The 288,358-nt window shown below is 39.4% G+C and overlaps 2 protein-coding genes and 1 non-coding gene across 7 annotated transcripts; 1 reads left to right on the forward strand and 2 right to left on the reverse strand.

Annotated features, from left to right (window-relative positions):
* Positions 1-8,214: 8,214 nt before the first annotated feature.
* Positions 8,215-201,138, reverse strand: CCDC192 (coiled-coil domain containing 192). Its single transcript, XM_032425083.1, has 8 exons — positions 200,992-201,138; positions 200,044-200,105; positions 199,887-199,938; positions 172,902-173,009; positions 148,498-148,629; positions 147,531-147,587; positions 68,633-68,765; positions 8,215-9,225 (listed from the first exon to the last, which is right to left on the reverse strand). The coding sequence occupies exons 1-8, from the start codon at positions 201,136-201,138 to the stop codon at positions 8,939-8,941; spliced, it is 978 nt and encodes a 325-aa protein (XP_032280974.1). The 3' UTR covers positions 8,215-8,938.
* Positions 26,690-26,762, forward strand: TRNAR-CCU. Its single transcript has one exon. It is a non-coding gene; the product is annotated as a tRNA-Arg (tRNA).
* Positions 201,139-250,038: 48,900 nt separating the features above from the next.
* On the reverse strand, positions 250,039-271,596 carry CTXN3 (cortexin 3). 5 transcript variants are annotated; one of them, XR_004301898.1, is made up of 3 exons: positions 259,137-259,152; positions 258,689-259,039; positions 250,039-251,241 (listed from the first exon to the last, which is right to left on the reverse strand). XR_004301898.1 is itself a non-coding variant. In XM_032425027.1 (2 exons), the coding sequence occupies exon 2, from the start codon at positions 251,140-251,142 to the stop codon at positions 250,897-250,899; it is 246 nt and encodes an 81-aa protein (XP_032280918.1). In that variant the 5' UTR covers positions 251,143-251,241; positions 271,494-271,596; the 3' UTR covers positions 250,039-250,896. The 5 variants fall into 5 exon arrangements, 4 of the variants coding, with proteins under 4 accessions (XP_032280918.1, XP_032280914.1, XP_032280917.1 ...); XM_032425027.1 differs by lacking the exons at positions 258,689-259,039; positions 259,137-259,152 and adding an exon at positions 271,494-271,596; XM_032425023.1 differs by lacking the exon at positions 259,137-259,152.
* Positions 271,597-288,358: the final 16,762 nt, after the last annotated feature.

Here is a 288,358-nt window from a genome sequence, read left to right on the forward strand (position 1 = left end):
CGTTTTAGGAGATAAGTACCATGTTTCAAAATTGGGGAGGGAATAACAAGATGGAAAAAAAATTTTTTTTTTCTCCGACTTAGGATGTCCATTTGTTCAAGTTCTTAGGAAAAAGCAATCTAGAAAAACAACTGCATGGAATGGGTCAAAGTTTCTATGGTAAAATAGTAGGATTGAATAACTCCCAGAGGATAATCAGATTAATTTAAATTCTTGGCATCTTTGTGAGGCTGGAGGTAAAGTGAACAAAGGGAACCACAGCCCTTCTCCATCTGAGACGTTCCTGCAGGCTTCTGAGTCTGTAATCTGCTGCAGATTGCACATGGCCTGCCTCTCGGAAGGTCGTTCACCCCTGCAAAGTAGCGTTCATCCACTCAAGAAAGTCCATGGAGGCTTTCAAAAAAAATCCCTTTCACCAATTTCAAATGTATTTATAAGAGGAACTGTGGCATAGAAAAACTGCCCCCTCCTGATTTCTTTTTTACCAGGCATTTCTTGAACTCATTATTTAATAAACTTAAAAGGAAAAGTAAATACCTCTGAGGTGGTAGTGAACTCTCTTTGATTCTTTATATGAATTTGGGATAAATCTATACATCTGACATGATTGATAGAGCATACAGTAAGTACAAGCTCATAATAAGTACTCAGTATTTGTTGAGTAAGGGGAAAATAAGCTCTGGGTATTAATCTATCAAAAAATGGGAAATTTTACCAAAAGTGACAGTGTGATGAGGAGATTTTGACTTCAATTTATAGTGCTCCGTATAGTCTTTGAAATAGGAGAGGATGATATGACAGAGAAAGAGACTTTGTTTTACCACAAAAACTGCCATATAAGTTATCAGCAGCTCTATTTCTGGAGTTATAGTTTTAATTCACCTTCAGAGAAGCCTTCCTTTGTATTAGAAGGGTCACAAAAATGGTCATTTAATTGCTGGGATGTAAAGTAAATACCCACCTCTCTTTTTTGGCGGTAAAGTCACTTTATATATGAATATAGATGTGCAGGCTAAGAAACTTAGTATTCTGTAAAGTAGTATATATTGAGAATATTTCCTCCTAAGTATAGATATCTATAAGATTGTCAGTATCCCACAGAGAGTGTTATTTAAGCTTGAATAACTCAGGTTCTAGGACATATGCTTAGAGTCCATGAAGTCAGACTACAACTTGTGGGTGGGATGGAGTTATCTCCAGAAGAATATTGTTACCATTAATCATTCTGGGATTCAAAGTGAACAGCTTTGGGTTGGGTGAACTGTTGACCTGCTCCTCTCTCTGAGAAAGGAGCAGAACGTCTGTAGTGAAATGTCAACAGTGGTAGGTAACCTGATGTCTACCACATGGAAAGAACAAAGCAAGAACTTGAGATCTTAAAGTTCAGGCCTATGAGTCACTTGAACTAACTGTGTGGTATTTTACACCATATTTTGGGTGTTCCCAAACATTTAATAAAGTTTTGTTAAATACCACAGTCTGGTTTGTCTATGTTTTAGGGGGATGAGGGAGATGCTTCTGCTTGTGGCCTGAGCCCATCCCGGTACTAGAGTAGAGGCATGGGGAGGGGGGAAGGCAGTCATAATGTGGCAAGAGGTGACAGCCATTCTCTGAAGCTGCAGAGGTTCAGAGTGAGGATGGTGGCCTGAGGTGTCGAGTCACCAACAACAGTGGGATCTTCATAAATTTTTAGGGGAGCAGAACTTAATGAAATGTTGGACCCAATAAGAATTTCTGGATAGAGGTATGGAGGCTTTGTGATTTGCATTTTTAATGAGGACTTTGAATAGTATGGCCCATGTGAATCTCAATCTGCAAACTCACGTCCACACTAATTCCTTTTCTTTATTTTCTATAAATTAACTGAATGTTAACTCTAAGCCCTTATCCTGTGAGGGAGGCAGGAAATTCACCCTCAGTCATTTTGAGTCTTCCATTTCCCTGGCTTTATGCCAGGAGTCTTGGTTCTGAGATCCTTCTCTGTCACCTGATGATGCTGAGTTCCGTATCTTCCCGGTCAGCTTGGTCTCCTCAGGTCTGCTGTTTGGTCACATCCAAGGCGCATACATGTATGGGGCTCTGAGGAGGGCCTAACGTCCTGGGCCTCCAGAATCCAACCTTCCTGGTGTTCCCTGTAGCCAGTCCTTTTGAGATTGTGTTACATCCCTAAAACAGTGTCGGAGAGCAGGGACAGGCTTCTGCTACAGCTGAGACACTCATGCCTCTCTTGTTCTCCTTTCAGTGGGGGTGGGAATCTTTCCATGTTTCCCATGCTCCTGGCAGAGGCACTTGTTCATCCCTTCTTTCTTCAGTGGGCTTAGGCTTTGGAAAAAACAATCTAGAAAGGAAATATCTTGTGGTCAGCTTCTCCTTATACTCTGCTCCTTTTACACAGAACTTCTGGGTCTTAGGCAAAAATCACACAGAGCAAGCTACCTTTCTATTGTGGGAATAAAATAGATCAATACATGGAGAGAAATGTATTAATAATCTGAAAAAGCATTCTGCTACAGGATGATAAAAGATATATGAGCCTATTTTTTCAGCCATAGTCTAGTGGGATTTGAGGAGCCCTGGATAACATACATTGTTTAGGATGCCAAGTTGAGAAAGAATCTGTGTAAAAGTGTTAGTTCCCTGAGCCCAAGGAGTACTCCAATTGGAGTAAGAACATCAGACGCAAGCCTAGCTCTGAAACCTACTAGCTCTATGACTTTGAGTAGTTCACTTAACTTTACTTCCCTTTTGTTGTAAAGGCTCAGCTATTTAGGCTGGCTGGCCATAGATCTCTGTCACAACTACTCAATTCTGCCATTGTAGCAAGAACAGAGCCGAGACAACACCTAAATGAATGAACATGATTGCTTTCCAGTAAAACTTAATTTAGGGACAGCAAAATTTGAATATCATATAATTTTTGTTTCATAAATGTTATTCTTTGATTGTTGTTGTTGTTGTTGTTGTTCAATCACTGAAAAATACAAAAACTATTCTGGGCTCACTGGCCACGCTAAAACAGGTGACAAACTGGATTTGGCCTGTGGCTCTAGTTTGTTGACTCCTGTCGGGGACTCTAAGATTGTCGCTCTAACATCTAGAGCTCTGTTTCCCCACGTGTAAATGAGAACCCCGTGACTCACAGGGTCATCAGGATAAATAGAGGCATAATTTTTTACTTTGCTTGATAAATTTAAGGCATTATTGCTAACTATGCTCTGTGTGCTGAGGAGACCCAATTCCTGCATTTTCATGTAAGCAGAAGACAAAAGCAGATAGAGCTACAACTGATAATCTTTGCAGATGTCACTTAACTGATTGTCTTTGTTTCTCCACCTGTGTAGCATAGAATCCATGCCACTGACTCGAAAGGAGAGTTTTGTGATCTTAAAAAGTAGACTATGTGTGGGATTCTTTCTTTTAGAAAATGCCAGTTCTGGTAGTCATCATTTACTTGCTTACTTGTGTTGGTGATGTGGACATGATGACTTTTTACTATCAGAATTCCCGTTTTCTACACAGCACATCAAAACAGAAAGATTCAGAAATTGTTTTGACCTGTTGAGGATTCTTGCTTAGTTACTTTCTTTAGGTCATTGTTGTGTTGTCTCTGTTATGCATATGAGAATATGCATGAACATTGAATGTAGGCTGTAATATACTAATTTTGAGTGTATATATTAGATTCTAAATCAAAAGATCAAGGTGTTGGCATTTTTTGGTGATAACCACAACATACCAAATTCATCTGGTGTACACACTGTGAATATTTCCAGCAGGATTTCCAAACCCATTTATTTACAGGGCCAGCCAGGTAAATATCTTAAGGAGCCTTAAGGAATAAGACAACTGGAAATGGTAAGGTCTAGTGAGAACTGTACAGTGCTGCCCCAGCCTCTTAAAAGCATTTACTTAAAAATCAATTTAAAAAGCAAAAAACATGGGGCGCCTGGGTGGCTCAGTCGGTTAAGTGTCTGCCTTTGGCTGAGGTCCTGATCCCAGGGTCCTGGGATCAAGTCCCGCATCGGGCTCCTTGCTCAGTGGGGAGTCTGCTTCTCCCTCTCCCCCTGCCGCTCCCCCTGCTTGTGTTCTCACTCTCTCTCTCTCTCTGACAAATAAATAAATAAAATCTTTAAAAAAATAAATAAAAATAAAAAGCAAAAAACATAATGAGGAAACAAAACCCAAAACACTATCCTGGCTAAACCCAATAAATTGGTCAGTTGAAGGTCTTTGTTTCTGTAACTACACAGAGATGGCGAGTGTTGCAAAAGTTATGCAGTCCTGGGGGCACAGGTCTTGGTTCTGACATTTCCTAGTTGTAAACTTGGGATTAGATATTTGGTTAAAACCTACCTTATGAGGATTAAATAAAATCATTGATTTGAAAATACTTTACAAATTGCAATGTAAATGTTAGCTACATTCCTATATACATAACTGATGGCTAGTAAGTATGGGTCCCTGACAAGGGCTTCCACTATTTGTGGTTTCTTTCATACCAATTTGATTTAATTAGCAGCTAGGCAAGAAGGCACACCTTTTTATTACAAGACCAGTGATTATATTACCAGCCTTTTTTCTTTTAATTAGAACTCACTGTTACTGTTGTTTAGACCCCATGTGACAAAGAGCTGGTGCTGGGATAATTCTTTCTCTTCCATTCTTCTATCATCCTTTGCCTGTGCTATCATCACTCTGTGAAAAAGGTGGTATCAGATAATAAACTCTTGGCGAGACGTATTTGTGACACTTGGGAAAATGGATTCAGGAGTTATTAGATATTATGTCATGGGATTTTCCCACCCAGGAACAAAGAATTGGGCATTTTTCGATTTGAGTACTAAGGGTCCTTCTTCGTTAAACAAAAAGCAAATAAATATATGTATATCTTATAGATGGAAATGGTCAGTTAAATGGCATCTTGCCACAGGTTCGTGTTAATGGGAATGTATTGAGTATCTGACTCCAGATGTTCAATTTCTTTGGGAAGCTGGGAATAAGAACTGGTTTTGGTTTTGTTTTGTTTTACCATAAAAGTTCTCATTTCATTAGGTATGGGAAATCTCATGGCTAGCCCTGTCTTTTGCTGTGAACTTTGTCCTAGTGTACTAGTACTTTTATTTTAAAAAGGTTATTTCCTACTTGAACTTGATTCTCCTCTGTTGAGCAAAAAAGCTCTCTTGTGTCTGGGAAATCTTAATAAAAGATGTTGTAATAGCACGGGAAAATCATCATACTGATTTACTCTTTACAATTTCCTTTTTCCTTTTTTTTCTCTATTTTTTTTTTCAAATTATAAGAGTTAGACTTTTTGAATCTCAGGCATTTGATTTACCAAGTCCTTTAAAAATGTTTTCTTACATCTTTTGGAATAATGTTGTCTCTGCAGTCCCTGTACTTGATAATTGCCAAATAAATATTATTTTGACTTAGGCCTGTAACATTCATCAACACTTCTCCATTTGTTGCATTAAACCCAAAATTCTTTATTTCAGTGTAATGTGGAAGGGAATGGTTGGATTTGGGGATAAGCAGGGAGGAGTGTAGGAGATAATTAAAACTTGATTCAATTCATTCTTTCCCTGAAATGCATTTAGGCAGAAAATATCATAGTTTCTTTGCTTTTGCTGAACTTCAAGGAACCCTAGGGCACCCCCTTCACATTTCTGAGCTGATTTCTCCAATGACATGGGTTCCTCATAGTCTTTAACAAGTCCTTTGCTGTGATTTCAGCTTGCCATGAAAGTATTCGGAAGAACACTGACATAATAATAACATTTATTTAAATTAGACACATTACACATTCAATTAAACTTTCTTGCTGAGAAAATTTAATGACTGGTGACAAAAGAGAATTAAAACTATGCATATATTTCTGTAAATGTTTAGAGTGTTAGAGAATGGGTTGACTTACTTGTTAAGTGTTTTAATTTTCTGAATTTCTCGTTATCAACCAGATATGTTACCTGAAGATTTGCTAAATTTTCACTAAGAAGTAGGGTCCTCAGCATGCTAATTGTCTTGTGATATTTACACCAGATATTTGAAAGATTATTAGGCTGCTTCAGCAACCTAACTGGCTTGTAAGAAAATAGACTTTGCTACAGTGCGGGGCATAATCTGATTTTTAGTTCATCTGAACTGGATGTTGAACACAATCGAAGATTACTATTTACTTCTTTGGAGGAATGGCGGAAAATGGAAATGAACTTAGGGGACATGCAGTGATGTAACTATCCAGCTGGGAATGTGAATCTTCCACTTAGAAAAGCCTCAGAGGCCAGCAATACCTCTTCCCACTACCCTTCTTCCACCCCCCCCCCAACTATCCCCACACCACCCCATAAAACCTGGATATTTAAAGAATGCTTGTTACTAAGATTCACCAGCAGAGATTAGTCTTTTCACCTTTGCGTGGAATCTTTTCCCCTTTCTGATCTGGAGATCACCTGGACCTGAGTCTAGTAACCCAGATGAGCTTCTTGTAAGGATGGTTTTGCCGGGTAATGGGAGCCCTGATGCTTGCTTCTTCACTGGCTTGTCCTGAATATTTTGAGGTAACAGTCTCCATTAATTATTACCTGCAGTTCCAGCTCCGCCTCTCATTTTATCTTCACTGTCAGTCTGCTTTCCTTCTGAGGGCTAGCCAGGGCATTAGCCAGGGAAAACTGACCTAGAAGTTAACATCCCCCTCTCTGGGATATGATGGGATTTTCTTTTCTCTCCTTTCCTACTTTCCGTCTTTCTCACTCCCCCTGCCCCCCACCATATCCCTTGGGATTAAGACAATCTCTGGTAAAATAAAGAGCTGGAAACTTGATGATCATAATAACAGCTCAAAATTGTGGAGATGGTAGTTTGTCTTGGAGATAATCCACTCTTCAGAAACAAAAAGATTTAAAGCTTTCTCGCAGAAATACACAGTGAGGACATGCCAACCTTCCGCCATGTTCTCCAAAACAATGGGCAAAACTTCAAGGTTGGAACAGAGAGACCTGGGGCCAGAGAAATAGAAAGACCGAGGACATCATGGGGCTTGAGGAGGTAAGAAGGAGAAGGGACCAGAAAGGGGATTTCTGAATTGGATTCTGTAAGGGCTGAAGCACACTCCATGGAAAAAGTTCTTTTTGGAACCATGGAAAAGTACCTTGAGTCATCTTCTGGGGTAGGTGTGTATTCATGATCAGGGAGTTGTAAATTGGTTTCATTTCAGATCATTGACTGTACCTGTACATACTTGCTGGCATTACATGTGAAACTTTGAGATTATATACAAATATAGGAAGATTCTAGCTTTGTATGAAGCAGTACTTACTGGTAGAATCTGTGTGTTTTGTTTTGTTTTGGAATGAACATCTAGAGTCCGTGTTGTAAAGCTATTATGAGCCTGAAATTCAATAACTTCCTTTTTTTTTTTTTTAAAGTCAGATTTGGAATCTTTGTTTTGTAGATAGTCAGGATCCATAATCAGATTATGCACTAGTTGCATTGTGTAAAAACCATCTCCCACTGGTTTGCAAGGAGAAATTCTCCTTTTGGGAATAGTCTTTAGTAGGGGAATAAAAGTGTAACAGCTCTGCTCGAATCCAGCCCTAAACCAATGTGTCTTAAATTGTAGGTCCTGAAATAACTTTCATCAGGAATACCACCTGTGTTTGTTAAAATGCATGTTCCTGGGGCCTAAACCAAAGACCAGGAATATGAATTCTTACTGATTACTCATGCTCAGTAAATTTGAGAACCTTTATTAAGCGGCGTTAATTAGGTTTACTCTGTGTTACATTCCCTCTTCCATTTCTTATCTCCCTTCCATTTGAGGAGACTCATGTGTGTCTATGAACTCTTGCATGATACAAGTGGTGATTCTCATGTTTGCTATGATATTTCTGACATCTGTTGTTGTCTCTGGTAGATAGAAGAGTTTCAGTGAGTATTTGTTGAAGTGGTCTAATTAAATCAAGAAGTAGTGATTAGTCAGATTCACGGGAGAGTAGAGCTGTTTGCCTGAGTCATTCTGTACTAAGACAGTAAGAATTAAGTACCAAAGTCTTCCGCAAAGTTAGTGCCTAGCTGCTTTGTGTGGGGAATAGTTTACTTGAAGGGGATGCGTGAGAGAGGAACATAATATGATTCCTTCTAGCCCATTAATTGTAGGGTAGCTTTCCTTTGCCCATCCTCTTATTTTTCCCGACATGATTTTGTGCTGTCCACACCTCCTTGATAACAATAATAACAGAAGAGTATATTTTGTTTTGGTCTGAGTTTTGATCCAACAGGAAAGATCAGTGTTGTCTGTTTTCCCAAGGAGATGTTGTCCCAGGACACTTTTCCCAAAGGACCACAGTGCTGATTCATCCATTCTTTATTTATTTTTATTGCTTTAATTTTATTTCATTTCTACCCTCGTTAAATGCTAATAAGATACATGCCATAAAGAAATATATTCCAGAGGACATGAAAAAGCAGACCTCGTGTCTGTTTACCCTGCTGGCAATGATTCTCCTCTTCAGGACCCTAACATTCCCCAGTTTAAAGCTTGCCTTCCACGACAGTTTTCTGTGCACAGATGAGCTGCTTATGGATACAGGTGTGGTGCCACCTTGAAGAGTGACAAACCTCTGATAAGAAGAAGATACTACGTTCTTTGACCATCGGTCTAGTTGGGTGTTTTTCTCTGTCCCATGGTTATCTGGGATGTCTAAAAACATGGTATTCCTCAAGTGTGTGGGTTACCTGACTGCTGATGTCTGAAGGGGAAATATTCAGGAATTGCTTCTAAAGACTCCCCTTGGTTTTGTTTCCTTCCAATACGAACGTTATAGGATATATTCAAACCCATCATCCTGAACTTGAGTTTGCTAATGGGGAGGCTAGCTGGGTTCTGGACTTTACACTTGTGACACTTAATAAACATTTATTATTTTCTTACTGAGAATCCTTACATATCTTCATCAGAGACCACAGGGGTGACAATATTATTAAAGGAAATCGGGGCTTCTTGTAAACATTCTGGAGAGGCCTCAGCCTCTTGGAAGGGCTGGGATCCCCGCTCAGCTTCCAGCTGCTGAATTTTCCTTTCCTTTTCCTCTAAAACATCTTCCAGCTGGGTGATCTTCTCAGTCTGAAGGGAAACCTGCGTCGACAACTCCATAATCACGTTAATTTTTCGATCACCTTCTTCGACAGGCGGGAGACCCCCACAGGACTCTTCCCAAGAGTTGTCTTCTAGAGCAAAGAAGAAAAAGAAAGTCTGAGCAGTTTTAATTGGATTTCCCAGGACTCAAAGAGAGGGAAGATGAAAAAGCTCTATTTCTCACGTTCTTAAAAGGGAACACAGATGTTGCGTCATCTGGTCAGATATACTGAGAATGGAATCTGGATCCAGTGAGGGGAAAGTTTCTGGGTGTTCATGAAAAAAGAACTTGGAAGCCTCCAGAGAGGGAGGAGAATCAGTCTTTGCCAACTCTTTTTTGTACACATTTAGCTTTTAATTAACCATGGGAATGAGCCCTCCTTGAAAATCCAATCTATGAACAAGAGCCATCCCAAGTTTCACGGTATCTTTTGGCCCGAGAATCTTTCACAAGAGCGACAATCGAGTAGAGATATACTTTGAATTGAATTTTAACTCAACTAGGAAAAACAAAAAGTTGTTATGGCCCTTTCTGGAAGATGTGATGAGAAAAGACTAGTTTTTTAACCCAAGTCAGCTTTACAGTTGGCAGGGGTATAATTTGAGGTGATCCAGGAAAGCTATTAGCATAGTATCTGCCATAGAGATTCTTTTTTAAAGGTCTGAAGCTTTTTCAGCATTTCTTAATAAAAATCACTAGTATCTCCTGGATAGAAAAGCTTATCCTTTATAATTTCTGACCACTCAGATAAGGATAAAAGCCTGAGTAAAGAGGGAGAGGGAGGCTCCAATAAAGAGATAAAATATTGGTGGCTGGCATCAGGGAAACCTTGAAAAAAAAAAAAATCCCAGTAGACCATCAAAAAATGTAGCTGCTGAAAGCAAACCTCATCCTACTAGACTTTAGCAGGATCACCCTCCTTTACCGCTCTCATCCTGAAATTTCCACCGTTAAAATCATGTCTCTGAGTTATATAAAGGGCAGACATCAGCTGTAAGTGATGTCAATTGGCTTGGGTGTCATTGTAGGATTACTCGAGCTAATAGCATAGGAATGAAAGGTATTGGCAGCCGATTACTATAATTAAAGGTCCGGCATTTACTCGGTCCTCAGTGAACACAAACCCCACAGCTGCACCTGAGGGAAACCTAACTGCCAGTCCAGGAGACGGATGCCTGCTACTATTGTGTGAAGACGGGGCAGTTTTGCTGGGATGGTCCATGCAGGCAGGGAATCTCCCACTTCTCAGCAAATAAAACTCATTTGCCGTCTTTTTTTTTTTTCCTAATTTCCCCCAGGGATCATGGGATGAAAGCTTGAACACTGACTTGCATGGGGGGGGCAGGATGCTTTGGGCCTCCGAAAAGTGATGAGAAGAAAGATCAGGATGTCCTCTGCTCTTAGCAATTGTGCTTAGCGATGTCCTACATTTCAAGAATCTGTGGAGAAGTTTTTGTTCTGAATATGTGAAATTTTAGCACTAATATTGAAGGAGATGGTAGTTTGTCTACCTTTCTTTGCAAGCAACGAAACATCTCCACATCTCAAAGGAACATGTAGTTTGTTGCCTCTGCAATAGGCCGGTGCTTTTAGGCCCAGGCGAGTCAGTCCATTCGGCAGGAGGCTTTCATCATCTCTGATACGCCAGGGCCTTCTCACCTTTTATCTGGCCAGAGCTGTGCTGTCCAATACGGAAGCCACTAGCCACGTGTGACATTAAGCAATTAAGTGTGGCTAGTCTGAAATGAGATGTACTGTTAAGTATAAAATACACATTTGATTTGAAGACTTAGTGTGAAAGAAACGTGAACTATCTCATTAAATTTTAAAAATTTGGTTATGTATGAAAACAGTAAAATTTTGGATCTATTGTATAAAATAAAATACATTTTAGGACAATATTCACTCATTCATTTTTTCCTGTATTCAAAACATGGCTCCTAGAAAATTTAAAATATCATAGGTGGCCTGCCTTGGTGGCTCTCACTTTTCTGTTGGCTGGTGCTGGGCTCGAGTTTCTGTTTGGATGAGCATTCTCTGACACCCAGGTGGATGGGTTCCTCGTGGGTGGCTCTAGTCAACATGTATGGTTGTTACTTGGGAGGGAGAATTGTTGACCCTCAACTGTTAGCACACAGATCATTTTTCTGTTACTCCCGATGGTGGAAGCATGAAAATCTGGGCTTGGGAGAGTGGGTTCTTGTGGGTTGAAGTAAGTTTCCACAGGAGAGGAAAGAAAAGACAGAAAGTGTCAACCAGAGGCAGCGAGAAGATAGGAAGGAAAGGAATGGTGGGCAGGATAGGGAAGGCTGGGCCTCCGTGAGGCTCAGGGCTGGAGAAGGGCATCAGGAGCCTCCCTCTTTGTTGTGCTGGCTTGTCCTCTTTCTCTTTGACCTCTTCTTCCAACTTTTCTTTCTCCAGTTTTTCCTCTTTTTTCAGGAGGACTTATTTCCTACCAATTTACACAACTAAAAAAAGGCGTTTAGTGCCATTACAGAAGGCAAACTGGTCAAAAAAGTGTTTTTTTAATAAGGCAATATAGGTGGAATACGTTGTTCATCTAATTCTAGTGATAAAGGGGTAAAAATGCAGCAGGATGGCATTACCTAGGCAATTGCTGTTACTAGGTCTACATTTTCTGTCTCTGCCCTCCCAGAAGAGAGTAGTCAAGAGAGAGAAGGTAGAAAGAGAACGAGGGAAAGAGAGGCAGGGAGTCTTGGTTAGCGCAGGCTGCCATAACACAATACCAAATATTGACTCGGGGGCTTAAACAGCAGAGATTTATTTTCTCACAGTTCTGGAGGCTGATAGTTTGAGATCTGGGTGGCAGCCTAGTTGGGTTCTGGTGAGAACTCTGCCTGGTTTGCAGAGGACCACCTTCCCACTGTGTCCTTACAGGGCGCAGCAGAGACCACAAGCTCTCTGATGTTTTCTTCTACGGGGCACTCGTCTCAGGACCCGACCCTTATGACCTCATTGAAACTTAATCACTCCCAAAGGCACCATCTCCAAATGCTATCACACTGGGGTTAGGGCTTAAACACATGAATTACACTGAGGACGCAATTCAGACAATAGCACAGGGAAAAGACAATTGGAAAAGGAGAGAGAGTACAAGGACCTTGATTCTCACTGTATTGTTTTCATGTATTAAGTGAAAATGCTGATAAGGAGATAAGCTAAAGTGCATCTATATACCAGCTTTTTTAGATTCCACATATAAGTGATATCATATAGTATTTGTCTTTCTCTGTCTGATGCATTTTACCAAGCAGAATGTACTTAAAAGCTGAATTGATCGAGAAAGAGTGGAGTGGTGTTTACTAAGAGGATGCGGGATGGGGAAGGAGGAATTGGAGAGGTATTGGTCAAAGTGTACAAATTTCTAGTTATAAACTTAAATTCTGAGTAATGTGTAGCGTAATGATTATAATTAATAATACTGTATTGCATACTTGAAAGTTGCTGGGAGAGTAGATCTTAAATGTTCGCTCCACAAAATAGACATGGTAATTCTGTGATGGGATGGTATTCTTAGCTAACGTTGTGGTGGCAATCATTTTGCAAAATACACATGTATCCAGTGAACACATGGTGCACTTTAAAGTTACAGCATCTTATAGGTCAATTATATCTCAGTAAAACTGGGGGGGGGGGGGCAGAAAAAAAGAAGTATATACACCAAGAAGGAAATTTCTCATACAGCTATATTTTACTATTTAATGACCTCTTCACACATACAATAAAAATATTTTTGTTCCATTTCTAAACACATTACAAATCACAGAAATGTTTTAAACTCTTCAACAAAGTGGGGGCTCCAGGAGTCTCATATCCTAGTTGTAGTGGAATTAGCCCAAGGCCACCCTAGTGATTTGTCCAGACTCTACCACTAATCTCTGCATGATCTGATGTGCACCATTCTCCTTGAATCCAGGCTCCCTTATCTGGAAGCTCCTGACAGCTCTACCCATCCCCACATCTCAAACACTGGTGGTCCTTCCTAGATTTTCATTAGCAGCTCATATAGTCTTGCCAAGGTCACATCTGCCTGAAGCATGGAGGGTTCTGTCATCTGATTGCATAATCTTAGGTTTAGCCCCATTCCCAGGGACCTCCAGGAGGCACAGAGACAAGAGAAATTCTTCTGTCACAGGGAGGGAGCCAACCTGATTAGCCATAGTCAGGGTATGAAATCACAATTGCTACCGTAGCAGAGGTTTTTACAAGTACGTGCCGTTTTTCATGATTTCCCCTCCTTCTGCTTCAACTTAAAATAGGTGTGAAGCACAAATGAGAATGATGGCTTAGGGTCACGGCAAAGAGGAGATGAGAGAAGGTGGCAGTTGTGCATGCTTAAAAAGGTTTAGAAAGAAGACAGACAACAGGAGCATTCTTTTGCGTGCAGCTGGGGCCGGCTAGGCTCACTTTTCTATGTAGCCTTGAAAAGACAAAGGGCCCAGAAGAAATTGTGACATTTGCTTTTGACCATTTCCAGCTTCTCATTCTTAATAGCCTTAAACCCTTCGTGCTCTTAGCAAAGTGCCATATGTGAGTTATATTAAAAACACTAGTAACTAAAGAGATAACAGCAGAGGTTATTACAGTTTGAGTAGCTTAGAGACTTAGACTTAACTTAGAATGTGTATTTTGGCACCATCTGATCTCACCTGCACAGGATTTACATCTGCAACATCCCTAACTGATGCTTTTCTAAGTAAGTGGCTCCCGGACATGAGTGTCCCTCCAGCTCTTAATAGGTCAGCTGCCAGTTGTAATCAATGAATAAAATTTGCTTTTTACCATCGGTACAGCTACACATTGTTAGATACCTGGTGGGTGGAGAGGTGTGATGGACAGACTGGAGGAGAGCAGGATACAGCTTGTTGCTAATCAGAGAAAGGACGTGTGGCGCAATACTAGGTTCAAAGACCTACATCACCTGAAAACATTGCTTCGCGCATCTGGTAAGTTAATAGTTCTGCCTCCGAAGTGATACATTGCTGAAGGGTGACCCAGTGAGTGTCCGGGAGGCTTTTTTTAGATTTTCTAACCATTTGTTTCTAAAAATGGGCATTTCCCCTTTTGATCGCTTCACTGATGCCACCACCGGAAAGTGTTCAATGAACACAGGAATGCTAAGAACCACTGATCTAGTTTCTGCTTCACATGCCTCTCATGATGGGAAGCACACTTCTCCCCAGGCAGGTCTCCATGGTCATTTTAAAAATTAATTCATTAGTAATTAGTCACTGGGACCCTGCACGTGGAGAACGAGTCAGATGTGCTGTTGGCTTCCACATTGACAGTTCCACGTTTGGGGAGGGGAGAGGAAGCATTGAGTTAGGCCCCAAAGAACATTCAGGATTTAGCCTAAACAAACACCTCAGCTGCGTACTACCTCATGAACGTTTACTTTTCTCTCTGCTTTTCAAGCTGATGACCGAGGCTGCCAAGTGTTTACTCAATAAGAAAGACTCTTCCCAGTGAGGTGATTAAATGCTTTATTTCATCAGAGCTACCCAGGATTACTGTTTGGCCTAAAAGACTATGTCAGCTTCCTTCTCTGTGCAAATGCCCATCACTCTGACTCACCTTCATGTGGTTTTGGAAGCTGTGTATATTTCTCAGTAACCGCAAGGGAGTCCAGTTTCATCTATTGCCATACTTGGACTTGAAAATTGGCTCATCCTTGTAAATCTCTCTCTCTCACTATTTGAATAATAAACAAAACTTCAATAATAACCTTCCTAGTTTTAGACTTTCACAATTACCATCCGAGAATAGTACTTCTCTGAAATAAATGATTTGCTTATTTGGGGGGTTCTTATAGTGCAAGTATTTTACATCTTAAAAGTCAGATTATTCTTACTACTTGAAGTTTTCTCTGTTTTCTCCCTTCGGTGTTTTTATTCATACGGAGACCAGTGTCTCTAGTGACAAATGGCCAACTTCAAAGAGGTTTCAACTACTTTCCATTAATGCCGTGAATGCTTAGAGTACTTTTGAAGTTGGCATGTGTTTGTTGATTTGGAAATAAGAGCGGCATTAAAAGAAGAGAGTTGATTGGGGTACCTGGGTGGCTTAGTTGATTTGGTGTCTGGCTCTTGGTTTCAGCTCAGGTCATGATCTTGGGGTCCTGGGATCGAGTGCCCTGTTGGGCTCCAAGCTCAGTGGGGAATCTGCTTGGCGATTCTCTCTCTCCCTATCCATCTACCCCCCACTCCCCGCCGTGCTCTCTCTCCCTCTCAAATGAAGAAATACATATTTTTTTTAAAAAAGAATAGATTTAATTGGCAAATAAGTTTGGTCAGTTAAAAGAACTGAAATGTAGTTTGATATATGCTTAGAAATTTTCAGTGTGTATCAGAAAACTTCCCACATCTTAGTGATGACCACTGTTACAATAGGATTTTATATTAGCAGAAAAATCTAAGGTGCAATGGCAGACTGGAGCAACTCTATATTTTCACCTAGCTACAGTCCAATAGCCCCACACGTTAGATCCTGAACACATGTGTTTTAGTAAATGCTTTGGAAGGAACAAAATACTTGGTTTAAAACAACGATGGCAGGGATGCAATGCTGATGACATGGGGAAGTGCTCTGGAGAGCGATCAAAGAGCTTATAGAGCACTTGATGAAGAAAACACTCAGGAAAAACAAGGACTGAGAGACAGTCTGTAGGAAGCACTTGTTGCTTCAAGTTTTGGGGGCCTCCCGCAGATGCTGGGCCCATGCCAGTCTCCAGAACCAGCATGAAGGGTCTGGCTGATGTGGATGCTTTGAGGACTTGTATAGTGTTTGAGGACCAGGTAGGATGAAAAACATGCACCTCCCACTGTTAGCATTGCTCTTGTGGCAGTAGGATGCTCTCACCGGGAGACACGTCTAGGATGTAAAGGGATTGAGGGAACTGCAGATCGCTACCCTCCTTCCTTTGTTGACTCGGAGGCATAAATGCACCGTGATGCCCATGGTTAGTGTTTATTGAAATGGCTAATTCTCTCTTGCCCAGCACAAATACCGTAGTTGAAGTATTGCAATAGCTTCACGTCTGGTCCTACTGCTTCTGCGACCTGCCCTTTCAGTCTGGTTTCAACTCTGCACAGAGAGGTCTCATTGAACTTTAAGTTGGGTCTTGACAGTCTTTTGTCTGAAATCTTCCAATGATTTTTCATCTCATGTAGACTAAAAACCCACCTGCTAACATACTCTGTGATTTGGCCCCCCTTTACTTCATGGGCACTTCTATTCTTCCTTTCCTTGTTCCTAACAGACTAGGCATGTTTCCACCTCAGGGCCTTTATATCTGCTACTCCTCTGCCTGGATCACTGTAGCTTTGATGCATACACGGCTAGCTCCCTCAGTTCCTTCAGGTCTCTCCTCTCCAAAGTCACCTTCATCCAGTGAAGCATCTCCCAGTCGTCTTGCCTACAATTTCAACGCAGCCCCCACTGCTGGACAAGTCAGATCCTTGTTCCCTGCTTTGCTTTTTTTCTGAAATTCTTTGTCTGACTATTTTATGTTTATCTTCTTGGTAGTCTCTTCCTACCCTGCTAGAATGAAAGCTCCATGAGGGCAGAAATCTTTGACTATTTTGTTCACTACTGTGTCTTCTCTACCTAAAGCAGTGCCTGGCACATGTCTTAAGTCATTTGTTAAGTGAATAAATGGATGAACATCAAGTGCATCTGTGATACAAAACCACGGTAGCAATGGCCAGTCCAAAGGTTTTCATTGGCGCATCGTTAGGATGGTTCCCAGATTTCCTCCCCAGGCACATATTTTCTTTTTTCTTTTTTTTAAAGATTTTATTTATTTGACAGAGAGAGACACAGCGAGAGAGGGAGTGGGAGAGGGAGAAGCAGGCTTCCTACAGAGCAGGGAGCCCGATGTGGGGCTCGACCCCAGGACCCTGGGATCATGACCTGAGCTGAAGGCAGACGCTTAATGACTGAGCCACCCAGGCGCCCCCAGGCACATATTTTCTTCACACAAAACTTATCACTACTGCATTCCCCGCCTACCCTCCCCCACCCCAGGTAATAAACTATTGTGATTGTACAACATTGTACTTCACATCTGTGAATTTAAGTTTTTGTTAAATGGAAAAATGGAAAAGTTAGGGTAGCTCTCTTCCAGATCCGTGACTCAGATTCTATGAGCTATAAAAATGGTTCTTCACACTGGCACCTGGGGAGTTTCATCAGTACAGAGAATCCAAGGTCTCACTGCTGAAATTCTGCTTGAGTGAATCTAGGAGGGTGTCTGGGAATCTATAGTTTTACAGAGTGCCCTAGGTGGTTCTGATGATTGGCCAGGTTTTGGCAGTTGAATTTCTGACCTGTAATAGGCACGGGGAACTAAATTTCTGGCTAAATCCTAAAAGGTAGGTCAGAAATCTTCCAGGCATGCCTCTTCTTGACAAGGCTGCAGTACACATAGCAGAAGACAGATCACATCTATTCTATTCTCAGTGCCTCTCCCTTGTTACCGGACATGGCTCTGCCTGTGAATGTTACCACTGACTGAATGTATCCATGGTCTTCCCCTCCCTCCCTCCACAATTAGCTTAAATCTCTGCGACATCTTGCCAGGTCTAGCTTGGCTGAATCATCTCTAGAATCCAGAGAAAATGATGAGTTTGGAGGTTTGTTTTGTTTTTGCTTTTGTTTCTGTTTCCCAGTGAATGGATAGATCCATTTCCTCACAAGCTAGTCTGGAAAGGAAAGGAGGTCTCTCTTTTGAGAGATCTCATTTCCTGAGAGATGATGCCTTGAGGGCAAGCACAATGACTCCTCAGCTTCCATAAGGGTTTAACAGCTACCACAACCACATAAGGAGCAAGTGAATCCCCTTCAGCAGATCTGAATCCAGGATTTTCTTTCTGGAGCTTCCTGAAGTCAACTGATCTGCCTCCCAAAGACTAAGAACATTATAATAATAGAAAGGTGTGTGAATACCTTGGTACTAGGTTGGGAGGTGGGAGAGATTTGTTTGTGTGGAAAAGCAAGTGGGGACATCTCAAAGATGGTGCCACAAAATGAATATAGGCTGGTCCATGATGGGAGATGGGGGAAGCAACCAGTGGCCAGACACTAGGTGGGGACCTAGTGCAGTGCTGTGTCCCACCTTCTATCTACACCAGTAGGGTAAATTGTTTTACCAGGGTGAGGGTAGGACACCGTAGGTTAACTTAGTCTGTTGCTCCCTTTCAGGGCAGGGTGCCTTCCCACCCTCTTCAGGGTCTCAGATCTTATCAGATTGTTCTACAGAAGGAGTTCTTCAACCAGATTAGGAAAACAGCACAAACACTGTTAGCATCACAATGCTCATGAGTTATGCCTAGAGGAAATCAATCTAAGCAGAAGAAAGGTTTTTTTTTGGAATGTCTTTTACCTTTTCCAGTGAGAAGGACCTGAAGTCCCCTCCTGTAAATCTGGCTCCATAGAAGAGTGGTTCAAGCACAATGACTGATGCCTGGCCAGAGGCCTAAAGGTGAAAATGGACTCTGGTAGGGGAAAAAGAAAATCACACTGGGGTGGGGGTGGGGGGGGAGATACGTAGGAGACTGTGAGAAAAGAAGAAAAAGAAGAGATAGTAGATGAAGGACCATTTTTATGCTTATCTTCAGTAGAATCAGTATGGACTCAAAGTCAATTGGAGGAATATGAGTAAAGATAAGGTTTTATATCATTTACACTGCATGTTGCATTAGAGTGTAACAGTGAGACTCCTGCTTTTCTTCTTCATGCACAGGGGTTATATGAGGCTAAGTCTATAGAATGATGAACACCAATTTAGTTGTTTGCATTAATTTTCAAGCAGTTATTTGTTATAATTTCTAGCGTTGCATGGCTTTGAGAAATTATATGATGCTGTAGTAAGAATAGTATTGGCAGTGTTATTCTTTGACAGGGCAATGAAAATCAATGTTTTTTTTATGGAGAAAGATAGGATAAATAATTCTTCATTTTTGTGGATTAGGGATTTGCTTGTATAAACTCTGCAGAAGAATGGGTTTTGTGGAGAGGGTGTGTAAGTCATTTTGATTTAGTTGACTTGACGGTGCTATTTAATGTCCCTGACAACAGGACACTTGGCTGCAGTCATTTGAGTGACATGACAGCTATACCTCACCACATACGGCTTCTTCTCTTCCTTAAGTCTTATCCCGTCCCTAAATTTCTTCCTTTTGCATAGCCCTGGGATGACAATGATGGCATCACTGAATTTTACCAGCCTCCTAGATTCAGTGCTAGGTCTAGACTCAGTACTTCTTGGATGAAGATAAGAAATCTATGCATAAGATGTAACAAATTGCAAAAAAAAAATACTATAGTGACAAAGACTCTTTTCCTAACCAAACTTTAGTTAGGCTCCTCTGAAACTCATCCTTAAACCCTGTCTTCAAGCGCCCAGTTGCAGAGAGAAGTATGCTAAATCACTTTTCGAGAATCCCCACCCTTGGTATCTGATCATCCTCCATATCTGAAGAAATTCCTTATCCTCCACCACACCCCAGGTGACATCTGGTCACCCTGGCCTGCCTCCCCCCTTACTCCCACCAACAAACCCCACCCACACCCCTTACTATAAATTCCCACTTTTCCTTGTCATATGTAGAGTGGAGCCACCCTCTCTTTCCTACTGTGGACACTAATTGCAATCAGTAGCCCTCAATAGAGTCTTCCTCACTGTTTTCCCAAGTGTCACAATGGTTGGGGTTTTTTTTTTTTCTTCCCTTAAAAATAGCAGCTGAAGGATCACACAGAATTTATTCGGATTGTTGATGTATTTTACCCTGGAATCCTAAAAATGATAATATCAACTGCTGCTAGTACTGTCAATTTTCACATCATGCAGAACAGTTCTCCAAGTGTGAACACTCCTTCTTTTGAGAATGACATTGCTGAGATTAATTACTGAGATTTTTAATTATATAAAACATTAAGCAGAGGCTGCTCTTCTGGTCCATCCATAATTTTCTCAACAAGCTTCTCAGAGCACTTTAGAAATAGGGAGGTATGGTAGACAAAATAATGCCCCTCCCCAAAGATGTCCACAAAGTTATCCAGAATAATGGGCCCCCAAAGATGTCCCCAGACCTGTGAATATGTTTCTGAAGATGCTATACTGCTGGCTTTGAAGATGGAGAAAGGAACCACAAGCCAAGGAATACACATGGCCTATAGAAGCTGGAAAAGGCAAAGAAACAGATTCTACTCTAGAGCTGCCACAAGGAACACAGTCTGTTGATGCCTTGATTTTAACCCAGTGACACCTGTTTTAGACTTCTGGCCTCCAGAACTTTAAGATAATAAATCTGCGCTGTTTTCATCCACTAAATTTGTGGTAATGTGTTACAGCACTAATGGGAAGCAAATAAAGAGGGGAAAACTAAGGAACATCTGAGTAATGAGGAAAATCTATCCATGATAGGATTCCCAGAAAGCTCATTTAGGTGCAAAGTCACCAATGGCCTTGGATTTCAGCTAAGGGCAACTAAAGGTTTCCAAACATCCAGAGAGGTCTAGATTCCAGACCCTCCTGCATCCTCTGGAATCTCATGCCTTTGTTATTCTCTGTTCCTTATAAATGTTAACCTTTCCACTGACTCCCAGCCATTAGCATTTAAATGTACTTATTTGGTACCATCTTAAAAAGGAAATAAAACCCTTTCACTACCTAATGCCCCTTCAGCTATTGCTCTGTAACTGTTCTCCCCTTCACTATCAGATCTCTTGAAAGGGTTATCTATACTCTGACTCCCTTTCTCCTTGTCAACCCAGTGCTCTCTAGCTTTTGTTTTCCATTACACTTTTCAACTTCGCCTTGCTGACCTTACTGATGTCACTAAATCCACTGGACTTAATGTTGATCTTCTAGGGCCTCTGAACATTTGCGGTTGTTGACAGCCTCCCACAAGACACTCTTTCCTTGACTTCTGTAATATGACACTGTTTTCCCTCAAACTTTCTGACTACTCCTTTGGTCTCATTTTGTGGGCTCCTCCTCAGAGTAATTACTGCATGGAGATCCTTAAACTCCTGGTCTTAAGCTTTCTTCTTTCTCTCTATAGGTCTTTTCTGTGGCCTTGGTGGCAATCTATTTGTGTGAATGACGCCACAGTTTACAACTCTAGATGAGAGCTGAGCCCTGGACCTGGGACCCCCTCCTTTGAGATCTCTCACAAACATCTCAGATGCAGTACATCCTAAACTGAACTCATTATCTAATCTCCAAAATTGATTTCCTTTTTAGTATTCCCTAGCTGAGTAAAGTGGCATCACCATGCCTCTCCTTGCTAAAGTCAGAAAGCTGAGCATTGCTTTAGATTTCTCCTTTACTCTCATGCTCTTACATCTCTCTTATCCCTAAGTGCTGTTGATTCAAACATCTAAATAACTCTTAACTTTGTCTCACTGTCTCCATACCCATTAGATCAGGCTATGTATTCCTGTAACATCTTTCAGCTTGTAATTCTTATTCAAAAATTATGTTCTTAAAATCCATGGAGTACTATTTTATCAAGGACTTTCCCAAACTCCATTATTTCTTCCTCAGTTTTAGTCACCTGATGGAACTATAATAGATGGCCATAAGGAACTAACAGTTGGTGGGACCTATTTTTCAGATGACACAAATGGGCTTTATAATGACCCCCTGAGCATTTGGACATTTATTGTTGGAATCTCCAAGGTTCAGCTCAGAAGAGACCAAGAGAAATGTGGGTTTTAGAGAAGAAGCCCTGAAGTTCTTTTAAGTGCATGAGAGACAACAGCGGAGTTGAAGTGGGTAGGAAATATCAAAGTGCACCCTTGAGAGGAATAGCTCACAGAAACAAGCATTGCTTATCAGTGTCACCTCCTATACAAGTCTAACTTCGTTTTTATTAACTTTCTTCTACTTTTATGCAACTTGCTGTTAGTTTACGTTTCACGGTAAGAAGACAACAGTAAGAAATGGACTCAGGGAAGGGTGAGTGCCAGGGATGTCTCCGCTAACTTAAATCGGCAGCTTAAAAAATGCCCTGTTCTTGACAACAGCCTATGGAACACGGTTCTTTCAATTCCTCCTCCCATTGGAATGCCATTCCAATTTTATCAGCTTTATTTTGTTTTTTTGAAATTTCAAGAAATTACAAAAGATAATTCAGAAGTGATGGAGAAATTCCCCATGAGGGAATTCAAACAAGCTTTTCTTTATTTAGGAAATCTTCTGATATTTGGTACGAATGTTAACTTTCATAGATGTTTTCCCCATTAATTAACCTCCTTTATCATGTAATTTATATGCCTTCAGAACATTATCAAAGCTAATGGCAAAGGAGTTCTTTTCAGGGTGGGCTTAATTTGAAGGTACCATAGAGAAGCACAAAAAAATGTCCGGAGACTGTTGAAATTCTTGAGAAATATGCTTCTGATACTGGGAAGTTTCGTGGTATATTTTGGATGTATTATATATAGTATTTGAAAAATAATATTTATAATTTTTAGAGATATCAAAGAACTCCCATAACTACACTTTCACTTTCTCGTCTTTCTATGCAACTCCCCTCCATACTTGTAAGACAGGAGGAAAAGAGAGAGAAAACGGAAGTGGGAAAAGAAATAAACATTTCCATAGCACCTACTGTGTTATTTTACTAAGAACTTGCTCAGCAAGCATACGAAGCAGAGTAAATGCTTACATCTTGTTTCCATTATTATGACCAATAATACCACCACAATACTTGTATAGGCACAGGTCTGAAATATGTAGGCCACTTTTCTGATCTGGAGTCACAATTTATCCATTGGGGGTTATATTCTTAGCATTTCTCAGCTGTTTATGGAATATTCCTGGCTTTAAAACAAGAGAACAACAGGCTATGTGTCTCATTCTTTTCTGTTTCCATCTATTACTAATTTCTGATCTAAAAGAATGCTAAGATAATAGGAATCGTAGGAATTGGCAGCTGGATTACCGTTAAGACTTGTGGGCATTTGTTCTAGCTACTTTCCAAGATGACCCTCCCATCGTCTTCTGGTTTGAACCACCTGGATAAACAAAAGCTTAGGGACACATTAATTTTCAGCAGGGTAAGTTCTCGTTTTGTTTCTGGCTTAAGGTACATCATTTAATTATTATTTAAATTAGTTAAATTTCATCTGCATTGTGAATTAATTGGTTATGTCTTTTCTTCAAACTACTTAAACTGAACCTTCAAATGATAAAGTATACCTAAAATTGTGAAAGTATCTGTTACTTTTTAAGACTCAGATTGGGTTTAATCAATTAAGTAAGATTATTTTTACTTGGAGCTAGCCTCAAAGAATTACTATTGTCTATGAATACAGGTGGTACTCAAGTTATGATGGCTCAACTTGATGATTTTTCAACTTTATGATGGTGTGAAAGTGATATACGTTCAGTAGAAACCATACTTCAGATTCTGAATTTTGATCTTTTTCAGGGCTAGTGATATGGGGTATGATACTCTCTCTTGATGTTGGGTAAGTGGCAGTGAGTCACAGCTCCCAGTCAGCCACATGACCTTGAAGATAAATAACTGATACACTTACAACCACTCTTTACCCATACAGCCATTCTATTTTTTACTTTCAGTGCAGTATTCAATATATTACATGAGATATTCCACACTTTATTATAAAGTAGTCCTTGTGTTAGATGATGTTTCCCAGTTGCAGTCTAGTGTATTCTGAGCACATTTACATTTGTCTAGGCTAAACTACCATGGGTGTTCTGTAGGTTAGGTATATTAAACACATTCCTGATTAACAACGTTTTTAATTTATGATAGGTTTATCAGAACTATCATAATCTCATTATAAGTCAAGGAAGATCTGTACATTAGTCAGGGTGATTTCAACTCCAAATAAGAGAACACGTGGCTATTGCCAACCTAGACAATGGGGAGTTTATTATTGCATCTAAGGTGAAGTCTGGGGAATTCCAGGGACAGCTCATTTTGTGACTCAAGGAAGCCAGGTTGGCCTCTCTTGTTTTTCTCTCCTATTTGCAAAAGGTGGCTGTACTCTTCACAGAATGTTGTTTAAAAGTTGGAAGAGAAAAGAAAGTCTTGTCTCCACCCAGCCTTTTTTTTTTAATTTTTTTTAATTAAAAAAAATTTTTTTATTATGTTCAGTTAGCCACCATATAGTGCATCATGAGTTTTCGATGTAGTGTTCAGTGATTCAGAAGTTGCATATAACACCCAGTGCTCAACACAACACATGCCCTCCTTAATACCCATCACCTGGCTACCCCATCTCCCCACCCCCCTCCCCTCTGAAACCCTAAGTTTGTTTCCTGGAGTCCATAGTCTCTCATGGTTTGTCTCCCTTTCTGATTCCTCCCCCTTCAGTTTTCCCTCCCTTCCCCTATGGTCTTCCGTGCTATTCCTTATGTTCCACGCATGAGTGAAACCATATAATTGTCTTTCTCTGCTTGGCTTATTTCATTTAGCATAATCCCCTCCAGTTCCATCCATGTTGATGCGAATGGTGGGTATTCATCCTTTCTGATGGCTGAGTAGTATTCCATCGTATATGTGGACCACATCTTCTTTATCCATTCATCTGCCAAAGGGCATCTTGGCTCCTTCCACAGTTTGGCTATTGTGGATATTGCTGCTATGAACATTGGGGTGCATGTGCCCCTTCTTCTTACTACATCTGTATCTTTGGGGTAAATACCTAGTAGTGCAATTGCTGGGTCATAGGGTAGCTCTATTTTTAACTTTTTGAGGAACCTCCATACTGTTTTCCAGAGTGGCTGTACCAGCTTGCAGTCCCACCAACAGTGTAAGAGGGTTCCCCTTTCTCCACAACCTCGCCAACATTTCTTGTTTCCTGCCTTGTTAGTTTTTGCCATTCTAACTGGTGTAAGGTGCTTTCTCATTGTGGTTTTGATTTGAATTTCCCTGATGGCTAGTGATGTTGAACATTTTTTCATGTGTCTGTTAGCCATTTGTATGTCTTCTTTGGAGAAGTATCTGTTCATGTCTTCTGCCCATTTTTTGATTTGATTGGTTTTTTGGGTGTTGAGTTTGAGAAGTTCTTTAGAGATCTTGGATACCAGCCTTCCATCTGTACTATAATTTGCAAATATCTTCTCCGATTCTGTGGGTTGCCTCTTAGTTTTGTTGACTGTTTCCTTTGCTGTGCAGAAGCTTTTTATCTTGATGAAGTCCCAAAAGTTCATTTTTGCTTTTGTTTCCCTTGCCTTTGGAGTCACGTCTTGAAAGAAATTGCTGTGGCCAATGTCGAAGAGGTTACTACCTATCTTTTCCTCTAGGATTTTGATGGATTCCTGTCTCACATTGAGGTCTTTCATCCATTTTGAGTTTATCTTTGTGTATGGTGTAAGAGAATGGTCCAGTTTCATTCTTTTGTATATAGCTGTCCAATTTTCCCAGCACCATTTATTGAAGAGACTGTCTTTTTGTCCATTGGATATTTTTTCCTTATTTGTCAGAGATTAGTTGACCATAGAGTTGAGGGTCCATATCTGGAGTCTCTATTCTGTTGCATGGATTTATGTGTCTGTTTTTGTGCCGATACCATGCTGTCTTGGTGATCACAGCTTTGTAATATGGCATGAAGTCAGGCAACGTGATGCCCCCAGCTTTGTTTTTCTTTTTCAATATTCCCTTGGCGATTTAGGGTCTATTCTGGTTCCATACAAATTTTAGGATTGTTTGTTCCAGCTCTTGAAAAATGCCAATGGTATTTTAATAGGGGTGGTATTGAAAGTGTAGATTGCTCTTGGCAGCGTAGACATTTTAACAATGTTTATTCTTCTCATCCATGAGCATGGAATGTTTTTCCATCTTTTTGTGTCTTCCTCAATTTCTTTCATAAGTGTTCTGTAGTTTCTAGAGTATAGATCCTTTACCTCTTTCGTTAGGTTTATTCCTAGGTATCTTATGGTTTTTGGTGCTATTGTAAATGGAATTGATTCCTTAATTTCTCTTTCTACAGTTACATTGTTAGTGTATAGAAGAGCAACTGATTTCTGTGCCCACCGTTTTTTTAAAAGATTTTTTATTTATTTTTGAGAGAGAGAGAGAAAGAGAGTGCGTACACAAGCAGGGAAAGCAGCAGAGGGAGAGGGAGAAGTAGACTCCCCGCTGAGCAGGGAACCCGACATGGGGCTCAATCCCAGGACCCCGAGATCATGACCTGAGCCAAAGGACGACGCTTAACCGACTGAGCCACCCAGGTGCCCCTTGTCTTCCCTTTTTAAGAGTTAAGCCCTCCATGATGCTCTCAGCAGAATTTACCTTATATATTTTTGTCCATAGTTATATCATATTCCTAAAGAAGCCCTTGACAAGGAAACAGAATCACTATGATTGTTTAAGACTAATAAATATTAATGTTCTGGGGTGGGTGGGGAGGGTCCCTGAAACACATTGTCTACCCAAATGATGAATAAAGTTGGAGTTGTGTTAAGAAGGATGAAGAATAGTATCTTTTATGTAGGTGACACATAGCATCTGCTACAGTGAACAAAATATTTTATTAAAAATGCGAATAGGGTTGCCTGGCTGGCTCAGTTGGTAGAGCATGAGACTCCTGATCTCAGGGTCATGAGTTCAAGCCCCACATTGGGTGTAGAACTTACCAAAAAAAAAAAAAAAAAAAAAAAAGCCAATAATAGTGTATCATTCAGTAATATTTGTGCTGCAGAAAAGCTGAAAGCCCACCTCTAACTGGCTTAAGTAATAAAGAGAATGTGTTAACTCCAGAGATAAGGGCTAGTTTCAGGCAAGAATTGAACTACTAGTCCCAATGATGTAACTGAAGATCATTTGGTCTTTCTGCTCTTTACAAGGTGAGCTTCTTCCTAAGCCTAGCACTATTCTGGTAGCCAGATGACTGCCACTGTCTTCCTGGGATGACTCCTTCTTTCTGTCTAGGGTCTCTACCTTATTTACTATAGAAAAACAGGAGGCTTTTCTACTCCTTAATCTTCAACAAATATCCCTCACATTCCATTGGCTTATATTAGATTATAATAAGCTCATCTCTGAACCAGTGCATGGACTATGCAATTGATGTTTAAGCTTATAAGACTTAATATATTTAAAGACTGTAATATATTTCCAATTTAACTCAACAAGAATCTGGCACTTAACGTGTACCCACTACTAGGCAATAAGTATGTAGCATGGGCTGTTATACCAAGCATAAGGAGCTTAAATGCCAACAGGTAAACCAACAATGCAACACATTGTGTTAATGCAAAATAGTTTAGAATGTATGTCTGGAAGTTCAATGTCTTTAGACTGTAATATATTTAAAGCAATGCTATTTATAATAGTAATTTTCTGACAGAAGTAGAAAAAAAATCAGGAAGACAAAATAAATGAATGAATGATGAATAAAGACCTCTTTCAATTATTATGAGTAGCCATTTCCCTAGCAAGAGTCTCAATAAATTGAATAATTGTTGTCTGGAAGATAGCTTAAAACCAAGCAAATCATAAACATTGAATTTATAAGAAACATCTAGTAAAAGTCACATCAGCATCAAAATCCTAGCAGAATAAGAAGCTGGTCGTTTTGGATGCAATTGTTGGTTTTGAAAAAGATGAAGTTATTCATTGTGACATTTTGATATTGAGGAAATTGGATTAATTATTTCTTGGCTAAAGAACACACACAGAATTCAATTAGGTTACGTTTAAATTTGCCTTTGATATTTGTTTATCATTTGAAGAGACTTTTTAAATCTAAATAAATAAGAAGAAATGTTTTTAGTAGTATGTACTTTTTAGTGCACGACAATGTTTAATGCCAGAAATGTCAACATTTCTAAAATGACAACTATACAGGCCACAAAGTAAAATATATATGTGTGTGTGTGTGTGTGTGTATTTATACATTCTAAAATATACCCTTGGACAAATTAATAGTGTCTAAGAGCCAGTCAGTGAATTACGTAATTCAGTATAGGGAGAGAGGGTAGCTCCCAAAAGATGCAAGGGGAGGGTTCAGAGCCTACACTTACATGGATTGCCACTGCAATAATGACTTAAACTTGTGGACAAATCAGCCCCTCTGTGTATGGGTCTCTTCATTTATAAAACAAATATGTTAATCTTTTTTTTTTTTTGACTACAGAGTCCTACGATTGTATTAAATACATTGAACTTCCAGGCATACATTCTAAACTATTTTGCATTAACACAATGTGTTGCATTGTTGGTTTACCTGTTGGCATTTAAGCTCCTTATGCTTGGTATAACAGCCCATGCTACATACTTATTGCCTAGTAGTGGGTACGCGTTAAGTGCCAGATTCTTGTTGAGTTAAATTGGAAGCAATGATGGTGATTATGACCTTGTCTTCTTTAATAGATGGAATGGTAGGAGTGAATAGCTTATTTAGTATTCCTTTAATGTCACTATGAGCCCCCAAACTACTTGTCAGTCTTTTCTTATAGGAAAACAGCTAAAAAGACCAAAATTGGGCAGAAATAATACTTCTTTAGCTTTTTCCGCTTTCTGGAAATTATAAGCCCGATTGATGATAAACCACAAAGTTACATATTTGCATAAGAGCATGAATCTCTCAAGTGTGGAAAATAAGAGGGCTGCCAAGTAAGAATTTCAATTACAATTGGAAAAAACACTTTTAAAATTGGTTCTATAGTAATAACTACTATAATAAATGTTTGAAAAACCTATAGGACAACTTAAATCCTCAGATTAACATCTCTCTGCAAGGGTGACATAAGGGTGCAGGTGTGTATATCTGTGCGTGTGTAAGCAATTGTCTGCATGGTCCAAAAATATCCAGAGAGGAAGCAGATAGTGTGACACAGGAAATAACAGAGGGTAAGTGGCTATTACCCAATGGGGAATCCTTTACCTGGACTTAACCCCCTTGAAAGTTGTACTCTCTGTCGAAATAGCTGATCCTACCCCTGTAGTACAAGATAGATAGAAGTACAGAGGGACAGAGAGAGACAGAGATAGAGAAAGAGACAGAAAGGAGAGAAGGAGAATGAGATCTAGCAAGGCACCGTAGTAGGGGGAAAAGCTACAGGACTGAGTAGTCATTGCGCAAATTTTGCAGAGGATGCTTTGGAAAATAGTGATTCTTTAAAGTCTCAGCACTGTCTCAGGTAGTAGCAATATAGAATCTGCTATAAAACCCCAGTGACAAAGACTTTATGTCTTGAGGGAGAACTCCGTACAACTGTGGATAGAGAGACTAAGAACTCTATGCTTTGTGTACAGAAGCTCTGATACAAGAGAATGTCTCTACCATATACAGTCTGAAACTGACAGTGCAAGGGTTAGGAAAGAACAGTGGATCTTGCAGATCAAAGGTAATGATGCAAAATATGGACAGAACCAGAAAGGAGTTATTTCCTTATCCACAAATTTCTTAATGAATAGGATTGGAAATTAATATAAGAACTACATACTTTGCTCAAGGTAACTTTAGAAAACTGTGTATAGTGTGTTCCATAGTATGGCTTTAGGCCTTCCCAATCTTTCATCGTTACAACATTCTGAGTCAAAGAACCCTTTAGATAGTGTTAGAGATAGTCATGGGAACCAGGTGGAAGCATGTGACTATAGCAATCAAGCATCTGGAGTGGTAAAACTGGATAAGCAGCATCATTTTCCAAGTGCTGGTTGAATAAGTCCTGATCCTATCTGGATGTGTCACACATTCCATGTGCATATGTACATTATATATGTACATACAGATAAGCATGGCTGGGAGTTGGTAGAGACCAGTAAAATCATAGTCAACCAAATGCAAAGTTGTTAACCACCCTTCCATCAGGGCTATACTTTTATACAAAACCAAATTAACGTAAAAGTTTGATTTCATACAAAATTCTAATGGATTAACATCAATTAAGAGAAAAGTGTAAACAAATGGAATAATATAAATGAGCATTTCTGAATGGGACTTATTTGTTTTGGAAATATGGATGCATTCATTCATCCCGCAAAGTGCCTATTATACCCGAACCTCTTAGTTAGACCTTAGGGATAAAACAGTGATTGGAAACCAATATACCCCGAAAGGGAAAATATAAATGCCCAGTTCTTCTTCTATTAGTCATAATAAGCTTGTTTGTGTCAACATTCTGTTAATCGTCTCAGTTGCAAGACAGAGAATTGCCCACGTTCTCCAGTACCAAAAACATTCTATGATGAAAGCAAGCATCTTGAGAAGTATTAAAATAACTGTACATGTACTATATATACCTTAGTTTCCTATAGTCAAGAGGAATGGGAGTAGAATGATACATAAGAACTGTTTCCTTTCTGCGGAACCTCACACTAGAGTATTAGGATTCACAGAAAGGAGAAATCTGTGTTCAAACTAGGGCCCTACCGATCAACTCGCTGTGTGAGCATGGAAGAATTACTAAAGCTGTGCTTCAGTTTGTTCATCTGTAAATAGGCCTATCAATACATCAATACAGTACCTCATAGAACTGTAAGAGACTTAGGTAGGTTAATTCATGTTAAGCTCTTAGGATAGTGCCTGCCACATAATAATTGCTAAAGAAATGTTAACTGTATTATTATTATTATTGTCTACTTATATTTTCTAAGCATATTCCCTGAATCAAAGTTTTCCATCTTCCTATACATTAGCTGATGTTTCTATCTAGTAGAATGCTCAGAAGTCTCTATTTGTATAGGTTCACAATCCCATAGCTCTATTTTTGAAATCCTAAAAGCTTTGGAAAAAGAAAGTTTTTCATAGCTCATCTGGTGGCAAAATCTGACCTGACCTGATCTGAATTCATTTGGCAACAAAATCTGATTTGAGCTGATGGGAAGCTATTTCTAGCATTTATATGACCCATTCGGTGTAAATACTGTATGAATATATTTGATTATGGAATATTGTCCCTATAGGGGTTATCTTTCAAATTTGAAAAATTCTGCATTCTGAAGCATATTTGACCCCCAAGATTCAGGTAAGTGATTGTAGAGCTACTATTAGGACAGACAGTATAGAAGGTATTTCCATCTGTGGCTCTCAAGGCAAGATTTATTAAGCAAGGATGTGAGTTTCTCCAATTATAAACATCCTGAACCAATCAGCTCTCTAGATCCAAAAAATGTGAAACTTGTTTCCTCCATGACATTCATTATCACTAGATCAGTCTTCCCTCCTATTTGTTCTTCCTGCTGTAATTTCCAAGGGGCAGTTATTTTGGTTTGGGAACGTACGTTAAATTATAATTCTACCCCCTCCACTTGTATTCTCTTACCACCTTCTCCATTCTCTGTCCACATTCATACAAACACATCATAAAGTACAGGTCAAAACAGATTCAAATTGTTGTCCAATCACTATGTTGTACACCTGAAACTAATATAACATTTTAGTCAACTGTACTTCAATTAAAAAAAACCCTCAAATTGTTGGTGGTAGGTACGTATTCCCTCAGCCCTATTCTTGATTGCTTTTTCCACCTTCCTCAAGCTGAGATAAGTGAAGGATTCAAGAAGAATGGGTCTTACTAAGCATATGAACTCCATTTTGCCCTCCAGCAAATGTCCTATTATGCGTGAGCTATTGGTTGGAAGAATTGTCTAGTCTTCAGGCAATTCATCTGGTTTTATCTTAGGAAGTTGACAGTAGATCTCAATCTAAAAGGCCTATTCTTGTTAATGACTCCTAAGATCTTCAGAGATGTCTAGGAGAAAATTCTACAGCTCCTTCCTCTGTGTCTCCAGGGGATTTAAAGTCCTATGTTTTACAACTCTCCAAAATAGACAATCTTCACATCAGATTAACTGCAGTAACTACAGCTGGGTTTCAAAATCTGATCTCACTCACATTACTTGGAGAAAGCAGCAGTCTAGGTAGAACTGAACCTGAAAATCTTTTTTCCAGTGTGCTCAGGATGTTTTCTTTTTCTTTTGTGGTCAGGGAAGCCTCAAGATGTACAACTACGTAGTTAACAAGGTGGCCAACAGTCAAGAGGTAAATGTAGGCTTATAACAAATATTCATCCAAATGAGTGGGGCGTTCAAGCCCCAGTGAGGTACAGACCCAGTTTTAAAGGAAGTATGGTAAAGTGATGTCTGCATTTGCATTCTCCCTGGGCCATTTACTCATTATGTATCCTGGAGTAAAGTACTTCTCTGGGCTTCATTTTCTTGGTCTGTGAAATAGGCGTCCTCATACTGCTTTTAGAGAATTGCCGCATATCACAGCAGAAAATTACTCAGCTGGAATTCAAATTTAGATCTCTTTGACTCCAAAACCACTGATCTCATCATGCTACCTCTGGAAAGTTCACACATAAAACACAACATTTCTGCCGCTGCTGAACACCACGGGTACATATTAATAGAGTGTAAAAGAGCTTTTGGACTGTGTAACTTTTGGTGATAGGACACGGTGTTGATCAGGGCTACATGCAGAACATAGCTGTAGTCGGTTTTAATTTACTCTTAAATTTCAAAGACAACCTTGTCCTAAGTAACAAGGTGACAGGAAAAGCAGTCAGGAGCTGACTGTGGGTCTTTAATGGATAGACAGAAACCCAGTGATAACAGCACCACATAGCAAACCTTAAAAAGTCTTATTGGAAGCAATGTGGAACTCACTGAGAGCTGACCAGAAGAGAAGAAACTGTAGCAGAAATGTCAGTTGCTTATAAAAATCTGAACAGAGAGTGAAAAGTCCCTCTTCCTGAACAATCCCAGGTGTCCCTACTATTATAGCTCCCTTGAAACACCTTCTTATCGCCCAAAGGAATCCAATCAAGATAAGAGGCTGCACCCATTATCAAGGAGCCAGTTTTCTCCTGTGCTTTCTGCAAATGCAGAAGTTCTTGGCTACCCGGAATACTTTAAATTCCACAGTCTCTCTGGTATAACCTTTAAATATCATATTTAAAAGAAAAAAGTATAAAGTACAACTTTTTTTTTCCCCCTAACCCCAGGAACTTGTTCTCATTGGCGATAATAGGAAACAGCTATACAACCCGTTTTTACACACTATCAATGAAGATGCTCATCTTCTGCGTTACTGGAAGAACAGTCAGAAGACACCACCATACGTTAGTAGCATTTCCTTGCTTGATGTCTCCTTGTTTCCTGACAAAAACTTTTTTTGGCACGAGGTGGTGGGAGTTGGGGGATGAGTGGGTATAGGACTTAGAATAAATGGGTAAAGGGCTTAAAATGAGGCAAAAGTAGGGAATTGTGGTATCAATTCTTTCCCTCTGTCTCACTTTTACTCTATGTGGCCATCCGCTCTGTGGGCCTAGAAGAAAAAAGTCTCTGTATGAATATCTGTCAATGAGTATGTATAAATTATGGAGCATACCGACTTGTGCTGAGAGGAATACCATATATGTGTGCTCATTTAGCCTCCCGGGATCACTTTATGGGAGAGGGTATAGGATATGTCCATTTTGATGACAAATAAATGGCAGTATCTCTGGAATCATGAGGACTTTCCAAGTTTAAATAACGGCAGCAGGTTTATCGCCCAGTTTTTCTTCAGGCATCAGAACATGGTGGATGATTATTAGTATTTGAGTATCTACATCTGTGTTCCTCCTCTGGCATGTAAACTCCTTGCAGATAGAGACAGTGTGTCACCTGGCTTCTTACCTCCAGGGCTCGAACACTTATGGGGCCCACAGTTGTATTCCACAAATGTGGGTTGATGTCTTTGCAGTATTTTAGGACTTACTATACGCCTTGTGAAATTTGAGAAAGCAGTCTCCGTTCTAGGATTTGATGGTGCGACTGGTTGTAAAGGGGCATTGTGGGGAGCTCTTTTGTGTTCTTGTTGGATGATGTGCTATATATAGCTTGAAGGTCACATTTTACATAAAAGTAAATATCTCAGTGGGCTACTGTAAGTCATTCAGAGCAAGTTTGTTTATGTCCAATAAAACTACACAATGCATGAAGCTACAGGAAACTCATATTCTATCTTCATTTTCAAGCTAAATTAGGCTCCAAGAAAGGAAATAGGCTTCTCTCTCACAGCCTGCCACTTTTAAACAACCTCAAAGGCCTATTCCCCATGGGTTATACTTTGGCAGAACACTGCTGTTAGCCTGTCTATGGGGTCATGTGAAATACTGTGATCTGGATAGTCAGTGGTCCACTGTTTACTACTGGATACTACCTTTCTTTTGGCTCCTGCATGGGAACAGAAATCCCTACGTTTGCTGCAACAGGAAAACAATGGGAATGGTTGGGGCAATTGTGCTACATACAACTATTTAAACTCCTGTATATTTATTCAGTTCTGAATAATTACTAGTTCAACGCTGGGAGCTTATTGTCTGGATTTCCCTAGTACCCACCCAACCATTTAGAAGCACAGCTGGAAGTTTGCTTTTAAGTTATGTCATTCTGCACCACTCACTTGCTAATGAAGATGGATACATTAACCAATACATCTGAGAAAGGTACAGCATTGGTTCATTTGATCGTGAATTCTTTGTAATTACTTAGGAAGCCAATATCAAGGGCTGCCACTCATTCTTGTCCGTTGAGCTTTTGAATTTTCTATTACGTGAGGATGTCAAAGGCTTCCAGGGGCCCACTACATAGTGATCCTTAAACTGGAATAATAAATAAGAAAGAAAGAAAGAATAAATAAATAAATAAATAAGTAAATAAATAGAGAACTTTACAATACATCACCTTGAAAGCCTTGTAGGCATATATCATTTTGCAGATGTACAAACAAGACAGGAAGGGTCTAGCCTCTAGCTTCAGGGAGAAGTTGCAGACCTGAAATCACCTTGAGGCTCTGGAGACTCAGGAAGGTCAACTTCTCTTTGTAACACATTCTGATTGTCTCCATCTTCTTACAGTCAGTCACTCCCTCTGTTTGATCTATTTGCCACGTCTCTTTCACACAGGTGCTTGTCTTGGCAGACATAGCGGAAGTAAGGAAACTGTGCCAAATTAAAATGAGCACATTTTGAAAATACTGAAATTTGATCCTTATATTGATGCTTATTCATAGGAGAGCTAATAAAAAGACATCTTAAAGATGAATTGAGATTCTGGTCTTTGAGAAGTGAAACAATATATATAAGTCATTTAATCAAGTCCTGAACTTTTCTATTTGTCTATCTTCACCAGAAAAATAAAAAAACAAAAGAAGCCATTTATCATTGACTCAGTAAACTTCAGTGTATCGTCATCTTTGCGCTTTATAACTAAAACTTAAAAAACAAACAAACAAAACAAAACAACCAAACTCTCTGTTTATTAGAAAGCACTCTTGGGCTTTCTAGTGTCAGAAAACGCCACTGCGGTTTCTAGTTCTTTCATTAACCAGCCATATGATGATGGACAAATTGTTTAACTTTCCAGCATGTATAGCTGTTGAGATTGGGACCATTGAATACAAAGGGCACAGAAGACTACAAAGAAGGCAGCAAATTAAAAAGTTGCAAATAGGATAAAAATAGAAAGAATGTTTCCTAAATGCAACGAATCTTGAAGAACCTATTTATCCATGTCTAGTGTGGTATGCCTGAAAATTTAATTGATGTCTTGTTTTTATTGATCTCCTATTCTCACTTGGAAGCCAGGGAAAAATAGTGAACCTAATCTTGCCCACTCAGAGCTGCTATTTCCTTGCAGTTGAAAACAGTCATCTCTCTGTCCCTATAGGATTGAGGTCAGTTCTGGGGTCTTCTCACCTCCTTCTTTCATACTTTGCCATAGTGACTACCCCATTGCTGTGGTTTGACAGAAAGGTGCCTGATACGTGTATAGTCCTCCTGTGGTCACTGTCGTCTCACTGCTCTCTTGTGTCCTTTGCTGATTGCTGTCTGCTGAGATAGAGCTGGTTTCACCTGCTTTTCAGATGTTGCGGTGGAACTGGGCATTGCACTGGATCTATTCCCTGATTTCTTCTCTAAATGTCAAAGCTGTCTTCTTGCCCCAGCCCTAGCCCTCTCAGCTCTTTTGCCCCTGACTCCTCACCCGAGATGGGGCACAAGAGAACGCCTGTATTTCCTTGACTAATATCTAAGACATAGAGGATCAGAAGTACTCCCACTTCCAGCCATTCAGCATGGGGTATCTTGGAGGGCACACTGTTTCAGGCTACGTGGTAAAGCAGTGAACTTGCCCCAGTCTAACGGGGTGTTTATACTACTGCCTATTGCTTTCTCCTAGAGGTTTGACCTTGTGTCTGTCTTCACAGACTTTTTCTTTCTCTTCTCTCTTTGGCTCTTCCTCCCAGGGACAGTAAAGTAAGAATTTTCTTTATGTCACATCACCTAATCTCCTTTCCTTTTCTATGGTACAATCTTGAGCCAGCTCTCCAAGCTTGTGTTCTTAAAATATGTTATAGGATGAATAATAACAGGTTTCCATTCCTATTGGTAAAAAATGATTGAATATTAGAAGTTTCATGTGATTCAACCTATGAAAGAATATGATTTTGAGAGTCTGAAAAAATTACTCTTCCTCTTCAAAGCCTGATTTTCAAAACTATTATCTTCTTATGGAGCTTTAAAAATCTCACTTTGAATGCCACAGTTAAACAATTTTTCTTTGTACTATAGAGTTGTTACTCTGCCCTCTTTTGAGGAGTAAGTCTTTGTCTCAAGGTCCCACTTTTAATGGCAAATGGAAATTTGAGGAGAAATAAAAATAAGTTACTAAGACTAGAAACTATATCAGGATATTTCAAAACACTTTTCTACTACTACAAAAATTCAAATCAGAAACCAGGATAACAGTTCTAAGTTCCTTGAGCAAGTGATATGATAGCACTAATGTACTGAGATTTTATCAGGGAGAAGTGTTGTTAAAACTTATTTCTGACCTAATTTATTTGAAGTTTTTATTCTGTTTTGGTAAAGTGAAAGATGAGACAAGAATGAATGATAATGTTAGTCCATGAGTAATATTCCTTTATACTTCTGTAAAAATTCAGATTTAGAAAAACATCTTCATATAAACTTTATTTCATTTAGTTCTTAGTAGAAATCCTTAGACCTTTAAGTTCCTAAGGGAAAACCTGATCCGGTCCAAGTCAAAGAGCTCTCAAATTACATTACCAGGGGAAATGACTGAGCTTAGAGTTTTACTATGTTTTAAATATTTCCTTCTTTAAAAAAAAAATCATCTGTCCTGAGAAAGAACCATGAAGTTTGCTGTCCTAGAGATGAACAAGCAATGAGATGTGTATAATCAGTGTGTGTGTAAGATGAGGCATCAGATGGCATGACTCTTCTTCAGAAGAACAAAATGATGACATTAAGCCACGCTGAATTGTGATCATATTCTTAGAAAGCACCAACCCCAAGTAGACAATAAGCACCTACATTCCTTCACAAATATACTTCCTATTTATTACAATCTGGCTGCTATATCTGCAGAGTTTATACACTATTGCTATTGTGTCTAGAAGGGCAGAATGCTGTGGGTCACTGAATCAAGTATCCCGTCGGTCATTTCATATTGACTCAGTTGATTACAAAGGGGATAAGGATTATTATAGGTTTCGTTGGTTGTGCCATTTAGTGAAGAGTCACCACAATACCAAAGATTTTTGGTGACTTATTTTTTTTTCATGTTGTGCCTACAGGTTTTAGCTGCTGGTAGTATAGTTAATGGAAACTCAAAACCTCTTGAAGTAAAATTGAAGTTAAATATTTAATTATTTGAAATTGCTGATTAAAATAGAGCCAATTTGAAATAGTTGTTAGACTAACATCTAAGTATCTAAATCTTTCAAGAAAAAAAACAATTGAAAGATTTTGGGATGTATCTAAAAATTCTGTGATACACTAAATTATACTAGCTAAAAAATTATAATGTGCAAAAAAAGTTTTCAATGTGAATGACTTGAGACAAATTTATAATCTAAATCTAAGGCTTTAAGATAAACGAAACACTTCAGTTTGTTCTAAAAGAGAAAATTTGAGAAAAAATTTGCCCCTATATAAATGAATTATTTACTTCTGTTGCTTTAAAAGGATTAAAATGCTAACTTGTGGGTTAGTTTGACGTTGTCCATTGGTATGATTCCTCTTGTAAGCAGCAAGTCAGACGTTTTCAAATTCAAAAAACAAGTGACACACACATACAAAGCCAGTGGAAGGATTTCTCAGTGGTAAGAAGATGTGATTTTTTTCAAAACCACAATAAGATAACATTTCGTACCCATTAGGATGGCTACTATGAAACAAAAGAAAACCACCTCCCAGAATCCCAGAGAATACCAAATGTTGGCAAGGATATGGGGAAATTGAACACCTGCACATTGTTGGTGGGAATGTAAGATGACGCAGCATCTGCCGAAAACGGTATGGCAATTCCTCAACAAACAAAAAATAAAATTACCGTATGATCCAGCAACTGCACTTTTAGATATACATCCCCCCCCCAAAAAAAAAAAATTAAAGGAAAAACTCAACAGATATTTATACACCACTGGTCACAGCAGCATTACTCGTGATAGCCAAAACGTGGAAACAAGCTAATTTCCGTGGACAGGTGAATGGCTGAATAAATGTGGTATATGCCTGCGACAGATGATTACTTGGCCTTGAAAAGGAAGGAAATACTGACACATGCTCCAACATGGATGAACCTTGAAGACATTGTGCTTAGAGAAATAGGCCAGTCACAAGAGGACAAATAGTGATTGAGTCCATTTAGAAGAGGTATGTAAAAGTGTCACATTTATAGAGACAGAAAATAGAATCTGGTTACTGAGGGCCATGGGAGGGAATAATTTAGTGGGCACAGAGTTTCAGTTTGGGATGAGGGAAAAGTTCTGGAGATGGATGGTGGTAATGCTGGCTACACTTAATGCAAATATATGTAATGCCACCAAATTATGCACATGAAAATGGTTGAAATGGTGAATTTTTATATTGCATGTATTTTACCACAATTAGAAAGATGTGAATTTTGGTCATATAAATCTAGCTTAGCCTTAACAACATAGCTACTTTCTGACTTTGCTTAGATTTGCCCTCAGGTATGATCTCTGTCCCTATTGGTTACTGGCATAAATTAATAGTCCTCAGTTTTGTCTTCTATCAAATAAAGGAGAGGAATTGGGTAATCTCTGGCTCTCCTTGAGCTGTTATTATCACCCTGGATGATTAAATGGAAAATATTAAGCCATTACTCTATTTAAAATGGACTGTATTTCGGTTTTAATTTTTTTGCATTCCAGTTGTCTTAGGAAAGCGTTTCAGACTGTGAGTTTACTTTTTCTTGTCAGTTATACTTTTTGATGGCCATAAGCATGCAGTTCTGCTAAAATTCCTTAATATCTTGGCAGATGTCTTAAATGTAAAATATTGATAGGAAACAGCAATTTTCATCACACAAATATAAATCTTTATCATATAAGCTTAACATTGAAAGTGTAGAATCTCCATTATCATTACCAGCCAATGACAGAAAAACAAGACTATTGTTTCTTAACAAAACACAAAATTCCTTTCTATTTTCTAAATTAAAATTCATTATTGTCTGATGAAAACAACACAAATGAAAGGAATAGTCATTTATAGAATATTGAATATTTTCCCAAGTGCTGTATAAAATTACATATCTCCCATTCGTTCGTACAGAGAAATTGAAGCATAAATGATACAACTTAATAGGTTAATAAGAGAGGGAATTGCAAAGTAGTTTCCATGTTGAGCTAGATAGGTTTGATCCTTCAGCTCCTGAGATAGCCTTATTCTGAGTAAGTATACCAGTCAGGGTAGTCTTGATTAGTCTATAGGAACAAATAAACCTGGAAATGTCAGTAACTTAAAATACAAAAATTTGTTTTTCACTCGTGAACAATCTGTTGCAAGTAGTTCTCCAGTCAGCTCCTTTTCAGCAGAGTCTCAGGGGTCCGGGCAGGATGTTTGTGTCTTGGGGCACCACCATTTCTTCAAGAGCCTTCCAATTTGCCCAGGCGGAGAACTAAAGAGCTGGGCAGGGGAAGAGCATGGGGCATTTCCTTGTCTCAGCCTGAGATGTGATCTATGTTACTTAAACTCAAAATCATATGACCCTACCCGACTGCACAGAGCCTGGGAAAGGTGGGTGACACATGCACCTTCAGTGAGCAGAAATGTCTCTGCCAAAATGGGGTTCTTCAGCCTGAGCTATTCCAAGTGGTGTGAACTGACTATGTCCTGAGTGCCAAAATAATTTTATGAGTTTTCTGTTGCTACCTAACAAAATGCCACAAACAGCAGCTTAAACAACACAAATTTACTCTCTTACAGTTCTGGAGGTCAGAAGACTAACATAGGTGCCACTGAGCTAAAATCACAGTGATAGCCAGGCTGTGTTCCTTCTTAGAAGCTACAGAAGAGAATCCCTTTCTCACATGTTCCATATTCCAGAGGCTGTCCACATTCCTTGGCTCCTGATTCCCATTCTCTATCTTCAGTGCCATTAATGTTACATCCCCCTGACCCTTCTTTGTGATCACATTTCCCTCTGACCACAGCCAAGCAAGTTACTGTGTTTTTAAGGAGTCATGTCCTCAGTGCCCACCTGGATCATCCAGGATAATCTCCACTTCTCAAGGACCTTAATATTAATCACATCTGCAAAGTCCCTCTTGCCATGTAAAGTAACATATCCCCAGGTTCCAGGGTTTAGGATTAGAATATCATGGGCAGGTGGTCGGGAGCAGGGCAAGTCATTATCTATCACAGCCACTTTTTGTCATGATGAAATTCACTCATTTAACTTTAATGTTAATAACTGGTTGCCATCTTAGAACAATACAATTTTCGGTAGAAGTTTCCATTTCCCTGGATTTTATTTCTTTTAAAACCTATTGGTTTAAATACGGTCCCATAAGGTAGGACTTGAGACCAAGGTTTTATCATGTCTATTTGCAGTATACAGCTATTTTTTGTTTGTTCCTGTTAGTGATACTATTATTAGTAAAACCAGTTTAACTTTGGGTAATTTCCCCTTTTCTGCTCCCAGGCTATATAACTCGGGTGCAGCTGACCTCGCTGGAGGCTCCATTGGTGCCCATATAGATCGAGCATACCCGTCTAAAACTTTACATTATCCAATTTTAATGATTTATTTTAAAAAATTCCCCCAAGAGAGTGAATTGCAGGACTTAGGTGAGACAGCTCTAAAAAAGGAGTTCTCGTCTGACTGGGGTTGCTAAGCATATACATTGCCAAGTGTGATGCCGCTGGTGTCCACCTCGGTCTACACCCCGCCGTAGAGGAAAGCAGGGTAGGAAGACACAGAGTCCCGGATCCCATTGACATTATCCAAGCATCTGGATCTAGCCATGCTTGAGATTTTTTATTACCAAAGTCTACACTTGCTCTTTTTTTGTTTAAACAAGTTTAATTTGGGTTCCTGACACTTGCAACCACATGCGCCTTGACTAATGAGCCAATGGAGTTGAATAGTTAGTCAGGTTAAAGTCACACTCTCCAGAACAACTTCAGGTAATTAACAACTTTGACTCACACACTTAAAATAATCACTGAGGCATTAGGGTACTTCCTAGGTTCTGCCTGCCCAGAATAACTGGTGTCATCATTGATAATTCTCTCCGCAATGCCACACAGACCCAGAAGATTGTCTACAGCCGTGGCAGTCAGCAATCTTTGTGGGCATTTACTTCTCTCTTTATGCTCATGCAGGGTGTTGAATGCTCTGTTGACGACCAGTCCAGCAGTACTTTCATTGCCAAGTATGATATGTGTCCCACAAACACATAGAGATAGGAGGCATTTTGAAATGGGGTAATGATCAAGCATCAAGCGATGCTTATGAAAGTCATTTGAAGAGCATTTAGTAAACTATTTGAAGGAGGGCAGGAAGTTTTTTTTTTTAACAAGTATTTTGTCAATGTCAGGACCCAGATTCAAGAATTGAATATACTGTTTTCTATTTCCTGCTGTTGCTAGATTTTTTAGTTATTGTTAAAAGAAAGATTTATATCCCTCAGTGATTATTCTCTTGTATATATAATTTATTCACCATATTTGGGATCCCCATAGTACTGAAGTTTAAAAGATCTTATTAAAATAGCAGAATATATAATACAGTATTTTAATTATAAAACTGTATATTTATTTAGAAAGAGCTAATATGAAAAAAATAATATTTTGTTGGGACAATCAGATTATGTGTTATTTTTATCTTAAGAATTTGGTTAATATTATAAATGAAATAGTTGTTAAGTACTATATTTTTTGGTAGAGATAAGAATAATCAGCCTAGGGCGCCTGGGTGGCTCAGTTGGTTGAGCGGCTGCCTTCGGCTCGGGTCATGATCCTGGAGTCCCGGGATCGAGTCCCACATCGGGCTCCCTGCTCGGCGGGGAGTCTGCTTCTCCCTCTGACCCTCCTCCCTCTCATGCTCTCTGTCTCTCATTGTCTCTCTCACAAATAAATAAAATCTTAAAAAAAAAAAAAAAAAGAATAATCAGCCTATATGTAAGAATGATATCTAAATATGCTCTGGTTGTTTGGATGTATGTAACAGTTCCATGGGTCATTGATTTAAAGTGGACTATCATCGGGTGCCTGGGTGGCTCAGTTGGTTAAGCGACTGCCTTCGGCTCAGGTCATGATCCTGGAGTCCCGGGATCGAGTCCCACATCGGGCTCCCTGCTCAGCAGGGAGTCTGCTTCTCCCTCTGACCCTCCTCCCTCTCATGCTCTCTGTCTCTCATTGTCTCTCTCGCAAATAAATAAAATCTTAAAAAAAAAAAAATTAAAAAAAAATAAAATAAAATAAAGTGGACTATCATTAACTTTCAAGCAGTGTTGCCTTTCTCTTACTCCTATGACATTTTCCCCTGACCTCTGTTTCCTAAGGGTCAGAATGAACATGGTCTTGGGAAACTGTCCTAAGTTTGCCTCTTAAATTCCCTCATGACTTCTGAGCAGTTGTAGAAGAAGTGACATAAAGATACTTTGTATTGATCCCCTTGTTCCAGCCGTGAAACAAGAATAAGTCTCTGGGAATCAGTTCTTAGCTTCCTGACAAGAATTTGGTGTAGAGAGAAGGGCCATAAGCCTTCCTCAAGTCCCAAGAGGATAAATGTAGCTGTCTGCCATATTAGAGTCCCTATGTTTCTAATTTGGGGTTTTGTTTTGTTTTGTTTTGTTTTCTGAACTGAAGTAAACTAGGCAGAAGAGGTTTTCAGAAACATCTCTTAGATTTACCAGAGGCTGCCGGTCTTCCCTCATCACAAAACCCAGAAGGCTCTCAACCATGGGTTGAAAATACAAATTCCTATACAGGCCAGTGAGGTAAATGTGAGTGAGTGAAGGGGGCCAGTGAGGATTGTAGCTGGACTCTGGAACACACGCAATCTCAAAAGGAGGCGACACACAGCTCTTGCCATTCCTCTCTGTGCGTGAAAGCAGCCCCGTGCACGAAAAAAACACAAAATCTGAGAATTGTTTGGAAGCTTGTTAAACATGTGGATTCCAGGCTTACCCCAGATATTCTAATTTAACTGGTCTGGGGTGGGCCCAGGATTCTGCATTTGTGTCTCTCATCCAAAGTAATTTTGATGCCGAGGATCCCAGAATCCTTCTTAAAAAACACTCTTGAAAGATACAGACTGAATGATTGAACAGAACTTCTCAGGTTTTAACTGGTAGCTAGTGAGGGAGATCAGAACATGCTACCCCAAAATATGCTACTTTGGCATGTTGGTTATTTGGAGCTGAAGGAAGTTGAGAAACAGCAGATTCAGGAAGGGCTTTGTCCCCTCCCTCTTTCTCCCCCAGAGCAGAGTGAAAATTTCCCAGGAGAAAGGTACCCTCCTTGTACCATCCTTCTCACTAGAAATGTGGAGTTGATCTGAGCGGAATCTGTACAAACAGACCTTACTAAATGACCCTAATCCTTCATTAATTTTCCCTATACATTTACCTTTCCACAACTGACTGTTTCTAAAAGCCCAAACCCTTTGTTCTTTGTCTCCAGGGTATCACCCTTTGTTAAAATGGGGTCTAAGCTCTCAGGACTAACCACGTCTTTGAGGTTTTCACTTCTTTCCTGCGAAGCCCCGTGTCATGTAAAAATATTAACATCACATATATTTGTATGCTTTTCTCCTGTTAATCATCTTGTTTCAGTTTAATTTACAGGCTCCGATTACAAAACCCAAGAGGGTAGAGGAATAGCTCCCCACCGCCCCCCCAACTAGTCTTCACCTAGTTGAAGGATGAATTCTCTGCCAGCTCCTTGACCACCCTGCCTAAACCATTTAAGACCATTATCCATCTGTGGTGCAGCCCCAGGCCTCCAACTCGCTGAGTAAGATGTGTGTGGGCAGGGAGGTCAGGAAAAATTGAGTTTTATTTATTTTTGCTGGACTAAGGCTGGGGATGGTGCCTGGTTAGTATTGGCCACTTGCGACTTTGGCCTTGGTGCAGGAATGTGCTCCAAGGACCTTTATAAAAAGAATACCTTGAAGAAAAGTTCATACATTTCATCCTCATGTTTACTCCAATACTCTTCATCTGTACCTCATTCCACTTGGCACATTTCCACGTTGAGAAAACAAGGTTGCTCACTGCTCCTCTAACTCTCGGTGATTGACCGACTAGTCCTGTAGGTAGACTGCGTACTGTGGGCACTGGGGCTGGTTTGACAAAACTTACAAATATGACAATTAGGAAGTGGTAGAGAATAGAGCAGAAACACAGGTCAAATACAAAGCATATGATCAGGACTATAGGTCAGGGAAGGACCAAGTTAAAGTAGGATTGGAATGTTGCAATTGCTTCGGTGGTGGGGTTTGAGATGAACCATCAAAATTGTGTGTGATGGGGATATACAAAAGGTAAAAAAGGCCTGATTTAGAGCATAAGGAAGATTCTTGGCTTCCCTTAGCTTTCTTCAAAGCTGGGTGTAGGGGCACCTGGGTGGCTCAGTCGTTAAGCGTCTGCCTTCGGCTCAGGTCATGATCCTGGGGTCCTGGGATCGAGTCCCACATCGGGCTCCCTGCTCGGCGGGAAGCCTGCCTCTCCCTCTCCCACTCCCCCTGCTTGTGTTCCTGCTCTAGCTATCTCTCTCTCTGTCAAATAAATAAATAAAATCTTTAAAAAAAAAAAAAAAAAAGCTGGGTGTAAAAACAACCTCCTTCTCTTCTCTCAATCCTTCCATCACCTTTTAATTATTTTTGGTTTTATTTTTAATTGTGTTTGCATTTCATATCTAAACTAATGTCTCTGATTTCTCTATTAATTTCCGGACTGTTTATATTTGTTTACTTTTCTAATCAATTAAATTCAGTAGGGACGTGAATATAGTTTTATAAGGTATCTGGCACCTCACATATATATTTTTCTCATCAGCAAAACCTTTTACTAATCATTCATGAAAACGCAAATGAGACACAGGTTTGGCACCAGCCTCCTAGGCCCCCCTCCTATGGCCTAGGTCTATCCAGAAGAACTGCGAATCACTGATGATTGTTCATGCCATTTAGGTTTTTGGAATGATTGATTTTTTGCCATTTGGAATGGAGCGATTTTTTTTTTTTTAAGATTTTGTTTATTTATTTGGGAGAGACAGAGAAAGAGAGCAGGAGCATTGCGGGGAGCCGTAGAGGGAGAAGCAGACTCCCCACTGAGTGCAGAGATGGACATGGGGCTCAATCCCAGGGCCCTGGGATCATGACCTGAGCTGAAGGCAGATGCTTAACTGACTGAGCCACCCAGGCACCCGTGGAATGGAGTGATTTTTCATGCCATTATCTTGCAATGCTATAATTTAACAAAACAGTTTAATTTCTTGAGGAATATTTCAGTGAAACAACATGGAATGAGTTCCACTACATAATAAGCTTCATGAAAGCAAGGAATGTGTGTTTTTTGTTTGCTCCAAGTAGATGCTTGCTTTTATTGTGTGAAATAAAATTGATAATCATGTCTCATTGTTTAGATTAATTCATATTTCTGCTTAAAAAATAACCTATTCAAGACTTAAACATACTTTTTAACCAAATTATATGTTGTCTGGGAAAAAAGTTTTACCCTGAATCCAGAAGTTTAAGTTTTTTTCTCAAATCAGTCTTTTGCAGACGAGACACCAGCTATTTAGTAAGACTTGATCCACACAGCAGTATCATCTTTTATACAGAATACTGCTTTAATAAAAAATAATTTGAAAGAAAACCCAATTAAATAAAAGAGCTTGCTCTGCTTCTCTTACTTGGTAGCTAAGCCTGGAGGAGGCCGATCAAATATGTCCAAGAGGTTGAGGCTCAGGATCCTTATCAATTTATCTGAGTCTTAGGTGCACTTGTGAGAATGTTTTACAATATTTAATGTGCTTTTCTCTTTTGTCTTCCTGACCCCAAAATCCTTTGTACTCATCCACTCTATGTATCTGCCTGAGGAATAATTGGAATTTGTTACAAAGAAAATACCAGCAGACTATACTCCGCTTTTGACCTTCAAAATTATGTTATGCAGTCAGCCACGTGTGGATGACCATATTTTCCAAAGATCCTGTCTCACATACTGTGCTGAACTGTGAACTGGCTACCCCCTATCAAGAGGTGGAATCTAATTTCCCTCCCCTCAAAACTGGACCAGCCTTAGGGACTCTCCGGTAACTAGTAGAATAAACACAATCCCATTTTACCTGTACATCTGACTTTAGGATGAGCTGAAATAAGCGACCCTGTTTTATAGGTGTAGCATCTCTAAGAGGAAGAGACACGTCCAGGAAAAGGAAGTGGTGTGAAAGTTTCTGTATGTTTTTTCCAACAAACTCTTACAACGCTATTTCGGTTTTAGAGCAACGAGGATACTGAGGCACAGCCAAACTATTAGGATTAGCAGAGCTGGGATTCAGATCCCTGTGTTTCATTTTCTGTTCTCTCTCCTGAGAATTAGATATACAAGACAAATGTTAAAATGTCTCTAACAAATAATGAATAAACTTCAACTAAACACCTGTGAATGCAGGTGCTTCTTGGATCTGGCTGGACACTTCTCTCTGGGGATCTGAAGCTATACTTGAGCATCAGTGGAAACATGAACTTGACTGAGGTTAACCACTAAGGACACCTGCCATCCCACATGGAATTTAGAGCCCATTCCTCCTTATTATGTCCATTCCATTTCCTTTGGAACATACACACATCCATGATATTTGGGTAAATACTCAAAGATAAACTTGCGGGTTCTTTTGAGAACTCATTATATTTTTGAAGACACTGCACATAATGAGCCTGGTCCTGCAAGATCACGATCAGGCCCGAATCTTCCAGCGGGGCTATTTGCAAGCTCACAGATGAGCTCTGAATCTGCAGGGTCTCTGCTGGGTGACTGGGTTTGAATGGACAATAGCTGAGGTCTCCTTTTTCTCATTGATCCTTTTTCTTGTTTATTTCTCTACCTTTGGTGGGAGGTCGTGTATAACCACCTTTCATATTTATGGCTGGCGTTGGAGAAGTTGTATATATGCCTTGTAAATTCAGAAGCAGGCCTTCTGCTTGCTGACACGGGAGCTTTATGACTAAGCCAGCCCCCTGTTGTTCCAGAAACTCTCTCTCAACATTTCCTCTTCTGCAAATGTTGTGTGAGCAGCAGCCTCAGAGCAGGGCCTGTGTCTCTGCTTCTGGGTGTCTTCATCTTTCCACTGCTTGTCTTGTACATCTTTTCTCCTCAGGCAAATGTCAATTTAGAATGGTTGCTTTTTAGCCCTCTTTCAACCTGTCTTATACCATTTCTTTTGTTTTATTGGAAAGAAGTCTCCCCTATCCCACCTCTACCCTCTAAAAAAAAAAAAAATGCAGCACAGAAAAATAAAGACATAATTCTAACTTTTAATCTAGAGTTTAAAATTATCAGCATTCTATAACATTTGGGACTCAATTTCAAAACACATCTGTGACTCATGAGTCATTTATTAAATTTTTATTTTCTTCCTAAAAAGCTAGCTGATTCTATGAAACCCACTCTCTGGATGTTATCACTGCCCTGGAATCCGGAGCAGGACCACAGAGAAGGCAAAACTGAGGTCAGGGACCCCTGCTCACAGAGCAAGTCTGTCCTTCTCGGATGTGACCCACGTGCCCCAGAGCCCCAAGTCTTGTTTAGAAACCATAATTCTGTCCTAAATACTGAATTGCTACGATTTACCCTGGAACCTTTTTGGCCACAACAGCCTCTATCCTTCTACCCCATCCCCCTCCCCCACCCCAAGCCTGTCAGCTGGTAGGACAGTGCTGAGGATGCATATCTGGAAATGGGCTCCCCTGTAAGGCTGGTCCTTCCATATCCTGGGTATTTCATGGGATCCAGCAACCTTTCCTGCTTGCTGTGCTGTGTTAATGCCCATCTCCTCCCAGTCTATCCTACTTGGCCCTTCTTCCCCCACTTCATCATTCCTGCAAAACAGGGCTACTTAATGTTGCCTAAAGTAGGGCATATTTTTTTTCTTTTCTTTTCATAAATTCTGCACCTATAAACAAGCCCTCTATTACATAGGGAACTCTGATTCTAGTAACGAACCCAGTTCTCCTTCTTTATTAATTAATATTTGGACCATATTAGGAATTCTTTCAGACCATTAAAATATTCTTTAGCATGTTTTAAAGCTATCCAGTTGCTAAGTTCCTATGTTAATGATAAAGCTGAAGTTAACTTTTTTTTTTTTTTTGACTCTTTTAAAAACCATTACTGTTGTGCTACGCAGTACCTTAAACTTCTTTGGTATCAGGGAGGGGTTAAATTACTGGATAGGATCATGTCAGTTAATTACCTCTGAAGCACATTAACCTATGTTTTAGTATTATAAAAGTTACTTTTGAAGTAAAACACATTAGAAGCTGAAAGACTCTTAAATATTTTCACATTCTCAAGTAATTTTTAAAAGGGTTTTCCTAAAGTAAAACATCTATTCTCTAAGCAAAATTTTGAAAGATAACAAAGGAATGAGAAAATCCTCTAAAGTTAATTCTTAGGAGAAAAACTGAGAAGAGAAAACATTATACATGCCCTTTTCTTAAAACCGTATTATTCCATATATACATAAGGTTGGTTTCCATTAAATGATATCAAAAGTCCTCCAAGGCCTTTATCTCTTCTTATAAGAGTGGCCTGATTAGATATGCCTGCTTTTATGTCAAGAATTGCTTTATTGTTTGCACTTATAACCTGAGAACCTGAACTTACACATTCAAAACTACCTTACTGGGAATTCAGCTCTGCTTCTATGAAATTTTTCTTCCTTCTTGTTATCTTCTGTAATGTGGTATTACTTCTGCAGACTTTCAGTATGGATTAATTGGAGACAGATATTATATTCCTTTTTGGCAACCTCTCCTCTCTAAGAAACTAATTTTTTATCTCACTTTCTTTTTTTTTTACCTTTTTAGACTGAATATAGAATTTTCCTCTTTATGGGGTGCCTGGGTGGCTCAGTCGTCAAGCATCTGCCTTCGGCTCAGGTCATGATCCCAGGGTCCTGGGATTGAGCCCCACGTTGGACTCCCTGCTTAGGGGGGAGTCTGCCTCTCCCTCTCCCTCTGCTGCTCCCCCCTGCACTCTTGTTCTATCTTTCCCTCTCTCAAATAAATAAATAAAATCTTTTTTTAAAAGAAATTTTCTCTTTAAAACTGCTTTAAGTAAGTTAAGCTTAAGTGGATTCTGCTCTAATATAGCATATGAGATCTAGTTCAACTAGGTGGAATCAAATGATGGTTACATGGGAGGGAACTACTGTGTAACAATATTTATTTTGCTTGTTTGGTTATATTAAAAGTCTGTTTAACAGGCATAGGAGACAAAGTATAAAACCTGTAAAAGATACAAATTTTAGGGAAGAAACACAAAACAAGTTGACTTCATGTTTCAAACTAAATTTTTAAAAATTCATGGTAGACTTGGTTCATAAAGGACTTTTTTTTTTCAATTCGAATTGAATTTTTTTCAATTCAAAGGAAGTTTTCTTTAGGAAGAGGAGCTGAGTCCATAGAGTGGGTAGGAGATACTGTAATTATTAACCTAGTCACCATGGAAAAAACATTCAATTGAGCAATTATATTTAGGTAATTACACTCAGAGCCCCCATACTCTGTCAGTCATATCTTCTTTGGGTTTTTCTTTCATAAACCACAACACAGAGAACACAGAGAAAGAAGGAAAATAATGCAGGGACCATGGTAAACTTCCTCTGAGTGAAGAGGACGGAGTCCCATGCTTAAGGTCTGGAGCTTGAGATCAGAACTGAGTATCTGAAAGTGACCTCTTACTATGACAAGTAAGTATAATAAATCACCTATGATACTCATCAAAAATGCAAATTCCTGCATTTCACCTAGATTTACTAAATCAGGACCTCCTCAAAAAAGGGCCTAGAAATTTAAATTCCACTAAGACTCCATGTGACTCTTAGTGTATGTTAACATTTGAAACCCAACTAAAGCCAGTTTAGAAATTAAAAATTATTTGAGCCAATTGCCTGATAATAATTAGGCCTCCTTTTAAGAATACATTTGTAACCTAAGATTATAATTAGTAACATTTTGTCTGTGGTGCCATTACTTTTTACCTAGGTCTTTTGTTCCTTATAGATATTGCTCTGGATTGTATTTTTTTGCTTACTTGATCTCTTAGGAAGTAACCAACACTCTACTACCCATCAAAGACTTTCCTAAATGGGAAAAGATATAGTTGTCTGTGAGAACTAGGTCCTGGAGCCAGTATCAGTCTTTTGATCTCTCTGGGCTTTGGTTTTTCTCGCCTCTCAGATATGGTTTGGACACTATCAGGAGCTGTGAAGGGAAGGCCAGTGAGTGGAACTGACCTGGGTAAGCCCATCAGGAGTGATGGGAGATGGGCCACTGGAGTGAACTCACTGCATTTAAGGGGAACATGACTGTTCAGTTCTAACAAAAGGTTGGCAGGCAAGAATTCAAGACCCAGAATTGCCAGTGTCCTGCTTTTCCAGGGAAGCTGGAAGTCCTGCTTATAATGGGAAATCTCCTAATTGTTAAATGATTGAAGCTAATGCAAAATATCTAACATATAGCACAGGCCCATACTTTAAGGAGTAAATAGAGCACTTTGGTTAATGAGATTTAGCCTGTAGGCCTCCTTAGGATCCTTTCTAGTTATGAAATCCTTTATATCTCCTACCTTTCTCAGCTACCCAGATCTAAATTACCATATTGGCAACTCTAGGCACGAGGTGACTACCTAAATGGTAACTAGCAGAAACTAGTTACGGGATATTTCCCTAAAGACGTAATCCTGACTCATTTTAAAAGATTCATATTCATTTTTTAAAGGGCGAGCCTAAGAGGGTGCTCAACAGAGCAGATGCCTGGTTGTAGAAACTTTAATTGTCCCTCCTCATTTAATATGTCATGACTAATGACTGTGTCTGTACAGATAGGTTAGAATTAGATGGGACCAAAAGGTCTCAGCAATCAGATTGCCTGTGATTCATTAAATCTACTGTCTCAGGGGTGGGCCTGTATTTCCCTGTTATGTACATTCACAATGGAGATAGCTATTTAGGACAGATACACGTTTTAGCTGTGTCTCATTCTTTGGCAAATCATTAAGTCTTCAGAAATCTTCCTTTACCTTCCTATAAATTCATTCAGTCTTTGAAGTTTTGAATTTTCTTTTTTCTGTCTTAGAGGTTAGATAAATCTAACACAATCTTGTTGAATTAAAAAAAAAAAAGGCCGTTGTACTTAGAAAACCTAGTTTGGCATCCTGGGGGGCCTGGGTGGCTCATTTGATTAAGTGTCTGTCTCTTGATTTCAGCTCAGGTCATAATCTCAGGGTCGTGGGATCGAGCCCCGTGTCAGGCTCCCTCAGCGTGGAGGCTGCTTGGGATTCTCTCTTTCTCCCTCTCCTTCTGCCCCTCCCCCGCTAAAATAAATAAATAAATCTTAAAAAAAAGAAAACAAGTTTGGCATCCATATATGCAACATTGACACCCCATCTCCACACATATTTATGTGTGAAAGATTCAGTTCAAAAAGATTCCCTCAGTAGTATTTAGAATGTTTGCACCAAGTTGTTAGATTTCTGCCCCTTGTGTTCAACAGTCCTTTGCTATGTTTAAGAACTGGAAAAATCTGGAAGTTCCATTTGACATTTTATACAGTAGTGACTCATTAAATATTTCCAGATTATTAAAAGCCTAAGTATTTATAGAACGGTGTATTGCTCTTACCACACTCATTCTTTTTTCGGTGGGGGAGGTGGGAGGAAGTGTCACTGGGGATCTCTGAGGGTATATTGAGGATACACTTGGATTGAGGTGGGCTTCCTTGTTCTGCCACTAATCCCAGGATTAGGGAGAATAAGACTTAGCATTTGTTGACTCTCTAGGTGCCAGATGCTTTGCGCACTTTATTTCTGATATCACAGCCACTCTCCAGAATAGTTACTCCTATGTTGTAGCTGAGGAAATCAGGGTCAGAGATAGTAAGGGACTGCCTGAGTGACTAAGCTGGGTTTCAGACCTAATTCTGTATGGCTCTAAAAGTCCATATTCTGTGCATAACTTGCTGGTGCCTCCCAGCGCTGCAGAGTGGAGAGAGGGTTTTCTAGGCCCCATTTTTCTCATCTGTAAAACATAGGAGTTGGACAAGATGATCACTAAGTTCTGTTTGACTTCTAACATCCTATACTGATATTTTAGGGCTCTGCTGCAGAGAATATGACTCATTCTTAGGCAAAACCCCCTTTGGATGTTTTCAGATACCTCTGATCCTGGCTAAGATTTTCAAACAGGATGTTGACAGATATACTTAGTATTAATCTTGTCTCCTATGGCATTTGGGTGCCTGCCAATTCTTTGTCACTCTGAACAATGGAGAGCATTATTTTCTCTGTTCTTTTATTTTCACATAAACCTACTTCTCTACTGTTTCTTTTCCTAACCCCGAGCCATGGGTTTATATTTAACCAGACTCTTGACTTTTTTTTAAATCTTTATTTGCACATTTGACCAACTCTCATACAGATTTCTAAGTTTTTTTAAAAATCCATAATTACCTAGGTTCTTTTATTTTATTTTATTTTTTTTTTTTAAAGATTTTATTTATTTATTTGACAGAGAGAGAGATAGCAAGAGCAGGAACACAAGCAGGGGGAATGGGAGAGGGAGAAGCAGGCTTCCTGCCGAGCAGGGAGCCCGATGTGGGACTCGATCCCAGGACCCTGGGATCATGACCTGAGCCGAAGGCAGACGCTTAACGACTGAGCCACCCAGGCGCCCTACCTAGGTTCTTTTAGAACATCACATGAAACAATGCTACATCTTCATAAGACGGGATAACAATGGTAATGTGATTTGGAGAACCACTGCAAGTTGCCAAGTGAACTGTTAGATTAATGGAGATTAACTTCTCTCTGTATCACCGATGTATCTGAAATCTATGTACGCACTTGAAAGTACTTCTAATTATAATACGAATTCATATTAAGCTCACATAGATTATTCTAAGGCATTTGGAAATCTAAGCTGCATCTCAACTAAGGTGAGAAACTTAGATACTAAACCAATTTTGATATAAATTAGAAATGACTACATCTGTATTTTCTCTACTGCTCAATCCATCCAGGACTTGATCTTTCTGATGATTAGATTTTACATGGTAACAAAACTAAACAATGACAAGAGCAAAACACAGCCCCTTAATTATCTCAGGATTGTCTACCTTTTCTCTTGAGATAACAAGGTTCTATGATGCTTACTTTGTAACTTGGGGGCTTTCTCCACTGCTCCAAAACTGTAATGACATCAGATAATTGTACAACTTAATTCTGATAATAAAGAACTTAAGTTGGGCACCTGGGTGGCTCAGTCCGTTAAGTGTCCGAAACCTCTTGGTTTCGGCTCAGGTCATGATCTTGGGGTCTTGGGGTCGGGCTCTGCACTCAGAGGGGAGTCTGCCTGAGATTCTCTCTCTCTCTTTCCCTTTGCCCCTCTCCCTCGCCCTTTGTGTGCTCTCTCTCTCTCTAAAATAAATAAATCTTTGGAAAAAAAGAACTTAAACGTCTTCAAATAATTTTTGAAACCCATTCTTCATAGCCTCTTGGCTTGTTTTACACTTAGTAATTAGCATAACACTTTTTTTTTTTTTTTAGAGAGTGTGCGTGTGCGCAAGTGGGGGGTGGAGGGGTAGAGGGAAAGGGAGAGAGAGAATCCTGAGCAGGCTCCACAGTCAGCACAGAGCCTGACACTGGACTGATCTCAAGACCATGAGATCATGACCTGAGAAGAAATCAAGAGCTGGATGCTTAACTGACTGAGCCACCCAGGTGCCCTGACGTAACATTTTTTATTCCCATTCCTAATAGTGATATTCTGCTAAAAACCCACCATTTGCAAATACCCACCATTTGCAGCAACATGGATGGAACTGGAGGGCATTAGGCTAAGTCAAGCAGAGAAAGACAATTATCATATGATTTCACTCATATGCGGAACATAAGGAATAGTGCAGAGGACTGCAGGGGAAGGGAGGGAAAACTGAATGGGAAGAAATCAGAGAGGGAGACAAACTATGAGAGACTCTGGACTCCAGGAAGCAAACTGAGGGTTACAGAAAGGAGGGGCTGGGGGGATGGGGTAGCCAGGTGATGGGTATTAAGGAGGACACGGGTGGTGATGGGCACTGGGTGTTATACACAACTAATGAATCGTTGAACACTACATCAAAAACTAAAGATGTACTATATCTTGGCTAATTGAACATAATAATAAAAAAAGAAAGAGAAAAAACCTTGTGATTTCCTTTTGGAATGTGTTTTCTTCTGCCTCTCTGCTTGCTTGACTTTTTCTTATAATTCATGTTTCAGTTGAAATGTCCTCTCCTTCTTAAACAGTTTTTTGCTGACCTACCTCATCAACGTCTTCTTCCCTTCTATTCCAACCTTTACTTTATATCATAGAGTTCCACTTATTTATTGCAATGATCTCAATCTGTAGCTTTTCTTCTTACCAATGTATTTTGATTGAGCAATTGGGTAGGTTGTGATGCCATCGCCTAGTATGGGAGAAGATAGGGAAAGACCATGTTTGAAGCACAGTTAAGTTGGAAGGTCAGATAAACAAGAGGAAATATCAAGGTCACCTGCAAGCATATGAATCTGGAGTCAAAGAGTGAAAGAGAACCCGAGTTACAAATCTAAGAATTATTAGGCTATCAGTGATATTTAAGGTCATGGGAATGAACAAAATAATTCAGGGAAAAATTGAAGATTCAGAGGAAGAAGGGCCTTGAACTAGGTCTTGAAGATCTTTAGCGATACTATAAAGTAGAATTCTACAAATTAGACAAAGAAGTAACTAATAAGGAAGAAGAAAAACCAGGACTCTGTGGTTTGACATAGGCCAAGAATGGACATGTGTCAAGAGGAAAGGGGTGGTCATTTGTGTTGTACAACACTATAAATTCAAGTAAGGTGAACATAGCAAGGTTCATCCTGGGTATGGCATCATGAAGATTGTTGGGAACCTTGATTAGAGCACTTTCAGTGGAACACCATCATCTAAATGGGGTGGAGAGACTAAGACTGGTGGATTAAACAGCAAATTGGAAGGATGTGAGGAAGTGAAGACTGTGTGGAGTTGTTTATCTTAGAATAAGAGTGGGAAAAACGTACTGAGTGATGAGAAATCAGAGGAAGTTTTTGCAGAGGTGTGAGATACCAACATGTTCCTATAGGAATGAGCTGGAAAAGAGGAGTATGTGATGCAAGTGTGAAGTAGGGTAAGTAAGTGACATACATAGGAAGGTGAAAACCACAGGGTCAGGAGCGCTAGTAGGAGGAAAGAACCTTGAACGGGAGGAGGAACACTTTTCCACTGATAACAAAAAGCAATCAGGAGAACACATGTGACAAAATGAAGCAAGAATTTCGATTTGGCAGTGAAAAGATGAGAGAGTCCCCGTTTGACGGCCTGTGTATTCTCAGTGACGTATAGGTGAGGTCATCAGCTAGGTGTAAGTGTGGAGGAGGGGAGCGAAGTTTGAGAAGAGAGAAGAGGGTAGAGAATAGTTGTCTTGGAGAGTGAGAAAGCAGACTCCTGGAAAAAAATCTAAGCTGTTTGGCTGGGCGAAGTTAAACGCTCATCTGAGGTCTGTAATCATGCAAAGCAAAACCAATCAGACAGGTTTTGTTACTTTGTCGGCAGGAGTAGAGAACAGAGATAGAGGGCTTCCATCAGAGGTTTTGTCCGGTAAGGGATGGAGAGACGGAATATGAGTGTGTAAAAGGAAGTTTTAAGAAATAAATCTAGGAAGATAAGGTGAACCCAGTTTATGGAGGGCTCTGAATGTCAGCTAAAAAAATGAATTTTATTTCACAGGCAATGGGAAGCTATTGAAGTATTTCTGACTATGAAAATGATATTACCCAAACTCTACTTCTGCATAATTTATCTTCCTTTAATGTAAAGCACTGAGGTGGTTGAAGAAAAGAAACAAACAAGACCATTTGTGAAGGACCAGGGATTAGATAATCATGATTTAAATGAAAGTAAGCAGGAGTTGACTTGCACCAGATCACTGAAGGTTAAATTTCTAAGAGATCTTGGTATCTATGGGAACCGGACCAACTTGGTTGGATGGGAGCATCAGGCCACAGGGGAGAGAATCCTAACGTCTGGGCTAGGATTAGGCAGGATATTACCTAAATATCTGTCTGGATATTATCTAAATAAATGTCTGGAAGCAGATATACATCAAGGGATATATTGGTCAGTCACTAAATGAGTGAGAACGCAAGATGTCACCTGGAGTATTGAAACCAAATAAATCATCATAAAATTGTTGACCGGTGATAAAGCCAGAGGATGTCAGGAAGAGTTCAGAAAGCGGTATGCATGATGAGCAGGGTCAGGGTGGCTCAAGGCATAGGCTATGGCCAACACAAGAATGCTGGGTACTGGTCTGAAGTGCTAAGTAGGGCAGGGAGACCCCCCAGTTTTAAGAGTAGATGTAGAGGATTTTGGAACTCATGGTCAGTTCAGTTTTACAGGATTGGCCAATGTAATGACAAACCTCTGACTTGGACCATGGGTGTCCGATTTTAAGCCATCTAAATATATGTACATGACATTGGTCATAGTTGATATAGTAAAGTGAAAAGTCACAAAATAACACAGCTGGAGATAGGTCAGAATCAACTTATTATGATACAGTGCAGCAGAATCAGTAATAGTTCAAATCAATCCCAGGATTTGATAATCTACTTCAACCTGGGAGCCGGTAGCTGTGGTAGCAAGTCCGTGGGTACCACTGGCAATCTGAAAATATAATTTGTTCCCTGGTAAATCTGCCACGTGGGTTGGTTTTGAATTTTTAATTTAATAAGCAAACTCATTCCATCACCTAGCAAGTCATAAACATATTAAGCAATAGAACATCAGGACCCATTAAGTTTTATTCAGTATCCATCCATCCAATATTTCATGACCATCAAGCATCAGGCACTGTGCTAGGCTGTAGATACAAAGAAAAATAAGACACCATCTCTTGTTTCTCTTTAAGAAACCCCCAGTCTATTGGTAATAAAAGAAAGAATAAGCGAAGAGATACTTGTAATAGATGTTATGACTTTGGTGCACACAAGATTTATTGGTTACATAACTCAATGGGAAGGCCAGGGAGTGGGTGGGGAGATGGTAGTGGTGGTGGAAATAGTTGGGAGAGTGATTCTGAAGAAGGATCAGAAGACAAAAGGGGGCAAGTGTAGGGACTGAGATAAAAGGTTATGGCATCTTAGAAAGAGGAAGTGGTTAATGCAAAGCCTTTAGGTACCAAGCAGAATGGTACTTTGGGGGAAAATTCCTAGAAGTTGCTTATGGCTGTCGTATTTCAATTAGCTTTGAATTTTGCTCATTTCATGTAGATTTTATTTCTCTGGTGTAATCTTTTTATTAGGTTTTTTCCACTCCTGTGATTTGAAGTTCAATCAAGATTTTTTTTTTACTCTTGCTTAACTTTCGTAAGCACCAAATAGTGTTTAATATAATGGATGCATGTAATAACTCCAGGAATAATAGAAATAAAATTTCACCAAAATAGAAATATACTTGTAAAACCAGTCATTAAGAAAGGGTAAGGGTATTTATTTATTACTTTGAATTAACCCAAAGGAAAGTTGATGTAATTGAGGCAATAAAAGACGAGGTCTATCACTTTTCTTTGGGAATGTTTTCAAAGGACTGTTATTTATATAACATAAGTAAGAGTGTTCATCAACATGTGCTCATGGGGAAGGAAAAAAGAAAACCTCAAACCAGTTTCCATTTCCATAAGAATTTATTCTGAACTGAATTCTTAGCATCTTGGTACTGCTTTATTGACAAATAAATTAAGGTACTTTATTTCACTTGCCAATATTCCCACATATACATTGTTGTTTAGAATCCACAGCTTCTGCTAAATAAATTACTTCCCTTTGGCTTTAGATCAAAAGCAACTTCAAAAGAAGGACATCTTTTCTCAAATTCAATTACTGACTCTTGGGACTTATATGGAAAAATTATGATTATGAAAAATAAAAGATCAGCCCCACTTGCATCTGGAAATGTTTATAGCATTAAGACAGATGGATTATATAAGGTCTGGTTCTAATATTTTCTTATGAGATAATTAATGAAAGATAAGCCCTAAGTCTCACTTTCAGAGTAGGCAGCTCTGTGTTTCCCTCAATGTCTCCTGACACTCTCCTGGATTTGTGGTGTTAATTACATTCCACTAAGTTTCTCTTCTAAGACCCCAGGACTCTTAGCTGCTAAGGTCCACAAGTAAAATCAATTAGATAAATGTGGCATTTCCACTATCTCATGAAATCCTTTTTAAACTCTTAATGATAATATATATGGGATTTGTACCACAGTCCTGATTTCAAATAGTTTTTTTTTAAGATTTTATTTATTTATTTGAGAGAGAGAGCGAGAGAACACAGGAGCATGAATGGGGGAGGGCAGGGCAGAGGGAGAGGGACAAGCAGACTCCCTGCTGAGCGATGCGGGGGTGGGGGGTTGGGGAGGGGGGTGATCCCAGGACCCCAGGATCATGACCTGAGCTGCAGGCAGACACTTAATGGACTGAGCCACCCAGGAGCCCCCTTGTTTCAAATAGTTTTGAGTATGAATATAAATTTATATGCTAGATCTTATGTCAGTCAGTATCTTGGTTTTTAGTTCTAGTAATATGATTTCTCTAGATATGTGAGATATTAAAACTTTGAAATGAAAAGTATATTTTAAAAGAGTTCTCCTTTTAAAACTCCAGGTAATCTTTGAAAGAGGGTAAACAAAATTTATATATGGATTAACATTATATGTAACTTTAAATGAAAATGAATAGCATCTGGTTGTGGCATACCTGGCCAAAAATAAAATAAAAGCATGTTGAAAATTAACTACCTTTTATCAGAAATTTACTTAGCAACCTGGGATAAGACGGGACATTTTGGCACTCATCCAGAGTTAGAAAGACCTATTTACCCTAAAGTGTCATCAAAAGTATCTCTCTGGTGAGCTGGGATAAAGGGACTGGAAGGGACTCTTTGTCAAATAGGTTGTTAACCTCTTGGGATCAGCTTAGAAGATGAGACTTTTACTTGAAGTCAAAATCCTCTTATAATACATAGCTCAGTATGATAAAAGTTTTATTACCTATTACCTTATAAATTTAGGAAAATAAGAGTGAAGGTAATGTTAGGGATTCTATACAACTAAGAAGGTTTTATCCTATTGACCTGAATCTTTTAAGTGCTTTTTCTGCCTTTGAGGACTCATAATTTATAATTCTTGCTTTTGTCCATTCATGAAACATACATGTACCTCTCTACCATCTGTCTTGTATCCTTTAATTCCTTGGTCTCAGAAATGTCACCTTTTGGAACTATAATTGATCAATTTATAAGAATTCAAGATCAGTTTGTGACTGAGGGTTCTTCCCACCTTCATTTGCCAAGTTCTAGTCAAAATCCCCTGGAATGGGAACAGAGCTCTTTCCTTATTCCCTAGGGGTAGCCATTGAAAAAATGAGCCCTTGGACCATGTCTAGACCATCTTTGTGGAGCAGATATTCTAACAGTGGGCCTAGGTCTAGATGACAGTTTGGCATGGCAAGACTTCCAGGTCTTGTTGGAAAAGCTGAGCAACATTCTCAGCTATAATTTCTGGGATTAAGGCAAGCGTCTATAGAAGAGCAAGAACGTTTTCAGATCTTACAGGCACCAATTATTATGTCCATTTCTCCTGGATCCAATTGCATATTAAACAAATCAGGAATAATGCCATTCCTCTTACATTCACTCTTGATTTCTTCTTAGTTACATGTTTTTTGTCCAACATCAAATTGTGGCCTTATTTGATTGAGAAGTGTAGAAGCATAGTAGGATAATCTGGTCCAAGGCAGTGTATCTTTAAAAACAAATATTCTTATAGACCACCACAATGCACATAGGGGTCTATATATATATGTACAAGAGTACATATCTAATATATCTAATATATGTACAAGAGTATATATCTAACAGTATCCTACTACCAGAAATAAATCCTGTGCCTTCAAACAAAAGGCACTCACTTGTCCAGTGGAATCTTGTTCTGTGTATCCTTTCTCAATTTGATGAGCTCAAGCCCCCCCCAAAGTATCCACTCATTCCTCCAAATTTATTCATATGACCAACATAGCTATCCTCTGCTTCAACCTCCTATCAGGAAACACTGAGTCATTAGATGAAATCATATTGAGGTTTCTGGGGAATGCAGGAGAGAACAACATTCACTTTTTCTACTTGGGCACCAAGATGTTTGTACCAGGAAAAGCTACACTGGTGTTCCAGGCGCTGACAACTGTTTGCAACCCCACATTCTCCAGTTCATCTTATGTTGACAAATGTCCATCTGCTGATGTTTGACAAAGGAGTGTTCGACTATTTCTCTGCAGATTGCCTGCCTTCTCAGCTCTAATCTGGGTTGTTTAACAGCATTGCCAAACAACACATGCTCTTCTGGTGATCATAGCAGTCTCCATGGTTAAGTTAAGTAGGAAACCTTTGAAATTGATCAAACTCCAATTCCCACATGTCTTGTTTGATAATAGCTGGTGGCTTGCCCTTTTATCCAATTTCTCTGGATCCAGAAGCCAGGAGACTTAAAAAAAAAAAAAAATTCCTAAGGGATGGACAGAAGGAAGGGACACCATTTCCTGATAATAGTATAATTCCAAAATTAGTCTTACAAACAAAGGAGGGAGGAGACCTTGAGATCATTGAATTCCCACAGCTGGTATAGCTAGCAAACGTCCAAATTTTGGACCCCTACCAAAACTTTCAGAATGGATCTTCTTACCCTTTGTTAATTATAAAATAAATAGATTTCCAGGCCTTTTGCAAAGGGAGGGCCTAAATGTGCACTTTGAAATTGAAAGTAGATAAATTTTGTGCTTTCCTGACAAGATACAACTGATCTTCAACTCATGGGTATCTTCTCCAGATTTATAAGTTTTAACTAAAGTAGATTAAAGAGGACAGTGAGAGATACTTTTTGTCTTCTGTCCAGAAAGCTTCTCCATTTTCTTTTTTTCCTGATAACATTTCCTAGCCCTTGACCTCTGGCACATGACCCAGGTATGGTCCATGATAACATCCCACAGCCTTGGCCACAGCAATTGATCCATGGGTTAGAATGTGATACAAATAGGGTCAATCAAATTCCTTCTGTGAGATCCTGAATAAATACTGTGAGAAAGAAGTTCTGTTCCCTGGAGTTGGGTATAAATTAAAGTTCTTTGGCTGCAAGTATTATAAGCCAATGCTGACCACTTAAAGAAAAAAAAAGTGTTAATTAGGAAGAGCGTAAGAGAGCTGGTCACAAGGCTTCCTTTGGGTGAAGGGGGAAGGGACATTGTGATGAACAATCCCATAGGACTTCAGAGAATGGGAGAGGAACACTTCCCCCACAGAAGATCATGCTTCTGCTACGGAAGAAAGAGGGAAGTGGTTCTGAGCAGGCAGAAGCAGATGTTCACTGTAGACCAGGGCAGCCAGGCCGTCCTTCCTGATCGACACCTGCAGTCGCTCAAATAGTGCCAGTAGCAAAGAGGAGCCAAATGAGCTGTCCAGGAGCCCTGTGTTTCAGCCTTCTTCCTTCTTTTCTGCTTAAACCTAGTTTCATTTTGGTTTTTGTCACTGGCAACCCACAAAGTCCTGAGCAACACCTAGTTTTCCCATGAGTGATTTTCAGGCCTAGAAGTTTCCAGAATGTCCTTTTGAGAATTAGAATCACCCTAAATTTGCACATAGTGAATAAGTAACATTTCTTGGGATCTTCATGAAATAACATCCCTAAGCTTTGCAGGGACTCCTGGAGCAGTTGCTTATCCTTGAAGGAAACTTCTGAAATCAGACTTTGACCATGGGGTTCTATTTCAGGAAGCTGCTCTATTTCAGAAAGACTTTGGTGGACTAAAGAAGAGACAAACTGACAGGAAATCTCTGAATGAGACCTAGAGATTATAAAGATAAATATAAGCTATTTCTATGAGGTAAATATTGAAACTCCTCAGGAACTTCTTATACTTAGCACATCCTGAAGTTACCACTCCCACGCTCTGTGATTGTCCCTGCTGTTAATTACTGGTGTTTATTGGTCTATATGTAAAATATCCCACCTTGCAATAGCTTCTGTTTTTGAGGATTCAATGGGAGGGCTTAAAAGGAAACCCTTTTCTACAGGTGTTGGGATAATAATATGTATGTCTGGGGGGGCGGGAAATCTCCACTTTCTGTTTTCCTAAGTTCTTGTCACCTTCTGTCCAAGGCAGTCACACCCTTGGCAGTGGTAGGAAGGCTGTCTGTTTACACTTTGACCAACCATCAGACCAAAGCCCATGAAGCCTGATGAAATGGGTGGCAAACAGTGCATTTTGGCAAGGTCCCAGCATTTGAAACAGTGAGATCTCAGGACCTTCCTTGTTACTTTCTTTGAAAACTCTGGTAAGATAAATATCTGTGTTCAGTGGTGAAAGAAGGGTTGCATGTAGAACTATTGATCAAGTTATTGGTTCTTCGTCTGAGGAAGAACAGCCTCTCAAAGAGCTAGGCTGAGAGAAAAACAATGCCAAAGGATGGCATCGTTGAAAAAACCTAGACACAAATGAACAACTACACAAGATTGGCCTTACTCCAGTAAATAAGAATATGACCTCTCTCTAAATGCTTGGAATTCTACCAAGTCAAGATTTTACTTGGGCCCAAAGTACTCACATTAAAATGCACTTAAACTTGGGTCACCTGGGTGGCTCAGTCGGTTAAGCGTCTGCCTTTGGTTCAGGTCATGATCCCAGGGTCCTGGGATCAAGTCCCGCATTGGGCTTCCCGCTGAGCGGGAGCCTGCTTCTCCCTCTCCCTTTGCCTGCTGCTCTGCCTACTTGTGCTCTCTCTCTGTCAAATAAATAAATAAATAAATAATAAAATACACTTAAACTTGGCAAGGTGTTAGTCATTACATCCTAGTGAGGAGCATTTTTTCCCCCAGTTGAGATAAAATTCACGTAACATACAATACACCATGTGTACAATTAAAGTGTGCAATTCATTCATTTTCCTATATTAACAGTGTTGTGCAACCACTATCACTGTTTAATTCCAGAATGTTCTTATCACCCTCAAATCCCAGGTTTTTTTTTAACACCTAGTTGCAATAGGAGCTTTGATCCTGGGGAAGTTTGTAGGAGGAGAGCGAATAAGAGGGCTGAGTCCCTGGGGTGGACATCCTGATAAAAGATACTCTTGAAAATATTGAGCACAGTTGGCTCTGGGATGTTGACAAAGAGATAAATCTCCTGACTTTTTTTAACAATATAAAACATCAATAGTCTAGGGGCACCTGGGTGGCTCAGTCAGTTAAGCGGCTGCCTTCAGCTCAGGTCATGGTCCCAGGGTCCTGGGATCGAGCCCCGCATCAGGCTCCCTGCTCGGCAGGAACCCTGCTTCTCCCTCTCCCACTCCCCCTGCTTGTGTTCCCTCTCTTGCTGTGTCTCTCTCTGTCAGATAAATAAATAAAATATTTAAAAAATAAATAAATAAATAAAACATCAATAGTCTAATTCTTAAAATCAATAGTGTTTAAAAACCATCTTGTGCCCCTGAAAATCACTGAAGTGTCAATCCTTGTCCATGCCTCACTGAAAAGAATGGTTGGCTCTATTCAGGCACTGAGTCCTGGATAAGCTTGTCCTGGGATGCATCTGCACTAACTGGGAGTATCTTTTTAACAGGATTAAAACCAAGAGATGACTTAGGGCTGATATGGCTGTTACCGGGGCAGTGGGAACTTGCATGTGGGGGCTAGATACCTTACTTGGTAAAATAGCTGTGCATATTAGGAGAAAAGAATTGAAAGGAAAAAAAAAATCCAGAAGAGTGCATCGTACACTGGCTTGAAATCTATGAACCAGGTCCCTGATGTTCTGGTCAAAGATAGGAGCTTTCATCATAACAAGTGACCTAACGCTCATGTACCAACAAGACTTAGTCACGAATGTCTTTTGCAAAGTAACTTTGTCCTCTTAAGTCAAAAGAAGCAAAGATAGTTTTTGAAATTTAACCTTAGGTTCCAGCATACTAAGGTTTACCATAAGGTGACTCTGAAGGGGTACAATAGGCATTTCACTGAATTATGCTAGTAAATAAAGCCGTAAGCATTTCAGGTGCAGGCTGTGGAAATGACGGAAGGAATCTGCCTTGGGCTGTGATTATTTGCACAAAAAGCAAAATCAACAAACAACACTCAAGCTGTAAGTTTCCTGCTGTGCCAGTTTTATAATAAAGGTGTTTTTCTTTTCAGTTGAACTTTCCATTGACTTAAACCATTTATTTCCTTGGAGGTAATTTAAGTACATAGCCAGTGAAGTAGTTTACTGTGTTTATGTAAAAAGAAAGTTTGGTAGCTCACTGTTTCATCAAAATGTGACTATGCTTAAAGGTATTCCCAATATTCTGGAACATTCCTCTGATTAGAAGAGCTGAATGGCAACCTAATATATATAGACTGACTTAGAAAATGAACCAAACAAGGAAAAAAAATGCACATTTGGGTAAAAAATATGCTAATTTATTTGGAAATATCTTGATCTGCTTGTTAGAACTATAGGCATCGATCTGTAACTATAACAGAGAAGTAGCTTTATGTTAATCCAGGTAACATGTCATTTAGAACAAAAACTTTTTTTGCCCTCTTGCAATTTCAGTTGTTACAATAAGGCAGGCCTTCAGAGTAGGCAACCATGATGTCACTTGACGGGGGCTGGAAGGGGATTCCTTTCCCAAAGTGGTTCACTCTCCATTCTTATGGGGTCTGAAATTATATCATTGGACATTTATTTCTTGGATATTGAAGGTCTTTTGTTCACCAAGAAGAATCTATTTAAAAAGTGCAAATACTCATGGATGGGTGACTCATTAAGCATTACATTATATTTTAACTTGACTGCTAGTTGAGAGTATTTTGGACATGTTGATTTTGTCCCTCACTCTTTCGTTCTAGTAATGGGTTATCTCTTCCTTTAAGGAAGTGCTTCTCTCCAAATCCAGCCCTGTGCTTCTGGTGGGAGCTGCCAGTCAGAAAAAAAAAATTTTTTTTTTTAAAGATTTTATTTATTTATTTGACAGAGAGAGAGATAGTGAGAGAGGGAACACAAGCAGGGGGAGTGGGAGAGGGAGAAGCAGGCCCCCCGCGGAGCAGGGAGCCCGATGCGGGGCTTGATCCCAGGACCCTGGGATCACGACCCAAGCCGAAGGCAGACGCCCAACGACTGAGCCACCCAGGCGCCCCCAGAACATTCTTCTTTTCCATCCTGATTTCCCTCTACCCCGCCACCCAGTGGCAGGTGCGTGACTTAAGCTTGTCCAACCATACTTCTCCACCCCTGGCCACAGACTGGTTCATGTCCCCACATGGGTACCCAACCCAAGCCAGGACAGAGTGCTTTATTGTACTTTTTCTAACTTGAGTTGGTGGAAAAATGCTTTCTTTTCTCTCTGGAGGAAGGATGAGAAGAGTCCATAGTTGCTTATGGCCATGTCTCTTCTGACATCCTGCTTGAGAGAATGAAGTCTCAATGAAGAGAGAAGCAGAGTTGAGAGACAAAGAGTGTTCTGATGGTATCTGAGACTCTGTATCCATTGGAATATATGGCTAATGGCATGCCCTTTCTTAGTTTGTTTACACTTGTGTCAGTAAATTACCCTTTCTCCTTAAGCTATTATGTATGACTGGGACATCTGTCATTTGCAAACAGAGGTCTGAGAACTGAAAACAAACATTTTATAAAAGGACACAAGATAACTAGGGGAGGGGTGTTGTTCTGGTCTAGGAATGTGTGTGGGAGGTGGGTCAATTCTAATTGTTGTGTGGCTAAATGGAGGCCATTGTGTGTTAAAGTTACCAACATCTTTGCAGACTTTACTTTCAAGTGTATTGAGGGTAGGACAAGGTGACCAAAGTCTCTGAGAATGAAAGCTAATATGACTCTGGAGCCAAAAGTGCTTTGACATTCTCTTGGGCTACTGAATTCAGGTTGAGGAGCATGGGAGCAATGGGAGAGCAATAAAGTGCAAATATTTGATTTAAGTCAGTCCACTGACTCAGTTTTTCCGCCAAATAAGAGAAGCAACATATAGGTCCAGAAAGAGTCACTGTTTTCATCGATAATTGACCTTGGAATACCTATCCTTATTTAAATTTATATCTGTTCATAATACATTAGGGTTTTGTGTTTTTTTCCTGTACAGGTACCTTTTTTTTTTTTTCTAAACAGAAATACAGAGAGAAAATGGGCAAAGGTGGGATTTCATATTTTCTACCCTCCCCCCAACCATTGGAGTCCTGGTACCTCAGTGTGATTTTAATTTTGACCTACTAAAATATCAAAGGGACAAAATTGTTATTAGACAGCAAATGATATATTTGTCAACAATTAGAATTATATACCTTGCAATAAGATCTTTTTTCACTAGATTCAAAATACAGTTGAGAAGTTGAAAGCTTCTCTCAGGCGAACTGGAGAACTTTCTCCAACGCGATGTACAATCATTATCAGCTTCCTGTGACGCAACTAACTTGAAATCTGGCTATGATGCCCTAGAATAAAGACCTTTAAGTGGATAATATCCTTGGAATGGATTTTATTCTCTAAGTTTTCACGGCGGTAAAAGCAAATTCATAAGCTATCATTATGTTCTGCGGGAAGAGAAAAACAAATTGACCTTCAGCATGTGTTTCAAGATGACTGTGTTGAATGCCATTTCAACCCCCGGAAAGTGCTATTAAGAATAGAAAATTAAAACCAAACTCATTTTAAAGGTCCACCAAGTGGCCAGGATGCTGGACGTGTCTCCCTTTCCGAAGCCACCAACATCGCCTACTTTCCCCTCCTCCATTTATTTCCACGGTCCTCTTCTTTTTCCAGAATTATTTATGAGTAATAAAGGAAGCCAGAGTAGGAAAAATGGCCTGTTTCTGGCTTTACAAGAGTGCCACACATGAGAGGAAGACTTTATCCGGGGGACCACGGGCTTCCAAGAGATTCACCAGGCGGAACGAGGCTGGACGTCGCTGCCGTAGAGCAGAGACGGAAGTGCCGCCCACGTCGGAGGTGCGCAGGCGCGCTGGGTAGGGGGCGTGGCCGGCCGGAGGCCCCCTGCCCGGGTGTTGCTCACACTTGTCTAACCTGGGGCAAAGCAACCAACATCCCTGAGCCTCCGCTTATTCTTCTGGAATCCATAAAGGTACTTACTTCAGAGGTTATTCTGAGACTTAAATACATGTGAAGTGCTTAGCCAAATGCCTGGCACGTAGTAGTAAATGTTCACTCGTATCTTTCCTAATGACGGCAGTCGGAGGGGCTTTCCTCCCCCAGTGTGTGTTTCTAGTCCCTTAGAGAAGACTTGTTCAAAACTCCAGACCATAGTGGCCATTACAATTTGTTGGAACCGCCCAGATTTCCTCCTCACCCAGCCTTCCCTGCTTGTTTCTGGCTCATTCATTGGCCCGTTGTTCCAACACTCCCTTTTTCACTTCGCTGTGCCTGCGCGAGCGTACAAGCCTGTCTACGCTTGAAGGCAAATTTCTCTCTTCGCTCCGCTCCAGAGCTTCATCCCTCGGGTCTTCCTTAGACTCTCCCCTTCCCTCCAGCCACCCAGCTTTTGTGCAAAGACACTTACCAGATCTACTTAGTCCAGCTCTTCAGCTTCAGAGACTTTTCCTCTAAGGAACTCCTTGTTCATTCCCTACCTCACGTACAGTGAAAGCGAACCCAGCCTGGAGTCAATAATTTGTGTCATGTCCGCTGTTCATGCGGATGGAGGTCAAGCCAGGCCAGGCCAGGCCGGGATGCTCCCTGGCACGGTGGCCCTGCCTTTTCCTCTGTGGCCAATAAAACCATATAGCTCACGCAGGCCTGAGGGCTGGTGTGCGACTGTCACGTGGTAATACTGACCTCTAGGGGCTGGCTTCCCTTCACATAGCGTCCTTATCTTCTCGTTGAGCTCCAGAACTGTGATGGCAGCCTCTTGCTTAACTGTTGCCAAATCCGTTTGCAGCTTTTTCAGTTTCCTTTTGTGCTTTAGTTTCTTGAAAAAAAATAAGAGTTTCTGTCACTAGAGACAGACATATCAAAGGAATAAAAAGAACTGATGAAGTCTGCACAAACATGGCCTTTGCGGGCCAGCTTCGGTGAACTGCTCCCTGTTTATCTAGCCTAAGTCCTTTCTGAGATCTCTGAAACAGAGTGCGTGAGCCCCTCTCAGAGCGTTCCTATCCCCAGCGACGAAAGCCACTCTCTACATCAGAGTATCTTTTACCCTCTTGAAGGGTTTTAATCTGCATCTGAACCTTGTATTTTGGTTGCTTATAATAGAGGCAATTAGAGAGCAACTCTAGTTGGTGGTTGGCATTTGACCACGGAGATGCCAATGCCTAAAAGTGTCTGATTTTTTTTTTCAGTCTGTAAGTAAACTCACGTGAAATAGCATATTTCAGAGAGCCTTGCTTCTGTGTCATTTTCTACCCTAATACCATAAAGGTGTGCATTCCAGTAGACCCTGAAGAGTGTGATTCTACCACGAAATGCTGACGTTTACAGATATTTACTGGGGTATCTATATAGGGAAAGTGGTCAGGGGTACAAATCGTTTAGCAATAGAAGGCAGGAATTGCTTGCTGTAAAATAGTCTGATTTATGACATCTAAGTCTTTGAAAGAACTACTTGAGGAAGTTGTTACCTAACCAAAGGATTCACCTGGAGATTTTATGACTAGAAAGCTCTTTTATGGATTTCAAAATGAAATCAATTTGTCAGAATCAGATTTATCTGTCACTGCGGAAAAACTATCTGTTGTGAAAAGTGTTGTATTTACACTTATGTGTTGTTGCCTTTCCACTGAAGAGCTCACTTTGCCAAGTCTTTGTGGACTGGTAATTAGGAAGCCCAGAATATAAATGACTAACATTTCTTATCAGACATAAATCTTGAGATAGGGAAAGGAATGGTTTTTGCACATCAGGGGAAACCTCACGTAGTAGGGAATCACTTCCTTTTTTTTTTTTTTTTTTTTTTTTTTGAGAGTAAAGCGGGTAAAATCAGTTCATCAAAGATGGGATTCAATAGACATAGACCACCCATATTAAAGACAGATTGTCTTTCAGACCAAAGCAGGATTAGGATTAACGAAAGCTGAATTAACGGCATACATGTGGCTAAAAGAGAATGTATTATTCAAATGAGAATAGTAGTCATGGAAATTCTTTAACGGGGGTTGGAGGGGTAGAATCCGGCATGGTTCACCAGCACAGTCCAGGCATTAGAGAGGTGCCCTGATCCACACCACTAGTTCCTGGTCTGTTCAGCAGTTCTCTTAGAGTGTAGTCAGTATTCACATACTCATTTCATCTTTGTACTAGTTACAAAGCAGCCCTTTGGTGTCAGGCACAGTGCGGGCCAGCTGTTGAAACATCAACGCTGATAAGGCTCCATGCCACTAAGACCTTCTTACTATTTCCTGTCCTCTGAGTCTCTGTTCACCAAAATCCTTCACAATTTGACCTGTTCTGTAGATTAGTTCAGAAAGAGATTGAGCTGATCAACAAATACGTGGGTCTGGGTATTTGATAGCTAGCTATGTTTCCCATAGTAAATTACTAGGTTGGCATGCTCATCAATTACCCCCCCCACCACCCCCGGTAAGTTGGTTTGTGTCAGCTTGTTCATGAGGACCTCCTCCATCCCAGGCCTGGGGGGATAATGCCTGTGAGACCCCTTATGATCCTCAGCCTCCTTTCCTGATGCTACTTCAAGACTGTCCCGTGCTCAGATTTTTCATACTTTGTTTTTACCATTTAGAACCTTGGGGCTAGAAAGTGGGAGGAATGATACAGAAATGAGAAATGAGGGCAAGAGTGGCAAAGGGATTCAGAAGAGAGTGCTAATTAAAAGTATCAGAAAAGAACTGATAATGATAAGGGTGTGCAAACTGATGCATGAGGGTTAAGTGTGTGGATGAATGCACTTTACATGGACATATGTAAAAAGGTAAGATGGGGTGATGGATGGAAAGAGATACTGATAGATAGGTGAGTAATGGAAGATAGCAGAATGGTAATTTGTCTAGTTATTAAGTATATGGGTGTTTACTCTAAAATTCTTCGAACTTTTCTGTGTTTGAAATTTTTTATAATGAAATACTGAGAGGAGTAAGAAGGAAAGTTTGTGTTTCCTTACATTGCTTCTCTCTTAATTCTTAATAGATGGTATTCACATTCTTTTCAGAATGTGTCACAATGATTCATATGCAGATCAGTACTTTTCTGGAAGCTTTTCTCAAAGTAGGCATTGATAGTAAATAAACAAAAGCAAAAACTAAAAGCAACTTGGAGAGATTTGGTGAGGTGGCCACCAGGAGCTGGTGTGGTGTCACCAAGAAAAAGTCTTATCATGCTACATTTCTGTTTTGACAGGATAACTTGATGGATAGAGTGACTTGATGGCTATGTCTTAGTGGAAAGACGAGATGCTTCTCAATATCATTTAAACATTTCAGCTTTTCAGTTAAAAAAAAACCTAATTCCTTTAAAAAAAAAAAAATCCAGTTTCCAGGGGCACCTGGGTTAGCTCAGTCGGTGAAGCATCTGACTCTTAGTTTTAGCTCAGGTCATGACCTCAGGGTCGTGGGATCAAGACCCACATTGAGCTCCTTGTCTGGCTCTGTGCTCGGCAGGGAGTCTGCTTGGGATTCTCTCTCTCCCCCTCTCCTTCTGCCCCTCCCCCTGCTCATGAGCTCTGTCTCTCTCTAAAATAAATAAATACATCTTAAAAAAAAATCCAATTTCGAGACCGCCTTTTTGTCTTTCTCTTACGGTGATCGTATGCTTTGCCTTTATTATTGTTATAATATTTGTATATTTGCCATATGATCTGAGAAAGAAACTGAGGATATTTAGTTTGGAGAGGACAGTATACAGGGGAGTTACGACATCTGACTTCAGTAATCTAAGGTACTAGTCAAGAGGGAAAGGAAGTTGAGTTAAACAGTATTATTCTAGAGATACCATGGGGTACAATGGGTAAAAAATTCAAGAGGAGGCAGATTTTGGCACAGCATGAGAAAGTACCCTCCAACAATCAGAGCTGTATTCATAACAAGATAGGATGGGTCCTGGCAAAGGCCTCCTGCTCTGGGAATGATCAAGCAGAGACTGGAGGAACATCTTCAGGCAGGCCCATAGTAACCTCTGGGACCTGGGTCGAGAGGTAATTAGAGGTCTGGCTTACCCCCAATTCTTTCCTCCTTTGGCTTCCTCCAGCCTCTGAGAGACACAGCACATGCATGAATGGACACCTCAGCCCTCAAAGTCTCTAAGGTGGGTACACTTTTCAGGGATCCCTTAAAAATAACTCTAGAATTTGTGGGATGTTGCATAAGAGGGTCAAAAAGGCCTGCGGGGCCCTTAGAATTCAAGGACGATTGTGACTCAAGATGTGCAAACTTTATTATTAAGCTCTAAAGGAAAGGGGAAGGGACATTTAGATTTAAGTTAAAAATTGAATAAAGAACCTAAATTGATTTCTGTTGGGACCTGCTGGTTATTCAGATACATTTTAAAAGGGTTTAACATCTTTGTCTTTTTTTTTTTTTTTCCTTTTCTCCAGACAGAACTGCTGTATGCCATTAATTCATAGCTCTAACCAAGCCCTTTGGGCATTTCTAAAAATTCAGTTTGCCGACATGTTTTTTATTAGTCATAGACATCAAATGATTTCAGCAATGATAATATTTTCCTTTGCTTTTATGGCGTTCTCTAGCCAGGCAACCCAAGTGTTGTACTTGAACCTAATGGAGTCTGTTATTGTCTCCTTAGTAACTAGGAACTCCCCCCGCATGATTACTGAAAGGAAAGGAAGGCTTTATAGCTTGGAGGTAAATTCCTATTACCTTGCTCTTTTCCTACTTCTCCTACAGGGTGGACAGAGGGAGGAAATCATGTATTCGTGCAATGTTTTGAAAAGGAAATATCTATCCATATCACATTGCTGAATAGCTCGCATTATACCAAGTCATCGGGAATTAGAGATCATCAGGGAACTATTTATAGATGAGTTTCAACACGAAGTTGCCAGCATTGTTTAAAATTTCCTGGTCTTTCCACACACTTTGAACTGTGGCCTCAGATTCTAAGGCAACTATTGGCCCTGAGAAATTGGGCCGGGCACATGACATCTCCAGGCCCTTGATCCCATAGCATATAGCTGCTGGCGAGTCAGTGACCGAACACCAAAATGACAGTACCCAGTACTATGTTTGCTAAGTGGCAGATAGGTCTTTCTTTTTTGTCACTATTTCTTGAAATACACCGAGGAAGCTCTCAACCCTCCACTAAAAACACTAAAGTACCTTTTCTAAAGATGTCATTGTCACACTTTAGGAAATAAAATTTGTATTTCATTGAAAGCAAGATTTCTCATTTTCCAAGATTTGCCTTGTCTTCTTTCTTTCTCCTTCCCTATCTTCTACCACTTCCTCCTCCTTTTCCTTCTCCTAAATTAAGCTTTCTCCATAATTGCATTGATCTCCTCCTCGCTTTGTATGGGTAGACAACACTGGATGTCCTGAAAACAGATAAGCAAATAGCCTTGATCCAGTCTCCTGCCAGAGCTGGCCAGATGCCTGGCAAAGTAGGTAGCTGCCTCCGTGGAATGATGTGAGGAACTTTCTAAAGCCCTACCTCTTCCTGCCCGTGGCCCTGTGGCAGGCTTGCTGGAGCATAGCTTCTTACCTTCCTTACTTAGCCTATATAACAAAGACAGGTTTTGTCTCCAGAGGGCCCCTGATAAAATGCTCACTACCAAGGACATACAAGAGAATTTGATTTGAATACAGGACATATAAGCAGATATCCTCTTTTATTTCTTTTCTAATAGCCCATTGTTAATAATAAAACTCATAAAAGTGATATAGCTTTTGGATACAACTTGGCTTAAAAAATCAATTTCACAACTCTTACTTTGTTTTGTATTTATGCTATCCCCAGGTAAGTATTTAGAAGTCCAGGAATGGCAAATATGTGCCTCGTAGCTTCCTTTCTCCACCGTAGGCCTTTGATTTGGGAATTCCTTCGCCCTAGGTTGCCTACCTGGCTTCACAATCCTTGATCCACGCTCCCAGTAGCCACTGCTCATTAATGATACCTAATTGTTATGTATGATCCTGTCTCTATTTTGTAGGTGAGACAGTTGAGGGCCCTGAGAACTTGAGTAGACCATGGTAACCATGGTCTCTTAGTAAGTAAGTAGCTGAATTGACTTGAACGAGTTCTTTTGATTCCAAAGGCTGATTTTTCTTCTCAATGATAGCATAACGGTTCACTAATCAGTAGCACCATTACTTTGTTAAGTTAGTTAAAGCTAGCTTTTTGTAGTTAAAGCGTGAGTGGCTCTAATTATTAGTACAAGTAGAAAGGCAATAAGCCAGGCTTGGTTATAAAAGAGTGACACTGAAGGGTGATGGTGAGACACTTGTAGCATGGACTGCCATGATCTTGCCAGAGAACCTAAGAAATAAAGGAAAGAGCTGATGAACCCAGCTAAGGGTTATCTGCACCTGGTGTAGATCTGGGCCCTCTTAGTGTCTCTCATCAGAGGGTCTGGAATTGATCCTGGGGATTGTGGCCATTCTGTTCAGTTCTCTGAAGTGACAAACAGTATATCAGATGAAACTTTTCTTATATAATGCCTTGAATGAAAGACCAAACACAAAAGCAAAATGTAGCTTAGTCTTCTTTCATTTAATAAGGTCATGGGAGGAATTGTTAATACACAACCATTAGGCCTCATCTCGACTTTGACCAAGAGTTGGGCGCCACATGACCACTGTTGACATTTCATGACCAATAGTCAGACTTTGGAAATCATAGCTGATACTGTTCGGTTCTTTGCAGTATCCCTCCCATTTGAGTAGCTTATTTTATGTTATCACATGCTATAGAAATAAATTTTAATTCTGTTCCCTACATCCAGAGGGTTTGGAATTTCTAATAAAGAGAAAACAAAATCCCAGTAATTAGACAAACATCTTGACTCACTACAGGGGAAGAGTTTACCTATAGTTGGAACCAAGTCTCAGTTCTTTCCGTCTATGGGATTAATAATTATTGGAGACACAGGCAGAGTTTGCCAGTAGATGTCCTAGTTTCCAGAAATGTCTGTGTGAGTGTTTATGTAAGACAAGTTACAAATTAATACAAGATAAAGAGATAACTTACACTTGGAGTGAATTCCAATGATAAGATAGACGTTTCTAACAACACAACAGTCCGGAAGCTGGAATTTGTTGCCCTAAAAGACCATAAGCTACCCTTCCTTTCATGTAGTATACAGACTATTATTGGAAATGTTCCAGAGAGAAGCTAATATTTACCACCTATATTATGCTAGGCATAGTTCTGAGAAGTTGATACATACTAGCTAATTTCATTTTTGTAGCAACCCAGTGAAGTAGAGCTATTATTAATTCCATTTTTAGATGCAAACATTGAAGCACAGAGAGCTTTAAGTAACTTTCCCAAAGTCAGATGGTGACCCACAATTTAAATCTGAGCGATTCAGCTCTAGACTGCCCCTTCCATCCCTATGCCATGCATGCCTCAATGTCCTACTCAGTTTCTTACATTGTGAACAGTTTAAGATGACATTTCCTATTTATAAATCCATTTCTTAAAGCAAGAAGTGTCCAACTTCTGATCATGAAGCTTTGAGACATGGGCTGACCCCTCAAGCATGATTTAGAATCACTGAATTTTCAATGGGACAGAATTGAGTGTAATCTTTGAAATCAAATTGTCCAGCCCTAGCATTTTAGGGATGCAGAAGTATAGGCAGAGAAAAATGACATGATTTGCCCAAAGTCACAGCTAATAAAACTGCAAGAAACAAGACTCAAGTTCAGATTTTCTGACTCCTCATTTCAATGTTGGTGGGGTTTTTTTCCCCCCACTATATCATGTTGCTCCTTGGCCATACAAACTGAAGGGCTATGAAATGGGTATATGATTAGAAACTGGCCAGTAACTAAAATCCCTGATGTGTAAGATCCCAGTGTCAAAAATAGTTATTTAGGCAGGGTTCCTTCCCTTTAATCCCTCTTCACACAGAGAGCCAGGAAGGACTGGATTCAGGTCACTCCCTATAGTCCATATGGGGGTTACATTTGATAGAAAGCAGAGTTGTTAGGTAATTGAGATCCCATTCACTTCAAAGAAATGAACTGGACCAATGTCAACCAGTCACCTTGCCCTCAGATAGCACTAGAATATCCGTACTCAAACAAACTCATTCCTAAGATTAAGGGGTATTGTCTACAAGCTCTTTTTGTGTGTGTGAGTGTAACCCTGCCTCATCATTCTTACCCAGTAAACATTAATCAGGCTGACAACCAAGTTCTTAGAGAAAGAAAAGAACCCTACAGTGCCAACAATGCAATAAGTAAGTTTTCATACTGGCTGAGCACTGCGCAGAACAAAACCAAGCGTTCAATAGGTCTCTCTCAAAAAGAAAGTATAGCCAGTGTTTGCTAAAGCCAAATCCAGTTTTTGATCTTACAGTCTCAAATCACCCACCCTGGGAACGGAGAGAGGAGTGCACTGTCACACCTAACAGAGCCTACTAGGAAGGTGTTTTCCAGTCCAATCTTCCCTGGGGACAGAGAGAACCTAAAGGGCCCAAGCTGTAGATGAAGCAATTTTAGTTTCTCAGCCCCACCTGTACAAGTATTGGTGTCATTGGCAAATTGCTATAAAAAGTAACGTGGGTGGAAGAGAACAGAAACCAGAGGACAGAATACACAGGTGGGGAAAAAGAATTCCCATGTCTGCCTTGTGAAAATACTGCTAAGCTCTCCTAACATGATTATAAAAATGATAAAAAGCTTTTTCTCTGCAATGACTTTATAATTGGGCAGATACTTGTTTTTGTTTTGTTTTGTTTTGTTCTGTGCCCAGAACTCCTTTTGAACTTGACTAAAGCTGCCTTCTGGGAGGAGGTCAGCAGCTATCGGCCGTTTGTGAGTTACCTTGAATTATAAAGCAAAGGCATGTGTTTGAAGACTGGACAATTGAGATGCTGGAGCACCAAGGTGCTTAAATCACCTGGGAGGGTTTTCTGGTGTGGTAAAGAGAACCTAATAAGTTAACCTTCTCAGTAAGTATCTCTCTCCTTCAGAAATCCCACTCTGCCCTCAAAGCAGAGATATTACAGGGGATAAAAACTCAGTGAGTATAAGAGCTGGCCTTCAGACAACTTCAAAAATGATAAGGAGCTCTAAATGAAGGAAAGGAAAATAATCATAAGAGGAGAAATGATTCTCACATGGCATGAAAAAGCTTTGTACAGTGGATAAGAGAAATTAGAGAAAGCAATTTGCCCACCTGGGAAGTTTTCTGCAATATGTATTTTTTCCCATGAAATATAATGTTTAAAAAACTGCAGCTTTCTGGAGCCTGGGTGGCTCAGTAGGTTAAGTGTCTGCCTTTGGCTCAGGTGATGATCTCAGGGTCCTGGGATCAAGCCCTGCATTGAGCCCCACGTGGAGCCCACCACCAACTTCAAGCACCGCCCCCCTCCAGTCAGGCGCCCTGCTCGGTGGGGAGTCTGCTTCTCCCTCTGTCCCCTCGTCCACCCCAGCTTGTATGCTCTCTCTCTCAAATAAATAAATAAATAATCTTAAAAAAAAAAAAACCAAAAACCTGCTGCTTTCTTAATGCAGACTTGAAACAATTTTACAACAGAAACTTTTTTTTAAAGATTTATTTATTTGAGAGAGAGAAAAAGAGGGGAGGGGAGGTGCAGAGGGACAGGGAAAGAAGCAGACTCCCCACTGAAAGTGGAACCCCACACGGGGCTCCATCTCACGACCCTGAGATCATGACCTGAGTCGAGATCAAGAGTTGGATGCTTAACTGCCTGAGCCACCCAGGCACCCCATACAGCAGAAACTTCAAAGTTTAAAGTGAAATGGACCTGATTTCATGTAAAAAAAACTCTTTACAATGTACGTGGCTGAGTGTTTTGTACATTGTTGAGTGGCATGATGTTAGTAATGTTATCACTGCCATCATTATCTTAGAATCTTTACTCTTTAGAACTTCTGAGATAGCTGTTCCTAATAATGAATTATTGAGCATAAATCTTTACAGTAATATCCATTAGTTGAATATTATATAGCTGCAATTAAATGAGTAATTTGTCTATTCTTTAATTTTTCAATTGCTTTAATCTGGAAACAAAAGTTTCATAAGGGCTAAAAATCTCAAGTCAAGTTTCCCACTAAGGAAATTTAAAGTGTCAATCAGGTTCATTGAAAGCAATATTTGACAGTTAATAGGACTAGGGACATTTATTTATTTATTTATTTTATTTTATTTTTTTAAAGATTTTATTTATTTATTCATGAGAGAGAGAGAGAGGCAGAGGGAGAAGCAGGCTCCCAAGGAGCAGGGAGCCCGATGCGGGACTCGATCCCAGGACCCTGAGATCATGACCTGAGCCGAAGGCAGACGCTTAACCATCTGAGCCACCCAGGCGCCCAGGACTAGGGACATTTAAATGCATGTGGAGAAATCACCAAAAATTAAAGCATTGAACTTGGTTGCTAGCTCAAGATGTGATTTGTCTTTTGACTCTTCTACTAAAAAATAAAAAAATAATTAAAAAAAGGATTCACTTGAATATTCGACAAATCGAGCAACATAAATTCAAGGGAATGGAATAAGTTGATGAAGCAGATGGTGGGAAATCACAACCACCTAGTACTACTGACACGCAGAAACAGAACCAATGATATAGAATCTGCCTATGTTGAGACCAACTACTTTTATCTAGAACACCAGATGATGTTTAACAGTTCTTTTATTATTGCTACTCTTAAAAATTCTCTTTTCTTGATTTTCTCTTCTCAGTTCCTTCTCAGTCACTGTAATAAAGAGGAAGTCATATTGTAAAAAAGACTCAGATGGTATAGCGAGGATCACCAAACCTGTGTTTTGGCCTTCGGTTAGAAAAACCAAGTTCCTCAAGATGCTAGAGATACAAAGCAAAGAACAGTTGATAAAGAAATAAATTACAGGGGCGCCTGGGTGGCTCAGTCGGTTGAGCGGCTGCCTTCGGCTCAGGTCATGATCCCAGGGTCCAGGGATCGAGCCCTGCATCGGGCTCCCTGCTCAGCGGGAAGCCTGCTTCTCCCTCTCCCACTCCCCCTGCTTGTGTTCCCTCTCTTGCTGTCTCTCTCTCTGTCAAATAAATAAATAATATCTTTAAAAAAAAAAAAGAAAGAAATTACAAATGTACAGATGACACCTATAAGTATAACTCAGTGATCAAAACTGAATTACCTTGAAGTTCCTTTGCCCAGGAGCAGCAAGACAAGATCACTTTGGTGGTCTGACTGCAAAGACATTCTGTTGTCTTCTCTCTACTTCTGTTCACGTTCATGCTTTTTAATGAACATATACTGAGGGTGTATGTGTATTAGATGACATTTCATCTAGTGATGGTGACATTATAGTCTGTGTCCATTTGATGATAAGAAAACCACATTTCCAATATGGCAACAAAATCACTCTTTCCTTTTCTGAGCTAAAACCTTATAATCTGACAATGTTCTCTTAGTCTCTCCCTTGGGGTTTTCCTGCAATTTCTGTCCTTCACCACTGGAGCTACCTATACCAAAAACCTTTAAAGATGACGGAAGAAATAGCAGTGGTTTGCCACATCTGAAAACTTCCATACCAAAAGGTGTCAGTCCTGCTCTGTGGCGGGAGCTTTGCACTTGGGGGAAATGGTCTCAACATTAAGCAGTATTTTCAACCTAAATCCAGTTTCATTCCTCATACACAACGTTCCAGCTGTGACTTTAGTTAAACATTTTTGTCTTGTCCTCCTCCACTATTTAGAGAAGCTGTTTTGTTCATGCCATGAACATGTTTTGTTCATGTCTACATTTCATAGGTAGAGAGACAAGGATTTTTGGATTTATATATAGTTGGTTTCAATATTCCTTAGAACAAAAGATTAATTTCAAAATCTGATGTTATGTGTGAATGGAGTTATATGCATGCAAGATGGGGTTGTGAAGGCATAACCCGATAAAGGAAATATTCGATGCTTGTGAATAGCCTGCAGAGAGTCAGAGAGGAAGGGAAAGGTGTGGTGATGATGTGAACTTTTGCTATGTAGATATTAGCTAGCTTCAGATTGCATATTTTAACAAGTCTAGACAAACAAGTCATCAAATACAGATAGTTCCTTGGTTTTGTTGGACTCAAGAGTCTGTCTCTCTTATTTCACTCTTTAGCAAGATACTTTATGTAATTCCATTAAGAAAGCTAGCAGAGAAAAGAAAGCACATGAATCTGAACTCTCAAACAGAAATCTAATTAGATTTCAGAGTCCTATCTGGTAGACCTCCAAGCCTGTTCCTGTCAACACACCCTCATCTCAGATATGCAAGGATAACGGGTAGGGAGGGGAACATGTGGATTGGGCTGAAAGCCACTTGCCTCATCTCTTGCTAAGTGACTAGTGGTGTCACAACTTCCCAGAGTCTGCCACGGCAAGATTTAGGGATAATCACATGAATTGTTCATCAGGAACAGGTTGAAGATGTCCCAAGTTAGACAAATGGTGATTTGTCTATTCTGGTCCTGACCCAGAAAACCTTCAGGAGCCATATTTGATCAGTTCTGCTTTAGCCTGGAACTTCCAGGTCATTATTAGTAGTAATGGGAACAACACTGGCCTGACAGGAAACCACTAGGGCTGGAAATGTCAGGACCCCAGAAATACATACTTGTGACACCCTGGACTGAATCTAATCCTCCCCAGATAAGAACGAGGCTGACCCAGAGCCAGTCAAGCTTCTATAAAACTAACTCAGGAGATACACGAGAAATAAATACTTTTTGACTGTCTGAAAGAATGAATAGATAAATAATATGGTCCCTAATTTTGCTCACATATCATGTGTCAAAGTCAAAACTGACTTCTGCTTGGTTTAATTTCAATTCTATCGTGCCTTATCTAAACTGACAATATCAATTACTGAGTCTTAGCTTTTCAACTGAAGACATTTTTTTTTTTCTTTTTAATTGTGGCAAAAAACACGTGGCATGAAATTTACTATCATAACCATTTTTAAGTGTACTATTCAGCAGGGTCAAGTGTATGCACATTGTTTGCAACCAACCTCCAGAACTTTATCTTGAAAATCTGAGATTCTATACCTATTAAATAACACCTCGCCATTTTCCCACCTTTCAGACCCTGGCAACCATACTTTCTGTTTCTGTAAATTTGTATACTCTCAGACCTTATATAAGTGGAATCATATAGTATGTGTCTTCTGGTGACTGGCTTATTTCACTTAGTCTAGTGTCCTCAAAGTTCATCCATATTGTAGCATATGACAGGATTTCCTTCCTTTTTCTGGCTGAATAATATTCCATTGTATGCATATGCATATATTGAGTTTTGCTTGTCCATTCATCCATCAGTGGACGCATGGGATGCTTTCACTTTTTGGCTCTTGTGTGGAAGATGTTTCTTGAAATCATGATCAGAGCAATACAATAATTACAATACTTGCCTTTCTTACATGAACTGAAACTTTTCATCTTTTCATTACAAATTGCATTTTCCTTTCCTAAAAATGTTTACTTTTTGTTTTCATTGTTAACCAAGTACATTGGTCCTAAAGTGGGAAGACATTTAGGAGCCCTCTCAAATCATGCAAAATAATTTTGGTAAGACAATTTCTATCATAGATTTCTAAATTAGAAATCGAATCCTTTCCAATCCTAAAACCATGCCTTTTATGTCTGACATAGGGCCTTCCTTCCTTTTTTATAAAGAAAAGGTCTGTACTACTATCAATATGACTTACAGTTCTTTTATTGGGAAATGCAAAATTCCACTGCAGGCAAACAGGCCTGGAGTCATTAAGCAGATGCAACTCAAGAATGCAACAGCCTAAGAAGTGAGTAAAAATTGATAGATATCCAGTGGTTGTTAGAAAAGAAACACTTGGAGAAGATTATTATCAAACAAGCTAACTCAGTGATGAGCTTCTCTTTCTCTTTCATTGACCTTTCAGAAGGAGGCTGTTAAGGCTTCCTCTCCTGTTCTGTACTTTGACATCTGCACATCAGATCCATCTGAGGAGCTTTTGAAACAGTACATCAGCTCAAGCTTCTCTCCAGGCCTACTCAATCAGAATTTGAGAGAGTTTGGATGTGGGATGGATAATCTAGTTTTTAAACTTTTTGGGGGGGTCTGATGTGCACATCTATAAAGGTCAACTCGAGAAGTATCTAGAGACAAGAGCCAGGTACTAGCCACAAAGGCAGTATGTGTGTCCTAAGGACATGTGAGGGCACTGAGGCAGGCATGAGTGTGAGTTGGAAAGTAAGGACAGCAGCAACTCTAGAAGGTTGCAGATGGGGGAGGTTTCTGTGCAGGCTTTGTCCATGTAACATGTCTGCCATTTTTTGATAGTTGGCTAATTTCAGCTATAGAAAGAAAGGAATTAATTGGAGCAAAGAAATCTCAGGTTCTGGAAATAACACTATGGGATGGCAGCACAGTGAAGTAATGTGTGGGGTACATCACCTTCCTTCCTTAGGGTAAATGTAAAGAGATAGTAATCACAGTACCAAACTGCAACCAAGCCATTCAGTGCTCCGGCACTACTTCCTTCTTTGGCTTGGAGAAAAACAAACCAATAAACAAAAAAAAAACCTAGTCTCTCTGATTCTTATTTCTCACTCACAATTCCCTTGGAACTCTTTTCAGGTCAGCAAAGTTAAGGAAAAGTTCCCATCCCTGCTTTCACACTCATTGCATTGTTCAAAGTTATTTTAATGACTTTCATAAGCTTCAAAGACATCTAGCAGGAAAATTCGAAGTCCTGTTCCCAATTCTGTCAACAACACAGTACTCTGAGGCAAGTGCCTGATGTTCCCTTTCTCTAATGACAAATGGAATTTTTTAAACCACCTCAGGGTTTACATATGGATGAATTAACTCATCCTGATTAAATGCTTTAAGCCTCAAATGTTCAAAATGAGGTGGGGAACTGAGACAATGAAAAGGATATTTCAAGACAGTCTTTTTTTAGCTTTAAAATCATATTTTATTTTTCTTGTATAAAAGTAACTCAAGATGTTTTAAAAAAGTAACTCATGCTTCTTGAATGCTTTAAATCCCCTGATTATCCCTGTGTGCACTTAACACACACACACACATGCACACACGGCTGAAAAGAGAAAGAAATATCCTTTTTGTGGCATTAAATATCTCAAAGATCTTTGAGGGCTAACCTAATTTTGTCCATTATGGGGAAAAGTCTTATAGGACCTCAAAATACTCCAAGATATTCCAATATATGAAAAGGAGGAATCTAAAGTAGTCTGAAAAGGTTTAATGTGGAATATAGTTACTAGCCAGTCTGCTCATTTGTATTGTTTCAAATTTTTTTCCTATCCCAAACTGGATTCACACTGTGCATATTTTAAGGGGAGAAAATACTGTATCTAATTGTTTCTTTATTACTTTTCTCAATCTCTTTTATTTTTCATTGGGACTGTTATTACTGTTTTCTATGAGAGAGCAAATGGGGAAAAAACTAAGTTTGATAAGGAATTATACTAGAAGTGGTATTTCTGGAGCACTGGATGATATACACAAACAATGAATCATGGAACACTACATCAAAAACTAATGATGTAATGTATGGTGATTAACATAACATAATAAAATAAAAATTAAAAAAAAAAAAAGAAAGAAGTGGTATTTCTGTCAACCTGGCAGAGCCAAGAGAGCATATCCACAACATTTGAACATTTCTACTGGACTGATCCCAGTTTTCCAAGCACATAATCTACTAAAAAAAACTTTTTAAATGAAGACTTTTGAGGATGTGTTTTTCTGACCAGGTTGAATGTTCCAAAGCAGATAAAATTTTAAGAGAATCCAGCTCATTAGAAAGAGCTGTTTTTCTGGGATTCTCAATAATTTAGTTTAGTTCAACAAACATGTTATGTGCCAACCTCTGAGGCAGATTTTGGGAATACAAAGATAAAACATAATCCCTTCTCTTTGGAAGCTCTTGTCTTGTGTGAGAAACAGATATATTGACTTTCACTATAATGTTTTGTGGCAGAACATGTATAAGGTCCTTTGGGTGCACAGATGAAGGATCCTTAGCCCTGCTTGGAGGGTCAAAGATAGTTTCCTAGAGGAGATATTGTGTGATCTGAGTCTTGAAACATGCATAGGATAGGTTAGAAAGAAAGAGGTACAAGGACAAGGTCATTCCAGTATGCACAAGACTACGGTTCATAAACATTGTCTGTATAGGAAATCTCATGAGGTCGAGTTCAAGATAATTGAGATAAAAAGCAGGAGAGATACAGGCTAGATAATGGGTGATCTTTTATATTCTAGGAAGTTTGAACTTTATCTTATAGGAAATGGAAGAATTTTAGGCTTTGACAAATACATGCTGTAGATAGATCACTCTGATGGTATGGGGTGGGTACAATTTTAAGAGAGAAAGTCTGGATGCAGGAATTTCAGTTATGAAATCATTTCAGTGGTTCAAGTGAATTGGGATGTGGAAAGGCAAGAATATTTCGGAAGTAAATTGAATTTGAGTAATAGGCTATGTGTTTGTGGGGTGGTGAGTGTGGGAGAGTAGTAAAAAGGAAAGTATTGAATTCCATAATGCAGTAATTTTCAAACTTTTCGTGTGATTTCCAAACCTTAGTGTCTATAAGATTTACCTAGTGAGTTTGTTAAAAATGTCAGTCCAGACTGTTGATCATGATGACAGATTGGATGGATTTGGGGAGGCACCCTTCCCACACAAGCCGTATGGTAGCACAGAAAAATACATTACAGATCTAAAAACATGTAAAAAGTCCCAAAGGAAAAACGTGAACTATCTGGATATTCAAAATGCAATGGAAACTCAAAACAAGTAATCTTGAATAAAAGTGGAAATGAATCAGCCTACAGGGGTATTGTGAGTAGACCTAAATCTTAGGGGTGGGAATTATAATGGTCATTTAGGATTGGGAGTCAATCCTTGTAGGCCTTGTGCCTGAAAGGGCCTGGGATAAGGCTGCCCTTCTCTTAGATGTAAACTTGAGCTAGGAAGAGTCATTTCGTTTGGGAAAAATGGCTGAAAATACATCCCTTGACAACTCAACGACATCTGAAGAATGCAGGAAAGATGTCCCGGAGAAATTTGACTCTCGAATCCATGTTGTGTATGGTGTATGGTTTTGATTCATATTTATCTTATCATTCAGAAACTGTGAGCCAAAATGTATATATATATAAATTGGTTTCAGAATTAATGAAACATGAAGAGAGGCAAACTTACCGAGTATTAGGAGCTCTCATGGAAACAATCCCCACTGAAGATAAGCTCACAGACTAAAATTACAAAGTACAAAAGATGACTCACTGCAGTGAGAAAGAGAGTGTCAGCATACACAAAAAATGGAAGAACCATACCTCTTTTTTGTTTAAGATTTATTTATTTATTTTAGAGAGAGAGAGAGAGCATGGAGAGAGCAAGTAGGGGGAGAGGCAGAGGGAGAGGGGGAGAGAGAATCTCCAGCAGACTCCCCACTGAGTGGGGAGCCCAACACAGGGCTTGATCTCACCACATGAGATCATGACCTGAGCGGAAATCAAGAGTCAGATGCTTAACCAACTGAGCCACCCAGGCACCCCCACCTGGGAACTCTTAATAGTGGAAGAATCTGAAAGGGTTTTGATGTCCAAAAATAATTTTGAAAATCATATGACAAGAATGAGGCATTATTGGAAAAAAAGAACAAGTATAAAAAAGAATCAAGTGAAAATTTGAAAATAAAAATCACTGAGGGGCCCCTGGGTGTCCCAGTCAGTTAAGTGTCTGCCTCTAGCTCAGGTCATGATCCTGGGGTCCTGGGATTGAGCCCCATGTTGAGCTCCCTGCTCAGCGGGAAGTCTGCTTCTCCCTCTCCTTCTGCCCTTCCCAACCATTTGTGCTTGCTCTCTTGTGTGCACCCTCTGTCTCTCTCAAATAAATAAATAAATAAAAGCTTCAAAAAAAATCATTGAAAAGTATATCTGTTAAACCATAGAATAAAGCAGATAAAAGACCTGGGACATTTGTAGACAATCTAGGTGAAATCATGAGCACCTACAGAAGTGAAGAGATAGAAAATAAGGAAGAGGATGCCCGGGTGGCTCAGTTGGTTAAGTGACTGCCTTCTGCTCAGGTTATGATCCTGGAGTCCTGAGATCGAGTTCCACATCGGGCTCCCTGCTCAGCAGGGAGTCTGCTTCTCCCTCTGACCCTCTTCCCTCTCATGCTCTCTGTCTCTCATTCTCTCTCTTTCGAATAAATAAATAAAATCTTAAAAAAAAAAAAAAGAAGGAAGAATATTTAAGAGATACAGAGTAGGATCATGGAACTCTACATCAAAAACTAATGATGTAATGTATGGTGGTTAACATAACATAATAAAATAAAATTTAAAAAAAAGAGAGATACAGAGTAGGAAGAGGAATATCTAATTTAAGCCTAAGATGCTTTCCAGAAGGAAGGAAAAGGGGATGAGGTAAATTTTTATATCTGAGGTAATTTTTGAGGTAAATATGTGAGGTATTTGAGGTAATATGTGGAGATATTTGAGGTAAAAAATGTGGAGAAATTTCCAGACATGGAGACATAATTACCTAGACTTATAAATTACATTGAGTTCTGGCAGAAAAAGTTTAAAATGGGCATTTTGGGTCCTACTTGTAGAGATTCTAATTTACCAAATATTTATTTACCTTTCAATATCTCCTGGCACCCCTGGAACCCATTCTTGGAATACACAATACTCTGGCACTCCACTTGGTAAACTGTGAGATAGAGCAATAATAGCTCCGTCATGTGGGCTCAAGGCACATCATTTTATTTCACTTGGAGCTATGTGGTCATATTCAAACATTGACAGGAAGGATCTAGTTGGGAAGAGTAGTTTAAATATACCAGAAAACAATGAATAGTTGATATTCTAAGATTCCTGAGATGGTGGGACAGGATTGGATCGCACACCAGCTGAGTGTTGGCCCAGAAGTAGGTGTGCCTATATATGTCATGGTAGGAAGGTGGAGTCCTGTCTGCTAACGTTTCTAGGATAATTTTTAGCTCTATGCAATGCTCTACCAGCATCAAAGCTCTCCCTTACCTAATCCCTGCTCAACAATTTTATTTGTAAACCATTGAGACCAATTTACATACAAAAAGAACTTACTGCTGAGAAACTTGGAGAATCAGACTGCAAAACAGGCTGGACACAAGGGAGATACTGCAGCAGCCAGCCCAACCACCAAACTCACTGGCAGAACTAGGCGAGAGTCGTAGGCAGCCCTGCTTGCAAAGCCTTCACTGTGGCACTGGGTGATGGATGCTTTCTACAGCCCCTGCTATTCCCGCCTCTGCTGCTTTGGAAACTGGAATTTGCTGTTGCTCGGAGGAATTGTCCCTGCCCTTTCCTGTGCATCTCCAACCCCCAGTTCGTAGTCCAGGGAATGTGCAAGTGATTGGTCATATTCCTTCACCCTGGCTGCAAGGGGGTCTAGAAAGTTATCCGACCTGCTGCATCTGGTGGGCTCTGTTTCTCTTGAAGATCTATATAATGTAAAATTCCCCCATTGTAGGTAAGGGCATCAGAATTCTGAGAGCTCAGAATGTTCACCAGGATTGCTGATGCATCCCAGGGTGTACCTTTATGGGAAATAGTAAAAGATGCCTGTGGAGGTCGACGTATCTTTGTGCATTAGCTGGTGGAGTACCTTTGAAAGAATTTTTTTGAAGTACCCTTTCTTCTAGGGGCATCCTTTCCTGAGCCAGGGTGCTTAGTTAGATAAGCAGAATAAAACTGGAAGTTAGTCCCCACTTGCCCTTCAGCTGGGCATCCTGTTCACAGCATAACCTACCCAACTGTATGTGATGTTCTTGATGGCTCCGTGGGTTCCAAAGACCAAGAGATTAAATGTGGTCAAGAAACCACACCCCAGAAGTGGCAGGTTTAGGTGGCCCCACTGATCCCAAACTGTATAATCAATAAAGTCTTTATTTTACAAACTTCCTTAAAGCCACAAACTATTGCTCACAGTCATTTGCCAGATGTTATCAGAAGAGGCAGATGAACTCCGTTTTTTTCTTTTGGTTGTTGCTGTCCTGATCTGACCTGGCCAGGCATGATAAGTTCAAGTTTTGTTTTCACTCAAGATTTGAAGGGTCTTATTTGAATTTTCTGAGACTGTGTTGAGAGAGTCTTTTTTGTTGTTGGTCAGTTAGCCAACATATAATACATCACTAGTTTTTGATGTAGTGTTCAATGATTCATTAGAGAGAGTCTTCTTCACAAGGAATTTCTTTAGCTCAGGAAACCCTGAGATGGGGCGCCTGGGTGGCTCAGTCGGCTAAGCGTCTGCCTTTGGCTCAGGTCATGATCTCAGGGTGCTGGGATTGAGTCCCGCATTGGGCTCCCTGCTCAGCAGGAGCCTGCTTCTCCCTCTCCCTCCGCCTGCTGCTCCCCCTGCTTGTGCTCTCTCTCTCTGTCAAATAAAATAAAAGAGAGGGAGGGAGAGAGCGAGAGCACAAGCAGGGGGAGCAGCAGAGACAGAGGGAGAAGCAGGCTCTCTGCTGAGCAAGGAGCCTGATGCGGGGCTCGATCCCAGGAACCTGAGATCATGACCTGAGCTGAAGGCAGATGCTTAACCGACTGAGCCACCCAGGTGTCCCAATAAATAAAATCTTAAAAAAAAAATTTTAAAAAAAAAAAAAAAAAAAAGGAAACCCTGAGCTGTCAGTCGATTCAATCCGGGAAACAGGACTGGCTTTAGGAAAATGTACACTGAGAAGCTGAGGATTTGTTTCCATTCCCTCTACCTTCTCTCTCTCCCCACCTCTTATGGGTCTTATGTGTCTCTAACCCCAGTTGGGCATAAATTAATGGTATATCAGGGGCTGGCTGGACCTTCTGAGACTGCCCTAGATCAGAGTGGGCCCCTAGCTGTGCGGCAGATGCAGTCAGTATCCAACCCCTGTGGGCCGTGGGCTGTGGGCCGTGGGCCGTGGGCTGTGGGCTGTGGGCTGTGGGCTGTGCTGGGAGTGCACGGAGGTAAAACTGTAGCTGGAAATTCTGGCTCTAGAACTAGGGCCCAATAGGGTGATCGATACTTACTCATTTCAACTCAATTCACAAGATGTAGAGAAGGATTTCTAATGTTTATACAGAAGCCTTTATTTCAAGATAGGTAGTGAATTGCTCCTATTGCATATTCTATATCCCGTGTTACATTTACATAACTAGAGTTATTCCATTTTAAACAATGGATAGTGCCTTTCCTCCCAGGATGAACTAAGTATCTCTGAAATAATAATGAGAGTTGAGATATGTTCAGTATTTTCTCTGTGAGGTACATATAATAACTTGTGAGAACCTCATAAGAATTCTCCATGGTAGAGATTCTTAAGTTAGCATCCTTATTTTGCAGTTGAAGAACCTGAGGCACAGAAGATTGGCTAAAGTGAGTGGCAGGGTTTAGGTAAGAGGTCACTCCTACTGAGTGGCAGAGATGGGTTTTGAACCCCAAAAGGCTAGCTCTAGGTCTGGACTCTTCATTGCTGTGCCAGATTAGCTCTAGGAAAGAAAGCACCTGAGGCTTTCCGGGAAGAAAGGATGAAGGCTAGCAGAGGTGAGTTCAGGTACTGGATGGCCAAAGGATGTGCAATAAATGTGGACAAAGAAAAGGCAAGTCCAGAAATGGAAACACCCTCTGGAAACTAGGGGATTCAGAGTTCACTGTCAAGTTGGGTAATGACTGAACTCCTCTACAGCCCACCTATTGTGAAATTGTGTGATGACCTTCAGAATACAAGAACTGGGAATGTGGGGCCATGTTGAGGGTTTACTACAGGCCAGTTCTAGAGGACCTGGAAATGCTTCCTTGACTGTAATCACAAGAAAGAACCAAGTCTGTGCTCAGGAGCAGCAAAGAGGAGAAAACAACAGTTTAGCCATCAAGTATAGAAAAGAAGAAAATCATTCATCTGTTGATGGACATCTTAGCTCTTTCCATAGTTTGGCTATTGTGGACATTGCTACTATAAACATTGGGGTGCACGTACCCCTTTGGATCACTACATTTGTATCTTTGGGGTAAATACCCAGTAGTGCAATTGCTGGGTTGTAGGGTAGCTCTATTTTCAACTTTTTGAGGAACCTCCATACTGTTTTCCAGAGTGGCTGCACCAGCTTGCATTCCCACCAACAGTGTAGGAGGGTTCCCCTTTCTCCGCATCCCCGCCAACATCTGTTGTTTCCTGACTTGTTAATTTTAGCCATTCTGACTGGTGTGAGGTGGTATCTCATTGAGGTTTTGATTTGGATTTCCCTGCTGCTGAGTGGTATTGAGCACTTTTCATGTGTCTGTTGGCCATTTGGATGTCTTCTTTGGAAAAATGTTCATGTCTTCTGCCCATTTTTTGATTGGATCATTTGTTCTTTGGGTGTTGAGTTTGATAAGTTCTTTATAGATTTAGAATACTAGCCCTTTATCTGATATGTCATTTGCAAATATCGTCTCCCATTCTGTCGGTTGTCTTTTGGTTTTGTTGACTGTTTCCTTTGCTGTGCAAAAGCTTTTTATCTTGATGAAGTCCCAGTAGTTCATTTTTGCCCTTGCTTCCCTTGCCTTGAGGGTTGCTGGAGTGGTGGGGGGTGGGAGGGATGGGGTGGCTGGGTGATAGACATTGGGGAGGGTATGTGCTATGGTGAGCACTGTGAATTGTGTAAGACTGTTGAATCACAGACCTGCACCTCTGAAACAAATAATACATTATATATTAAAAAAAAAAAAGAAGATAGTAGGAAGGGAAAAATGAAGGGGGAGAAATCGGAGGGGGAAACGAACCATGAGAGACTATGGACTCTGAGAAACAGACTGAGGGTTCTAGAGGGGAGGGGGGTAGGGGGAGGGATCGGCCTGGTGATGGGTATTAAAGAGGGCACGTACTGCATGGAGCACTGGGTGTTATGCACAAACAATGAATCATGGAACACTACATCAAAAACCAATGATGTAATGTATGGTGATTAACATAACATAATAAAATTAAAAAAAGAAAAGAAAACTTAAAATAGAAAAGAATAAAAGAAATTTGTTTTATTTTACAGTAAAGGAAAACCAATTACGATGGATATATGTTTTCCTCCTAAGTGAAAACCCTATGTTCTGTTCAAGTCAGGTGAAAAATAAAACACAACCAAAAAGGCCAGTCGTCCCTTCATCACTTCTTGTTACTTCCTATGATTTAATTCCCTGGTAGTGATGGTAGATGTGTCACACTCAGGTCCTGATGAACCTCAGTAGTAGCTCCAGATTTCTAGACCAGAGGCTTTGGGGACAGTAATCCAGATGATGCATTTGGCCAGAACACTGGTCTAGGCCTGTTTGCATAGAAAGCACAGTCTTGTAAGTTAGCTCATGGTTTTATCTTGGGGCGCTTGGGGGATAAGGGAATTACCTCCCAAGCTACCCTTTGCTGCTGCCACTGATTAGCATACCACGGAAGGAACGTCTTTAGTTTCCCAACCATTTCCTACCATTCTTCGCAAATACGGTCAGCACCTATGTATTAATGCCGGTTGCCTGAAGACAAATCCTGTTTCACATTTCCTGACCAGCCACTACAAATCCTCTGGCTGTGGTAACTTATTCACTAGAACCCTTCATGGGCCTTTTTCCCTTTTTTTTTTTTTTTGAAACACAAACCGCATTATCCAGAAGAAATAAATTCATGGCATACAACCATAGTGAACAAGATTTATTTACTGAAGCACTTACCAATTCACATTAAGACCCCATTCCTGTCTGAATCTCAATTTCTTTTTTTTTTTTTTTAAGATTTATTTATTTGAGAGAGACAGAGTGAGAGGGGAGGGACAAAGGGAGAGGGGGAGAGAGACTCCCCAAGCAGACTCCACGCTGAGCAGAGCCGGACGTGGGGCTCGATCCCAGGACCCCGAGATCATGAACTGAACCAAAAACAAGAGCCGGTGGCTCAACGGATTGAGCCACCCAGGTGCCCCTGAATCTCAGTTTCTAATGAGGAAAACATGGGAGCAACTGAGGAGTTAGAGACATAACTGGCTGACGCAAGAAGTAATTTCATAAACGCAGTTGGTATCTGCATTAAAACATTATAAAGATGTTAATTTTCCTTTCACAAAGGATATACTAACTTACATTCTCGCAAGCTATTTAAGAGTGCCCCTCTCCTAGCTTATCTTGTTTGGTTTTAAGTATTTATTTATTCATTGAAGTAAGCTCTACACCCATTGTGGGGCTCAAACTCAGGACCCTGAGATCAAGAGTCTCATGCACTTGCGACTGGTCCAGCCAGGTACCTCTATCCTGTTTTTTAAATCAAACTTTTGTATTTTGCCAACTGGAAATGTAAGAAAGAGTTATTCTGGCTTATTTAAATCTAACTATAAAGTGAAATATCCTATCTATTTTTTGTTGCCATATAATATAATAATACTGGGTTTAAATATTAACTTAAATTTGCCATTTTATCTTAATATTATATCACTAACATTGTTACATATCTTTTAAAATAGGGGTTTTTATTTTTTGAGAAATACTATCAGCAGAAAAAAGTATCTAATTAGTCACTGTATGAATTTCAAGCAATGAAGTTTATTAGAAGCTTATTGAGTTAATGGTGGGAAATGTGAAGAGTAATTACGATTTTATCATTTGGGCTAAAAGGCAAAGTATTCTAAGCAGAGGAAGCAATACAAGAAAAGGCATAAAATTATGAAAATATGGGTTAGTCCTGAACGGCAAAAGTGCAAAATGGAAAGAGACAAAAGCCCAAAGTGTAGCAAGGGATTAGAGTTTGCAAACTCTTAAAGGCCAAGCTAAGGAAATTTATTCTGTAGAAAATAATAGGTCATATTTTTAGCCAGTGAATGGATATTTGGAAATAACACTAGACCAGTGAGGGGAAAATTTGGGTCAGTGAACCTAAATATAGGACCAATGCAATAATGAAGTTGAGAAATGATGAAGGTCTGCACAGAGCAGGACTGTGGGAATGTTGAAAGTGGAAAGTATTGATCAAGCTTTTTCCAAGATAACTGAAGGATGTAGGAACCAGCTAGTCCTAGAAATGAGGGATGGTGGGGGGATTCACTGGTCTTTCCCTGTTTTTTGTTTTTTGTTTTGCTTTGTTGACTATGTGGATGGAAACACCTTTAACTGAAATAAGTAACACAGAGAAAGATCAGATTCTTTTGTGGGGGTTGAGGTGTTGGGGGGTGAGAATGGGTGCAAAGTGAGTCCCATTTTGACTTTTAGGTACTTATAGGAGGTCAAGGGGAAGAGTCAGCCTTGTTTAATATATTCATTCAGTCAGCAAATATTGAATGCCTACTCATCCAGGTCCTGTTCTAGTTTCTGGGATGCTATTGTAGAAAAGACAAAGTCCTGCCCTTTATAGAGGTTATATCCCAGTGAAAGTAGCTAGAGTGTTAATTTCAGATGCACACGGAATATATTTTACTCTCTATGTACATTGAGGTACATGGAAGTTTTTTGTATAGGTAATATGCATAGCACATATATGTCCCTCTTGACTTAGCATGTTTTTTTTTAAAGATTTATTTATTTATTTGAGAGAGAGAGAGAAAAAAAAGCATGAGGGGAAGGGCAGAGGGAGACAGAAAGAGAATCTCAAGCAGACTCTGTGCTGAGCACGGAGCCCGATGCAGGGCTCGATCTCACAACCCTGAGATCATGACCTGAGCTGAAATCGAGTCCGACGCTTATCCAACTGAGCCACCCAGGTGCCCCTGAAGCCACAGTTTTACTCAGCAATGAAATCCTCATTTATTACAAAGTTCATGTAGGAAACTGGGAAATACATTATAATGATTTGTTTGATGACAGTCTTCAGAAAATCAGAGGTTAAAACTAACCTCCCTAAGCCTCAGTTTCCTTATTTGTTAAGAGGTTGCACAGATGATCTGAATTGCCATCTCCCTGAGCTCCAGTGAGCCCATCCATTGTGGCTTCCTTGTCCTGTCCCTTTAGCCCTCTTCTCAATATCGTCCACAACCTTCCTCCATCATCCTTCTGTGCACACCACCCCCACCCCCGCCATGCTTCTCTTGGTCCTTGTCTCTCTGGGACCAACATCAGTGCTGCTGAGCTCTGTGGGAGAAGAACCTCACAAGCTTGTATTTTAATGAGACTCCACAGTCTTGGTTTCTGATATCAGTGAGTTCCCAAAATAGCCCAGCAATTCTTTGGACCCTCTGCTGCTGCTTGCTCTCATTTCCTATAGCGGCTAGCTCAGGCCCTCATTACTATCCACAAATCTCCTAAACAAATTGATCTACGCTCACTCTCCACAGATGACTTTGCTCATCTGTTATACAGAGAAAAGAAAAAACTCACCCAGGGAAACAATTCAGACCGGAGCTCCCTCAAATTCAGGCCCCAAAGTCCATGGTTACTTGCTTTGGCATCTGTCCTTCCCTCCTCACTTTGCAGTCCCAGTGGAAAAGGTGCCCTTGGTCTGCATGTGGCTCATCCCTCCCATTGCCCTTATATGCTCTGGGTCCCATCCCCTCCTACCTTCATGAGGACTCTTCCCTTCTCTCATATCCCTTCTCCCACATCTTCAGACTCTCTCTAGTGTCATTTTTTTTTTTTGATTGTCCATTATTTGTTATTTTTTTCATTTTAAAGTATTTTTAATTAAAATTTAATTAATTAACATATAATGTATTATTGGTTTCAGAGGTACAGGCCTGTGATTCATCCAGTGCTCATTCCATCACATGCCCTCCTTAATGTCCATCACCCAGTTACCCCATCCCCCCCACCCACCTCCTGTCCCGCAACCCTAAGTTTGCTTCCTGTGATTAAGAGTCTCTTACGGTTTGACTCCTCTCTGGTTTAATCTTGTTTTATTTTTTCCTCTCTTCCCCTATGATCCTCTGTTTTGTTTCTTAAATTCAACATATCAGTGAGATCATAGGATGATTATCTTTCTCTGATTGACTTCTTTCCCTTAGCATAATACCTAGGGTCATTCTTTCCTCCCCCACCCCAGGGTCATTCTTAATAGCTATAAATATGTATAATATTTTCCTTTCTTAAAAACAAATTAACAAATGAACCACCTTATTCATCCTACATCTTCCTCCAGCTGTCACCTTCTATTTTCTACCACAACCAAATTTCTTGGAAGACCCACGCTTACTGTTTCCACTTGTCATCTCCCATTCATTCCTCAGCCCTCTCCAGCATGGCTCCCGTCTCCATGACTGATCCATAGGTGTTGAGTAAATGAAAATATGTTTGACTGATTGAATGAAATGAAATAGCCCTGGGTACTTCCAGATTTTTAAAAATTTTTGAGATTCTAAGTAAGGAAAGTATACAAGAACATCTTTCTTCCTTAGAGACAATTTACATTGGGTGAGTCATCCTAAATACTCAATTACATTCTTTAGATCTAAAGCATTTCTTCTCCCTGAACTGATCATTTAATGAACTCTAAAGGGGGGGGGGGGAAAGACTATCCTTTGATAGACCAGGTTTTGACTGAAAAAGGACTCCATTCCATAGACCCAGTATTTTGAAGTAAATATGGAGATGGAGTTACACTGTAGATGGCTGAAATCGCTTTCAATGTGCAACTATTACCTCTCCAGTAGAAGTCACTGCCTGTCACAGATATGCCTACGGGATGCTCTTATTTTGGACTACAGTGTTTTTCACTAATAGAACAGGGCTGAAACATGTAGGCAAATAGAAAGGGTTTGCTGGTCATATACACAAGGACTTACATCTGCTTACTGCAGCTGGATCCCGACTGCAATCTTTCTTATGATCTGTGTGCGCATACCATGCATCTGAGGAGTGACACACTTGATACGCCAAGAAGTCCTACACATGTCACATAGTTTCTTTGGATAATAGCAGCTATTCCTTAAAGTGAAACCCTCTTCTTTTCTGCTAGGCTTGGATATTGGCGTTCACTGGTTTTTATTCCCAATGTGGTCTTTTCAAGTCAGTCCAGCTGCCTCTTATTTCCTTGGGGTTATTTACCTTCCACACATAACCCTTCTTCAGAACAGAGGAAAGCAGTGGAATCTTGCTGTCTTCAAAGAACCACAAAGAGAAGGGTGGCACCCTTTGGTTTAAAAATAATAAACAAATAACAAAGCCAGTGCCCTGCAAAATGATGGCGCAAAGCCCTATGTGACCACAAACACTACTTCCTCCTGCCTGCCCAGGGCTACTTGGTATTTTAGGGACACCTGCTGACAGTATCAGCTGGCAGAATATTGCTGGCACTGCATGGTACCAAACAACAAAGGAGCAAACATAGGGCACTGTTGGGCTGGCGGGCCCAGCAGTCTGCCACCATGAATGCACAAAGAGCGGCCACACCATCCACATCCTGCTGTGTCCCCAAAACATCTCACTTGTCTGCCACATAGGCTTTCCTCTCCAACCTTTGTCTCTGTAAGAGGGAAATCCAGTCTAGCACTGGGCACAAAAGATCCAGAATGACCTGAGGAAGAACAGACCCCCTTACGGGGTAGGCTGAACATTCCAAAACAAAACAAAACAAAACAAAACAAAACAAAACAAAAACACCCTTAAACTGAATCCAACCCTTAATCTGGCTGGGACTAGGGCTCCATTATATTTAAGGCACAGGTTGCTTGTTTTTGACACTTTACTTGGTAGTCTGTCACATCTGTTCCTAAAAACACCTTTCTTACCCCTAACAATCTTTCAACTGAGTTGTCTGTAAGTCCTGCTACTCCATTAAGAAGTTTAATCTATTCTGAAAATTAGACTTTGAGGCATACAGGGATGACATGATTATACAAGTGGCTTCCGATATAAAATTTCACCATTAGACAAGAAACACAACCATTGCGTGTTGTAGGATCTGTCCAAGTACTCAATTACGAACAGTCCACCAGAGTTCTCATATGTCCTAGAATGCCACAGAACAGGACAGGGAGAAAGGTACAGAAATGAGGGCATGAAATCAAAGAAATGTAAACTGGGGAACTCTTAAAAAGAGATTATGGGGCGCCTGGGTGGCTCAGTTGGTTAAGCGACTGCCTTCGGCTCAGGTCATGATCCTGGAGTCCCTGGATCGAGTCCCGCATCGGGCTCCCTGCTCGGCAGGGAGTCTGCTTCTCCCTCTGACCCTCCCCCCTCTCATGTACTCGCTCTCTCTCATTCTCTCTCTCTCAAATAAAAATAAATAAAATCTTTAAAAAAAAAAAAAAAAAAAGAGATTATGGTGTTTATTTCACATTCTTAAAAAATAGGTCTAGGTCCAACATACGATTAAAATTCCTAAAGATAGCCAATCACTATACTATCTGGCAACTCAGGAATGCATTCTTTTCCAATGTACTGATGATAAAGGAGATTAAACGTCATGCTAGAAAATGATTATACATTTGTGAGTGCTATTTTCCCTGCCTCTTACATCACATGATTGTTACCAAAGCTGGTGGCATGATAAAAGGAGGAAAACCAGAAATTGCCCACATAAAAGCCTGCAGCCCTTGGGTAGGATCTGATAGTGTACATCCTGCAGTAGACTGGGTCCTAGAAGTATACAGACTCCTGACTAAATCAAGAGATATTCCTGGGATAATTACTATGTAAATCATAATAAAATTAATAATGGCTTATAATCACTAGGAAGAAGTAGAAGTCACCCAAAGATGAAACAAACTTTCTTGGCAGATCCACCATCCAAGAAACTCAAGTCCTGATTCAGAAAGTACACATTGCCAGAGATGCCAGAAAACTCATATCCCTCAAGGATGGGAAGTATGTCCAGGAAAAGCTGCTCCCAACAGGCCCAAGATAGTGGGTGTTCTCTATGACAGCCTGTGTTTCTATTTTCAGTCCTTGTGACTGTTCCCTCATCCTCCGGATGAGGGGATTGGCCAGGTTGCTTCAAAGATTTCACAGCTCCAAGTGCTAATAAGATTCTAGGATAATCCCTGAGATGACAGTCTATGGGGTTAAAGTCTGTTGCCCACTCCTAGACCCATTAGCTTGCAAATGTGTAGCCTTCACTACATTTAAAAATTTGAATTTCCAGTATTTAAAAACTGGAATATATTATAGAAAACTATGGATGCACAGCTTTTTCTTGAAAAAAGGACTGGCTACATCATTTGGGGAGCCCAGTGCAAAAGGAAAATGCAAACACACTTGTTCAAAAATTACTAAGAACTACATGACAGGGACAGCAGAGGGTTAAAGCAGGTGTGGGCCCTTCTAAGTGCAGGCCTGGTGTGACTGCAGGTTGTGTGTGCCCTTGGAACCAGCATCTGTTGAGAATTCAGAGGAGCTGACAACAGGCTCACATTTCTCAGACGGCAGTCAGTAGTAGGAGCTGAGTGGTGGCTGCCCCTTTAAAATGGAGCCTACCTTCTTCCAGCTACCACAGCCTCCTTCAGTCTTTTGATCTCCAATGAGGCCAAGTGTTGGTCATTTGTCATTACACTTGCCTGATTGATTTTTTTTCCACCATGGCTTCACTGAGCTCATGTATACAACCTGTCTAGGCACTGTATAAATAATGAGTGTGTGCCCTCTGGTCCAAACTACCCATACGAGGTCATGCTTACTGATCACCTACTGATGGCGGTGACCCACTACAAGGCTTTTATTGCTCATCGAAAGTGGGAGTCACCCATACACAGGTTGGACAACTCTTTTTGTTCTAAGACAGTGAGGTCAAGGGAGGAGGGTGAGCATATGTTAAGAAGCAGTTCAGGATGACCCACAGGGGCCTCCCTCTTCCATGACCTCAACATGCCTTTCCTCCTCCAGGGGAATAACAGGGAATAATTTAAGACTAGAAGATGGATGAAGCCCCTTTCGCTCTGGGATTTGCAAAAGTCTATCATTTTATGAAAACCTGCAAGATTCTGTTTTCCAAATTAAAACCAAAAAAAAAAAAAAAACAACCAAAAAACCAAAGGCAAGCACAAATACTAATTTTACAAAAATCACTCTTTTGAAATCATACCCATTAGAAGTGTTGAATAACAGTCATTCCACTGACCCCATCTGTTGTACTTTCATGAATCTTTCTCCTTTTGAAAAGAAGAAATCATGCTCCTTGGGACCTTGGAAGATAGATCTGAAGGGCTTAGCTCTTCCTGAATGGCTGTCCCCAAATGTTGTCCTTTGTTCTCTTGAGCCTCAAAACTCCCCCTAAGCTTGAAGTTTATTATGGATCCCACTATGGCTGCTGGCTGCACTCTAAAACTGATATGCCTGCTAAGAGCACATGAAAACTGAAGGAATATCTTTCTATCAACAGTTCCCTTTTCCCTTTGTTTGACCTCGATGTGATTCCTGGCACCATAGTGTATTTCATTTTTCTGGACCATTTCCAGGCCAGGCCTTGTTTCTATACAAAACCTGAAAAGGTTCAGTGGTCAGGGTTCTGGTTGACTCATTCTGCCAGATTTCTCCCACTTAGTCAACATTCTTTATTTCCTAGCAGTAGCTTTTGCCAGCACTTTTGCACTCATCTAACTTAAGCACCCGCATGGTAAATATTTGGTAAGTACTTTATATGTGAGTAAATAAAAACAAATAGATCTGTCCCTTAAGTGACCAATATGATGGAAGATATTGTTTTTTTAATGCTTTTAATAACTCTCTCTTATTACTGTTGCTCTTAAGCCAAGATTATTATGAATACATTGTGTTCAGTCACTATAGTCTTTTAAAGAAATGCTTGAAGAAAAGCATTAATTTCCTAGAACCTTGTTGTAGCTCAGAAAATGTGTACAATTTAATAAAAACGTATTTTTAGCTTATCTCCATTTTTTGCATTTATCTTTATTCAGGACTACTGCAATATACACATTTAGGCATGTAAATTGCAAGTATTCCTACATGCATATTTTTATTTTGTTCACTTGTTTGGAAAGTCTTTAGAAAAAGACACCACGAATGTGCTTTTAACTTGTGACTTCCTCTCCATTACACATGCAACTGCAAGGCTCTCTATAAAATAGATAAATGAGATATGAGATAATTTGATGACTGCAATACTTAAAGCCACTCAACCTCAAATTTTCTTCCTCTTCCTCCTTTTTTCCCTTCAAACCTCAACTTTTAACTTCTTACACAGTTATTTGAGAATTTCAAGTTTTAGGACCCTGTGTAATATTGCTTTCTAAAACAACAGCTCCATTTTCTATTCGTGGCCCTCACACCTAGTCAAGCAAGGGTAGGGCACGCTGGTCTTCCAGTCTTCATAGCTAGAGTCATTCTTCCCTAATGCTCAGCCACCTTCACCCTTTTCTCCATGTCAGTCTACTTGCCATCGTCAGACCTCTCGAACTAAAATCCCTGCCTTCACTCTCGGGGTTTGTCTTGTCATTGTCCCACCTTAAATGAGTGTGCCATATGGCTCACATTTGTTAAGCATTTATTAAGTATCATTGACTTTTCTGAGAATTTTATGTAGATTATGTTATTCAATCCTCACAAAAGTGTATGGAGTAGGTACAAATATTACTGTATTGCATCAGTGCTCCGACACATTTATTTCACATTTCTTAAAAAGTAGTGTGGCTTAAAATGGAGTATTGGCAGTATTTTAGAACCTTATTGGCACATAAAATGGTGGTGTGTGTATCTTACAATCCATGGAATCTTCAATTTGATGAAATATAGTATCCTTATTCAATTGACAAGGAAAACACAAGCTCAGGGAAGTTAATCTAAGGCCATGAGACCATAAGCTCTTATTCCTGAGTCCAATCTCTTGACCACTTTTCTGCAACTAGGACAGTGATCTTTGTTACTTTTCTCTCTGATTGCCTTTTCATGATCAGATATAAATGTATAATTTTAAAAACCAGTGATTATTTTCATTTCGTGATTTAAAAACTACCATACATTCATTGTAAAAAATTTAAAAAGCAGAAATTTAAGGAAGAAATATAAATTACCTTGACTCCTACTAAGATATTGCTCTTGCCAATTCTGCTATATATGTCCCTGGCTTTTTTTATAGCATTGGTAACATAGCATGATGCGGTTTTGCATCCCTCTCTTTTCATTTTGCATTATATGGTGAGCATATCCCCATGTTATTACATGTCCTACAAGCACAAGACTTTGAATGGCCATCTAACTTACCACTATAGGGTCATCCTATAACTAAACACTTAGATTGTTGCGAAGTTTCACTGTAAGTACATGTGGTGGGCAGCCTTATTATCACCTTAGCGTTTCAAGAACTGCTTATACTTCCTTTTCCATTATCATGTTATCCTTAACTTATCAGAATTAAGGGTATGTGCCACCCATACAAAAGAAGAGATGTGAACCTCAAGTGTCTGAAAAAGCCAGAGCTCAGTAGCAAACATTTCCCTAAAGAGAACACTGGGGGTTCCTGTGGAGCTGCTACTTGGCATTGTTCAGCCTCTTCAGGAGGGGATTTCATCCTCACTAGAAAATGCGCAGGTGGTCAAGTGTGTTTGAGGTTGAGTTACCATAGCAAAAGGGTCTTTGCTCCATCTAAGTTCTGGTCATATCATTGAGGTGGAGGCTACAAACTGGACACTGCTTTCACAGTGCTGGGTTCTAGAAACTGGATATGGGAACTAGAGACTAGGCAATCTGCTCCAGACATTTTTAGGGCTCTGCATTTTCTTGGCCTCATTTTCTTTTTCCCTCTTTTTAATACTGACAACAGAGAAGGAAAATCAGCAAGTAATCATCAGAGCAGAGCTTAGTCTTGAGAAATGTCACAGTGAATGGAACAAAGGGAGGTATAAGAAAGCCCATGGGACGACTGCACCCTCCTGACAGCCCATCCACTAATCCCCAGGAAGACATTTTGTACATAGTCCCACCTTCAGAGAATAACTGCTGTCAATTGTGGCTTTTATTTCCCGGGTGCATTCAAGTTTACTATTGTTATTACAGTGTATCTTAAAAATTAATGTCCCTTGAAGACTCCAGTATTTTCTCAGTATCCCCAATGGAAAGTCTTCCGTAACAACTTTTAACTTTCAACAGAACAATCTAGAATTCAGTAAGTAACCATAACTTCCTCTAAGTGAAAATAAAGCACTGCATTTTCTCTAATTGTTCTGTCCTCATCAGCACTTGCTACCTGTCAACTCTATGTGTGACACTGTGCTAGGTGCTCTATGGACTACCAAGTACAGATACTACTTTCCCAGAGGCTATCATCTGAGGCAAAGTTTGAGACTGTATTAAGTATCAGGGGGATGAAACAGAAGAGAGAACAGTGTTGCTTACTTATGTGGGGGGACAGTCAGATAACATGTATAACTAATGCTTTCTAGAGTTTGTATTTCAGAAGCCTCAGTATGGATTCTGGCCTAATGCTTATTCTTCAGTATCAAATAATGAATTTGTTTTGAGACTAGTGGGTGCCATTTTCCAAGGTGACTCTTACACATAATCAAAGTGTAATCCGTATGCACAAGGTATTTACATTCTAATAAGGGGAGAGGGATTTCTCCAGAAGCGTCATCTGAAAAGGGCCATCAGAGAGATCCAGCATCCAAAGGAAGAAAAAACTGTTTGGTGGAGGGCACCCTGGGGACTTGACTGTGCAAGTTGATTAGGAATTTAGCCCTAGAAATTGGGCAAAAGGGACCCGATGAGAAGAGACTCCAGAGGGGAAAATAACAGAGTAAATTTGGGAAATTTTGCAGATTCTGGGTTGACTGCTCAACAGTATGGGGTATTTCCTAATGTGTGAGACCAATTTTCTCTTTAATATTTTAGTTTCAGTAAATGTACCACCAGTTCAGTAATCCCTCTAAATTTCTTGCGGAATGAAATGGGATGGATATGTACCTGATACATACCATAGAACCAAACAAAAAGGACTAAACTTAAAAAAATGTTTTTTTATCATGCCTGTTAGCTTAAAGAGGATTTAAAGACATCATTATTTTTAATCTCTTCTCTCAAGTTGCAGATGCTTGTTGAGACAGTTGGTAGGCTTTGGCTAAAGAGAGAAAAATTTTTGGAACTATGCAGTTTTAAATTTTTTATAGCAAATTTACCAATTACTTAAAATCTACTTTTCTCTGCTCTGTGAAAGAAAAATGTACTCAGGCCCCTTTAGGCTACTGGGACACTGAACAACACGTTTATCGGCATTTTATTATTGTGCAGTCACATTTTCTTCACTCATTAGATGATAATGTTTTTATACATTTAAGACACTCACAGCTGTCTTACCTTCACTAGAGACTTAGGCAATTAGCAGCTGACCCTAAGGGATGGGATTGTTTCATTCTACCCAGGAGAGGTAGTTGTTTGCACAAAACAGTCAATCCCTTTAAAAAATTCTTGTGGTGATGATTTTCTATTGTTTTTCAACCTGAAATCCTTGCCTGGTAAGTTGCTATGATTACAACATGTTACAACATAGAATACACTTGTATGATTTATAGTTTGAGCACTGTAATAATTCACTGATATTAAAGTTTCATTTTTTGTTATTGTGATTTCCATTTTCTTGACTTGATTTCTAATTACTTTTCTCTTTATCTCGAATGCTTAGTAAAATATGTGTAAGTTTTTGGTAAGTGACAGAAGAGATATTTTCAAGGTCTCAGTCTTGGTTGGAAATGAAATTTCCCGAGAGACAAAGAATTCAATTTGTTTTTACACAGCTTTATTCAAACACTGTTATAGCTAAGTGCAGTGATTTGATCTTACATAGCTAGAAAATCAGCTTTTTTATTAGCAGGTTTATTAATTCTAGGAGTACACACAACAGATCATCTGCAAAAAACTACTGGCTTTAAGCACTGGAACTCTCTGAAGGTCTATAGATATGGAGCTTTGCTTTGGTAAGGGAAAAAAATAAAAAAAATATTCTTCTGCCTAAGCAATCATTTAAGCAGTATGAGGCAATTGCTGTATGTAGGTAAGAAATAGTAAAGCATATAAGCAGAGTACACAGAAGATAATATCCCTGCCCTCAATTAGTTTACTAGTTTGTATTTATAACATAGCATAAACAGAGACCAGAAGAAATAAATCAAAGAATCTCACATCATTATGTATTTATCGAGCACCTAACATACCTAATATTGGATACTAGGACAGCAAATTAGAAGCTTAAATCATTTTGAAAGTGATGACCACTTAAAATAATTCTAACAAAAGAATGAAATAATTCAAATAATAAAAGGACTAGAATAGAGGGATAAATTATGTGCTGTAGGAGAATTAATTAGCTGAGTATCTGCTATCAATTTATCAGTGAAAGGGAACAAGGCAGGACTGTGAAATGAGAAAGAAGAAGCAGATGGGAATGTTGCCACTTGAATTTTGCTCCAAGCCCCATTTTCTAAGTAAGAAGTACATGGGGGGTTGGGGGAGGAGTGGAAGTAACCAAAGAATAAGATTTATATGTCTTAAGAAAAATGGAAGCCTTTTTAATGAGGCCATAGTTAAATATTTCCTTCAATTTCTATCAGCCTGCAGAATAACCCCTTTTTCTGTCTGAGTTGAGAGTAAATGCTTTAAAAGGCTAGCTATTTGGCTACCATTTCAACAATCAGGAGGTTCAAGCCCCAAGAGGGCCCCCAGTGGCCTGGGGCTTGGACAGGACCTGCTGGCACATTTTAGAGAACACATGTGGTCTCCAAGATAATTCACAGATGCCCAGGTTCTGAGGTACTCTGGCTTGGCTGGGTTGGGTTTGGTTTGGTTTTTCAGCTAGATATGAACAGGATATAAATATGTAGCTTGGCTTTTGGTGATTTCGTTTATAGGCTGTATAAATTACCATCAAGATGGATGTAGCATTTATAAATATTACCAATAGATTTAAAATCCACTTGTTTTAGCCCCCAAATTTCTTTTCTCCCCGGAGGCAACTACTACTTTGAATTCCTTAGTTATTCTTTCAGATTAAAATTTTTGTAGTCTATGTTATTCTATTGATTCATTTACATGTACTTTTACTGTAGGCATTTTTATGCCTTTACTGTTTAATGTGTTTTTTAAAAATTCTACATTAATGATATTATACTATTTATAATAATATATATGTAGCTCTATCTTTGTGATTCTCCTATATCTTCATTGATTTTTCTGGTGCAAGAGTTTCTTTAAGAAATATACCCAGAAGTGGAATGGTACGGATTTGGACTTGTGCATTTTCACCTGGATAGGTATCGCCTGATGGTTCTAGAGTGAATGTACCAATGTAAACTCTTGCCAGCATTTTGTGAGACTTCCTGTTTCTCACATCCTCTCCAATATTTGATGCTTTTTCTATTTTATCCGTTTTATCATATGAAATTGTATCTTATTGTATTAATTTCTATTTTCCTGATTACTAGTGACATTAAAAATATTTTCATATATTTATTGCCCATTCAGTTTTACTTGTCAGTTTTGATTTTTCACACCTTTGCTGATTTTGTTGTCTTTTTCTTTTAAAAAAATTGACATGAAGAGTTCATATTTTTTCCTATTTTTTATTTCATTCCTTCTATCTATTTGAATTTGTAGTTTTATTCTTTACCTAGCATTTTAAAATTAACAGATAAGTTATTTTCAGTTTTTAAGAAATAAATACAGTTAAGGTTATGATTTTCCTTCTAAATATCGCTTTAAGTTATAGTCATAGGATTTTTTAATATACTGTTCTTACTGTAATATTTTTCTAAGTATTTCATAATGTCTTTTGTGATTTATTTTAAACTCATAGGTTAATTGGGAGTGAGTGAGTGTGTGATATGTATGTGCATGTTTGTGAATGATTAGTTTTCAAATGTATTAACTATCTTTTTATTAAGAAATTTCATTAAAATTTCATTTCAGTGAGAGATCATGGCCTACATGATAACTGAATCATTGGAACAGTAGCCAGTTTTTGAAAATGTTTTGTGTGTGCTTGAAAATAATATACTTTTGCTCATTTATGGATGCAGGGGTCTACATATTAGAAAAAGTTTGTCAATCATGTTTTTTAAATGTTCTATACTCTAACATTTTTTTCTGATTTACCCATTGTTTCTGAAAAAAGTATGTTGAAATATCCAGCTGTCATAGTGCATTTATCTCTTTTTCCTTGTAATTGTCAGTACACACATACACACACACACACACACACACATACACACACACACGCACTCTTGGTCACATTGAAAGACTGTTCATGTTCATTGAGTTAATGTCTTCTTGGTAGATTGTTTATCTTTATGCGGTGTCTTTTTCTATCACTATCAAACCTTTTTACATGAAGTTCCATGTTGTTTCTTCTCATTATTATTATGGCAGTTACAGTTTGTGGTTTAATCTTTGCCTAGTATTTCTTTATATAGATCTCTGTATTTTTACTCATTCTATGCTATTTTGCTTTAAGTGTGTATCAGGTGAGCTGCACAGAGCTGGATTTTATATTTTTAATCCAGTCAGTTCATCCCTGACATTTAGTGCTGACTTTAATAGGTTTGCCATTTATTGTGATTCATATTTGGACTTACTTCTGTCATCTTATTTGATATTTTCTACTACTTTGTCTTTGCTTCTCTTTTTTTCTGGTTGTCCTTTCAGGCCTTATGAGGACTGATCAAGTTTATCTATTTTTTCTCTCTCATTTTTTTGCTTTCAGAATTATCTCGTTTTGTCTCATTTTTTTTCTCTCATTACTAGTTTGACAGTTATATACACTAGTTCCTCTATTTTCCTTTTAACTTTTATTTTTTTAGACACATTTACCTGAGCTAACAAAGTCTAAGATTTATTTCTTTCTGTTATATTTCAGATGTTATGAAGACATTAGGATTCTTTAATCCAAATCTCACCCCAGCACCTAAAACCTTTCATGTTCAGATTGTTTAAAATGATAGTACATCGGTTCACTGCTCCACCAACTTTTTATTTAGATCAAAGTCAAACCTACAGAAAAGTTAAAAGAACAGTATAATAAGCACCATATACTCTTCATTTAGATCCAGAAATTAACATTTCGCCACCTTTGCTTTCGAGATCTCTCTCTGACGTATGTTGTTCACATCATGCAACACTACTCCTGCATGCTTCAGGAAGCATCCCCTTGGAAAACAACCTTCTCCTGTATGACCACAAAGCTGCTCTCACATCCAGGAAATTCATAGCGATGCAGGAAAATCATCCAATATCCAGTCCTGATTCTAATTTCTCCCATGACTCTGAAAATAGCGCTTACACCATTTTATTTTCTAAATCCAACATCATTTCAAGGATCATGCACTGGATTTTATTGTCGTATTTCTTTAGTTTGCTTTAATCTGGAGCAGTCTGTGCCTTTTATTTTCTTACATAATCTTGACATTTTTTGAAGAGTTCAAGACAGTTTTCCTGTAGAATGTCACATAGCCAGGATTCATTTATTTTTCCTCATGATTAGATTAAGCATTTGGGGTCAGAAGACTGTATAGACAACATTTTATATTTTCTATCAGGAGGCTCATAATAACATGTGCTATTACTCCTGTTGCTAGGCTGGATACTTGGGTAGGGTGGTGTTTTCCAGATGGCATTATTGTAAATGTCTTGTTTCCCCATTTGCAGTAAGTAAGTGATCTCTAAGAGCTCCTATGCTTTAAGTTGTTTTGTTTTTTTTTTATTAATTGTGGAATACTGTATAGAAGAAAAGTATGTATATTACTAGTGTGTTGCTTAGTAAAGTTTCACAAACTGAACATAATCATTTAACTGACTGGACTGCAGCCTGAGATCTAGAATATTTCCATTATTCTAGAAGTTCCCTTCGCACCCTCTTTAAGGTACTTCTTCCTTCAGGGGTAACTACTATCTGAACTTCTAACATCATAAATTGATTTTGCCGGATTTTATACTTTGATGAAATGTAATCACACAGGATATACCTTTCTGTGCCTGGCTTCTTTCACTCACCATTATGTTGTTGAGGTTCTTGTGTATTGTTTCATGGTGGCTGTTTTTTCTTCATTCTTTTTGCAGTTTAATATTCCATTGTATGGATATAGAAATTATTTATCCATTTTCCTGTTATGGGTTTTGGGGTAATTTCCAGTGGGGATATTATAAATAGAGCTTCTGTGAGCATTCTAGAACATTTCTTCTGGTTAAATATATCCACCTTTCTGTTTTGACATATTCTAGCTGAATAGATGTGCTGGGTCACAAGGTATGCCTACGCTCAGTTTTCAAAGTGATTGTATTAATTTACCTGCCTACAGGAGTATTTAAGAGTTCTAGTTATTATTTATTCCTTGTCAACACTTGATATTATTGATCTCTTTCATTTTAGCCATTCTGGGGGGTTTATAGTGGAGTGCTACCCCACTGTTAAAGCTCTCTAAATTAGTCTACTGGAAAACATTTTAAACAGTCAATACTAAATTATATATGCCAAAATCTGTTACCTGTTTCTTTATTCACCATTTATTTTTGCATCCAGCTACTGCTTTCTTGGTTCAGTTTCCTTCCTGATGTAGAACTTTAGACGTTCTTTCCATGGGAAAATAGTGTAATCTTTCTAACTCCATTTATCTTTATTTCACTTTCACTTGAGTGATAATTTAGTGTGGAATTTGGGGATGACAACTATTTTCTCTCAGCCCTTTAAGGATTTTTTTCCCATTCTTTTCTTACAATCATTGTTGCTGGGTAGTCTGATATCAGTTTAATTGTTTCTTTGCAGGCAATATATTTTTTTCTCTCTGGTGGCCTTTAAGATTTTCTCTTTTTGACATTGATATATCAAAAGGTCACATCATTACCTTTTGCCATCCCACTACAATGTATCTATATGCAGACTTCTATTTTTTTCTGTCTGAAAACTTGATGAAATCCTTCAACTTGGAGATGTATATGTTTCTTATATGCCAAAAGACATTATTGTTTTAAATATTGCTTCTCTATTCTCTTTAAAAACTCTGAGCTCTTTTCATTCTTTTTGCCTTATGTCTTAAATTCTCTTTCATATTTTTTATTTATTCCTCTGTGAAGGGTTTTGCATGATTCTCTTGGATTTCTCTTTCTAATTCACTTAATCCCTTTAATTATATTACTCTACTGTTAAATTTGGCCTTTTGAACTTTAGAAATTACAATAACTATATATTTTTATTTCTAGAATTCCTGTTATGTTTGAAGTCTTCCTTCTCTTTTTTATACTGCCCTGTTTTTGTTTTATGGCTTTCTTTCTTTCTAAACATTGTAAATAATTGGAAGTCCCTTTAAAATTGTTCCATTTTCTCCATTCCCAGTGTATTATACAAATCCGCCATTTGTTTGTCAACTCACTCTTATGTGGTTAATTTATTCAGAAAGTTTGTCATTTTTTAAAATTATTATCTCTTTCTCCATGGGGTCCATCCCTGTAGCAGTCCTATTTGCCTAGCTCTGGTAGATTTTTTTACATTAATTTCTCAGATTGAGGATATAGTACCTTGTGTATCACATAAATTCAGACCTCTATCCTTGAACAGGGCAGGCTTAGGTTTTCAATTTCTTGTGATTGGTTATATTTCAACACATAGCAGTGGGTAAATAGCAAACTTCCTTCTAGTTATTCCAGGAAATTCTTGTTTCCATTTCATTTATGAAACAGTCTTACTTCACTTCTGGCTTTATGCATGAAGCTCAGTTCCAGCTCTGTGCTCCCACGATTCCGTGGTCTAGTGTCCCTTCCCCCTATAATCTAAGTCCCAGCCATTAATTGATAACTTGTTCCTCATTTCCCTTAAACCTCGTGGCATTGACTCCAATTTAACATGGTCACTTTGAAGTACTAATCATGTCTGGTATCTGAGAATTTCCTTCTTTTGGTTTTAATCTGGCTATGTGTTTAAAGTCTTTTATGGGGTGGGGAGGTTGTTAAATATTGCCCAATGTTTCAACATCTGTACAGCAGCTTGGGAGATTTCCTCGTCCAATATGTCTTCTACAAATGCTGAAAGTCCTGGGTCATTGTTGTTGACAGGCTACTTCTTTGCCTTGGAGTCTGCTAAGGGAGTTACTACTAAGATAGGTAGAGTGGGTATCTACTTATTTGATAATCCCATCCTTACTAATTCAACATCTTTTTGTAATGAAGGGAAATCCTTGGACAGATAGGAAACTTAAATTTGACAAGTATCACTGACAAAGGAAGGACACCAAAGATATAATTTCCACCATTACGCCATGATATTTGACATTCTGCAATTAGGAAGTACTTTTAAGTAGTTATTTTTTTCATTTCCAAGACTCTTAAAAATCAGTAAGTCATAATCAGTGATTAATACTCAATAAATTGTTTCTTTATTAGCGTTATCTGATTGTTTTCTAATAACTGTTTAAAACATACACACACACACAATATAGAAGTATTGATTTTGATGAGAAGAAAGTTATGTGAGAAAGCTCATACTAAAAAATGCCTCACATCCAACATGGTTTGCCCATTCAATGGTTGAAGACATACACACATGCACAGATACACAATATTTTTTTAAATTTGAAAGCATAATTTCTTATATAATTACAGATTTGATTTTAAATTTATTTCATCTTTTACTATAATTAGTGCTAAATGCTTATGAACTTTAAAAAATATAGTATTTCTTAATTTTTGACAGCACAAGAAATACAAAAACTTTGGGGCATAAGAAATAATTAAAGTTTTAGGGAAAAAAACATTTATTTTGTTGTTAGGACTTATCTTCCAAACTGTCAGTTTGATTAAGAAAGTCTCTAGTGCTTTTACAAAAAACTCAAGTACAAATTTAGAAGTGACATCCCTCGGAATTAACTGTAAACAACTCACCAGCCCTGGAGGTTTTGCCTCTTTGCCAAGCTTGCTAGGTGAGTTTGCTGAAAACAGTGCATTAACAGATACTCAATAATGATTTCCATGGGTTGCCAAACTATGTCCTTAAGCTATCATTTAACATTCTATAGTTAGATAAATTTAAAGTTTTACTTTTCCATAAAAAAGAATCTTTTTAGTTCATTCTTGGATTATAAAGTCATAGAAACAGGAGGAAACAGTGCTCATTTCTTCTTGCCTCCAAAACCGTTAGAGTTGTTCTTACTCTCCCACCTATGAATTTGAGGCAAGCAAGGCGTTATGGACTCAATTGTGTCTTCTCAAAATTCTTAGGTTGAAGTCCTAATCTCTTCAGTACCTCATAATGTAACTGGATTGTATCTTGAAATGAGGTTTTCAAAGAGGCAATTGAGCTAAAACTGAGATCTCTAAAGATCCTAAGGACCCTAAGGTAAACCCCAACCTAGTCTGCCTGGTGTCCTTATAAGAAGAACATGCATGTATAAAAAGGAAAGACCATGTGAGGACACAGTAAGGAGGTGGCCAATGCAAGCCAAAGAGAGAGACCACAGGGGAGACGAATTCTATGACATCTTGATCTTGGACATTTAACGTCCAGAACTATGAGAAAATAGACTTCTTTTGTCTAAGCCACCTAGTCTGTGGCACTTTGTTATGGCAGCCTTAGCAAAGTAATACACAGAATAATCACCCCTTTTGTTCAGTCTCTGCAGTAATAAATGAAAAGCCCTTCCAGGGCTCACTTTCTCTAGTGGCCTTAGAGGCCTGGTCAAGACAAGAATGTATCTACCAAAGTCTTGACAAAAAAAGTCAACAAGACTAAACACACAAGCACACTAGAGGAATCCTTTATTTTCTTGAGAATGCAGAAGGCACCTGTGTATCTTTTGCATGTGAGCATTTTGTTGGTTTTTGTTTCTTTGGTATATAGCATATATTATTGATCTGACAATGTCAACTGCTTTAAAAACCATTCTAGTCTTAGAAATAAATTTGGAATGAATCAAAGGTAGACGAGAAATGTGAACTCATATTTTATTTTTCATGCCACTTCACAATACAAATTTTTAATTTTTCAGGAAAATGGATAATGTACTGAGAAAAAAGTACACTTTTTCATGGCTCTACTCAAGCAACCAATAGGTTATTCTCAGTTGCCAAAGGTCCCTGTCTGTGTCTAGATTATCATTAGTAAATAGTTGTGAGGGTTACAGAAAGGATATTGCTACTGTATTTAAGTATATTTAATGGCCTCCAGAGAAATCAACAAAGACACAAAGCACTGATTCTGAAAATTATTAATCTGAGAAGTAGAGTAAACTTTAAAAAACTAAAGAATAAAAACCCAGTAAAATATTTTACTTCCTTCATGTATCAAATTTTTATTGCAAATATTTTATGAAATTGGAAATATTTCATTTTTTGTATTTTAAAAATACATTTCACAAGGTGGCTGTTCTTCACCTAGCTCCTCCTGTAGCATTCTTTTGTTCCCTGTTGTCTTTTCTCTTTGGTTATCAGCAATAATGTTAAAAACAAACAAATAAGCTCATTAGAAATTATAAGTGCTGTCACAGATATTTGAAGGACAAAGGTGGGAGATTGTGTTTTCTTCTTTGCAGATTCCAGAAGTTTAGAAAGTTAACCACGATAAAACAATTCTAAAAATATATATAAAAGAAGATTTAAATTTCCCATTTTGTTTACTTGACTTGTACTTAAAACTGTTTCCAAGCCCGTTCTCATTTTTCACTTTAGATCTGCGTTTTCAACGTACTCCTCACCATGTGCATTTTACATGTCCCCCAGGCAAATCAAAGGCAGTGGGTTTAAAATCAAATTAATTATCTTGCCCCCAACCTGCTCATCAATAGGTTCTTTCCTCAACGGGTGGTACCACCTGCCATTTCCTTTCCCAAGCTCTCACTTCCTGCCAGTTTCTCCTCTCCTATGTCCCTTCTGCACATTTCTAGTCTCTTATGGTCCCACCTATGTTGCCTCCATTTTCAATCCCCATGGCATCTGTCCAAGGAAAACCATCCCCTCCTACCCGGTCACTGTAGTAAGTGTCGTTGGGCCATCTTCTCCATTTGACTTTCCACATTGCCCTCAGTTTGACATTTCTAAAATATCAGTGTTTATATCCAAAACCTTTCACTGTCTACCAACTGCTCTTGAAAATGTCTACCTCTTTGGCCTTATTTCTGGACACCTTTCTATTCCAGAAAAGGCCCAGAGTCCTTTTTGAAGAAATGAACATTATACCCATCTGCATGATAGTCTCACCTGTTATTCCCATGTACACCTTGGACCTCAGGTTGTATGTCATTTCTTCTGGGAAACCTACCATCTGCCCTCAGTCTCAATTAAGGGCTCTTCTCAGGTGTGGTCACAAAGATGCATATTTACCCAATTTTAGCACTTTTCATACTACATTACAAGTGGCTTAACTTGATTGTGTCATCTCCCAGTTTGAAGGTGCCAGAAGACCAAGGCAGTTTTTATGTTGTTCATTGTTCTATGTGCACAGGGCCTGGCACATAATAGGTGATTAATAGGTATTTATTAAATGAAAAGATAAAAAGTAATAGTAAACAGAGATTACACTATTTCTGATGGACCTTTTGTTTTGACTTTTTGTTTGAATGTTTTAAAATAAAATAAGCGATCATTCAAATTGGTTGAAAAATCCAGATGTTACTTTAAGTGAACCTTTATCTAATTCCTCATACAACTCTCAAGGACAGTATGATGATGGGGGACGAAAGTTAAATGGTACGGATTCCAAATGGATCAAAGCGTTGACTCATTAGGCCATTTCTGTTACTTAATAATAGAGCAAGTAAATAAGTGCCATGACTCACTGTTCTTCTCAAGTGTAATGTATTTTTCCCAATGGTTTCTAATTACTCAAGAGAAGTCAAGTCTTTTTTCCAGAGTATATGTATGGAAAGAGAAGGATACTTTAAATGTCTTGAAAAAAATTGGATAGAGATATTAAAATGAATTGATTATAAGGATATATACACCTCTTGTTTTTCTGTCCGGGAACAGGTGGGACTACTCCAAAGGAGTAAGAGGTTACTCTCTGAGGTAAAGATCAAGCTGGAGGCAAGAGTGCCTTTATCTTTTATTGTTTTGGCATTTATATGTTGACCCAGTATTTTAGGACAGTCCTTGTACGTTGCACAGCTGTGTCTAGCACATGGGAAACTTGCCAGCATTAATGACAATCAGCACAGGGCATTCTGCTGACCACGCCCAATTCTTTTACACTGATTAAATATTTAAGAACAGAAAGGTTCTGCATTTAAAAGCACAATAAACCATGCCAGTTCAAATCAAAAGTCTTAAATTGTCAGACATCTCCAAGCCTTTACACTAATCATTCACCATTAGAATGATAAAATTTTCCTAAATTAAATTGAAAATGAGTTTTTAGATGCTGCCATTAAGAACATCTGAAGTGGGAAGAACTTCAGGGCAACCTTTCCTTATTTCAGGCTTTATTCCCAAAGGAGGCAGTGAACATTGTGTGGGGCCTCAAAAACTAAAAGCAGTAAAAACTGCTCTTTGAAGTTTACTACCAGGATCCAATGTCTTAACAGACCAAATGGGTGTGTACCTGCAGAGTAACCTGTCCTCTTGTAACTCTTCCTAGAAGAAATGAAGGAACAAATGGACTCCTCTGGAAAAGGCTCTGTGCCTTGGGAATTTTTATGGCTTACTTTGTGGAGCCTGCCCAGCCCTACCCATATATCTTGCTTCTACCACTGCCATTGTCTTGGAACACAGACCTTGGAGAAACTACATCGGTGACTTTTTTCATCTACTTCACTAATAATGATTTATTCAGCCTCTCTATTTATCTTGATTTATCATATTTTAAAAATGAGCATAAATATTTTAATATTTGGTTTTAAATTATCTTTACAAAAGTACACTGATCAAAACATGGTTCTTTAAAAAAAATTACTTCATTAAAGTTATCACCAAGATGTCATCAGGACATTAAAGGTTGGAAAACTTGAGAAGCAGTCTTTATTCTTGTTATTTAGTAAAAGGAACTTATTTCTAATGTCATTAGAAAATTCAGTTCATGATTAATGTGTACCAACTTTTATTCAACATAGTATTGGAAGTCCTATCCATAGCAATCAGACAAGAAAAAGAAATAAGAAGCATCCATATTGGTAAAGAAGAAGTTAAACTGTCACTATTTGTAGATGACATGATACTATACATAGAAAACTCTAGAAACTCCACCAAAAAACTACTAGCAGTAATAAATGAATTCAGGAAAACTGTAGGATACAAAATTAAACCCAGAAATTGGTATTTCTATACACTGGTAACAAAGTAGCAGAAAAAGAAATTAAGATAATAATTCTATTTACAGTTGTGCCAAAAAGAATTAAATACCTAGGAATAAACTTATCCAAAATGTGAAAGACCTGTACTCTGAAAACCATAAAACATTGAGGAAAGAAATTGAAGATGACACAAACAAATGGAAAGATATTCCATGTTTGTGGATTAGAAGAATTAATATTGCAAAAATGTCCATATTACCCAAAGCAATCTACAGGTTCAATACAATCCCTGTCAAAATACCAACAGCATCTTTCACAAGCTAGAACAAATAATACTAAAATTTGTATGGAGCCACAAAAGACCCCAAATAGCCAAAGCAATCTTGAGAAAGAAAAACAAAGCTGGAGGTACCACAGTGCCTATAGTAAAGAAGTATGGCACTCACATAAAAATAGACACATAGATCAATGGAACAGCACAGAGAGCTCAGAAATGCACCCTCAATTAAATGGTCAATTCATCTATGACAAAGGATGCAGGATATACACTGGGGAAAAGACAAGTCTCTTCAATAAACAGTTCTGGGAAAGCTGGACAGTTATGTGTAAAAGAATAAAACTAGAACACTTTCTACTACTGACAAAAAAAAAACCAAAAAAACAAAAAAAAAAACACCTCAAAATGGATTAGAGACCTAAATGTGAGACCTGGAATCCATAAAAATCCTAGAAGAGAACAAAGGTAGTAATTTCTCTGACATTGGCTATAGCAACATTTTTCTAGATATGTCTCCTAAGGAAAGGGAAACTAAAGCAAAAATAAACTGTTGGGACTACATCAAAATAAAAAGTTTGTATACAGTGCAGGAAAACATGAATAAAACAATAAGGCAACCTACTGAGTGGAGAAAGTATTTGCAAATGATATATCCTATAAAGGGTTAATATCCAAAATATATAAAGAATTTATACAATAGACACCAAAAAACCAAACAACTTGATTAAAAATGGGGAGATCTTGAAGAGGCATTTTCCCACAGAAGACATAGAGATGGACAGCAGACACATGAAAAGATGCTCGACATCACTAATGATCAGGGAAATGCAGATCCAAACCACAATGAGATACGACCTTACACCTGTCAGACTGGCTAAAATCGAAAAAGACAAAAAATAAGAAGCATTGGGGAGGATGTGGAGGAAAAGGAATGCTTGTACACTGTTTGTGGGAATGTAAATTGGTACAGCCACTATGGAAAACAGTATGGAGGTTCCTCAACAAAACTAAAAATAGAAATACCATGTGATTCAATAATTCCACTGGGTATTTACCAAAAGAAAGTGAAAACACTAATTTGAAAGGACATCTGCACATCTATGTTTATGGCAGCATTATGTACAATAGCCAAGATACAGAATCATCCTGATAGTCCATCAGTAGATGAATGGATAAGGAAGATGTACACACACACACACTCACACACACAATGCAATCTTACGCAGCCATAAAAAAAGGACAAGATCTTGCCATTTGCAACAACGTGGAGGACCTAGAGGGTATTATGCTAAGTGAAATAAGTCAGAGTGAAAGAGACACATACCATATGATTTTACGCATATGTGGAATCTAAAAAAAACCCCAAATGAACAAACAAACAAACAAACAGAAAGTGGAATCAGACCTGTAAACGCAGGGAACAAACTGATGGTTGCCAGAAGTGATGGTGGTGGGGGATGGACTAAAGTGGTGAAGGGGAGCAGGAGGTACAGGCTTCCAGTTATGAAATGAGTAAGTCATGGGAATAAAAGGCACAGCATAGAGAATACAGTCACTGATATTGTAATAGCAATGGATGGTGACATATGGGAGCTACATTTATGGTGAACGTAAGTATAATGTTTAAACTTGTTGAACCAGTATGTTGTACACCTGAAACTAATGTAACATTGTGTGTCAACTACACTCCAAAAAAACAAACAAACCAAAAAAAAGATCACTATGGCCAAAACTCCCCAAGGAGAATGACCTTGAGAGGACACACAGGTTGGGCACAGGACAGTCAAAAGAAGAGAAGAATTTTGTCACTTGTTTAGTTTCACCTATGCTAACAGGGTTTTTTTGGCAATCTGAGTATGTCCTTAGTAAAAAGCAAAAAGGCTCATGTTCAAACCTCTCTGACTTTAATACATTTTAGGGTGTGCTGTGGTTCAAAGAAGTGGGTCTTCCACTTTTTTTTAATTTATTTGAGAGAGAGAGAGAGAGCCTGAGCAGGAGAGGGGCAGAGGCAGAGGAGGAGAGCAAATCTCAAGCAGACTCCCCCAGTGATTGCAGAGCCTGACGTGGGACTTGATTCCAGGACCCTGAGATCATGACCTGAGCTAAAATCAAGAGTCAGACACTCAACTGACTGAGCCATCCAGGTGCCCGAAACTTTTTGTTTGTTTGTTTAATCATGGCCCACTTTAGTGATAGGGGATAGAGGGAAGCTAAAAGTTCTAGTCCATCTACACAGTTTATTCCTCCTTTTAAACTGAAAATAACTCATCGATAGCAAAGGAAAAAACCAATTTTCAGTGTGAGCTTATATCTGTGTGCTATAAAACAATACCCTCTAAACAACAACAACAAAAAATACATTTTATCACACTTAATTTTATAATATGTTGAAACTCACTAATCTGTACAAATTCACAGTACGTCTACCAACAATGTGCATGTTACTAGCCATTTTGGTGAACGTAGGTTGAGGTGGTAGTGTGTGGGTTGTACACATCTTCTTTAGCATTAGTAACATGGATGATTCTTATTTAAACCTTAACATGCACATATTTTAGTAACTAGCTATTTTAAAGATATTATAAGCCAAAAATACCATTAATGCAAATATTCATTAACAAGTGATAACCCAATTATCTTCAACGAAATGATCCTCAATAACCAAAAAATGTTCAGTAAATTAAGTTGACAATGATAAAGCTAAACCAACATTAATTTATAAGCAACAACTGAAAACCAAAAATCAACCACAAGGTTAACGAAGTTCTGAGAACAAAGCATCCTGATTGTTTTCATGCCTACTACTAGCTTTCCAGTATTGCAAGCACTGAAGCAACTGACTACTTATAAAATACCCCCTTTCTTTTTTTTTATTATGTTATGTTAATCACCATACATTACATCATTAGTTTTTGATGTAGTGTTCCATGATTCATTATTTGCGTATAACACCCAGTGCTCCATGCAGAACGTGCCCTCTTTAATACCCATCACCAGGCTAACCCATCCCCCCACGCTCCTCTCCTCTAGAACCCTCAGTTTGTTTCTCAGAGTCCATAGTCTCTCATGGTTCATCTCCCCATCCGATTCCCCCCCCCTTCATTTTTCCCTTCCTGCTATCTTCTTCTTTTTTTTTTCTTTAACATATAATGTATTATTTGTTTCAGAGGTACAGGTCTGTGATTCAACAGTCTTACACAATTCACAGAGCTCATCATAGCACATACCCTCCCCAGTGTCCATCACCCAGTTACCCCATCCCTCCCACCCCCCACCACACCAGCAACCCTCAGTTTGTTTCCTGAGATTAAGAATTCCTCGTATCAGTGAGGTCATATGATACGTGTCTTTCTCTGATTGACTTATTTCACTCAGCATAACACCCTCCAGTTCCATCCACGTCATTGCAAATGGCAAGATCTCATTCCTTTTGATGGCTGCATAATATTCCATTGTATATATATACCACATCTTCTTTATCCATTCATCTGTTGATGGACATCTTGGCTCTTTCCACAGTTTGGCTATTGTGGACATTGCTGCTATAAACATCGGGGTGCACATACCCCTTCAGATCCCTACATTAAAATACCCCCTTTCTTAAATGCTAATGACATGCTGAGTTGAATTTATGAACTTCAAATACTAGTAATCCATAATAACTCACTTTTTATTCAACTAGCAAAAAATCTTAGTTCTATGTAAAGGTGAATGTATACAGAAGTATTGAACCACATGGTATTTCTATTTTTAGTTTTTTTCTATTTTAGTTTTTTGGCAATAAATGAAGGAAAGGATTTGCATTTGGGGATCATTTGGAAGCCCACCAGAAGGCCTTTCCAGAAATACCTGGGGATGTGGGCCATTCATTCCTTGGGAAACAGCTATTACCTCTTGTGGTGTGAGTTAAAAGGCTGGTGAACTGCTGAGCTCCAGAGACAGGCCTATTGAAGCATGTCTGGTCATCCTTCAAGGACTGGGATGCTGCTGAGAGATTCCAGTCTTGCATGGATTTTGAACCAGATGGCCTCCAAGTCTCCCGCTGACCCTGGATGTCACCATTTATGACTGATGAAGAGATGATGACACGTGTTTCTGCTCAGAGTTTCAGCTACACATTTTGTTTCAAAGACGATGCTTTTTATGTTCTAGAGAGAGAGAGCACTAATATGATTTGCTGGTTTCTGGGCTGTGTCTCCAAACTGTTACTCTGATGCCAAAGAGAGTTTTTATATTCCTTGTAAATTGGGAATGAGTTTTAGTGGATAAAACAGAAGTAAGTGCTATTAGCAATCCCTTTCCGAGTGACTACTAATTTTTATCAATCCTCCTCCACAAGGCTTTTCAAGCTAATAGTTAATGAAGGTACCTTAATTTTTTAGTTTTGTAACAGTATCAAAATCTGGTCTAAGAGCTGGATGGCTCTGTTGTGTTCCTGTCGAGATATCCAGATTATTATTATTTTTTTTTTAGAGAACACACATGGAGGTGGGTGGGGGAGAGGCAGAGGGAGGGAGAGAATCTTAAGCAGGCTCCGTGCTGGGAGCTCGATCTCATGACCCTGAGAGCATGACCTGAGCTGAAATCAAGAGTTGGACGCTTATCTGACTGAGCCACCCAGGCGCCCCAAGTTATCCAGACTATCTTAAAGAGCACCTCATGTGCTTGAAAAACTACCAAACTTGTCCTTTCCATATTAAAACATTTTCATGAGAACTTTCATTGTTTCTCTTGAAATGAGTAGGTTTGGCTACAAAGATTTGGCATCAACACAACCTCATTTATCTTAACATGGGTGGTGAAAAAAATAGGCTATTTCATAAGGACCTCTGTGACTTCCTGAACATTCTCTTTTCCAGGAGGGCATGACCTTGAGTGGAGGACAGTGTCTCCCATGAGGCAGGAGGGGAGAAGGCAGGTGAGTGATATGGTGAAACCTCATTCTACAGAGCACACAAGGCTTCTGTCTCCATGAATCACAATAGATTTTTTTAACACAGAATTTGATTTCATCTTGATCTATCTAGGACAATGTTGAAATTAAATGGTATCCAAAGTCTAGGCAACAGTATCTTTGTCCTTGGGTCTGTGAAATTCCATGATAATAGTGCTCAGAAAGAGCTGCGATAAGTGAAGGATTTGGGGAGTTTAGGAATTATTCAAACAAAACCACTTTAATTTATGTGAACCCCCAGTGAGGAAAGCATTAAGAGTGGGAATTTTGAAATAAAAATTTTCCATGTTATTTCACAGGTTCTACTTCCTTACTGAATGTTGCTTGTTTGCTTTTATAAATAATATTTCCTCCAGCTGGCATCCTTAAACAGGATCCATTGAGATGAATTTCATGGGGCATTGAGCAATTCCGGTACCTTTCTCAATCAAAACTAAAGGTTATGTTATTCTCCCTATCCTTTCCTTTTGAGTGGCTACAAAGGAAGTTGTTGATATTATTGTTAATATTTCAAAGAAAACTCTAGCTGCTAGTTGTTTTCTGAAGTGAAGCAGAGCTCCCGGCCTTGGAAATGTCCTTGAAGAAAGGCTTTTTTAGGTGTTACTCCTCTTTCTCATAGGGCAAAGGGTGGTAATAGTAGTCTTTAATTTTCCATTAGTTTGCTGTCATTTCTTTCCTGAGTGTGCTCATGGTTAGGAATCTTGCTCTTGGGTGGAGGTGCACACAGCCAGTGTGATAGCTTGGTTGGCCTGGGGTGCTGGGAGGCACAAGGAGTGAGCATTTTGGAAATGCCCATGATTTCCATCAGCAGAGAAAAAATTGACTAGTTGGCAACTGAGGGTCAAATCAATAATGATTCTTTTGTGTGGGCACAGTTGGAACAGAATGCCTTTCACCAATTTTAATAAAACCTCTGAAACATAATTGTAAAGGGGCATTGGGGAAAATCCCATGACCTCTTTGGAACATAGAAGGATTCTCAAGGTGACCCTAGATGTCAGAGAGAGAATGGAACTCAAGGATGGCTCTTTCCAATGAGACCAAACCTACATGCTCACTGACTATTTTAGAAGTAACGAAGAGACTTCAGGAAAAAAATGGAATTTATTGGCTAGCATGGGGCAAAGTTGGACCCATATAGCCTCGTGGCCTTTAACCACATGATGGAAAGAGGCTAGTTCCCTAGTAAAATAATCTTCAGTGTGGGATTGAGAAATTGGGAAAATAAGTAGAGGGAGGAGAAGAATATGTTAGGGAATACTAAAATGTGAATTTCAATGCTAAGGTGGCATAATGGAGACTTCTGGATTATCCCAAGAGCATGTAGATCAACCTGGCACTCAGTAATAAAAAACAAAGGGACTCTTTCTGACCAAAGACCTGGGCAGATGGTAGGGGAAAGAGGTCTGGTTGCAAACAGCCCAAGGCTTTTCAATATCAACTGTACCCACAGACTTGAAAAGACTGACGTTACCCATACAAAATGTGGGAGAGACACCTGTATGATCAGATTACCATCTGTACGATTGCTATCAATAACTACTCAGAGGACAGGTATAAACCACCCAAACACCGTAATAGACACCTTTAGGGGAGGGCAGGTGTGCCTGGATTTTTCTGTGGCCATGCAGAGCTGATAGGCAAGGGATTTTGCTGGTTCGAGGAGACATCTTGAGGAGCATGGAGGGTCACTGGTTCCTTCTCTCCCTGGAAATTTTGCCTTCGGGCCTAGCACCAAGGGAAGCATGCAGCCTACAGCACAGACATAGTCTAAACCTGGAACTGTCATTCACTGTGCCTCAGGGGCCCGAGGGAGTTGGGACAGCCTCTGACTCCGCCCACAGCAGCTCTTCACACTTGAGGGCTGTTCCATCTGTCATGCCTCAAGTTTTCATCTGCAGAGATCTGTGCTGTGGAGCCAAGCATGTGGCCTTTGCACTTTCTGGAGCCTCTGGTGGAGTGCCCTTCCCCAAACATTTCCCGAGCTTACCCCCTGCTTTCTCTGCCCTGATGACATCTTACCAAGTGCAGCCTACTCTTGTCATTCTATATCAAATAAACCCTCTCTCCTAGGATCCCTCTCCCCATTTCATAAATCTGTTTTTCTCCATGGCCTTTTTACCATCTGTTATTTTATATATTTACTAGTTTATTTGCTTAGCCTATTTCTTGCCCTACTAGAATGTGAGTTCCACGAGGGGAGGGATTTTGTCTGTTTTGTTTACTGTAATATCCCACCACAGGCCCCCTGTGACCATTTGGGAAACAAATGAATGGGGCCCTAAGCAAAGCTTTTAACTCTTTCTGATCTCTCTCAGTTTCCTCAGACCTGTGGGCTGTTTGGGCCCCAAGGGGGAATCACAGATGGAAAGGGCTTTTTTCTGCAAAGGGTGTAACCTAAACTAATCGATGTACCCAAGCAGCAAAGTGAAAGCTCTTCACTCTGAGAACGACAAACAGTTGTCAGGGTTTCCTGCTTATCTTTCCAAGGCAGGGTCCTACCATGTCCATGTCCCACCAGTTGTCCTTGGAGTGGCCATGACAAGTGTCTGGTCCTTAGGGAAAAAGAAACAGGACAACTGGGTCACATGTGCCCCTGGCACGTGCAGTATCCAGTCATGATTGACTTGTCTCTGGATTTTAAGGTCTTTAAATCTTCCTTTTACTGTCCCTTGATTGAATTTTTTGAAACCAAGGCAGCCAATGGAGCTTAGGAAATATTTATAGTTATTTTAAAATTAAGTTTATAGAAAGATGCATAAATGACTGTTAGCCCTTCTGTTCCATGGTTTCTGAGTATCATCGTGTATCTGAGGGCTTTTATGGCAGTTACACTCATGCTTCCATGGAGGAAACTTGTCACCCATTAGAAAAGATTCTCCAAACATCAGTGGGCTTAAGGACCACCTGAACAGGTACTTGATCTCTCAGGTTCTCTTCTTCTCTGTAACTCTGAATTCCAAATGTCAGAGACAATAGATTTGAGCTGGATTTGATGACTTACTGCAGGATTCCTGGACAAGCTTAGTTTCAACATTAATAAAATGGAGATAAATCCATGAAGTCTCTGAAAACCTTGTTGCCCAGTTCCACATTAGAGATCTTTTGGGAATTTAGAAGAGATTCATGGGATCCATAGAAAGATGAGCTCTCCAATCTCTTGTTAACTTTGGATTAAAAAAAGGAGCTAAGATAACTTTTCAGATTTCTTTAAAAAGAGGCTAGTCTTGGGGCGCCTGAATGGCTCAGTTGATTAAGCATCTGCCTTTGGCTCAGGTCATAATCTTGGGGTCCTGGGATTGAGCCCTACGTCAGGCTGTGCACTCAGTGGAGAGTCTGCTTGTCCCTCTCCCTATGCCCCCCCACCCCCGCTTGTGCTCTATATCTCTCTTGAATAAATAAGTAAAATCTTAAGAAAAAAAGAGGCTGGTCTTTAAATGGGTCTCTCCACCAGCCCCAGGATGCCCTATACAAGTCACAGCACCTTCTACCATCAGCAAGCACATCATAGCCTCGGTCAGTGAACATTCTGGAGGCAGCTCATACAGGCATATGAGAGTAAGTTGTTAACATTTCGGGAAAGTTGGGACCTGGTTGATCTCACATCAGTAGCTTAAGAAGGACCATGGGGGTGGGGAGTAAACCACTGAAATAAGCTCCCCCAGCACTCCATGGAGCTGGTTCTTAAACATTCACCAGCACACCACTAGCCCACAGTATCCCTCAACATCATAATAAGCCCTTTGCCTTCCTGGTGTGTGTGTGTGTGTGTGTGTGTGTGTGTGTACACGCTTTAAAATATTTTGTAAAAACAAAAAAGGATAAAAGTATCCCCAAAAAAGGAGATGAATGTCGCCTGACCAAGTTCAAGCACCTTCTAGACAATGGACTATTCATTCGTGCTGAGGAACCGGAGTCTAACCATCCTTCCGCATATTCCAAGTATGACACAGTGACTTTCCAATCTTAGACCAGCTGTTGAATCTCCCCATAAATTGTGGGGATCCAAGCAGAGAGTAAACGTCTTTGTGAAAGCCTCTCAGAAGCCATGGGGCCATATACAATACACACGTTTTATGAACACATCTGGAAAAGAAACAGCCATTGGCAGGCCTGGCTCCTGTGCTAAGTTTAACTGTAGTAAAAAAAAAAAAATGTAAGCTTCCTCCTCTTCAGATCTTTAAAGTCGCATTATAGTAATGACACCCAGCTTCAATAAAAGAGAACATATGTGAGCATATCAATGACTCCCCCCACATGAGATAAAGGCAATCTCCCTAGAACTTCAAATATTCCTCTGGAAATAACACGTGAATTGTTTACCCTTTGTGAGAACCACCTCTGTTTGAATAGCAATCAGACTGGCAAGATAGTAAGAGTACAGGGCCGGGCCCCTAAAGCTGGGTCGGTGGACATAATTAGGTGGTGACTCTCCAACTCCCAAAGTTCTTATAGCGATAAGAAGGAAAGAGACACCTCTTGCTCTATAAAGAAATCCTTTTCAGTCTGTTTCCTAGCGATTGCCTAGTTTATACCCTTCCTGCTGTGCAGGGGGTACTTAATTTAGGGACACTAGAAGAACTTCACCTGGCACCAGGGGCTCAAATGCTTCTGGAAAAGCAGCTCTGCAACTGAGATGAGTAGAGATGCATTAATCGTTTTAGAAAACAAATCACTCCCGGATGCATTGCAACAGCCAATCACTTCATTGGGAAAGCCCAGCACTGCTGGATTTTCTTCTGTGGTCAGTCTATAATCCCGAGTACTAGGATATTGCTGCCTTTCCTCAAATGCAGGAAAATAGGAAGATGCCATGACCTGAAAGTCCCAGCACTGCCAACTGAGGTTGGTCTCTGAGGAAACTTCCAATGGCTGTGACCAGCTACAACATGTATGACACGTCTGTTGTACTTTTCGACTTAGTCCTTTCCTAAAGATGACGTTTCCTCTCCTTGCCTCGGCACAGGCTGCTCCCTCTGCTTAGATCTCTTCGGGGTCACCTCCATCTTCACTTGGCCAATTGCTCCCCATATTTTAATATTCAGCTCAGTTATCACCCCATGTCGGAAGGTTTCTCTGAGCCATCCTCATCGCCAGTCTGAGGTAGGGATGGTTCCTCTGAGTTCTTATAGTAATTTTTGATTATTGTCATCACACCATAGGGCATAATGTGCAATATAACCTATGTATGGTTAATCTCTTTCTGATAGCTGTGGTTCTAAATTTTGGTTGCATGTTAGGATGATCTCTGTATGCTATGCTCTGCTCCACCACAAGCGTAGCTATTCTCTGTCACCATACAGCAGTACTACCATATCATTGACTATATTCCTTATGTTGTGCCTTTTAGTCCCAGGACATTCATTCCATAACTGGAAGCCTGTATCTCCCGCTCTCCTTCAGCCATTTTGCCCATCCCCCTACTTCCCTCCCCTCCGGCAACTATCAGTGTGTTCTCTGTGTTTATGGGTCTGAAGCTGCTTTCTGTTTTTTTTATTCATTTGTTTGGTTTTTTAGATTCCACATATGAGTAGAATTATATGGTATTTGTCTCTCTCACTCTGACTTATTTCACTTAGCATAATACCCATCCACCCATGTTGTCTCAATTGGCATGATCTCATCCTTTCTTATGGCTGTGTAATATTCCACTGTGTGTGTGTGTGTGTGTGTGTGTGTGTGTGTGTGTGCATGTGACACATATATGTCAGTGGACACTTAGGTTGCTTCTATATCTTAGCTATCGTAAATAATGCTACAATAAACGTTAGCATGCTTGTATCTTTTTGAATTAGTGTTTTTTTTTTCTTTGACTAGATACCCATAGTAGAATTAACGGATCATATGGTGTTTCTCTTTTTACTTTTTTTAGGCACCTCCGTACTCTTTTCCACAGTGGCTGTACCAATTTACATTCCCACAAACAGTGTACAAGCATTCCTTTTCCTCTACATCTTCCCCACTGCTTGCTATTCCTTTTCTTTTTGATTTTAGCCATTCTGACAGGTGTAAGGTAGCATCTCATTGTGGTTTTGATTTGTGCTTCCCTGATGATTAGCGACATGGAGCATCTTTTCATGTGTCTGCTGGCCATCTCTATGTCTTCTTTGGAATAATGCTTCTTCAAGACCTCTGCCCATTTTTATATCAAGTTGTTTGGGGTATTTTGGGTATTTAATTGTATAAATTCTTTATAGATTTTGGATATTAACCCCTTATAGGATATGTCATTTGCAAATATACCTTCCCCATTCAGTAGGTTGCCTTATTGTTTTATTCATGGTTTCCTTCGCTGTACAAAAACTTTTTATTTTGATATAGTCCCAATAGGTTTTTTTTTTTTTAGATTTTTTTTTTTTTTAAAGATTTTATTTATTTGACAGACAGAAAGACAGCCAGAGAGGGAACACAAGCAGGGGGAGTGGGAGAGGGAGAAGCAGGCTTCCCACGGAGCAGGGAGCCCGATGCGGGGCTCGATCCCAGGACCCTGGGATCATGACCTGAGCCGAAGGCAGACGCTTAACGACTGAGCCACCCAGGTGCCCCTTTTTTTTTAGATTTTATTTATTTATTTGACAGAGAGAGAGCATAAGCAGGGGAAGCAGCAGACAGAGGAAAAGGGAGAAGTAGGATCCCCGCTGAGCAGGGGGCCCAACGCAGGGCTCAATCCCAGGACCCTGGGATCATGATCTGAGCCGAAGGCAGACACTTAGCTGACTGAGCCACCCAGGTGTCCCCCAGTAGTTTATTTTTGCTTTAGTTTCCCTTTCCTTAGCAGACATATCTAGAAAAATGTTGCTATGGCCAACATCAGAGAATTTACTGCCTTTGTTCTCTTCTAGAATTTTTATGGATTTCAGGTCTCACAGTTAGGTCTTTAATTCATTTTAAGTTTATTTTTGTGTATGATGTTAGAAAGTGGTCTAGTTTTATTCTTTTACATGTAGCTGTCCAGTTTTCCCAGCACAGTTTATTGAAGAGACTGTCTTTTCCTCAGGGTATATTCTTGGCTCCTTTGTCATAGAGCATAGTGTTTTCAAAGCTTTTCTATCTTGTAGCGTGAATCAGTACCTCATCTCTTCTTATGGCTGTTACCAAACTGGTAACTGCTAAGTTAGTATAAATAAGTGATATCACACTGTTGCCTTTGTTTGACAAATTAAATCCAGGCATAGCAAAGGATAAGATTTAAAGAAACAAATAGCAAGGAGGAAATCAATCACTATTTTCCCAGGCTACAGTTGAATTTGCCTCAATTTCTTTTTGTCTCAGAGCCAAGAGTTTACCTGGTTAGGGCTGCCTAAGGAACCAGATTCTGGGTTTGACAGGTGTAGTGCAAATATTCCCTTCTTTTTGCCTTCCAAGCATTTTGAACGCTTTTCCTGAGTAGAGGTTTCCCAGCATTACCTCAAGATAGAGATCTAAACTTCACTTGCCATTTCCCTTGCATCCTCAGGTCAGGCTTGAGACCTCCCCTTCACCAGCCAGAAGCCTCCATGCCCAAGTTCCTGTTCTAGGGGAAGCTTCCAGGGCTGGCATCAGAAGTCCTAGTTGGGGTGATGCAGTGGTGGGCAGTTCCACTGGGGCAGTTATGTCATCCAACTGGAGCATCAACCCCAGTTTCAGCTTCCAAGCCTGGTCCTCTGGAGAGGCCCTCCTGGAGAGTCTGGTAGTTACTCATGATCTCTGGTTAATTCTTTTTTTGCTTAAATTGGTTAGAAAGTATTTCTGTTAAACAAGAATAAGATTGCTATCACAGGACTCTACCTTAGAAACCCTGTTGGTGCTGAACTGTAAGGAGAAGTTTGCCCCAAATTCACTAATTATCTTTAGGGCCATGCCCAATCTCTTTTGCAGAAAAGCCTTTGTTTGCATGGCTCAATTTGACAAATTCTCTCTGTCACTCAGAGTATAAAAAGTTTCGCAGGTGCAGTCTGAATGATTGTGATTGCGACATTTGACACGAATAAAATATTAATCCCCACAACAGTATATTGATTTCTCTGCAGAACAATAATTCTGAATCATGATCTCTTTACCAAGTCCATGATTCGTGTAAGTTCAGGCAGCCTTATTTCTTAACAACCCTCCCTGCCCCACTATTTTTCTCAAACACATATGAATGTACCACAATGGCTTTAAAATACATTGTCTGATAGCTTTATCTGAGCATCAGTGATAGATGGAAAGTTTTGATAAAAAAAAAAACCATAAATCTGTGATTTTTGAACTTTGTATGGACATGTTGTATAATTAATAACATCTGATAAGAATATATCCAACCACTGATTTTGACAAATTCCTTCTTATACTTTTCTATATAAAGACACTCCCCAGACTCCAGTGGGCAATCTAGAAGGCCTACAAGAACATTGTTTTTGTGATGCTAAAGGTAACTTCCATGCAAGAACCTGTCAGTGTATGGAAATTTTGTCAAAGCTGGTTCTCTCTCCACCCCACTCCATCCTCAAATGGACTACTGCACAGATCCAGCTTTAAACACCAGGTTTTGAGTTTCTGAGAGCACTCTGAAATGAAATCCAGGAGCGAGGTAGCATTTCAACTGATGTTCTGATATTTCTCCTCTACCTACCTGAGGTTTATTTGTTTTGGCATATGGGAGTCTACAGAAAATATCACAAATATCAATGGACCCTTCCTAAAATATATGGAAGCTGATGATACAGTAGCTCCCAAGATACATGGTACATGCATACACCATCTGGACCTAAGAATATACCTGTGAACATACTATGCTATATCGAGAAACACTAGCCTGAAGTCTTAGTACCATGCATTTTTAAGGTGACATGTGTCCATTACAAAAAGAGAGAGACCCCACTGTCATAATATTTATTCATAAAGGCTGTAGAGAATTATATTTTTAGGCTAAAAATTTTCCCAGAACATATGGTCTCAAACGTAAAAAATAAAACAAATAAAAACCCTTCCATGAAAATGAATCAAAATTAAAGTATCCTAAGACCAAGAATTTTCTATACTTAAAGAAGATTTTTGAATACAACTCTTTATCCTTAACAATGTTTAAGATAATACAGGTATATAAGACATGAATGGGAGACCAATGGGAGCCAAGTAGCATATGATTTCATTGGCATGAGTTCCCAAAGGGGTCAGACTTGAAACTGACCAGCAAGGATCGATTTGCTAGGAAGTCATTCTGAAGTCTAAGTTCTTATCCTAAGATCCATGGCCAAATGGCAAACTAATACTCCAGGCAACACACTTGTGGAGAAATCAGAAACCATCTTCCGAGTCTCTCTTCACCTCGACTTTGGACTTTTCCAAACTATACATCTATGAGCATTTAACATGCTAGTTGTTCAGGCTAAAATCCACCTCAATCCTAGGTTTCCATCCAGTGTGACTTTTATCTACAATAATGACTAGCTGAGCACTACAGCCTTTTAAAGGGTTACTGTGATAGAGCTCTTTAATTACTCTGGTTACCTCATGAGCTCTGTCTCTGGGGATGAGTGTGTTTCGGGCATGGAATAGTGTTGAGGGGGAAACATTCCCATGAGCTCAAACTGGACATAACTTGTTTTTAGTGCTTAATGTAAACATCTAGCTATATTCTCATTAGCAATTCCACAAAGCAGCATAATGCCTCCTATTCTCATTTCCGCCTATTCTCTCCTTTAAGCTTCCAGTCTGACTTCTGCATTGTTCCAACTCCCACTTGCGCCCTGGCGCACTATGCATTTTCCCCTACACCAGCAGTAGCCTCCCTGTTTGACCACCAAGCTTCCTCCTTCTGCTCCTTTGAATCCTTCCTCATAACCATTTGTTCCAGGAGGACAGACAGTAACAATTCACAACCAGGCTCCCTGCACCCATTAAGCCTGAAGGGTAAGAGACTGGCTTGTTAGTATAAGCAGAAAGAGTTGAAGAATGAACACTTAATAACTATTTCCTTTGGTTTTGTATTCCATAACCTCTTCTGGAACCTTGTCATTTACTTGTGTCTTCTCTATGAGAAGCCCAAATCCTCCTTATTTCCTGCAACATCATATTGCCATAACTTATTAATGGAAAAAGTTTAAAAGGTATGGAGTTATTATTTTTGGTTTTATTTTCAAGATAACTCATACCTAAACCATTTGTCAACTCTGTGACCTGATTGTCCTTCTCTGAGAAATGGCACCCATTTAGATGAGTCTAAATCATTTATTTGTATGGTTGCTGATTATTGTTAGAGGTTCTAAGACTATAACAATACCTTTTCATTTATAAAAGCTCAAGAGAACTCTCCCAGACCCTTCTCCCTCCCTGCGGCCTCCCGGTGGGGTTTATGTCAGCTCTCAATAAGTGGCACTTACAACAAAGGGAAACAATTGGGCAAAAGATAGAATTATTTATATTTGAAACACTACAAATGATAAACATCTGCACATAAACAGTTAAATTACCATTTAAAATTAGAAACCACTTCCTTTTTTTATTTTTCAAAACAGGAGATTGACATCATCAGTAATTTCTAGGAAACTATTAAAATATACTTTTAAAAAGTAAATTCTTGACAATTCTGAGGTTTCTCATTCAACTCAATTGAGGGTGCTTCTGTTCTAGAGGAATTCCTGACCATTTTTGAGAAAGGGAAGGCTAAACAGAATAAGGGCAAAATAAAACAGGGCTGATTTAAGTCCTATCTTAGGTACTGAAATCAGGAAAGTGAAGAACAACATCAAAAAGGTCTCATAGAAAGTTGTGTGCCCACTGACCCTCCTCTGCCCTCCCCTGGCTCTCCCACTAAAGACACATTTGTTTCCAGAAATGTGCATCCAAAAATGAATGTCAAGAAAACTTTGGCTAAACCAGCTGCATTTTAGTTTAGCACTACACAGGGGGAATATGCGTCATCAAAACTCCCAGTTGGGATCTTTTCTTTAAGGGGTCAAGCAAGAATTGGACAGAATCAGGTAGGATGACATTCCCCAGAGGGCTGAGAAAGTAAAGGTTAGGAAGGCAAAGGTAGAGGGGCAGAAATATGGTCAGAATCGCCTCTGAGCATCAAAGATGATCTATTCCAGTTGCAAAACTTCTCAGCAGTAGTTTTCCACTCCCTGTGGCTTTGACATCTGCCTAACACAATCACTATGTTCTTGCTCAAGCGAAGGTGAGCAAAAACACCCGTATTAGTTCCTCTGGGCTTCCTTTGGCAGGTGCAGATGGTCTCCTACGTGCTCTCCTCATGCACAGAAAGAATAAGTCCCTATAAGAATAAGTTCTTGGGGCGCCTGGGTGGCTCAGTTGGTTAAGCAACTGCCTTCGGCTCAGGTCATGATCCTGGAGTCCCAGGATCGAGTCCCACATCGGGCTCCCGGCTCGGCAGGAAGCCTGCTTCTCCCTTTCCCACTCCCCCTGCTTGTGTTCCCTCTCTCGCTGTCTCTCTCTCTGTCAAATAAATAAATAAAATCTTTAAAAAAAAAAAAAGAATAAGTTCTTATAAGCATTAATATTTCTTTGGGTTCAACAGGGACATGTATTTATTGTGAATACAATGAAGTACTTGAGAGTTAAACTCAATAAAATGGAGTCTGGTTCTGAAAAATATATGCTTTCAACTGTTAGATAAACATCAAAGAATATGTAGCAAATGATGATCAGGATAAAGCAACAAGGACAGCAGTAATTAACGTCAACATTAATGAGAGTGGGCTATGTCCTAGGCATAATTCTAAGCCCTTTACTTTTATCAACTCATTTCATCCTCTCAATAACCCTATTAAGGTGAGTTCTATGATGATTGCATTTTATAGATATCAGGATGCTGAATTTTCTCATCAAGAATGCCATTAAAACTTAGCACCGAAGAAGCCATAGGAATGTTTCCTGTTTTGTTTTGTTTGGGTGGTGTTGTTATTTTTGTTGTGTTTCATTAGTTAGTAAGCACTTATATAAAATTTATAGCATGGCAAGTACTGATCTAAGAATTTTCTAAGTATGATACTAACTCATTTAATCTTGATGACAACCCCATGAGCTAGATCCATGTATTATAACCATTTTGAAATGGTGGGCGTTGAGCCTCAAAGAGATCAAGCAACCTACCCAGAGTCACATGACTAGCAAGCTAGAAGAGTGGTGCCCTAACCCCAGGTAGTCTGTTTTGAATGTGCAGTGGGAAAAAGGTCTCATACACAAGCAGGTGATGCTTTAGCATTTCTTGAATATTTAGCCACTACGCCCAGTTTACTGGAGGTGTGTGTGGAGTGTGTGGGTCATGTGAAGGAGAAGCTGAGAAGGGAAAGATAGGTGCTTATCCTGTCTCTCTCTCTCTCTCTCTCTTCTCAGATGTTGCCAAAGACTCTATTATACCTCATGATTGGTGTGAGAGCTCACGTTTTCTCTTATGGATGTTACTGACTAGTATACCTAGTAGTGATGATAAACCAATCCCTGGGGATTAGAAACTATCTGAGATATGAATGAATAGTCAAAATCAATTTCAATGCTAATAGCTAATACTTCAGATTTTAGTTTAATCAATAATCATCAGACTTCTTCACATTGAGCAACAAAATAAACTACAAAATACGCTACATTTCTACTCAACTATCTAAGCACACATTTCCACATAACTCTTTAGACAGTTTAAGTTTCAAATAAATCCAACCTGGAAACAACAATCTCATAAAGAGGAATTGCCCCTATGCCAACACCAACCACCCTTGATTCCCATGCAAGGAAGGGAAATTGACATTCACTGATGAAGTTTTGAGCATTTGGAAAGCCTTTGGTTGAGAGGCCTGGTCTCATGAATAAAAGAACCTAAAAATATCTCAAGTAGAGAAGGAGTGGAATCTGGTGCTTTGAGAAGGAAAAGAAAGTAAACAAATCTGAGAGGAGGAAGTTGATTCATCCAAAGGGAGGGGGAGGTACTGGGGGTTCTTCAGATGGCCGGGAGCATACTCCACTTCTACCTGCATCCTTTGGGCAGTAAGACCGCAAATAGGCGGGTGTGCCAAGGGAGGCTCGGCCCTGACTGCTATATATAGACCAGGAGTTCCCACAAATCTTCTGTTAAAACTTAGCACTAAACCAAAAGAGCCACAGGTCTTTGTATGGGCCCAAAGGCATGGGCACAGAACAGGAAAATGGCAGCCACAATGAACATAGTGCCACCCAACTTTTGGCTAGTAAAATGCCTGGGGTACCTGTGCAAACCTCAGGGAGGAGAGAGGACCATTGTTCCTACCAATAACTGAGACCGAATTTCTGGCGAACAGTGACAGTAGGGGCCTGAGTCAGATTTGATTTTATTTAAGAAAAAAAATATTATATTTTGTACATTGAATCTCATGAAGTTAGACATGGAGGCAAATTGTACATTCTTTCTCATACCTTTTGATTGTCTGATATTTATCTGGTTTAGTAATAGTAGTAGTAGTAATAATAATAAACCAATTTCTGATGTTCTTTACTCTGGGGTAAAATTGTAAATACTTATAGATCCAGGATAAGAAAAATGACTTAAACACTGGTGTGGCAGAATCTAATACCTGCTCACCAAAATCTATACTTCCCCCTTCTTCCAGGGTGTACAGCCAGAATAACCCTTCCCAGCATTCCCTGCAATTACTGTGGCCTCACAACTAAGTTCTAGTCAATGAACATGAGCAGAAGTTAGGTGCACCATTTGCAGATAAGTAGTGCCCCCCTTATCGGTGGTTTTGCTTTCCACGGTTTTAATCACCCAAGGCCAACCATGGTCTAAAAGCAGCTGATCTTCCTTCTGACGCACTGTCAGAAGGTCAAGAGTAGCCTAATGTTACATCACAATACCTATGTCAGTCACCTCACTTCATCTCATCATAGAGGCTTTTATCAGCTCACATCATCACAAGAAGAGGAAATACGGTACAATAAGATATTTTCAGAGAGAGAGAGAGAGACCCTATTTATATAACTTTTATTACAGTATATTGTTGTACATGTTCTATCTTATTGTTGTTTATCTCTTACTGTACTTAATTTTTAAATTAAACTTCATCATAGGTATGTATGTATCAAAAAAATGTGGTACATATAGAGTTCAGTACTATCTGTGGTTTCAGGCATCTACTGGGGGGTCTTTAAACATATCCCCTGTGGGATGAGGTGGTGCATGGGGACTACTCTATAGACCATTATAAGCTTCCAAGCACACACCTCCATGATCTCTTCTAGTCTGACTATCTAGAAAAGGGATGATCCCAAATCATCATAGTGGGAATCTACCCTTTGAAGATGTCAGAGGCTTCATTAGTCTTTATCACTAAATGACCCTGAATAACAATGAATGAGCAGAACCTCCGCACCAACAAGAGCACTCACAATACTTGAATAGGCGAGAAATTTCTATTGTGCTAAGCCACTGAAATTCTGGGGTCTACTTGTTACAATAGCTAGCATTATTCTAACTCATGAAATTAGAGCGGCTGGAACAACAACTATAAAAACTAACTTTTTCACACCTACAATCACCACACAATCATGTCCTCTGTAAAGAGTATCTCTCAAATTGTAGAAAAGATGTAAGAAAATGGTAGTTTAAAATCCAGTGTAAAGTTCATATTTAGGTTACCTATAAATGTCTTTTGTTTGCTACACAAAGCATTCTATTTTATTTTAATTCGTTGCCAACATTTGTAAGTGATGAAATTTCACACAAAAATCTGGATTTTCGGGCAACCCTTTCGGGTCCCTCCCTCCTTGGGAGCTTTGTACTATCATACTCAATAAACCTTGCTTTGCTGCCTACCACTGTCTGGTCTACCTCTTCATTCTTCGAAGTGGCGTGATCAAGAACCACGGGCACCAATTGAGAAAAAATCCTGCAACAGTCAGGGGGAAGAACAATTCAGACATTCAGTGTAATCAGTACAAAGATTGGAAGGCAAGAGCAAGCCTACTCTGTCCAAAGAACCGCAAGGAGACCAGTGTGGCTGGAGTGAAGTGAGGGAGGTAGACGGGAGCATGTGTGCGTGTGTGCAGTGCATCTTGTGGAATCATGTGGTTACTGTAAAGACTTCGCCTTTTTTTCTGGGTGAAATGAGTAGCCACTTGAAGGGTTTGAACAGAATTATAGTATGGTCCCGGAGCGCCTGGGTGGCTCAGTCATTAAGCGTCTGGCTTTGGCTCAGGTCATGATACCAGGGTCCTGGGATCAAGCCCTGAATCAGGCTTCCTGCTCAGCCAGGAGTCTGCGGAGCCCGCTTCTCCATCTCCCACTCCCCCTGCTTGTGTTCCCACTCTAGCTATCTCTCTCTCTGTCAAATAAATAAATAAAATCTTAAAAAAAAAAAATCTGGATTTTCATCTTCTGAAAAACCTGATAATCTAGCCAAGTTGGGCTTTACTCTCCCTTTTCCGTAAGATATGCACCCTCCAGACCCACATGACTTGTTCTGGCCATCTTCCCTCTTATGCATTACTTACTTGGGCTTTGAATGCCGTTGAATGTTCCTGTTGGATTATCATAAGTAGCTGGGGATTAAAAAAATATGCAATACCAACTAGACTATAATTACAGTGAGGAGAGATTACTTTAACTATTTACATGCTATGTCCTTGGCTTCTTTTGATGGCAATTATAGAAATAGTCATATAAAATCTATAACTGCATTTGTTGGCCTGATATTACCCACAGTTTTTGCCCTCTGACTGTATCTCTTTTTTTTTTTTTTTAAAGATTTTATTTATTTATTTAATTGACAGAGAGAGACAGCGAGAGAGGAAACACAAGCAGGGGGAGTGGGAGAGGGAGAAGCAGGCTTCCCGCAGAGCAGGGAGCCCGACGCGGGGCTCGATCCCAGGGCCCTGGGATCATGACCCGAGCCGAAGGCAGTCGCTTAACCAACTGAGCCACCCAGGCGCCCCTCTGACTGTATCTCTTAATATTCCCTATATAAAATCCAACATAAAGTCTCATTTCAGAATTAACTCACTAGAAAATAATTAGTAACATCCCTCCCCCAGTACAGTAAGAACTACTCATCTATCATTTTCTCTGTTTTGCCTTTGGCTGTTAAGAGCATCATAGCTCTATTTCTGCTTCAATTATACTGTATGGGAAGTGATGATTTAAACATGTGTATTCCATTTTTCTCCTTTTATTGTTATTATATTTTAATATATATTCTCATTTATAGTTACTTCTGTACTTAAAAAATTCATCTATTTCATACATACATTTCTTGTAAGCTCAAATTCTTTGCAGAGTTAAATAGAGTATAAATAAATAAGTATGGTTAAATTAAACATTGTAGTTAATGTTTAATAACAGTATAAAATTATATCAGGAGATCATAAAGTTTAATATTCATAATATACCAGGCCATATCCATTTGAGATACAATATTTTTCTTGCTTTTGTTTCTTTCCTTTTGAAACTAGGGTAAAATTATTAATAAGTGATTTCTTGGTATCTTTTCTAGATGATCTGCTATCAACTAGAGGGGCATACTTAATTTGTTTTTTAACATTCACATTAAATAGCAAATATCATATACAGATAGATAGATTCTTGTATTTACTTGGTCATTCATTCAACAAGGCATTTACTGAACACTTACTTTGCATCAAGAACTATATGAGACTAAAGCCAAGTCTCAGAACTGGGGAACTCAACTAATGGAGTAGAATCAAGCCTAAAGGAAAGATCCATAGAATATGCACTAGAGGAAGGGACAGTTTCTGCCTGAGGAGTAAAGAGAGGCTTGTCAGTTGAGGGAGATGGAGATGTGCTCCAGGTTTTGAAAGGCAAGTGGTAGGTGAAGCAGAGGGAAGGTGTCCACCTTGAGAAGGGATGGAGGCCAGAACCTAGGGGAATCTTTAGTGAATCCTAGATCCTCAAGTCGGTGCCATTGTTGAGTGTCAGTTGTCAGTAGAAGGCAGGGGACAAGGTCAGGAGATGAAACTGTCAAAGGAAAAGTAGTAGGGATCTGGTCAAGGTCCTCACCTGACATGATAGCTATTTACTCTCTTACGGTTGATGAACAACCACTGAGATATTTAAGTAAGAGACTTACATGGAACCATGGAACCAACTCTGGAATCAGTCTGATTACTTCCCTTATGATTCACTGATTTCATTTGGTAATTATGCATTTCAGAAAAAAATTAGTACAGCTTGAAAAGGTAAGTATATTAAGTTATAGGCCACTAAAATAAACTTGAAATATATGGTAAAAGGAATTTAAAGGCAGGCAAGTAAGATGGGGCAAGTGTGAAGTTTGGTTCACACAGTTCATGTCCTGACATCCTACCTAAACACTCGTTAGAGGTGAGGCACAAAGAACTTGACTCTCGACTTTCTGGTAGTCAGAATAGCCATTTATAGAGACAGGATCCATGGAGAAAAAGCAAGCCCCGTGCTTAGTGGAGGTATCAATATTTGTGGGGCAGAAGGCATACTCTGATACAATAATAAATTTCCTCAGTAATAATCTGACAGCAAACAATAATGAGCTTTAGAGGACAGTTTTCTTTCTTTCTTTCTTTCTTTCTTTCTTTCTTTCTTTCTTTCTTTCTTTCTTTCTTTCTTTCTTTCTTTCTTCTTTCTTTCTTTCTTTCTTTTCTTTTTGTAAAGATTTTAGTTATTTGAGAAAACACAAGCAGGGGGAGGGGCGGAGGGAGAGAGACAAGCAGACTCCCCCCTGAGGGTAGAGCCCAATGCAGGCCTGATCTCAGGACTCCAAGATCATGACCGGAACCAAAGCCAAATGCCTAACAGACTGAGCCACCCAGGTGCCTTTAGGAGAGCTTTCTTATAAAGTCTTCCCAAACTAAGTTGTTAGCATCGTGCCAAGCCACTCCTCCCACATTCAATGAAAGCAATTCTAGGGCAACTTGATGCAGTCTAGGAATTGGCTCTCTGCTGACCTCACTTAATTGAGGAAGGATTTGAGGGTGTCTCTCTAAAAGAAAACATGGACTTTATTTCAGGCACTCCTCTGTCATATGCTTTCTCTCATCCAAGCTTTTTAAAGCTAAATATTGAGTGACATTCCTGGATAGACCCCAAAGTGAGTGAAGCCCAGATTTCTCTGGTAGAATTGACCAACTAGGGTGGGGCTAGAACTGATACCCTCTCTTGGAAATTGTGGGGCCTGAAATGATACTTTTTGAATTCAGCCTCCATTCATCCACTCACCCACCGTCTGACTGACTGACTGAGTCATTCGACACCTACTTATTGAGAACTGACTGTGGGGCAGACACCAGGAATTAGATGCAGGCTCTACTCTTAGGAAACTTATAATGCAGAGAAACAGAAAAATTACAAGGAGATAGTTCTACCAAAGGCTTAAAAAGACATTCACCAGGGAAAGAAATGATCTGAGGAAGCGCTGACAGGACACAGCAAGATTCTCCTCAGAAAGTAATTTTGTCTTCCTAGTACCCCCTATAAAATAAACTGGCAGCTAAAATGAGGTACTTTATTCTCTAAGGTTATTAACCACAGTCCCATAAAAATGGTGGAACAGTTTTACCAAAACAGTTCATTTTGGAATAACTGTTAATAAATTTTTTGAACCTTTGTATGTGTTGGGCACTCTACTATTTCATACGTATCACCCTACTTCACTTCTAAAAGACCCTGTGAGGTTAAGTAATGTTATTAGCTTCTCTTCACAGATAAGAGGAACAGAACTTTAGGAACCTTTGTCAGGTCCTTCAAGCCCAGTAACTAGCTTTCTGTTACTACCCTCTCTCTGGCAAGAATCAGATAGTGGGGCCTTTTAAAGTGCCCTCATGAACTATATCAATACCTTATCTTCCTTTGTAATGGAAAGGTATCATTCTCACTCATCTTAAAGTGATTTGAATTCTTAAGAAAAAAAAATAACGAAAATACAATGTGTACTAGATTCTCTTAGCAATAGTATAGAGTGAGTTCTGTGTGAGCATTAATGACTAGATGAGTGCAGCCCAGAATCAAAAGGGAGAAAATGCTTTGTATAATCCTGCATTATTGCCATCTGATCTTTTGACAAGTAGATGGAGATTATAACAATGACCTATACTGGAATGTTTGGGCCTCTAAAATTTGTGTATTCCTTTGATAAAATGTTGCTGTGAGAAGTACATGCTTATCAAGTAAGGCACAAAAATAAGAGTTTGAAGAAATGCATAGGTAGCTAATAGGTATTTACCAAAAAAAGTGAAAGGATTATACTCTGTGTCCAATTCAGTGGCTAGACAAAAATCCAGCACATGTGATGGTTCTAAAAAGCTGGGGTGGCAGGAATTGTCTTTGGGTGCTTATTCAGCTTAAACTTAGTCATCATCTACAGAACATGAAGAAATAGCACTCAGATCTGGTTGAGGGGAAAATTAGCCTCCTGGACGTCAGCCAGAATCTAGGCTTGCAAGATGTGACCAGACTTATGCCTTAGGTCTCTGTACCTCCACCTACCCTCACTAGGAGATCCAGCAGCTAAGATTAGTGGTTCTCATAGTAATTTATTGTGCCTTGGATTTCTAGGCAAAAGAAAAAAAAAAAAAAGATAAGTTTAATAAGATCCTGATGGAGTTCCAAAGTTTTATTTTGAGTATCGCCTCATCAGCATGCTAGAAATTAGCTGTTTAGCCACATCTTACTGGGCTAGGTCTGCTTGATGGCTCATAGTTCAGAGAGCACTGATTCTAAGTTATGAGCATCCTGCTGGTGTGAAGTAAAAACTCAGACCCTCTCCCCTTCCAAACCTGCAGAGAAGTTTGGTAGTAACACTCGTCAATGGGATTTGAAAGCCTCTGCTATTCTTCTCTGATTTTTAACTTCTCCAGCCAAGCATGTAAGAGATGAACCATGGAATAACCACATATGGGATTCAAATGAGGGACCACATAGTCATCCAGTCCAGACAAACTAACCAAAGGTGGGCTGCAGAGAGGGTTGACTATAATATAATTTCTGAGATTTATCACCCACACACCCATGCTGTGTTCATTAATAATCATTGTGGAATTTTCCATTTTGATTAACAAGTCTGGCTCTGAAAGAATAACCCATAGGGCAAGAATTTCCCCATTCCTCATTGGCTTCAGATAGGGCTCCTTGAGATCCTACCACCAAAGTCTCTCAGGATAATTAACAGCCATGACGTCAATAGAATATAATACAGCTAAAAGATTATAAAAATTAATTTATTAACACACTGGCTTATGTGTGTTGGCATATATATTCAGCAAAAATTCTGAATTAAACGTGAAATTTTAAAAAGTGAAATCAAACTTATGCAACAGGGATCTTGGAGTAAGTCTTTGCTTTGCAACCTACTAGCTGTTTGCTGTGAGTAGGCTTCTTACTGTCTCAGACTCTCACTTTCTTCATCTGATAGAGGAGTAGTAATACCTGCCTCACAGGATTGTTGTGAAAAATAAATGACATAATGTGGGTGGGAGCATTTAGGAAACTGTAAATCATTATATGACTCTAAGGTATTATTCATTACTGTCACCTTATCTTAGAATTAGTCATGACAAGCTTCAGGAATGAAGTGATACTTTTAGAGTACGTAGAAGTATGGGATTTGGATGGGAAGAGGAGGGAGATTGTTCCCATTTGGCTCATCAGTTGAATAAACATGTCCACTATGCCGCCATCCCAGCTTGCTGTACTAAGAATCAGGCCTGGAGATGTTGCCCAGAGGCAGGACCATGAGGACAGGGAAGCTGGCCCCCAACAGGGAGATGCTGGTCAGGGACCGTAATTCTGGTAAAACAAAGGGTCCAGGTTGAAAGTGGTAGGGGTTTTATTGGACAGTGCAGCTCTTCTCAGACATTAGCCATCATCACAATCACCTGGAGGATTTTAGAAACACATATTGCTGGATCTCACTCCCAGTGTTTCAGATTTGGGAAGTATGAGATAAGGCCTCAAGATTTGCATTTCAAACAAGTCCCAGTGACTCTGATGCTTCTAGTCCAGGGGCCACTCTTCTAGAACTACTTGGACAACGTAAGAATTGCAACTTCTCACCTCTAAAAACTTAGCCTGATTCTGACTAGTATAAAGAAAAAGGGAATTTTCTTCAAACTAATGAGGATTGTTGAATGGTTCCTAAAATGCACAGGTATCAAATTCAGAAACAGACAGGAACTAGAGCAGTTCTGGACCTAGGAGCACAAACCCCTTCATCATGCTGCCTGGACATCACTGGCAGGAGATATCACTTCCAAGTATTCTTCCTCTCTTGCTTCACCTGAATTAATATTCAGAATCTAATTGGCTTAGAGAACATGCCCACTCCTCAGCTATGTGATAGGGTACTTTGAATTATAGACCCTCTGAGACTGTGCATGATGGAAGAGACGTAACTGAAAAGGATATCAGGTAACTATTGCCAAAGATGTTAATGGATGCTTATGTAGCCAAGAAACAACAATAACAACAAAAACAGTCCATGTCTCCTATCATAGTAGGAAAAGACCAATTAACAGAGGGCCTGGAATTCTAGGGGAGAGGAGTTTGCACTTGATCTAAACTGAGGGCTCCTGTAGATTTTTAGAAGGCAGCTGATCGCTTCTTTAGAGGAGGAAAGGAAGAAGTGAAATCAACTCTTCAGGAAAATTTTGTCTTGGGTACCCAGGGTGGGCCCTCCCATGCCCTGTTTTCCTGATTCCAGCTTCAAGACTATTGCTTCCAGGTTTAAGTATGTCCTCAGGAACTCTAGGTCAGGAACTTCTGATTTAAAGGCATACTCATCTGTCCTACAGCTTGAAGCATGCTATACAATTCACTAGAATGGTTCCTTCTTCTGGATATTCTTAACTTTTTTCCTTTATTAGAAATATTTCAAGCATACAAGACAGTGTAGAGAATAACATAGCACTTGAGTATCTACCTCCCAGTTACCCAGATTTCTCTTTTTGAAATAATCCCATGGAAAATTATAGAACTTTTGGCCATGGTCAAGTCTTAGAGGTAGCTAGATCAAGAGATGGGCTGGCCATTGAGATGGAAGTGAGGCAGGGAGGCAAACCTGTGGGTTACTGCAAGTAATCAGATCATCAACAACAGAGTAGGCAGACAGGGCTAAGTACTTATACCCTCAAATATTAAAAATAGTGAAACAATGGATTCAACAATTTGGAAGGCATTAATTTTAAAAAGGATACTTTTCCTTAAGGTACCTAGTCCTGACTCAAATTGCCCTGACATGAACAATCACCTTTGAGCGATTATAAACATTTGCTTCAAATATTTGTTTAATCCTGTGTAGATCTCTAAGTAGATAAGTAATCATGTGAGAAGGATTGATAAAAAAGCCTTGGGCAAGTTAGCCATGTGGGTGGCTGGAGTGGGTATCCAGTATGCATTTACGACCCTTTGTAATCTTTGAAAAGTGTAAGGTGTGACTACCTAAAGTTAATGAGATGAGATTTTAAGCTTCCAAATAATAGTAGTGACAACTCAGTCTGAAATTTTTAGGCTTCTGTCTTCTCTCCATTTTATAGCTATCAGTTTAATTATACAAAAATATAATTCAACTATTGGGTTTCAGACAAGTGAACTCTGAATAAAAGGAAGCTGCAAGGTTGTTAATTTTCATGTTAAGATCATAATTTCCTTTGGATGTTCTTTCTTCTTTTGAAATAGGGGTTTTCCAGAACTGTATTTTCTTTTGCTGCTACTTTTTCCTTCTATTTCCATTCTATGAGATCATTACCTTTTGTCCTTTCCATGTTATACCTTAAAAGTATCATATTCAGATTATGGTAACACCTTATGTAACTGCCATTCTTAAGAAATAAAATTTAAAGTAGGCTCCTATAAATACCAGAATAACTTTATTTTTAATTTAGCCATTTTAATAATTCATTTCAATGAAATTGAACAAGGTATTGAGCTAGAGCCTGTGAGAGGCATAAAGATAAACAGACTTGCTCCCTGTTCTCCATGAGCTCACAGTCCTGGGGAAGAGCTGGTTCACATCACATAATTCTCCTGTGGGTCATAGTGTGACAAGTGACAAAAGACAGGTGTAAGAGATGTGCTGTGAAAGTACCAAAGAAAGAGATTACTTCTGGTTGGATGGTCAGGAGATACTTCCTGGAAGGAACAATTTTGATGAAGAATGGGAAAACCTGGCATTCTTCATCAGAATTGTTGGTGGGGACTGATATTCCAGGTTGAAAGAAACCATGAGCATAACCCTTAGGGCAGGAATGCATGGCGTTCTTGGGAGTCACAGCTGTGTGATACGGAGGAGTCAGGAAAAGGGGTCAGAGCCTCATTTTCAGTGTGTTGAATGCCACGGTCAGGAGGTTGGGCTTTATTCTGGAGTAACGGGCAACCGTTGTCTTACTCTAGGCTTTGGAACAGGGGAAATGACATGATCAGAGTAAAATTCATTTCAGTTTAGCAAATATATTGAGTAGCTGTAATGTACCTAGCCCTGTTCTTGGAGTAATAGATACGGGGACACATTCTTGATGTTGCCCTCAATGACCTTTGAGTCTAGTAGGGGACAGATATATGAACAGAGAGTGTCAATAAAAAGTAGTATTTTGAGCTAAAATAGATGTATGTACAGGAGGTTATGGGAGCCCTGAGAAAGTAATCTGGGGGCTAAGGAAGAGGTTGATTCCTGGCATAAGTCTTACAAGAAGAGTAAGAATTATTTGGATAAAGAGGAGAGGGAAGGATAGTCCTGACCAAGAGAACACAGAGAGCAAACTCACAGGGAATCAACTGGCATGGGATGTATAAAGAAAGACAGCAATGCCATTTTATTAGCTTATTCAGTGGGAGGCAGGGAGGGAGTAGGGAGAGAGGAGGGAGCCGAGGAGGTAAGAATGGTCCTTTGGAAACCTCTTTCACGGCAGAGGCAGGGAAGCCAGAAGACTACTACAGAGTCACATCCTACAGTAGTGTTTCATTTAGAAGGCATGGCCCAAACAGGAATTCCAAACTTTACCTGTGACTCCCAAACATTTAGAGGGATTCAAGTATATACTTCCTGACAATTCCTATTAATACTCTGTTATTTCTTAATATTAAGCATCCCCAGGGCACCTGGGTGGCTCAGTTGGTTAAGCAACTGCCTTCTGCTCAGGTCATGATCCTGGAGTCCCGGGATCGAGTCCCGCATCGGGCTCCCTGCTCGGCAGGGAGTCTGCTTCTCCCTCTGACCCTCCTCCCTCTCATGCTCTCTGTCTCTCATTCTCTATCAAATAAATAAATAAAATCTTTAAAATAAATAAATAAATAAATAAATAAATAAATAAAAGCATCCCCAGAATTCCCAGGAGCCTTCTGGTGTCCTATCCTGGAAGGACCTTCACCCCATCTACAGAGTTCCGTTCGGACCACCTTGGTCCTTCAATCCCTGTTCTCTTTTCTGCCACTCCAGTAGGTTTCATTCTCCCTTTGAGTGTTACTCTTTGTCTCTGTTTGGTTTTCTGCCTCCACCCTGCTTCTTCACGCATGAGTTTTACCCTTTTTCTTCTCTGCAAACAGGACTTGATGGTGTGAGAGCAAGAGGGCTACACTGTGATTTGGGTTGTGGGGGGACAGTGGGAGCTTCTGAACTTGAATGTGTTAATATTTGGGGGCCAGTAGCAATAAGATGAAATATGATCAGAAAGAGGGATATGGCAGTATGATGGAATAGAAGACACAGAAGTGAGATAACTTTCAGAGACATACTCACAGCCTGACAACTAACTAAATGTGGGATGGAGGCAGAGAGGGGTAGGATTTTAATACTGCTTGGTACTTTGGATGTAGAATAAATAACAACAGTGTGATATTATTCACTATGGTGGGGGTCCAGAAAGAGGGGCATACTTAAGAGAGAAGATTAGAAAATGATAAATTTGACTTTGTATATGCTGAGCCTAGGGTGTCAGCAAGATATTCAAGTCATATTTAGCAAGCATAATGCTTTAATTTGATGCAACATGCTAGCAGTCTCCAAACCTTTGTGCACTCATGGTCAAACACCCTTGGAAAACAACATACTATGATCCTTTCTTGGAGATTGGTTATACACTGATAAATCCTGCAGTAACTAAACCCATCTAACTTCATTTCCAATGCCCCTCCCATTTTTTTTCCGTAATACCTATTAACATCATTGGGAAAGTTATTTTCAAGGAGCCATGTTTTAAGAAATTATCATTACAGCCCTAAGGACCTGTAATTAGGGGATGATTAAGATAGAAAGAATTTGATGGGGGTGGAGGGTGTTGTTTATTTGCATGGAAGTGAGAGTTGCAGCATTATGTACTGATGAATCACTCAGAGTGAATAGAGCGAGAAGAAAGTTTGCAGGAAGAACCTCTATAAACACTGTTTGATACCTGAAATGGCATGTAGAGAATATAATTTGGAGAGGCAGCAAGCAAATTGTGGTAGCAAAAGCATGGGTAGAATTGACATGTGTGACAAGTGATCTAATCTCTGATATTGTTTTCCTACCTGAAAAATAATGCCCACATTGTTGGGTTGTATTGAGATTTAAAATAGAAAATATATGAAGCATGTACCACATAGTAGACACAGAATCTATTCTCGATAAACACTGTTATTAATATTTTCATTTAAATCTTCTTGATGAGTTGAAACAAAGCTTTCGTGATCACACTGCTATATTAAAACCTGAACTTTGAGCAGTTACATGGCAGAAATCTCTGTGGTGGATATCAATACCCTAATACAAGAAAGCAATCCCAGTTAAGACAAGCCTGGGCCAGGAACAGCATGGTACAGGAATAGAATCCACAGAAGCTAGGCAATGGAAGAAGACACCACAGGAATTTCCGGAAGGCATCTGTGACTATGGTTTGTTTTTTGTTTTTTGTTTTTGTTTTTTTTAATCTGCTTTGCATGAAGAGATGCTGGAAGCTAATATCAGAACCTTAGTGAACAATCTGCTCTCCTTAAAAGATTTCTGAGCTAAACCCACCCTGGGTGAATGGCTGTAGGTATCAATCTGGCATGAGGAGACATCCTCTGACAATAGTCATTATCTGGCACCCTCAGGGGCGGACTGGGGTGGGACTGGAGGGAGGCATCTGCAACAGAAAACTGAGCTAATGAGATATACTGCTCTTTGAATATGTCCCCATGTCACAATTGCAGGCCTTAATCATTTTCACTCTTACTCAATTGAGCATACAAGGCCAAAAGAGATCCTGAAGGCCAAAAGAGATTCTGAAGAGATTCCACAGCAGATTAGCTTTTCTCTATGGGGAGGGGGGCACAAAGTCAATTACCGTGATTTATCCAAATTAGCTTATTTCAAATATCAAAGGGATGGTGACCAGAATTTGTTATTTTGCAGTCATATTTGTAGGACTTCTGGACTGCAGCCCCTTAGGTCTCAGATGATCTTTGTTGTTATTCAGATTGGCCATTTAACATGACCAGCTAATGTTCTTAATCAAGAAGTCATCCCCAGTCCCCAAGGTATGGTAGAGGAAATCATTGAAAGGAAGATGAGTAAGTCTTGCAGGAAACTTGTAAGGTAGCAGGATTGTTCAGATCCTTGGGAAGGGACAGAGGCAGGGTGACAACTGGTTTATGTGTGTGAACAAACAAGGATCTTGTGGCAGGAGATGCTCGTTAATTGTTCTCTGAGTGAAGATAGGCTAAAGTGTCAGTGAAATACACCCGAAAATTTCATAGGGTCTCTCAGGGGAGTATTTGCAAGGAAAATGAACAGTTCTCTATCTTTTATGGTCACTTGCCCAAGAATCACAAGACTAGGGAAGAATGAATATACATAATCCAGTGCTACTTGAAATGTGGTCCAAAGTTGGCAGCATCATCATCACCTGAATATAGCATCATCTAGAAGTACAAATTCTCAGGTCACACCCTAGGCATGCAGAAATAAGAATCTCCAGGCAATTTGTTTTTAAAAGTTTTCCAAGTAATTCTCGAAACACTGAAGTTTAAGCAGCACTGTCCTAGGCCTGTATTCGGTGTGCCAATCATTTCCACTTCCGTTCACTCACTAAACCTGCCTGGTTTCCTTGTCTTTCTACCCTTTGTTTCTTGTTCGCTTATCCTGATGGTCCCTGATTAGACCATGTGGTTATAGATAACACATCAGTTTTATAATTTTTACCATCAGCATAAATCAGAATTCTACTTATGGAAAGCAACTTTGTAGAGGCAGTAAAAATACTGATTCTTAGCCTCGTGATTTGGTGTACAGCAGAAAGACAATAGTTACAACTTCTGAAAAATGACTGTTCATTCCCAGGAGAACCATGATATAAATTAAGGGATTGAAAAGGAGAAAAACACTTACATGGGCTGTAAGTTGCTCTTGGGAAGCTTTCACTTCAGCTTGTAATTTCTCAATGCACTGAAAAGGGAAAAAGTTTAGAAACAAAGAGTGTAACTCTTCCTTTTACATATTCAAAGGATTCCAGATATAAATAGATACCAGTTCTCAAATCCTGTGAATGGCAGCACAATCTCAGCTAGATGCTTTGGAAATCATCATTGAGAAATCCTTGCTCCTATCCCTAACTTTTATCCAGTCTATTGAAGAGCCCAGCAACAAAGAGCACAAATATGTTAAGATTTAGGAAATGAGTGGGAAACTAATGTTTGCTTGATGTACTGAAGGTAATGCTAACCTACGTTCTATCATATATACCTATATATATAGGATCAAATGGGTTGTTACCTGCCTTTGGGACATCTGGATATATTCATAGAAAACATATATATATATATATATATATATATGTATTCACAGAAAAAAAATATATATATATATTCACAGAAAACATATTTATATATACCAAAGGCAGATACAAACCCATTTGAGTTGAACAAGAAAAAAATTTATATAAATGCTCAGAGATTCCAAGATTATTAGCTTCTTATAATTGATAAAAGCACATGACAAATTTTCTGATCCACTTATTTCACGACATAGAAAGTATTCCTTGATAAAATTCAACCTTAAAAACAAGAAAATAATTGTGTAGTTAATACCACTTACAAAATAAGTAGAATATTCAGCTAATGTGGTTCAAAAGGATCCATATCAAACAAACTTTTAAAATATCACTAACAAAATTGATTTTGTATGTGAATATTCATCAGTGAATACAATTATATTTAGCAAATACAAATATTATTATTTGCCATCTTGAACTTAAATACGAACTTCCAACCCAGCCGGAAAGGACTGCAGAATGGTCAGTTCATATAAGTTTAGGTAGCTTTTTAAGAGAAAGATTATTTTTTCTTCTACAATGTACCTGGTCTTTTGCAAGAACCATTTTTTCGTATGGTTCCCCACTGTCTTCCTTATGGTCCAGAGTCTCTAGTTTTTCCTCCAGCCAGGAAACTTGCTCAAGCAGTTTGGATTTTGTTCCTTCAGAGGCTGCAAGCTAAAGACATTTCTTGTAAGGGCATGCAAGCACAGTGATTTTTTTTTTTTAGAGCTCCTTTTAAAAGTCTAATTTATAAATATTTTGCCTGCCACTGATACCTATTAAACATGAAAATGCCTTCTGGACTATTCCTCATAGCTGACAGAGATTGGTATAGAGAGATAAGGAAATAGTGTTGACTTTATTTTTATTTATAAAGATCTTTCTGGGCAAGGGATGAGACTACATAGTTAAAACAGGCAGAGTGATTTCTAGTGCAACAAGCTCAACACTCATCTTTCTGGTGTTTTAATATTTTACTTTACTTGTACAGCTGAAATCTGAATTGTGGGTTATACATTGTTCTTGGAGCTTAACTCTTGGGGGACTACAGCTCTTTAGAAAGAGTAGGAATTCTGACTCTTTTGAATATTCCCCATATAAGCAGCCTAAGGGAAATGCAGGAACTTCAAGTTAAAGTCTGATCAAAGGCAGATCTATGCTAAACCATAACCAGAAAATGTCTACAGATGACTGTCTTTGTTTTACTGTTTGTAGATTCCTCTTGAGAAAAGGGTAGTTTGATAGTGCCTCGTTCCTTAATTCCCTTGGAGAGCCCCTGGACTAGCATTTCCTTTCATTCAGACAGCTTATTGTGCATTTTCTCTGTAGCTCAGCAACAATTCTGAAAGAGTCTCTGGAAAGGGACACACACCTTGTATTCATTCCAGTTCCCAGTGTGTCCTTGGAGGCATGAATTATCTTTAAATATCTCTTTCATATTATTCCAAGTGTTGTTGTAAAGCAGACTGTCTCATCTTGAAAAGTGCAGCAAGTTTTTAAAGACAATTTACCAAATGGGGAAGCAGAAGCATGAAGAGGTTGGTCTTAAGGTGGGCACATCATATATATACTGGCATAGAGCCAAATCCACTCATCCTCACAATCATTCACTTCACAATTATTTGTTTAGTTGGCACTCTGCCCAGCCATTGCGTTATGCATTGGAGATTCTGAAAGTGCCATGTGGAGGACCAGAGGGGACACATATGTCATGAACTGTTGGCTATACCTTTCGGCTCTCAGTGACATGGGAGACCATAGTGCTCCCCATGGACAGTGATGCATTTAACTCTTGAGTACATAATAGTTTGGAGATGTAGCCTGGTTTTTCTAGGCACCCTTCTATTTATTCCACAATATAGTGTAATGACTAAACACACGCACGGACTCTTGAGTCAGACCCTTGGGGTAAACATCTCACTTTCCTACTTACTATCTATGGGATTTTGGCAAGTTTCTCAGTCTCTCTGGGCTTGAATTTCCAATCTGTAAATGAGAATGGGGATGAAAACAATACTACTTACCTCACAGGTTTGTTTTGAGGAGTAAATGAGTTTATGCAAGAGAGATACTTAGAATAATGCTTGAAACATATCCTGTACTTAGTACCTATTATTGTTATACTTTCTTCTACCTCCTCTAGATTACAGTAAGTATTGATAGTGAGTATTGATTGTTTTATTCAGATATTTATTATTTATCAAATTATAAAACAAAGTATCTGAGGACATCACAGCATTTTTGGGCCAATTACCCTAAACTCGAAATGTATTCAGTTCACTTACTTCCTGCAACCACTATGGTGTTCAGGGGAAAAGACCTCTCTAGATCTGGCATTTTTTTTCTCTCAAATATAGTTTTTTTCAGTCTGACCTATTTTGTTCCCATATCCTAGCTGAGCTGTCATTGAGCCAGGCACCATTTGGTTGTCTTTCTTTTAAATCTACCTTCTATTGTTTTCAGGCTTTTATTCATTCATTCAACAGATATTCACTTATTCACTCATTTGTTAAAGAGATATGTTGAGCAGTTATTATATGTAAAACTTAGAGGTAACATATGAGAGTAATATTGCTTATACGCTCAAAAAAATTCACACTTTACCCAGAAAGGCAGACTATTTTAGAACTATTATGTAATATGAACATATTTAGGTGGATAATAAAATGACATTAATAATTTACTGGGTACTAACTACATATCAAGTGCTCTGCGGAACCTTTTGTTTTCACCTTTGTTTATCTCAATTCTGCTTCATACCCATTTTACAGATAAGGGAATTCAGTAAGTTCAGTAAAGTTGTATAACTTGCCCAAGGACACAGCAAGTAAGTGTTGGAACCCAAGCTTTCAGCAGTGGACACTGGGTCTGACTCCCTAAACCCAGATTTGACCCCAGCTCCTAAAGTGGGGCCTGAGAATCATGAAAATCCTATCCTCTTTGCTGCTGATTGATTTAGGAATCAAGGCCTAAACCAATTAGAGTCTGGCTTTTTTTGGATCACAGTTATTGTATGAGGAGAAGTGATCTAGTTTGGACCCCTCACACTGTACAGGAGGAATTTTGATGATTTGGAGAAGCAATCTCTCTCACCTACGAGATATGAATGCTATTGTAGTCATCCTATAAACATCCAAGAAACCAGTATACGATGAAGCCACACTCTGAATGGAAGAGTGGACAACATTATTGAAATGTTTTATCAAATAATCTTGAAGCATGTCCTTGGACTCACACAGAGTGAGCTAATAAGCTTCCTTATTGTTTAGAAATTGAATTTTCTGTTACTTGCTACCATAAGCATTCTGTTGACAATTCCATTCCATTCTATTGTCTGATTCCAAAGTCCCATGCTCTTGACCACAAATAAGTCAAATCTATGGAACAACAGCGGTAATTAACATTTATTTGGTAGCTATACCATACCACACATTCTGCCGGGTGCTATTGCTCAAAACTCTATGAGGAGTTTTGTTTTTCTTTTTGTTAATTATCACCATTTTAAAGAATGAGAAACTAGATGCTTTTTGGAGTGAATTAGCTTGCCCACAGCTAATGAGAAGAGGTTGGATTTGGATCTACATTGGTCTGCCTCCAACTCTGGGTTCTATATTATATCAAACCCTAACTCTAAGGCTGCCTGCACAGATGAAGCCTGTGGACGCCCCCCTGCCCCGCCCCGCTAACTACGTGACCCTTAACATTCTTTCTCAGCATGTTTACCTATTTACCTGAAAGAGATTTATTTTCTTTTATTCTAAGGCCTGAGAACTCTATCCTAACATCTTTCTTCTTTTTTTATAGACATCAACACCATCTTTTTTCTTTTCCTTTTCTAAAGGGCCTCTGTCTGACTATCCCTTTGACTCACATATATTTACTGCAGGCTTGGCTTTACTCTAAGAAACCTTGACTTGGAGTCAAGAGATCTATGTTTTAGTCTCAGTCCTACAACTCACTGACACTAGGACCTTGGAACCCGTAATAGGATTTTACAGGCTACTTTGCTCTATTTTTATAGGTTATTTCTCCAGTCATATGTGTTCAAACTAGATTGTAATTCCCCAGAAGGATGAATGAAGAATTCTGTCAAAACTTACGGACACAGTCGAATTGGCCAGGAACAATCTTTGCTAAGATCATTCTATTTATTAACTTTTTAAACTTAATTTTCATATGTATGTATCAGCACCTCACAACAGCAGGATAAAGAGATCTTATTTTTTCTTCCACGTATGGATACACTGGGGGCAAGAAAGAATAATTTCTTGTTGTGTTCCTTTTTATAATGATGAAACTGTTTATTGGCATAAGATGATATTCTCTGAGCTCTCTTTGAAAATAGCCCATCAAATAAGACTGATAATCCAAAAGGATAGAAGAGAAAAGAGACAGGAGGAAAATGAAATAAAATAAAAGTTACACATCAGAGTTCTTTTTTTTCAATTTAAGCACTGCCTAAAAGATTATGCTCTATTGCTGAGTCACAAGATGTTAGTTGCCATTTTGAATTCACTCCATTGTTTTGATGGAGGTTTTAGGACTTTTTAAAGTCTAATTTTCAGTTCAGAAAGCCTTTAGGAATGCTGTCTAAATTCAAATTCAAATTATGACCTAGAAAATAAGGCATCAAAGTAAGTAAGAGGAAATCCAAGGTAGCCCTACAAGGTATCATAATTAAATTTTAAAACCTGGGGACCTTGGGCATTGCTTCTTTTTTGTTGCTTTCTTTTCTTTTTTCATAAGAACCACATGGTTTTACAAAGTAATTGTTTTGGGGAGCATAGAAACAAGTTTAGTCCAATTAGTATCAGTATCTGCTTACATAAAGAGAGTAGAAATACATCTCTTCTTTAGATGACCAATTTTCATGTATCCTAATTGGTCACTTTTGCTGAAACATAGGTTCACATGATGTTGGGAAGCTATTGTTCTACTTCTGACTCTTTTTGACAAACAGGTACCTTTCCCTTCTGCCTGTGGTTTTAACAAATTTGGAGGGAAGAGATGACTTGAAAAGTATGAATAATATTTGTCTTAAGACTTACGTAAAACAAAGGGGCAACTTCCATATTATACCTTTGAGGCTATGTAAATCCACTAAAAGAAAATCAACTTCCAATATTTATCCTGTTCCATAAAAGAACATTATAAAACTATTGTAATACAGTTAAAAGTGAAAGAAAGGTAAATTTTATCCATTGTACAGTTTATTAACAGAATCAATAAAGGGGACTAATATATTTTAGAATTGTATTCAAGATAGTAGTTAAAGCAAAATGACTTGGACTTCACAGAAGTTGGCAGAGTAGGAAGCTCCAGGAATAGGTCCTTCCACTTAAATAACCATTGAGCTGGTAAAACCTGTCAGAACCAACCATTTCAGAGCTCTGGAGTCTAGTAGAACACCTGCAGCATCCAGGAAAGTACTGGATGAAGAAAGAGACTGGCATTCAAGGAAATCTCTGTCAGGTCACCTGGCTTACTGCAGAGATAATGGAATAGGAGACTTTGATGACCACACATGAGAAGAAATATAATCTCTGGAAAATTAATTTGGAAAAGTAACTAAACAAATATACAACTGCAGTCCTCAACAAGTAACAATAGCAATTCTTGGGGAAAGGTCAGGGAAGAACCTAATTTCCAGAGTTACCACACTGCAGTATTCAAAATGTCTAGTTCTCAACAAAAAATTTCAAAGCTTACAAAGTAAAATATGGTGCATTTACCAAAACAAAAACAAAAACAAAAACAAAACAAAACAAAAAAAAGAACACAAAACACACAAAAAAACCTTAATTAAAACTGTACCTGAAGAAACTCAGACATTGGAATTTTGGACTTCCTGGACAAATACTTTAAATGAACTATGTTAAATATGCTAAAAGAGTGGAAAGAAACCATGGAGGGGGGGAAAGTAAAGGAAATCAGAAGAATGACTTATGAGCAGATAGAAGATAGGAGTAAAGGAATAGAAATTATAAAAAGAAGCCAAGTAGAAATTCTGAAGTTGAAAAGCAAAATAGTTAAAATGAAAAATTCACTAGAACACTTTAAGATCAGAGATAAGCAGGCAGATGAAAGAATCAGCAAACTTGAAGGTAGAGTGAGTGAAATTGCCTCGTCTGAGGAGCAGAAAGGAAAAAGAATGAAGAGAGATGAATAGACCTAAAGGACCTATGGGACACTACAAGGCATACTTAAATACACATTATAGGGGCAAATAACTAAAAAAGATACAAAAAATCCAAAGTGAATAAAAATGGTATACTAGGAAAAGTTAAACACAAAAGAAGGCAGCATTGGAGGAATTGAGGAACAAAAAGATGTTAAGATTTATAGAAAACAAATAGCAAAATAGCGGAAGTACATACTTCATTATCAGTAGTACTTTAAAAGTAAATGGTTTAGGAGTGTCTGGGTGGCTTAGTTGGTTGAGCGTCCTACTCTTGATTTTGGCTCAGGTCATGATCTTGGGGTCCTGAGATCAAGCCCCAAGTCTGGCTCTGTGCTCAGCATATAGTCTGCTTGTCCCTCTCCCTCTGCTCTTCATCTGCTCTCTCTCAAATAAATAAATAACATCTTTAAAAAAAATAAATAAAAGTGAATGGTTTAGACTCACCAGTTAAAAGACAGAGACTTATGGAATGGATAAAAAACATGATCCAACTATATGCTGCTTACAAGAGACTAACTTCAGACTTGAAGAAACAAATAGGTCTAAAGAGAAAAGATGAAAAAAGATATTCCATGCAAATAGTAGCCAGAAGAGAGCTGGGGTGACAGACAAAATAGATGCTATGTCAAAATTAGTACCAATTACAAGGAAGGGTATTATATACTGATAGAAGTGTCAATTCATCAAAACTATAATTCTGGGACAGAGCCCCATGTTGGTGCATATATGTACCAAACAATAGACCCCCCCAAATATATGAAAAAACCATTGACAAAATTTAAAGGAGAAATAGTGGCAATAAACAGTAATAGAATAGTTAGAGACTTCAATACCCCACTCTTAATGGATAGAACATCTAAGACAGAAGATCAGTAAGGAAATGGACTTGAACAACACTTCACACTAACTAGACCTAATAGATATGTATAGGACGTATCAGCCAACACCAGCAGAATACACTTTCTTCCCAAGTGCACTTGGAACATTCTCCAGAATAGACCATATGTTAGACCTAATGTTAAAAGGATTGAAATGATACAAAGTACCTTCTCCAACCAGAATGGAATGAACTAGAAATCAGTAACAAAAGGAAAACTAGAAACTTTGAAAATGAATGGAAATGGAAATAAAACAACACATTCTTAAAGAATAAGTGAGTCAAAGAAGAAATCACAAGAGATATTAGAAAGTACTTAGACACAAATGAAAAGAAAAGCACAACATACCAAAACTTAGGGGATGCAGCAAAGGCAATACCAGAAGAAAATTTATAGCAGAAAACACCTACATTTAGAAGAAATGTCAAATCAACAATTTAACTTCACACCTTGAAGAAAAAGAACAGACTAAGCCCAAAGCCAGTAGAGGGATCAAATGATAAAGACTGAGAAGATAAACAAAATAGAGAATTGAAAAATAAAAGAAGTGATGAAACCAAAAGTTGGTTCTTGGAAATGATTCCCAAAGTTAACAAATCTTTAGCTATATTGACTTTTTTGAAAAGATTTAAATTTATTTTATTTATTTTTTTGACAGAAAGAGAGAGAGCACAAGCAGGGGAAGCAGCAGACAGAGGGAGAGGGAGAAGCAGGCTCCCCGCTGAGCAGGGAGCCCAACATGGGGCTCTGTCCCAGGACCCTAGGATCATGACCTAAGTCAAAGACAGACGCTTAACCGACTGAGCCACCCAGGGGCTATGCTGACTTTTTAAAAAAGAGAGAAAAGTCAAAAATAACTGAAAAGAGAAGTAAAAGTGAGGACATCTTTATCAACCTTCTAGAAATTAAAAAGATTAAGAGAGACTATGAACAGTTGGATGCCAGCAAATTCGATTATCTAGATGAAATAGGAACATTCTTAGAAATACACAAATTAGCAAAACTGAGTGAAGGAAATGTAGGAAATCTCAATTGATGTACAAGAGAGTGAATCAGTCTAACAAGTACAAGGAAGAACTTATTGAGAAAATGCAGTAATGAATATAGCTTGTTGTGCAACCATAGTTTAACTGCAGATTTTTAGCCCAGGGTGTATTTCTTTGGAACTTTTCAAGATGTCATACATTTCATTTCCTTTCTGTTTTGTTATTGACATGTGACTTTATAAATCTACTTTTGTAACTTTGGTTAATAATTGTATGAATAAAATTGGAAATGTTTCCTAATTCCAAAAAAAAAAGAAAGAAAAAGAAAAAAAGTTCAATAGCATTGCATTGCTTGATGCAAGTCAAAACTACAATGAGATTCCACTTCATAGACACCGTGATGGCTGTAATCTAAAAAATGAAAAATAAAAAGTATTGGTGAGGATGTGGAGAAATAGGAACCGGTACATTGATGTTGGGGATGCAAAATAGTGCAACTGTTGTGGGAAACAGTTTGGTAGTTCATCAAAAAGTTAGAATTACCATATGACCTAACCATTCCATTCCTGGGTATGCACCCAAGAGAAATGAAAGCATATATCTACCCAGAAATTTGTATAGAAATGCTTATAGCAACATTGTTCATAATAGCTTAAAGATGGAAACCAACTGTCCCTCAACAGATGAATGAAAAAGAAATTGTGTTGTATACATCTGATGAATATTATTCAACCATAAAAGGAATGAAGTACTGAGGCTTGCTTGCTATAACTTGGATGAACTGCAAAAACATTGGGCTAAGTGAAAGAAGCCAGACACAAAAGGTCACATACTGTATGATTCTTTTCATACAAAATCTCCAGAATAGGTAAACCCTTGGAGACAGAAAGCACATTTGTGGTTGTCAGGGGATAGGATGAGGAGGTTGTGGGGAGCAATTACTTAACAGGTGTGGAGTGCTCTGTGATGAAGAAGAAGTGTTGAACTTTTTTTTCTTTTAAGATTTTATTTATTTACTTGAGAGAGAGAGAGCACCAGCAGTGGGGAGGGTTAGAAGGAGAAGCAGACTCCCTGCTGAGCAGGGAGCCTGATGTAGGACTCAATATGGGACTCGATGTGGGACTTGATCCCAGAACTCTGGGATCATGACCTGAGCCGAAAGCAGATGCTTAACCGACTGAGACACCCAAAATAGTGTTGAACTTGAGAGAGGTGGTGGTTGCACAACACTGTGAATCCATTCAATGCCCCTGAATTGTGTTCTTCAAAGTGGTTAATTGTATACTATATGAATTTCACCTTTATAAAAATACAATGACTTTCTAGTTAGCTCTCAGTGGTCATGAAAATTATTTGCATCACATCATTTCATGGAATGCTATTAGGAAAAAAAAATAACAAAATTGGATTGACTGCTTTCATTTTAAATTAATGAGCACACATCTCAGTGTTGAGTACCGCTGCCCTGAAATCAAACTGTCATTCTATTTTTCTCTTAGTAAGGTGCCTTTCCTCTTTTCTGAGATAATATTATTCTCTATTCTTTCCTCAAATGTCATTTCTTACTTTCTCTCTCTTCAGAATTCCACTCCCACCCCTTACCCCAAATGACCATCTCATCAATAATTTACTGAAAAAAATAGAAGCTGCCAGATGGCTACTCCCTCACCTTCTCACCAGCCAATATACGAACCTTACTGCAGCAGACACTGCTAATTCATTTCCCAACAGTTGTTTACCTATTTATCCCTTGCTACCAGGCACCCAGTTTGGATTAGCTAGCAGCCATGTGTTTAGGGGAGCTTGGCCTTGTCCAGTCCCAGGGAATGAATCACAATGAAAATAAGCCAGCTATGTTGGTCTCCTTCCCAGGTATAAAAGATGATTTTAGGCCTGGGCCTGCACCCAGGAGAGGCCCCTGGAGCCCCAGGAAAAGGATTTTACCAGATCTTTTTTTTTTTTTTAAGACACACAGGAGGAAGTAAATCTCTTTTTCTCCGTATCTTTGGACTGCCTATAATTCTTAAAATTGCTGCAGATCTCTTACAAATACGACACAGGGGATGGTGGAGCAAAGGATGGGTAGCACCTGTGTTCTTGGTGACATTCTTGAGCCACTGAATTAACCAATGTTGGAACTGCTCCACCTTAAAACATATTCTTCCATGCTGGCCTTATTACATTACTTTAATTGGATTTCTGTTACTTAGAGGGGAAAGCGTCCTTTATTACACAAATGGAGAAGATATTCTTCTATCAAAGCCCAGCCCTTTCAGTAGGCTTTGAAGCCCATCTCCTTGATCACAAAGCCTTCACCCCTGTCATTTCTGCACACCCACGCCCCCATCCATTTCTGCATTATCTATCTCACCCCTTCTGGTTGATTTTGTTTAGCATATAAACATGTTAATAGTAATTCCCATGAACAAAAGATGTCCATTGACAGCCTAAAATAATGACTTTTCTTAAAATAATTGCCTACCTACACTGTTGTCACTTTCTTAGATATTCCCACTCTTTTTTTTTTTTTTAAGGTTTTATTTATTTATTCATGAGAGCCAGAGAGAGAGAGAGGCAGAGGCAGAGGGAGAAGCAGGCTCTTCGCTGAGCAGGGAGCCCTACTCAGGACTCGATCCCAGGACCCTGTGATCATGACCTGAGCCAAAGGCAGATGCTTAACCATCTGAGCCACCCAGGCACCCCACCCCACTCTTTTTTTTTTTTTTAAGAAAAAAAATATGGCTTATGTAATTGGGGAGATGGAAGTAGATTTTTGTTTCACTCACAACTAGATCCACAGACTCAGAAGAAGTCATCATACTTTCTCTTTTTACCTCTGTATCTTGGTGCTGCTCCTATGTGTTGACCTTATTATTTCCCAGTGCAGATAGGCTTTCTTCACACATTGGGAAAAAATGTTACCTATAGCCTTCCAGGTTCATGACCTCAATAGTAAGACAATTTGTCCTTCAGTAACAAATGGAAAAAGGACTCTATTTGGCCCATATTAGTTCATATGACCTCCCCGGGATTAGCCTTTATGGTCAGGAAAATGGTATATCATACCTGACTAGAAAAAGAAATAATTGACTAGAACCTAGGTCATGTGCTCAATGATCATTTCCTTGACTATGATTGACAACCATAGAAATATTATAAGATTGGAGTTGGTAAAAGCATTTCTCCAGCAAAGGTAGACACAAAAACAGAGGCTGGTTAAAGTCCATCCTCTGGGTGTTAAGCACAATTATACCATGGTCATAAGTATATGCATTTCCCAAAATGCTCCAGCATAATATGATGCATCTATTCTACATGAATCCAAAAATGCACTCCCCTCTCCCCCAAAAGGAGATAACCCTAAGTCGTATCAAGTTACTGCATCTAGCTCCACATTTAGATCTCCAAATTACGTGTATTCTACCCTGAATCTCATGCAGATGAGACTGATCATGATATAGCGCCTAAGGATTAAATAAAAAATATACCCTCCCTAAAAACAGGACAATCACAATGTAATTCCCCTTTTAAAAGAATGGAAAAGGGGAAACAATGTCCAGTTGTCACTGGCCATCGTGAACACCACGTTGTACTGGCTAGCGATAACAAGGCGGGTCCTGACTGTGCAGGGAGTGATGTTTCTGATGTGTTTGAGTCTGCTTCTAACCTCTGGGAACCTTCTTTGTCCTTTTCTTCCATGGCCACTGTCGAGAAAAAGGCTAGAAGGTATTCCTTTGGTGGAGGGGGCAGGGCACGGTGTGTGTACTGAGTTCGAGTTTCAGGTATGTCACCAATTCTTTTTGTCAGAACCATTTTGGTTATGTTACAGAAATCCAATGCAAACTGGCTTAAAGAGAGAATGAACTGGTTTTTTAACTAGGAAGTAGAGGCACCTCTACGTCCTGAGTCTTAAATCAGATTCTCAGAATTCTCTTACTTCACCATCCTTGGCATGCCCTCTCTCTCTCTCACTCTCTCTCCCTCTCAAACTACAGGAAAAAATTTCCCAGGCGTTGGGAAAAGGACTGCCCTGAATTATATTTCTCTCCTAATCTCTCTTCAATTGCCTTCTTCCCTCCATTAATCTACTGACACTGATCTTATTAAGGTTGTTTATGATCTGCATTTTACCAAACATAATGGACAAGTTTCTAGTCATCTCATTCAACCTCCCAGTAAAATGTTATACATCTGAGTACTTCATGCCTCTTAAAACATTCTCATGGTTCTCTGAATTTCTTCCTGATTCTCATTTTCCTTGGCTACATTTTTTTTCTTTCAATTCTCTAAATATTGAAATCTAAGAGTTTGGTTTGGGCCCAACTCTCTCCCTTATCTATGCTAATTCTCCAGCTGATCTCATTTGGTGCCGTAATTTAAACATGTCGGTTACTCCCATTTTTAAAACATACAACCACTTAGCTTCAGGCTAATGAATATGTATATCCAACAACCTACTTAATATTGTCACCTGAATGTATGCAAGGCATCTGAAAATCAATGTATTCAAAATGAAATCCTCATATTTTACACATTCCCCAGACTTCCCTCTCATAATAAATGGAACGACCTACCCAGTATGTGAAAGCCACAAATATATTTAAAACTTCTCTTTCTCTCATCATCCACCCAATCCATCATGGAGTGCAATTATGAAAACCACCCCATTAATTAATGTGAATTTTCACATTTATCTCCTCTCATTGTCTTTTCTCCTAGAACTCCTACACAACCCATACACATACACATAGCAAATAATATTGCAGGATAGGTTTCCAGTGTCACTCAACAACAAACTGAGTCTTGACAAACCTTGTAAAGCTTATACTACAGAGAAAGGAGTGTTTTCATTTAAAAACAAAGACTTTCCTTGTGTAAAATGCTCTGAAAGCTGTTTGGACTAGTACTAAAAACTATGAAAATATTTTGGCAATAAATAATGGATGTAAGCACTTTAAAAATTACCTATTCCACCTGTGGAATGGGCAGGCCCCCCTCTGGCTGAGGATACATTTAGTTTACAGAACTGGGTTTGTCTCGTTTCAATTTTACAGTTGAAAACAAACAACACATTCCTCATCCTACCTCTGTCCTAGACAAAACAGACTCTTACATTTATTAATATTTCTGCCTTTAAAAAGTTATTTCTAGCCATTTATAGGTTCATGCACATCTTAAAATAGACCTCCAAAGGCCTATAATTTGGAAGCATAGTTACCCCTGTATTAGTTTGCTAGTAATGGTAAAAGAGTACCATCAACTGTGGATGCCTGGGTGTCTCAGTTGGTTAAGCGTCTGCCTTCGGCTCAGGTCATGATTCCGGGGTCCTGGGATTGAGCCCCGCATCGAGCCCCGCAACGGGGAGTCTGTTTCTCCCTCTCCCTCTGTCTGCTGCTCCCCCTGCTTGTGCTATCTCTCTGTCAAATAAATAAATTAAAAAAAAAAAAGAGTACCACAAATTGTGTGGCTTAAATATCATAAATTTATTGGCTCACATTTCTGGAGGCTAGAAGTCCAGGATCAAGAAGTTGGTAGGATTGATTCCTTCTAAAGGGTGTGAAGAATCTCTTCTGTATCTCTCTTCTGGCTTCTGGTGATTTGCTGGCAATCTTTGACATTCCCTGTCTTGTAGATGCATCACCCTGGTCTCTGCCTTTGTCTTCATGTGACTTTCTCCCTGTATGTCTGTGTTTAGATATCTACTTTTTATTAGGACACCAGCCATGTTGGATTGGGGCCCATCTTACTCCACTATGTCCTCATCTTAACAAATTACATCTGCAACAACCCCATTTCCAAAAAAAAAAGTCACATTCTGAGGTCCTGGGAGTTAGAACTTCAACATTTGAATTTGGAGGGGGCACAGTTCAACCCATAACACCCCCAAGTTGTTCGGGGAAGGGAACTCTAAGTAATAAAGGAACATTTAAGCTCTAAGTGAAAACAGAGAGAAATATTTACCAAAACATCAATCGATAATTGAAATATAAAGTTCCAGGCATAGAGATTCCTAAGATTTATTTAATCTCCAAAAAAGCACTCTGTGTCTTATGAACAGATAAGAATATCAGAGAGAAATGAGACATGGGAAAAAGTGAGGCAATTAATCATTGACTTGGATATAAAGGTCAAATGCTTGGATGTAAAAATCAAAAAGCAATAATATCAGGTTCAGAGAAATTAAAGCCAACAACTGTTAGTGGCCTAGGACTCATTCCTAGGATACACCCAGTCAGTCCAAGTTCCAGCACATTCTCAGAGCACTTTCACGCAACAGGACACAGACTCCCCCTGCTGGTCTGACTCAGCGTTGACTCTGCTCTCTGGCTTGGGGGAAATGCATTCTGCCATTCTTGAGTTTCTTCTCAGGGGTCTCCCTTTCTCCTCAAACTTCTTCAACGTCTAGGTTAATACAGGGCAGTTGGAGTCTCATACCTGCTGTATGTTCAGTCTTCCGTGTAACATCTGGGAAACCTCTACTTGTTAAAGAATGATAGCGGAAAAGGCCAATAACATGTTAATATTATTATGCAAATAGTTTTGACTTTGAATATCTCCTAAAGAGTATCAAGGACTGCCCTGTCGCTATACATCCATTCAATAATGGCAAGAGATTTGCATTTATATAACTCCAAGTTTAAACATTAAGTGGTCCCTGAGGCTAATAAATGAGATCTTCAGACATGAAACACATGGTCATCCAAAATTTTCTCCAAGAAGCCTCTCCTTGAAAAATGGGGAGGAGAAAAACCTATTTCTAAGACGTGGATTAAGGGTCTGATATAATATCAAAAGACTACAACATTCAGAAGACCTAAGTGAGGAAATCCAAATTACAAGTCTTTAAGAAGAATCCAGAACATACATGGGGTAAATTGAGCCCACATAGAACCTTTCAAAGGAAATGAATCACCTTTAATATTTATTGATTCAAATATAAGATAGTTGGGGTAACCACTGATCACCCAGTCACCTAAAACTTGGAATCTGTCTTGAATATTACTTTTCCATTAATTAATCACTAAATCCAACTGTTAAATATCTTGTCTCTATCTTCTCTTCAGAACTAATAGGCACTTAATCATTTCCAAACTGGGTTTTTGAAAGAGCCTACACACCAATGTGCCTGGCTCTAGTCACCTCACAGATATGTCCTTCTTAGTCCCCTCAGAGTTTTCTAAGTACAAATATGAATATGCCCCATTTAATGGGTCCCCATTGTTCATAGGTTGACTCAAATTGCTATATTGGAAGGAGCATGAGCTTTGACATCAGAGAGATAAGTGGGTGGATTCGAACTTGATTTGAGACTCGGGGAAGTCACTGTCTGAACTTCTTCCATGAGGCATATGGTGTAGTAGGATAATTACAGTTGGTGGGGAAATGGGAGATGGATTATGAGAGTACCTAGGAAGGACATCTAACTCCAAACTGAAGGAAGAAGAAAAGCATTTTTGAGGAAGCAGCATCTAATAGAAGATGTGAAAAGAGGAGTTGGTTGGGATTTTGTGGATAATGGGAAAGAGGATAAGAGGAAGTAGTGGGAGCAATTCTAGGCAGAAGCAGAGTGAAAAGGATATATTAAATACAACTTGACTCTGAGGAACAAAGCCTTTTGTTTTTCTTAAATGAGAAAAAGGTAAGAGAGAATATCGTACATGCAAGGAGTAAAAGTGGCATAATAGTGATATGCAGGGAGTGGTGTAAGAGAAAACTGGAGAAACAAGTAGGGACTCTGACCACCAATGATTGTAGGATCAGTTAAGGAGTATAGATTTGCTCCTGATGTTAAAAGGTAACTAATTTAGAGTTAAGCCAAGGAGAAATATGTGTTGTGGAGTCTTCCCTCTGGCCGTACTGTTGAGGAGCCATTAAACAAGGACCATAATGGAAGTTTCTGCTGTTGGTAGCCTGAACAAGGGCAATGATGGTAGAGATAAAGAAGAGAAGATGGTTTCAAGAACTCTTTGAGAGGTATCATTATTAGCATCTTAGCATCATTGCTAAGAGGTACTTAGCAATTGACTGGACGTGTGGGATGAGGGAAAGGAAAGAATCAAAGCAGGAGAGATTTCTGATATGAGCCACAGGGTGGCTGGGGACACCTGTCCCAGGCTTAGGGGATGTGGGAAAAGAAACAGATTTGAAACAGGAAGCTAATGAACAAGTAGAGCTTGAGATGAATGAGAACTTTGGTGGTACTAGTCAGTAGGCAGTTGGATATTCAGGTCTGGGGTCGTGAGGAAGATCAGGACTAATGATGAAGAGGTGGTTCTTGGCAGATTTTGTGCCCTTAGGGCTGGTCACCAAGGAAGAATGTATAGAAAGAGCAGATAAGAGGGCTGCAATCCCACAAAAGAGCTTTCATCATTTGCAAAATGGGGATAAGATTTCCCAGGGCCTTTGGAAGAAATGCATGAGCTAACATACACAGGGGTACCTAGCAAAATGCCTAGCTCACAGTACAGGCTTAATAAATATTTACTGAATGAATAAATGAATAATTGATATAATGCATATACCTAATTTACTAATTTCCTTGCAGAGATTAAGGAAAGTGAGTTTGCCATCTCTGAGAAAGCTTATAAAGAAAATGTCCATGCAAAAAGACACCTGCTTTTATCAGCACAGCCATGACTCCTAAGGGACAAGGCATTTTGGCTTTTTCTTAGACAAGAAAGTCACATTTATTAGCGCCCAGTCAGCTATTTAAAACTGACCTCTGTTTGATCTTGACATTTACAAGCAAAAGGAAGTCTTTAGTTATGTAACAGGCCAGCAGTCCATGCATCCTGCCTGTAACAACAATGGCAACAGAAGCCCATTTGTCATTGTGCCTGACTCTATTCAAAACAACACATCTCTTCACTAGCTTGTCTTTTTTCCCTTATGTTCCCTTAAGCTCTCAGTTAATGCCCAACAATCCAATAGGGGGTAAAAATTGACACCTGCTTAGGTAAGAGGGTGTGTGTGTGTGTGTGTGTGTGTGTGTGTGTGTGTGTGTGTATGTGTTTAAAGAGGGAATTCTGCTATAAACTCAACCAGGACCAAAGTGTTAAATGAAGTTCCCAGTAACTAGGTCTCATTGTCATAAGGAAACCCATTCCAGGTCAAACAGACTGCTTGTGATTTTATGGCATTAAAGTAGACTTCCAAATAGACTGGAAAACAAAAACTCATTCACAAAAGCTCATGATTTCAGATTGGCATATCAAGCATAATTTCTGAGCATTTGCAGAAATGAATACTCCTACCAAGGGCACAGTACTTATTTCAAATAAACTTGACATCAAGGGATCTACTGTTGCATTTAAACAAAGAAAAAAGAACCAGAACATTTTTGGGGGGCAATCTCAGTATGTATCAAATCACTTTTAGCCATTCATACACATATTTAGCATCTAAAAATTTGCTAAAGATCTTTATTTTTTCTATTCCCATACTTAAGGGAAATATAGATTGAATACTAAGAAGCAAATAATGGGAGTTTATTTTAGAGCCTTAAGTATAAAATGATAAATAATGTTGGATTATTAGAGTCAAACATAGTCTTTTGTCTTTGTCCTTGTTTGCTTGCTTGCTATACTAAATGCTTAAGGTAAAAGATCAGTTAGAAGAATCATTCAATTTCCAGCTATTGCATAAGTAAGAGAGGTCCACTGTGCTTCTCACAGTAAGAAAGGATCTTGGTAAAGGACCCAGAAGACCAAATCTAAATTCCCACTCAAAAATTTACGTGGGGTTTCCAACCAGAAGTACCTGCTGAAAGTCACAGAGTTATAGAGCAATGGAACCAAATTGAGAGTCTACAGAATCCTACATCTATAAACAATTGATTTTTGATGAGGCTGTCAAGACCATTTGGTGGAGAAAGAATCATCTCTTCAACAAATGGAGCTGGGAAAACTGGGTATCCCATGTAGGAGAACATTGAAGTTACCAGGACAAGGTACCATGTGCAAAAGTATAGTCAAGGGGTTGGATGAGCAAGGCAGAGATCACTATTTGCCAACCTGATATCTATTTTCCCCTTCTTAGTAAAAGAATCCCCATACTCTTAGGGTGGCAATGTGCCCAGCTAAATATTCATATTTCTTAGCCTCCACGCAAATAGCAGTGGTCAGGGATATATAAGAATTTTTAAACTGAGTTTTTGAGAAAAGTTCTTAAAAGTTCTTGAAAGGGGCTGCACAGCTAGCAGTTGTCCTTCCCTTTTTTTGCATCTGCTTTTTCCTTCTTCACGCTGCTTGACATGTGAGTAGAATGGCTGCAGCAGGGCGCCCGGGTGGCTCAGTCTGTTAAGCGTCTGCCTTGGGCTCAGCTCATGATCCCAGGGTTCTGGGATCAAGTCCTGTGTCGGGCTCCCTGCTCCACGGGGAGTCTGCTTCTCCCTCTGCCCCTTCTCTCAATCTCTCTCTCTCTCTCTCAGATATATAAATAAATAAAATCTTAAAAAAAAAAAATGGCTGCAGCAGATGCATCTTGGATGCTGAGAACGGAAGCCATGTTTGTGAATGCATGGAAGACATAGCCCAGGCTTTTGAGGGTTGTGAAGCAGCTACCACGCCTGTCCTGGGCTTCCTGTGTCCAGACTTACATTATATGAGTGAAAAATAAACATCTACTTGTTTAGGCCACTCTTTTTGGGGGTTGTTTGTTCTATGTACCCAAGATGAATCCTAACTGATTGAATCAGTTTCTGTGCCATCGGGGCACGACAAGGGTGAAGAGGACCCCTCGCCCATAGATTTGGGTTAGGGCTAGAACTTAACCTCAACTTAGAGTGGGAACCTGTGAAAAATGTGAATTGTTGACCCCCACCTCAGATCTAATGAAATAGAAACTCTGAGGGTAAGGCCCAACAATCAATGAACTCTCCAGGTTCCAGTTTGGAGATAAGTTTTTGTTCAGTGCTGCTTGAGTGGGAAACTTCTTCTAAGTGGCTTTGACTTGTGACCACGTGTTCTTAAGAATAGTGACTGTGACTTTAAAAATACTTAGGTTCTAATACCAGTTTGGCTATTATTAATTGTATGACCTTGGGCAAATGACTTAATGTCTTTGAGTCTCATGTTCCTCATGGGGATCATCATAATGGTGGCCCCCCTAGCATTCTTGTGTCGGTTAAATGAAGCATCTATAAATCTAAGCCTATTACCCAGAACAGTGTAGGTGTTAATAAATGTTAGTTTCCACTCAGTGACTACCATTTAGAATGCATTGCAGAGGTCTAGCACAAGGCATGCATTCCTATGGGATTGCTTAGACATCCCACCCCACATCCAACATCCCCCTTTCACACTGTGTCTCCATTATTGCTTCTGTTATTATTTAAGATGGAGGTGAATGTTAGGCAGGGAGATACCAGGGGGTGAAAGTAAGGGAAAGGAGTCTTCTTTGAATATAACCTAAGTGGCCAAGTTTGCTACAGAGTCAGGATACAAGAAGGCCCCATTACTAGTTTTATTTTGGGCCTTCGCAAATGTCCTTCTCATCGGGTAAGGGAAAAATTATGCATAGCTGAAACATGAGCTATTACTAAGAAGTAAGAAAAAGGCTCACACATGCTGTTTCCAAAAACTGGGAAATACTACCATGTTCTTCTCCATTTTAATGTCTCTGCATCCTGAGTACCACCAATAATTCTCTCTTTATGGAAACAAAAAGGGCAAAATTAGCTTTATGCTGCAAAAGACCATAAAGGGGCTCCTTGTTGTATCTTGTCTATGTCTCATTCCTACTTGGGAAAAACAATGATTTGAAAAAAAAGTCAAGTTTCCCACCAAGCTTCCCACCTCCTTCCTCTTGCATCAAATCACGTCTCTTTCCCAGCTAGTATGTATGGCACACTTCATATGTAACTAATATTTTGCTAGGTACGATATCCGTAAGATACCTGAAGTTAATTCTGACTACAGAATCATCAGTGGATTCACCTCCTTGGTGAAGGAATGATCACAGATTTCCCTGACTCCCCAGTTTCCCCCATAAAATCCTGAAATGACCACATCCCAGCACTGCCCATTCAGCTCCCACTCTGAGCAAAATCAGAGAATGGGTAGAAACAGAAGACCCAAGAGATGAAGTAGAAAGGATGAACAAGGTGAAAGTACTCAGGTCCTGTTACCACACGAATAGCTTGGAAAGAGTGAATGAAAAAGTCGGACCCTCAAATAGCCAAGCTAGGACAAGGGACCTGGCTGGGGTCCTGCTTGAAAGACTCAAAGATCGTGAATCTGAAGAAGTGCTGTGTTACAACTTAAGTGTCTTTCAAACACTTTGAGAGATACCAGCAAAAAAAGAGAAACTCCTTATACACACACACGTTAGTCCATGATACATGACGCAGAGAACCATATAATTTTGTTATGGCTACTAAAAGTAGAGATAAACCTTTGTTGAGGAACTACTAAAAGCCAGATACACTTATCATTAAACTTCACAAATGCCTATGAAACCAGTATGTTTACCCCCTTTTAATATTTTTTAGATTTATTTATTTATTTGAGGGGGGAGGGGCAGAGGGAGAGAGAGATCTCAAGCAGACTCCCCGCTGAACGCAGAGCCCGAAGTCACAGGGCTCCATCTCACGACCCTGAGATCATGACCTGAGCTGAAATCAAGAGTCGGACACTTAACCAACTGAGCCACCCAGGTGCCCCTAACCCACTTCTAGATAAGACAGCTGCCTGAGCCTCGGAGAGATTATGCGAATTGCCCACTGTCATTAACAAGCAAGTAATGGAGCCTGAGCTCTCCTGGGTCTGCTGCTAGGAGCTGGGAACCAGAAGCTGCTGATGAATGAGAGAGACATGGGCCAAAATCGTGGCCAGAGGAAGTGTCTCAGGAGCCGCCCTGCCAAGTCCCTCTGCACTGGGGGGACCTCTGGGTCTGCGCTCCATTGTGAAACTGTGGGCTTTCCTGACACTTTCTCAGCACGAAAAGCATTGGGATCCCAGCAGAAAAGCTGTGGGATCTATTTATTTGGTATGGCCACAAACTGCAGCCTACTGAAGCCCCTTTCTTCGTCCCTCTCGTCTGCACTGGTGATAGAAGCCAGCGCACATGCAAAAACTGTTTATGATTTTCTCCAGAAACATTTTCACTCTGCTTTCTCTCTACTCCCCTAACACTTTTCCTTTGTTTCTACCTGCCCCTCCTGGTCCTTTATCTACTACCAAGTTTCTAGGCATTTCCGCCCACTGGTCTCAACCTGCTGGAAATATAATCAAGTATTTTCTTTAGCAAAACTTGCTAATGATGAGTTATTTACTGTATTACCTAGGGCAGGAGTTTGATTCGCATGGTCGTTTCTCACTCTGACCAAGTGAGTTGCTGCAAAATTTTTACAGCTATAAATAGCTCAGATTATAAATCTTAATTGTAAATTATCCTTATCTCATTGCTTTTATCTTGACAATAGAGACACCACCGCAGAGAAATAAAGAGAAATTGTCAGCTAGAGGGAAACCAACCAAGAATTCTGTTTACTGTGTGACGTCATAGAGGAAGTGGACACAATATTCTTATTTCCTCACTATTTGTAGGTTTCTTCTTCATAGTGAACCAACAGAGACCTTGCTGGACCTTGCTGACCTTAGAAAGGTTCAGTGTAGATAAACTGAGGCACAGGACCAACAGGTGCTTAGTGCGGATGAAACCTTCGGCACCTATACTTTCCATTCTGAGTTAATTCTATGTTCTAGTCTAAGGCAAAGCCAGGAGGAAACAATTTGGCTAATGGTGAAATTTACTCTTTTCTCAAAAGCAGGATCGACTGTTGACAATACCATGTTCCACTCCTTGGTTCCAGCACAAATCTTTGTCCTCACCATCTCCTCTACTTTCCCCCACCTGTTTCTAGCCCGCCAGGCCAGCCTACCTGGCCAATATTCAGCCACAGGGCTAACAAAATGATTTGGATTACCAGTGAACGCCAGCTAGCATTTCCCACGGTCCTTGTGACAAGTCCTAAATTAGCGATATTTAAAAGAAGCTTTAACATGTATACATGGATACAGGCAGAGATATTCCTACAGACGCACACACACACACACACACACACACACCATTGTCTTGAATATTAGTGACAATTTCTCTTTTTGCCATCACTTAGTGGCATAGCCTGGTAAGGAAGACAGTGGCACCCAGTGGACAAATGTTTGATTGTTGGACACAGGTGTTCCATTCTGAAATATTCTCCTATCTTAGCCTTAAGAAAGGTCAGTTGCCCCCCCTTGCCTTTCCCTATTCTTCCGCCATCACATTTGAAAAATGTCTACTGAATTTAAAAACAGAGGTGAAGGGAATGTTCTTATACTTTGTATCTTTTCAAGAATAAGGCTAAGCTGCAATATTGGAGGAAGCAAAAATTTCAGGATTAACTCCTCTGAGAACAGTGTCTCTATCTGATTAACCTTTTCAACTATAACAGTAGAGACAGCCAAATCTAATAAGTACTCAATTAAAAATGTAATGTTCAAAATGCCTATAATGTGCTTTTTTTTTTTTTTAACATATCATCCTTTCCTTTTCTGCAAACCATTACCAACTTCCAATTAAATTCACTTAGTTAGGCAAATTTGGCAACTCCAAAAGCAATACTTCAGGAAAATAACACACATAGACCCTGCAATTTAGTGCTATTGTGCAGTTTATCTGGAACCGTACAAACACCTGTTTTCAATCACTAGCTCTTTCAGTGATTCTTTTGGTTGTGAGCTACTTGGGGACAGAAGCCCTGCTTATATGTCTTTCTTCCCCAAACACCTAACTAGCATCTTACTCATTGTAGATACACAGAAGTTGAGTAAAATCCAGTTTCTATTTTATATATTTAAACTGCTAAATACTAAAAAAAAAAAAAAAAAAAATGGGACTAATAGTTTGATATTACAGAAAGGATCCTCGAGCTAAGAATCTTCAGTATTAAGGGCTAGTTGTACTGGATAAAAATATTTCAGGGGTGCCTGGGTGGCTCAGTCAGTTAAGCTACTGCCTTCGGCTCAGGTCATGATCTCAGGGTCCTGGGATCGAGTCCCGCATCGGGCTCCCTGCTCAGCGGGGAGCCTGCTTCTCCTTCTCCCTCTCCCTCTGTACCCCTACCCCCACTCCTGCTCTCTCTCAAATAAACAACTAAAATCTTTAAAAATATATATTTTATAAAGAACAAAAGGGATGAGTACTTTTATGAGTGAATCGAATTTTACTGGTTTAAGTGAGAAATCATTAAAAGGCATTCAATTGCAAAATAAACATGTATCTTCTCAGTGCAACTAATACAAGCAGGGGTACCTTCTTTCTGTTAGCCATTCAAACTTTCTCCCAGGTTTGGAGGCTCTGGTTCATCCGTATAATCTTCATAATTCATAATTTTGCTACAGTTTGAGACTTGTTTTTGTTTGTTTTAGAAGACCAATTGGTAAGCCAAGGTTAGGGCATGTGGCAAACAAAGAAACTTTTCCAAATGGGTCTGGGCCTAGGGCAACACCCTTTCATTCACTGACATAAGTTTTTCATCAATCACACTTGGTCAGTAAATAGTAAACACATCCCAAAGTAAGAGATGCACTTTTTTGGTAAATTGGTAAAAGAAATGGAGGCCATTTGCATATGTCACCACATTATATGTCAATTATACTTCTTTTTCTTGTAACACAGGCACATCTCCCCTAGTTTCCGCAAAAATTCTTATAAAATTCTTATGCAATCAGATTTTGCCAGACAGACCTTGTTATGAAAAGAAAACTTAAAATTGTTTTTCATAAGTCTCTAAAAATATATAACAAAAATGTACCAGTTCATGATAAATCAATAAATGTTTATAACATTTCTGTCCTTTTTCCTCCACCGATGATCACCAGAAGTGGATCACCAGACTCTAGGCAGCTTTGCCCTCTGGGGCCAAGCCCCCCTCCCCAGGGGGAAGGGCAACAATAACATTCGGATTTGCTGTATGCACTGTGCTATTTGCAAAGTGTAATACTGGGAAAATGGTCCAGTCCCTGGTCTGAGCTTTGCTGATACCACAGTCAATGACTCTGAAAGCAGAGATTTGCTGTGGACACAGGTCACCTCTAGAGCATCCGATGCCTACCCACTTACAGGCTGGGCTCCATAGCCCCTGTGAATTTCAAAAACCCAAGAGGGAAGCCAACATTTGAAAAAAACTTTATTTCCTCAAATAATCTGAGAAAACTGCTCCTGTGTGGTTCCTGTAGGTTTTATCTTACCTTTGGGCTTATCTGTGTGTAATGCAAATATGCTTCACTGATTCAAGAGAGTGACTGGCTTAAAGATGGCTTGCCTAACTCATGGGCTAGTGAACGAAAACCAAAATAGAAACGTAAAAGGAGTTTTAAAGGCTGGAAAGGTCCATAAAGATTAAAGTAATTATTGTTATATCTAAAATGAATGAAGTCCTCTGTGTGTGTGTGTATCAATAGGTGCAGAGGTCAAAACAGATTGATTGATTGATTGATTGGTTTGTTTATTTACCTTGAGTATAGTTGACACGAAATGTTAGTTTCAGGTGTACAACATAGTGATTCACAGTCTCTATAGGTTTGCTCCGCTCACTGCAAGTGTAGTTGCCATCTGTCCTCATATAGAACTGTTACAATATCATTGACTTTATTCCCTGTGCTGTGCCTTTTATTCCCATGACCGCTTTTATTCCCATTTATTCCCATGGAACGAATGTTCCATAACTGGAAGCCTCTACCTCTCACTCCTTTCACCCATTTTGCCCATCCCCTGACCCCCTTTCTTCTGGGAACCGTCAGTTTGCTCTCTGTATTTATAGATCTGTTTCTGGTTTTTGTAAAACATGTATTTAGATTTACACTTGTTCTACTGAACACTTGAAGAACATAGATTTCCAGTCTGAATGACAGGTATTACCTGTTCAGATAAGGATTTAGCCTTTTCTTCTGCTTCCTTCAGGCAAATCTCCAAGGCCTCGACTTGAGCCAAAATAAATGCCATCTGTCCGGTTTCCAGGGACTCTTTCTTTAAAAAAATAATCAAGTATTACTTTTTGATATGGATAGCTTCCTGAGTGTATCTTAAGCAACTTTATGGATTAAGGACAGGGTTAATAAAGTCATACAAATCATCTCCTTTTCTTCAACACAGTAATAAACCAGTGAAATGTTATAAAAACAACAGTCTGACTTAACAGTTTAATGTCTAAGTGGGAGGGTAAAAAATGCATATTAAATTATGACAATGAACGACTTTAGAAAGTTAGACTAAAATTACCCACACTGGAATTTGGTTCATCTGCAGCTTTTTGTTCTTGATACAAACAGAACCTTCCTTCAAGAGGCCAAGACCAGAATTTCACATTCCTAGTGAGAGCTGTCACCTAGAATGCCTCTATTTTTAGCATCCACCTATCCCGAGGAACAGAACCATGTGAACTCAGAGAAGCTCGATTCCTCTGATCGTCACTTTCTTATCACAAGTGTCATTAAAGCAAAGATACCACAGGGTTTAGAATCAGATCATTCTTGCCCAGAATATGGCTAGGATGACTGAAATCAGCAGATATGGAGACTTGGCCTCTCCAAGGTTTTCTGTAGTTGATCTTTCTCATCTCCAAGCAAAAGAGTATATACACCATTGGTATGGAAATATCAATTACAGGCCCTGCTGAGACTAGAGCACTTCCTGACAACTCTGGCTATCTTGACAATTAATTTACAATTACACAGCAATGTGAAAACTTGAAAAGGGAGACTTCATACGTGCTAGGATTATGACCTTCCTCCAGCCGTCTTGGGTGTATCCTGTTCTCTTGTGAATGCTCAAGCTCCTATAGCTGCTTCCAATTACCCCATGAAAAGAAAGAACTGTTTTCATTCTTTTCTTTTCCTTTTTTCTTTTCTTTCTTTCCTTTTTTTTTTTTTTTTTGGACTGCTGCTTTGTTTTCTTCCTTTGGTTTAGGAGCCCACCAATTTTATACACGTGTGCATTTCCTAATGATACAATAAAGCCATCTGGTGGTAAATGGAACCAGCCATAAAGATAAAGCATTCATTCAGGTCCTATAGTTGTTTGTACAGCACTCTGGACCCTAGGGCCCTGCCATGGGCCTCTCATATAAATGAAACTCCGTAGGATGCAGGGCAAAGAAATGGTGCTACATTCCAAAAGAGCCTGGCTCCTAGATCACACAAGGCTGCATAATCCCCACCCCCAACCCCCCCCTGCACCAATCAGACTTTGGGGGATGAACATCTTGGGCTACAACAATATCTGGAGTAAATCAATGATCTTCAGCATCCCATAATGATTCCAATACCTTTCAAAAGTCAGTCCAGAAAAAATAAATCTCAAAAAATGAACCTCAACACAAAACTCTTGTGTATTTACACCTATAGATAATTCATGCTACAAAACATTTTATGTAGAAAGGGGAAATTTCAAGAGGCCAAACTATTTCAAAAAGGTTGGGAATTCTGGGTCTAGTTGCTATTTCCAGGGAGAAACTTCTTGTCTAATGTTTGATCTCAAGAGGAAGTTTCTTAAATTTTTTGTGAGTAGATCAAGCAAGATCAATTAATCTGTTTCTCTAGACCTTTCTCTCCAAACATCCCAAATTTCCCTAGCCAAGAAGGACAATCATTTCCAGTAAGAGAGAAGCATTGTAAGTCAAAGCCAAATGAAACAGACTTGCCTGAAGAGTGCTAGTAGATGCCATAGGACTTTTTATACATGTGGATTTAAGAAATCACCACGTGTTGCCAAACAGGGAGAGTCCTGAGCAAACTGAAGAATGCAGTCTATCTTTGGCACCTATGCTCGAGCTGCAAGCTATCACCCTCCACTCTCTGACTGGCCTTCCTGTTCTCCCACTCCCTTAAGGGAAAGAGCCATAAATGTATCTATGCAGACGTAAAAATGGCTTCTACATAGGCAAGCACTCTTTGAAAGGAAGCAACTCCCATTTACCAAACAAAGGAATAAAAATTAAACCAAGAATAATTTCAGAAATAAGGACATACATGGGGTTTGAAGTTTTAGAGGTAGGTGTGTTGTTTCAAGGACCCTAAAGAAGTTAGGCATAGTTAGTCACTGTCCTAGTTTTGCAGGATGGAAAGGTGGAAAAGCAGAAAATGGGACTTCTACCATAAAGTTCATTCTGCTTCAGGCACATGTGGCCACACCCCCCCCCATAAAGCCACTTATGTTTATTATGAACATAAAACTCTCTTGGTAGTTAAAGTAATTGATGAGTGAATTATACTAATCAAAAGTCTGTTAAATACTATCACATGTTGAAAATATATGATTTATACAGGTGTTTGGGTTTTGATCCTGTCTGTGGATTTTCGAGTGGTAAATTCCAGCAATTCAATGGGAGTTCCAGTTTTGAACTTCTACTTTTTGTCTTAAAAACTTCTACCTAAATATCAATCCAGTCATCTAAGTACAGGTAACTAAGATAACCAAGATGAGTAAACTAAAAGAATGCTACAAATTAAGAATTCAAATTAAACTTTTTGGCTACAATAAAGACACTAGAGTCTTACGCATGCGTGTTAAAGTTGACAATTTGCTAATTGACAAATCTTATTCAAAATTGTGAGTCAATTATTGTTTAGTTGTCCAGGTTCCTCATTTGAGGATCTGGAGGAAAATCTATTCTTTTTATCTAACTTAAATTTTCTTGATGACACTAACCCATCTCAGCATCTTTTTATCGTCCCCTTCCTTACTTTTAAGTCAGTATTTTTGTCTTATGATGACCTTGCCCTTCTTCCTCAGCCATACAAACTCCTTCCACTCTTCAGGACTGGTTCGAAGTCTCTGACCCAGATCCTCCCCCTGCCTCTGAATCCACGTGCAACACAGGTAGAAAGGGTCCTGCCTGCAGAGGCCAGACTGCACAGCGCTGAGCATTTAGTAGGAGCCCAGTAAGTAGCTGTTGATGGATTGAAGGCTCAGCCATCAAAGAAGGTGGTTGTACCAGGGGAGCACTCCCCTCTGCTGATAGGCTTCTATGAGCAATCCTTTCCATGTATCCAGCCTGGGATGCTGGCACGGGTCAGAGCCCTAGGGAAATTCTGTTCGCCAAAGGCCAGGTACAAGCTTGAGTAGCAGAAAGCCAGGAGGTGGCCATGACTTGGGTGATGATGGCAGGGTTGTCCTGAAGACTAAGTAAGCTAAAGCAGGTAACTACTTAGAAATGCTCAGTTCATGTTATTATTAGTAATTCCATTGCCCCAACTTCTTTAAAGAGAATCATTTGATATTAAAACTTTCTAGCTTATTTTTAAACCCTAGTAAAAGGATGTCCCCATTGAGGCACTTTTGTTACAGCAAGTGATCAAACGATAGTAGCGGGAAATTCAAATATGCAATTAGAACAAAGTTAATGTGCTAAATATGTGCGTGTGCATTTGTTTAAAAGTAAGATTGCTAAATAAAGGTGTGATGATAGCAAATAGCACCTTCACAGAAGAGCGTTTTGACGTGGGTCAGTTTAAGACAATTAAATGTTTCCAGCATTCTGAAACTTCGAATGTACAGGGATCCAGCAGCAGCCCCTGCCCAGTGGTTCAGTCACTTCATGCCAGATAAAACATGCTTTCAACACATTTTGCAATGGTCAAGCTTCATGCTCGATGTCTCTTCTATGCTTTCCCCCTGCTTGACCAGCACTGAAGGCTCTAAACTTCTTTACCTTTCTATAACCTGCTCATATCTCTCATGCTGATGAAAGTTTTTCCGTAGCCTCCCACCTCAGCCCCTTACTCTGTACAGTTTATATAATCCCTACCCACCCTGTTTGGTGATCAGAATTCATCTTACAGTGGAAATTTCATCACTCTCATGTCCTTTTGTGCTTAACTTTTGCAACAGTATCTTAGGCTAAATTGCCAGTTTCTATTTAGGCAACCGTTTAAAAAAACTCAATTTTTCCTGATTTCAATCCATTCTAATGGAAACAGTATTCCTCTGTGTTGGAATTGCCTAAACAGTCTGCTAATACGATATTTTTTATTCAAAATTGAACACACTACAACTCTTGTCAAAGTCCAGGGGAAAGAAGGTTCTAGAAAGTGCCTATCAATATGCCTGTGAGGGAGATCGACATTGGGAGGATGTCAGATGAGCACTGACTAAGCACAGCACTGCTTGTAATCTGGAAGGCCACATTCTGGACCTCACCACATCCCTTGGGCTGTGTGACTTCTGGGTTTCACTTCTTGGGGCCTCAATTTCTCATCTTTAAATGAGGCATGTATTGGGCACATCTGAGCAGGAAACAGTCAATCACTCCAATGGAGTGATTGAGGGGAGTTTAATGGAGGGACTATATACAAACCTGTGGGCACAGTTAAGGGCATGAACGAAGGATGGTGGGGCACTCCCAAGAAGTGAAGGTAATCTTTGCCTCCCCTTGAATGGGAGAGGTAGGGGAAGAGATAATAGCAGAATATCTAGAAAGAGAGCTTGAGGAGAGGGCCATGTCTATGAGCTGACACCTAGATAGAGAGAAAGAACCACCGCCAACCTGTGCTCAGACCTAATGGTGGACAGACCAGTGGAATAAATAGCCTGACCTCCTCTTCTCTCACCCTGTGTTCTTCTGTATCTCCCTAGGGCTGAGCCCAAAAAAAGCCAGAGGGTAAGAGACCCTGAATGACAAGTCCAGAGAGACCAGTGAGCCTGGAAAGCAGAGTAGGGGAAGGGTGGAGAATGGATCTGGAAAGAGAAACGAAACCTCCGGCCAAAGGGGTTTAATTATATGAGTGGTTCCCAAATGCTAGCCCATAGATCTGTGTTGGTTTGGGATAATATCTCCACCCGTAGCAAGAAAAAGACGGAAGTAAAATTTTAAAAAAACATTATGAATTTTTCATGAAACCAAATTTATTCCATTTAGAGAACTGTCCTTTATTCTGAGATTATGATCGTTCTATATACTTCGGTGTTAAGAGGATGTTTCTTTAACAAATGATGGTGATAATATATGGAAATTATTCTTTTAGTGAATTTTCTTCAAAAAAAATGAAAAGTTGGCAGTGCTACGAGATCTAATCCCAATTATTGTGGAGGTGGAAATTCTTGTGGGTTTATGAAATCTAAAAGTATAGAGACCCTCTGTCTAAGTCATCTCTGTTAAGTTATGAATTGAATGTTTTATCAGGCAGTCTTTCCAGAACTATGGTCTCTGAATTCCCCTGGACCAAGTCCAACACGGACCTGTATTCAATATCAGGTTGCTGTAGCAAGGTCCAGGATACAACTTTTCTAGGAAAAAAAAAAAAATACATTTCTAAAGGTCAATCTTTCATCCTGTGAAAGATTTGACTACTTTTTTTTCTTTTTTTTTAAATTTTTTATTATTATTTATTTATTTATTTGACAGAGACACAGCGAGAGAGGGAACACAAGCAGGGGGAGGGGGAGAGGGAGAAGCAGGCTCCCCACAGAGCAGGGAGCCCGATGTGGGACTTGATCCCAGGACCCTGGGATCATGACCTGAGCCTAAGGCAGTCGCTTAACCAACTGAGCCACCCAGGCGCCCAAGATTTGACTACTTTTTCATTTCTATAGCATCACTGATAAAAAAAAGAATAAAAGAAGAGAGATTCAAAAGGAGTTGTTGACTCAGATATTAATTTATAAAAAGATTGTTGCCATGGAAGTTAAAGAGAAATGACCATGTGACGTTCGATAGCTTCGTAAATAACTTTAAATAATAGCTTACCAGAAACTCTTAACAAGCTAACTCTCATTTTAATTCACTTCAAAGCACTTCAACACATTAAGTTAAAAAAATATTTATTAAAGACTCACTCTTTGACATGAAGCTAAGCAATGGGGAAATGAGCAGAAAGAAGACTGACAGGATTAATACCCTCACCAAAACTCTTAGCTTAGACTTTCTCTCCAATACAAAAATCCTAGGATTTTAGTTTTAATGTAAAAATCAAAAGAATGTCAGAAGTTTGGTGGTTAATTTAACCTTTTTATGCTCATTCATAATATATGGTTCTTGGCTTTGGGGGCTTGTTCTTTTCTCTTTGATGAGGATTCTGATAGATGTTAGAAGGAAGTGAGAGGCAGTCCTAACCTGTTTTCAAATATTCCAGATCTTTCTCAAATAACATTGCTTTATAGCTTCTTAGAGACCATGTACATATAGTATCAGAGGAGAAAAGGGACCTAGTAAACAATGTGTATCTTCCATTGTTTAAGGTAAAATTAACAGTAAAACTGGGACTGGTTTTCAGGTATTCAGGTAAGAGGACACCTAAATTTGGGTTCGAATTATGTTACAGAGTTTGTTCTGTGACCCAAAATAGCCCTCCACCGTTTTCATTTTATGGGATAATTTCTTAGAACTTTGAGCATCACAAATCTCTTTTAGCACCTGATAATATCTGTGAATTCTCTTATTAGGAAAAAAAATGCATATACATGTGTTGTATGTGTGCTTACCCATGTACATGCTCCCGCACATGCTTACACACACATGACCACAATTTTGCATGTAATTTTAGATTGTTTAAGCATCTTCTTCAATGACATCCATGTGGCCCAAATTATGGATTCCTTGTTTAGGAATTTGTTTCTATGCTAGCTACCTTCAATTTTTATTCTAAAGTAAAAGATCAAATTTTAGTGAATGAGAGTATCACTACGTTCTTGCTGCCTCTACTGTAAGTCATGCAAATGAATAAAAAAAATAATCCTTTTTTCCTAGGGAAATGACCCAAACTCAAAAGAAACAACATAGTTTCTCTTTCTAGAGGGGAGAGCAAGTAGCATGTCTTCCCAGGGGAGCCTGGTTCTTATAACTGAAACCTCACAACAACCAGTGCTAACCCATCCTATTGACCAGGAAGTGAACATTTTAATAATGACTATATATTTCCTTCATAATAAAAAAGGACACAACAAGGGAATTTGATATTAAAAACAGATTTTTTTGTCTTTAAAAAATGAATGAGAGGAAAAAATAGGGACTTAATGGATATCGACTTTCAGCTTCGCAAAATGAGAAAGTTCTGGAGATTGTTGCACAAAAATGTAAACATGCTTTACACTACTCAACTGTGCATTTTAAAAATCATTAAAATGGTCCATTTTATAAGATATGGATTTTATCACAATTTTAAAAAATAACTTAGTATAAAACAAGTTATAAAGCAGATAAATTATGGAGTGAAGGAATTAGTTGATGTTAAAATTAATTCAACTACTCTTTACCTATTACACAGCACTGTTGTAAGAACACAATGAAAAAATTTTGGATTTTGATTTCTTTAATAAAAAAAAGTCCAAAATATACTATTTGTTTTTAAATAGAATTTTTGTTCAGTGGGACGTATAATAATACAAATACTTTTCCCATTAGTAAAGACAGTATTTTGAATAGTTGAGTCTTTTTGTGACAGGATTATTTTTTTCCACACATCATATTAGGTTTAGATTTTGAGTACTTTGGCATATTAGCCAACAATGTTTTTACGTTCCTACTGTATCCCAGTCTTTTAGGAAATGCACTTGCCTGTAGGAAGAAGGATTTTCAGCTTGGCTTATGGGGGGAGGGGGGGCGGTGATGGCCTTTTATTGCCCAAATTGACTGTGGCTTTTCAAACAGTTTTGGGAATAAATTATTGCTATATATATCATGTGTATATTTGTGTATAATCAACAACAAATGTTTTATGATAGTTCAGTGTATAGGTAATTTTTTTCCACCCAGTGAATTTTAGGTTCTAAATAAGTAAACTTAAAAAAAAATCCAAGAAATTTAACTGTAATGTTAAGAACTTCTGTACTCTAATGATATTGTTCCAGAACCTAGCTAGAAAGTCCTCAGTTGAACTTGATGTTCTGTGAGAAACCTTTTCCACGAGAAGCCTTCCCCCACCCCAACCCAGCCTGGCATTTGCACAGACTCCTCTCTTTACCAGGATCTAAAGGAGAAATGTGTTATGAATCCTTTCAGATCAGATAAAAGTTCAGTAACAATTTCCATAGTACATTCCAACATGATAAGGTAAGCAGAGGACAGATGGGAGAGCTCTCTTTTGCTGTGAATTTCCACTTCTTTTAAGGTCTCTCAGTCAGAATGTGACTAAGAAGCATGGCCAGCATATCAAAGAAGAGGGCACACCAGCCCAAGATTAGCTACTCAGTAGGCTTCGCTTTCTCATCTATGAAAGGAGACCATTATACCTAATTCATCTTGTACCCTGAGATAACCATGTGTCATGCTGTTTTGATGGCCTAGTGTCTTTACCTGTTTGGAAGATTTCCCATCTCATGAATCCCATCTCTCCAAAGTGGAAAAGCCAGAAACGCCCTCTCAAGCATCCTTTGCATCCAAGGTGTAGGCCTGTGACTTAGGCTCCATCAATCAGAGGCACCACCCTGAGATGTCAAGGTGGACGAAAGTGGTATGAGAAAGGTGCCAAATAGAATGGAATGTGGCCGGGTAGACAGGGTCATCATCCTGTTTTCAGAGGCTGCAGTGACAGAAGACTTAGAAGTAATACCTCATATTCAGGGGAAGTGACAAGTGATGTGGGGCCTATGCCCAGTGGCAGCAGTAGTAGGTACCTCCCCAGAATCTGGGGTGGTTAATCGGCCGTGATCTCCAAGCCTGATTCTCCGACTCTCCTAGAGAACCCATTGAAATACCTAATATCCTTTAGTAACTCATTTTTCCCTTAATACTAACTGTAATGAATTTTGTTGATTGAGCCTCCATTTCCTCACCTCTAAAAATGGAGAAAATGATAAGTCCGTGGGGGCTGCTGTAATGATTAAATGTGGGAATACTGAAAAATACTTAGCCTGGCCCCTGAGCCATAGAAGAAAGTTTTTTCAAAGATCATCATCTTTTTAACCTCTAGGTTTTTAGGTTTCTATTGTGTAGCTTCTGGATGCTCACAACCTAGGGAAGAGCCTGCGGGTTGATTACAAAGGCCAGCGACTCTTATAAACTCTAGAGGTCTTGGCATCATGTGACTATATCTAGCCTGGTTACTCTTTATTGGAAAAAGTAGATCATTATACATAATATAAGAGCAAGAATTTGAAACAAAGGAGAAGAGGGCGCAGCCTGTACCCTCTTCTGCCTGCTCAGGAAAGTTATTTCTATATCAGCTCCATTTCTTCCCTTCCTTAACTTTCTTGCTAGTGTTGTTGTTTTGGGCTTTTGAAATGAAAAGGAGGAGATAGAAGAAGAGCAAGAGGAAGAGAAACTGTAATCTCTACACCCAATGTGGGCCATGAACTCGCAACCCAGAGACTAAGAGTCACATGCTCTTCGACTGAGCCAGCCAGGCAACCCCCCCAAGGAACTGGAGATACAGAAACTTGAGACAAGCTGTCTTGTGAGATAGAACCTTATGGGAAAAGAAAGAAGGATTAATATATATACATCTGAAACTTCCCCCCATATACTGTTTAATTAATGCAGTTTCATCTTCAGTATACCAACAGAGTTCACTGGGCCCAAATGTAGTATTGACTTTCTTTTTTCAAGCTGTTCTATTCTTAAAAATCTGTATTTCATGTCTTTTATCCTTTTTTAGAGATTCTTACAAAGAACAAAGAGAATATATATTAATTTTTTAAAAGCATAGTAAAACTCATTCTATCTTGCAATTATCAACACACCCATTGGAACCTTTTATGAAGCTAAGATATCTTGTGGGATCTTAATGATCTTTTTTTCCTATATTTCAAACATATTGCCACTGAATCATTGTAAGAATTATTTTTTATCATCATTTATCAATTATTTCCAAATGTAACTTTTTAAAAAAGACTAAAAGGCAAAGAATTGTATAATTGACTAGAAGTACAATACAATAGTAAAATTAATAACCATCCTTCAATTTCCTATTGTGTTGCCAAAAGTATTGAATCATCTTTCGAGGTATAAAGGGGGAGACATTATTTTTATACTTTTGGCTTTCACTAAACATGGTGAGAATACTGCATTTTTCATCTTCCATTCATAATGCCCAAAGAAAAGAAAATTGACAGAGAAATACATTTCACAGTTCTTAGACAAATCAGAAGATGAATATGAAGAGCAGCACTCTTGCTCGGTACTGTGCACTGCACTAGCCATTAACCATATGTGGTTTTTGAGTACTTGAGATGTGGTCAGTTTGAACTGAGATGTATTGTAAGTATAAAACACACACAAGGGGCACCTGGGTGGCTCAGTCCTTAAGTGACTGCCTTCAGCTCAGGTCATGATCCCAGGGTCCTGGGATCGAGCCCCACATCAGGCTCTCTGCTCAGCGGGGAGCCTGCTTCTCGCTCTCCCACTCCCCCTGCTTGTGTTCCCTCTCTCGCTGTGTCTCTGTCAAATAAATAAATAAAATCTTTTTAAAAATTACGAAAATAAAACACACACAAGATTTTGAAGACTTAGCACAATATACGAGAATGTAAGATATTTCAATATATTTTTAAATTGAGTACATGTTAAAATGACAATATTTTGGATACATTAGGTTAAATGAAATATATTCTTAAAATTTGCTTTCACCTATTTAAGTGTTTAATGTAGCTGTTAGAAAATTTAAAATGACATAGATGGCTTGCAGTTTATTTATTTTGGACAGTGTAGCTCTAGACACTAATGTTGATAATGGAATTAATCATGCAAGTGAAATAGACTATACATTTTCAGCTCATGACTTCCTAGAGACTTAGATGAATATCCTCAAACTCATGAATCAATGAATGAAAAACACATCTCTAGGGACTAAATAGGACATAGGGTATTCTCATAAAAGACAAAGTCTATCACATAATATTTTTTAACAAGAACTTGGACTTCCCTTTCTTGTTAAGAGGACGTGTAACCATATTTTCCCATCTTTTATGTGCCACAATTTTTACTAGATAACAAAGATATTTGCTATGTTTAAATTTTTATCAAAATTTTAATAGGATTTTTTTTTTTTAAAAAACTATGCCTTTATTCTTCTGTAAATTATTAAAAAAGGACTTTAAAAATAAAAAATTTAGTTGGGTTTATTTGATCCAGATGGTAAATGATGATGATTATTTTCCTTGTATACTAAGGGTTAGGAACTTGAGGAATTTGAAAGGTACCTTATGGGTACTAGACTGTTTCTTTTTTCTTTTGTTTTGTTTAGTATTTTTTTATTTATTTGGGAGAGAGAGAGAGAAAGAGAGAGAGTGTGAGTGGGGGGAGGGGCAGAGGGAGACCTCTGGACCCTTGGATCATGACCTGAGCTGAAGGCAGCCGCTTAACCGACTGAGCCACCCAGGCACCCCATAGACTGTTTCTTTTAAACCACAACTCAGTTTTGAGATTGGACCATATGGATCTCAGCATTACATGTTAGGCAGCCATAAAGAAAGTTATTATGAGAGACTTTTTTCTAGATTTTCAGGGACATGATCAAAAAAGAATGTCAGAACCCATCTGAAGGCAAGAACCCTAAATGGCTGCTTTATTCAGAAGGAGAAAAATTAATAAGATTCAGAATATAGTCACCATGGACATAGATATTTCTATTTTAAGAAAGATTCCAAGTAGAAAGAGCCCCTAGGGAAAGCAGGCTGTTCTAGAATTTATAGCATTTTCCTTAGGCATTTGAGGGAAGCAAAACAGGGCTTGCTCCTTTCCAAAGAATGTTCTGAACCACATTTAATTTAAAAATATCTTACAATTTAATTTTCCTTTGCATTAAATGTATGATTCAGGAACATTTTCTTCCCTAAGTGAAAAACACAATATGTCCAGTTATTCAAAAACAAACACAATGCGAATCATTCACACATTTATTGAGCTCCTTTTATGTAGGACCCAGAGCTAAACCCCGGGGGATAAAGATGAATTAATCAAATTCCTTACCCTGCAGGAGCTCATAATGTGATATAGGTTGAGAAAAGGAGGAGAGATAAAGTAGACTTCAATTTTATAAGGATAGGAAAGGAGAAAGGGAAAAAGACATGTACTGACATTATCTCTGTGCCATGATTTTCTATGTATTATGTCCTAAAACTTCAAACATGATGAAAGGTATAAAAATGAGAGGAATTCATCCAGATTCCTACCACCCAGAGATTGACACATGTTGTGGACTGAATGTGTCCCATGCCCACTGGCATTCATAAGTGGCAGTCCTGACTTCCAATGTTACAGTATTAGGAGATGTAGTCTCTGGGAAGCCGTAACGTTTAGACATAGTCATCAGGGTGGGATCCTCATGATGGGATTAGTGTCCTTAAAAGAATAAAGCAGAGTACTCTGTCCCTCTGGTACCTTTTCTCTCTCCCTCTCCTTCCTTTCCTTCATCCCTTTCTCTCCCTGCCCCCTTACCTCTTCCCACCCCAACAATATGAGAATACAGCAACCAGGCAACCATCTGCAAGCCAGGACCAACCATGCTGGCACCTCGATCTCTGACTTAACCACCAGAACTGTGAGAAATAAATGTCTATTGTTGAAGCCCCCCAATCTGTGGTATTTCGTTATGGCAGCCCAAGCAGACTAAGACCACATTTGGTGCATTACTTTCTATTTTGTCTGTGTGTTGTGTGCATTACTTTCTAGACTTGTATGTGTGTACCTGTGAGATACATAATGTGTAAAACATCGATTCACGGTGTACATGGTTATATATGGCTAAATCGTAATCATTTGCAATTAGCAATGTGTCATAGGTATAACCTATATTTGAATGATGATAGATGTTCTATTCCATAATTTTTTAAGTAAGCTCTACACCCAACATGTAGCTTGAACTCATGACCCTGAGATCAAGAGTCGCATGCTCTACTCACTAAGCCAGTGAAGTGCCCCATATTCCATAATTTCTAATTTAAAAATTACCATATATTTAAAGGTCACAATAAATTTTACTAAGTGCATATAGTTTTCCCTACTATTGGAGAACCGTGTAGTAAGCATATTTATACATCCTTGTGGACTTGTTTTTTATTTTCTTAATATAAACAGGAAAAGTGGTAACTGGATTTTAAAGAGTATATACTTGATACATATTTCTGATTACATCCCGCAAATTAACCCTCCCACCCACAGTATATGAGAATCATAGTTTTCTTACAACTTTGCCAGTAATGACATTTTCAATACTTTTTTTGAGGTATAATTGGCATACAATATAATATTAGTTTCAGGTATATAATAAAGTATTCTGACATTTATATACATTGCCAAATGGCCACCATAATAAATCTAGTTACTGTCTGTCACCTTAAAAAGTTAATACAATGTTATTGACTGTATTCCCCATGCTGTACATTACATCACCATAATTATTTTTTTCATAACTGGAAGCTTGTACTTATTAATCTTCTTCACCCATTTTGCCCACTCCCAGCCCTCATCCCCTATGGCAATCAAGATCTGTTCTCTATATCTACAAGTTTGGGTCCTGTTTTGTTTTGTTTCTTTTGTTTTTTAGATCTCATGTATAAGTGAGATCAAATGGTATTTCTCTTTGTCTGACTTATTTCACTTAGAATAATAGCCTCAAGGTCCATCCATGTTGCCCAAATAGCAAGATTTCATTTTTTATAGCTGAGTAATATTCCGTTGCACATATGTACCACATTTTCTTTATCCATTCATCCGTAGGTTATTTCCATACATTGGCTGTTATAAATAATGCTGCATTGAATATGTGGGTGGCATATACCTTTTTGATTTAGTGTTTTCATTTTCTTTGGATAGATACCCAGCAGTGGAATTGCTGGGTCGTGTGGCACTGCTATTTGTAATTTTTTGAAGACCCTCCATACTGCTTTCCATAGTGGCTATACCAATTTACATTCCCATCCACAGAGCACGAGAGTTCCCTTTTCTCCACATCCTCACCAACATTTGTTATTTCTTGTCTTTTTTATAATAGCCATTCTAACAGGTATTAGATGATAACACATTGTGGTTTTTATTTGCATTTCCCTGATGATTAATAATGTTGAGCAGATTGTTTATGTGCCTATGACATCTGTATTCTTCTTTGGAGAAATATCTATTCAGATCCTCTGCCTGTTTTTTAATCAGATACTTTGTAATTGAGTTTTATGAGTTCTTTATATATTTTGGATATTAACCCCTTATCCAATATATAATTCACAAATATTTTTTTCCTATTCAGTAGGTTGTCTTTTTATTCTGTTGATGGTTTCCTTTCCTGTGCAGAAGATTTTTGGTTTGGTGTAGTCCCATTTATTTATTTTTCCTTTTATTTCCTTTGCCTTTGGAGTCAGAGCCCCCCAAAATCACTAAGACTGATATCAAGGAGCTTACCCACTTTGTTTCTCCTAGAAGTTTTAAGGTTTCAGGTCTTACATTCAAATCTATAATCTACTTTGAGTTGATTTTTGTATATTGTATAAGATTCCCAGTTTCATTCTTTTGCATGTAGCTGTCCACTTTTCCCAATACCATATATTGAAGAGGTTGACTTTTCCCCATTGTATATTCTTGCCTTCTTGGTTATAAATAAATTGACCGTATATACATGGATTATTTCGGGGCTCTTTATTCTCTTCCATTCATCTATATGTCTATTTTTATGCCATTACCATACTGTTTTGATTACTATAGCTTTGTGGTATAGTTTGAAATCAGGGAGCATGATACCTCCAGTTTTGTTCTTTTTTAGGATTGTTTTGGTAATTTGGGGTCTTTTGTGGTTCCATACAAATTTTAGAATTTTTTGTTCTAGTTCTATGAAAAATGTCATTGGAATTTTGATTGCATTGAATCTATAGATTGCTTTGGGTAGTATGAATATTTTAACAATATTAATTCTTCCAATCCATGAACATGGAATATCTTTCCATTTATTTGTGTCTTATCCAATTTCTTTCATCAATGCCATAGTTTTCATTGTACAAGTCTTTCACTTCCTTGGTTAAATTTATTCCTAGCTATTTTACTCTTTTTGATGTGATTGTAAATCAGATTGTTTTCTTGATTTCTCTTTCTGATAGTTCAGTAAAGTTGAAGGATACAAAATAAATATGCAGAAATATGCTGCATTTCCATATACTAGTAATGAACTATCAAAAACAAAAGTAGATATAGATATAGATATAGATATAGATATAGATATAGATATAGATATAGATATCTCCATTTGGTCTAATGCATCATTTAAAGCTGATGTTTCTTGTTAATTTTCTGCCTGGATGATCCATTCATTGATGTAAGTGGGGTGTTAAAATCCCCTGCCACAATTGTATTGCTGGAAATTTCTCCATTTAGGTCTGTTAATATTTGGTGTATATATTTTGGTGCTCTTATGTTGGGTGTGTATATATTCATAAATATTATATGCTCTTACTGAATTGACCCATTTATTATTATGTAGTGCCTGTCTTTGTCTTTTATTACAATCTTTATTTTAAAGTCTATTTTGTCTGATATGACTATAGCTACACCAGCTTTCTTTTTGTTTTTATTTCCACAATATACCTTTTTTCATCCCTTCATTTTCAGTGTCTGTGTGTCTGATGTGAATGTCTTATAGGCAGTGTACAGATCTGTCTTATTTTTGTTTTGTTTTGTTTTTTACCCATTCAGCCCCTCTATGTCTTTTGCTTGGAAATTTAGTCCATTTATATTTAAAGTAATTACTGATAGATATGCCATTTTGTTAGTTGTTTTCTGGCTGTTTTTGTAGTTCCTCTCTGTTCTTTTCTTCTTTTTCTCTCTTTTCCCTTCTATATTGATAACATTTCCAGTGTTATTTTATATTCCTTTCTCATTTTCCTTTATGTATTACTATAAGTTTTTGCTTTGTGGTTACTGTAAGTTTCACATATATCACCCTATATATCTAACAATCTATCTAAAATTAATAGCAATTTAAATTTAAGCACATTCCAAAACTACATTTTTGCTCCCTCCACATTTGATGTTTTTGATGTCACTTTTTACAACTTTTTATGTATCACTTAACTAATAGTAATTTTAGTTAATTTTACTACTTTTGTTTTAACCTTCTTAGCAGCTTTATAAGTGGTTAATCTACTACCTTGACACTATATTTACCTTTTCTAGTGAGATTTTCACTTTTGTATTTAACTAGTGCCCACTTCTTTTTAGCTTAACGTAGTCCCTTTAATACTTCTTGTAAGGCCAGTTTAGTAGTGATGAACTCCTTTAGCTTTTGCCTGTTGGAAAACTCTTTATCTCTTCTTCAGATAGGAATGATAACCTTGCTGGGTAGAATATTTTTGGTGAGAAGTTTTTTGTTTTTTAGGGGTTTTTTTCATCACTTTGAATATGCCATAAGCCATTCTCTTCTGCCTTGCAAAGTTTCTGGTGCGAAAACTGTTGATAGCCTTATGGGATTTCCCTTGTACATAACAATTTTTTTTCTCTTGCTTCTTTTAAGATTCTGTCTTCATCTTTAATTGTTGACATTTTTATTTTAATATGCTTTGGTGTGGCTCTTCTTGAGTTCATTTCATTTGAAACTCTCTGGAATTCCTGAACCTGGATGTCTGTTTCCTTCCCTAGCTAAGGGAAGTTTGCATCTATCATTTATTTCTTCAAGTAAGATTTCTACCCCTTTCTATCTTCTCCTTATGGGACCTCTATAATGGGAATGCTATTCTGCTTTATGTTGTTGTGAAGGCCCCTTATGTTATTTTCATTTTTAAAAAATTCTTTTGTCTTTTTGCTGCTTTGTATTCCAGCTCTCTAATACATTCTTCTACTTCATCCAGTCTGCTATTTAATCCTCTAGCATGTTGTTCCCTTCAGTTATTGTCTTCCTCAGCTCTGTGACTTCTATTTGGTACTTTAGGTTTTCTCTTTCCTTGTGGAAGTTCTCACTGCATTCAGCCATTCTTTTCCTGAGTTCAGTGAGCATCTTTATGACCATTACTTTGAATTCTTTATCAGGAGGGCTACTTTTCTCCATATCATTAAGGTCTTGTTCTTTTGTTTGGGACATATTTCCCTATTCCCTCATTTTGCTTGACTCTTTGTGTTTGTTTCTGTGTATTAGGCAGAACAGCTACATCTCTCAGTCTTGAAGGAGTGACTTGTGAAGATGATAATCCTTCTCCTTCAACCTTGCCCAGCTCTTGGTTGTCTCTTGAACTTTTGTGATTATTTTAACTGCCTGACTTATTCTTGATCTGCCCCCATTGTTGGGTGTGTGTGAAGACTTATCAGTGATCCAAGGGGAGGAAATCTCATTTAGCACCTAGTTTCAGGTTGATTGGAAGTCAGACTCCAGCATCAGCTTTTAAAGTATGCCAGTATATACAGCCTTGTGGGACTAAAGTTGTAAACTCTGCTGACTTCCAGACCAGGAGATCTAAAGGTGTCCCCTGGACAAGAGTTGCAAAAATCAGGGCTTCAGACAAGTGTATAAGTCCCTTTCTGAGAAGTCTTATTGAGATGTAGTGAGGCTAAAGGGTATACAAGGATGATGTCTCCCTACTTACATTCCCTGGATACACTTCCTTAGTCCTAGATGTGTGGTAAACCTGAAGCCTATTCATCAGGCTAAAGCTCCAGACTAAGAAAATAGGCATTTTTCAAGAAAGACTGGAGGTGTGTTTCAACCTGCTGTCCATACAGGGCCCTGAGAGTGGTGCCTGACAAGAATTGTCTTTCTGGTTGTTACAGTCCTGTGCAGCTCTCGAGCATCCATCCTCAAGACCACCAGGTGATGAAGGGGTGTTCCCTGTGTGAACTGCATGCACACTCTGGCTTTAGCAAGGCTGCTGAAGAGTGTAGTAGGCAGGGCTTCAGAAAGGCAGTGGGAAGATGTCTTGATTGTATGCACTTATGGGCTTCAGCAATGCAACAAAGGAATGCCTTGTCTGTGAGAGCATGCTGGCTTTAGGCTGGGAGTAGGAGAACGACACAACTATTTGCACTCACCTGCCCCAGCCAGAGATCAAGGGAGACTGCAACCAACTGTGCTCTCCAGCCTCAGCAAATGCCCCAACTGCTCACCCTTGGCTGTACCACCAAGGCATAGGAAGGCGCAGTATCTGAGCTCATCCACTTGCCCTAGCAGGCTCCGAGGAAAGTGCAACAATGGCATTCCCCAGTGCCTCCATCTCTGAGTAGTGTCTCAGCCATCCCCTACTCCCCCTACCCCCTGCCAATGCCTCAAGATCACCAAATGAATCTCTTTCACATATAGTCTAGGTACTTTTCAAGCAATGTTTTCATTGGGTCTTGGGGTGAGCGAGACCACATGTGAGCCCTCCAAAAGGGGAAATTTCAATTCCCCCTGGCACTTTGGGATTTTTGGACATCTGCCCTGTTGTTTTTCCAAGCCAGATATACTGGCAGCTCATCTTTCCATTGCAGATCCCAGGCGCTGGGGTGCCCAATGCAGGGCACCAATACCTTGCTCCTCTAGGAGACATGCCTGTCTGGTGAGATTCTTCCCTATTGTGTTTGTGGCCAGGGGTGAAAGGCTTATGAGACTATGTTTCTGCCTCTCTTACCCATGTCTTGTGGTCCTTTGATACTTTGCTTTAGAAAGTAGTTCATCTAGTTTTCAGATCTTTTCAGAGGGAAATGATCCATATGTAGCTATAGATTGGGTGTGTCTGTGGGAGGCGGTGAGTTCAGGGTATTCCTATATTGCCATCTTGGACCCCCTGCTTCTAAATACTTTTTATATCTGTCACACTTACAAGTAAATATGATATCTAAGTTTAAAAATTTTTTAGTGTCTTTGTCTTCTACTATTTGGACCTATTATATGATATTTGCAAATTTGGACATCTTATTGGATATCTGTATGCCTTAAGACTTTTGTAAATCGTGATTTGTGTCCTTTGTACTTTTATTTTTAAGGGCTAATTTTTTCCTCATTGATTTATATGAGACCATAACATATTAAGGATATTATGTTATAATAGATGGTACAAATATTTTCTATTACTTATTTTGTATATTTATAAATGCTTCATAAATGGGTTGAAATAGTGGTAAGTTTTCTCACAAGATATAGAATTTTCAGAGACTAAATTAGCTTCTCATCCTTGTGTCTTAATGCATTAATTTGTCCAAGGAGGGAGTCAACTTTTTGAAGAAGCAAACTCTAATCAAAACTTGGAGAAACATTCATTTCTCTGAACCTCATCAAGTACAGATAACACATCACATTGATTCAAATTATTAGCCATATTTTGAAATAACTAATTGACTTTGAAACTTGATCTAACACAAAGAGCTCAACTATTGACATGAAGACCTGGGGCTATTATTCCTAGCAGCAAATTTCAGTTTAACAAAACTATCAAAACAAATTAAGCCAATGTTATTCTATCTGCCTGATGAGATTGAGGGCAGACAGAGGCCAAGCTTAATCCCTGAGAGCCTGCATCCTTGTGCTTCTCCCTCAGGGGTCACTCTTCCAGTCTCAAGGAGACATACTCCTTTGGGAAAGGCTAGATTGAATAACTGTCCTAGCCCTTTGGGAGGATATTCTCTCTCAGTTTTGGAAAGTATTTTTCTTCGGACCACAGCAATTGAAGTGTGCTCTCAGAGTCAGACTGATTGATTAGATGGTCCGGAAACACACTTCCCCCTTGCCATGTCTTCCTCTGATCTAAACCTTCAGGTTTGAGAAGTTGAGCAAATTTTACATGAAACTTGGTTTTATTCAGAATATAGCCCTGGAAGTAAATGAAATATATGTACTTAACTTTTATCTATTTAAATGTGTATACATTTAACTTTTGTCCCATTTTTGTACTTCACAACTTCCCTCCTTCTATACATACAGACTTCTCAACATTTCCACCCTCACAGAAAATAAAATGTGTCAGCACCCCACAGCACCAATTGGCATGCTTTCCCCAAATAGTGCCCGTTGTTTGAAATTCTTTGCCATTTGAAGGAGCCAAATGGAGAAAGAAATGTCATGGGGATTTGATGAAACATATTTGCAGACACTCAAATGCTTCAGCCACTGATGCCTCTTGGGGAAATTCTGAAAAACATCCTATCTGTAAAGAATCTGTTTCAGTGCCACACGTTTTTTAAATTTCTTTGCCCATTGACATTTAAAAAAAATAAAGGAACACATTTGCATGTGAAAACAAGACCTTTTGTTTCTTATACATATACTTTATAATAGAAATTAAAACGAAATGGGTCATCTGGCCCATTTGCTTGTGAAGGGTCATTTTCTAAAGAAATCCTAGTTCTTTGGCCAACCTCATTTTGAACGGCTAAGATCTTTCTTATGGCCTCTGTTCTGAAGTTAAACAGAACTTATTATTAAAATGAGAAATTCTAGAGCTAATGTTTTCTTTTGTATCTATCTATAGCATTTCTTTTTCTTTTCCTTAGGCTTAATTCTTTCTTTTTAAACTAGTTTTATATTGCTGTAATTTTTGTCTACCAACATATTTTTGAAAATTCTCTTAGGCTCATGATATTATTTCACTTCCTCAGCTTTTGAAGCTGTTTTAAGCCACATGACTTCTTTGACTAATGAAATAGAAGTGGTACATGTAACTTCCAATTTATCCCTCCTTCATTTGCTACCTGTGAGGACTGCAGAAGTGCATTCCCAGGTGAAATTTCCATCCAGAGGGTCTCTTAGTAACTATGATGAATAGAGTCCCTCTCCATCACACCTTGGATGGATGTTGTGAAAAAGAAATAAATTCTTCAGATAAATAAAATATTAAGCCATTTGCTGCCTGCAACTAGTAGCCTGTAAAAATTTTAATGATAATCAAATTAAACTGAAATGAATTGAAGTTTTGGTCTTTCTTGATAATAACCGAAGGAAGAATTATCTTTCTCACCGATTACAAGTCTAGCATCACTACCACCATTCGATGCACTACTTGATCTGAAATCTCTGTTGAAGTTGCTTATGTATATAGCATTTAGGCTATACAATTTATGTTAGGTGAATTTGAGATGACTGTACAGGGACAGAGTGGGGATGGGGGCAGGAGAGTATGATATGAATCAGCCCCTCAATTATTGCAAGATCTCAACATGAAAGAAGCTATGTGAGAGGTTGAACAATGGATAAAAACTGCAATGGATGTGTTATCTCACATCCCAGCATCTAGGGAGATAACATTACTCTTCCAGATAGAGTAATGTTAGATACTGTCTAGATAACTACCAGATATCCTCAGAAGTAAAGACTCAATTTCTACACTATTTGTGTTCTTTTGTGGGGAAAAACTCAGTTTTTTTAGATCAAATAAATTTTCATACTTTGTTAAATAGTTTGCTTCCTTAAAGTCTGTGAACATATATTCATTAAATCTCTTCTATGAAGAAATGTTTCTCTGAAAGGCTATCAAAATTACAATGACAGTATCTATTCATCTTTTGTCTTGCCCTAAGTGACAGCACAGTGGCTGTTTTGCATTTCCTATGAATTTCCATTTGCAAAACCTTATGCATTAGGTTAGACCTATTTTGATTTTGTGATTCTATTAGGTTAGGGTCCCTGGGGAGCAGATTACTGGAGGTGGCTCTTGGGAGCAACACCTATAAAGGAAGAGGGAGCAGAAATGCAACAGCAGCCTCAGCAATTCTGTGGGGGTTGTGGATCAGGTCTGGCCTTTCAGAATTGTCCTCAGTCTAAGGAAAGAGACCTGGTCTTGTGGCCCTGCATCAACCAGTCATTGGATACAAGATGGCCCTGGGGCATCAGAGCTCTTCCAGCTGAGGGAAATTCCTAGAGAGAGACTCAGCTCTGAGTTATCATCAAGCACAGTGAACTCAAAATCAATCAGTTGATCTAAATGTAAAACCTAAAACTATAAGACTTCTGGAAGAAAACAAGACAAAATATTTGTGACCTTGGGCAAAGATTAGATACCAAAAGCCTGATCCATGAAAGTACAAAGTGATAAATTAGACTTCATAAAAATTAATAACTTCTGCCCTTCTAAAGACACTGTTAAGAGAATGAGAAGAGTAACCAGAGACTGGAGAAAGTAATTGCAAAACACATACCTGAAAAATTACTTGTGCCTGGAATGCATAAAGAATTCTAATCCAATAATAGGAAACAAGAAACTTAAAAATGGACAAAAGATTTCAATATATACTTCACCAGATAAGATGTAAGGATGGCAAATAAACACAATAAAGGTGCTCAGCACCATTAGCTATTAAGGAAATGCAAATGTAAGCCACACTGAGATGAGGACTACATCTATCAGAATGGCTAAAACTTAAAAGGCTGACCCTACCGGGATTGGAGAGAACGTGGATAAACTCAAACTCTCGACATGCTGGTGGAAATGTAAAATGTAACCACCACTTTGAAAAACAGTTTGATGGTTTTTAAGAAAATTAAAAGTATATCTACAGTACGATTCAATCGTTTCACTCTTAGGTATTCACCCAAGAGAAAAGAAAGCATATGTCCATACAAACACTTGTATGGGAATATTTATAGCAGCTTTATTTGTCAGAGTCAAACACTGGAAATAACCTAAATGTCAGCCAACAGGTGAAGGGATAAACAAACATACATTCAATACAGTGGGATACTATTCAATAAAAATGAATTATTGATACACACTACAACATAGATGAAGCTCAAAATAGTTTTGCCAAGTGAAAGAAACCAGTAAAGGGGTTACATACTGTGTGACTCCATTTATATAAAGCTCAAGGAAATGCAAAATAATACACAGTGACACAAAGCAAATCAGTGCTTCCTTGAGAATGGTCTATAGGCAGGTGGGGAGAAGTGGGTGAGAGAGATGACAGAGGAGCATGAGAAACTCCTGGGGGTGATGGAAAGTTTCCTTCTCTTGACTGGTTTGTATACATATGTCAAAGTCAAGTTTGCTTCAGTAAGAGAGAGACAGAAGGAAGGAAAGGAAGGGAAGGAAGGGAAGGAAGGGAAGGAAGGAAGGAAGGAAGGAAGGGTGGGAGGAAGGAAAGAGAAAGAGAGGAAGGAAGGAAGGAAGAGTGGGAGGGAAGGAGGAAGGGAGGAAGGAAAGAGAAAGAGGAAGGAAGGAAGGAAGGGTGGGAGGGAGGGAGGAAGGGAGGAAGGAAAGAGAAAGAGAGGAAGGAAGGGTGGGAGGAAGGAAAGAGAAAGAGAGGAAAGAAGGAAGGAAGAGTGGGAGGGAGGGAGGAAGGGAGGAAGGAAAGAGAAAGAGGAAGGAAGGAAGGAAGGGTGGGAGGGAGGAAGGGAGGAAGGGAGGAAGGAAGGGTGGGAGGGAGGGAGGGAGGAAGGGGGGAAGGAAAGAGAAAGGAAGGAAGGAAGGGTGGGAGGGACAGAGGAAGGGAGGAAGGAAAGAGAAAGAGAGGAAGGAAGGAAGGAGGGAGGGAGGAAAGGAAGGAAGGAAGGAAAGAAAGGGAGAAGGGGAGAGAAAGAGAAAGAACAGAGGAAAGAAAGAAATCCAAAACAGAAAGTTCTGAGACATCATTTCTCATGAATTAAAGTGAAATACACATATACCCAATTTTCTAGAACAGCCACAAATCTTTATATTTAAATATACATAGAAATACAGTTCTATATTGATCTCATTCTAAGAATAAATAGGAATATTTCCTCTAAATCACTTGAAATGGTCATTTAAAACACAAGTAATATATTAACAAATGATTTGAAAGTTTGCTCCTCAATGGGAAGAATTTTCTGAAAGCCATTTTAGAACATTAAAATTTAGAAATATGAGAATGTGACAAAAAACCTGCTTCCTGCAAACATAATACTATATCATACTAAGTATTAACAGAACAGAATTTATACAATTTGACACAATTTAAGGCATTGCTTGCCCTCCCCAATTTATCAAATGCAAAAATCTTTCAGCTACTTTAAGGTCGTTTTGGAGAGCTGACTTTCTTTGTAGTGCGCTTCATATTTTTGGCACCTAAGATAATGATTCTTTAATGAAGTCATCACTAAACTGCAACTTGAAAGCTAAGGGTTTATGAGGTCTTATAATAAGCTTAGTTTTGCACAACGAGCGAACTACTTCATACATATTCTAGCATTAATGAATTCATACCCACATGCTCACTTTTGGAGGATGTCACATAACCGGTGACATCACATGTTTTACATGATTCATCTCTGTGTGGCAGAGCTGGGCAGGAATAGTTCAGAGGGAGAAATCCTGAGCCAGGTATCCGGTTCAGGTCAAGCCTCCTTACAATAGAATTTTTATTTCCTCAACAGCTTCAAATGAGATGATTTATATGCACTCGCTGTTCTCTGTCAGAAGATATTCAAATGCAGCAGAGGCAACAGTTTAAATAACATTCTCGTCCTCCAACAGGACCAGAAGAATAGGGTGCAGATAAACAGGGACAATCTGGCACCTGAGATGTGGATCTCATCACAGTGAGACTAACACCTCATTATCCCAGAATGTTCCTACTACTGGGCACACATATTCCTTGGTCACTCAGTAGCTGAATCCTTTCCCAACCTCCCCGAATCTCAATTTCTTAATTTCTAACATGGTAATAATTACAATGAAAGTATCAATATGAGAGTGGTGATTCTGAAACCCCCCAGCCATCTGCTGCTGTAAGGAATCGGAAGGACAGCCTCTGTCAATCACCTAGGGCCATGCCTGGGGCTCAGTCCATTTGTTCTATTTCAAACAATAATGACTGAGTGCTGTTTTGCTATCAGAGACCCTGCCCATGGACACAGAGATGAACAAAGAAAAGCCCGTTCTCCCTCTAAGAATGTCGTTTACCAGGAGAGTCCAAAAATTGAGGTACTATTCAGAGAACAGTGTAATGAAGACAAATATCCACCATCTCTGGATAGGAGGAGAATGTTTCGCTATGCGTGGGTGGTCGAGACATCTTCACAGAATTAAACAGATTTCATCCTTCAATTTCAATGTCTTCTGCTAAAGCAAACAGCCACTATTTAAAAGAGGCACCTGGGATGCACCTGCAAGCTGGTATGTACCTCATGGTACATAGCAGAATCGGCTCTGACAAGTGACCATTCCAAGAATTGCAAGATCTGAAAGGCATCGTGTGATGAGCAGACAGCACTAATTGTGGATGTCTTATGGCCTTGAGGTCTCTAATTCTAACCTCCTCCAGCTAAATGTATTCTTTTAGAAATGTAGAAACACAGTAGAACACAGCAGAACCAGCTACTTGCAGCCCCAGGGCTCCCAACTGTCTTAAATGTAAATTGAAAGCAGTAGATTCTGAACTCCAGGAAGCTAATTGGGAGCCCTGGGCAGAAATCCTAAATGTGGTAATTGGCGCCTGTCCTTTTCAGTGTCATACGCAGCCAACTAGAGAGTTACCTCTAGGGTGCTAATTGATTAGCGTTGTTAGAGGGAAAGGCAGTAAATGGAGACTGGTGAGCTGAAGTCTCTCATTTCCAAAACTGCAATTTAACTGCTAATCCAAGGGTTCTAAGAGTAGAAAAAGATGTTTTCATATGGTATTGGTGAGTGATACTTTCTCTTTGGACAACAGAATTCTAAGTAGCTCCAACATGCATATTAAAAATCTTCATTATTAGGCTTTTTTTTTTTTTTCCAGCTGAAAAAAAGCAATGTAAGATTAAATGATCACTACTGTTAGCAAGTAGATTTTTAATAAAATTCATGTTCTACGAGTCTAAGCTGGTCTCCCTTGACTTCTGTTTCTTTAACAAAACCCTCCTCCTGAAGATAATTATGGATTTGAGGGATACGTCCAGGCTATCTGGGGCCAGGTTAAGTGAATGTAACTTAGAAAAGAGATGTTAATGTTTTTGAAAAAGTAATGGCAGGAGTGGGCTTCTGGATATGCGCTTCACTAGATCAATTGTTCTTAGCTGATGATGCTGAGATGGGACAGGCGTAGTAGGGCAGAGCTGCTGAATCCAGAAAGAAATCGAGAAATCCAAGAGCAAGGTCCCCGGGCCCACAGGGGAGCCCATTTGAATGCTATCGATTCCAAATAACTATACCCCAGTGCACTGGTAGGTACTTTACCAACCATTTTCACATCCCAAACGTCGTATTTGAAGTAGACTATTAAAGCTCATCATCCTGATTTTATAGATGAAATATAAGACCCTGAGAGTTTAAATGACTTGGTTATGGTCACCCAGCTTGGAGGTGGGACACTTGGGCCTGATTCCTAGTCCTGTGATCTTTCTTCTATACCATACTGCCTGTACATTAGAGCTGAGGTTGTTCCAGAAATGTCCATGGTGGAGTCTAAGGGGATCCTTACTAAAACTGAATCAAGGGTGTACAGATAGCTTTTTTTTCTTTAAGGGAAATTCTCAAATTCTCTTATAAACGTGGAGGACTAGTGTAATGAGCTCCCGTGTCCCCATCCCGCAGCCGCAACGTTTCTCAACAGCCTTCACATTTGCTATCCGAGGCCTAGACAGGTACTAGATGAGGCTCGGGGAAAAAGAACCTAAATGTCCCAGGGCATAAGAGAGCTCACGGAAGAGACAAGATCTCAAAGGTCAGAACTAGGTATGTCGTCAACCGACTAGAAAGAGCATGAACTGGAAATACCTAGAGTAGACTGTGATTTCACGCTTAGCCTAAATAAACTGCATAATGTGATCTACCCAATTGGTACCGTGTTTGAATTCCAGAATTTCCTCACATATAAGCAAATACTCTGGAGTAACCAGGATGTCTGTGAGATCGGGGGGCCACATCACAGCACACCTAACTTCCCTACTGCCCAATAATATCACTTAGTTGGCACTCTACCCACTTGGCTGCATGCTACTAGAAAAAAGGATATTCCGTGTTCTATTTTTAAAATCTTTACTAATAAAATGTGAAAGCAAAACTATATCAGGAAAACCTCAGCATTAATCAAAGAAGTTACAGTTTTATTAACTATAATGCTTTAAAAAAAAAAAAAAAAGAATTCACGCAAACTTCATTTCTTACCGGCTTTTTGTTTCTCTGTTGTGTATTTGACTCTGAACTTGCAGACATGGTGCTGAAATAAAGTAAGAGTTTAGAATTCCAAAATTTTATTTCAAGTGTGCACACAGTTGTATACACAGATACACACACACACGCCCCACATCAAATAGATCTTTACACTGTGACATTGAAGATAATTGTCATAAAGTATTTCCTCCAAATGTCAATTTCTGAACTTTTCTAAAGGAAATCAAAACTATGGAATGTAAACTTCACTCAAAGAAGATAAAATAGCTTTTAAAGGTTCTCTTGAGAATAAGCAGTCTGAACAGTACAGTCTGTTCTGAAAACCTGCAAAATCTCTTATTTCAACTAAAAAAAGAAAAAGAAAATGTGGAAGAAAGCCTATCATCCTACTAAACAGCAGACTTGGGGAATTCTTTGTCTCCTACACTGTTTCTCACTCAATCTCTCTTTCTGGGATCATTTCCAGTAGTTTACAAACATGCTGTTATTTATTGCATCTTGAGCCCTCTTAACCCTTTACTTTCTACTTGATTATTCTGACCCCCCCCTTTTTTAATAATGGGTGTTTCTTTTTTTTTTTAAGATTTTATTTATTTATTTGACAGAGAGAGAGAGAGACAGCAAGAGAGGGAACACAAGCAGGGGGAGTGAGAGAGGAAGAAGCAGGCTTCCTGCGGAGCAGGGAGCCCAACACGGGGCTCCATCCTAGGACCCCGGGATCATGACCTGAGCTGAAGGCAAATGCTTAACAACTGAGCCACCCAGGCGCCCCACCCTGATCCCCTCTTTAATGAGGCTGTATTCTCACTGTCTCTCCTCCTGTGTTTTGTTAAGGCAGCTCTCCATCCAGACTCTCACAAGCACTATTCCACAGAAACTGCCCTTAATTCATCAGCCATCTCCACATCGCTGTATTTAGTGATCATTTGTCACATCTCACCTTACTTGACAGCTTTTGACATGATTTATCGCTTCCTCCTTGACAGGCTCTCTGCACTTGGCTCCAGGACGTCCTAAGCTCCCAGGTTTTCTTCCGGTCCCACCCGCTGCTCCCTCTCAGTTTCCTTTGATGGTTCTTTCTCTCTCCCTGCGCTCTCACCTTTGGCATGCTCCAAGGCTTCCTCTCTTCTCTATTCATATCCACTCCGTTGGTAATGTCATCCAACCTCATGGCTTTAAATTCATCAATATGCTGATCACTGCCAAGTACGCATTTCCAGACTTCTCCCTTGAATTCCAGATTCATTCATGCAATTGCCTACTTGACATCCCCACTGGGATGTCTAATAGATATCTCAGTTTCACCATTTCCAAACCTAACCCCTAATTCATACCCCCAATTTTCTGCTTGCAGTCTTCCCCATCTCAGTTGATGATGACAGCATCCTTCCACTCACTCAGGCTGACACCTTGACTCCTTTTTTTGTCTCAGAATCCATATCCAATCCAACAGGAAACTCTTGGCTCTACAGTCAAAATATATGCCATATCTGGCCAACTCTCACCATCTTCACTGCTAACACCCTGGTCCAAGCCTCAGACTACCATCAGCTTGTGCCTGGAATTGCATTAACCTCCTAAATGGTGCTCTCTGCTTCCATCTTTGCCCACTACATTCTATTTTCAGTACATCTACCATAATAAAAATTATGTCACTCCTCTGCTCAAAACCCTCCAGTAAGGGATCTCATCTCACACAGAATAAAAGCTGAAACCCGTATAATGGCATATGAGGTCCTACAGATGTCTCACCCATTCACCCTTCCCATCCATTGTAGAACTCCATCCCACTCCCTACTTTCTCCTCCCATACAACTCCACCTTTGCCTCTCTCAGTTCATCTGATACTCTCCTCAATCAGTCCTGCTGGCTTCCTCACTGTTCTTCAACCTCCTTATATAGACTCTCCTGTCAAGTCCTAATGCCAGGAACATGTACTCCATACTTGTCTGCTTGACTCTTTTCCACTCCCTTCTTGTCTTTGTTCAAATATCTTTTCTCAGTGAGGCCTACCATATGCACCCTCCTTTAAAATTGACCTCTCAGGGCACCTGGGTGGCTCAGTGGGTTGAGCATCCAATTCTTGATTTCAACTCAGGACATGATCTCAGGGTCATGAGATTGAGCCCCGAGTCCAGCTCCACGCTCAACGGGGAGTCTGCTTGAGATTCTGTCTCTCTCCCCTTCCCTCTGTCCCTCCCCCCACTTGAGTGCGCTCTCTCTCTCTCTCTCTCTCAAATAAATAAGAAAATCTTTTTAAAAAATTAAATTGACCTCCCCACCCTCTATCCTCATGACCTTGCTTAATTTTTCTTTGCTATACTTACCACCTTCTAGCATACTATGGAATTTGCTTATTAATTATATTTATTATGTTTCCTCCCAACTGAAACGCAAACTTCTTGAAGATAGGGAGTTTTTCTATTATTATTTTATTACCCTTTCCTTGGCATCTTGAATAAGGCTATAAATGGTCAATAAATATTTTTTAACGAATTAATGAATAAATGGATGATTTAGTAACACCCCAGTCCTAACGTCTTATTCTTCTGCCTGCCAACCAATAAGCCTTGCTTTAAAATCCCAGGGTACTTTTATTATTTTCTATCCTACTATCTCCCTAATGAATGTATTATTTTATTTCCATGTTATTGTGCACATCTTTCACTTTTCAAAAACCTTAAAACCTTTTAAAATGTTCACAACGTAATCAGTGACTATTGAACAAAATTAATTAGATTCCCACTCAATGGAGGGACACGCTGGGGTTCTGAGGGAGGTAATTGCTCTTCTCGCATCATACCAAATCAGCAAAAACCAGCATTTTGGGGCTTTCTCCTTGATAGTACCTCTTTATCACGAAATGGAAAACAAACTTGGTCATCATGTTGCTGGGCAAAACAACAAATGGTTTTGAAAGACCTTAATAAGCTGCCCCCTCTTACCATCTAACTAATTTTATCTTCTATGAGTACATCTCACAAACATGATATTCTTCTCAAACTGTATTACCCAGTGATCCCAGACTATGTGTTTATCCTTTTCTTTGGTTGCTTCCTCTGACAAGAATGCTCTTGCTCTCTTCTATGTTTGTCAAAATCCTACCTATTCTTCACACCATGACTCAAATTCTGCCTTTTCTTGAAGCTTCTTTGATCCTACCGGTCAAAAGTGTTTCTTGCCTCTGTGTCCAAAGCAGTGTATGTATGTCTGTCTCTTATTATAGCCCTGATTACATTTCATCATGTAAATAATTATTTATTGACCTATGTTTTTGCACTCCTCAGTGATACCTCCTAGAGGACAAGGACTATCTTTGTTTGTTTTTTATTCACCCAGTGATATACCACACAGGAAATTAATACACGGTCACTGTATGAAGCCCAACAAAAAAATACAAAAAGCTGTGGGTACGGTACCCTTATGTGCATATTCAGATGCGCCACAAATGTACAAGAGAAAGTACTATTTGAAAGCACCTTCTTTTAATAATGCCTGAAACAAAACTACTGATTTAAAAGTGAAGGAGCTTTGGCTGCCTGACAATAATATTTAAAGGTCATGAGTCATGGCCTCAGAGTAACCATAGCTACTCAGCGTACACAGTACAAGTCATGTTTGTAGCATAACTCAGGAGAAAGCCTATTAGCCTTGAGAGAGAGAAAAATGAGAATTAACAAATGTATTTATGAAGCTTGTTTTTATTGCAGTGGTTTTGTTTTACTTCAGGGTTCATGGAAAAACTGAGAAAATCCTTTAAATTTCTATCAGCAGGGAGTATTAATAGGACATTTCAGCTTTACAGTCATTTTTTTCCTCAGTAAGTGACAAGAACATAAATATTTCCTTCCTTTCAGTGACGTATCTATCTGTTTTCCAAACTTTTACCCTGTGTTTTTTTGCGGGGGTAGTAATCAGTTACCACTTAGTTCGTATGAATAGAAGACTTTAATAAAACTGGCTTGGAAATACAGCTATTGAGCACCCAATTCTTATGGGAAAGAATTTCCTGGGAAAATACCTTCTCTATTCCCTAGGTTAATCACATCCAAGGCCTAACCCTCTTTTCTTAGACCAACAGAGGACCAAATTCCCATTTGGTTTCTATAAACTGTAGAGAAGATCTGTCTCAAGGGCATGAGAAGAGAAGAAGGACAGAAAGAAAAGTAGGTCCCAGGCACATGGGACCAGTTTGCTCCTGTGTAGAAATGAAGGAGCTGAACTGAACCCACCTAAGGGTTAGCCAGGGTGGTATGTACTCGCTGTGTTCAAGCTCACAGCCCTGCTCTCTACTTGCACGGAACGCTCAGTTCCATATACCAGGAGAACAAAAACACCAATGATAATTTGCAGCGAGAGCACAGTCCTGCTTTTCACTTGGCTTCCCTGCTGGTTGTACACCGGGCTATTTATTTAAAGTTGTTAATCACAGGGCATTTTCTCTTCATTCGGTAACATTATGTTCACCTCTCTGATTGTCAGCACATTGACATATTATCTCTTTAGATGCTGTGTTCAGGGAAATTAAAAGAAAATGAGTGTTTGCTAAATTTCATTTTCTTTAACAGACATAAGACTCCCTCCCTCCCAAAGACTATTAATCTTTTGAAGGTCACAGACCTTTTGCACATAGAAACAACATCTCACATAAGGTTTTGGGGTATTTGTGAATTTCCCACAGCATCTATGGACCGTAGACCCAAGGTGAAACTCAAATAAAAACAAGGCCCACACATTTCATGTAATGAAAATACATTTTAGATCCTTTTGAAAATACATTTTAAAGCCTAACTAAGCAGAGCTATAGTGTACGTATCACAGGACACCACCCATCACAATCTAGCTCTTTCTACAGAGGAGGTTATGGTCGTCTCCTATTCCAGGCTTAAAAGAAAATGCTAAGTGGCAGGTATTTCTACATTTGAAGGGAAAATGCGTATCGTGCCTACTTGTGAACTTCCCTGTGATTAACTGTAGATCAATTATAGAGGTGAATTTTACTTCCATGTTTGTAGCCAGAGTTGATTTGGGTTTTTATTTGAGGAAAGTTGGAATGACCTAGCTTCTTTTGTGGATATCTCCCGGCAAGGAAGTGGTGAAGGTGACATTTCATAACAGTGGTTCTAATAACCTTCAGCCTTCCCTCCCCATGCCAATAAAATGGTTGGGGTGAGTATGTGATTTTGAGAAGAACAAGTAAGGGACATTTTATTCATTCAACAAGTATTTATTGAACACCTATTGTGTATCAGACCCTGCCCTATGGAAGCACCATTCAAAGAAAGGGGTCATTTTCCAGGATAAGGTAAAAAGTCTGTTTGATGTTTTCCCCCAGACTTTAAAGAAAGGTTTTCTTTGAAGCACTCAGTAAAGTCTCCTTCATCTAGAAATTCCCACAAATTCTTTTGAGACAGAAGGAGCTGGGAACTCACCTGATTCTCTCTGGGGTTTCAGACTCTGGGGCCACAGATTTCTTGCTATAACATTCTCCCATCTCAAGTCAGGCCCACTGGTGTACCCCGTCCATGGGACAGACATCAACTCTCCCCATTCCTTAGCTTCAGAATCCCTGTGGACTGTTCTACTGTTCCCTGTTGCTAGGCAACCACAATGGTTGTGGGAAGAACAGTTACTTCCCAAGGGGAAAAAAATCTCAATTACAAAGCCACAGTAACCCTTCAAAACATCTCACAAATCAGATCCAGGCATGAGTATTCAGGAAGAATCACCACATATTCATCATTTCTGGAAAATGCATTCAAAGCAGGCCAGAAGCAGTGGTTTTGTGCTCAAGCCATGGCTTGCTTGCATCTAGAACCAGGGCTGACCGTCATACTCCTTGTCTAAGAGGGGCGCATCCACAGAAACGGGTTGGTTTGCAGGATGGCAGTAGTTTTCGCCCCAGACTCCACCTCCTTGTGATGATCTTCTTTCCCGGGGACCCCCAGACTCCAAGATTCCACCTCGCCACATTCTGACAAAGGCTTCTTTTCCTGGTGCAGGATGGCAGAGGCGGTAAATTGTGCCCAGTGAGCATTCTGTTCAGTGTCACAACTCATCTGCACCACTGCTCCTTCTTCCCTTCGCTTGTCCAAAGACATCAGCCACTTTCTTCCAGCCAGTTGCTGTATCTCTCCCTGGATGTGTTCATGGTGCCGGGTCAGCCTGTATGCACTGCACTTCCTGCCAGAGCAGGAAGTGCATGTAGGGCTTCCTGCCAGAGCAGGAAGTGCATGTAGGACTTCCGCAGTCTACAGATGGGAATCACTTCTGGGTTTGGATTCTTTCCATCCTAGGCTCACCCAAACCTGATCACATAGCCCATCCCAAAAGAACTTAGGTTGGAGTGACAGCAATTTTTCTAATCACAGAATTTGTTTCTAGGGATAGAGCATATTAGATCAAGTGACTGCAAAATCAGTGGGCAAGTTTGGAACTTATCAGTTCAAGAGTATAATTAGCATTTACTTCTACAATAAGATTTTAAGTCACCTCGATCCTTAGTTTAAAGAAAACAAAACAAAACCTATGAGTATAGTTATGAACTGTGGAGCAGTTGGTGTTCTGGGTGGAAAAATCCCCACTAACTAGGTAGATGTGGAAGTACAAAGATTGAGTATTGGCCTGACATCTAGTTAGTAGCCTCTGGAATTCAGGAAATCATCTCACCTCTCTATGCCTTAGGTCTTTTATTTCTAAAAGACTTACTTGAGTTGTTTCTGTCAACCCTTCCAACTCTAACATTCTGTTCTGTTTCCTTACCCCTTCTTATTAAAAAAAAAAAAAAAAAACCCACAGAGTAGATTATACTTTAGTGCATTTTAGAGGAATGTGCAGATGTTCGACATGTAGTTGGTTCATAACAACTTATGAGAAAAAGGTCATCTCAATAATGGCTGGTGAAAGGCAGCGTAAGCACTAATTATTTATAATGGTTATTAATCTTATCTTACATCTCACTGATCAAAAAGAGAGGCGGGGAGATATGGCTGGTCCAAAAACAGACTTTCAGAAAGTCCTTGAAAAACAAAGTGACTTTTCCACTGTTAATCCTCCTTAAATGAATATTACCAAAGGATTTCAGAAGGAGGTGGTGAAGAAATTAGCAGGTTTATTGAAGACATATTGGTCTGCAGAATTCTTGGCTGACCAGGCTAAATAATGAAATAAATGATACTATTTTTTTATGATTAAGTTAAAGAAAAGTCCTTATACATGAAAATAATTGAAATCGTCTTGTTTTTAAAAGCTGGACTGAATTAAAAAAAAAAAAACAACTACAAGTCTGCCCTCTAGTTTAAAGGACAAAGGGGGTGTTTCAACAAAACTTCTAGAAATATATATAAATCATTGATACCTCCACCATTAACAATATTTTAAACTAAAAAAACTGTAAGCTCATCAGGGCTCTTGTAGACTACTACATACAATTTGCAAAATCACTTGTGATCTGTCAAAAATGCATCTTTCCTGAGAATCACAAATCACATATATGCATACAACAAGGAAGAATCTTAATGAATATACATACTTCATGTGCTCTTGTGCTAATGTTTATCAGGAAGCTTTATCAAACTTCAATGAGTAAGTATCAGTAAGACCAGAAAGGAGAGTAAAAGAGGAAACATAGCAATGAGGAAAGAGTAAGAACAGACAGTAGATTAACAATGAAGTAGTGCAGCTGAAGAGAGAGAAAGCCACAGTGGAGGTCTTTACAGTCCCTTTGGCCTTCATCTATCCACTCACTTTTAATTGTTTATTCAATTATTCACCAAATATGTTTTTGAAAACCCATTGTGAACTAGGTGTGGTGCTAGGCATGAAGGAAATTAACACTGTCCCTCTTCTCATGGAGCTGATCATTCTATCAAGTTTATCGTTCTAGCAGGCATGAATGTTCTATTGGGAAAAGAGTCAATGAAGCAGATCTTGGATTTCCAAAGGGCTCTTCTAACTTAACAGATCCCAAGCATCAAAAAGAATAAATAAATAAAAGCAAACAGAAATACCTCGTAGGTATTCCTCCTGCAGTGATACAATCCTGTGGAGGCAAATGGCTGCTTTCACAGAGTTGACCTAGGGAAGTTCACTAAGCTTTCACTGTGATGGACCCAATGTGACTGTGCCCATGTCTGAGAGTCTGGGTGTGTCTATGCTCGGGGAAGACCAGAGGGGAAGGAGAAGGTGAGATAAACACCAAAGGAACATCGCACAAACCAGTACATGTCAGTCCATGAAACACAATAACCAAAACTTCTTTCTACTGATTGCAAAGGCTTTCCTTCTGTTTCTCTCAAGAGTTAGCTCTATTGTCCTTGTTTTTTGTGACCTCTTCACCGTCTGCTGATTGCTTGACACAGTGGGTCTAATTATCTCTAGGCTTCCAACCTGTTTTAATGGAGGGGGATGTTTATCTGTGTGAGCAGAAAGACTTGTCTACCACTTGATCCTAAAGACTTTTCTCAGGAAACAGAGGGAATAAAATTGAAATCTGTTAATTGATAAGTAGGAATGTAAACTTTTCATTTATGGATTTTTTTATGGCAAGAAGTAAACATTCCTTTTTCCTCCTTACAGTTCTGTACTGCCATGAGTATTTGCCATTTGGGGATGCCAAATAGTCCCAGATTTCCCTGTGGGAAATGCCTTTCTCCTCTCATATTCTCTTCTGAAAGGACAATAAATTCAGGTACTCACCGCCCCCCCATCCAGCATATAACCCAAGATGGAGCAGACCCTGTCCAGACAAAGGGTCTGAACTTGGCTGTTCAGCAACTGGATCCTGGGACTTTGAATGTTGGTGGTTTAAGAATGAAAGAAACCAGGGGTACCCGGCTTGTTCAGTTGGTGGAGCATGTGACTCTTGAGCCCCACATTGGGTATAGAGATTACTTAAAAAGTAAAACCTTTAGGGGAGCCTGGGTAGCTCAGTCAGTTAAGCTTTTGCCTTCAGCTCAGGTCATGATCCCAGGGTCCTGGGATTGAGCCCCGCATTGGGCTCAGCGGGAAGCCTGCTTCTCCATCTCCCTCTGCCTGCCACTCCCCTGCTTGTGCTCACTCTCTCTGTCAAATGAATACATAAAATCCTAAAAAAAAATTTTTTAAAGGAAAATCTTTAAAAAAAAAAAAGAATGAAAGAAACCATTGAAGGTCTAGTTATCCATTTGCTTATTTATCCCACAAATATTTACTGAGACTCTGCTATGTGACAGGCATTTTTCTAGATGAGGGTGATACAGTGATAAGCCCGACAAAGTTGCTGCTCTTATCAATTTCATATTTTAGTGGGTGAAGGTAACCAAACACATACAGAAGATATTTTCAGACAGGGACGAATGATGTAGAGAAAATAAAACAAGAATATATGACCAGGAGCAGGAGGTAATGTAGGATTGAGGAGGTAAGGAAGGAGGAGAAGGAACCAGCCTAGGGACACTTGCAGGGAAAAGTATTCCAGCCAATGGTTAGCACCATCATCATAGAAATACACTAAGTAGTAACATTAAAAGACAAGCAAACGTCTCTTATCTCATGTCCTTCTATGCTCCCTTTCATAGAAAAATTCATCAAGACAGTCGCTTATTTTTCCATCTCTCTTCAACTTCCTCCAACTGAACTTTCATAGTCTCCACTGAAATGACTTTCCCTCAAGTCACCACCAACTCCACCTTGTCACCTCTCCCTTAAATAGCTGCACCTTCGCTTGGCTTTTCCCTGTTATGAGTCCTGCTTCTTAGTCTCTAGAATGGCCTCTTTTTCCTGTCTATTCCTCACCCTAACTGCAGCCTCTGCTGATTTCATGAGCCCCAGTGATACCACCAATTAATCCCCTTTCTCTTTTCACAGCCAGAATTGGCTTTTGCTTCCAACCAATTAAAGCCTAATGTTTGTACTTCCATTTTTCTTTTTTTCTTTTTTTTGGATTTTTATGCAGGAAACCCAGTTGTTTCATTTGAAGCCCAATCTTCATTTATTCTTTTGCTTACATCCATCACTTTCCTTAAAATCCTTCATGTTTTATCTAATGCTTTGCTACTCTAGGCCCTGTAGAGTCTATGTCCTTTGCATCACTATTAAAATTTCTTACAGATTTGTTAGCTGTAAAATTAAATATAGTTTATCCGAATATTATATTTTCATTGCTTTAATAATTTTCTTACCCTTCCAATAAAAAAAAAAAAAATCTAATTGCAAGTCAGTAAAACCAAGGTGACAGTAGGGAATCCTAAGAAGCCATGTCTCAGAAAAGTCATCTTCACCTGGATTTTCTCATGTCTCACAGCCAATGAATGACCATGTTTTGACGGATACTGTACAGTGAAAGATACTTTCAGTTACAAGTAACAGGAAAGGCAATTCATAGCAGTTAACTCATAAGGGAATTTGCTGGCTCATGTGACTAGAAAGTGCACAGGTTAAAAGTTCTTCAAGATTAATCAGTGATATTATCAGCACATGATAATCTCTCCAATCTTTCCATCTCGCCAGCCTTCTGTCAACAGGGTTGGCCTCTTCTGAAGGCTTGTTTTCTTCATGGGTAGAGAATGGCTGCCAATAGTAACTGGGACTGCAGGTGACTTTGTTCATGACAGAAGATAGAGAATCATATTTGATTTCCATAACCTTAGAACAGAAGTCCTATGTTTTGTTCTAACTGGGAGATCCTAAATATCTGGATCACTATGGCTGGAGAAATGCTGATTGACTTAAATCTGAACTGTATGTTCTCCCCCAAGTGAAGCACTGTGGGAGCGGGAAAGGATCCATCAGAACCCATCCTTAGTACTCAGAGTAGGATCAATTCCTTTCAAATCCCATGAATACTACATTGTGGGGAAGGATGGAATATTTTTGAGAGCCTCTAAAACTCTCTAATGTAAGTGTATACTTGCATATAATTGTTATATAATTCACATATGTATTTATTATTTGATTTTTTATGATAGGAATTATAGTAATCATATCTTTACTAATATAGGATATTTCCATATAAGTGCTTTTTATATATTTTTTCATATTATCTAGACTAGGAAAATGTTTGATAAGATTAATGTACCTTTTCAACCCTTAAGGTTATTATTTCTCTGTATTTTTACTATTTCTCAGTGAGGTATATACCACCAAGGGAAACAAAAAGTTAAAGAAAAGGTGAGGAGAACACTTAAAACTCTGCTATGAAATATAATTTGAGACTCACTGTCTTAAAACTATGAAGTTAATAAACAGTAACTATCTACTGGTTTATAGATGATTTATTTTTAGAATATAATATTTCTATTTAAAATACTTTGTACTCACTAATCTAATTACATTCATTGAATTACCAATCACCTTGTAGCTATAGCTTAGAAATTATTTTGAAATTTTTATGTCTAACAATGTGTTTATTTAACTTAGAAGAGACATCCATTTTAATCTCTCTATCCCGAAGAGTGATGAACCTTCATCTTGACCTTCATAAGCCAGTAACAAATGAAAACATCTTGATCAGCCTGAAAATTCACTGAAATCTTCCTTCATCTCCTTTTGTATTTCACTGTAGTTCACTTCATTAGTTATTCCTTTATCTTTTCAATTATTCACTGAATTCATTCACTTGATTGACTACTTCCTCTGTGCCAGGCACTCTACTTGGCACTAAATGTATTTGTGTGTGTGTGTGTGTGTGTGTGTGTTGTTTGCACAAATGGACAAGGGTTTTGAGAGGTTTCTTTACCCTTCCTGAAGTACAAAGAACATTGAAGGTGATGTCAGAAGATTCAGAGTTGGGATAAAGATAGGCGAGAACAGAGATGTGATAAAAGTACACATATTTCCTTTACCAAAGTGCTAATACCAGGCCACTGAATAACAGGAAAGAGTTCTCAACTTCAAATACCAGAGTCTGAACACGACAGACAAGCCACATCTTTAACCTGTAGGTCACATCTTCATCATTATCCTTTGCCAAGAAGACAGCACTTTGGAACTTGATGTGAATGTGAGTTGAAAGCAAATGACCAGTAGGAAAGACAGTCTGCACCATCAGTACTTATTCAATGCAGGGAACGTTTCGCCGTTTTAGAAGTAGTCATCAGTATGAGCCAGCAGTGCGGTGGAGAAATAATTTGTCTTAGAACTGCCCACTTCAGCACAGGGCAGTATTTGATTCACAGACAACTTAGGAAGATTATCCAAAGATCAGTTAATTCTCAATAACCAAAAAGTCTTGAGAAATGTAGTTTCAATTTTGAGGATGAAAATAATTATTAACTACAATCTAAGCCAAAGAGAAGAAATTAGAAACTGAAGATGGTCAGAAACAAGTAAAAAAAAAACTTTCAGCAGTCTGACTCCAAAAGTGAAATAGTTTTGTCTGTGTTCTTAGCATCAAATAGCAACACACTCAACCTATATCACACAGGGCAAAGAACACTCACGATCCACCAGACACGTCTCAACCAGTGAATTATCTTGTCCTTGTAAGACAGTGGTGATTATTTTATTTTTCTAGAAGGTTTGTGGGATACTCGCTAACTCTAAAAGCAATTTAGCATGAGTGTAAACTCCCAAAAACTGGTTAAGTAGAGCTACCTACCTATATATCATACTCAATATATCATACTCTTTACTTCTCCTTTATGACAGGTTATTTTAGCCAGTCTGACTTGCATTAGCAAAAGAAGTCACATGAACAGTAAATCTCAAGATGGTGTAGGAATTATAGGTAAGAGAAAGAAAATAATTCAGAAGAATGAAAGATGAAAAACATGATTAAGTGCAGTAATAGCATTCTTAATTTTTATCTACAATTAATATTATCTGCTTTCATCTAAATACTCTGGGGAAAAAACCAGTAGCTTCTGAATTAATTTCCAAATTTTAGTTACTAAATAGACTATGCTACAAGCATGAAGATTACAAATTAAAAAAAATGTAAAGAAATAACAGTTACATTGCCAAGCCTCCTTCTTCAGAAGCATATCTTTAACAAATAAAAATGCCACATACATTATTATAAGGATTTACTATTTAAAATTTATCAGATGACTGTGCCCAGACTTCTAGGAACCATTTTTGCAATCTGTGCTGCTCGAAACAGACAATAATCAAATATTTAACAATAAAATATCTTCCTTACAGTAGGAAAACCATTAACGGTAGTAAGACAACTTTGTCAAGAGAAGACCCTTCTCTATGTAGCAGACATCAGCTGTCCCTTTAATCAGGACACAGTTTGATAAAGGGGAGGCTTTCTGAGACTGCTCCAAGAACAAATGTATCCTCATGATAGAATGTTTCCCAAAATAAGCTGTCATGTTTGGCTTCTCTCTGTGGGTATATTGAATTTCCTGAATGATCTTGCTGTCACTTCACACAAGGCGGATGCAAAATATCAGCAACCAAACAAAATTCCTGCCAGTTTGAGGTTGTTTCTCACTGTTACTATGGAACTGCAAAAAAATTAAAAATACCATAAATATCATATAGATTATCTAAGTCCTATAGCTTATGAAAAAAAAAAAATGAAGCAAACAATCAGACTTCATTAGTTGACCTAAAGCAGATCAAAACCACAAATGAGAAGATAACGTAAGTTATCTTAGGGTGACAACCTCTCCTTAAATTACTTCCCTTCTTAATTTAAGACTTCAGAAATGAAAATTCAAAAGTTGCCTAATAGCTAAACTTCATCTCCTCAAGATTTTTTATATCTCTCAAAACATTTCTTTGAACATATATTCAAAAGTATCATTGTGATTTGTTTTTAATAGTAGGAATATCCCATTTTGCTGCCAGGCAAGTCTTTAGAGTCTATTACCCCTTTGTTATTTTCAAATATTGAAATAGTATATTACGTTAATTTTAATATGGTATTGAGTCCAGGAGTGAAGCCAAGTATTTATTGGTAAACTTACCAAACCTTAGTGATTGATTTTAAGATTCAAATGTTCGATTATTTCCAGGAGATATTGATATGCTATGAGAATAAGTACTTTATAGAAATCTCTGAAAGACACTTATTGAAAATAAAAAGTTAAAAAAAAAAAAAAACTCTTCTGGGAGAAAAAAGATCACTGTGTTTGCTGGTTCTTTAGTACAGAAAAAGCTTTAAAGGGAAGTATGAATCAGCTTGTGTGATTCAGTACACACAAGTAATACTGTAATACTGAGAGTATATCAGTGAGTGCTCACCGGATAAAAATCTGCTAGGTACAACATGGATAATAAACCTGGGTTAAAAATAACTTTATCTAGCAAACATTGTGTCATTTTACTATGTTTCAGAAACATTAAACAGCAATAGTCTATGTAAGGTACTTCACTAAAACTCGCTACGTGAAAATTTGAGTTTATACAACAGATAAATTAAGGGTTGGTTTATTTGCAATATTGAATGTTTATTCATTTAAAAAAAAAATCTCCTCTTTGCTAGAGGAGGTCCATGTTCCCCTCTAATTACACAGAAAGTTTTGTCCATGTAAGGACTTGTGCATTGGGCCAGAAAGAGGACACACAGCTGTCTTGAGATTTTCAAAAGTCTGGTGTATGTTTCAACAAAGATTAAAAATTCTATTTTTTAGTGTAATACCCACCCCTCATTATCAAATTGATTTATTTTGTTTTACAAAAGGGAATATACCCAAATAAGAGAAAAATGCTGCTCTAAGATGAGAAGTACACATGTGGGTTAATTATGAAAATGAATGGAATCAGAATATCATTAAAATATATTCCATCATCTCTACTTTTAAACAATTAAAGGGTGCATCAAAACTAATATAAGCAGAGTTATCATTTATTGAGATCTTACAATGTGCCCAACTTAGTTCTATTTATATTATTTCAGTTTAAGTCTTAAAACTGTAGCTGACAATCATTATGATGATTGGCCCTTCCCACGTGAAGAAACCAAGACTTGCACAAATTATTTATCCAAGATCTCACAGCTAGTAACTAAAAAGCCTGAAATTCAAATACATATCTTTCTGGAACTACAATCCATGCTCTTCACCTCAATGCTATAGTTCATTTCCTCTAGCCTACCACCGCTCAAAATATTGTAGGTCATGAAGTACAGTACTCAGATTCATCCACTGAAAATTTATCAGAAGGCCTAAGAATCACAGCATATACTTTGGGAAACTGGTAAGATTCCCCTTCCCTCCCAACCCCCTCCCTCACGTCTTTTCAAGAACAAATATTAGTTAGTATAACTTCAAACTTAACTTTTTTTTAGGTTCACTTTCTGGCTATTGCAAAAAAAGAAAAAAAATGTGGTGATTTAATTCAAGGGTTGGTTTCTCTTAAATTCAAGTCATCAGAAAGGGCTGTCATTTATGTAAACAACCAGCCAGGCTTATTTTAGTTGTGTGTGTGGTAACTGTAAAAACTTTGCAGGGCTCTTCTTTGCCAGGCATATCTTTAGATGTATCCTCAGGGAATGGAATGAAGATTCAAATCCTTCCTGCTGCCTATGAGTGACAGTTACATTTCTGTCACAGCATCTGTGTTTGGACAACTAAGTCAGGCTGCTTCTCTTAAAACGTTCTGGAATTTATACACACACATAGCAATAAAAATCGCAAGTGTAATGTGGAGAACAAGACACTTCACACTTTTTATCTCAATAGATTTTGAAACAACATAGCGACTTTGTTACTGGTGAGAAAACTGAGGTTGTCGAGGTGTAGGGACTTGTTCACACAGGTGGAAGTACTGGGTGAAATCACTGTGTTCTTATTCCAAATTATGTCCTCTGTCTCCATCACCCTTCATGGCATATCTGTTCATTCTGGAAGTCCTTCAATGAAGAAAGTAGAGGTGAAAACTTGTCCCTTCTTAGATATTATTCACTCATAAGGGAAAAAACCTGAAGGCACCTCTCTTACTCTTTAAGTGTTCTATAAAGGAGAACTGGAGCTACTTCTAGTGGATTAATCCCCATCTTCCTATTGAGAAGTATGTTCTGTTGAACTTCCCTGTGGCAACAGTCTTTCCCCTTGTATTTGTGGCTCATATCTGGGAGTACAATGATCTCTCCACTCTTCCATGGGATGCTCAAAAGTTTTACTTCTTTAGACATGCTGAGGCTGGGAACTCTCTTAGCCTTTAACACAGACTTTTGGACTTCTCTTAATAAAATAAGATGTTAAATCAAAATAAGATGAACCATGAGAGACTATGGACTCTGAGAAACAAACTGAGGGTTCTAGAGGGGAGGGGGGTGGGGGAATGGGTTAGCCTGGTGATGAGTATTAAAGAGGGCACGTTCTGCATAGAGCACTGGGTGTTATATGCAAACAATGAATCATGGAACACTACATCAAAAACTAATGATGTAATGTATGGTGATTAACATAACATAATAAAAAAAATTAAAAAAAAAAATAAGATGGTAAAGTTGGTAATAAGAAGGACCCTGACTTTGGGCAGGAGGGAAGCAATCATTTTGTTTTGTTTAAAACAGAATGTGTAGTGGTCACTCAGACATGGCTTGACCAGGGCTAAACTTGTGAACGAGGGTATATGTTCTCCCTTCATCCCTCTCCCTTCTGAGCTCTTCTTGCCTGTATTAATCCACCTGTAGCTCTCACCTTTCAAATTCTTGTGTTGTCACCTTCCTTTGTATGAGGAAAAAAAAAAAACTTGATTGATAGAAACTTAACATTTGTTTTGTTCACTGCTGAATTCACAATTTTGTGAAAACTTGGCGAATTTCACTTAATGGATGTGTGAATATAGTCCCTATAAGGCGTTATTAAATTTTTCCTCTAGCTCTCACAATTAATAGACATTTAAATGAGTGGAAGAAAATTGTTGCCCTTCCCCCTCCCAAAGGAATCTTTTGAAGTGGCATTTAACGTGGTGAAGGCAGAAAGTCATAGAGTCAAGGAGTGGAAGCAATGTGGAAAGGGAAGAGAATTTTTCTCCTTTCACAGTAAGTTACAATTTCTAGACCCCTGACCAAGCCTCCTAGGCAGAGAACCAAATGAGAAGTCGTGGATAAATTCCTTACATCACTAAAAGTCTTCAAGTTTTTAAACACTTTCACCCACATTGACATTGAAATGCTGAGGGACAACAATTGTTATTCTAGAGGGGGAAGCAGAGGTACCCTCAAATCCTCTGGAGGCAGAAGGGGTGTGCCTTTATACAACCCAGCTCCCCTGCCAAGAAACATTTCCCAGGGGAATTATGCACCCCAGGATCAAGAAGTAAGAGATTTATCTTTTTTACCTTTCACAAAAGCTAGACAAGTCCGGACATAGATAAGTACATGCTGAAATCTATACAAATACAAGTACATGCGAATAAATTGGTATAGAATTTCCAATCTTTATTGTGAAATCAAAGCAGAAGGGAGCCATTAAGAATCCCAGTGCTAGCTGGAAAGTAGAATGTTGAGAGGGTATCCAGTAAGTCCTATAACAAAAATAACAAGCATAAACATAAGAGTTGTCATCAACTTTCTTGTCAAGAGTAAATAAATCTCAGACCAAATTTCCTTTTGGCTACTCTAAAATGCCCACATTGCTATACAGTCTATGAAAACTTGTTTATATAGGAATTTCAAAATAAATATTTGAGATTTGTACCATAAGATAGAATGTGTTAAAGTCATATTTCCATACACTGGAAAGCGCACATTGTAAACTTTGAAGATAAAATATGCCGCAGGGGGAATCTCAGCATGAGACTGTACAGGACAAGGGACTGGGGATAGCCAGGGCTGTATTCAAGCTGTCCACCAAGTGCAGGCTCACATCTGAAGACAGAACCGGGAAAAGATCCACTCCCAAGCCTACATGGCTGTTGGAAGGATTCACTTCCTCCAGGGCTGTTGGACTGAGAGTGTCATTTCTTGCTGGCTCTTGGCCAAAGCCTCCTGTGGGTTCCTTGTGACATGGGCCTCCAACATGCACCTTGCTTCAGCAAAGCATGGGGCCAAGAAGCCAAAAGGGAGAAGCTGCTCACAGATGGAAGTCACGATGTCTCATAACCTAATCACAGAAGTGACATCCCCTCCCCTTCGCCATGTTGTTCTGGCCGTACAAAGGAGGGAACCACAAGGCCAGCTCACCTACAAGGGGAGGGGGTTTCAGAAGGCTGTGAATACCAGGTGGCTGGGATCATTGGGGGCCATCCTGTAGGCTGCCTACCATATGAATGCATTTTGGAAATTATTTAGATAATGGCTTAAATATTTACAAGAGGTCAAAAATACACTTTCTGACAAAAGAATAAGAGAAAATAATGTCTAAGAGCCATCTTCAAAAAAATTTTTTAAACTGAACAGAAAAAATAAAGATGTTTTTTCCATCTTTATTCGCAAATGAAAACAACATATTTTATGTGTCAAATTGGAAAAGATTAAATATTTAATTGTTAATACCCATTCTTGGTAAAGGATAAACAGGCACTTCATAATCTGTTTGTGGGGTTAAACATTTCTGAGGGCAGTCTGGAAATATCAAGATTTGCATACTTTTTCACTTATCACTAGTACTTGGACATACTTAGCTTACAGAAATAAGGAAGCCAGAGTACAAAAATTTATGTACTGGGTGGGGGAGGGGGTTATTGCAGTGAAATATATACTTCAAGAAAAATTGGAGGTGATTTAAAACTGAAGATGATTTATTTAGCCAGCCCATCAGAAAGGGCTGACTAAATAAAATATGTTATTACAACCACATAAAAAACTACATTACAGCTATTAAACTTGATGGTTCATAAGTGCATTTATGACCCTAGAACTCTGTCTATGGTATACTTTTAAATGAAAGAGGCAGAGTATAACAACTCTATATAAAATTATCTATGTAAAACTATACATGTATGTGCTGGTATGTTGTTACCCATGGTTGCCGAGAAAAAAATCTGAAAGGATATACATCAAAATATTAATAGTGATTATCTTTGAGTTGTGGGATTATGGATGTTTATTTTCTTTTTCACACTCTTGTGCATTTTTCATTTTTTTTACCTTGAGCATATTCACATTTTATAATAACAAATAGCAATAAAAGTATTTCCAAAATAATCTTTAATATAATTTCTTCCTATACCCCTATTTGGGAATGTTTTAAGTTTTCATCATAATACATGTTGACTGAAACATACATCATAAGATTCTTTCAATCTTAATGTATTAGCTGGTTTTATTGATCAATGAATATATTTCAAGTCTTCTTAGCAAATTACACTTGCTTAAAAAAAAAGAACTCTGGAATTTTATATGCACACAAGCATCATCAATAAAAAGGGAACTGAATATTAACTGTCAGCTTTCCCCTTAACCAGACTATTCTGGAAGAACAACTCACTGAGGGAGCAGCACTGAAGACTTAGATTAGTTAAATAAGAAAATAAATCTTGGTTGTCAAAGCCAATCATTCACTTATTGTTTATCCTTCATACCCTCGACATTTCTGATTATCTACTATGTGCCAGGCATTAAGCTGAGTGCTGGGAATGCAACAGTAAATCAGAAACACACTGTGCCTGTTTTCACAGCCTAATAAAGAGAAATCAAAGAATTTCACTGCTGAAGATGTTTCAAATATTATAGTCCAGAATTTCCCAACCCCCAGTTCATGAATTCAAGAAGCACATTCTTCTCTCTTTTACCCACATTGTTTGACAGCCACTCTAACAAATTTCTCTCTTCCATCCTGTGGCAGGCAGAATTCCAAGATGGCCCCCACAGCTCTCTCCCCCCCAGTATTATTCCCATGATTGTGTTATGGCAAAAGGGATTTTGCAGAAGTAAAGATTACGAATCAATTGATCTTAAGCTAGACAAGTGGTCTGGGTGGTGTAACTTAATCACATGAACCCTTTAGAAGCAGAGTGTTTTCTCTAGATGGTAACACAAGAGAAAGCCAGGGAGATTGAAAATGTGAGAAGGAGTTCATGTGAGGAAGGCTCTCCATTGCTGAGATGGAGGGGACTAAAAGACAGGGACCTGAGAACATTCTCTAGGAGCTGAGAGCAGTGCCCAGCAAGAAAGTGGCAACTTCAATCCTACAACCTCAAGGAACTGAATTCTTCCAATAAAAGGCATGAGCTTGGAAGAGGACAGCCCAAGAGGACACATTGAGCATGTGGTGAGCTGCCACCTGGATTTCAGCCTTCAGCAGAGAACCCAACTGTGCTATTCCTGACTTCTGGACTCTAGAGCTATGAGATAATGAATGAGTATTTTTAAGCTACCAAGTTTGTGGTAATTTGTTACACAACAATAGACAACTAGTACATAATTCTTTTTCATTTGTGTGTCACTCCTGGGGACCAGGTAGCACACTATAGTATAACTGGAGCTGAGTGATATTCATGGGTTTCAACTACTCTCCCTGTTGTCCAGGTGGTGAAATTGAGGGCCAAGATTTCTAGCTACGTTGGCCTTTTGCTCTCCTTTTTAATTAAGTGATTTATTTTTTATTTTGCAACAATCTCAAACTTGTATAAAAGTTGGAAGTATAGAGCACATCATTTTTTCCCCTTAGTTATTTGGGTGCATAGATTGCTGCTCCATTAGCCCCCAAAACCTTTAGTGCATTTCTTATAAACAAGGGCATTTCCCTCCATACTACAATACAACCATCAAAATCGGGAACTTCATGTCAATTCATCTCTCAGATCCCATTCAATTTTTTATATGGTATTTGGGAAATGTCCTAGCCAAAGGTCCAGTTTGAAAGTTACATATTGTGTTTAGTTATTGCCTCTCTTTGGTCTCCTTCAACTTGGAACAATTTCTCATTCTTTCTTTGGCTTTCATCATCTTGAAATTTGAAGACTACAGGCCAATTATTTTGGAAACTGTCTCTCCATTTGGATTGGTCTGGCTTTTCTTCATGATGGTTGTGCATCTTGGCAAGAATCAGAAAATGTGTTCTTCTGACTGATTGCTATAACATAGAAGACAATTTCAATTTTTATGGTGACTAATGATGTTAACTTTGATCCCTGAAGGTGGTATCTGCCAAGGTTCTCCATTAATTTTTGTTTCCTTTTTTAATTAAGAAATATTTTATAGGGAGGTAATTTGAGACCATGTAAATATCTCATTCTTCACCAAACTTTGAATTTATTCATGTATAATAATTACATCACTAGGGACTCATCATTTCCTATTTTATTCCATTTTTTTATTCAATGTTTTATAACATGCTATTTTCATTATCTATTTTGATACTCAAATTGCCAGAAATTTGGTCAAATTAATTAAAGTTGACTTTGCTTCAGTGTCATTTTGACAACTCCTCTCTGTTCTTTGAGGACTTTCTTACTGGCCTCGTCTTGTACTTGTCCTTCTCCAGCCCTGGAATTGGCCATTTTTCCAGGGAGTCCTAGTTTTTGTTAGTAAAGAATGACATTTAAAAAAACAGGATCCACACCATTTTTAGAGTTGTTTCTGCTTCCAATCACATCGGGCTTTCTTTAACTTTTCCAAAATACCCTGCTCTCTCCTGCCCAAGGCTTTGATACATGTTATTCCCTATAGGATCATGTTCCTTTAGAAACGTTTATAGTGTAGTTGTAATTTGATAACATAGATTTCCTCCTCACTGGACTAGTAAGCTTTGGAGGACAAAGGCTATTTGTCTTCGATCCACATGGCATCACTAATGCCTGGCACAGTGCACAGCACATAGTAGTTATCAACATATATTTGTGGAAAGAATGAGTGAGTCTGTTGGTGAATGAATGAATGAATGAACAAATTAATGAATAAAGCCAGAACTAGATCCCAGTGCTTTCCCCGTTATTCCACGGTGGACCTAAAACTTTTAAAAGGTAAAGAACTCACTGAAACAGTACTTAGAAAATCCTCAGACATAAAGGCACAATTTGATTCTTTCTGACAAACCCTGAATTTTGGACACTGGATCAAATAATTTTCCACATTGTTTCTGAAGTTACTTCTTGGAATGGATTCAGACAAAAATGAAAACTAAGTATGCTCTGAAAAGGTCATAGAGTTTGCCACCATTGATTTAATCACTTGGTTTTATTCTCCATTGGATTTATTATATTCTGAGTAACTTTGCTAAGTTGTTAAGGAAACAAAAAGCTGCAGAAGAATATTTAATTTGATTGCATAATGCTAAATCTTTGCCACCTCCTGGGTCCCTAATTAAATCTTGTTTTTGCACGGCGCCTTGTCCTTGAATATGGGCTGCTCTGAGAATCTCAGGAAGGGAACTTATGATAGAGGAAATCCAGAAACTTGTTTTGAGACAATGTGGACGTCTCATAGTCCTACCATTGTCTCTACAGGAAGGCCAAACATACAATTGTCTTCTTGGCTTGATGCTTTTATGGTTTTCCTCTGGTTTTGAGTCAGACCTAGACTCAACAAAGAAACAAAGACACACCTATGGTTTTTGCCTCTCCCCAGTAGTAACTCCATTAACTGTGCCTGGGAATTATGTCAGACCTTTTGCATCCTATGAAACATTTGAGTATTGAATTCTGTTGACTCACTAGAAGGAAAGTGGGGTCAGAAGGACAAGCCTAAAATAGTATAGTTCTTTCAGTCTTGAGAGATACATTAAGAGAGTTTTCAAAAGATTTTTTTCTGATTTTACATTTTCTGAGATGGGCTTCTGGGACACTTGGTAATTTCTCTTCCATTCGTTTTATGTTATATGGTATTTATTATAAAAACAGAAGGTCATAGCAGCTTATACAATGGAAAATGGTTATTCACCTATTTTTCCTTTTCCCTGACTTGCTTTCTTCCATTCTAAGATGTCTGGCAAAAGTGAAGGTCTCATTGAAAAAAACTACCTGTGGTTCTATTCGAATTGGCTAAGATATGCAAAACACCACCCCATGTGAATTAGGAATCTCTCCTCTGTTCTTCTAAGGCTGCAGTAAAAGAAAGATTCTTAGCCATACCCTACAAATTATTCTTTACTTTATTAAACGTATTTTCACACCTATTTCTTGTTTTTAATATTTTAATACTTCCCCACCATAGAACCTAACCAGTATTTATAAATTCAAGAGAAATCCCTCTACTCATTAGCTCCCTTCCAGTGGTATATTTTCCTCTTTTGCTTAGTCATGCTTCAGATGGTTTAGCATTTACTCATGACCCATTTAATGTGGTTTTAAAAAGGAGCAGTTATTAGTATATCATATCTCTAAAGTGAGTGTGATGGCAGCAATTCATGGATGTGATTTAATTAACTAGAACTCTTTACTTATGCTGAGAAAATCATAGTGTGGGCCTTACTAAGCAAACTAAAATATCCTGACCAGGACCCAACTGAGTATTCAAAGAATCAAAGCAAGCTTCCAAAAATCTCCTTTAATGAGAATGCTGTTTGAAAATACATTGTTCAGCTTTGAAGTGTAAAACAGCTGAGCAACTAGGCTCTAACACTTTCTAAACAGAGATACATTTTAATTGTTGGATCACTTTTGAATTATAGAAGAGCTAGATTGGCAATTTATGTGCTATTTCTAGCAAAGGGCAAGGAGAGATCTTTGGGATCCTGTGTACCGTGCCTCAGGAACGACGCAAGAGATGGAACCACAAAAGGCCCATTCTTCCCTCTTCCAACTTTATCTCACTTGTCAAAATGAATATAGGCTATCAAGTCATTCCTGATATTTAGTGATATTCTCCCAGGTCAGCAGAGCATGTGTAGAAGACATTGGCAGAGTAGAGTACGCTGATGAGAATGGAGATGCTGGGAATATTCTAGCCTTGCCAAATGTCTGGCCACGAAGGATGTTTGATGGGGTTCTGTTAAATTATCCAAAGAATTATTAGCTATCTGGTTTATTTTTCTGCATAGAGACTCTTTTTGACATCCTACTGAGAGCTATCTAAAGTAAAATACATATCCTACAAGGGCCATCTTTCTGGGAGGACTCCAAAATGTCTATTATCCACTAGGGCAGATGAGTCAGGGTGATGTTACTGATGGTGGGTGTGTATGTTTCTGGCATAAATGTTTTCTCACCTCTGTTTGTCAACAGTTGAGCAGTTTCTCTGTCCTCCCACTCGGAGTCATATGATATCCAGTGAACATCACCTCCCTTGGAGGCTGCTAGTGCTTACCTTCCAAGTGCTAATATTAAAACGAAGCTCTTAATTCAGGCAACAGTGAGTGAGCCAGGGGATTTCTGAGCATCATTTCTCCTCTCCTAGTGTCTTAGGGGCAGTTACCTTTAAAAAGTATAACTCACTGCACTACTTCTTTCAACACAAATCCAAGTACCTTCTTGGCCACAAGTGAAAATGCAAATACAGATTTAAAGTCAAAATTAAATATTTTTAAAGTTCTATTGCCCTTTTAGCTTTTAAGCACGTTCACAAAATATTTTTTAAATTGTTATTTAAAATGATCTTTAAAAAGTGTTTACAAAAATAGAACCATTTAGAGAGTCTATAAGTTGCCTGAAAAAATTATAATTTTGATTATAGTCCTTTCTTACATAGAAAATTGAATCACTCTATAGAATTAGAAACTAAAATTTAGGGGAGCCTGGGTGGCTCAATCAGTTCAGTGTCTGCCTTCGGCTCAGGTCATGATCCCAGGGTCCTGGGATCAAGCCCCATATCGGGCTCCTTGCTCAGCTGGGAGCCTGCATCTCCCTCTGCTGCTCGCCCTGCTTGTGTTCCCTCTCTCTCTCTGACAAATAAATAAATAAAAATCTTAAAAAAAAAAAGAAACTAAAATTATAAGTTCTGTGAGAGCAGAGACCCCTGTAAGCTCAATACCTAACAAGTAGTAAGTAGCTAATAGTCATTTGCTAAATAATCATTTGCTAAATACATGACAAAACCAAGGTCTTGTCAGTAAGATACAAGTAATAATAGAAAAATCATATAATTATATAATTCTTTTTATAATTGAACATAATTTTGATTTATCCAGTGCTATTTTCAGTGAATTTATCTTTATCTACAAGAAAGACATTCTGGGAACTTATTATGGTTAGTATTAATAATATTTCCAATTATTCCTTAGCATGAATCTCTGTATTGACGCTGTACTGGCCTTTCTTTACTTTATTAAACGTATTTTCACACCTATTTCTTGTAAAGAGAACTTTAAAATGGCAAGGACAACTGACTCTGAAAACAGTATAACATGCTGAAAATGAGTAATAGTAAACACAGAAGCAAACGAGACTGTTTACTTGGCAATTTTAAAAGCTTGTCGTATTTGTGATCATCATTTTATTATAAGTCATATGGTCAAAATTTAGAAAATTAGGAATATTCATTTCTGTTTTTCAGAAGCCTGTTTTGTCTCCAGGAAACAGAAATCAAACTGTTGTCAAAACTTGAGAAAATAATTTGAATTATTTTCAATGATACACACACACACACACACACACACACACACACACACACATCTCACATTAAGTCTTAGCTAGTTAGAAAAGAAAGATGCTTGGGAAAGATGTCATAAGGTGGTTAAAACGGACCTTATGTCTTATGGATAAGATCCAAAAAAATGAAGGGCAGTAGTGAGCAAGTCCAGCCTCTAGACAACAGGAACCTGTCAACAGAGGGAATGCACATTGCATGAATAAAATCTGAATACTGGCCCAAGGAGAACTGGTGGTGTTTTATCAGAGGAGTGTAGCACATGCTAGAATCCTTATTAGGGCACCCTACAAATTATTGTTAGCAGAGCTATGATGGAAGGAAGGATTTCTGTTAGAAGCCAAGGTAAACCTGAATAACATTCACCTGTCAGAGGGATCATTTGAGGTATCAGTTTATTCTTTCTTCCTGTACCCCTTCCATGATGGATCTTGCCATTTACCTAGGATCTGATGGGGCTGGAGAGCAGACTCCAATACAAAAACATTGATGCAAGTGTAACGTATGACCAAAAAGACTTGAAAGGAAAAACAATCTGGTGAAGTACATCTATGCTCCTACCCCTACCCCAGACCAGAAAACCATCTAAGCTGTGCAGGAAAGGAAGCAAATTTGGAAGAGAATCAAGAACCTATAGACTTTTGTCTGTCTTGGTGCCTGACCCTGATCCTTCTCATCACTCTCCCCACACGCAAAGGTGGATACAGCTGAATTGTCATTTAAATTTTGGTTTCTGGGGGCACCTGGGTGGCTCAGTCAGTTAAGCATCTGACTCTTGGTTTTCGCTGAGGTTGTGCTCTTGGGGTCATGGGATTGAGCCCTGGGTCAGGCTCTGCACTCAGTGTGGAGTCTGCTTGAGTTTCTCTTCCTCTACGCCACCCCCACTCATGCGCACACAACACTCTCATGTGCACGTACTCCCTTTCTCTGAAATAAATTAAATTTTTAAATAAATAAATAAATAAATAAATTTGGTTTCTGATAACAAAAGGGAACATCTCTTGCATCATGGGTGAGGCTCAATGAGAGAGCAACCAGCATGGAGAAATCCCTGGCATCATGATGATGGAAGAGAATACCTCACTGGTCCGGTCTGATTTCCTTCCACCAAGTCAATATTCCCCTTGAGAACAGAGTTTGCAAATAATAGAGCAGAGATGGGTAAGAGACGGTGTTGGGGACACAGTGAGAGCCTCTGATCATTCCTGAATCTTGAATCTCAAGACTGGGTGGGGGGTGGGGGTGGGGAGAGAACTAGAACAAGAGAAAGAAGACCAAAAGAAACCTAGCGGTTAGGCCAATGAAAATGTAGCGTGACAACCAGAGACCATGGCTACATCACAAACTTCTAAGTGGATAAACCCTGGGCAGAGGCTGATGACCAAATGACCGAACACCGACTTATAAAACTGTATGTTCTGGTGGGTGCTAAAACATGAGATGTGCCTGAAAATCAAAGCAAATTAGTTACAGCTCAAAGGACATTTGCATAGGATCAAAACACATCAAAACTAAGAAGAAACTGGCTTCCTTCCCAGCAATACTGCACAGCTTTTGAGCAAGTTTCTTGATCAACCTACCTTAATCCTCCAACTTAGACTCAAATCCAGGGAGAAAAGAAGGGAGAAAAGGCAGAGAAAGCTTTATCCGGAATGTGCTTAGATTATAATTATTATAATGTGCTAGGATTGCCTGAGAAATCACTGTGTTTTCACTGAGTTTACCTAGAATAAATTATGATTATGTTTATGCATTTGTGCACATGTTCAGTGAAGGCTCAAAGTCAGAAAATGTATTGTGATTATATAAAATTGTGTGATATTTTTTAACTTCATTCCAAGCCCTTGAAATGCAAGCTTGCTAAATTCATTGTCAGGGTCCTTCAGCTGCTGGTGACTTCAACTCTCCCTTTTGGCTTTCCCTACCCACCCATACTTCAGAGGACCAGAGTACAGAGTTATTTGACCCAAAAAATCAAGAGTGCTTCTTTTGAGAAACCCTGATGTAATGAAATTCTCCTCCTTTCCTTAGTGATAAAATGAATATATTAGTTCTACTTCTACCTGTGGACAGAGAGAACAGAAATAATTTTTCTAGATTTGTCCAAGGATCTGTAGTGTTTGAGTGAAACCCTGAAATTTCCAAGGCTCATCAAGCTATAATTTTGGTCCTTAACCCACGAAATATTGACAATTATGGAAATTTTTTCGAATTTTTCCTTTTATCTGCTTTGTTACTCAGTGTCTTTGTGGGACACCTCTGTCCAAAACACCAGTCTGCTTAGATGTGGCCTAATTTCATCATCACCATCATCATCATATAAACCAAAGCTGCCATTCATTGAATGTTTACTCTGTGTCTTAGGTTTTTTTTTTTATTATGTTATGTTAATCACCATACAGTACATCATTAGTTTTGGATGTAGTGTTCCATGATTCATTATTTGCGTATAACACCCGGTGCTCATTACAACACGTGCCCTCCTTAATACCCATCACTGGGCTACCCCATCCCCCCACCCCATTCCCTCTGAAACCCTCAGATTGTTTCTCAGAATCCATAGTCGCTCATGGTTCATCTCCCCCTCTGATTCTCCCCCCTTCAGTTTTCCCTTCCTTCCCCTAATATCCTCCATGCTATTCCTTATGTTCTACATATGAGTGAAACCATATGTGTGTCTTACTTTTGATATACATTTCCTCAATTAATTTCCACAACAACTCTGTGAGACAGGTTTTACTATGCTAAATCAAGGATCAGAATGACGAATTATCATTCCAAAGCTCATATCACTGGTAAGGGGCAGAGCCAGAATCTATCTGATGATAAAAAACTGTTCTAATGACTATTCTATACTCCACTATCCCATGCCTACCATTTTTTTCATTATTATAATTAACATATCATATACCACACTCTTGCAGTTGGCTGCACTAGATGGTTCATATTGCTCTAACCCCTATGATCTGACTCCAATTTTGAATCAGGTCTATCTAGAAATGCCTTTTTTTTCACCCTCACCAGATTGGAGATGAGTATATCCTTATATGTCAGCACAGACTTCAAGTACACCCCAGTTTACACATTCCTGTAACAATCTAATTTGGAGAGCCCCATTTTCTTCTTCTGTCTCCCATTCATGCTCTGCACAAGTTTCCATCTTCCCCTGCTCCCGAAACAAACAGTTCTAAACCTGGATTTGTGAACCTTGGTACCCATTCTTTATGCCCATTCTTTGTTTTTCTTTGTGTAATTTTGTATAAGATGGTCTATCAACATTCTACTGACATAACAGCATTCCAGCATCCAAACCTACAGAGATAAGACTTTTTTTTTTGCTATTGCATCCCTGCTTATTTGGGTGTATCATATTATATATTTATTGGCCTGTTATTTAATAATTATGAAAATAAATGGTCTATAAATGAATAATTTATCTCAAATTTTATTCATATTCAACTGGCATCTAAATGATAGGGATGGGAAAGAGATTTCTATCTATCTATGAAAAATAAAGTCAGCAGGGGCGTCTGGGTGGCTCAGTCGTTAAGCATCTGCCTTCGGCTCAGGTCATGATCCCAGGGTCCTGGGACCGAGCCCCACATTGGGCTCCCTGCTCCATGGAGAGTCTGCTTCTCCCTCTCCCACTCCCCTTGCTTGTGTTCCCTCTCTCGCTGTGTCTCTCTCTGTCAAATAAATAAATAAAATCTTTAAAAATAAATAAATAAATGAAGTCAGCAAAGTCAACATAGATCCTCAGTGCTCAATATAGACCATATTTTCATGACCACAATTAGTTTAATTTGGGGGCCCAAAATTTGGAATGGTTAGGATTAGCGGTGATACATTCTACCTGTTGCCTTGTTCTTCAGAAAATTCCTGCAGTACTCATCACTTCCTAGCCTACACTCTTAAGTTTCATGTCTTCGCATAACTACTCCCTGGTAAACTATTTAAAGCTTAAAAAAAAAAAAACAAAACTTATTTTAAATAATATCACCCTTACCAAAAAGTTGTAAAAATAGTATAGTACTATGCCAATACGCCTTTTACCCAACTTTTCCATATTACTTTACTACTAAATAATCTACATATTTTGTTCAAATTTTGCCAGGTTTCTCCTAATGTCCATCTTCTGGACTAGAATCCAGTCCAGGACCCCATGCTGTATTTAGTTGCCATATCTCTTTTGTCTCTCTCCATCTGGGATGGTTTCTAGGGCTTCCTTTGTCTTTCATGACCTTGACTCTTTTGAAGAGCATTGGCTCGATGTTTTGTAAAATTTCTCTCAATTTGGATTTGTTGGATGTTTCTTCATGATTAAATTCAGTTGTGCATTTTTGGCAAAAATACCAAAGACATGATATTGTGTCCTTGGTCTAGAGTTGAAGCCAAGGGTGTAACTGCAAAATCTTTTAAAACCTCAGGAAGATCAAAGGTAGTGCCTCAGAGAATTATTCAGTCATAGAGAAGGCCCTTTGAGATTAAAGGTGTACGAAAAGGACAGAAACAGTGTAAAAGTACAAAGAGGCAGTTGGATCCCCCAAAATGTCAGAAATTAGGCTGGGAAAGCTACTCATTTGCAAATGTATGATATCTTTCATGAAAAAAGAAGGATGACTCATTAAGCAGAACTAAGAGCCCTGTTTTGGATTAAACTGTGTCCCCCCAAATTCAGAGTTGAAGTCCTAATCCTCAATGGGATTGTACTTGGATATAGGGCCTTTAAGGAAGTAATTATGGTTAAATGAGGTCATAAAGGTAGAGCACTAATTGGATAGGACCGGCATCTTTTTTAGAAGAGGAAGAGACACCAGATCTCTCTCTCTCACTGCACATGCACAGAGAGAGGAAAGACCACGTGAGGACACAGTGAGGAGGTGGCCATCTGCAAACCAGGATAAAAGATCTCATCAGACACCAACACTGCTGGTCCTTTGATATTTGATTTCTGGCCCCAAAACTGTGAAAAAATAAACTTCTGTTGTTTAAGTCACTCAACCTATGGTATGGGTATGGTAGCCTGAGCTGACTAATACAGACCCAAGAGCAGAGCCAAGAGCCATGGAGAATGATTATTGGACCCAATCAAGGAATTTCCAACATTTTGTTATTTAGATTTCTGAATTGCTATGCACCACGATCTCCTTTGTGACTACCATTTTTCTCTTTTTCTGACCACGAATGTTTATAATGGTTATCTTACGCCTGTTCCACCATTATGTGTTGAATATATCAAGAGCAGATCACATGGACCTTTAGTTTCACAGATCTGTATGTTGAGAGAAACTGCACACAAGTTGCTGTATTTAAGAAGCTATGCCTGAGGGTGCGCCTGGGTGGCTCAGTTGGTTAAGCATCTGCCTTTAACTCAGGTCGTGATCCCAGGGTCCTGGGATCGAGCCCCAGCCCCACATTGAGCTCAAAGTCTGCTTCTCTGTCTCCCCCAAGCTCATGCTTGCGCTTTCTCTCTCTCTCTCTCTCTCAGATAAATAAATAAAATCTTAAAAAAAAAAAAAAAAGGCAGCTATGCGTCATGAGATGAGAAGCTTCGTGTACACCTGGACCTGATTTAGATGATGAGACTCTAGACTTTGAGCTACCGCTATAATGGAATGAGACTTTGGGGACCTTGTAAGGGGGTGAATGTATTTTGAATGAGGAAGGAATGTGAATTCCTGGGGCCTAAAGTGCAGGCTATAAAGACAGCCTCTCTTATGGTCCCCACTGGGCCTCATCTCCCAGGTATTTTCACCTTATGTCATCCTCTCCTTTGTGGCCTGGACTTACAGCCATGCTTCTAAGAAACAGAACACAGCAGAAGCAATGGCATGTCATCTGAAACTAGGTTACACAAAGATTGTAGCTTCTGGGTTAAGCTTGCTCTCTCGATCACTCTCTAAAGAAAACCACTGCCATGCTGTGGAGCTACCCAATGGGGAGAGCCATGTGGGCAAAGAACTGAGCTCTCAGGCCAACAGCCAGTGAGGATCTGAGACCTGCCAAGAGCTGCATAAATGAGTTTGGAAGAAGATACTTACCTAGTCAAGCCTTGAGATAATTTAAGCCCCAGTCAACAATTTGATTGCAGCCCTGTGAAGGACCTTGGTCCAGAGACACCCACCTAGACTGTGCCCAGATTCCTTTCCCACATGATTTTGGGATAATAAATATTTGCTGTTTTTAGCCACTAAATTTTGTTCTGATTTATTGTGCACTGAAAGATAATTAATGCATTTGTTATCACTGCATCTCTCCATCTTAAATTATCTCTAGGGTACCTTTAAGTTTGTCTTTCATCCAATATTTGCCTTTACCCTCTAATTTTTAGTTTACTAATCTCTTAGATTGGCTTATGTTAATTATATATAGTTGTACCTAGTTTAATTATTATATAATATATAAGATTCTTTTTATTTTATAGTATATATTAACAAATTATATATAAATTATATGTTATGTATATCAGGTAGAACAAAATTAGTTATTAGAGATTGTTTTAAACATATACAAAAGTAGAGCGAAAAAAAATGGAGCACCTGGGTGGCTCAGTCGATTGAGCATCCAACTCTTGATTCCGGCTCAGGCCATGATCTCAGGGCCATGAGATCTAGCCCCGAGTTGGGCTCCACACTCAGTGGGGAGTCTGCTTGAGATTCTCTCTCTCTCTCTCCCTTTGCCCCTCCCCCATGCACGCTCTCTCCCTCTCTCTCAAATAAATAAATCTTTAAAATAAAAGTAGAGTGAAAAATGTAGTGGGCCACTGTGTACCCATCACCCACCTTCAACAGGCATGATCAATATTGACACAATACAATTCTGATACAACAATTCATCATCACCACTGTTTCATCTCTTCCTCTACCCATTCCTCTCTCCCAGAGTATTTTGAAACTAGCCCCAGGCATATCATTTCTTCTGTAATATTTTCAGCATGTATCACTCTTTAGAAAAACATTTTAGGGGCACCTGGGTGGCTCAGATGGTTAAGCGTCTGCCTTCGGCTCAGGTCACGATCCCAGAGTCCTGGGATCGAGCCCCGCATCGGGCTCCCTGCTCTGCAGGAAGCCTGCTTCTCCCTCTCCCACTCCCCCTGCTTGTGCTCCCTCTCTCGCTGTGTCTCTCTCTGTTAAATAAATAAATAAATAAATAAATAAAAATCTTAAAAAAAAAAAAAAAAAGAAAAACATTTTAAACTTATGAATTGACCACACAAATCATATCATGGAGTGTTTTGGTGACAAAGATAATGTCTTCAGAACAGAGCCTCATATAGCCACTTCTGGTAATATTCTTCTATTTTGAGATATAGATAAACTATTCTACAGGAATTTGGGGGTTAAAGATTGGTAAGGTGAAGAGAGAGGGGAAACAGGTGAAGAAAGAGAGGAGAACCCAGCAACATGACAGTAGAATGTGGCCAAAGTCAAATATATAACCAGTGAAAAATAGCTATAATGGAAATGATCCAGTTTAAGAACAAGGCTGTCTAACATTGAAGGTTAGATTCCATCAAATATGCTGTACATTTTACATAACTCTCCTTTACCCTGGCAGGTCTTCAGGAAAACTTACTACACACATAGCCTAGATCCAGAGGTATTTTGGTAATATAGAGATTCAGAGAGTGTAAACAGAGTGAAATAGTGCAGAAGGGCCTGACAGATAGCAAGTGAAAGACTGAGAAGAGATTGAGAATTCAATAGAACAAGAACCAGAAGTCAAAAGTCCTCCAGAAAAGATGTAAGCAACATCCCTCACCAACCAACCCCAACAAAAATCAGTGTCACCGTTGGAAAATATTCTACATTTCCAACACGATGTGAGGAGTCCGTGAACTTTTTGCTTAGATATTAAGTGACTCTAGAAATCTAGAGTATGTGCGATTACTCCAAGAGGCGAATGTCTTGGTTACACACCCAGACACCACGGCTCAGATACAGCTCTACGTCCTATTGATGGAATCAGAAACAATACTACTACTGATGGCTTTATAACGTCTATAAATTCATAATGGGTTTTGTAAAAGAAAAGAATCAATTTTGCCACCTGGTTCTACCATGTTAGTCAACTTCCAGGTATGATAGCGTCCAAATAGAATTGCCCAGTTGAGTACATCTGCAGAATACAAACATGGCTGTTCCTTCACAGATTGCTCACAGAGGGTTGTTTAAGATGCAGTAACAGAACAAGAATATCATATTCAATTGACATGAAATAAGATAGCTTCTAAATCCTAGTCCGTGGTTTACAGTAGTTTCCAGTTAAATATGAAGCAATATCTTTTTACCAGTTGTAAAATTCCTCCTGTGGCAAATCAAACCCAATTTACTATGTTTCAAAATTTTAAAAAATAAAAGCAAATATTTGGTCCCTTTGATTTACACAATCAAGACAGCAGAGGATATTGTGAGTTTTATATAAGAATTTTTTATCTTGGTCACAGAAACTTAGCTTTTTTAGTAACAGCACCCATGATTCACAACTCTACTTCAACCCATAAAACTGGAAATTTTCATCTCAGTCACCTAACTCACTGTACTGGAGGAATATTTTATTTTTTATTTTGGATTTTATTGCCAAACACAGAGGGATAATATCACAGAGCAATTTTCTTTCTATTGCTCATAGCAATGATAAGCCAAAAATGTATACAAGTTAAGGGTAAAGTATGATGTCAATCAAAAAACAATCTATTTTGCCATATAAAGAGTTCTTTTTAAATAAAAATATCTTCCTAGTGTAAGTATTGGCCTGTCCTTGATTTCTGAAAGGAAGATGGTTTTGCTGGATATAGTCAAGGGTAGCCAATACCTTATTTCTCTCTCATACCCTCTCATTTTATGGGTCATCCACTGCAGATTCAAAAATTACAAATTGAGGGTGGCTGGGTGGCTTAGTCAGTTAAGGGTCAGATTCTTGATTTTGCTCAGGTCCTCATCTCAGGATCATGAGATCAAGACCCACATCAGGCTCTATCCTGGGCATGGAGCCTTCTTAAGATTCTCTCTCTTCCTTTCCCTCTGCCCCTTCCCCACCTCCCACCCTCTCTCTCAAAAAAAAAAAAAAAAATTACAAATTGTCATCTCCCAGCGACCCATCATGTTTGAGTTTATCAGAAATATCTTAATACTTGTGTAAGACAGGTATTATTTGGAGGTAAATCTATGTGTACACACATAGTACACATTCATAGGCAACCATAAGCATGTATGTGTGTAGGAATGTGTGTGTATACAGAAAGTGGGGTGGGGAGTGAGGGAGAAAAGAAGGAGGAGAGGAATGAGGAATAGGAACCATCCTACCATGCTCATCTCTCCTCTCTGGGCTCTCATTCAGCTTCAGCTTGCTCTTCTTGACTATTGTATCCTTCCTCTCCTTTCCTCATCTGGCTTCCCTCTCTCTCATTTAAGATGCTCTGTGAGTCTTTCCCAGCCCACACTGGCCCTCTGCCTTCTCCCTCTTTTCATTCTTCTAGTATGCAATTTAATACACCACATGACTTAGCATTTAACTACACACTTACTTTTATTGCTGTCTGTTCTATGTGTCATTTTGCCTCCCCAACTAGATTATAGATGACTCAAGGGCAAGGACTCTATGATCATTATGCATTACAACATGCTCTCTTGTATGCTGGATCATGGATACTAAATAAATGAGCATTGATATAGTGAAATAACAAAATTTCCATTTAACTCATAAATTTGATTAAGGAATTTTAATTGGTTCTTAAAGTGGGGCCTAAACTTTTGAGACTGTTTGTATGCATTCCAGACATCCATGCTCTCTATTTGAAATATAATATAGTTTAGTGGTTAAAGCTACACTGTCTTTGGGGTTTTTTTTAAGTTTTTATTTTAATTCCTATTAGTTAATATACAGGATTCACACAGTCTTTGAATACCAGATCTCCAGCTTACTAATTGTGTGATCTTGAGCAAGTAACAAAAATGTCCTCTGCCTAGACTTACTCTATAAACTATGGATAATGACAGCATCTAACTCACGGAATCCTGGGATATTTAAAAACATTAATTCATAATCAGCATATAATACACCTAGTAAATAGAAAGCACTCTACAGATGCTGACTATTTTGCTAGGGTTGAATGAAAATCATAGGTTATTTCCAAACTAGCAACTTACACAAAAGTTTGGCTGTTATTAGCTTGAAAAAAATACAATGTCATTTTAGACTGCTTCTAGAAGATAGATAATGTATTTAAGGAAATATAAGGAGGGGCGCCTGGGTGGCTCAATTGGTTAAGCGACTGCCTTTGGCTCGGGTCATGATCCCAGGGTCCTGGGATCGAGCCCAGCGTCGGGCTCCCAGCTCGGCAGGAGGCCTGCTTCTCCCTCTCTCACTCCCACTGCCTGTGGTCCCTCTCTCGCTGTGTCTCTCTCTGTCAAATAAATAAAATCTTAAAAAAAAAAAAAAAAAGAAGAAGATATAAGGAGGCAAGGTCTGAATGAAATCATAGGAGTTTTATGCCAAACACAAGTTAAGAATGATCAAGGTTAGCCTATGCCAAAATCCTAAAATGTAATCTTTCCCCAGGCCTAGACATTTTTTAATTTTGTCATTTTCTGACTTAAGAGAGTTTAGACCAAATTAGTACAGCAAAGTTGATTTCAGGAGAAACCCTAATATAATAACTTGGTGTTTGGAGGATTAATATGCCAATAGCCTAAGAAAGCATGGTAAGCTGACAGAAATGGTGTTTATTTGGGGAGGGGAGATAAAAAAAATGTATGTACATAAATTTATGAATCTGCTATTTGCCGTACCCAACCTCATTAGGAAGAAAGGTGTTTAGCATAAGTCGTAAATGGGTCCCTAGGCCATATTATCATTTAATAATACCCTACCACAGCATGACCCCTGAAATATACTTCATAAGGCTTTTGTGAAAATTCAGTAACATAATGTTTATAAAGGTCTTGACATAGTATTTGGCACATAGGAGAGGAAACAAGTAATATGAGTTACCTTGTATTATTCTAGTATTATAGTTAGAAAACGAAAACTCAGAAACACAGTAGTTTCTCTAAAGCCAGTTCATGTCAGAATGACCCTCAGACTTAAAACAGGCATTCCTTACTACTGCTTTCTTATGGTGCTTCCCTTTCTCTCCTGTCTTCTGTGCCTTCTGAATCCTGGGTAGACCTCAGCTCAGCAGCCCCTCATTCTGGCACTGCCGGACCTGGCTTTCCCTCCAGGCCCCTGCGTGTGACCCTTTCTCATTTACCACACCGTCTTCCTTCTTGTCCCCTCCAACTGCAGCATTCCTCAAGGCTCTCTCCTCTCCCTGAGCTTGGTAACCTCACTGGATACCACCATTCACTGGTCACCCCCCTAGAACCAGTTCCCAAGTTTGTAGCTCCATTCTGAGTTCTGCCCTCCATGCCAAACTGTAACCCTTCCTTTACAATTGCAAGCAACTGTATACAATTGCAGGTATTTCTTAACAGCTATTCCACTGGCACCGCTAAGTCGAAATGAGAATCATTCCTTGATCATCCCCTATGTTCACTCTCTTTCCCCAGCCACACACATCTCTTGACATTACCCAGTTTTAATAAAGGAGCCACTCTTCTTCTTTGAGACTCAAACCCTCACCTACTCTCCCCCTTCTGCTTCCAGGCTCCAATGGATATATGATTTATTGTTACTCTAGAGTTAAAGTGAACAATATGGTAGCCGCTAGCCATGTAACTATCGAGTCCTTGACATGTGGCTAGTCTGAATTGTGACGAGCTGTAAGGGCAAAGTGCACACCAGATTTCAAACACTTAGTATAGTAAGCAAGAATGTAAAATATCTCACTGATACTTTTTTATATTGATTACATGTTGCAATGACAATATCTTGGACGTATTGACTTAAATATATTATTAAAATTAATTTCTCTTATTTCTTTTTGTTTTGTTTTAATGTGGCCACCAGAAAATTTAAAGTATATGTACGATTGCTTTATATTTCTATTGGACGGCATTGTTCTAGATCATTTCTAGTCTTTTTCTCAACAGTTCTTGAATCTCCTTCATTCAGTCTTACCATTATCATCATGTTAAAGCTTCGTAAAGTGCCTCCTAGCACATTTCTCTGCCTGTACGGTCTCCCTCCTCCACTGCCCCTCATCTATGCTGCATTCTGTCTCAAAGTCAGTCTTCCTAATGAAAGGTTCAAATCAAACCATTTCCTCTACTCAAAAAAAAAAAAAAAAAAAAATTACTTCTCTCTGCCTTGCAAATAAAGTCCAAACGGTTATAGCATTATAGCCCCCCAGCTCCTTGCTTCTTCATATATTAGCTGTGATCCCTTGGGGTAATAAGGTAATGCAGAGTGAGATGAAACTCTGTTTGGCTGGAATAATCTCCCCCACAACCCCTCCTTTCCTTTTGACGTTGTGGAAGTCAAATAGCATCTCCACAGGAGTTGGTCAGTGACTTTAACTTTAACTTGACCAAACCTGGTTTAGAGAAGGTTATCTTTCACAAATATTTCACAAGCTGGAATAATACATCTCCTCTCATGAGTTCCTAAAGCTACCAACTTGTTGACAAAACCAGCAACTTATGTAAAAACAGGGTAGAAGGAAGGGTTTCTGATGCCATTCGAGGGTCTTGGCCCCTCCTTTGAGATGCCAAGATTGATAATATTGTGACTTAAAGATCCCAAACGGTGGAACAGGTTCCTCTCTGAGAAGAGTAAGAAGTAATCAAACTTCTCTAAAGCTACTAATTGGAGCAACTGGAAATACAGAGTGACAAAACCTCTTGCAAATATCTGGCCATTCAGTGCTGTCTTCTGAATGTCAGACCCTGGGTGCAGCAGACCCCTAAGTTCTTGCTCTTAATATTAGATATTGTTATTAGTGTTAATATTGTTCAAGGTAATCTTCTCAGTATGATATTCAAGACCAAACTCTACTACTATCTCTTTCAACATGGACCCCCAGACAACAGTTCATCCTGATTAGTGCTCATTCCAGACCATCCATACTAATTCCATGCTTTGTCAAGGTTGCGAAATGGTAATGCTGGGTGGGGGAGTTGAAGAGCCCCTAGCCCAATCTCTGATTGTATAAATGAAGACCCTGAGGTCCTGAAGCTCATGAAATGAGTTTCTGACAGTGGCCAGAACTCAGATCTACCACTTTCCAGACTTATGCCTCTTAAGTCACGTCGTTCGTTCTTTCTCTTTCTTCTGATTTGGCTTTATTGAAATTTCACCTACTCTTCAAAATCTAAGATAAATGGCACTTCCTTCATTATGACCAACCAGCAGGGACCCATCTTTCTTTGCCCATACTCAGTCCATAGTCTGCTGGATATTTGTGATCCTTAGCTTTCTTCTTAGATTTTAAACATATCAAAGCCAATGTTGCTGATACGATGTATGTCCAGTACAATGCCTTCCACACAGGAAACTCTCCAATGCTTTTTTTGTCAAATAAATTATTGAACAAAGGAAAATGGCACAGCAACTTTGAGCCTTGGCTATCAAACTGATAAAATGAGAAAACAGATGCATGAAAATGTAAAAAGTATAAGGCATAATGCAATGAATTTTGCTCTCCTTGAACAAAAAGGCCCCACATACATTTTAAAATTTGTTATTGATTTTTTTAACAAAATAATTTCATCCCTCCTCTGTAAGCCTTTCCTTTCATTCAAACAAGCAGAAGGGAATTAGTGAATTATAGCAGAGACCAAGCTATAAGGGGTTTAAAGATTAAGTTTGGAAATCCATGTGTCTCTTTAAAATATGAAGAGTACCAGTTCAGCTGAGTGCAGAAAGGCTGCCAGCCAAAAAGATTCAGTCAAGTTAAATTGAAAAAGAGTTGGTTAGTTTTTGTCAGTGGATGTTTAATTGTAAGATAATCTATCACCCCAATTCTTCTGTCCTGGTATGTTTATTAAGTAAATGTTTATTATACTAAATTCCATTTCCAACTGGGGCTGGGGAGTGACTTTTAAAAAGCAGAAATTTAATATAAGATGGGATTAGCTTAAAAGGGACAAAACCATTAATATATTTCTGTTTTTAAATATGTCATTTACATAGGGCTCAAAGGATGGTTAGAAAGCAAAATTTATCCCTAATGAAAATTAACCCTGAGGAAAAGCCCCACACAAAAAAAGAAACAAAATTTCCTCACAGAGGGCCTACTAGTAATTTTTTAAATGGGGGAGAGTGGGTAGAAAGAAAGAAAAAGGCAGTCACAGGCCTTCCATGTTTTTGACCTTAAGAGTCAAAGTATAGAAGTTTATCACCACCAGTAGTTAGTGGCCACAGTGATAAGTAGACATTTGGGCACTTAACTAAATTTGCTTCTGTGCTATGTGACAAATAATTAGTGAATATCTGTTATATCTAAAGCAGTATGGTGGCTAGGAAATATGAGGTAAATAAGGATGATAACAGTAATCCCTATCCCAAAATTAATCAGAGCTTTCAGGCAGTGTGGATACTGTTTATAGATCAGGTAATCTGAATATCAACCCTCTCCCCATTTATAGACTTTAACACTGGTTCCTTTAGGGGAGAAGGGGTCTGGATTACATGGATAACTCTTTCACCACCATTTACTTGCTTTAATTCAACTTCCTAGAATTTACAATTCTTCATTTGGCCTAAATCCAAAGGTTTTCTTTAAATCCACCTGAAAGACATTTCTAGAAATGAAGCATTGGCTAGTTCTGGGATATGAATACCTCATTCAAGAACATTTACATGTATCAGTAACATTTGCTCATATATATTTTACTGAATTCTATGAAATGCTTTAAAATTATATCCATTGATAAAGTAACAGAGAGTAATTTGTTTCTAGAAGGTAAATTAAAACACATATCAGGGCGCCTGGGTGGCTCAGTTAGTTAAGCGTCTGCCTTCGGCTCAGGTCATGATCTCAGAGTCCTGGGATGAGTCCCATGTCAGGCTCTCCGCTCAGCAGGGAGTCTGCTTCTCCCTCTCTCTCTGCTCTGTGTTCTCTCTCTCTCTCAAATAAATAAATAAAATCTTCTAAAAAAAAAACACAACACACAAATCAAATTTAAGATGCACCTTGGGCAAAATTTTATCAAAATGCTAACTTCTTCAAAAATTATTAAGTAGTGAGTCATCAGAATCTGAACCTTTTCCTGCTTGCCACCAAGAATGTATGCTCCTTAAGAGTAGGCGCTCTGTATTTATCTCTGTAAACCTAACAAGGGCCTGGCACAGTGCCTGATACCCTTTAGGTACTAGGAATATAGGTTGATGAATGAATTAATAGATTAATGAAAAATGTGATTTTGCAGCCTTTGGAAGCTTTCACTTCTTAAATTTAAATTTCCCGGAAAGGTAAGCAAAGGTAGAGAATGATCTAGTAATGCAGAACAACCCAAGGAAATAGGCAGGTGTTTCCCAGGGCAAAAGGGAGAGATGACATTTTGAGAAATTTCCCTGGGGGGTGATAGCAGCTGACCATAGGAGCTATTCCACTCAGCCTCCCAGTGATATATCCTATAGCATTCACCAATTGGAGGTTTCTTCCCAGAGGTGTTTGCCCCATAGAAACCTCGCTACAAAAAGCCATGGCCAATAACCTGATATCCTGGAAAACTGTCCAAAGTCCTGAGCAGAGCTATCCAATTTTAAAGAGTCAGCCAGAGTTATTGCCAAGAATTCCTTTGCAAAAGTTAGGGGACATATCATTCTCATATTTTGCCCTCCTTGGTGAGATATTTAAATAAACACATAGTTTCATTCCTGGGTATTCTTTGAAACTTCAGTTACAGATCACTCAAAGGAACAGTGTGACCTCCGTGAAAGCTCAGTCTTGGAACTCTGTGAGGAGGGTAATCACAAGATTAATGTTTTCCCTATTTAAAACTAATTTAAAACTAGAAATAGCTGCAACAGCCTTTACTTATCTTAGAGGGGGAGGCAGGCTGGCAAGGGGCAGGGATTTTCTGCTAGAAAACATCCACAATCAATTCTCCAGAATTCAGAATCCAATATGTCACGTGGGGACTACGAAGTAGCATTTGCCACATGTGCAATGTTTCTTGTTTTATCAATAAAACGAGTGTCTAATTTATTTCTTTTGGGAACACAAACACAAATTCATTATTTTTAAATATTCATATTTCGATATTTAATATGTTGGCAAGATTTTAAGCACTCAAAAAAAATCATTGACTTATTTGCTAAATCGTCCCATTTATTATTTCCATTTTATGAGGGACCATGAAGGAATTCAATTGACTTTACCAAGGTCACCAGCAAAACAATGATTAGAAACCTGAGAGTGAACCCTTTCTGTTTCCAAAGATTTTGCAAGTTGGCTCTTGTAAAGAAAAAAAAAAATTTATGATGAAAGAGTACCTCTGGGGAATGAAAAAAGAGAAAGCTTGTGTCTCAATGCCTAGAGGTCTATGCTGATTCCAAAGTTAAAGCTTTTATTATATTAGGTGCAGTGTTCAAAGTAATCTTCACTTAAAAATGGACGTTTTCCTCATTATATCCTGAACTTGGAAAAACAAATGAAATAATCACAAAAGCACAATTTTATCAAATTTGCCCTCAATGGCCTAGTTTTTAATGGTGGAGTTTTGTGTTTGAGGCACATATCTAAATTAGCATCTCAGGGAGATATGCAGGTAAAAGACCCCTCCCGCACTGTCATAGTCATTAAGCCAACATTTGTTTTTTGTTTTTTTTTAAGATTTTATTTATTTATTTGACAGAGAGAGACAGCGAGAGAGGGAACACAAGCAGGGGGAGTGGGAGAGGGAGAAGCAGGCTTCCCGCCGAGCAGGGAGCCTGATGTGGGGCTCGATCCCAGGACCCTGAGATCACGACCCGAGCCGAAGGCAGACGCTTAACAACTGAGCCACCCAGGCGCCCCAAGCCAACATTTGTTAAAAGCTTGCTAGTCAAGGACTGTTCTTGACTTCTCATTTAGTCCTTGTGAAGAAAAAAAACAAAAACTGGGTGGCAGTGGAGATGCTAGGAATCTCATACCTATTGTACAGATGAGAAAAATGAGCCCTAAGAAAGGTAACCGGTTCTCCCAAGGTCACAAAACTAGTGAGGGTTGGAGGTTGAATGTGAACAGGCTGAGTATCCGAAACAAAACAAAACTCACTATATTAAGACATCCTCCCAGCCATGGCAAAGGCCACTTTCTAGCCCATAAAACCTTATTTCCAGGTGGTTTCTTAAAAATAACAATAATAACAACTAAACCTTCAGCAGAATGTTGGTTCAACGAGTATTTCTAGAAAACCTGACTTCTATTTCTGGAGTTTCCCTTAGTTTTAGAGTTTTCACTCTTGGTCTGACTCCTAGTGCTATTTTGTAGAGAGGGAAGCATTCAAGGCAAACCGGGTTCACATGTTCCCTTTGCTCCCCACCGGCCACGCGACCTGGGGCATAAGATCTGAGTCCTTCAAGTGCCTTTCATATTGGCATTCTGTAAATGATGCCTAAATTTCTAGCTATAGGTGTTTTTTTTAAGAAGTAAAAGGGTATTTGGAGGTTTAGCAGTCCAAACATCTCAATTTACAAGTAAAGAAAGTGAGGCCCAGAGGAATTAAGTGACTTCAGAAAGCTTCCCAGCTCGCTCATCGTGGAACAAGTCATGAACCCAGGCTGCCAGAGAACCAGGCGGGTGCGCTTTTCATAGTCTGTGCCTTCTCAGCTGGAGCCGCATATGATTGATGATCTCTGCCCCCGGGAGAAGTGTTCCTTAGGCAGATATTACGTGATGATTTTCATGTATAACCAGAGCGACAGTGCCGGGCAGAGTTGGGCATCGCCAAAAGTCTTTTCACTGCCTCTGAGATTTAAGCTCGAGGGAATGTGGATCGAGTCCCTTATTGACATTTGTGTGATTCCCACTTGCCAATTTGGATCCCTAACGTTTCAGCTGAGCTCTGAAAGTTACACAAATATCACTTTGGTGGTTTCCCTGTCTTCCTAAGCTCTGCTGCAGACTTAAATGAGTCCTCGTGCTTCATGCTCACCCCTTGCTGAGCATCTCCATGGAGCATCTCCATGGAGCTTCTGTGGGGAACAGTTGCTTAACAATTACCACTGCCAACTGATGCCTTAAATGCACTCTGTGGATCTCTGTGGCGTGGCCCAGGGCTCTCTCCTCAGCTCTGATATGCTCAAAGTTTGATCATTAACGTGGATAAATACATAGATGGCTTGCTCAGCCAATTTATGGATGACACAAAGATGGTGAGCCCACTGAATAGGATAATGAGGGAATCAAGTTATAAAAAGCCTAGAATGGTAGTCCAAATGGAATACAGTGAAATCACAACAGGGAAATTTTAAATTCCTAGACTCAGGTGCAAAATTTAAAACCTGTACAAGAATAGGATGGGAACTTATATTTGACATAACCCTGGCATCCATAAATTTTCACCTTGGCATAGATAAGAAGGCCCCAGAGTTTAGGCTGACTGTGAATTCAATATAAGTCAACAGCAACATGGCTGCCAAAAAGATCATTTCGGCTTGGGCTGTCTCACAACATGTGGCTTTCAGAACAAAATAAAGGACAATTTGTTTTCACTCATTTTAGTCAGACTGCAGATGGATTGTTATTTTCCTTTCTACTCAGCAGAGACAGAGTTAAACTGAAGAGCATCCAGAATGTTTGATAAGAGCAGGAGATGATTCAAAACACATGACCCTATGAGATGGTTAAAGGCACTGAAATTGTTTTTATCCCGGGGGAATACTGATATGTCAAGAGCTACGAAGGAGCTGAGGTTTTACCGTACTTGCAAGCTGACAATTTAGCCCAATACGGTTTCACGGATGCTGGCGGATGACATGAGACTTGGAGACAGAGAACATCACAGCAATCACAGCACCTACAACACCCACATTTTCTTGCACCAGCTCCCACAGGGCAACACAAAAAACACCAGATAATGCCTGCACACTGTGGGTTGCATTGCAGGAGAGGAAGCTCGTCCATAAGAAATCCCACTCTTTCGTAATAGTGTGCAAGCAAACCCATCCAACCATTTTCCTAGGGGCTGACAGATCCTATCTCTCAACACACATCTTTGAGAAAGAACAAAGAGCTGTCAGTGCCTCTTCCAGAAGGACAAGCAGAAAGAGGAGAGATCCATCCATCGTTTTCAACAGTAACTACATTTGGTCCCTTCAGGGGAAAAAAAACAATGTCTAGTTGGTGAAAATTGACCAAAAGACACATTTATGGTAGATAGGGAAATAGTTTTAGTAAAAAAAAACAGAACAAGACACAAGAAGCAGAACAAGCTCCAAGTGCAGTGGACTTCTGAAGAAGTTGGATGTGGTCAGGCAGAAGCCAGGCAGCCATTTGTCGTGATTGTTAAGGACTATTAATATTTATATACCAGAGAAGCGCTGCATTCAATGTTACATTAAGCTTCTTCTAACACTCCACTTATCAGAAAATAGAGGGAAAGAAAAAGTGAAGTGACTAGGAAAAAATGCATGACAAAAAAAAAAATGATAAAGAATACTTTCAAGCTTGAAATACTTCATTGTATATCTTCTGAAGCTCTGTCTGGGCCCCAAGAGGATCAGATATCTCTTTGATAAACCAGAGATAGGGCCATAGCCAAAGCCTTTATGAACATTATGCTGTAATCTCCCTCGTCTGCCTCTTCAGCTAAGAAACACAGCTCAAAAGTCTATTTGGAAATAAAGACACTTTGCAGCTGTACCCTGGATTGATTATTCTGTGTTTTGAGAAATAGAATCTTTGTTAAGGAATCCTTTATAATTACCTAGAAATACTTCTGGGTGTCCAGAAGTCTGCATCTGAAGTTTGAGAATACCTCAAAGGAAAATATAGTATCCATAGGGTTTTTGTTTGTTTGTTTTTTTAAGAAATAAAATGTTTGTGTCCCCCTCCAAAAGAGAATGAGAGAGAGAGATTATTTAAGAATAACCATCATGACAGTTAGAACATGGACATCATTTCACTTTGAGGATTTATCACCCGCCCATTCTGGTTGAATTCCTCTTCATACCACTTAGGGGAAGTGATAGAGCTCTAACCAGTAGGTAGAGATGACAGAGCATGCCCTTTGACCTCTTTGCCTCTCTATTTCTTTATAAGCAAAGTGAGGGGGTTGAAATAGACAGCAGCAATGTTTCTTTCTAGCTTTTCAGGCTCCAAAGAATCCAGGGAGAGCCACTTTCTTGAAAGCTGGCATAAATCTGGAGCTCTTAGGCTGGGCAATAGGGCTTAGAGAAAAAGTGAGGGTGGAACTCACCTTTGAAAGATAGCTTAAAAGGAACCTCTCCCACCCTAAAGCACAGCAACATCAATCAGGATAGTGGGAAAAGCTCCAGGATGGAGGGATACAATAGTATCCCGTGGTGTTTGTGACAAGACATGAGTGTAGTTTATGGCAGGAAACTGGAAACAAAATTTCCATTCTATACTCAATCCAGCCAGGGAATGCTATTCTCAAAAATGACCTTGGAAAGGACCCTAGACTGGCTGAAATGTTGGACCCTGGCTCATCGGGTCAACCCACGCTGTAGGATGGGGAGGCCTTGCTTTTGAAGAGGTAGATATCTCTCTGGAAATCATTCATTGATTCTTTTAAGAAATAAGAGATACCAAGATTAGGGAGTCTTTCTTTGATGCCTCACAAGGAGCAAATAACTTCCGGCATGGGTTACCTTGATTGCATATACACATTTAGTGATTTGGGGACTTCGGAGATCATGGCTCTACTCTACAACTTTGTGACTAATCAACAATTGAGACTCTGTCCTGTGCATAATTTGTCTCAGAAGACCCACCCCTCAAATCTCATAAATCAGATCTCAGAATTATTCAGGGCTCTGGGGTTAAAATATTTTTTTTGAAAATAATTGTGTTTCAATATGTTTTACATGTCAGTTTGGGAAGTTGACATCTTCTTCACTACAGGGTTTTTCAAAAATGATTTACGGTGGGCAAATAAAATTTCTCATCTCCCCCAATTTTTTTTTTTTTTAAAGATTTTTTATTTATTTATTTGAGAGAGAGAGAATGAGAGAGAGCAAGCACATGAGAGGGGGGAGGGTCAGAGGGAGAAGCAGACTCCCTGCCGAGCAGGGAGCCCGATGCGGGACTCGATCCAGGGACTCCAGGATCATGACCTGAGCCGAAGGCAGTCGCTTAACCAACTGAGCCACCCAGGCGCCCTCATCTCCCCAAATTTATCAATATATTTACAATAGGAAAGCTTCAGGGTTTCAATAAAACACTATGCAATGAAGCCAATAAAAAAGGAACTTGAATGCATATTTTTCCTACATACCTAAGCATCTGTTCCAACTTCTGCCTCCTAAAACTGTTGCTTATTTTGTTTCAGCTTTAACCCTTAAAAATAGTAAAAGAATGATCTGGCTTGGAATGTTCATTACTTCAACAGCAGGAGTCAAGTTAATCTGCTTCACACCCCATGTCAGAGTTACTTTGCTCCGTGCTTAAGATACTTAAAAAAGGTCTCTTGGAGGGAGCAATGTTGATCTAGAACTTGGGGTCCCTTGGGGGCATAGACCGGGCATAGATCTTAGGCGGAGCATGATTTAGCCACATTTTTTCTGAATCAAAAGGCAGCTCTACTCCAGAGTGACCTTGGGGAAGTAATTTCTTCCTCCTGAGATGCAGATATACACGATAGAGGGCAGCTGCACTTGTTATAAATATCTTGTAAGGTAGGCACAATGCTGCACTGTAACTCCTGAAGCCAGAAAGCCGGGAAAGAGAGGGCTTATGTGACCTTTCGAGAATATGCTGTTCACCCCAAGGAGCTGTGAGTAATTAAAACAGAGAGTTAGCACTTCTCACCGGAGGGATCGATTTACTCTGAATAGCCCAAAGCTTTTATCACTTGTTATGGTACTCTGGCTCTGGACAAGGGAGGGGTGGAGCACGGGAGACCCAGTGAGGGCAGGTTGAATAAGGAGCAGTAATCTGAGAAGGAAAAACAGAAATGGAGCGAGGAATGAAGGGAGGAAAGAAAGAAGAGCAGGCTTCGGGAGGCCCCCTTGCACTTACTGGCAGTCCTGGGCTCCAAGCCTCAGAGGGCAGGTGGCTATTTCAGTCCGTTCCCATTATAGAAGCAGATCCCCATGTTGCCCCGAGGAAGCGTGCACAAACTGGAACTGACAGCCACTCTTCGTGTCATTTTCTTTCTCGCCAACCTGCACTGACTCCCACACTTCATTTTGCTTTTAAGGACACTCTGGTGTTCACCTTTATCCCTTCTACACAAGTTCTGGCTATGCCCCAACCGTCTTCCCCAGCCAGGCTGCTCTCCTGGCTTCAAGTTCCACACCCACACCCCTTTTCCTTACTCTGTTGTTTTCCCTCCTCCCCTCCTTTGCATATACCCCAAACATCTCCATCCTATTAGGTCAAGATATAATTTATTTCATAATAATGACTTCCATTGCATAAAGCCTTATACCAAACATTTAAACATGTACCATCACACCTGAATCGTTGTGTCCCGGGAGAATTCCTTGATTGTCTTGGCCCATGTCCATCGCTCCCGTGTTCTGTCTCCCACAGCATTTGTTCACCAACCCAGCTCCACAGAATCAACCTCTAGGGATGGAAGGCTGTAGCACTCTACATTTTCAACAAGCTCCCCTAGAGAAACTGGAATTAGAGTGACCTGAGGAGGCAGAATTTTGACTATGGATATTTACCTTATATTTTTGCATGATGTTTATACATTTTTACCATGATCATGTACAACTTTTATAAGAACAATTAGTGTGGGGGGGTCATATATATTTTTGTAAGGTCCCAGATGATTTTGATAGTATGGGAACCATAAGTCCATATCGGTCACAAGGATTCAGACACATGCCTTCTTTCATTTCTTAGGCCTCCAACAAGGTTGAAAGGTACTCAAGAGCAAGAACTGGCCCCTGTGACAGAAAGGCCAGGCTCGAAGCAGGTGGTTCATAAATACTGGAATGGGTTTAAAGAGACCCAAGAAAACAGGAAAAAATTGAATAGGGACACATGGGACATGGGACATTTGAATAAAAAAGAAAACTTTTTAATTAGTGGATTAAAGAAATATGTATTAGTAAAACAGAAAAAAATATTCAGGTGACATCACAGACCAGGGGATGACTGCAGATCAGCATCACTGTTTTGCTTTAGATCTGGAAGCAAAGGATCTTCGGAAGCATCAGTAAACTAGCAGCATGTAGATACCACGAGGTGATTCTCTCCTTTTAATCTGACTCATTCTTGAAGTGGTGTGTTCCGTTATAAAGTCTATAGCTAAACAAGAAATTTGGGTCATTGGAGAGAGTTAAGAAAAGAACCAAAAGCCCCATATATTGCTGGTGGGAAGGTAAAATGATGCAACTGCTTTGGAAAACAGTCTCAGCTTCTTCAAAAAGTTAAACATAGAGTTAGAATATAACCCAGCAAATTCACTTCTAGGAATATACTCAAGAGAAGTGAAAATATACAAAGACGTGGACACAAATGTTCACAGCAGTACTCATCATACTAGCCGCTGGATAACCGTGACGACTGATAAACCAACAAAACATGGTACAGCCAAACGATAGAATATTATTTGGCCCTGCAAAGGAATGCTACCACATGGATGAACCGACCTTGAAAACATGCTAGTGCAAAAAGCCAGACATAAAAGACCCCGTATTCTATAATTCCATTTAAAATAGAATTTCCAGAATTGGCAAACCCATAGAGACAGAAAGTGGATTCGAGATTGCCAGGGGCTGGGAGGAAGGGGATGGGAAGTGGCTACTAGTGGGTATAGAATTCCAGAATTAGACAGTGGTGATGGTCACACAATTCTGGAAAGGTACTAAAAGCTGCTGAATTGTACACTTTCAAAGTGTAAATTTTATGGTATGTGAATTATATTCCAATAGAGCTGTTACTTTTTTTTTTAAATAAAAAAAGTCAAGAGGATGCCTGGCTCTCTCAGTTGGAAGAGTGTGTGACTCTTGATCTTGGGGTTGTGAGTTCAAGTCCCACTTTGGGTGTAGAGATTACTTTTTAAAAATTAATTTAAAAAAATTTTAGGGGCACCTGGGTGGCTCAGTCGTTAAGCGTCTGCCTTCGGCTCAGGTCATGATCCCGGGGTCCTGGGATCGAGCCCCACATCGGGCTCCCTGCTCCGTGGGGAGCCTGCTTCTCCCTCTCCCACTCCCCCTGCTTGTGTTCCCTCTCTCGCTGTCTCTCTCTGTCAAATAAATAAATAAAATCTTAAAAAAAAAATTTTTTTGAAAACAAAGAACAAAGTCAAGTGGAACATGGGGAGGGGGGAATCTAGACAGCAGACCCTCCAAAGAATGTTAAAAAAATAAAAATAAAAAAGGAAGACAAGGAAGCAGTTTTACTAAGGGCTGCTTTTTCAGGCATAGTTGACTTTTTGAACTTTTTTAATTAATAAAAAAATAGGATGGCTGGCTGAGGAGAAAATTAGAAGACAGAGATTATAAACACAGCCTCGGGGGTCTAGTGTAGACACAAGGTTTTCCTACCAAGAGAAGTTGGAATAAGAAGTGTTCACATCGCTCTTTTCTCGGTGGTCTTAAATTGTGCTTAGAATAGGTTGTACGTGTGCAGGATGATGTGTGGGAGCCCTTTCTGAAACGGGAGAGGGATGAACTTGATGACCTTGCAGCTTTTTCTGTCTCTCAGAACACAGCTCGTCCTCCGCGCTTGGTATCACATGCTGCCACCAGTACATTGGTCTCAGTGAAACAGGAAAGGAGACACTACCGTTTCTTGAGAAGTTTTATTTGGCTGCTCTATTCCGTCACAAACATACATTCCTCCTAAGACTGTGACAGTCTTCTCTTCTAAACAATTAACTTTTTATTTAAAAACAAACAAACAAACAACAACAACAACTCGTAGCTGCACTTACAACCCATTAGTTCAATCATCTGTGTCAAGAAAGTCAATTCAGGTTATGTATAACTACTTCTACACAGCTTATTAATATGAATACCTAGAATGTACTTGGCCTGGTGGAGAGTTTTCAAACCTCCATAAGCCTTTGACTTCAGTTGTACTTGAGAAATAAAACGAGATCATCCTCACTCATCTTTTCCAGGCGTGGAAACATTTGCGCTAAGCGCCCCCCACCCGCTGGCTTCCCAGTGCTCCTCCGGGTTCACCCAGCCCAGTCTCTGCCCGGGACCCGGATTCCAGTGCAAATAAACCAACTGAGAGACATGCTCAGAACGAGGAATGCCCTTCATGGCACTGTGACCAGATTCACTTCAGATCCTTTCCATTCTTTATTCTCTGGTTGGGTGGGAGAGCGCTTCATTTTATGGCAAAGTTTGTGTCAGTGCTGATGCTCTTGCTTTCACCATCGCACACGTTCAGCAATATTCATTCACCGAGGAAACATGGAAATTCAAGCCTTCCTATTTTGGGAGGGTGTTATAAACCTTCATCTCCAATATCCTTCAAATGCTTTTAACCTAACAGCATGTTTAATAAATGAGGGATTGGAAGTCTAGGACCAGGTGCTGTTAAAACTTGGTTTGTTGAGAGCATTGACTAAAGAGAATTCCTCGCCAAGACATGCTGCACCTCACCTCCTCAGGAGGGGCTCCTGCCCCCCTCTGCTAAGCAAGGGCATGGTCAAACTGCCCCTTCTCCAGCCCTTCAAGTCCATCGGCCCAGGTTGAGGTTGGCATGCTCCGATACGGGTCCAGAAGGATCCGGAAGCACCTGACAATGAGGATGCCCAAGAAAATGAACAACAAAATCACAAACACAAATGTGGTTTTCTGCTCTAGAGACATGCTAGAATCTGCCGACACGTTCTCAAGGGGCACTAGGGGTGAAGGGACGGGCTGTCCTCCATCCATCGTCCAGAGAAGCAGGAGCACGGGATCTCCCAGTTTCCTTCTCTTCCATCATCAGTCTGCTGAGATCATGGTGGCTGCCCCGTGGAGACGCTGAGTTATCTGTAGGAGAAAGAAAGGGAAGGAGAGGGGATAACTACCAAAGAGCAACTGGATTTCTCAGCTCACAGGTCCTGTTCGTCAGAGAAAACGAGGAATCTCTAAACTTTTTCACCAGACGTGCTACATTCTGTGTCATTATGGGAAAGAATATTTTACTCTTGCATGAAATTACCAGATTGTCCTCAGGGCAGGCACCTGGGGCCAGGAGGGCTGAGCAGGGAAGACAACCAGAGTACAGAAGCTGAGAAATGTGCAAGGTACTGTTGACCTCACGGTGTGCTGCCAACTTGACATCCAAACCCAGTGTCCCCTGCCAAGTCTCTTCCAGAATCCCTCCAATAATATGACTTTCACATCATTCTCATAATGATACCATTGATGGAACCTCAACTATGTGCCAAGACTGCAGCTAAACACAACATAGGTTAGCCATTCTACCACAAGCTCCGAGACAGCAGAGACCTCTATAGCCCCGGTGGAAGGAAACTGAGGCTGGAAAAGGTGCTTAGCAGAGAAACCCTCAGGGAGTATCGGATTCTGGGCCCTAGTCTCTGGCCTCCATTTTACTGCTCACTGAGTATGGGCCCTTGGAGGGGTCACGAAGCCGTAAAAATGGAATCAGAAATGTCTGTGTATCTCATTCACGGTGCCATAATGAGGATGGATGTCTGCGAAAACACTTTGAAAAGTATACGGAAAAGAAAAACGAACAAAATGAAGAGTTGCTTTGCTTCAGACATGGCCGTGGAAGCCAGGATGCTTCTCCTTTGCTTTCTCTTGCCTGGGCCAAGGGAGAAAGGAGGCATCTCAGACTCCCAGACCACCAAGCTCCAGCTGCTTTTCTTTTTTCTTCAGAAAACAAAGACCAGGTTCAATACTTGACCCCGAGAAGCACCTTGAGAATTGAGCTAGGGAGAAGGAATTGATTGGCTGCATTTTTTAAAAAAGCTTCACAGTGGCTTCCTATTGCTTAAGACCATTTGATAAAGAGGAAGAGAAAGAAAAAGATAAGTTATCACCATTTCCATTTTACTGGCGGAAAAATGAAGATATATGGATATTACTGCTTGTCTTTAAAGGCAAGTTGGAGTAGTATAGACAAAGGCCATGAAAACTTCAGATGTTGAACTAAATCTATGTATGAGTCTGTTTATAAGAAAAATTGTGTAGGAGAGTAGTCAGCTATGGGAATTAACATGGATTCAAAAGAAATGATGTTCAATGAAAATAAGCAACCAAATAAAAATAGAAATTATGACCCAAAGCTCGAACACAATATTTCTACTGTTAACTTCTAATTGTTGCCTTGAAGTATAGCGTTAGTGATCATAATAACAGTTTGCGTGTGTGTTGACACTTCGGAGTTTATAAAATCACAGTTTAAGACACAGTTTATAAAGGGATTTACAACCAGTGTCTGGAAGGAAGGAGTTACCAATTTTGGGGGAAAGAATATCTTGCCGCTCTGTGACTACATTTTGTTTAAGGCTGAAATAGTTGCGGTAGATTGGCTTATCATTCATTTTTGTCTTGAAGCAAGATTGGGATAAAATTTGATGGTGTTTCTTAAAAAGAAGCTCCTTAGGGATATAGAGGATGCTGATGGATTGGGTTGGGTTCGGTTTGCTTGTTTTTAAGCACCCTCCCAACCTTGGGTGTTAACTCTCGGCAGATAACTGGGCTGAGGGGAGGGGGCAGGAAAGGGTGGCCAGAGCTTCCAACGCAGGAATCCCTAGTGCTTCCAGTAAGGGCCGTTTGCACACCCAAGAAATATCCAAACTAGACTTGTTCACACTGAGTATAAAATTCACCACGGGCTGGGTGCAAAGAAAGTCATGTGCTGCCCAAAGAATGAATACCTAAGCCGTCCTGCCATGTTCCCGTTTGTCCTTCCATGTCCTACTGAGCATCCCATCCCTTTGAGCCTGCCCTCCCCACGGACTTACTTAGAGTCCCACTCTATGTCCATTTTCCCTCCAGCCCAAATGAGGCCAGAGTCCCTTTCTTTGTCTCTTCTTAACACGGCTGAGATAGCTATGCATTTTCAGGACGTTCTGTACAAAAACATGATGTAATCCAGAAAGGAATTAGAGGAAAATTGAAGCCCATTAACTGTGTAAACATATGACATAAAGATTTCTGGATCTGTGAAGTTCATTGAAAACAGTGAACAACTAGACATAGGACAATTTGAGCCTGTGATGACTCCCTAGCCACAAGCTGGGGGGCCAAAAGAGTGATACCTTATTCAGTTCTCCCCTTCTCACCCCCAGTGTCCACTTGATGAGAGCCATCTTGACGCCCAGGAGCAGTCTTCCCCAGCCTTGTCATTCGTCCAAGGCAAAATGCCAACTCCTTTTCTCCTAGCTCATGATCTCACACTGCCTAGGCTTCCTCCTAACTCATGTTTTTGAGCTGGTCCACCATTCATGTGGGGTCTGCGGGGATGGGCGAGCATTCCAAGAAGCCCCAGCAACTAACCTAGTCATCCTGATTCAGGTTATCAGCCCCATTTCCCTCTTCTGTCTCCCTGTAAATGAGTCTGGAGCCTGGCTTCTTCCCAGGGAAGCCGACCCTTAGAATGATATAAAAATCAGTTTTAATTTGCAGTGATACCACCCTATGCTGATTAAAAAGCAGATGCAAGAATATGGTTAACCCTCTCTGCAGCCTCCTCACAGGTTTTGAGAAGCCTGCTAAAACATAAATACATACCCTCCAACCCCTTCCTGATAAACTTAGCAAGGATTTGTCTGGGAAAACTGCTCTTACTTGAAGGAGGGGAAATGTGGTGGATAGTAAGGGGGCTGATGGGTCTTGCTGGAAATGAGGGGCCACTGGGGTTTGGGGGAGCAGACATGGGGCGCTGAAGGCCGATGGCCCAGTAGGGAAGTCCTGGGGAGGGTGGGGGATGGGTGGTACAGATGAGACGATCCGGAGATGGTTAGAAAGGGATATGGGGATACGGAGACCCAGGAAGAAAAGCCGGCTCTTTCACAGCTTTGCCTGGGACTGATTGAAATCCCTCGAAGAGCCTGCTTGATTTTAAACCCGCGATCTGCTAATCAGTAATTTACAAATTGGGAAAGCTCCACAGCACATTGAAGTTAAAGGCAGCAATGGATAGAGGAAGAGGCAGAAAAAGAGATAAATGTAATCACTTAGCTACCACAGTCCCCAAATATTCAAAGACAGCAAAATTTTTTAAATGTCTGCCTTGGAGTGAAATGTCCCCTTTTGGCAAAAATGATCCTTGTAAAATGTTCACGATGGCTTCTACCTGAATAATGAAATCTTCCTTTCAGACGAACAGAGAAATCTGGGCAAGTAAATTATTTCAAAGGACTTCCAACATAACCGTCCTGTTAATAATAACCAAAGGCGGTTCTTTTAAGTATGAGAGGACCGCAGTTACTCACGGCCGTATTTCGATCCTAACTGGCTTCCCCATCACACGGCGCATGCATGTCTTCCCTGGACCTCCATTTGTGTGTGCTCAGAACACAATAAAGGCTCATTTTAATACTGGACCAAGGAAAACTGAATTAAAAGATGCCAATCTCAAAAATCCTATAACACATCCCCAGAGTCAAGCTCCCTGGACTCTGTGATCGTCACAAAGTGTAAAACCCTCTGCATCACCTACAAAGCCCCTGGTGAGCAGTTCAGCTCGGCCCTAGCCACTGTCACTCTCAGCCACTAGCCCCACTTAAAATAATTTACAAAGAGGCCTCTCTTTCTTTCCTCATGCTTCCGACATACTGCGCCATGATCCATCCTTCTCAGCTCAGATCTTACCACTTCTTCCCTCCAGAAAACCTTGGTGCCCCAACGTCCAAGGACCCTAACGGCCCATTGAGTCCCTCCCGGACCTGAGAGCCCTGTTGCCTGGACAATAAATTAGGTCATATTCCGACAATGGAATTTTTGTAAGCTAGGAATTTCTTTTTCTCCTAAGTTCAAACAGGAACAAAGATCAAATCGCATTTGGTTTGGAGTACAAGGACCAAGAAGAACAGACTTACATGGGATGGAGTCTGCAGACACCTGAGGAGGCCGTCCTCACTTGGTCTGCTCTGCAGCTCAACCTAACACGAGCTGTTCCTTGAACCCCACCAGGTTTCCCACCTCTGAGCTTTTAGTCATGATGCTCTCTGCCTGATGCCCTCCTCCTCCCTCTATTCCCGCCTGTGGGTTTCGCTCCCTCCCTCAGGGTTCGCGCCAAATGCCACCTCCTCGGTGGGGCCTCCGTCTCTCCCTGCACCAGAGGGATGGGGCGCTTCCAGCTCTGTCCCCCGCAGGAGCCCTGCACCTGCTTTCTGTGGCAGCACCTCTCACAAGGACCCGTCTCCACAGGGTGTTCAACTCGGTCCCCTTACTAAATAGCAACCTCCTTGAGGAATTCCTGGCTGTTCTGGGGTCACTGCCTTTTTTTTTTAAAACAGAGGTTGAATCAAATCTCCGGCCCCTTACAGTCCAAGGAACTGAATTCAAACTTTGAGGGACCAGCTGAGACAAAGAAGGGGTAAAAAAGCCCATGTCATCCAGCCAGCCTGGGATGTCAGACCATTGTGTTTGAAGTAGATCTTATTTCAAAGAATCACAGATAGTCTGAGTCACAGTGACACTTTAATAGTCTCCGATTTCATGATTTGAAAAGCTGTTATTTGCCTTTTTAAATTTTCCTTGGCTTCAAGGCTGATGGGTCGGGTCCCATCAAATACAAAAATTAATTGTGGCCCTTCTGTTTCAGGGCTCAAGCCTTTCGGAGCTAACTGGCTTTGCTGCTGGGGAAGAACAGCCGTTTACAATATCCTGAAGCCAGATGTCTTACCTGGAAACCGTAAGTGTCAACACGTAGCCTTCCCAAGCTTGGATCCTTTGGACATTTCATTTTGTTAGCATCATATTATACAACTTAACAGTAAGGGCAATTATCTTATCTGAAGAAAATAGACCTTAAAGCAATGATATATTGCTTTTCTTATTTTTAAAGTGACAGCAACAGAATTAGTTTGGTGCCTTTGGCACCTTGCTCTGTGGAGCTGCCCACAGGCATTTGGTCCCACCCTCTCACTTTCGTGGCCATCAGCTCATGGACCCCCGCCCCCCCCGCCCTTCCACAATGGGTTGCAACTATGGGTCATAGTTATAACAGAGGCAGTGCATGTGAAGTCCTGCCTAGCACATCGTGAACGTTCAATAAATCCGTGATGATGAATGAGCATTTCCTCTTTCTACCATTTCTGTGCAAAATGAGGTTTCTTTCTCATTTCTATTATGCAAACAAACACACTGGGGAATGGAGATTATAAGTAAACTGGCCCAAATCATAAAAATCCGTTACCAGAAGAGAAGCATTCCCCAAAGGCTGCTGACTCGCAAGTTTCTCTCCAGCGTGTAGGAATGAGTAGCAAGTCAGCCATCCCCCAGCTGCTAATGGTGTGCAGGGCGCAGTGAAGCAATACTGTATTTTAAGTACCTCTAAACCACTTAAATGCCACACCTCATTTTTTAAAAACTTCTACGCCAGAAACCTAGTTCTGTGACTTGACATGTTTTCAAAAGTAGACGCAAAAACAGTGGGTCTGTTGAACAAGAACACCCACAGGTTTGTAGAGTTTACATTCGCATGTGATGGACAGGACACACTTCGTCCTACAAAGACATCCCGTGTATCTTATTTATATTTATCTGGCCGACTAGTGAGACCACTCTGCAGACTGTACCAGGAAGGGAATTGGCTAGGTAGGCAAGACTGAATTTGCAATGACTAGCAGAGACGAAGTTCCTCTCAGTGCTGCATTATTCTGCAACAGTTCTGAAACTGACTGTTGAAATGTTAACATGCCTTTCAATGATTAACGTAATACATATGCTGAGAGTGAGGCTAAAGAGAATCATCTCTGCTTTTTGAGCTAAACAAAGCCTCAGCTGCATTGCTGTTTGCATAAGTAGAGTCTCTGGAGATATACTCCACCCTCCATCCCAACCCTCCCACCCCAGACGTGTAAACATCCCAGTCGACCCTATTATATATCTTCCCCTATAACTGTGAGCCTCCCCAAAAAAGCTACCTCATCTAAGGAATCAAATCACTATATAAACAAAAGTTATTACCTATGAATCTTGTGGAACTACTGTGTATGAGCCCAGGGAACAGTAATTTGCATTCCAGGATACACACACAAGGAGGCAAAATATTTCCTATAAATTCAAAGAACTCATGGCCCTCTTGGTGACCAGCCCAGAAATTCAGGTAAAGATTTCCTGGCTCTTTCTAGGTACTTCATATATTTTAACCAACATATAGTTCCCTTTTTTTTCTCACATAAATACATGGCAAGTTCCATATTTTTCTTTTCTGAATACAGCCCTCTTGATCCAATACAATAGCCCTGATGCTCCAGAATTCACAGGATGGCTAAGGACAGAGATAGAACTTTATACAGCCAACAAATAGACCCAAGGCTACTAGAAAGCCCCAAAACAATGGCTTGACACACTAGTAAATGTGGTCGGCTACAAATGTCAACAGGCAGTTTCGGAACTGTCGCCCGCCCCCACTGCTGCACGGGGAGGTCCGTTCCCTCGGGCTGTCACTGCCCAGTCAGCCTGCACATGTCTGCTTGGGTTGGGGAGTGGACCCCTCTCGGTCCTGGCTTGCCAGCTCTGGGTCAGCAGGAGACCTTTCTCTTCAGCCTGAGCCCTAACCTCAGCTTTACTTCTTCCCTGTCTTCATCTTCCTCCCAACATCTGCTAGAAGAGTTTTAAAGGGACTGCAGGGCGAGGCTACAGCCTGGCTGAGAACCTCAGGAAAATCCCACGTGAGTGCCGCATCGGGAACTGGGGGTACCAAAAGGCACCACTAGCAAACTGGAACTTTGCTGTTCAAACGATAAACCTTACTGTTATCCCCGGCTTGCCTTCTCTGTCCTTGCATGTTTCCTAGTGAACAAGAGTGCTTGCTGATCCCTCAAAAGGATAGGGCTGCACCGTGCTTGCCACCCAGGGACACCACGGACAGTCGGCGTTATCACTGGGAGTTGTTGAGTTGTGATCCTTTGTGAACAAATTAAAACATCCCTGTAACATTCTGGAAGGTTGGATGTTTTAGGTGAATGGAGAAATAACTGTAATGGGCAAATAGCTTTCAGGAACAATTTACTGCAGCTTAGCAAAGAAAAGAGCCTGTTTTACTCCTCCTTTATCCAGTATCGGTAGCACTGTAAACTTAAGCATGCTTTAAACATAAAGGCATCATTCCATTTCACCCCCTCGCATTAACTTCACCTAGCAATTGTTTAATTAGACTTCATCTGACATCTAGATCTAAATTCAGAACTTGGATGCAAAATGCAGCCCTGCCATCATCGCTCACGCATACATTGTAAAGTTAGAGAAAAGCATTAATTAGCCCATCAAAGACACGGTGTTGGTCAAGTACCTGCATCTGGCTGAACAAACACTTGATCCATTTCCTGGTGGAACAGTTACAGGTAGTTACAAGCCTCTTTAGTTTCCATTCTTCCCGACCAGGCTGTGTTGAGGCAGGAGACTGGTATCTGCAAGCGGCTGATGGCACACCCCAGATCTAAAGCCGTCCTTTCAGCCTTAGAAACTTCCCATTAAAACCCCCGAGTTAAAGGAGCATCGTCTTTCTGTGTGAGGCATCATTAGCGGCCAGTACAGCTGCTGCTTTGTGGCAAGCCATGATTTCAGTTCTGCCTCCGCAACTCTTCAGAGGATTCTGCTTCAGTGAGTAGAGGCAGTGTCCTAGCAGTGAGTCGGAAATCATCTTCAAGAAAGCATTAACATTCAAAAGGAGTACGGGGGGGGGGGGGGGGGGGGGGGGGGGAGCAGAGAAACATCACCATCACCGGGCATTCCCATACCTTTTCAAAATCAAAGCCATAAATCTACCAATGCTCTGCTCTTCTCTATTGATTGTTGACACTATTCCTCTTCGGGGATGTCAATTAGCACCTTGCAGCAACCAGCCTCCATATTGATTATGGATTGTGACCTTCGGGCCAACTTAATTAAGGGGAAGACTTCTAAGGAAGGGCATCAACATAGTATTTGGGAAACAAAGGGAAGGCTCTTTTTCCTAAAGAAAACAGAATTGACCTTTCAGAAAAGCAGTAATTATGGGAGGCGAAGAGGAAAGAACAATTAAAAGAAAAACCCACAAAATCATATTTTTACCACCTGTTTGTAAATGTGCTAGGCTGGAGGTTGCCAGGTCCAGTGTATCTGTTGGTCAGCCTGTATGACTGTGACCTTGACAGGTACCCCACCCCACGCAGGCCGTCAGAGACCACTGATGAATAAAGATAGACCTTTGGAGAGAGAAAGTTGTTCTAATTCTACAAATTCTAGTTACATGGCACAATACTTAAATTATTTTCCTTGGATGGAATGCCTAAATAAATTTGGAAAATGTTTTAGGATAAAATTCATCTTTAAAAAAAAAAAAAAGTGCTTCTCTGGAAAGAATTCAGCACAATCCTTAAGATGGAACATCCTTGTTTTTTGGCAACTCACCACTTTCTTTGTTGAAGTAGAAGCGCAGTTAGCAACAACACCCACCCACCAAATGATGGGGTGCATGATATTTAAAGCTCACTCTGAGTGTGCCTGTCAGCTTTGCTGTTTCTTCGCCTCTTGCGAGAAGCCGGCCATTACCCAGTAGCTGTAAGAGACTGGGAGAGAGCTCATTGTCTAGGAGGAAAATTTCCAACTGCCAGCAACAGACAACAATCCTGGATAGACCTCAGACCCCAGAAAACGTAAATGCCAAATGTTATGATCTAATGTCAGAATCAAATGCTTGACATTAGGAGCTAGCCTCACTCGAATATGAAGGTTCTCTCTCCATGTGTTTTCCAGATTTTTAACCGTATTTCCTTTCCAATGAGTTTCTCTGATTATATTTTCACACAAACACACACACACACGCACGCACGCACGCACGCACGCACAATGGGACAAATGGAATCCGACAGAGCACTATCATTCAATACTAACTGGTATCCTTTGTGCTCTTCAGCCGACGGCACTGTGGAGGGAGAGACCTGTCTCGGTAATGCCAACGGAGTGTGGCTCAGGGAACATTCTGACCCCACCCGTACTTATATACTTCTCATTCCATGGGGTGAGAAGGCACTCTAGTTAGAAATGAGCCGGAGTTACTGCGAGCTCACCCTGCCCGGGAGGCCTCCTCAGATCGTGTTTTACCCTATAGACTCAGAGAGGTGGAAGGGAACATGAGAGGCTCCTCTGCAGGCTGAAACCGTCCCACAGAGACCGGCCTATTTTTAAAACTCCCCAGAGATTTAGATTCCATACCCCACTCTGACAACCTCTGTTGAAACTAACTTCTCCGGTGCTTCCTTAGTCTCAATGGGATGGTGCATTTCTTTTCATTCCACCCCGGTTGCAAAAAGTCAGTCATGAACCACCACACGATTTTGTGAGAATGCTCTTCCCCCGAGGAAGCTTGAACTAGGGAAACCAAAGGACGTTTGGTGAAGATCCTGCAGCCAAGTTTGGATATTTCTTTTATAAGGTAATTGTAATTGAAATGATGGGAGTGAGCCCTTCCCCCCAGGCAGCCACATTATGGGACTCATCGAGAATTCTGGAACAGCGAATAAGGATTTATGAAAAGTCGAGTTCTTTGAACATCTCACAGTTGGTCCTATTTCTTTAGTCTTTAATGCTCTCTTTACCTCTCCTCTGAATTCTTCTCCAAATTTCTGCTTTCTGGTCCAGCTTTAAATCGAGAACCTAGAATGCTACACAGGGCTGTACAAAGCTCAGACTCACATGGATTTGTGGTGAATAGGGTGACTTCATGCAGTGCTTCTCTGACACATTCTGATCCCAGGGTTACTCCTGGGTGTTAATTCAGTCTTTCTTTTTAGCCACACAACATCCTGAGTCAATATTACTAGAAATCTATTTTAAGAACTTTCTCTATATTCTAATTTCAAGTCTCACCCTTGAATATTCTCTAGATTACAGTTCTTCCCTCAATGTCCCATGCTGCACTTTTTCATAAAGTAAAGGACAATGACTATTTTTTAAAAAAGATGCTTCATGAACCATCAAGCTTTATGCCAACACAAAGCTGTTAATATTAGCATTATCTTTATTGTATTTCTTTGTCGAATCCTCAAAATCGAATTGATTCTTGATAGAATCTTCAAAACAGAAACCTGATTTTCTTTTCATGTTCATCACTAGGTTCTTGGTAAAAATCTAGTTTCTTCCTAAGTGTCCATTTTTCTTTCACGTAGTCAAGAAACATTCAATCAGTTCATTCACTCAGCATCAGATATGTTCTGTGTTGGGTGGGGGAAGAATGACAAATACGGGGAAGTCGGTGCCTGCCTCCGTCTGTTCAGGTTATCACTGCACAACTCTGGGAAGCTCCCTGGGAAGGACCCAGAGGGGCTCCACGTCCAGCCGCAGGGGCCAAGCTTCTGGGCAGATAAGCCCACCTCCACTGTTTTCCACTCCCTCACCACCCCTTCCCTGCTCAGCCAGCAGACATCTGAATTATGTCCTCATTTCTCTACAGGACTTGATTTCCCAAGGTCATCTGTGGCTTCTCATTGTCTCAAGCAAAAAAGACAAAAAAACACAAACTTGCAGTATTGATCTTCCTCACTCTTTGTGGTAACACTGGGACATAGCTGACCAGTCTTTAGGGAAGTGCTAGATAAAAAGACGCACAGAGTAAGGTGGAGTGGCAGAACTGATATCTCAGCCCTCTTCCCTCTTGGTCTACCCCTCTCCCTGGTGTCCCTTTGGTTCCTCTCCCTCCATAGTCTCTCATTCGCCCCTTAGAGGCTCAAGCCAAGTTTAACTCATGTAACCACCAGCAACTGTGAAATTAAGGGTGGAAAGACAGGCAGGCTAGGATACATATTAATGGGTCCCCCACTTTCAATTCATAAAAAAGCAGTGAAAGTCAGTTTCTGTGTTATTTCTATGTTTCTGTCCTCTTCATTTAAAAAAAAAAATATGTGATATAAAGTTTTTTTTTTTAATCAAGATGAGCTCTAGTTCTAATATCCTTCTGCTTTGCCAGGTCTACATATATTTATCCACTCAGCTCTCTTCACAGGTCAGTGAACATTCAAAGCACAAGGGAACCGTAGGGAAGGTTTAATAATATTCACACCAAGCCCATAAATTAGGATCTGTATTCAAGCATTATTAAAAGCAAACAGGTTAAAGTCCAACTGCAAATTAGCAGCCTCCTGGTTTGATTTTTTTTTTCCTTGAACGCATTTCTGTACACATCACCTTCTGTAGAATGTTGAATGCTCAATTAGTAGCTAATGAATCTGGAACAGAGTAGTATTGGAAATGAAACGAGAAACAAACAACGCTGCAACTCAGTGGAAATGTATTTGGAAGGATGGAAACACCCATAGAATGTAATACTTGCAAGTAATAAGGCTTGCCTGTGAAATGAACAAGTTTGTTTATTTCTTTCCTTTTAAGTCAAAACAATAAAACATCAAGGAAGGAAATGCATCACGAAAAAGCTGATGTCCAACCCTGTTCTATTTAGAGTCAATATTTGCAAACTTTGATATTAATTCTAATTACAGCATGAAAGTATTAGAACGTTACTATGGATTATTCACTGTTCAAAAGAAATTCATACCGAGGAGTTAACAGCCTGGTGGGTGAATTTATTCTTTTTCTATGCCTTGTACAATAATAACAATTTTTTTAATGACTTTGAAATACTTAATACCTTTAAAATATCATATAAAGTGCCAATTAGAGCTTTATACGTACCATCCCTCTCCATTTTTATGCTCTCATTTTGGCACTATTCTTTCTGTTCAACAGCTGCTCTTTAGAAGGGACCTCTACTGTGTGGACACTTTGAGGATTGAGCAGATTAAAACATTAAGATGATTTAGAAAATGAAATAGAATCAGCCTGAGAATTACTGACCTGTTAGCCTGACTTTCATACCTGACAAAATTCTGGAACTAAAAATCTCACCACTGAAAATCAATTTGAAAACACCCAGAGGAGAAAACTAATCCTACAAAGCAGTTTAAAAAATACTGGTTAGGGGCGCCTGGGTGGCTTAGTCATTAAGCTGCTGCCTTCGGCTCAGGTCATGGTCCCAGGGTCCTGGGATCGAGCCCCATGTCGGGCTCCCTGCTCAGCAGGAAGCCCACTTCTCCCTCTCCCACTACCCCTGCTTGTGCTCTCTCTCTCACTGTCTCTCTCTCTCTCTCTGTCAAAATAAATGAATAAAATCTTAAAAAATAATAATAATAATAAAAATAAAAAATGCTGGTTAAAAAAATTTATGAAAAGCCAGTCTCAACTTCTGATATTTCAACTCATGGAAATGATGGAAAGGAGGCTGATGAATGAAAAAAATGGTCATAAACAGAAGTTATGATCTGTGGTCTTTGGGCACAAATTCCAGTTGCCTCAATGCTACATCTTTTGAATGATGTAATCAACTGCTGCTTGAAAAACCATTTAACTCTACATATGTTCCAGTAGTCCAGTGGGATCAATCAAAAGGTCTGGTCGTGTAGCATATTATTTTAAAAGGCAGACCCCAGCGGCGCCTGGGTGGCTCAGTGGATTAAGCATCCGGCTCTTGATTTTAGCTCAGGTCATGACCTCAGGGTCGTAAGATTGAGCCCCGTGTCCGGCTCTGTGCTCAGAGAGGAATCCTCTTGAGATTCTCTCTCCCTCTTCCTCTGCCCCTCCCCCTGTTCTAAATTAATTAATTAATTAATTAATTATATCTTTAAAAAAGAGTAACAGACATTAAGATTAATTAATAGACGTTAAGAGTACATCTTTCTCTTCCGATCCTGCATTTCAAACTTTGATAGCAGCCTACCATCTATGATTTTGCCTGCAAATAATATCTATTATGTATTTAGCATGTGAATAGTCTCCATCATCTGTATTTCTATTATATGTGATATTAAATTACCTCATGAGCTTGTTAAGCATGCAGATTTGAGGGGCCCGGGCTCACATTTTTTAATTCAGTAAGACCAAGAATCTGTATTTTGAATAAGAAACTTGTATGATTAGTGACATAGGGCATATGAAGTCTACATTTGGAAAATGATAAAGTTAAATGTCTTTTTTTCCCTTCTTGATTGGCCAGATTAGGCATTTTATTTTATTTTATTTTGTTTTATTTTTAATTGAAATATAGTTGACAGACAATGTTAACATTAGTTTCAGGGGTATAACATAGTGATTACACAGCTCCATCTGTACTCTGTGCTATGCTCACCACAAGATTAGGCATTTTAAGTCCTTGAGGGAAGAGCCTGAAGCTTAAAACTGGAGGTATCCCAGACCTCTTGGATTAAATCCATGGACCCCTCATTAGAAACATGCACATACTGTACCCTGCTTAGAGAACCTCTGCCTGAAATTTCCATTCAAAATACATGCATCTTCTCTTTTTTCCTCCCCTTCTTATCTCCAATAAAGTGATAGTGAACAGTGACCAGAATAAAAGCCCATAGTGATGAAGACAGCAGAGGGGAACACGAGGCAGAGAGGAGCTCGGTGGATTTCTGGGACAGGAAATGAACGGAGGAGGGCTGACTGGTGGAGCGAGCTCAGACGCCATGCAGAGGGGGCTGCAGCTGGGACAGGGTGACAGCCCGGCACGGGAGACTATGGTCGGGAAGGAGAAGTGGGGCCACAAATAGGAAGAAGGGCCAGGTCTGGGGATAAGTGAGTGTTCCCACTGCCTTCTGGGGCCGTCCAGTACCTTGTGGGCCGGGAATCCTGATGGAATTATCGAGAGAGGCAGCGGTAAAGATCGAGCCAGATTGTCACTTAGGACAGTAGCGTAGGAATAGAGAATGTCAGCATTCACAGAATAGACCAGCGTGGGGTCAATTTGTTAATGAGAAAATAACCAGAGAACTAAAAAGAGCAACTGTTCAAATTTGGTTCTGCCTCGGGTGAGACCTGAAAGGTGAGGGTAGCGCACGGGAGCGCTACTTGCCATTATAAGCCTCTCTAAGCAATTTGACTGTTTAACTGTGTGCATATTGTTAACTACGTGCAATTTCACTTGGCAGAAACTGTCAGAATAGTATGGGCAAACCATTAAAAACGAAATAAAACCCTTGCTTAAAACCCAGGCAGTGAGTCTCATGATGGCATCTTAGGGGAAGCGGATAATTCTTTGAGGACAAGGGGCTTCCTTGAACACCTTGAAACTCCCCTGGAGGGCTCTGGTCTATTCTGCTTATAAGTAAAGCTAAGCCTTCTAGGTGCTCTTCAAACCTCTTGTGTATACTTAAAATGTGATTTCTTGTAATCACAGGCAATGCAATAAAATCTAAACCGTTGCCCTGGTTTCCCCCTATCATTCAGAAGTCATCTATTTTAATATGTGTTGTGTATTTATTAATTTAGCTGACTTCTATTCTTTGTTCATTCATTTATGTGTATGTATTTATACCCCGTTAAATTTCAGAAACGTTTGAAGAAAGTTATGAAGTAGATTATATATCATTAGTGGTAGCAGAATATCACTGTTATTATGTATTAATAATGAATTTTCCCATTGCTGATCTAAAAAAGGCTGGATGTACTTGTTCAAATTTTGTAAAATAAAACCTTTTTAGGCTGAAGCCTAGACACCATATCTAATCTTAGAAAAAACTTGTCTTTTGGGGCACCTGGGTGGCTCAGTTGTTAAGCATCTGCCTTCGGCTCAGGTCATGCTCCCAGGGTCCTGGGATCGAGCCCTGCATTGGGCTCCCTGCTCGGCGGGAAGTCTGTGTCTCCCTCTCCCACTCCCCCTGCTTGTGTTCCCTCTCTCGCTGTGTCTCTCTCTGTCAAAAAAAAAAAAAAAAACTTGTCTTTTATAAACTTTATTTTGCAGGAATTATTTATAAACAAATGCAGTAACAAGAGGTTCAATGTATATTACTAACACCGAAGTGAAAAAGCTGTGTGGGTAATTAGTGCAGATTGAATATTAGTTCAGGAAAAATTTTCAAAGAGCTTGTGAAAAAGGCAACTCTTCATTTGAAATGCTCAAGAACAGCACCTTTAAAATAACGTGAGGCAGAGCAGATATTAACTCAGTCTCACTTCCATTTGCTTTTGTCCTCATGAGAATGCCCTTCAGCATTACTTTTAGGAAGGGTCCTTGCTCTTGTTCTCAATATTTCTCTTAATTCAGAAATGGATATGGAGCCATTTGAGAAAAACGAACATTTAGTGTTGCCAATAGCCCTGCGATTGGTATTGTGTATCGTGAATACGGTTAGGGGCTCCGGTCAAATGCCAATATGATATTCAGTGGACTAGGGATTACTAATGTGTAAGCCAAGAAAAGCTGTGTTTGCAAATGAGGAAAGGATGAAGAAAAATCTCTATCATTCCCTGCACCTGCCCACATTTCTAGGCCAAGTCAGGATGGGAGAATAGGCCATTCATCATTAACAGTCACCCCTTCCCTGGTCCTGCCTTTGAAAATTAGCCTCTGTGATTGGAGATGAGCTCTTGCTGGCTCCTAGAGCTCTGTCTTGATTTCCATCTAGGGATGGAGTCCATGCCTTGTCTGCCTACCTGACTACAGCTCCTTACATCTTTTTTTTTTTTCCTCCAAAATCTTTCTCCTTCTCCATCATTCCAGAGCCACAACTTTTCCTAAGCCATCTGTATACATCAAACAACAAATTACCCTTCTCCCATCATGTATGGTCCATTCAAAAGCTACCTGGCTCAGGAAACTACAACAAAGAAGAACAATGGAACTTATTTCTGCAACTCCAATCAACAGCTACTCTCTTTCTATCTTCTTTGTATCTAACACCACAAATGCAACAGCAAAATATCAATTAGAATAATTAGAATAACAATACAATCACAATAACAAAATTCAGCAATCTTATACCTTTGGTCTCCCTAGACTTTGAACTCTTACAATGGCAAGACTTGTACCCTTTCGCATGTTTTTATCCAGTGAAAGTAGTGTGTGTGTGTGTTTGTGTATGTGTGAATTTGTTCTCACTTTCTGATTAGACTATAAGATACTTGAGAATAAAGAAGGCTGGGCCCCCTATTAATTAATTTATTAATTTATTTTGACTGGCTAGGATATTAGCAGAAATAACAAATTTACCCGCAGATTTCATTCTCTGTTACAAATTGTCCTAAATAAACATTGCAGTTGTATTTTTTCCCTCCTTGTTTTCTCTTGCAACATCATTGTCATACTTTGCCTGCCGTATTAAAATAAGTCTAACCAAGCATAACCATTAATTACTAGCTTCCAACCAGTAATCTGCATTTGTATCAGTCAAGATGGGCCAGATAATGCTGTGATTAAAAAAAACACATTTTCAGTGGCAAAGAATAACAAAATTTATTTTTTGCTACATGTTCATTAAGGGTCACTTGAGGATTCTGCTCCCAAGTGATCATTTTCCTCATTCCAAAACCCAAAGGGAACAACCTCTACCAGCTATGTAGGTGGAAGGAAAAGAGAGCATGGCAAAGCACGTCCTGGTTCTTACGGCCTCTACAAGGTGGCTTAAATTATATGGACAAAGCAAATCTCATGGCTACATCTGAATTTAATAGGCTAAGAAGTATCATTTTTCCCTAGGAAGGAAGATGGAACTCTGTCAAACAGTGACATCATCTACCATTACATTTAACTAGAGTTTTACCCCTTACATAGTGACTTCCCATAGATGGTGCGCCCATGATCACCTTTCTCTGACATACAACTGTCACTCATCTCAGCATCCTTGAGCTTCATCCAACATTGTCTCCCATCCTTCTTTGCTCCAGGTCCCTCTGACCTCAATTGGATCTCCTGCTTCGAGCTCCTTGCCTCCCCTTTGCTTCTAGTCTCAGCTTGGATTTTATTGCCTGGGTTCATTTGGTTTTTTTAGCCTCTGAACTCTTGGGTCCTCTTTCAGAGTATGTCTTGTCTCCTTTCTTGCTTGGCCCAAGGAGACAATCCATTTAGCATATTGCCCTTCCAGTGCAGTCCCAGAACTCTTTGACTCTTTCGGGAATGGGCAAAGTCACAGCGTGACGTTTCTAGATCCCCTCCCACACCCAGATTCCATCCCTAATGGGTCAAGTATCACACCGAGTACCTCACAGGGGCCATACCATCCCAAGACACATAATGTAATTATTCCAATTTTATAGGTACATAGACAAGGTTTGGGGAGATGAAGTGATTTGCTCAAGAACACAAAGATCACATTTAAAATATTTTTGCCTACCTCTCTTCTGCACAGCCTCAGATACATAGACGTGGCTGTGTCTCTAAATAACTCAAAGTTTGATAGGGGACTCTGGAAAAACGTTCATTTCTTAGTGGGCAAGGAAAGTGGACGTGGACATACAAGAGACTACATCCAATCTGGAGTCTGAGCATTGACCCTCTGGTCGCAGAAATGTCTTATGCCAGCAGAACGAGGGAAAGAGTACGGCGTGGGTGTGACTGGGAGGTGGGTGGAAGGCCGTGAGCTGGATCTCCACAATAAGGCAACCAACCAGTTCTTGGGTTTGAGATCCTCAGAGAAAAGGATCATAATTTTGACCTACCTGCAATGTTCAAAAATAACTTTTTTGTTAATCAGAGATTATTTTTGTCTTCCTTGTTCTCCTCTGCCATCTTTTATTGTTCTGTTGTTTTTTTTCCTAACTGCACACTTGTGAAATCCTTGTAACCGTCCTGACCTTGGCCATGCCCTCTCCTGGATGCCCGAAGAATCAGAATTTTAAAATAGCAGCAACATTTCTAATAAGAATGGAAGCATTAGTTTAGACTACTAGAGACTCCGTAAGGCATAAACATTGTTTAATGGTTCTGCTGCTTCTCTGTCCTCTGAGGAGAACATAAGCCTGGTGCCTTCCTGAGTGCAGAAACAAAAAGCTCCTCAGAGCAACTGAAACAAAACAAAACAAAACAAAACACCCTCAACTAATGTCAGTGTTCTTGATAGTGACCGGCTCGTTCACCTTCCTGTGTAAATTTAATAGTTCTGAGGCTAATAGGGGTTTTGAAGAGGCCACTGTGTGGCAAGACCACTAACCCAACTACTGGACAGCTGAGTTTGTTGGTCCTTTGCTCCCTGTCCCCACCTCTTATACTGAGGCAGCTGAATTTGCTCTTGAGTTCAAATATTGCATTATAGGTGGATCCAACTGAGCAAAGCATTGGGTCAGGGGTTGGATGGGGGAATAGATTGTCTAACTTATAAGTCCACAGAACTTACTATAACTTAATTTAAAGAAGAAATTTCCATCAATATTTTTCATGTTTGTGTTTAGTATTATAAAACCATTTCTCTGGGCACCTAGGTGGCTCAGTCAGTTAAGCATCTGCCCAGGGTCCTGGGATCGAGTCCCACGTGGGGCTCCCTGCTCAGCAGGGAGTCTGCTTCTCCCTCTCCCTCTGCCCCTCCCCCCTGCTCATGCCTGTGCTCGCTCGCTCTCTCTCTCTGTCTCTGAAATAAATTAATAAAATCTTTAAAAAAAACCATTTCTCAAAACTGTACTCTAATTAGCCTGGAACCAAAAGACAGCTCCACACTCCATCTCAGGGATGTTTTACTGCAGGAGGTATCAACAAATAAGGCAATCAGAGTTCTGCTGGTTTAAGAATATTGAGTTCCTTTATTTCAGGGAAAATTCTTTGAGTCTCTGGCTACATGTTATAACCAGAATGCAAGCAAGCTGCAGTTTGGAGGAAATCTTATGCAATTCTGGACATGATAACTCATTCAGAGCAGTGTAATCTACCACTGAGAAAAGACAATTGAAAGTTACTGAGAGTCTCCTGGGTCCTTTGGGTTGGGACCTATGGGAGGTAAAGCAGTGCATGGAAGCCTGAGATCTGCATTCTTACAGTGACTGTGGGACAGTTATCCTAAGCAAGCTAGCCCTTGGTTCCTGCTTTGCTCAGCTATTAAATTCTAGACCTAAAATGTTATGATTCTAGGTCTATCATATGCACACAAGAAAAATACCACCACTGTCTTTCCATGCTTGGATGGGCTTCCCAGAGCACTCACCACTTCCATCAGGATACCTGGGGGGAGCCTGAGCCCTTCAAGAACTCCACCTTTCCAGGGTAGAGTGGTTCTACCAGTATTTCAGGAGGAAAATTAGAAGGAAATTTTCATCTGGAGGATGAGAGAGATTTCTTACATATTCTTGGATGGATATCAGGGAAAATCAAATCTGCAATATTGCCCGTGCCTATTGTGGATGAAGCACAGTAATGAGGTCCATACACAGTCCTGCCTTGACCATTGAAAACATCAAACATCCAGAAGGATTTTCCATAATCCATTTGAGTATCAAAATACTTCAATGTTGCCTGTAAACCAATCATAGGGAATCATACTGTTATTTCAAAATACTTGAGCTATCTTCTTACTGATAAATGATGGGAGAGAAAAATTCAATTCTACAAGCATGTTTTCATAAACTCAAAGAAAACTAATTCAAATCCATCATGATTTGAGTAATTGGTTCAATTCAAACTTAGTGGCTGGTAACAGCACTAGCTACATTCCTTTCAAAGGCTACTATTTATAAAATGAAAATAAATTCAGTGGATTTCAAGCAGAAGCATATTCTGTGAAGACCTAAATATAAAGAGTCATTTTGGAGAGTAATTAAAAACCATGATGCTTTCATCAGTACTTTCAGTGGAAAGTTTCTCATGATGCTTTGCTAAATGAGGTTTTGCCATTAGGATTCCCCCATAAAACAACTAAGTACTTATACTCAAGCGTCTTTACCAGTTTGAAGTCTGGTCATATTGAACCATAATGTAATTTCAAGATTATTTCTATTGTTAGCAATTGTCATTTGTGTTGGCTTTTCCAATTCTCTGACCTATCTCTTAATCATCTCCAGAAACCACTCATCCACTGTAGTCCATTCATCAATTAGCTTGGCCCTGTCCCCCAGTGACTTTCCATAAAATACACAATCAGCAAAATCTTAAAATATATAATTCATAGATAAAACTTCACTTAAAATATTACACTAATAGATTATAAACATATAAAAGAATGACTTTAATGGAAGGGCAAGAGTTCATAGTTAACATCAACATAAGACATAAAGCAATTCAAATAATTGCACTGTCCTCCTTCTCTCTCAATTTCCCTGTGCCTGTATTCTTACATATGTAAAATGGGGATAATAATAGTACTTACCTATCTCCTAGGGTTGTTGTAAGGATTAAGTGAATCAAGTTCATATAAAAGAGCTTAAAATCATTCCTGGCACATAGGAGTATAGGCTTTTATAAAAGTACAAGCTCTTATATAATTATAAATATCACTTTCATCTTTTATCTTCTGATTGCACCAATGATGATAGCACATCTTCCCATGATAAAGTACATTATAATTTTTCATTTCAGCATAAAGCCAGCAAATTCAAATGCAAGTATAATTTTAAAACCTACTGCCTACGCTCAAGTTGGAACGGAAACCTTAAAGAAATATTGAGGTCTATTCTGAATCATTAATGCATACGTCACAGTTACTTTTTATCAAATTTTCACTATATGTCCAACTCTTTCGAGATGCCTTACATGTAATAATTTATTTAATCCTCACAAACTAGGTATTGTTGTCCTAATTTTGCAGCTGAGACATAGACTGGTTATATGACTTGCCCGATATCACACAGGTAGAAGGCGATGAATGAGGGATTCAAATGAGGGCAACTGGCCTCTGGAGGCTATTTGATTATCCTCTATGCTATTCTTGATATGGTTGGAAAATTCCTCATTTCAGTTCCTGAGCTAATAGTTACTATTGTGCAATCACAGACAAGTCAGTTTTAAACAACAATTCTTGGCAGAATTGCCCAAGTTCAGACCCTTTACAAGGGGCACGATTTTATTTAATGGATGAACTTTTATAGAATCTAGGTCCTATCTCCTAATTACATGTGAACCTCCAGGAGGAGCCTTATATCCTCCAGAAAGTCGAGTTTGGTCTAAGGCATATAAGAGGCCCTCCATAAATATTTGGGCTTATGGGATGCTTTCCCATCTAATTGTAATTCCAGAATTAGGGTTCCATGAGGTGATCTTTCCACTTCTGATTTAGGACTAGTTTCCCCCTGGCAGTACTTCTCCCCCGCACCATACATCTGGTCAGTCTGCCCTGCGTTCCCTAGAGGTCCCCACCTGGCAAGGCTTTGTCTTCATTCTTCTGAGAGCCATCTGCCTCTCTCTTGCTTTTAAAACAAAGTTATCACTCAGCCCTTATAAATCTGGAGCTCTCCAGACCACATTAGCTGAAGGGCTGAAGTTGTCAGGTGCAGACTTCAAAATCTTCCCAGGAGGCCTGGGTTGGGCAACACAGGTCAGATCATGCACTGAAGGGCAACTTCCTTGCAGCAATAGAGTGTGCTAAGTTCATATCTTTAACCTGTGTGCAACAGAGACAGCTAAATCTAGACATGTAGCTTTCATTATATTCTACAACAGCGAAGTAGCTGTGATATAGAAGCGGCCCAAAATTTCCACTCAATAGTACAAATGCCAATTCTGCCAGTTTCCAAATTCTATATACTTGGGCAATTCACTAATGTTTCCGAGCCTCGGTTTTCCCAGATGTGAAATGAGGATGGGTGTGCTAACCCTCCCCGTATGCTATCCATGAACGTGTTCTTGCACCTACTTCACTCCTGGGAACACTTCAACAGCTGAGTATGCCTTTTTAAAAGGTGATAATGAGGAATCAGGATCATCATTCTTGAAAGCTGGTTCTTTCTTCCCTTCCTCCCTGACTTTTTCTTCTTTTTTGTAACATTAACCAGTAGACAGGACTTTCAGAAACTTCACAGAGGAGTGAAGCATTGAAAATGTCCATCTGAAAGCTAAATGGTGATTAAGACCTCTCAACCGAAAACAACCTGCAATGGGTTTATGCATTGTAAGCGTCCTCAACCTCAAAGATGAGGCACAGTCGAATGCAAAATGGCTAAGTAGCTAGAGGGGAAGAGGCTGGGGATTTGGAAGTCAGCTGTGTGGGGGAATCTTCAGGAAGCATTGCCTCTCTGCCCATCATTCTTTCAGATGCAAAACCCAAGGCCCAGAGTCGTCTTCAGCCACTGAACCGCTAAGGCTGCACAGGGGACGGTGGAAAATTATTCTCCAATTCTATTAGCAACACACATTTTTGGATATAAAGCAAACGTTTCTTCTCCTATGGATTCAGTTTTTTTATTCCCAGTGGCAAAAGCCATTTCCTTCTGACTCACTCTAATTGTAGAGCTGCCTTAGCTTGCATTTGGTTGTGACGGTTAAATACTATTGATGGAAAAAAACTCCACAAATATGAGATGTCTTCAAAATATTAAGGACTAATAACTGATGGTGGAAAATGTAACCTCCCCAAGGCAGTGAACTCATTTTCCCTCAGGGCATCACTTTCTTCACGTCTGCATTTTAGCACTCACTATTTTATAGTGTAATTCAGGGGTCAGCAAACTTCTCATAAACGGCCAGAGAGGAAATATTTTCGGCTTTGTGGGCCAGACAATCTTGGTATTTACTATGGAACTCTGTTAGAGCATGAACGTAGCTAACACATATGCAAATGACTGTGTCTGTGTTCCAATCACACTATTTATGGACACTGAAACTTGGCTTTCATATAATTTTCCATGTGTCCCAAAATACTATTTTTCATTTGATTTCTCCCCCAATCATTTAAAATTGTAAAACCAGCCATAGCTCACCAGCCAGACAAAACCAGGTGGGCCAAATCTGACTCCCAGGCCATCGGTCCTCTACCACTGTTTTAATTGGTCTCTAAGTGCTTTGAAGGCAGCAACCCTATTTTCCTCAATGAAGTACATGAAAATCAGATGTTCCTAATATCAGCAATGAGATTAAATGGTAAGGATCACAGGAATGTGCAAAGCAAGACAAGGAAGGAGAGAGGAAGGAAGAAGAGGAATATAAGTAACTGAAATGTCACATCTTTAAGAGATGCTCGAATTGGACTGTACTACGGTGCAAGCATTTCTTGGTAAGTTATTTGGAAACATTACCTTTGCTTTTCACTTTTAGAATTCGGGTCACAGTTGAACACGGATTGCTCAGCAGTGCTTCAACAGACTGCTGGGGCCTTGCCGTGATTAGCATCAGAACTGAAAAGATGAGATATGAGCCATGATTGTTAATGGAAGCAACAGCTTCATCCCATTATCATTCTGCATGACAGAGAGAAAACAAATCCAGATAGAAAGAAAGAAAGCTCAAGCTTGTTTATGTGCCTTGACTAGCCTTAGTGTTGAAGAGCATTTTCAGAATAATTCAAATAAGGCTACATTTCTCTGAACCTAGAAAAAATCTTGAGATGAAGAGATTTCTTCAGAGTTGCATGGTGCTTATGGGTTTCAGCTAGGCATCTTTAACCACAATGAACTGTGCTAACTTGTGGTGTGAGTTTATCTGGTGCCCAGGGGAGAAATGGGCTCAATGACAGTTGAGAAAGTTTCCTGCTTGTTACTATCCTGATCACCATGGATACATTCTTTCCAAATGAATAGCAAGATCTCTAGGAGAGCTAACGCAAGGCATAAGACAAAATCTTTTACTTTCAAATCTACATACTTTTTTTAAAAAATCACACTACTTCAGCGAGAAATTCATACAAATGAGTGCCTATCTACAAGTCTCAGGGCCTCTAAAACTTTAGCAACACCAAAGACATAGAAACTCTAGACTATTTTCATTCCAGGAGGAAAAATCTCAGAATTACCAGGTTAGAATAAACTTTGGGTAACAGGTAGCACTCTTCAACATTTATTGGAAAAATACTTAGGTCACTTCAGTTGGAAGAAAACCCCAAATACCCTCCACACACATTAGATCTCCTGTCCCAATATTTATGGTCCTCCCACAGTAGATAATGTTTGTGCCTAATTCACATACTGGAAGACAGTTCCACCAGTTAGACCCATTTTTTTGGAAACTCACTAAAGAGTTTGCTAGCCCACAGTACCAATAACTGAGAAAAGAACTTTGAAAATTTTGATGAGTTTGTAAAAACTGTGTGAGTCTTTTTCTCCCTCTGCATTGGTGACTAACAAAAACCTGGGAAATTTTGCTACAGGAAAAGCAAGGTATGAACATGACTCAGAAAAATCCAATCAAAAAATAAGGTCCTGGAACACTTCTCTCATCTAGAAATTGAACGGAAAAATAAATTTAGTTTGTTTGATGCCTTTCAGGAGCAACCAGTTTTGAACCTGCAGCTTTTTCTTTGGCACAATATAAGCTCATTTTCTACCTCTCATAATGCAAGCTCTTCTTTCGTCTTCCTTAGGCCAACCACACTTCTATCTTCTCTCTACAAATATACAGCTCCTCCAACAATATACATACCCTAAAATCTTGCTAGCTACCACTGAAAAAATGTGGGGGTGTCTTCCAAATCTACTTACTCTGAGTATGTATTCTCATGATTCTTAGTTTACCTACTAGAATAAGTAAATTTCTACTGAAGTAGATAGATTATATCACCTTTTTTAATGATACAATGTGAATATTTATTTAGTAGAAGTGTTGAATACTTAACATGTCTGTCTGTGCACAGATTTTATATTTTAGATTGAAATTTAAGGTAGTGTAGGAACTGAGTTTAACTTATTTTGTTTCTCAGACTTGTCCCTAGACACTGTCTTCAGGGTTGACCCTTTGTATTGTCAGCTCACATGCTGACTTATAAAAGAGCTTTCTGTATTTCCCTACACCGAAACTTAACAACCTTAGGAGCACCTGGGTGGCTCTGTCAGTTAAGTGTCTGACTCTTGATTTCAGTTCGGGTCATGATCTCAGGGTCATGGGATGGAGCCCTGCTTGGGGCCCTGCACTCAGCATGGAGTCTGCCTGAGATTCTCTCGCTTTCTCCCTCTCCCTCTGTCCCTCCCCCTGCTCACACACTCTCTCTCTCTCTCTCAAATAAAAATAAATAAATAAAAATCTAAAACAAAAACAAAAACTTAACCAACTTCATCAGCACTCTGCTCTGAACTAGCTGTCAGTTAGGAGGGAGTTGTGATTAGTACAATGATGTTAATGGATATTAATGTCTTAACATATTACTTTCTCTGGAATATTGTGCTTTAATCAGGATTATATTGAAGAAAATCAGAATGGCAAGAATGAACCTATATCAGAGATGGAATTGTAGGCAAAGAGGGAGATATATTTCAACCTGAGAGCTTTCTCAAGGTTCTCATATATAAGGAAAGAGGCACCTCACTCCCCACCAAATCTAGCCTAAATAGCCCAGCCCAGAAGAGCACTTAACACACAATCTTGATAGTAATGACTATATACACAGATTGTAAGTGAAAAATATTCATGGCAAATAGTATACATGGCAATATTCTTAAGGTTATGATTGTAAAGGGTCTCTTAACGTAATAATTCTAAATAATAAAAAGCCTCTATGTTGAACTTATTTAAATAATGGCTGTAATTATCTGAACTTCATCACATTGGCCATATGCTTCAGCTATGCATGGACTTATGAGCATAATTACTCAATTCATGAATTTCAACCCACTTATACTTCTAATATCAAAATTTAATTTAAAAAAATTTCTTGTATAAGTGGCTCAGTCATAAGTAGGTCATTAGTTGCAATGAGAAAGGAGAAAAATATCATTTATTTGCCTTTCAAGTAGCTCATATTTCAACCAGGCTTAGTTAATATTTGCCCCTGTGGTCTCTAATAAAGGCATAAGCAAATGTTTTTTAAATATGTGTTGCAGCCAAAGACAAAACTGGTGAATGACTATATCAAGGAAAATAGTTAGAAAATTCATAAATCAGTGTTCAGTTTATATTCCTGTGATTAAAAGGGCAAACAATGTTCAGGTTAAGCAAAATCATTGGCCTTGACTACAGGTAAAAGTATTTGAGATTACTAACTGAACTTGTCACTGCTATTAAATTCCTATGAGCACTCAAAATTTTAATGAAGGCAGAACATTTTTGCATTAAATAAACAAATGATTGGCAATGAAAATACATATTTAAATGGATCTTAAGTCACAAATGTGTTTAGGTTTTCCCTAGATGCCTGTAATAACAAGAATTCCTCTTTTTAAGTGTGCCATGCATAAATATATATTTATTTAGACAAGCTTTCAGGAAGAATTTAGAAATATCTTTAGAAAAAGTGACATTGTTTAGAAACAGTGACAAATATATTTCATAAATATATATCCAAAATATTTAAAGGGGATGGCTCCTCACATTTTTAATTATATTCACTGACTTTTCTGATGAGAGAAACTCTTTCTGCCAGAATTCACTATTTATTGCTTAAAATGTCTCATTTATTCTCACAGACTCATTTAGAAGTAATTTATTTTAGTAATTACTTTATAGCTGAAGGTAGGGAATAGAAGTCTCTCTCTCTTTCTAATTCTTTCTCTTCTGGTAAGAAGGCCAAATGATTTGAGGAATAAAGAAGAAAATCTAGCCTTCTGCATGGTAATGCAGTGTTGCAATCTGCCCAGAAACACTACTTTGTGTCTAATTCTTAAGATACTTGTATCCATTCAGGCTTGGTTACTGTTAGTTGGATGCTCCTGGGGATCAACAAACAGGCTCATGGATATTGAAAGGAAAAAAGAACTCAAGCTTTAACAGGGCCACACTCATTTCTGGATCCCTTACCGGCCTGTGGGGAGCAGTGAGCCTGGTGATGGAGCCCAACAGGAGAACTGACTTCAGGACCTGAGTAACAACAGGAGAGGGACACGCTTTATCCAGACTTAGCTCGCTTTTCCCTGGACTAAAGGGACCCAGCCTCCTTCAGACATATTACATCAAGTATTTCTTCCCGAGCCCGTCCAGCTCATTTCTGCAATCCCTCTAAATGTACTGACGAGGTGGGAGCGATTCAGTATGCTGGGAAACTCTAAAACCCACACTCTTTCAGTAATAACAAATAAACCTTCGGAGTTCTAATGGTCAGGCAAAAAAAAAAAAAAAAAGTCCCTTTACATAGAGTACTGATGATTTATATTTTCATGCCAGGAAGGCAAAATGGACAATTTGGAAAAGATTATGTTATTTCTGAAGGGTTTCGATTCCAACAGGACAGCAAAGGGAAATTCCCTGTCACCTGAAGGCCCTGCAATCCGAGCTCTCTCCAGGATTTTGCTCTTTAAAAGTCCCTCGGGGCACATGGGTGGCTCAGTCGTTAAGCATCTGCCTTCAGCTCAGGTCATGATCCCAGGGTCCTGGGATCGAGCCCCGCATCGGGCTCCCTGCTACGCGGGGAGCCTGCTTCTCCCTCTCCCACTCCCCCTGCTTGTGCTCCCTCTCTCGCTGTGTCTCTCTCTGTCAAATAAATAAAATCTTTAAAAAAAATAAATAAAAGCCTTTAAGACAGGGTAGTTTTGATAGCTTTCCCTTTCTCCTCTCTTGCATAAAATCAGGTGAGGAAACCTCCAAGCCTGAGGTGTTGGGGGGTGGGGACAAGAGTGTGTCACCTCTTGACACCGGGCCTTCTGAGCTTAGTGGAGAAGATGTGGCTGTAGCTCGTCAGGGGATTTTCCACAGCAGCCGATCGGCTATACACTTGCAGTGGGGTTGTGTTATTCAGGGTCTCCTTCTCTTTTATCCCTTTGCGTCCACTGGCACATACACGCGACGGTAGAGAAAAGTGCGAGACGCACCAGTGTTTGAGTCGGGCCGTAGGTCCTCAGAGGGCCCCGAGGGCCTGAGGAGAGGCCATGAGAAAGGACAATGGACGGGCCGGGGAGGCATCGGCCCGTTAGTCACAGCTCCCGGCAGGAACACTTCTGGGGTGAGTGGGTGCGGTGGTGCGAGTGTGAATGAGAAGTGGGAATACTCTAACACTTCATTTATGGATTTCACAGCGCGGCGATGGGGAAGTGAGAAGATTATTCACAGAGTCTCACCAAAGTTTTCTTCTAGACTAATGGTATTCCAAAAACATATTCACCTAAGTCTCTTGAATAATGGGGAAATGTTCAAATGGATAGAACTAATTGCTTCCTGCGAGTGTATGATATATACACACACATTTAATCTTACAGGATTTCAAACATCTATAGAGTTACAAATGAAAATGCTGTTAAGTTCAAAAAATAAAAAATAAAGATAATAAAAATGCTCTAAGTTCAATTAATAGAAATAGTGTGTGTATATGAATATGCAAATTCACATATACATATGTATGCAACATGAAAATCTGTCATGTATATTAATATGTAAATACCCATTATTTGTTAATATGTGGGTTCATATTCATATATACATGTATACATAGTCTGATTATTCTAATCATCTTTTTTTTTAAAGATTTTATTTATTTGACAGAGAGAGAGAGACAGCGAGAGAGGGAACACAAGCAGGGGGAGTGGGAGAGGGAGAAGCAGGCCTCCCGCAGGGCAGGGAGCCCGATGTGGGGCTTGATCCCAGGACGAGCTGAAGGCAGACGCTTAACGACTGAGCCACCCAGGTGCCCCTGATTATTCTAATCATCTTATCTTAACATTAATAGGCCAGTCAGCCTCCCTCAGCAATGTTTTTCCTTCCATGACGAACCTAGAAATTCTCAATGACCAGGAACTTGAAATCTCCTCAGCCACTTTACATATTCTGGGATCTTTAAATTAGACTCCAAATTTGTATTCCAAAACATAACATTTCATAAAATCGTCCCTCACAATCCAATCCAAAGTGGTAGTGCAAAGTAACAGGGTCATACATTAAGCGGGGTACTTTGCTCCCTGAGTGTATACACACAGACATACAAACACACAGACATGCACTCAACTGAGTGACAGGCTCAAGTGCCTCTCAATCCCACCCCCGGGCATGGCTCATCCCTGGGGGAGGAGGGAAAATAAAGAGGAGGTGGGAACCTTAGATCTGACTATTTACCCAAGAGACTGAGATTAAATCTACAAGTAACACAGATTGCCTAAAAGTAACTTGGATAAAAAATTCTGCTATTTGGCAGAATGAGAAAACAGAAGCATTCTATTCCAAGTTCAGAATTAAAAAATAAATGAAGTTGCATTTATTTTTCACCCCTGAAGTTTATGACTGTAAGTTACACAACCGACGGTGTGATTTTCCACTTCATTCACATTACAAGATTCAAAGCGGATATTCAGAAACTTTGGGAATATCACATGGTACTCAAAAGAGTTGGTTGTACATAAGATAGGAGTTTTGGTGGGTGAATGCAAAGCAGCTGCATTAAAAGCTCTTAAGTCTTTAAAAGCAAAGTTTGATATATCTTTTAATTCATATGCCTTGTGAAAGTTATTGTCTGAGAGTATCACAATGGTCTTGTCTCATTGTTGATTTTCAACTAAATAACAGGATTAGAGCGTATGTTTTCTAGATACACCAAAGAGACTCTACAAAACCGCCCATGACAAATACTATTTTCTTGAGGATAAACCACAGCAGCTAAGAAATACATTTTTTAAATCTGATGTCAGGATTTGGGACATAAAACATAAACGTAGAAACTACTTTGTCATAGGGACAATGCAAGTCCTCTACGTCAGCAAATAATTCAGGTAAAGTGCAACTGAAGTATTTCTGATCTCTCCTAGTCACGTAAAAATAAACTTAAATTGATTTTTTCTTTAACAAAACAAAAATAGTCTTCAAACTTCATTAGTAACTTTTATAAACAAAAGTAAAGATCTTTTTGATTTCAAAAATTCCCATTAGTTATCACTATTTTATCTGTCAAATCTCAACACAAAAATTAAGGAGAGAAGACTTTAATAAACTGAATAGATTATTTTTGACAGCATTGTTCAAATTCTCTTGGAGGGTGAGCATGGATCACAATCAATTAGGAAGGGAGAAGACCCACCGTTTTGGGTGTGGAGGCATGTTCTACTTTCTGGGAGTCGTTGTGGCTGGTGGGGGCATAACATGTCCTCCTGATGGGCTGAGGCAGAAAGAAAAAACAATAGGTCACCAAGGAAATTCTCAAAGATGTTCCCTAATACTAGTATCATCCTAACTACTTACATATTTGGAACAACTGACTGTAGTTAAACTAAGTAGCATTAATCTATACAAAAGGAAACATACCAGAACCATCTAATAACTGCATATTTCTTTGACAAAATCACTAGGACTCTAGATCTTAAGACTGGTAAATATAGGGGCATGCTTTTGGAGTGGCCCATGTGAGGAATGGCAATGAGAAATCTCCCAGAATTGAAGTGAAAATCACAGATTCACAGAGAACACCTCAGTTGCCGGTGTAAAACCAAAGATTCTATGTCCTTCAGCATCGTTCTCCATCTAAAGAGCAGGGGATTCCTTAAAGCAAAACTGAGCTACAGACCTGGTCCTTTTTTTTTTTTTTTAAGGATTTTATTTATTTATTTGACAGAGAGAGACACAGCGAGAGAGGGAACACAAGCAGGGGGAGTGGGAGAGGGAGAAGCAGGCTTCCCGCTGAGCAGGGAGCCCAATGCGGGGCTCGATCCCAGGACCCTGGGATCATGACCTGAGCCGAAGGCAGACGCTTAATGACTGAGCCACCCAGGCACCCCAGACCTGGTCCTTTGTTATAATGACCCCGTTCTCGCCCACTGCTCCATCAGGACAGAGGTTCCCAGCCTTCCAGATTTCCTGCCAGGAGTGACTTTGATACAGTCCTTGATTCCATGAGGCATAATTATTGTGATCTCTTAAAATAAAAGTGGCAACCAACACATTCCCGGAAGGATACCTAACCCTCATTAATGGAGAAATAGAGTGAATGACTGCATATAAAGGAGATTTATTCTTATTCAGGCAGAATTGTGTTTTCTTCTTCATTTTTGTCTATGGGAACCACAAGCTCTTACCAAGATTTCAATTAAAAAAAAAAAATGACACCGATCTTTCGCGTGCACCATAGTATTTTATTATGTCATCATTTGTTCTCATCATATACCATCATGGATCTCAGCAGTGGTTTCAGTGACTTTCAGTATACCTATCTCTTCCCTCTGGGTGGGGGAAAGGATGGCAACAGAGTAAAGCAGGTGGCACTGTCCTTCGCTACAAATTTTCCATCTAAAGCTGTGGCCCATTCACCCTGCATGATGGGGAGAGAGCAGCCTTCTTGGAATCCCTCCTCACTGTTGTCCTAGAGGTCCCTTTTCCCTCTCTTCTGTGTTGGATTTCCTGTTTACTGTGTCCCATGTTTTTTTAATCCTGCTCCCTCACTTTGGGTGGATCACAGTTTCTGGAAAATGATGTCTGTCATGTTTGATCGTATCTGTATTCTCTTGTCTCCTTGGATTGACATTTTGGCTCTGTATTAAATTCTGCACAGGAAATGATATTCTTTCTGAGTTTTGAAGAAATGCTCCCTTTTTCTAGCTTACAGAATTGATATGATATTTAACACTTTGTATATGACTGCTTTTTCCATCTGGATGCCTTGAGAATCTTCCCTGTGCCCAGTTCTGAAATTTCACACTGATGTGCCTTACGTAGACCCACTTTCACTCATTGTTTGGGCCTCCTAGGAACCATTTTAATTTGGACATGCATGACTTTTAGTCCTGGGGGAATGCCTTCAGTTCTTTTCTTGATGATTTCCTATCTTCCATTTTCTCTATTCTTGTTCTTTTTAAAATTCTATTATTGCACACTTAAATTTCTATTATTATAGATTTTCTGGACTGTTTTCTAAATTTCTTATCTCCTCTCCCTGTTTTCTGTTGTTTTTGCTCTACTTTTTGAACTGTTCCTCTGACTTTATTTTCAACTCTTCACTTTCTTATATTTTAATCTAAAAAAAAAAGTGTTTTTTGTTTTCTGAATTCTTTCTAGCATCTTGTTCTCAATTCATGGATGCACTATCTTCTCTTAACTATCTAAAATATTTATTAATAGGCTTTGGAAGATGTCTTTTTCCTCACCTGTTTCTTTTTCTGCCGAGTTGTTCATTCCCTGTTTGTTCTGGTTTTTATCTTCCACCTTGAAGTTCTTCTCTGGTTGGAAGCTCTGAATACGCTTGTGAGGCTTGTGGACTTTGAGCTTCATTATCGTGTGGTGTGGTGCACCATTTGTCAGAAAACTATGATGTCAGTCTATTTTAGGCTGCTCACACTCCCCACAGGAGAATCTTTCTCTGTCCTATTTGAGTGATGGAAGCCTAGTGGGGCATCCAAGCGCTCAGCATCCAATATGCATGAATTCACCTGAGCCTGTTGTTTGTGGGGTGGGCACCATATCCTTCATCTGGAGACTGGTGGTCCAAACTCTCATTACTGCCCCCTCCTTGGCCTCCCTGTTTTGTTGTGGAATCCATTTGAAATTTGTTGCCTTAAAGTATTAAATGTGAGGAATATATTTCCATCTCATTGACCATATCCAGTCATTGACTCATTTATTATTCAGGTATGACAGAAGAACACATAAAATGATTTCTACATACCGATGGGAAAACTGTGTCTCAGTGGTAACACAGGATCTTCTAACCAGGAAGCTTCCCTATTTACCTAGAAACCCTGATAATCGTCTTATTTCTCAATATGTCACCCTCTTTCAAGTTCCAATGCCAGCAAACTGAAATTAAGCAGTGCTTGTGCAAAGTAAGCACATAAAGCTACGGCAAATGTTTAACGTTAACTACAAGCTAAACTTGCACTTTCGTTTAGTGCTGTTGATTAACAATAGCCTTCTTTTCCTTAAACTAGCTAGGGGAAACAATACGAAATGTAAGTGCTGGTGACAGTCATAAGAAATTCTTCAATAGTACTTGTCCTTCAGTCATTTCTGCACTAATTTTCCACACCAAACAAATACTCATTTTTCTTACGGCTTCCACTTAGTCTCTGTATTTTTATTTATTACGACTTTTCTCTTCTGTTTGGCATTTTCTATTAGTGTTTTTCATTTTCCTTTCTTCTCCTCCAACTCCTTTTCTACAACAGTTTCTCTTCTCTGTTTACAGAGTAAACTCATGATCAGTGACATCTAGCCAACGGAGTCCACAGTTCTCAATGAATCAATCAATAAATGATTGTCTGAATAGAGAGAGAAAGCGTGTGTGGTGGGGGGGATGGGAGAATGTATAAATCCAGGAAGTAAAACATGAGAGGTGTAAGAAGCCATCTTCATGAATATTCTATGGTTGCAAGGTGTTTCCGTGCAAACCAGTTATGCTAAATGTACATAAAATGTAACACAAAGATGTGGAAGATGGATCCCTGGTTAAATTTCCTCCAGCTGGCGCTTTGCCTGACCCTGACATTGTTAGTGATGATTAGCATTCCACAACAGCCAAGTTCACAGTGTCAGGGGTTGTGCACTTGTCTAGATGAACAGAAAGTCATTCTGATCCTGTTAATATCACTAACAAAATATAACATGCTGGCAAGATTTGGGTTTGAGCTTCCGTCCTTTATCTGCCAAATTTCCATTTTAAATGTAATCAGAACATATTTTTAATACTGAAAGCAGCTCGGTAATAGCTGACATTTTTGAGCATTCACTACAAGCCATTGAGTGTACAAAGAACATACATTATCATATTTCATCCCTTCAAATCTCTGTGAGGTACTTGTGATTACTCTGCATATTTACAAGTGGGAAAACTGGCTCTTAGATTAATCATGCGCCCAAGGTCACGTAGCTGGAAAAACATAAAATCTAGTTTTCATGGCTCCAGTGTCCATGCTCTTAACCACGATGTCTTAGTGTCTCTGATATTGGATAGAATATACTTTAAACAATCCATTAGAAACTCAGGGTAATAGTTTACTGTGTTTCTCCACATCGTTTTATTAAGAAAACATGATAGATGCTAATAAATAATCATCCAATCTTATGAATCCTGAAGCGTTCTTCATATGTCAAAACTGAGTAATCATTAGAATCCCTGTCTCTGTTAAGAACGTATTAGTTACAGGGGCGCCTGGGGGGCTCAGTCATTAAGTGTCTGCCTTCGGCTGAGGTCATGATCCCGGGGTCCTGGGATCGAGCCCCGCATCAGGCTCCCTGCTCCGCGGCAAGCCTGCTTCTCCCTCTCCCTCTCCCCCTGCTTCTGTTCCCTCTCTCGCTGGGTCTCTCTCTCTCTGTCAGATAAATAAATAAAATCTTAAAAAAAAAAAAGAATGTATTGGTTACATATTGTTGCCGGATAGGAAAAACATTCCTGGGTTTATTCTACTCTACTAAACACTTCTGACCCCAGCGAGGTGGTTCTCCACACCAAGCAATTCTGACACTAACTGTCTAGAGTTAGCATCATCCCCAGGGTCAGCAGACTGCCCCCTACTTCACATGCCAATCACAAGTAGTAGGTCCCCAGGTTACTCCCAACTTCTGTCTGACTCAACTACAAATCAGAGGTCCCAGTGACATGATGATGATTCTGAAAGACCAGGAGTTCTGACTCGGCATAAAACCCTGGTCCCGCTGCTTGAAAGCTCAGTAATTCAAGCATGAGACTTTATCTGAATTGAAGTCTTACCATCTGTAAAATGGGTACTTACATCGCAGGTTTGTGATGAAGAGAAAGAGAAACAGAACATATAAAAGTACTCAGCAAATGGCCGGCACTCAGTACACGTAGGTTTGCCTTTTCCTTTCACATAATTTGAAGAGGCTGAGACCCTAAGACAGAGAAGAAATGTTACCTGCTCCCAAACTCTTTAAATCACCTGGCCTGCTCTAAATGATAGGAATGGGAAGAGATGCCTAGTCTATAAAAGCTCTGTCTGGGGTAATCAAGGTATATCTATATAAAAAGAAAATTTCTCTGAACTTCCAGAAAGTTTATAGACAATGCTATTTTAATAGCAGTTGATTCTATACTGTATTCTATCATTTTCTAATGGTCTTTATGGGAGGGTGTTTTCTCCCTAAATTGTCTCTTAATCCTTCAAGGAATATTTCCTCAGGTTCTTCTGTGTTCTCTACTGTTTATAGCAGTTTAGAGCTACCATATTTTTCCCCGTATCTTTTTTTTAAAGATTTATTTATTTATTTTAGAGAAAGAGAGAGAGAAGGGGGCAAAGGGCAGAGGGAGAGAGACAGGGAGGATCTCAAGCAGACTCCCCGCTGAGCACAGAGCCGGAGGCTGGCCTGGATCTCAGGACCCTGAGTCATGACCTGAGCTGAAGCCAAGAGTCTGACACTTAAGCAACTGAGCCACCCAGGTGCCTTGCTACCATGTATTTTGATAAAAATGGGGGCACTTAGTCTGATAAAAAAAATGGGTTTTTAGAATTTTTTAATTTACATATAAATCCTGCTAACATTATACAAATTTAATTGCATTCGTTACACTTTTAATTTCCCCTACTGAAAAAAGAAATCCAGAAAACAAAACTCTCCATTAAGATCATAGTGTGTGGCCGTGGCACTCATCATCCCTGGTATAACTCTGGGTACTCTGTACCTCTTGCTTTTACCTAGAAATCACAGCTCTTTGGAATTAAGAGGGGATTTCCGGACTGAGGGGTACAAAATCGACTTCTGGGCTAAAGGAAAACAGGCATCCTTCCACTGAATGTTTGAAATCTCAACTCAAAAACCAATCTAATAGCCATTAAATAGTCACTTCTTCCCTATCCCAACATTTTTATCTAAAGAGAGTACAACAAGCACATAGTAAAAGGTACTCAAGACTGGAGAGCCTGACCTACAAAATCAATACTTAATAGTAAGAGCATAAAAGGAACGTTGCCAAGACAAAAAAGCCCAGCAGACTCAAAGGTTTTCTAATTAATGGTCTTAAAATCTAAAACTAAGTAATTAAATGGGCAGTGGACCGTGTGGAAATAGAAACATTAGGGCAGGAAGGGCTCATGGCCACATTGTGGCTGTGTTAATTCAGTATGTCCTAGGAGGAGGTCGGCTGCTTCTCAGGAAAAGGACTTTTATCATGGAGATGTTTTCTTTTGAGGAGAGTATGAGCCCCAGTTGTGTCCAGGTAAAAATAATTCACATTTAGTCACTTTCTGCTTTGATTTCCACTTACCTCCCCATTATGGATTTGCCTTCTAATACTAGGAAAGAGGCATCCAAGATATTAGATCCAACATCCACCAAGATATTATAATAGTCATGAACATTTACAGAACTAATCACATTGCTTTAATATAAGCCGAAAGCTGTTAGATATTCAAGGGGGGTATCGGCAAATCCAAAATCATACTGAGAGAACTGAAGATACATTTCTTAGAAACTGTTTAAGACAGTAAAGTCATAGAGGATTCGAGGTTTATCATAACAAGAATAAATATCTACATTTAATCCAAGAAATACAGACTATACATTATTTTCAAAATAACTTAAGTAAGAACTTCACAAAAATTGACATAGCTGGACCAAAATAATCTTCGGTAATCAAAAAGCAAAAATCACACAGACCACATTCTTGTGCTATGAAGCAATAACTCTGTAAAATAGTGAAAGGAACAAAGCCTAAGAAAACCGCAATTTAAAAAAATACTTCTCTCAATGACTCAAGTTCAAGAAAGAAATTAAAACCGAAGTGAAGAGGCTATTGCCCTCAAAGTAAACTGTGATGTTTTAGTCATTAAAGCAGAAATATAGATCGAAAGAACAGAACCCAGAAGCAAGCACTGGGGTTTTTGAGTCAATGGGGGAAGAATGTGTAATTCCAAATGACTAGTATTTGGAAAAGGAAAGAAAGCTATAGTTCCTTTTCACACTGTGGATAACAATTAGGTTTATCTGGATTACAAAGCTATCTTTTAAACTATAATTACATTAGGAAATGTAGGAGACATATGTAGTAATATTATAAAGAGGATGGCCTTCTTAGGAAAGCTACACATTTTCAAAGTCATAAAGAAAAAGATTTGCTTACATAAAAAGCGTAAAACTCCAATATGAAAAACAACAGTCTGGGAGAAACTATGGTTTGCGATATACAACAGACAATGGGATCCTATTCAGGATATGTAGGAAACCTATGAATAATAATTACCTTTGGTCAGAGATGCCATATACAGACCGAAAGATCAGACCATAAATAAAAATAGAACTCTG

This window comes from Phoca vitulina, unplaced genomic scaffold (assembly GCF_004348235.1).
Source record: "Phoca vitulina isolate PV1807 unplaced genomic scaffold, GSC_HSeal_1.0 scaffold32, whole genome shotgun sequence".
Classification (NCBI taxonomy): domain Eukaryota; kingdom Metazoa; phylum Chordata; class Mammalia; order Carnivora; family Phocidae; genus Phoca; species Phoca vitulina.

What these genes read in the sequence shown, in the direction of transcription:
- CTXN3 (XM_032425027.1), bottom strand. Translation starts at nt 251,142, where the DNA reads ATGGATGGAGGACAGCCCGTCCCTTCACCCCTAGTGCCCCTTGAGAAC.
- CCDC192 (XM_032425083.1), bottom strand. Translation starts at nt 201,138, where the DNA reads ATGAATCTGGAATTCAAGGGAGAAGTCTGGAAATGCGTACTTGGCAGT. An exon ending in AGCCTTGGAGCATGCCAAAG is followed by an intron (nt 200,106 to 200,991) that starts GTGAGAGCGCAG and finishes GATTTCCTTTAG; the next exon opens with AAAAGTTCAGAAATTGACAT. An exon ending in AGGGAAGCCAGCCCCTAGAG is followed by an intron (nt 9,226 to 68,632) that starts GTCAGTATTACC and finishes TCTTTGCTCTAG; the next exon opens with AAGACAACTCTTGGGAAGAG.